The 227,833-nt window shown below is 46.6% G+C and overlaps 3 protein-coding genes, 1 long non-coding RNA gene and 1 pseudogene across 10 annotated transcripts; 1 reads left to right on the top strand and 4 right to left on the bottom strand.

Moving 5' to 3' along the window:
- The first annotated feature begins 2,401 nt into the window (after nucleotides 1-2,401).
- On the top strand, nucleotides 2,402-66,432 carry PACSIN1 (protein kinase C and casein kinase substrate in neurons 1). Of its 2 annotated transcripts, none has more exons than XM_082415066.1 (10): nucleotides 2,402-2,588; nucleotides 58,069-58,193; nucleotides 59,126-59,282; nucleotides 60,255-60,490; nucleotides 60,895-61,050; nucleotides 61,158-61,333; nucleotides 61,706-61,826; nucleotides 61,925-62,052; nucleotides 63,032-63,219; nucleotides 63,683-66,432. In XM_082415066.1, exons 2-10 carry the CDS (start codon nucleotides 58,131-58,133, stop codon nucleotides 63,790-63,792), a joined length of 1,335 nt encoding a protein of 444 aa, XP_082271192.1. In that variant the 5' UTR covers nucleotides 2,402-2,588; nucleotides 58,069-58,130; the 3' UTR covers nucleotides 63,793-66,432. The 2 variants fall into 2 exon arrangements, with proteins under 2 accessions (XP_082271192.1, XP_082271193.1); XM_082415067.1 differs by lacking the exon at nucleotides 2,402-2,588 and adding an exon at nucleotides 40,284-40,456.
- Nucleotides 66,433-69,040: 2,608 nt separating this feature from the next.
- Nucleotides 69,041-85,589, bottom strand: SPDEF (SAM pointed domain containing ETS transcription factor). 2 transcript variants are annotated; one of them, XM_082415069.1, is made up of 7 exons: nucleotides 85,514-85,579; nucleotides 78,164-78,299; nucleotides 75,658-76,128; nucleotides 73,339-73,536; nucleotides 71,896-71,943; nucleotides 71,636-71,782; nucleotides 69,041-69,714 (listed from the first exon to the last, which is right to left on the bottom strand). In XM_082415069.1, the coding sequence occupies exons 2-7, from the start codon at nucleotides 78,273-78,275 to the stop codon at nucleotides 69,536-69,538; spliced, it is 1,155 nt and encodes a 384-aa protein (XP_082271195.1). In that variant the 5' UTR covers nucleotides 78,276-78,299; nucleotides 85,514-85,579; the 3' UTR covers nucleotides 69,041-69,535. The 2 variants fall into 2 exon arrangements, with proteins under 2 accessions (XP_082271195.1, XP_082271196.1); XM_082415070.1 differs by lacking the exon at nucleotides 78,164-78,299 and having other exon boundaries at nucleotides 85,514-85,589.
- A 26,846-nt stretch (nucleotides 85,590-112,435) lies between these two features.
- ILRUN (inflammation and lipid regulator with UBA-like and NBR1-like domains) lies at nucleotides 112,436-227,588 on the bottom strand. 4 transcript variants are annotated; one of them, XM_082415073.1, is made up of 6 exons: nucleotides 227,239-227,377; nucleotides 210,822-210,929; nucleotides 186,560-186,714; nucleotides 180,642-180,839; nucleotides 136,588-136,916; nucleotides 112,436-115,762 (listed from the first exon to the last, which is right to left on the bottom strand). In XM_082415073.1, the coding sequence occupies exons 3-6, from the start codon at nucleotides 186,648-186,650 to the stop codon at nucleotides 115,727-115,729; spliced, it is 654 nt and encodes a 217-aa protein (XP_082271199.1). In that variant the 5' UTR covers nucleotides 186,651-186,714; nucleotides 210,822-210,929; nucleotides 227,239-227,377; the 3' UTR covers nucleotides 112,436-115,726. The 4 variants fall into 4 exon arrangements, with proteins under 4 accessions (XP_082271199.1, XP_082271197.1, XP_082271200.1 ...); XM_082415071.1 differs by lacking the exon at nucleotides 210,822-210,929 and having other exon boundaries at nucleotides 227,239-227,588; XM_082415074.1 differs by lacking the exon at nucleotides 210,822-210,929 and having other exon boundaries at nucleotides 136,813-136,916; nucleotides 227,239-227,588.
- Nucleotides 139,117-180,621, bottom strand: LOC309638764. The gene is made up of 2 exons (XR_014251266.1): nucleotides 179,764-180,621; nucleotides 139,117-142,889 (listed from the first exon to the last, which is right to left on the bottom strand). It is a non-coding gene; the product is annotated as an uncharacterized lncRNA (long non-coding RNA).
- On the bottom strand, nucleotides 164,935-171,225 carry LOC309638749 (lysosomal-associated transmembrane protein 4B pseudogene; annotated as a pseudogene). The gene has a single exon. The product of its transcript is annotated as a lysosomal-associated transmembrane protein 4B pseudogene (transcript).
- Nucleotides 227,589-227,833: the final 245 nt, after the last annotated feature.

Below are 227,833 nucleotides of genomic sequence, written 5' to 3'. Positions count from 1 at the left end.
ACCTAGCCTCTCTGGGCCTTAGTTTCCTTGTTGGTAAATGGGGCTAGTAATCGTAGTTTATATGTGTAAGGTGCTTACAAGTGCCTGGGCCAAGAAAAATGCTTTGAGTTTGCCATTGTCTATGTATGTGCTGGGGTGAACCCTCTCTCAAGCATAGTCTGGGTCCTAACCCTGGGCACCTCCTAAGATTCAGTGCCTTGTCAAGATCATATGTCTTCAGGGCTTTTTTAACCCCCCTGGCATCAGTCATGGACAGAGAGAGCCACAATTCCAAGACTCCCAACACCCTGGTCTCTGGATTCAAGGTACAGCTGGCAACAGCCTCTGTCCACCAGGCAGGTGATGGAAACCAATTTGCGAGTGTGAAGCCAGCTGGTGGGAAGATACCTCCTCCTGGGGCAATGGAAAATGCCAGGTTGAGGTGAGGGCAGCTGGGACCAAGAACTGCTGGGGTGGAGATAGGGGTGGGACTTCGTCAGCTCCAGACATCAGCATACCCCTGACACAGAGGGTGTCCAGAAATGCTCCAGGACCCCAGCTCCAGCCACCTGCCAAAAGTCCCTGGCTTTGCTGGCCTCTCCAGTAATCCTTCCCTGCCTCCTGCCCATCTGGCTCATTAGAATCACAGCTATTGTTCAGCACCCCATTGGAATGCTGCCTCCTCCAGGAAGCCTCCTGGATGGCTTTAACCCAGAGCCATCTGACCTTCTCTGGAACACTGTCCACTCACTTGGCTGTCCTCTTCATCCTTGGGGTAGGTGCTGCCATCTGGCCTCCCCCACCAGGTACTGAGTTCCTTTAGACTCTAACACCTAACACAGGATCAGTGCTCAGAGAATTCTTTCTGAATAAATACATGCTGCACTGGGGACTCCCCTGGGTCACTGGGGTCACGAATTTCAGTGCCTCTGGTGAGGGGTGATGGAGAGGGAGGGTAGGAAATACAAATGTGTGACAAGCCCAGGTGCAGACATGAGGGAGTGGTGAGCTCTGTGGCAAACTAGAGTCTGCATGCTCCCTTGAGGGGCTTACCATCAGATTCAGTCGCACCCACTCCCTGCAGATGGCTGGGACCTATTCTCGCCCTGACCACCCTCACTTTCTTTCCCTTTCTCTAGCTTTACTTTCCTACTTTGTGCATATCACTTAAAAGCGTACACTACATACTATTTATTATATTTAACACCTGTCTTCCCTCACAATGTGAAGTACCTAAGGGCAGAGATTTTGCTTTTTTCCCCCTGATGGTCAGCATTTTTTAGCAATAAAGTATTTTCGAGTAATTTTTATTGGAATATAGTTGATCTACAATGTTGTGTTAGTTTCTGCTGTACAGCAAAGTGAATCAGTCATACATATACATATATCTACTTTTTTTAGATTCTTTTCCCATATAGGTCATCAAGGAGTATTGAGTAGAGTTTCCTGTGCTATACAGTAGGTTCTTATTAGTTACCTATTTTATATAGCAATGTGTACATGTCAATCCCAATCTCCCAATTTATCCGCCCCCACCCCTCGCCCCCATTTTGTCTGTTTTGTACTCTGGTGCAGTCCAACCTCTCATCAGTGCCCTGCACAAAGTAGGCTCTCAATAGATAGGTGTTGAATAAATCCTATTTATAAATCCAAGACAGTTCTTTGCAAGTCTGCAGTGAACAGAGCTGCCCCAGGGCCCCCTGCAGTGTCCAGGCTTCCGGAAGCATTCAGGGTTCAAGGCAGGAAGGGTGAAGGCTTCGGGGGTCACAACGAACGAGCCCCCCAAAGAGCCCTCAGGAGGTGGCCTGGTCTGTCTTGGTGACAGCAGGGCCAGCCAGAACCAGGGCAGGAGGGTTAGTGACTACCCTGGGGTCAATGGGGCATTTCTGGGTGAAGCTGATGTGGGGTGGGGGGGTTATGGGTGGGATGGTGGTGGAGGAGGGGCCCTCACTCCAGAGCACCCCCCCCCAAACACACACACTCGCGCCAGACGTACCCACCATACACGCCCCCGCATGTACCAGAAGACGCAGGATTAAGAGAGGGCAGAAACAGATGGGGCCGGAAGAATGTCCTAAAAAGTGGGGAAAGGGCAAAGAGGGGGAGGGGAGAGACACCCCGGAGTCTACGGTGCTCCCGCAGGAGGGCTGGGGAGGAGGGTGCAAGGGAGGTGCTCTCTGCATCCGCCCGCCGCAGAGCCCTTCTGCCCCGGCACCACCGAGCAACCCCTTGGAGGAGGGCGCCGGCCTGCGAGCTGGGGGTGCTGCGTGTCTCCCCCCCGCCCCCGCACCTCCTAAGCAGGTTGCAGCCGCCTCAGCAGCCGCGGCGCTTTCACCTGCGCAGCCCCGCGCCGCGCCGCCATTGGCTCGCTAAAAATGCCTCGCTAATCTGCGCCCATCTGTGCGCGCCTCCTCCCTCCGCCTCCCCCCACCCCTCGGCTCTGACCTTCCTCCTTAGCGCAGCCCCGGCGAGGTCTGGAGGGACGCGGCGGCGGGGACGGCGGCGCAGCTTCTCTTCCCCCGGCAAGTCGTGCAGGCTTGAGGCCGGGTCCCAGACGCCCCGTTTGGCCCCGCGGCGCCGCGGATGGTGCCGGGCGTGCCTGCCCCCAGGTAGGAGGTCTGGCCCTTGGCTACAGGGTGGGGAGGGAGGGCTGCAGTCAGGGGGTGCGTGTGTGCGGTGGGCGCAGAGACTGACAGGGGAGAATTGGACAGTTACCTGCAGAGAGGTGAGCGCGCGGCCGGGGGTGCTTTGCAAACGCCGGGGTTCGCGGGCATCACCCGGGCAGTATCAGGATGTCCCTGCGCTGGGCCCCCTGGGAGGGGGACCTGGCGGAGACCTTTCCCTGGGGGAAAACGCAGGAAATAGGTTCCTTGGGAAGGTGGGACGCACGCCCCGGGTCCTGTCCGAGTCTCTGGCCTGGCTTGTTCCGGTACCGACAGGGTGGGTCGGCTGATGCCAGCTTGGTGCGTAGGCTATTTGTGGACCAGAGTGGGCTGGGGAGAAACACAGCAGCTGATGCGTGCCCTATGTCCTGTCCGGTTTACAATTAAAGATATTTTCTTCTGTCCATCTACGCCTTCCCCCACAGTTGGGATGGGAGGGGGGAAGAGGAGCAGGAGGTGACGATGAATGGCCCGCAGATACAGCAGAAGCCAAGGTCTGTCTGGCACTGCCCTCCTCCCCACCCCCGGGCCACTTGCTGCCTGTTAGAACTCTCTCTCCTCCTTATTTTTGCCTTAGCGGAGGCCATGAAGAGGTTAAAAGGTCATCAGGGTGTGAGGGACACAGAGGCAAACCACAAAGCTTGGCCAGACCAAACTTCAAGCGCCAGCTGCCCCCCACACTCCACTGCCCAGCTCTGCACCCGACGTGCAGTGACACACATGGATGCTTTTCTCTGGGCACAACCATAAATAACTCACGTTGCCCGGGCTCTGGCATGGCGGGTGTGCAAACAGAACTGTCAATGATTTTGGAGGTTCTATCCCTCACCCACCTGGCCTTCCCACAACAGGTCCATAAGCCACTCACAAGCCCCCCCTCCAGGCAGCTTCCTGATACCCCAGGTGAGATCCTTGCCTCCTGCCCTGCATTCTCCAGCCTAGCCTGCCTTGTGGCTTAATTATTTATGCCTTGTCTGTCGCCCACTACACTGGAAGTGCTTTAGGGTAGGAATGTGTCTGATTTATCTGTCATCACCCCTGCACCTGACCAGGGTCTGGCACCAAGTAAATGTGGGATGAGTGAATGAATCAACCTGAACTCTGAGAAATAGCTGGCAACCTGAAGGAGGAGGGTGAGCCCCATCTTGAGCTTTCCTCCCATCCCCCAGGACCGAAGAGCCACCAAAAACAGACACTCCCATTCAGGCCCTTCCTGGGCCTAGAAGTGATGGGCATCTATGGCATTCAGAGATAAACATTGCAGTCCTGAGGGCTCCAAAGGGTCTTTTTGGGCCCGTGGTATGAGTCCCTGGCTGGTCCAGGCTTGGTGGAAGGCCCTGGTGAAGGTCTGGCTTTCCTCAGGCCCCTGGGCTGGCACTTTTCTCCTGGGGTGCTAAGCTCACTCCAGGGTCTCTGTCTCTATCCCAGCCCTTGGGAGGGTCCCGATCAGCATCAGGGCGTCTGTGAGGCCCAAGCCAGATCATCCTCAGCCTCTGAGGTCCTCATAGGGAGCTCTGAACAGATCTTAAGATTGTGTGGAGGAGCCGACCCAGGCCAGAAGAGGAGGCTGCCAGCAAGGGTTCTGGCCCAGCCACAAGGCTCTGTCTGTGACAGGGACATTCTCAGAGCTTCCCCAGCCCTTGTTGCTCCTTTGACAGCCATACTGATAAAATATCTGCAAGATGTTCTTATTCTCATCTCACAGAGGGGCAGACTGAGGCCCAGAGAGGGTCAGCAGCAGAGCCAGGGCCAGCACTCAGCTCCTGGCCCCAAGTCCAGTGTTCTCTCCACTGGGCTCGAGGGAGCTGGGGCAAGGCCCCAGACCCAGGTCAGAGTGTCCAGTTGTTCTCAGTCCCGTCTGGCTCTGTCCTGGCCCCTAGTAATGGAGAGTAAGGGCGTGTTGCTTCAGAGCTAGTGGGGGAAGGTGGAGGATGGTTTGGTTAGTGCCTGCAAGTGGTTGGCCCTGGGGGCCTTTCGGGGAGGGATACAGTAAAAACAGTAGAAACGAACAGTGCACAGCATCTACCACGTGTCAGGAGGCAACTATTTTTCATGAATGGAGTCATTCAGTCTTCACATTAGCCCAATGAGGTAGGTACTACTATTACCCCCATTTTACAAATGAGGAGACTGAGGCACAGAGAGGTCATCTATCCAAGGTCACACGGTTTGAAATTGGAGGAGCTAGGATTTGAGCCTAGGCTCCAGAGTCCATTATTCCCTAATACATTCCCTAATGCAAGAGCAAGAAGGCTGTGGACCTTACTGCTGAGGGCTCGTCTCTGTGGAGACACAGGTTTCAGGTACTCTGTGGCTAAAGTCCCCACATGTTAGGTAGTGTGTGCATGATTAAGTGTGACTGTGATGGTTTCGGATGCTCAGAATAATAACACCCATAGTAGTGGGGCTCTTTGAGCACCTACTGTGTGGCAGGCAGAAATCTTTATAAGATGCACATCTGAGTCTGTCACTCCCCTGCTCTGCATCCTTCATTGGCTCCCCATTGCCCTGAGCACAATGTGCAGTCTCCCTCCTGTGGCCCCGCTGCCCTCCGCAAGCCTGGGCTTCCTCTCCCTTCTCACCCCACCTCTGCCCTCAGCTGCTCTGAACTGCTTTCAGTTCCTCAAATAAATCACACTTCTCTCACCTGCAGGCCTTTGCACAGGCTGATCCCCTGCCTAAAGCACGCTCCCGACCCCCTCCTCCCTACCCATTCCTCCTCACCCTCAGGAGTCTGCTGAAACTTTTCTTCCTTCCAGAAGCTTCCATGAATTCCTCCTCCCCACACTTAGCTCACCTCACCTCACACAATATCCTCTCTGGCTTTTCATTCCTTGCACCCACCCCCAGCTGTGGAGTCCTTGGGGGCAGGGTCCGTGTCCTGTTCCCAGAGTCCCCAGTGCCTAGCACACAGTAGCCCAGCTCCTACTTGTGGGATGAGTTAGCAAACATTGGTCCCCCTCATACACTTTCTCTCCTCACCAATTTCAGGACTTTTTAGCATTCTCCTCCCAATAGGAGCTAAGGACCCCTTCAGAATTTGCCTATAACACCCCCAGCAAGGACGGGCTGGTGGTGGAAAGCCTTCAGTGGAGAAGTGAAACTGCGTGTGAGCCTGGCAGGACAGGGGAGGCATTGGGGTGGGAGTTGGCTGATCTGGGGGAAGTCCTCCCTGGGGAAGCAGGTAGGAGGGACGGGGGAGGAGTGGGAGAGTTAGATAGGAGGAGGGCTGCTTGGTTTGGTTTTACATTTTTCTTAAAGAAAAAAAAAGCTTTTATTATTGTTTTTTTTTTATTACCAAAGTAATATGTAGCCTGTGTGGAAAACCTAGAATGTACTGGAAAGCCAAATTAGAAAAAACTATTAGCTAGCACCAGACCTACCCACTTGTGGGCACTTTGTGGCTGGTTTCTAGCCAGGGACCTGTGGACCGGAAGGGGGAGGTGGGGACTGGGGTCTGGTGGGGCAGATGAGGGTCCCAGGACTGGGACTTACGCGGGCAGGTGAGTGGTCCCTGGACCTGTGCATAGCAGAGGAAGGAAGCAGGACGGGTGGAAAGAGGCGTGGAGTTCTGGGAATTCCCTGGTGGTCCAGTGGTTAGGACTCCACGCTTCCACTGCAGGGGGCACGGGTTCAATCCCTGGTTGGGGAACTAAGATCCTGCATGCCATGCAGCATGGCCAAAGTAAATAAATAAATAAATAGATAGATTTTTAAAAAGTGGAGCTCTGATGCAGGCCAAAAAGGGAACCCCAGGGCGCTCTGGAGCTGGAGGGGCCCTTTGCAGTCTCTTTGGAATGGTTGGGCCTTAGGACCTCAGCATCCTTCCAGCACTGGGTGTGGCCCACGGTGTGCCCTTAGGCAGGTGGCTCTGCAGCAGCTGCCATCCCTGAAGGGGCTGCCAGCTGAGGGTCATGTGCTGACTGCACCCCCAACAGAAAGGATGGGTGGGAAGGTGGGAGATGGGCCGAACGGAGAAGACCAGCAGGAACCTGGCCCCAGGTGGCTCTGGGGAGACAGGAACTCTAATGCCAGGGAAGTTGGTGGGGCATCTCTGGGTGGGGAGCCTGTCAGTGGGGGTTGGGGGATGCCTGTGGAGACCTCGAGCTTGGGTGTTGGGAGTAGCAGGATGCCTAAAGACTGGGAGGGCAGAGGGGGCCTCAGCTCCTATTTATTTATTTAAAATTGAGAATTATGTGGGTTTTATTTTTGCATTTAATATTTGTTTGTTTGCCCCGGGTCTTAGTTGCAGCACGTGTGCTCCTTAGTTGCGGCTCACGGGCTCCTTAGTTGTGGCATGCGAACTCTTAGTTGCAGCATGCATGTGGGATCTAGTTCCCTGACCAGGGATGGAACCCAGGCCCCCTGCATTGGGAGCACGGAATCTTAACCACTGCGCCACAAGGGAAGTCCCTCAGCTCCTATTCTGAAATTACTTGGGACTTCTCTGGCTGTCTGGTGGTTAAGACTCCGTGGTCCCAATGCAGGGGGCTCAGGTTTGATCCCTGGTCGGGGAACTAAGATCCCACATGGCATGTGGCGTGGCCAAAAAAATAAAATATAAAAATTACTTGATATTGGGACTTCCCTGGTGGCACAGTGATTAAGAATCGGCCTTCCAATGCAGGGGACACAGGTTCGATCCCTGGTCTGGGAAGATCCCACATGCCGCAGAGCAACTAAGCCTGTGTGCCATAACTACTGAGCCTGCACTCTAGAGCCCGTGAGCCACAACTACTGAGCCCACGTGCCACAACTCCTGAAGCCCGCTCGCCTAGAGCCTGTGCTCCGCAACAAGAGAAGCCACCGCAATGAGAAGCCCACGTACCGCAATGAAGAGTAAGTAGCCCCTGATTGCTGCAACTAGAGAAAGCCCGTGCTTGGCAACAAAGACCCAACGCAGCCAAAAATAAATAAATAAAATATAAATAAATTTATGGAAAAAATTAAAAATTAATTGATATTTAAATACTGGGTGGGGGCTGTGGTCGGCTTTCCAGATAAACTCAGTTAAATTTGACTTTCAGATAACCAGCAAATTTGGTGGTTATCTGAAATTTTTTTTTTTTAGTATAAGTATGTCCCAAATAGTGCATGGGACATAGTTGTACTAAAATTTTTTTTTTAATATTTATTTATTGGGAGAGCAGAGTCCCAACCAACCATGTTGTTTATCTGAAAGTCAGATTTAACTGAGTGTCCTGTATTTTCATTTGCTAAATCTGGCTACCCTAGACTGGGCTGGGGGGCTGGGGGGAGGGGTAGAGAGAGAGTGAGGGAGCCTAGGGGTCCTAATTTTCTCTTCTTTTGTTTTGGGGAAAGGTCAATGGATACTTGTTTGAAGTTGACAGTTTAAAAAAATTAACATGTCCACTTTTAGAAATGAATGAGATTTTTAAAATTTTGCATCTGTAAATGTTTGCACCTGTAGAGTTTTTTTAATTAATTTTTGGCTGCGTTGGGTCTTGGTTGCTGCACGCGGGCTTTCTCTAGTTGCAGCGGGCGGGGGACTACTCTGTTGCGGTGCACGGGCTTCTCGTTGCGGTGGCTTCTCTTGTTGCGGAGCACAGGCTCTAGGCGGGCGGGCTTCAGTATTTGCAGCACGTGGGCTCAGTAGTTGAGGTGCGTGGGCTCTAGAGCACAGGCTCAGTAGTTGTGGCGCACGGGCTTAGTTGCTCCGCGGCATGTGGGATCTTCCCGGATCAGGGTTTGAACCCGTGTCCCCTGCATTGGCAGGCGGATTCTTAACCACTGTGCCACCAGGGAAGTCCCTGCACCTGTAAAATTTTGCATTTGTTTCTGTTCACTGTCCAGAGAGTAACTCCCCATTTGTGGATTTTGGCTCCCCAGTGCTGCTCAGAAATAATAAAATGACCCATCCCATTATTTATTCAGGAGGGACAAAGGAGATTTGATGATCAAGGGTGGAGTCACTAAATAAGGCTAATCCATTGGAGAAATGAAAGTCATCATCATAATAAAGCTCTTAGGTGGCAGAGGGTGTGGGAAACTGGAACTCTCCCATCAGCTGGAGGATAGGTCGGCACTACCTCTTTGGCAGTAGCCCCCAAAGTTTTAACCCGGCAGTTCCACGTCCCAGGATTTCTCCTACAGGCACCCCCTTAGTAGGATACAGAGAGCCGGGTGGAACAGTCTGTGTGGCAAAACTAAACGTCCATCAGGAGGGCTGGTGACATATTAGGACCTCGCGAGATGCTGTGATTTTGGCAGCTGTTCATTCTTTGGTTTGGTCAGTGAATGTGGACTGAATATTTTCTGTGTGATGGGCACTGTTTTAGGTGCTGGGGACCCAGAGAAAAGAATGGGCAGAGCTTAATATCAGGGTGGAAAGATGGTCAGAATGTATTGGCAAGTCAAAGCAAGTGGCTTTGTAGAACAATGTGTATAGTATGATCCCACTTACGAAATATACATATGTATGTTGTGTTCACATTTGCGTAAAAATGTCGAGAAGGCTGCATACCTAATGGTTATTAGAGCTTATCTCTGGGGCAGGTATTGGGAGGTCAAATGCCAGGCAAGAGGGGGAATATTTCCTCTTTATTTTAGCACCCTGTGCTGTTTGCGTTTTATACAACAAACATCATTACTCCTACAAAACATCATTAAAACTCTACTTCATAATACCTGGGATTTTTCTTGGAAATCTAAAAAAAGTGAGCGTTTGAACTGCACTCCCCTCAAATGCAAATTTGATGCCATTTGAGTCAGATGCTGCCACTTGGGTTTGAAGAGTTTTTATTTGTGGCTGGTTTCTCACTGGTTTCCTCATGGGCTTGTTTCTCCTCTCCTTCCTCCTCCCAATCCTGGGGTGGATGAAACCTGGTGGGATGGGAAAGGAGGTAAGTGTGGGTATCAAGAGGGCACAGAGAAGGGAGGCAGGCCCTGGACAGCAGTGCCAGGGGGCCTGAGGGGGCTGAGATCCTCTGACCTGTGCCAGGCACTGTTCTATTTATTCATGTTTATTAACTCATTTAGTCTTCTCAGTAACTTTATGAGGTTATCCCATTTTACAGATGTGGAAACTGAGGTTAAGTGACTTGGCTGAGGTCACACTGGCTGGCAAGTAAGTGGCTGAGGCAGGATTCACACCCATGCAGTCTGGATCCAGAGGCTGTGCTCTTAACCTGGAGGCCACAGCCCTTCTCGTTAGGGAGTGGAGATGACCACTCTCAGAGAAGAGAGTCCTTGGCAGGCCCTGCTCCCTAAGGCTGGGGGTGATTGATCATGGCAGGTCTTCGGCAGGAGTAGACCTGGAGGGAAAAGATGGTAGATCCAGAGCGGTGGACACTGGGGCAGGGGAAGAAATTAGCACAGGAACCCAAAGGAAGAAGTGGGAGATGGGGCTGGTGGGGCAGGTGCTGGATAGTTTAGATGATCGGCCTCATTGGCCTGGCTGGGGCAGGTGGCCCAGGGCTATCCCTGCTCCTTGCAGGGCCTGGCAGAGGCCCAGCATCCCCAGGCCCACTCTGCCCCACATGGGCCTTCTCTGGGCCACACACCCTATCCCTGGCCTGCCCGGGTCCAGCCTTGACTGGCCTCCCGAGAGGAGAGACAGCTGAGGTGGGGCAGGAGCAAGGGCTGGATGTCAGGAGGCCCAGGGTGAGGTCCTGTACCTGACACTGACATACGGAGGGGCCTTGGGACATTCAACACCTCCCCTTGGACTTGGTTTCCTCCTCTTTTATTTTAAAACTTTTTATCATGGAAAAATAAAAGCATTTACAAAAGCAGAGAGAATAGTATAATAAACCATCATGTACCTACCACTCAGCTTCAAATGCTATCAACTCATGGCCAGTCTTGTTGTACCCCCCACCCTGGAATAATTCAAATCCCAGGCATCATTTCATCATAAGTATATCAAGATGTATCTCTAAAAGATGAGGACTTTTCCTAACATAATCACAATACCATCATCACACCTAAGAAGAAACCATTTCTTTATATCATCGAATATCCACTCAGCATTCACATTCCTAGTTGTCACAGACATGTCTTTTTTTACATCTAGTTTGACTCAAGATCCAAATCAGGTCCACACACATTGTGATTGGTTGATAAGTCTTAGTCTCTATTAATCCATACTTTCCCCCCTCCATCCTTTTCTTTGTCCTTGGCAATTTATCTGTTGGAGAAGCCAGGTTGTTGTCTCATAGGATTTCCCACAGTCTGGATTTTGTGGATTGCATCCCCATGGTGTAGTTTAACATGTTCCTCTGTCCCCTCTGTAAATTGGTAGTTGGGTTCATCCCTCTTCTGACCCCTCCTTGCGCAGTCACCCATAAATCCTCCAGCTCTATCTTCAAGACACCCAGAATCCCACCACTTCTCACCACCTACACTGCTGCCCTCCCTCTAAGCCCCCACCATTTCTCTCCTGGATCATTGTAGCAGCCTCTAACTGGTCTCCCTGCACCCCCCTTGCCCCAGCAGCCAAAGAGATCCTTATAAAACCTAAATGTGATCATATCCCTCCTCTGCTCAAAACTTCAATGACTCCCTCTTATTTGGAATAAAACCTAAAGTCCTATAACAGGTCCTACAAGGTCCTGTGTGATCTGGCTGTCCAGTACCTCTGACCTCATCTCATGCCATTCCCTCTTCACTGGGCTCCTAGCCATTTCTTGGGCATATCAAATATCCTCCTGCCTCAGGGCCTTTGCACTGCTCTTCCCTGTGCCTGGCCTCAGAGGTCCACGTGGCACATCCCTGCACATGTCAACTCCTCAGCGAGGCCTTCCCAGAGCACCTCATCTAAAACAGCCCCTGTTATTCTCCATCCCCTGACCCTGCTCTGTTTTCCATCATAGCACTTATGCATCCCCCGTGTTAGAGTCTCATTAGTTTCTGGTCTGTCTCCCCTACCTGCCTGTGAGTCCCATGAGGGCAGGGCGGCACAACTCTGCCCACAGAGCAGACCTCCTCTGCCACTTAGATCCCTCCCTGTCAGCTCCTCTCCTTCCAGCATTTCCTGGAAAATAAAACAACCCCGTACTTGCGCGTGGCACTGCATAGTTTACAAAATACTTCCTGTCTTAGGTCAGATTCCTTGGAAGCCATACCCGAGACAGAGATTCCTGGGTCAGTGGTTTCCTTCAGGCATGCGCACAGAAGGGAGAGAGGGCGCCTGATGGGGCCAGGAAGGAGCTGGAGAAAGATGTGCTTTCAGCTAAGTCTAGCTCTGATCCCCCAGGGAGCTCTGGAGTGGGAGCAGCCAAGTGCAGGGTTGGCCTTCCTTGAGGCAAGGGGCCAGCCTTTGTACCCTCTTATCAGGCCTGGGGGAGGGCATAACCTCCCAGGCACCTCTAGGTGAGGCTGCTCACCTATAAGCCGTGGTCAAAACACTAATTTGAAAAGATACATGCACCCCAATGATCATAGAAGCATTATTTACCATAGCCAAGATATGGAAGCAACCAAGGTGCCTATCAACAGACAAATGGGTAAAGAAGATGTGGTGTATATATACACACACACAAACACACACACACAATGGAATATTCCTCAGCCATAAAAAAGAATGAAATTCTGCCATTTGCAGCCACGTGGATGAGCCTAGAGAATATTATGCTTTGTGAAATAAAGTCAGAAAGAAAGACAAATAGTGTATAATATCACTTATATGTGGAATCTAAAAAGTAATACAAACAAATGTATACAGAAAACAGAAACAGACTCACAGATATAGAAAACAAACTAGTGGTTACCAGTGGGGAGAGGGAAGGGGGAGAGGCAAAATAACGGCATGGGGTTAAGAGATACAAACTACTATGTATAAAATAGATAAGCAACAAGGATATATTATATAACACAGAATTACAGCCATTATAATGTCTTTTAATGGGGTATAAACTATACAAATACTGAATCACTATGCTGTACACCTGAAACTAATATTGTAAATCAACTATACTTCAATAAAAAAATAACAAGCAACTCTCAGGAGAAGGGGGCATCTGTGAGCCACCTGCAGCAGCTTGGGGATGGTACCCCGTATGATAAAGGGGTGCTAACAGTACCTCATCCACCTTCATATCCATTTTCTGCTTTGAGCCCTGCCATTAGCCTATGAGGAAGGTATTTATTAATTAGCATTATTCCTATTTGATAGATGAGGAAGCTGAGGTTGGGAGCAGGGATGACTTGCCTTGGGTTGCACAGCCAGGAACGGGGCAGACCTGGGATTCGATTCATTCTTACTTGGGATCCCCTGATTAGTTGATAAATTGTGTTAGTGGCTACTGGATCATTGTTTTACTCTCATGCATTCATTCAGCAAATATGTATTGAGTGCTGTGTGCCCAGGCTGAACTGGGCACCAGCCATTCAGTGGTGAATGAAACTTGTCTTGTCCTTGCCCCCTGGAGCTTTCACTCTGGATCTGCCAGCATTTAGCTGACCGCCCCTCCGCCCCCCTGCTTACCCCTGTTGAGCCCTCAGCAGCCCCAGCTTCCATAATGACAGCATGTGATGTTTGTTGAGCACTTACTATGTGCTGGGCACTGTGTAAGGCTCTTTGTGTTGATGAGCTCGCTTCACCTTCCCAGCACCCTGTTTTCAGATGGGTAAGTTGAGGCTGCAGAGGGCCCTAAGGCTCCTGGTCCAGGTCCCTCCATGAGTGTGTTATAGAGCCCTCTGAACACGGCTCTTTCCACTCCTGCCTCCCCTCCCACGGCCCCACCTACAGCAGGATATCTGGTGTCACCTCTATCAGCAGCTCCATCGGACACCAGGCTGCCACCGCCGCCTGCTCTCCGAGTGTAGGGTGACCGGCTGCCATCTCACCTGCCCCACTTGGCCCTGCCCCAGCTGGGGCACTTCTGATGGGAGGCCTCCCCACCATACAGGGCCCAGGATCCCTGCCTTTGCCCCCGTTCCCAGCACCTTTGTCACTGGCCCCGACTGACTGGGTGGCCCTTCCGCCAGCCCCAGCCGGGCCCGGGCATTGGGGGCCCCTCCCCCCTCACACCAGCTGGCCTGGTAAGCTGCAAAGCTGGCTCAGGTGCCGCTGGACAGGGCCACAGGGGCGGGGTGGCCAATCACAGTGGGGCTTCCTTCCCTTCTCACCACTCCCCAAGCAGGGCCAAGACAAGCCCAGCAGGGAGAAATCAAGTCACGACATTTCCACCTGAGGGGTTTAAGTGTGGGGAGGGCCCCTCAGGCTGCCTTGGTGATGGGGATTTATGAAGCAGTAGAATGGGGGTGGGCACCCAGCTTGCATCAGCTCAAGGTCCCTGAGCCCCCCTGGTCCTCCTAGGACCCCCCACCACCAGGCTGCTCTGAACCATTGCTCAGCTGCGCTGGGCTGTGATGGCTGGGCCTCTGTCCTTTACTTCAGGCCTGGAGGCTTCCTCCAGGGGCCATGCTAAGGAGGTGCCTGCCCCCCCACCCCCTTTGGCAGAATTCTGGGAATATTTGTGCAAACTTTGGAAACAAAATAGCTTAGAAAGCGCATGCAGATAAGCCTGTCTCCCTGTTGGCATGGCCATTGGAGCGGTTAGTCTGCTCACAGCCTGGCGGGGGTGGCTGTGGTCAGCAGGGGGGATGCAGGGACTGGAAGATGGGGGTAGTCCTGAGAGCCGTGGCCCTCCCACCTTCGCTGCAAGTTAACATCAGATTTCCAGCACATTTTTCTTCCCACCAGATGGTGAGTTTTCTAATTTGATCATTTTGTTTGCTAGACTTCTATAAAGAAATTTCCCTCTTTACCTATTTTGTTATTCTGAAATATGGCACATACAGTAGGATAAAGGCTTGATTCTTTCGCTTTATCATTTTTTAGAGAAATGAGTTGGTGCTTTAGCAACCTCCAAAAGTGACCAGTGAGTAATATTCCTAGTTTTAAAATATAAAAGTATATAAAATAGGTTATACATTTTAACAAATTAATATAAAGCCAACACCCATGTTGCCACCATTTAGGTCAAAAATAGAGAATTGCTGCCGCTTCAAAAGACCCCCACGGACCCTTCCCCACCACAAGCCCCTCTCTCTCCCTGGAGGGACCCACCATTCTAAATAGTTGGGGTTATTATCTTCTTTGTTTTTGGTTTTACCTCGTAAGTCTGCATCTAAAACCAAATAGTTCTTTCTGTCTCTTTTTGAATTTTAATTAATGGAATTATGTATTCTTTTATGTCTTTTTTTGTTGTTGTTTTCAATCAACATTTTCTTTTTACCATGCATCTACATTGTTCTTTGTAGCGGTAGTCCTTTTGTTTTTTTTTTTGTTTTTTATTATTTATTGATGTATTTATTTAGGCTGCACCGGATCTTAGTTGCGGCATGCGGGATCTTCATTGCAGCATGCTTTTAGTTGCTGCATGCGGGCTGCTAGTTGTGGCATGCATATGGCATCTAGTTCCCCGACCAGGGATTGAACCCAGGCCCCCTGCATTGGGAGCACAGTAACCGCTGGACCACCAGGGAAGTCCCAGTCCTTTCATTTTTTATCGTTGCATAGTGTTCTGATGTGTAGATGTATCATGATTTACTTATCCAGTTTACTGTTTACAGACATCAGGATTGTTTTCTGACTGTGGCTCTTGTGAAAAATGCTACTCAGAACATTCTTATCCACGACTCTGGGTAAATACATGCATGCAGTTCTGCAGGGTGTATTCCTAGGAGCGGAATTGCTGGGTCATGGGGAATGTGTATTTTCAAACTTACTAGATAATGCTAAACTGTTTTCCAAAGTGGTTGTACCAGCTCACAAGCAGTGTGTGCAGGATCCCAGTGCTCCACATTCTTTTTTTTTTTTTTTTTAATTTTCTTTCTTTCTTTCTTTATTTTTGGCTGCATTGGGTCTTTGTTGCTGCGTGCAGGCTTTCTGTAGTTGCGGTGAGCGGGGACTGCTCTTTGTTGCAGTGTGTGGTCTTCTCATTGCGGTGGCTTCTCTTGTTGCAGAGCCTGGGCTCTAGGCGCGTGGGCTTTAGTAGTTGTGGCTCACAGGCTCAGCAGTTGTGGCGCACGGGCTTAGTTGCTCTGCAGCACGTGTGATCTTCCCGGACCAGGGCTCGAACCCGTGTCCCCTGCATTGGCAGGCAGATTGCCAACCACTGTGCCACCAGGGAAGTCCCCAGTGCTCCACATTCTTGTAGATATTTGGTTATTAGCAGACTTTTCTGGGTTTTTTTTTTTTTAGATTTTGATTTTGATTATCATTATGGATTTTTATAAATCTTATGAGTTTCAGTCCTTGGACTCATTATTCTCAGTGATGCTCAAATTTTCCCATCTTTGGCCGGTGAGAGCCTCTCGAAGTTGACTCTGGCATCCATTCACACAACTTTGGAAGTGTCCTTGCTTTCTGGAACGAAGATGTTCCTGGCTCCTCTGAGCTGCAATCAGCCATTTCTCCGAAGAGCTGGAGATATATATATATATATATATTTTTGTTGTTGTTGTTGTTGTTTGTTTGTTTTTTTAAATTGAGATATAATTCATATACCATAATTTTCACAATGTATAATTCAGTGGCTTTTAGCACATGCACCCATCACCACTATCTAATTCCAGACATTTCCATTTCTCCAAAAAGAAACCCCATGCCCATCAGCAGTTACTGCTCAGTTCCCCCTTCCTCAACCACCAGTCTACTTTCTGTCTCTATCAATTTGCCTATTCTGGATATTTCGTATAAGTGGAATCATATCTTTTGTGTCTGGCTCCTTTAACTTAGCATAATGTTTATAAGGTTCTTTCATGTTGTAGCATATAACAGTACTTCATTCCTTTTTATGACTAAATAATGTTGCATTGTATGGATATACATTTTGTTTATCCATTCATTGATGGACATTTGAGTTGTTTTCACTTTTTGGTTATTATTAATAATGCTTCTGTGAGCACTAGTGTACAAGTTTTTGTGTAGACATGTTTTCATTTCTCTTGGATATATATCTAGGAGTGGAATTGTTGGATCATTTCATAACTCCATGTTTGATCTTTTGAGGAACTGCCAGACTGTTCTCTAGACTGTACCATTTACATTCCCCCTTATTGTGGGTCTGATTTGCATTTCTCTAAGGACTAATAATATTGAGCATCTTTTCCTGTGCTTATTGGCCCTTTGTATCTTTTTTTAAAAAAATTAATTAATTTATTTATTTTTGGCTGTGTTGGGTCTTCGTTTCTGTGCGAGGGCTTTCTCTCGTTGTGGCAAGCAGGGGCCACTCTTCATCGTGGTGCGCGGGCCTCTCACTATCGCGGCCTCTCTTGTTGCGGAGCACGGGCTCCAGACGCACAGGCTCAGTAGTTGTGGCTCACGGGCCTAGTTGCTCCGTGGCATGTGGGATCTTCCCAGACCAGGACTCGAACCCGTGTCCCCTGCATTGGCAGGCAGATTCTCAACCACTGCGCCACCAGGGAAGCCCCTGTATCTTCTTTGGAGAAATGTCTTTTCATATCCTTTGCCCAGTTTTAAATTGGGTAATTTGTCTTTTTATTGTCGACTTTTTAGAGTTCTTTATGTATTCTAGATACTAGCCCCTTATCAGATAGATGATTTACAAATATTTTTTTCCCCATTTCCGTGGGTTGTCTTTTCCCTATGAATCTGTTTAACGGGGAATGGTCTTTGAGACTCAGTCTGGGTGTTGGAGGCATTAGGCTTTTTGAATTCTAGAAACCAACCTAAGGACCCACTTATAGCCTCAGCAGTTCTGGGCAGTAGGGCCTCATCTTACAGTGACACTGAGGCACAGAGGAGGGAGGTGGCCTGCCCAGGGGCACCCAGCTGCTATGTGGCTGCAGGGCACCAGAGTCAGGTCCCCAGTTTAGTTCCCATAGCTTCTCTTGGGGTCCTCACTCCAGCCCAACCCACATCCTCCAAACCCCCAAACTCAACCATTCCCTTTCCCTGGGTGCCTCCCACTCTGCTTTGTTGCTCTCAGCTCCTCTCCTTCAAGGAAAACCCTTCTTTGGCTTCCCCAACCCAGAAGGGTCCTCCTAGGATGAGCTCCAGGAGGTGGGAAGCTGCACTTGGACACATTGTCAATGGTCAAATTTGGGAAAAAGCAAATTCAACCAAGGTAAAGAATTTTCTTTACTGCAGGACTCATCAGTGCCTTTAGCTTGCTATTGTGTATTGTGAACATTAAGGAATTTAATTGCCAAAACTTAGAAGCCACCAGGATGTCCTGCAATAGGTGAATGGATAAATAAACTGTGGTATACCCAGACAATGGAATGCTATTCCATGATAAAAAGAAATGAGCTATCAAGCCGTGAAAGACATGCAGGAACCTTAAAAGACGTATTACTAAATGAAAGAAGCCAATCTGCAAAGGCTGCCTACGGTATGATTCCAATTATATGACATTCTGGAAAAGGCAAAACTTCAGAGACAATAAAAAGGCCATGGTTGCCAGGGGTTTGGAGAGAGGGAGGAAAAGATGGAGCACAAGGGATTTTTAGGGCAATGAAACTATTCTGTATGATACTATAGTGGTGGATACATGCCATTACACATTTGCCAAAATCCATAGACTGTACAACATCAAGAGTGAACCCTAATGTACAGAATGGACTTTGGTTGATAATAGTGTCAGTGTTGGTTCATGGATTGTACCAAATGAACCATACTGATGAGGGATGTTGAGGGCAGGGGAGTATATGTGTGTGTGTGTTGGGGGGGGGGCTATGTGGGAATTCTGTTTTCTGCTCAATTCTGCTGTGAACCTGAAACTGCCCTGAAAAGTAAAGTCTGTTAATTTAAAAAAGTAACATCAGGGAGTGATGTGTTACAATGGAAAAATAGAACAGGGGAAAGGGGCTAGGGAGCGATGGGGGTGGACTGGCTGTTTCAGATGAGGTGGCGGGTCAGCGACATTGATCAGAGACCTAAACAGGGCAGGAAATAAGCCTGTGGATATCAGGGGAAGGGCAGCCCAGCACAGGGAGCAGCAAATGCAAAGGCCCGGAGGCAGGGAAGAGCCTGATTTGTGTCAGGGACACAGTAAGGACAAACTGCCAGGAGGGGAGTGAGGGGGTTGGGGGAGAGGTTGGAGGTGAAGACAAACAAACAGCTTGGGACGCTCCACATTGGCCTGTAGGCCTGGCAAGCCTGAGCAACTCGTTCTCAGTGAAATGGTGAGTCACTGGGGGGTTTCAGCAGGGGTGTGACACGTCAAAATTATACTTAATTTAAAAAAGATGACTGTCACGCAAACAGACAGAAGGGGCAAGGATGGAAGTAGGGAGACCTTTTAGGAAACTACACATCCTCCAGGGGAGAGACGATGGTGGTGCGGACCCACTGTCCATGGCAGGGGGCTGCAGGGTGGCTGGATTCTGGGTCTGGTGAGGGGAGAGTCAGTGGGCTATGGGGGTGAGGGAAGGAGAGGAACCTAGGTCTTTGGTTTGAGCACATGGGTGAACAGTGGTGTCCTTTTCTGAGATGGCGAAGACCAGAGCAATAGAGAGTTCTGTTGGGACGTGTCTACCTGTTCAACATCCAAATGGGGCGTTAAGGAGGTGGTTGGGTTTACAGGCTGGAATTCAGCGGCAGAGTTGGGGCTGGAAATATGAGTGAGGTATTAAAGCCACAGGCCGGATGAGCTCCCCTTGAGAGCAGGTGTAGACGGGGAAGACGAGGGGCCCCAGGCCCGGGCTGGGTGTGCAGGTTTAGAGGTTGGAGAGACCAAGGAGTGACCCAGGTGGGGGCGTGGTGTCAGAGAAGCTGAGGGGCCATGTGTTTCAGGGCCAACGATGGGGTGGCCGCTGAGCACGGCAGGAGGAGGATTAGACAGCGACGGGGTGCTTTGGTACGGTGGGGCCAGAGCCCTATTGGAGGGGCTTCGGGAAGGGGTGGAGACAGGGCGGATGGACGGCCTTCCCAGGGGTGTCCTCTAGGAGCCAAGGAGCAGGCCCACCGGGCAGGGGCTGAGGGCAGCTTGTAGTCTGCGGAGGGACTTTTTTTTTTTTTTTTTAGTGATAGAAAAACCACCGTTTCTCCCTTGATGGGAAAGTTTCCCTATGTGAGGGAAAACCCGATCATGTCGGGGAGGGGAGAGAATTGTTGGGGCGCTGCAGTTGGGGAGCTGGGGGGGCTGGTACCCAGTGGGAGGGAGGCGGAGCCTGGGGGTGGGGAGCAGTGGCGGGGGAGCCAGCGTGGGCCGTTATCTTTAGGCTCCTGTTTTCTCAGCATCATCGTCACAGCCTCAGCTGAGAGCTCGGGAGGAGGAGGTGGTGGGAAACACTGGTCTTCACCGTGGTTCTCACGGCCTCTGTGTGGAGCAGGTGCCCTCACCCCAGCTTTGCAGATGAGGAAATCAAGGGTCACTTGCCAGGAAGGGGCAGGACTGGGATTTTGAACAGGGTCTGGTGGGTTCCAAGGACACTCCTCTGGGTGTTCATAGGGGAGCGTGGATCTCAGGATGTGAATCTACATCCCACTCTTCCAGCCTCTGCACCTAGGGCAGCCCCTCACCTGCAGGGCAGACATCAGACCCAGGTGACTGCCCCCACATGACACAGAGGGACACAGGGTGGACCCAGTGGACTCCCTGGGAGCCAGACCTGGGTCAGAAATCCATTTATCACCTGGTCCCCATATGCTCCCATCCTAACGAGGGCCCATGATGACTTTCGGGGCCCCTGGTACCTATGTCCGTTTGGACCCTGTGTCTAATAGTCCTTGAAATGCCTGGGTATTTGGATAGTCCTCTTTCTCCAGTGGTGGTTTCCCTAATAAATGGCTGTGTGAGTCCCTCTGGGGAGGGCCTGGTGGAATCATTACCATATATACTTGTTCTGGGGTCGCAGGGCCCTCGCTCTCCTTCAGTCAGTTGGACCTGAAACCTTGCTCAGGTGTGGAAACTGGGCAGAGGATCAGGACTTTTTATTGGGGTGCAGCCCTCAGATCCAGATCATCAGGCCTTGGTTTCTTTCTTTCTTTTTTTTTTTTTGGCCACAATGCGAGGCTTGCAGGATCTTAGTTCCCACACTAGGGATTGAACCTGCACCCTCGGCAGTGAAAGCGCTGAGTCCTAACCACTGGACCGCCAGGGAATTCCCAGGCCTTGGTTTCTTTTGATTACAGAGAGTGGGCAGTGTCCTGGTTGGCTGCCCATCTGGCTTGCCTCTAGGGATGCTGGTTCTAGTAACCATTTCCAAAGCTCTGCATGTCAGGCCCTCCCAACTGCCCTCTGACCTTGCCAAAAGTTGTGATAATTGCACTCACCTTGCTTCTGACCAGTAAGTGTTGCCACCTGGCCTCTTATTTGGGCATCCTATCCTCTCCATTGCTGTCAGGGTGCCCAGTTCTGTAACAGCGGCTCCTAGTCTCAGGTCCTCAGAGGACACTCATCCCTGAGCTTGTCAGGCTGCTGGCACCCACCCCCGCCCCGCAACCAGCACTTCCCTATGGCTTTGGCAATTGGAGAGTCGGTCACACTGTCCTGCAGAAGATGGACATCTGGTGGGTTTTCCAGCCTGACACGCCATATTCATCTGACACTCTCACTTCTCTGAGCCTTTTGACCCCTCTTCCACCGTCTGACATGGCAGCCCTGGCATTTCTACTTCTTGTGCTGTGATACCACTTTGTTTTTGGCCCCGCTGCACAGCATGCGGGATCTCAGTTCCCCGACCAGGGATCGAACCCGTGCCTTTGGCAGTGGAAGCATGGAGTCCTAACCACTGGACCTCCAGGGAACTCCCTGGGGTACCACTTTCTCCAAGCAGTGTGCTAACACCATCGTTCGGGGTTCTTGTCAGGGTGTCAGTGCTTGTTTATGGTATTAACTCTCTCTTATCCGGCTCTACAGCCCCACCCCCGACCTTGATCCATCCCCTTAGATCGCATGCCCTGTGCTCTCCTGGTTCTGCCAATGCAGGGCTCCTTCAGGCCGCAGGCTGAGGTGTGACTTACCTTAGCTATTGCTCGGGTGGCCAGGAGAGGAGGGGGGCAGTTCTAAGGGAGGATCCTCAGCATCGTCCTCAAGCAGGGCGTGTTCTGTGCTCTGAGGGGTCACTTCCAAGTCCCACTCTTTCCGGAGCAGGGCCTGACCTTGGTGCTGCAGACTCATTGTTGGCTGAGACTTCAACCTTCTCTGACATTCTGCTCTGCTTATAATTAAGCCCTGCGCCTGCTCCTCAGCTTTTCCCTCCCCTCCACCTGCAGGAGAGGAGAATTTATATGCAGCTAAGGAGGCCCTTGGCTTCCACATTTGGCCTTAAATTAGTGATGAATCACTCTCAGCCTTTTAGAATTGTCTTTCTCCAGTGCATAAGAGCCCCAGCAAGAGCCGGCCCATTCCTTGGGCTTTATAATTAATTATGACTCCCCTAGCCTCTCAAACTCCAGAGAAATTCCCCGCCCCCTCAGCGCGCTCCCTTCGAGTTCAACCTGGAAAAGTGTTCGCAGCTTCATCGCTGCTACTTGCGGGCTGCCAGTTCTGCCCCAGCTGTGGTCCTCACTGCCCGCCATCAGTGGGTGACCCAGCTCCATCCCACTGTTCAGGGGCTGCTTCCTAGAGCTACTGGCTAGGTTGGGTTCCGGGGAAACAAGACTCTGAAATGATTTGTGCGAGGGAGGGTCATGGGATCTTGCTCTGGTTGTAAGAGAGGAGGGAAGCAGGACAGGCCAGAGAGAGGGAGGGGTTGGACCGACGGTGCACTTTTAACACCGGCCTCACTTGATCGCCTGGGGAGCGCTGAGGCTGGGATGGTGCTTCAGAGTTGTCCTGAATTAAGGATCCAGGGATCCAGGCACGTGTCAACCAGTTATTGGATGCGAGCTTCCCCTGCGACAGGGCTGTAAGGTGGAGGGCAGTCCTTGGGGAGGGACTGAGACTTGTCTGCAGTAAATATACCCCACAGCTGGGGGATACCTTTGTCCTGAAGCAGGGCTTCTGGGAGGCGCAGCACACAGCCCAGCACACAATTTATCAATATTTAGTTTTTCATGTATTGGTGGACATTTGGGTTGTTTGGGGGCTAGTGTGAATCCCACTGCTGTGCGCATTCGTGTACATGCCTTTTTTTTTTTTTTTGGCCACGCCCCGCGGTATGTGGGATCTTAGTTCCCTGACCGGGGTCCAACAAACCCTCACCCCCTGCAGTGGAAGTGTGGAATCTTTCTTTTTTCTTTTTTTTTTTTTTTAATTTTATTTATTTATTTTATTTCTGGCTGTGTTGGGTCTTCATTTCTGTGCGAGGGTTTTCTCTAGTTGTGGCAAGCGGGGGCCACTCTTCATCGCGGTGCGCGGGCCTCTCACCATCGCGGCCTCTCTTGTTGCGGAGCACAGGCTCCAGACGCGCAGGCTCGGTAATTGTGGCTCACGGGCCCAGTTGCTCCGCGGCATGTGGGATCTTCCCAGACCAGGGCTCGAACCCATGTCCCCTGCATTGGCAGGCAGATTCTCAACCACTGCGCCACCGGGGAAGCCCAGAAGTGTGGAATCTTAATCACTGGACCGCCAGGGATGTCCCTCATGTACATGTCTTTCGGTGGCCGTGTGCACTTGTTACTGTTGGGTGTCTACTCGAGAGTGGCAGGGTTGGTGAACTTTAGTAGATATTGCCAAATAGTTTTTTCTTTCTTGTTTTTTAAAAAATTAATTATTTATTTATTTGGTTACGTGGGGTCTTAGTTGTGACAGGCGGGCTCCTTAGTTGTGACTCACAGGCTCCTTAGTTGCATCTCTCTTCCTTAGTTGCATCAGGTGGGCTCCTTAGTTGTGGCTCACGGGTTCCTTATTTGTGGCTCACGGGTTCCTTAATTGCGGCTCACCAGCTCCTTAGTTGCGGCATGCGAACTCTTAGTTGTGGCATGCATGTGGGATCTAGTTCCCTGACCAGGGATTGAACGCAGGCCCCCTGCATTGGGAGCATGGAGTCTTAAACCACTGCGCCACCAGGGAAGTCCCTGCTGAATAGTTTTCCAAAGTGGCTGCACCGTTTTATATTCTCACCAGCAGTGTTCCAGAGTTCTGGTTGCTCTGCATCCTCACCAACACTTGGTATTGTCTGTCCTTTTATTTTAGCCATTCTGGTGGTCCAGACATCAGTGATTCTTATGTGCAGTCAGGGTGGGAAACCACCGCTCCCTGGCAGATGGGTGGGTGTGAGATTTGGGGAGCCCTGGGACCACCCCCACTTTTTTTTTTTGGCTGTGCCGTGCAGCTTGTGGAACCCTATTTCCCTGATCAGGGATTGAACCCAGGCCCTTGGCAGTGAAAGCACGAGTCCTACCCACTGGACCGCCAGGGAATTCCAGGACCACCCCCACTTGACTGTACCTGATATTCATTTCCAAGTGTCTTCTTCAAAACCAAATCCTGGCAGATACATTAAAAGGTTATCAGATAGTAACACCCTCAGGTCACTTGGTTTGGCCATCTCCTTTCAGCCTGAGATTCCAGCTCTGAAGGGTTGTGGAAGGAAGCAGGTAAATTTTGCTGCCCGTGAGGCCACACTTCTGTGGATCTCACGAGGACAACCAGAAGCAGCCGCGGTGACGCACCCTGTCCAGTGTTTCATGGTTTCCAAAATGCTTTCTCATCTGAGCTCCTTTGGGCTTCACAGCAGCCCCCAAAGGCAGCAAGAGAACATAGTATCAGCTCCATAGGACAGAAGAGGAAACTGAGGCTAATCACTTGTGCAAAGTCATGCAGCAGGTTAGTGGCAAAGTGACCACGAACCCAGCAGTGGATTCCAAGTCCAGGGCCCCAAATTTACTTCTTAGTTTTATTGGCCTGTGGCTCCCCCCTTCCTTTAGAAAGCAACTCAGGGCCAGCCCCACAGCAACCCCCTTCCTTGTTTCATGGTGTACCCCTGCCTGTTGCCCATCAAGGTCCTTTTAGAAGCAGGTAATTCCAAGGGCTCTCTGGGCCTAACTTCTCCAACCTTGATGTTCTCAGCAGTCTCCTGGGGACCTTGCTGGAAGATTTTGAGTTAGGAGGTCTTGTGGGCCCAAGATTCTGCATTTCTCACGAACTCCCATATGATGCCAGTGCTGCTGGTCCAGGGACCACACTTTGGGTGGTGAGGATTCAGACCACTTCCCAGCCAAGGGCTTTACAGGCAGGTCTTTGTGCTGTGCTTGGAATGCCCCCTGGAACTCGGGCAAACACTGGTTAGTTACTGTCTGGATTCTGGCATGAGTGTTAGTTACTACAAGTTCAAGCCTGTCTCCAGTTCCCATTATGGGATGTACCATTCAAGTCATTTGGCTCAGTTCAAAGTCCCTTACTCTTGACACCTCTCTCAGGAGCACCTCTTTCCTCTCCCTCTTCCTGCTCTCTTCTCTTTCCTCTTCTATCAACACTCCTAATTTCCACCCCCATCCCCAAATGGGCAGGATCTCAGCTAGGCATCAGGCAGAAAGCTGGCTGTGTGAACTTATTTATACTAAAGTGTGAATGACTCACATCTCGTCCCTTAACTCTTCCAGTGGTTATTTAGATGTGGGACAAAAAGGAACTTTCACTTGTTGGAAAAGTTGACAGTGAGGGAAAGAACAAGAAATATTCAGGCATCCCTTCCTGTACCCCCTAACATTTCCCAAACCTGGGTTGATGATTGAGCCCCCCAGCCCACCCTGCCGTTGTAGCTGGAGAGTGGAGAGGCAGCTGGTTGTGCAGATGCAGGAGATTATGCCGTGGGACAAAGGACAACCTGTGAGGGGGAAGGCAGGGGCTAAAGCATGTTGGGGGCTCAGCACCTGCACTGAAGCCTTGGTCACAATGTCTCATTGCAGATAATTGCTGTGGTAATGATGAAGATTGCACAGGCAAACGGATTCCAGTTTACATTCTGCTCCCTGCAAAGGTCATCTATAATTGCCCTGCTTCCTCCCTGTGGCAAGTACAGGGCTGCAGTGGGGGCCTGTCAGGGGGTTTCTGGGCTGCAGGCCCCGACTGAGGGGGTTGGGAGCTGGGAGCCCGCTCAGGGTGATCTCTGCCAGCCTGACTGGGGAGGCAGGTGGTGAGCTCTCAGCGCAGAGGCGGCCTCCTCCCCCTGGGTGACGCTTCAGCTCCCCAGCGCTCTCCTGGCTGAGCTGGCTGGAAGTGGGGCAGGTGGTGCTCGCTGACCCGGTGAGCGGTGACCATTGGCGGGGGCAGTGACTGGTTCTGCTCATCGGTCTTTCTAGAAGCTTCAGCCCCAGATCCCCCTAGCCTGACATGCTGTGGGGCCTTGTGCTCACCTCCGTTCTCTGGTTGTCTTTCTCTACAAAACGAAGGAGTTGGTCCAGACACAGTGGCCCTTCCAGATCTGGATCCCAGGAATCTAGCCTTTGGTGCCCCAGTTTTGTGGAAGATTCGTGCATGGGCTTTGGAGTCAGAATAGAGTTTGAATCATGGCTCATTCCTGCTGTGTGACGTTGGGCTGCTGACTTCACCTCCCTGATCCCCAGTTTCCTCTTTAAAAAAATAAAAATAATGGTAGACATCTCTTAGTGTTATTTTTGAGATTAAAGGGGATAATAACAATGGACTCTGTAGCTGGCATAATTGAGTGCTTCCTCTGCGTCAGGCACGGTTCTGGGGCTTTTCCTGTCCCCCCAGCTGCCCTGTGAGGTCAGTGCTGCCATTACCCCCATTTTAAGATGAGGCAACATAATGGTGGAAAGCAGACAGGTTTCCAATAGATGTCGGCTGCTGCTAAGATTACTCCTTCTGTGCTCTTTGGGAGGCTTCTCCAGCGAGGCTCCCCCATTTGCTCCATATGCGCTCACCTCTACACCTCCACTCAAGCTCTTCCTCCCCTGAGCTCCCCTTCCTCCCTGCCCCTCCAAGCCTGCACCCCAGCCCTGCCCCTGGCAGCCCTCCCCAGCAGCCAGACCTCTCTGATTCCAGCCTGTCCCGCACCGTCCAGCAGTCTGTTTCCACTGGACTCTGTGACTTCTCCCGAGGCCACCCATGCTCCCCTGGGGCTGAGCCTCTGGCTGATCCTGCTTCATCTCCTCGGATGCACCTGTCACAGCCCTGGGCGTGGAAGGTGCCGGGGAACCCATGTGTTTGAGAAGTTCCAGGGCTAGAGTCTCCCATGGTTACCCCAGGCCCAGCATAAACCCCACTGAATGGCTCATGGACCTTGCCTTGTGCTAGAAAGTGGGAATACAGAGACCAACACGAGATGGCCTGGAACTAAGAAGGCTTCAGTGCAGTAGGACAGTGGCTCTCAGCCTGGGATGCCCTTGGGAACCACCTGAGGACCTTGGAATTGCTGATGCCTGGGCCCCACCACGGAGAGTCTGGGGTGCAGCATGGACTTGAGGAGTTTTTTTTTTTTTTTATGAATTTTATTTTTATTTATTTATTTATTTTTGGCTGTGTTGGGTCTTCGTTTCTGTGCGAGGGCTTTCTCTAGCTGTGGCGAGCGGGGGCCACTCTTCATCGCGGTGCGTGGGCCTTTCACTGTCGCAGCCTCTCTTGTTGCAAGGCACAGGGTCCAGACGTGCAGGCTCAGTAATTGTGGCTCACGGGCCCAGTTGCTCCTCGGCATGTGGGATCCTCCCAGACCAGGGCTCGAACCCGTGTCCCCTGCATTGGCAGGCAGATTCTCAACCACTGCGCCACCAGGGAAGCCCCGAGGAGTTTAAAAGAGTCATGGGTAAGGGACTTACATGGTGGCGTAGTGGTTAAGAATCCGCCTGCCAATGCAGGGAAAATGGGTTTGAGCCCTGGTCTGGGAAGATCCCACATGCCACGGAGCAACAAAACCCGTGCGCCACAAGTACTGAGCCTGCACTCTAGAGCCTGCAAGCCACAACTACTGAACCTGCAAGCCACAACTACTGAAGCCCACGCACCTAGAGCCCGTGCTCCGCAGCAAGAGAAGCCACCGCAATGAGAAGCCCGTGCACCACAAGGAAGAGTAGCCCCCGCTCGCTGCAACTAGAGAAAAGCCCACGCGCAGCAATGAAGACCCAACGTAGCCAAAAATAATTTAAAAAAACAAAAGAAAAACCTTGAGGATATTAAAAAAAAATAAAGAGTCGTGGGTAAGAAAATTGGACATCCACATGCAAAAGAATAAAGTTGGACCCTTACCTGACACCACATACAAAAATGGATCAAAGACCTAAATGTAAGAACTAAAGTGATAAAACTGTTAGAAGAAAATGTACGGGGGAATCTTCATAATATTGGATTTGGCAATGATTTCTTGGATATGACATGAAAAGCACAGGCAACAAAAGAAAAAATAAATAAATAAATTGGACTTCATCAAAATTTAAAACTCTATCAAGAGAGTGAAAAGACAACATACAGAATGAGAGAAAATATTTGCAAATGATAAATCTGGTTAGGGGTTAATATTCAGAATGTATAAAGAACTCCTACAACTCAACAACAAAGAACCAAACAACCGGTTTAAAAAATAAGCAAAGGACTTGAATAGACATTTCTACAAAGAAGATATACAGATGGCTAATAAGCACATGAAAAGATGTTCAATATCATTAATCATTAGGGAAATGCAAATCAAAACTACAATGAGATACCACTTCACACCCATTAGGATGGCCATTATCAAAAAAAGCAGAAAATAACAAGTGTTGGTGAGGATGTGGAGAAATTGGAACCCTTCTGCATTGCTGATGGGAATGTAAACGGGTACAGCTGCTGTGGAAAACAGTTTGATGGTTCATCAAAAAGTTAAACATAGAATATGATCCAAAATCCCACTTCTAGGTCTCTACTCAAAAGAACTGAAAGCAGGGACTCAAACAGATACTGAAACACCATTGTTCATAGCAGCGTTATTAACAGTAGCCAAAAGGTGAAAACAGCCCAAATGTCCATTGGTGGATGAAGGGTAAACAAAATGTGGTAAATCCATACAATGAAAAATTACTCACCCTTAAACAGGAATGAAATTCTGATACATGCTGCAACATGGATGAACATTGAAAACATTATGCTAAGTGAAAGAAGCCAGACACAAAAGGACGAGTATTGTGTGATTCCACTTAATATGAGGTGCCTAGACTAGGCAAATTCATAGACACAGAAGGTAGAATGGTTGCCAGGGGCTGGAGGGAAGGCAGGGAATGGGGAGTTACTAATAGGTACAGACTTTCAGTTTGGGGTGATGCAAAGCTCTAGAGATGGATTGTGGTAATGGTTGCATAAAAATGTGAATATACCTAATTGTACAATTAAAAATGGTTAAAGTGGTAAATTTTATGTTATATATTTTTCACCACAGGTTTTTTTTTGGCTGCGCCACGTGGCTTGCGGGATCTTAGTTCCCCGACCAGGGAGGAACCCTAGCCCCTGCCAGTGAGAGTGCGGAGTCCTAACCGTTGGACCGCCAGAGAATTCCCTCACCACAGTTTTTTTAAAAAAAAAGTGTTCCAGGTGATTCTCATGTGCCTCTGGATTGAGAGCACTCTAAGAAGGGGCAGCAGACCAGTATGAAAATAATAGTTGCAGTTAAGTACTACAGGTGCTGGGATAGACATGAGTGTGTATGTGGAAAGGATGGGCATATCTGTGTAAAAAGGTCAGAGGGTCAGGGAAGATTTTTTTCCCCATGAGGCAGGCTACTGTAATGATTCGGTCAGTTCTAGAGCCAGACTGCTTGGTCTCAAATCCTGCCTAACTCAGTGAGTTCTGTGTAGTAACTTAGGCAAGTTACTGCTCTGTACCTTAGTTTCCTCATCTATAAAATGGGAATAATAATAATGCCGGCCTTATAGGGAAGCTATGAAGTTAAACAAGGCCATCCATGTAAAGCGTTTAGGACAGTGCCTGCTCAGTAAATGTTAGATAATATTATGGTAATGAATACACCATAATTTTTTTATCAATTTCGCCAACTATGGACATTTAGGTTTTCTCCCTTTTCTGATTTAAAAAAATTGCAAAGGACATTTTTGTGTTTGTGTTCTTGAGGACATAAGATTTTCTCAAGAATGTATGCCAAGAAGTAGAATCCTAAGTTGTTGGGATGGGCATGGTCAACTTTATGACCCACCATTGTGATGTGTGCCCACCATCACAATGCTCTCCAGTGTTGGGGAAACTACTGGGGTCTCTTGAAAGAATTATTTCAACATGATATTTTAAAATATGTGAACCCTGTGTTCAGACGTGTGAGCCTTGCAGATGGTAACAGTTGGGATGCCAATAACAGAAAAAACAACTCAAAATGGTTTAAATCATTGTGACTCAAATTTTATTGTGTAAATAGATCACATATTACCTGTTAAAATGCAAACTCTGAGTCAGTAGGTCTCAGAGTGTGGGGTGGGGCCTGAGAGTCTCCATTTCTAATAAGCTTTTGGGTAATACTAACGCTGATGGTCTACCAACCACACTTTCAGTAGCAAGGGTTCTTAAACTTGGCTGCACATTGAAATACCTGGGGGAGGCTTAAAAAATGCTGACTGTTGGGTCCTTCACTCAGAGATTCTGACTTAATTCGTATGGGGTGAGTTTTTGTTTTTTTTTTTTTTTTTAAATTTTTATTTATTCATTTATTTATTCATTCATTTATGGCTGTGTTTGGTCTTCGCTTCTGTGCGAGGGCTCTCTCCAGTTGTGGCAAGCGGGGGCCACTCCTCATCATGGTGCGCGGGCCTCTCACTGTAGTGGCCTCTCTTGTTGCAGAGCACAGGCTCCAGACGCGCAGGCTCAGTAATTGTGGCTCACGAGCGTAGTTGCTCCGCGGCATGTGGGATCTTCCCAGACCAGGGCTCGAACCCGTGTCCCCTGCATTGGCAGGCAGACTCTCAACCACTGCGCCACCAGGGAAGCCCTGGGGTGAGTTTTTAAAGCTTCCCAGTTATTCTAATGGGCAGCAAAGTTTGGGAACTGCTTACTTAAACAAAAAGGGAGACTCATTATCTTGGTTACTAGGATCTCCTGAGGACAGCTCCAGCATTGGTTAGTTCTGTGATTCAATCGCCTCCAGAAACCAGCTTCTTTCTGGCCCTCCTCTTAGCTCCTCTTAGGCTGCCACAGCTCCAGACATCACATGCAGACTCCACAATGTCTAAGAAGATGAGACTATTTCTTCCCAAATGTCTCTTATCATCAACAAGGAATCCTTTCCTGGAAGGTCTTTCTCTCTGGTCTAACTGGCCAGGGGAACAGGTGTGCCACAAATCACTTAGAGAGCAGTGGTTCTTAAAGTGGGGTCCCCGGACCAGGATCATCAGCATCACCTGAGCACTCAATAGAAAGGCAAATTCTTGAGCCCCACCACAGACCTATTGAATCAGAAACTTTGGGGGTGAGGCCCAGCAATCTGTTTTAACAAGTCTTTCAGGTGATTCTGATGAATGTTCAAGTTTGAGAACCACTGGCTTAGAGTTTATATCTTGGACCAGTGGTTCTCAATCTGGGTTGATTTTGCCTCCCCCCCCAGGGGACATTCAGCGTCTGCAGAAGTTTTTGTTTGTTATAACTGGGGGGTAGGTGCTACTGGCATCTAGTGGGTAGAGGCCAGGGATGCTGCCCGACATCCTACAATGCATAGGACAACCCCCCAACAAAGAATTATCCAGCACCAAATGTCAGTAGTGCTGAAGCTGAGAGACCCTGTCTTAGGCCAGTCAGCATTTCTTCTGAGTCACTTGTTATGTAGTCAGGACTCCGGTCGGCAAGAGCCAAAGAGGAATGACTGTTGGTTACAGAACCAACAGTGTCTGCTCCTGGAAATTACTTTCACAATAAATCAGACATCCCCACCATCTTTCCCACCCTGCCCCCTTGTGGCAAAGCCCTTTCTTTAAAAATAGAGAAATACTATAGAATGCAAAGAATGGGGTTGGCAGGGTCAAAGAGGTTTCCGTTTGTCAGGAGGAGCAAACACACAGCCGCTGGCTCTCTCCTTTTTTTGCTGGGGGTGGGGGGTTGGTAGGGGGGGTGGAATCCTGGCCGGGGGAGGGGGATGTTGACAGGGGTCATACTTGGTGGCTTGCTCCAAATATTATTGGTCATGCTGTTTTGTCAGATTAATCATCTCTCTCTAAACATAACACATGATTTTAAAGGTTGGCTATATCCCTAAATGTGACTTTTGCAGTGTTTTGGAACCATTTTATTTTATTTTATTTTATTTTTGATCCAAGAAATGCAGCCCCATCGTGTCATATGAGCAGGGGAACAACTAGAATGTAATGTGTAGGGAACTCATCTTTTGGGCCCCATCAAGTGTGTGACACTGGACATGCCTGCATTTGTATGGACTACCTTCTAGCACTGTCTCTTTGAATTTTCTGCAATGATGGAAATGTTCTATTTCTTTTTTTAAAATAATTAATTAATTAATTTTATTTTTGGCTGCATTGGGTCTTCGTTGCTGCACGTTGGCTTTCTCTAGTTGCGGTGAGTGGGGTCTACTCTTCGTTGCAATGCGTGGGCTTCTCATTGCGGTGGCTTCTCTTGTTGCGGGGCACAGGCTCTAGGTGCGCACGCTTCAGTAGTTGTGGCTCGCGGGCTCTAGAGCACAGGCTCAGTAGTTGTGGCGCATGGGCTTTTTTTTTTTTTTGGCTGCGTTGGGTCTTTGTTGCTGCGCTCGGGCTTTCTCTAGTTGCAGTGAGCGGGGGCTACTCTTTGTTGCGGAGCACGGGCTCCAGGGCACATGGGCCTCAGTAGTTGTGGCATGCGGGCTCAGTAGTTGTGGCTTGCGGGCTCCAGAGTGCAGGCTCAGTCGTTGTGGAGCACAGGCTTAGTTGCTCCGCGACATGTGGGATCTTCCCGGACCAGGGCTCAAACCCGTGTCCCCTGTATTGGCAGGCAGATTCTTAACCACTGCGCCACCAGGGAAGCCCAGAAATGTACTATTTCTGCACTAAGATGCTAGCCACTAGCCACATGTGGCTGTTGAACACATGAAATGTGGCTAGTGCAGCTGAGGAATTGATTTTATTTTTAGGAATTGAATTTTCAAATTTATTTAAATCTATTTAAATGAGATTTGAATAGTCAATGGCACCAGTGGCAACTGTAATGGACCATGTCACCTTAGATGCCCTGAGTTGCCCCCATGGTTCTCTGCAGCTTGCCGGCTCGCGGTGGGCCCCGAGAAGCTCTCAGCATACAGGCTACTTAGAGCTGGATGGGTTCGTACTTAGAGGATTCCCTGTCCGGCCGATCTCAGCTGGCATCCCCCTGCCCACCGGCCCCAGATTCTAGAGAGAGGCTCGGTTATTTTGTATTTTGTTTTTTTTTGGCCGCGCCCTGAGGCCTGTGGGATCTTAGTTCCCCGACCAGGGATTGAACCTGAGCCCTTGGCAGTGAAAGCGCGGAGTCCTAACCACTGGACTGCTAGGGAATTCCTGAGGCTTGGTTGTTTTGAATGTTGTGAAAAGCTGTCCCCACATTGAGCATTTCCCAGCTGAGGCAGCTCAGTCCACCCAATATCTCAGAGCTCTTTGCTTTTGGTGAGAATTTTCTCAGTTCAGAGTAGAAATGTTGATTATACCATACCGGTCAAGAACTCTACCTGGTAATTAATTGAGTAAAAAGTCAAGGGACTTCCCTGGCGGTCCAGTGGTTAAGAATCCGCCTTTCAATGCAGGGGACACGGGTTTGATCCCTGGTCCGGGAAGATCCCACATGACGCAGAGCAACTAAGCCCATGTGCCACAACCACTGAGCCTGCGCTCTAGAGCCCGCGAGCCACAAATACTGAGCCTGCATGCCACAACTACTGAGCCCGCGAGCCACAACTGCTGACTGAGCCCTTGTGCCACAACTACTGAAGCCCGCATGCCTAGAGCCCGTGCTCTGCCACAAGAGAAGCCACCGCAATGAGAAGCCCATGCACTGCAACGAAGAGTAGCCCCCGCTTCCCGCAACTAGAGAAAGCCAGCACGCAGCAAAGAAGACCCAACGCAGCCAAAAATAAATAAATACAATAAATAAATTTATTTAAAAGAAAAAAAAGACTCTGTGTTCCACTGCAGGGGGTGTGGGTTCAATCCCTGGTTGGGGGAACTAAGATCCGGCGTGCTGCGGCAAAAAAAAAAAAAGTCAATTTGTTTTCCAATTGAAAAAATTACGTAGCATGTGCAGTTTGGTAGACAAAAATCTTTCAAAACGTGGGGTTCCTTGGGTCAAAAAATACGCAAAGGGTCCCTGAGTGGTGCAGAAGTTGGAAATTGCTAATCTAGTCCAACCCCCTCACTTTGAGGGAGGAAACTGACACCGGCAGACAGGGGAGACCCATGCCAGGTCTTCGGGCTGGGATGGGGCTGAGTCAGGACTAAAAGCCAGAGCCCTAGGCTTGTGGGAGAGGCCAGTGTCTGAACAGGCTTCTTGTGTCCCACTGTGTGTGTGTCTGTCCTGGGCTGTCTGCCCCCCAGGACAGCGATTGTGGCATTCCTTTTGAGCGGTGCCCAGACAGGTGGGGAGGTGTAAAAGCCTCTTCGATGACGGTGTCATGGAATAGGTGTTATAGGATAGGGGCAGTGCTGCAGGTGTGTTCACTGGGCTGCCTGTATCACAGTGGGGAGCTACGTGGAAAGAAGGTCATAAAAAATGCAAATTCTTGGGCCCTGTTATAGACCTACTGTGGTGGTCTGGTACACTGGTGCTCCCTACCCCCACCTGTGAACCCCAGCTCCTGCTACTCACACCCTAGTTAAGCCTCACCCCGCAATTCCCCCCACTTCCCCACCCCTGTCCACCTCCCACATGGACTCTGGGCTTGGCCATTGACTTGCTTTGGCCAGTGAGACACTGGCCAGCGTGATAGAAGCAGAGGCTTGCTTGATAGGTAGGTGCCCACACATTAGACTTGTCCTTTTGGAATGTGTGCTCTTGGAGCCCTGAGCTATCATGTTAAGTAGGGCCAGGTACCCCATTGGAGAGAGCATGTGAGAGGGAAGGCAGAGAGGGAACGGGGGGAGGGGGAGGGACAGGGTCAGTTGTGTGAATGAAGAAGCTGTCTTAGACATTTTAGCCCCAGCTGAGGCCATGTGGGAAAGCACCACCCGGCGCACCCACCACCCAACGCCCTGGTGGTGGGGGATGGGGCACTGGTTACTGCCAGGCAAGGCTCCCCACTTGACCCCTGCTCATGGGGATGGGGTGGGACTGGCTGCAGTTTTTTCCATGGTGCTTGGCTAGAGTAGGGCATTTATTGTTTTAAAAGTTTTTGTCTTGCTAAACTGCACCTTTCCTAGTCCTTTGGCTAAAGAGAGGAGGCTTGTCTTGGGGCTGTTTTTGTCCACGTTTATTGGTCTTTCTGGTCTTATTGCTGACTTCTCCCGCAACACATCTGGGCTATAGCAGGCAAAAAGAAAACCCAGAGAACTCACTGCACTGTCGTTCCTTGGGTCCTGAGGTCCCTAGTCAGTCTGCCTTCTTCTCTCCCCCTTTAGAGTCTTCTTATGTTTGTTTTATATGTAATGCCCAGGATTTTTAGCTGGACTTTGCAGAAGGAAAAGGGACAAGTACATTTACTCCATCTTTTGCCCAGGAACCAGAAATCCAGATTTGCCTGTTCTTGAGCTTCATATAAATAGAATCCAAAAGAAAGGCCAAACTTGACCCTGAAGTCAACAGAAAAGAAATAAAAAAATCTCTGTCAACAACGACAACAAAAAAATAGAATCCACTATGTATGTTCTTCTCAGTTTGTGCTTCTCTTGCTCATCATGATGTCTTGAGATTTTTTCCATGTGGCTGTGTGTAGTTGGATGCTTTTCGTTGCTGTATAGTATTCAACTATGTAAGCAAACCACACGGTAGCATTTGCACAGTGGAGTCCTAGACAGCAGTGAAAAAGCAAACTACCTCAACTGCATGCAATAACCACACGATTTGTTGATCAGTCCTTCTGTGGATGGGCATTTGGCTTGCTTCCAGTTTGGAGCTACTATGAGTAAAGCTGCTACAAGTGTTCTTGGTCATGGGTTTCAGTGACCACAAACACTCATTTCTGTTGGGAATAAATACTGCAAAAGCCTCTTAACTGGTCTCTTCGTTTTAGCCTGTTGCCTCCTTCTAGTAACTTTTCCATATCAAAGCCACAGTGATCTTTCAAAAACATTAACTGGATCTCTTCTCCACCCTTGCTCAAAAATACCAGTGCCTTCCTTTCTTGCTTAGAATAAAATCCAGATCCTCACCATGGTCCACAAGGCCCTACAGGATCTAGCCCCTGCCTGTTCTTTGTTCCTACCTTGTTTACTCCCCTCTCTGCTGTCCCTTCACCTACCCACACACCTGTCCACCCACCCATTCAGTTTTGGGTACCTTCAGTGTGCCGAGCTCACTCCCACTTCAGGACATGTGCCCTTGCTGTCCCCTCTGCCAGAAACAGTCTCCCCCCAAATTATCACATACTTCCTTTTCCCCTTTATATAAGTCTTTGTTCAAATGTTATCTCTATAAAGAGGGATTCTAAAATGGCCCCCACTTATCCTCTCTATCCCTTTACCCACATTATTTTTCTTGATGGTTCCCATCATCACTTGAACTTTTACTCTTTATTTGTGGAGTGTCTCCCACTTTGGCATGAAACATCCATAGGGTTATCTCGTGGTTATGTGCTGTGTCCCGCTGCCTAGAGCAGTGCTGCATGTAGTAGGTGCTCAGGAAACATTTGTTAAATGTTAAAGACACTGACATGGGATTTGGTCAGATGCCTCAGTTCTGACACCAGCCTCATCTTCAAGCTATATCACGGGCCATGTCCCTTAGACTCTAATCTCCTGGAATCTTGTGACAATGCAGGTTCTGATCAGGAGGTCTGGGGTGGGACCTGAGATTCTGCCTTTCCTACCAGCTCCCAGGTGATGCCCAAGCTGTGGGACCTGAGACCCAGGCTTTGAATAGTGAGGCCGTAACTGCTTTGAGCCTCAGTTTCCACACCTGTAAAATGGCTCATTGTGGAAAACAAGTGGGTGAAGTGTGTAAAGCACTGTGCACAGTGCCTGGCCTTAGCACACACTCAGTAAGTTTCGACTGCCCCTCCTCTGGGGACCTTTCAGGGTCTGAAACTCAAAGTAGTTGTTGGTTTTCTCCCTCTGATTCTTTCCATCCCCACGTGTTTAGTCCCCTACACAGACCCTCAGCAGAGCCTTGTCCAGTTTATTTCTCCATTGCTGGCCAGCAATCTGCTCCATTCTCCTGTCATGGGCAGAGGTTTTGGGAGGATTCTGGCATTTTGACAGTCATGGGGGCATTATGCAAATGAGATACAAAGCAGCAGTTAATGAGCCCTGATTGCATTTGCCCAGCACTGGGGAACACGGAGGATAACTGCTGGGCTGGGGAGGGGGGCAATTATACTCTTTGTGTTGAACAAGGAGGCGGTGACAGAACAGGTTGGCTGCTCCTGGGGGGCACGAGAGCAGCTGCCCTGTGGCCTGGGTGAGGCCCCCTCCTCATTTGTAGACTGATCCCACCTGTGGGACTGGAACACAGTTAAGGTCCAGGAATAGGGGCTGAGGTCGGGCATGGTGTGTGTGTGTGTGTGTGTGTGTGTGTGTGTGTGTGTGTGTGTGTGTGTGTGTGTGTGTGTGTGTGTGTGTGTGTGTGTGTGTGTGTGTGTGTGTGTGTGTGTGTGTGTGTGTGTGTGTGTGTGTGTGTGTGTGTGTGGCATGGGGGGTGTCCCTGGGCCTGTCCAGGGCCTACAAGTAGGGGAGTGGAGGCTGCAGATGGCGACTCCTTGATATTTTTCTAGCCCAATTAACATGCAGAGGAAAGTTGCAACAAAACTGTGGCAGAGGACAATTTTCCCCTGAATGGGGTTCACTTGGGAAGAAGGAGACGAGGGAGGTAGGAGATAAAGACGGAGTAGTTTCAAAGGGCACAGGCTGACATGGCGTAACCTATTACCCGTATTTTTGCTGGTTTGGGGGGTGTCTCTTATCGATGTCAACTTTGACAAAAACTAAGGATATCCCAATCTGGTTGTCTTCTACCCTTATGATACCTGTCTTGGGGGCCCTCCCAACAGCAGATGGGGCTGATCAGGCTGACAGTAGGGTGGGGTGGGGTGGATGCTCTCTGGCCTGGGGAAGGTGGGGGGGCGACAGAAGGGGTCAGCTTCTCGCACAGAGCCTACCTGAGTGTGGGAGGGCAGAACTCAGGGGTCTGCCAGGCAGCAGATGGGGCTGGATCAGGCTGATGGAGGTGGGTCGGGGGCAGCTGTCTTTGGTATCCCTGGATGGAGCCGGCTCTTTAGGAGAAAGATGATCCGAGGCTGGGGGCTGGCAGGTGGGCAGGGGGCTCTGCTTACAGGGCCTGGGAACTCGATCCCTCCCCACCCCCTAGCTCTCCCGGGAATCTCTGCTCTGAGGCACCAGGCATCCCCACCCTCTTGGCCTGGGTGTCGACCTCACCGACTACTGAGGACCTCCAGGCCTGGGGACACCCAGCGTCAGGCTTCTGGCCCAAGTAGGCCAGGCTGGAAGTCACCTCTGAGGTCGTTTGGGGGAGGGGTCCTCACTCATGCCCACTATGTGACTGGCACTTCAAGTACTTATGACCCTGTCCTGCCTTTGACCTAAGGATGAGAAGCACCCTGGCTGTGAAACTCCTAGAAGATGGGTGGCTGTTACTGTGTTTCCTAATCAGATCCTTCCTAATGGAACCAACATAGAGCCTCGGGAAAAGCTTGGCAGGCATAGGGTTCAAATCCCAGCCCAGGCATTTTCTGGCTTTGTCCCCTTGGGCAAATCGCTCAATCTCTCAGAGCCTCTGTTTCCTAATCAGTCCTGTGACCTCACCTGCAGGGCTGCCGTGACAGCCAGAGACGCTACAGGAGAACCGGGCTCAGTAAATCCACTAGCTCGTCACTCCTAAGGGCAGGGACTTTGTTTTGCCCACGGCCTGTGTCCCAGCACCTAGAACAGTTCGTGGTGGGTGCCTAGTAAATATCCGTTGAATGAAAGAAATGCCCTATTTCATCTATTCTAAGATGCTTTCCCCCTCACGTTTGACAGCACTGATATTAGGATGCTTCATACAATTTATAGCATGTCTTGGTTTAATTGGCAGCAGTCTTATGATTGAGAGGGGTCTTAGATGGGATGAACTATGGGAGAGGCTATCATTATTATTAACAGGCACTTTTTGGCTTAATTTTTGGTGGGCTTCTGGTTCTTTCTGATTGTGTGTGCCCTCTCCAGGCTGTGTGGGGTCCCTGAGAATCACCCTAGGGCACAGGGGCTGCCGTGATCCTGCCTGAGGTCTTTCTGAGGCGGTGCTGGGCTGGGGTCAGCACATCCTGTGGGGAACACTGTGTGTCCTGGGCCCCTTTCTCCACTTGATCTACAGCCCCCGCTCCGGCCCCCACTGGATGCTATCCCTCCTGGGGAGGAGGGGGTGGCAGGGCTGTCTGAGTCTGGAACTCCCTCTGGGGAGGAGGGTCCCATTTTACTCAATCCTGTCATAATTCCAAGTACCAGGACTGGACAGCAGCTAGGAGGGTGGGGGGAATATCTGTGAGCCTCCTAGGCTGAGGGGGCTCTAGGTAGGATCTAGTCTGGACCAGGCAGAGGACTTTCAGAATGAGGGAGAGGGAGTGGGGGAGGGTGGACCCCGTCTCCTCCCAACCCCAGTCCCCTCCAGTCCCTCCAGCAGCCAAGCTAAGACACGGTGGGCAGATTAGTATCTAGAAGAGCAGACAGATCCTCTCCTGGTTGGGACACTTACTTGTGTCACCGATCCGTCCCATAAGGCTAGGGTTGGGGGCTTGCGTGTATAGCAGTGATTTTATGTAGGAAGGGTTTGTGTGATACATGTTCTGGATCCGTGTAGATGTGTGTACACTGATATTAGTGTTAGAGTTATGTGTAAGTATGTGTGTGTGTTACCTGTGCATGTATAGGTAGATCCACAGATTTGTGGAAATGCACGTGTGCAAATGCATGTAATGGGTGTTTGTATATATATAAGTGTGTCGTTGGGGTGCACATGTGCATGGACACATGTTGGTGCTAATGAGCCATACGTGTGTGGTACAAGCCTAGATGTTTGCTCTAAGGGGTGTGTGACAGCTGTGGCCTGTGGGAGCAGCACCAGAATTTGGATTACAAAGCCTCGCTGCCAATAACAAGCCCAGGAGCCTTGGATGCCCAGACGAGTTGTTTCACTACTGCGGGCCTCAGTTTCCAATCTGTAAAATGGGTATGGAATCTCATGGAATGAGATTGTAGACAAGCATCTCACACTCGGCCTGACACAGAAAAATCTCAGAATAAAAGTTTGGAATTGAGGAATGACTGAATGAGAATAAATGATTAAGCAAGTAGAAATGTTTTACAGAGAGGCACGCGGTAAGATTTTAAGGACCTGAGGGAAACATGTGGAAAGGTGCAGCTTACAGTGCCTTGAAGGGATGCTGGGGGAGCAGGGTCTCAGGCAGAAACAGAAGACGGGGATGGAGCAGGGACCCCCCCCACCCCGTGGGGCGTGGCTGCAAGAGCCTGGGAAGGTGAAGTGTGCGCGTGCCCAACCGCCCGGGGATGCAGGAGCCGCAACGTAGGCGGGCGTCCCCCGGTGTACGCGGGAAAGAGGCTGGCTGAGCGAGCATTGCCCGGTTGCCATAGAAACGAGAAGGAGGTGGGTGGTGGGAGAAGGAGGCGGGGGGCGGGAGAAGGAGGCGGGGCGGGAGGCGGGAGGGGGAGGAGGCGGCCGTGGGGGCGGGGAGCTGGCTTCTGCAGTTCGGGCGCTGCTGCCTTCCCGAGCAGCGAGCGGTGGAGGGAACCCAAGAGGACAGAGCTCCTGGCCCGGGCGCCAGGCCCCCTCCCCGCCCGCCACCACGGAGAAGGAGGAGGACAGCCGGCCCCTCCGGCCCTGGCCTGGCCCAGTGGGGACAGTGCACTCCTACGTGCCCCTGGCTGGGTGCCCAGACGGGCCCAGGTAGGCATTCCGGTGGGGACAGCCAGAAGAGGCTGCACGGAGAGTGGGGCCCCGGGGCTGTCCTGCCTTCCTACCGGCAGTACCTGGTGGCAAGCACAGGGGCCGAAGGGGCCAGGGCCAGTAGACCTGGTGGGGAGCAGCCTGCATCCTGAGAGGCCCTCTTCAGAACCTGGGGCCTCCCCATCAGGAGGACTGTGCCCCTGCTAGCTCTCCTCTGCACTTCTGTCCCTCTCTCCACCCCTGCCACAGGTCCCGACTGGAGAAATGCCTCTTCCCAGGCACAGCAGGCCAAGGGGGCTGGAGCTCCCAGGAACCCAAAGTGCCTGCTCCCCAGTCTGAGGCTGGTGGGGGTGGGTGGGTAAGGATGCCCCCCGCCCCCGCTCAGGGCACTGCTGGGCCCTGGCCATTTGGAACCAGCAGAACCCACCCCCCCCATCAGCAGCCTCCTTGCTGGCCCCATTGCTCTCAGGCCATGGGCTTAGAGCCCCGGGTCATGGGGGAGGCATCTCTCTTCTCCCCCAAGCTGAGGCCCTTACCTCTCCTTGTTCTCCCTGCAGACCCAGTTCCCCCAGATCTCCCAGAGGACCCCTGTCCCACCACTGCAGCAAGCCCAAGGGCTCCATGCTGGGGTATAGGAGAATGGGCCCTGATTGGGTGGGGGGTGCCTGTGGCCCTCCCTCCCCCTCTCTCTGTGCCTCTGCTGCATTGCTTCTGGGGATGACTCCACTGCTGCTGGGGGAGCTCGGGGCACTGCAGAGGAGCCGCTGCCTGCTGCCCAGGAGGGGGTGGGGCCGGGCCTGGGGGGGCGCTGGGCCGCACTGCCTGGCTCTGGGCACGGAGGGGGCAGGAGGGTCTGCAGCAGCGCAGTGGGTGGGGTGCACCTGGTCCTGGTGGGCCCTGGGCCACAGCTAAAGGGCCTCGGCCAGCGTGGGGAGGAGATCCCAGCCTGAGGGGGCAGGGGGTGGTGTGTGCAACCTCAGGCGTGCCTAGGGTGCCTGGGCCTTGGAGGGTCTGCCCCCTTCTCCTGCCTGCCGTCCCCGGCACCCCCTGAGAGCTTGGCTGGGTCCTGGCACCACTCTGTGGAGCTTCCCCTTCCCTGGGCACTTGGGGAGTGAGAGCACCTGGGACAGGGGCCAGTGTGACGGGGCTGGGGGATATGTGCTGAGAGGCTGACGTGGCTCCATTCATTTCTGCAAACCTTAGTTGCACCTGCTGAGTATAGGCACAAGGGCCTCCCCCTTCAGTGTTAAGGGCCCAGGAGGTGAGAGGGCGGGTCTCAGGTGGCAGGAGCTTGGGTGGGGTTGCAGATCTGCCCAGAAGCTGGCAACCCAGTAACCCATGTGCACCGTCACCATCTGCCCCCTGCTTCTCTGAGCTCCGGCACAGATCAGGGCCTGGGGCTGGCACTGGCGTCTATCCTGCTTCACCTCCTACAGCTGCGCCAGCCTCCATCCCGGCCACAACAAGGGCCGGTGAGGCCTGGAGGTCAAGAGCTGGAAGGATCTGTCCCTTCCCCAGGCCCTTCAGGCCTGGCCCTGACCACCCCCACCCCCCTCCATTCCTGTTTGGCCTTCTCTAGGCCACATTCCCCTTCTCTTCAATTTTTTTCTGTCCCGTGTCCCCCTGGGGTCTGTCTTTGCTTGCTCTGTCTCTCTCCTACCCTTTTTGCCCCAAGGCTCTGGGGCAGTTAACCAGCAGAATGGCCTCCTGGGGCCCATTTCCCAGCCCCACCCCATCACCCCCAGTGGGCTCACAGCCCAGGGCACATGCCCCCCACCTCCAGCAGCCTTCCCAGCATCAGAGGGAGCTGAAGGGAAGCCCCAGGAGCACTCAGAGGCCAGGGCCCCAGGACTAGAAGAACAGTTTGGTCCAGGCTGGCCCCTCCCCACATGCCCCCAGTGCAGGAGCTCTGGGGAGAAGAAGGAACACCTCCACTTGGCTCTCAGGGCGCCAAAACTGAGCTCCCATCTCCCTTAAATTGTTTCTCCCGCGGTGCTCTCCATCTCAGGAAACAGCACCCCACCTGCCAGCTGCTCAGGCCCAAACCCTGATGCCACCCTTGACTCCTCCTCCCTCTCGCACTCACATCCAAACCATCAGCAAATTCTGTTGGCCCCAAGTCTGAGTATTTCCCACCCCACCCGCCTCTCACTGCTTCTGGCATTACTACCTTGGTCTGAGCCCCCATCTTCCCTGATGGGAGGGCTGCAGCCACCTGCCAGCAGGTGCCCTGTACTTCTTGCCCCCCGTAGTCCCCTATTCCTATGCCCCCAGCAGCCAGGGAGCCTTTAAAACCTAAGCCAGGGACTTTCCTGGTGGTCCAGTGGCTAAGACGCCATGCTGCCAATGCAGAGGGCCTGGGTTTGATCCCTGGTCAGAGAACTAGATCCCACGTGCCTCAACTAAAACATCCCACGTGCCGCAACTAAAGCATCCTGCATGCCGCAACTGAAAAAGATCCCGCATGCAGCAAGTAAAAGATCCTGCATGCGGCAACTAAGACCCGGTGCAGCCAAATAAATAAATGAATAAATATTAAAAACAACAACAACAAAAAAAACCCTAAGCCAGATCACATCCCACCTCTTCTCACACCCTGCAGTGGCTCCCATCTCACTTGATGGGGGAAAAGTCACAGGCCTCACTCGGACCTACAAGGCACCACGTGTCTGCATTCTCTCCCCGCCTTCCCCACCAACCTCTCTGACCTCAGCCTTCCCCTCTCCTCCTCACTCCCTCTGTTCCAGCCACATGGCCCCCTTGTTCCTCAACCATGGCAGCCATGCTTGTGCCTCAGGGCCTTTGCACTGGCTGTTCCCTCGGCCTGGATGCTCTTCCCCCAGATATCTGCATGGTGCCCTCCCTCACCTCCTTCAGGTCTTTGCTCAAATGCCACTTGCTGAGAATGGCCTTCTCTGACCAACCTGTGTAAAACAGCATCGCTCCTAAGCCCCCACCATCCCTCCCTGACCCCTTCACTGCCTTATTCTTCTCCAGAGCTTTTGTCACCTACCACACTTGATCATTTACTTTTTCATCTGGTTTCTTGTCTGTCTAGCTCTCTAGAACGTCAGCTCCATGAGGCAGGCGGGTTTCTGGTTTGCTCATGCTGTAGCCCAGAGCTGCACTCTAAGGATCAGGGCTGCAATTAAAGCCAGGAGTCTCTGCCTCAGTGGCTGGCCCCCTGCATCCGTGCTGTAATGGTTTCAGCCCTCACAGGGGAAGGGATGCAATGCCCCCCTGGCTGGGCAGTTGTCCCAGGGCATCGACAGGATGTCCTGCATGGACTGGGTGCATGCTTCTTGCCTTTTTCTGACCCAGCCATGGCCAGGACAGCTGTACCCGGCCAGGGAGGGGAGGAGGGTGGGCTGCATGCGTCCCACCCCCATTGCTGCTCAAGACGGAGGGCCCTTTCTTCCTGGTCAGAGTTCTGTGCCTCGGGAAAGCCTGCTGTGCACCCACCAGGGGCATCATCCACAGGGCGGGCAGACCTGGTTCCTGCCCTCCAGGAGACCACAGATGCAGAGGGCTCAGGACAGGACACACCCTGTCAGGACAGAGGGCCCATGTGTGGGATGACTGGTCTCGAGGAGACGCATCCAGAGCAGGGAGGATGGGGGCCTGTCTTCCCACCACCTCCCACTCCTGCCTCCCCATCTGTGGAGCCTGAGACAAGGCTATGATTAGAGTGGTTCATTGGGAGGTGGTCCCTGGAAACACAGAGAGTGTGGAGGTGAGGCATGAAGGGAGGTTGAGTAAGCTGGTTCCCACTGTGGGCAGCTGGGGCTCGATCCCACTGGGTACCTCTGAGAGCCAGTGTAGCCAGGAAGGTGGGGAGCCGGGGTGTGTGTACACCTGTTCCACCGGTCATTGCTTGAGACTTCCCCTGACCACCCTCTTCCCTGCCTGGTTTTCTTCAACTGTTGTTAATGTTAATCACCTAATGAGGTGATGTTTATCCACTGCTTGGCTTCCTGTCTGCACTGGAGTGTATGCTTCATGGGGGGAAGGCCTGGTCTCCTTCCCTGCTGAGCCTGCAGCACCCAGAATGGTCTTAGAGGCTCCCTAGAGACGGGTGGGCCTAATGAGACGTTGCCCCATCCACGGCCTGGGAGCAGGGGAGCGCAGGGGGCTGCCTTTGGGGGTGATTTTCTGGAGGAGAGAGAGGGCCTGGGGCCTGATGGGGCTGGAGGGAGAGGGGATAGGATAGGAGTGGTGAGGGCTGAAGGTTGGAGTCAGGGGAGCGGCCAGGAGGAGGAGAGGGGAGGCCAGCCAGGGGCGGCTGGGGTGCGGTGCCTTCAACCCTTTCCCGCAGGGACGAACCCTGCGGCCCACCCGTTCCCTCAGCTCTGCGCCCCTCTGGGGCCCTCCAGCCTCAAGTGAGACCGAGGCTCTGCCTCCCTCAGTCTCCCCATTTGCCTCCATCCTCTTCCCGCCTCCCCACCTTGGGGTTTATTGTTTCTGAAGGCAGGGTGCTTTGGGGACTGCCCTGGGGACCTACCTCACAGAAGATGGAGGTTGGGGAGCCTGGTTTTTAGACCCGAAGAGAAGGCAAGAGAAAGCCAGGCCTGGGATCTTCTCTTCACAGGGAACCTGGAGACCTGGGGTTCCAGATGAGACCCAACCGTCATGGAAGGTGGTCTTAGTCAGCTCGGGCTGCTGTAACAAAATACCACAGACTCGGCAGCTTAAACAACAGACACTTATTTCTCACAGCCTGGAGGCTGGAAGTCCAGTATCAAGATGCCAGCCTATCAGGGCCCTGGTGAGACCTCTCTTCCGGGCTTGTAGATGCAGCCTTCCCGCTGTGTCCCCACACAGCCTTCCCTCTGCTTGAGCCCGGGGAGAGGGGGCGAGCTCTTCCTCTTCTTATAAGGACGCCAATCCTATTGGATTAGGACCTCACCCTTATGAACTCATTTAACCGTAATTACCTCCTAAAAGCCCTATCTCCAAATACAGTCACTTTGCGGAGGTAGAGTATCAATATATAAATTTGAGGGGAACACAAGTCAGTCCTTAGCAAAGGTCTATGGGGGTGTTAGTCCAAAGAGGGGAGAAGGAGACGTGAGGTCATCCAGAGAGATCATCCAGACAGTCTCCTGTTTTGAAAGCTCTGCAGCTGTGGCAAGAGCGGGTAATAATACCCATAGTAATAATAACAGTTAACGCGGTGCTTCCCATGGCTACTCATTTCACCCTCACACCAACCCCATGGGGTTGGTGGTATCGTCACCTCCATTTTGCAGATGAGGAAACTGAGGCACAGAGAGTTTAAGCAATTTGCCAAAGTCACACAGCCAGTAAAGTGGCAAAGCCGGGATTTGAACCCAGTCGCTCTGTCTGGCCCCACAGCAGGGCCCTTAACTAATTTGCTCCTAGTGCTGATCTGGTGGGAGTTGCTGTGCATGTCAGGAGAGCAGGCTGCATCCTGAAGCCAGCAAGACGTGGTTGATGGCAGGGTGTGATGAGGAGCCGCACCCGGGTGTGGGGCTGAGGTAGGCTTCTTGCAGGGGACTGAGCTGGCCCTTGAAAGGAAGCAGGGTTGTTTTGGGGAGAGGTGATCCATAGGAGGGAGGATAGCATGCACCCCAGGCAGGAGAGAAGGCGTGAGCAAAGGAGCAGAGCCCGGAATGAGCTTGGGGTGTGTGTCACAGGGAGGGGTGGAAGGACAGCATATTCCAGCTGACCTGGATCCTTCTCTCTGCATCTGAAGCCCCAGCAGAGACTGGTAAGGGTCCTTGGGTGGCCCCACGTCAGGCACAGTGAGCCCGTCCATCTCTGAGTGAGGTGAGGGGCGGGGGAGCTGCTGGGAATGTTTGTGGGATCTGAGACCCACCCTGCGTGAGGGGGAGGCAGCTCTGGCTTCTCATGGCCCTGCCCAGGTTTGAGCTGAGCCAGTCCCGTAGGCCAGGAGGGCTGGGGTGACACCCATGGAGTACGGGCTCTGGGACGGAGGGGCAGGGGAAGGACTCACCCTTGGGTCTGGGTCTGACTCTGCCTCCTCCCTGCTGTGTGACCTTGGACATGTTATTTAACCTCTCTGAGTCTCAGAGAAGGCAGGGAAGTCATCACTCATCTCAATGGGTTGTTATGAGAATTAGAAATAAAGTGCATCAAGAGGTTGGCACATAGTAGGTATTCAAAAATGGTTGTGGTTAATATGAACGGAGAGTGAAGAGAGGGTGATGTGACAGCCCGATTGCTACCTATTCTGTCTGTGCTGCGGGATCCCTAGGGATGGAGGGCACCATCCCGAGGGCAGAATCATCATGGGGGATCGAGGAGGAAGAGACCCTGGAACTGGACCCTGAGGGTTGACCAAGAGGAAAGGAAGGGGGCTCGGAAACAGAGGACAGGAGGGATCTGGGACCCCCTCCTCTGGGATTCCGGCTCTTGGTTGTGTCATCATCATTATCAACATTTATAGAGCACCGACTGTGTGCAGGTTACTATGTTTGGCTCTAGGGTACAGAATTCAGTGTTTCTGCTATTTAATGAATGAATGTTCCAGAAGGTCCTTAGCATTTATTCATCATTCTACAAATAAGGATCATGCACTTACTATGTGCCAGGCACTGCTCAGGATCTGCTGATGGGTTGGGTGTGGGGTGCGAGAAGAAAGAGGAGCTGGGTGACTCCGAGGCCTGTGGTTGTTAGTGGCTAATGCCTAGGAATCTACATGGTGCCGTCCACACCCTTCTGCCCTCCCTGGGCTCATGCTGTTAATTTCTCTATCCCTTCTCCAAGCCAGGGGTCGAGGGAACATGACCAAGGCCTCTGCCCCCCAAAGTCTTTTAGAGGCATCTGGCAGTGGGCCTGGGGCCTGAGGGGGAACACCTTTCACCTTCGGGCTCTTTTCTCATTAAAGGCAAGTTCAAGGCCTGCATTAAAACTTCAAACTTCCATAGTGGTCTGTGTTTTTCAAAAAGAACTTAACCACCCTTTTATCATTTGCTCTTTGAAGACTCAAATATTGTTTTCTCATCATATGAGTTAGAAAACTGAGACACCCATGACGCGACCCGGCCGAGATCTCACTGGTAAAAGAGGTCAAGCTGGGGCCAGAGCCCAATACCTCCTGTGCCACATGCGTGCCAAGGGCTATGGCATCCTTGGGGGTGAGAAAGGCCTGGCACCTTCCCTGGCTCCACAGACAGGGCCCATCCTGAAATGGGACTCTCACCCCTATTCCAGCAACAGAGGTGACAAATCAGAAGTGAGAGCTGACAGGCTCTTTCAGTCGGGTCTCAGCCTCAGGGCGCTCATCTACAATGTGGGGGTGAGAACGGCCCCCACCTTACAGGGCTGCGGTGGGGATTAGAGGCACTAAGACATGCCGACAGGCCCTGGCACCAAGTCCGTGCTCCATAAATGCCAGCTCTTATTATTAATGATACAGGGCTTCCAGGGCCACAGTAGCTTTACAATCACGGTGAGAAAAGTCAGATGGGCGCTGTGCCCGTTTGATGGGCTGAGGACAGGTGAGAGCGGATGGGGCTTGTCCACCGGGAGCAGCAGATTCCGGCCACACCAGCTTCCTGACCTGAGAGATGCCGCGCTCTCAGTGATGGCAGCCCTTGACCGCCATTCAGGGAGGACCAGGCATTTGCCAGAGTTAAGCCCCCGGGTGGCGGTGTGAGGCCGATTTGGAGGAGGCAGGGGCGGGGTGAGGGGGTGCTCCCACGCCCCCTCCCACGTCCCTTCCCTGACGCTGCCTGCCTGTCTTCCTGGGCCACCTCTGTGTGGGTCTTTCCCAGGGTGAGAGTGGGCTGGACCCTCACCGCCGGCTCATCTAATCCTTAAGTCTGGTTGCATCACCCACATTTCACAGCAAGGCCCGGCAAGGCCATGTGAGTCACCCAGCATCACACAGCAGTTTGGTGGCAGAGCAGGGACCCCAAGGCTAGAGCTATTTCTACTAGACGTGCTGCCTCAGCCGGGAGGCTGGGGAAACCCTGCCTACACCCAGGGTGGGGCTGCAGCCAGTCCCACCCTCCCTGGATCTGGACAAGGTGGAGAGTGGCCTTCTTGCATTCCCTTCTAGCCCGACTTGCCGGGTCTGCGCTGCTCTGTCCCCTCCCTCCACGCCTCAAGTGCACCCTCGGTCCTGGCTCCCAGCTCCCTCAGCTCTTCTCCAGCACTGGCTGGAGGCTTTTTAAAATATATACAATTTATGCAAGGCAAAATCTAAAGGACACAAAAGGACCCATGGTGAAAAATCCCTCCCCGTTCCCATTCCCCAGCCACCTAGTTCCCTGAAGGCAACTACCATTACTCAGCTTTCCAAAAATATTCTCTGCTCATATGTTCCCCCCCATAAAAATGGAAGCATCCAGCCACACTGCGCTGAACCTGGCTCGTTTTGCTTCAGTGACATGGCTTGGAGGGTTCCTTCCATTCAAGACCGGAGCATTCTGTTTCAGGCCTGCATGGTAATTTACTTAACTGGTCCCCTGCGGCCGCGCATTTGGGTTTTTTCCAGCCTTTGGTTTTTACAAGCAGTGCTGCTGTAGATAAAATTGGGTGGCATTACCTTCCAGGTAAATTCCTAGGGGTGGTGCTGCTGGGTGAAGGGTGTGTGCCTCTGAGGGTGGGAGAGAGCACCAAGTTGCCCTCCGTCAAGGTTGTGTGGAGTCACTTCCCCACTACCAGGGGTGGGTTCAACCGTGTCGTCGTTGTTCCCATAACCAAATGTCCCTACCCCCCATCCCCGCCCCCACCGTCAGCTGCTAACAGCTGTACGTGCTGGAGATCCCAAAGAGCAGAGCTCTGTGACTCCAAGGGTTCTAGGTGGTCTCTGGCCCCAGGGATACTTAAGTCCTTCATTAAATATCCCTGCCCTTTACTTCTTCAAACCTAAATTCAAAATGTTCTTTATGAAGCAAGTACTGCTTTATAAGTGAAAAGTGGCAAATGAAGAAGAAAAAAATTTAGACTCATTTCTTTGTCCCTTGATAAATTCAGCTGCCTTCCTGCCCACCTACCACCACTGTGCATGAGTGTGGGAAGGTATGTCTGAGGCTTTGCTAAGGCGAAAGGAACAAAATATATTTAGTGCCTGAGAGGAGCAAGGAACAAAAGAGCACCAGCCTCTGAACAGATGGGGAGGCTGAGGCCCGAGAAGGGGAGGGACACCGTTGACCAAGTATCCTTAGGTGTTGGTGCCACATGTCTGCCCTGAGCCTGAGGACCAGCCTGGATCCCCTGGTTGGGCTGAATCTTGCAGAGACTAGCCCTCGCCCAGCATCCTCACTGGTCAGGGTTCATAGTGTCCAAGGCTGCGGTGCAGAAGTAGTGAGTTGTCTCCTGCTCAAGGCTCACAGCTCCTAGTAGTGTTGTTACTGAAAGTGGAGTCCAGCTGCTCGCCACTCTAAAGCCAATTAAAAGGCAAGGTTGGTGGAAAGGAAAGTTTGCTTTATTTCAGAGGCCAGCAACCTGTGGGGGGAGGGCAGATTCCTGTCCAAAGGCCACCCCCCCCACTGACAATCAGTAGGCAAGAGCTTTTATAGACAGAGGGAGGGGGCTACATGCAGAAACAGCATTCAGTTCTGACAGTCATCTTGAAATTGGTCATGCAGTGGTTTAATCAGCATCGTCTTGTTTTTTTATTTTTTAAATTTTCTATTGATGTATAGTTGATTTACAATGTTGTGCTAGTTTCAGGTGTACAGCAAAGTGATTCAGTTATACATACATTTGTTCTTTTTCCAATTTTTTACCCATATAGGTTATTACAGAATATTGAGTAGAGTTCCCTGTGCTGTAGGTCCTTGTTGGTTATCTATTTTATATACAGTAGTGTGTGTATGTTAATCGTAAACTCCTAATTTATCCCCCTCCGCCCACCGCCATGTTTCCCCTTTGGTAACCATAAGTTTGTTTTCGAAATCTGTGAGTCTGTTTCTGTTTTATAAGTAAGTTCATTTGTATCATTTAAAAAAATTAGATTCCACATATGAGTGATATATATTTGTCTTTCTCTGTCTGACTTAACTTCACTTAGTATGATAATCTGTAGGTCCATCCATATTGCTGCATCCATATTGCTGCAACGAAATGGCATTATTTCGTTCTTTTTTATGGCTGAGTAATATTCTATTGTATATATGTACTACATTTTCTTTATCCATTCCTCTGTGGATGGACGTTTAGTTTGCTTCCACGTCTTGGCTATTGTAAATAGTGCTGCAATGAACTTTGGGGTGCATGTGTCTTTTTTTTATATATATTTATTTATTTATTTTTGGCAGCATTGGGTCTTTGTTGCTGTGCATGGGCTTTCTCTAATTGTGGTGAGCAGGGGCCACTCCTCGTTGTGGTGCACGGGCTTCTCATTGCAGTGGCCTCTCTTGTTGTGGAGCACGGGCTCCAGGCGCACGGGCTTCAGTAGTTGTGGCACATGGGCTCAGCAATTGTGGCTTGCAGGCTCCAGAGTGCAGGCTTAGCAGCTGTGGTGCATGGCCTAGTTGCTTCGCAGCACATGGGATCTTCCCGGACCAGGGCTCGAACCCGTGTCCCCAGCATTGGCAGGCAGACTCTTAACCACTGCGTCACCAGGGAAGCCCACATGTCTTTTTGAAGTATGGTTTTCTTCAGGTATATGCCCAGGAGTGTGATTGCTGGACCATATGGTAGCTCTATTTTTGTCTTTTTAAGGAACCTCCATACTATTCTCCATAGTGATTATACCAATTTACATTCCCACCAATAGCGTAGGAGGGTTCCCTTTTCTCCACACCCTCTCCAGCATTTATTGTTTGTAGACTTTTTGATATGGCCATTCTGACCAGTGTGAGGTGATACCTCATTGTAGTTTTGATTTGCATTTCTCTGATAATTAGTGATGTTGAGCATCTTTTCATGTGCTTTTTGGCCATCTCTGTGTCTTCTTTGGAGAAATGTCTATTTAGATCTTCTGCCCATTTTTTGATTGGCTTGTTTGTTTTTTTGACGTAGAGCATCTTGATTATTTTAAGTACAGTTAATCTTCAATTCCAGGGTTGGTTTATTCCCATTTCTTTGAGTCCAGCTCTCAGAACTGTGGCAGCTTATGTCATGGCTACAGCCTGGTCATCATGTAGTTAACTTCTTCCACCTGGTGGGGTTTTAGTATCTATAAGACAGCTCATAGGATATGGCTCAGAGTATTACCTATAGCCCTTGAGGAGGAACTAATGGCCCTTGACTATGCTTAATGACTAATCTATTATTATTTAGTCTTATTGGACTATTTTCCTTTGTTTCTTCATTTTCTCACTTCTCTGATTAAACTTACTCTTTGGCTAAAGTTTTTCCACACTCAAAAGGCAGGCTGAGGACATGTGGGGCAAGGACCATAGGGTCCTGCTCCATTTCAATACCCCCTTTTCTTTGATACTCCTCAGTCTTGAGGAGGGACAGGTACAAAACAAGAAAGGGAATAAAGTTTTGGATACAGAGGTTAATCATAGACTTGGTAGAGGAATTCTGTTTTAGTTCCATTTCTGTTCCAGGTTTCCCCAAATCTTTGAGTGAATGGCACGACAACTGCTCTCACTACTTCCTGCTGAAGTGGGGCGTAGTCCTGCCTAATTTTGGGAACGACACAGAGTTGGAAATAATCTCAAGTTCCAAGCTTAGCATCAGCATTTTTTTTTAAATTTACTTATTGGCTGCGTTGGGTCTTTGTTACTGCGTGCGGGCTTTCTCTAGTTGTGACGAGTGGGGGCTACTCTTTGTTGCAGTGTGCGGGCTTCTCATTGTGGTGGCTTCTCTTGTTGCAGAGCACAGGCCCTAGGTGCGCAGGCTTCAGTAGTTGTAGCATGCAGGCTCCGTAGTTGTGGCTCGCAGGCTCTAGAGCGCAGGCTCAGTAGTTGTCTCGCACGGGCTTAGTTGCTCTGCAGCATGTGGGATCTTCCCGGACCAGGGATCGAATCCATGTCCCCTGCATTGGCAGGTAGATTCTTAACCACTGCGCCACTGGGGAAGTCCCCAACATTTTATATTATGAAAACATTAACTCTCTCTTTGATTACTTGTCATAGTACCCGGACAAACATTTGAAAATTAGTAGACATATTACAATGAGGATAACAATCAAAATGCATCTTTGTATTATTCTCTGAATGTGTTTTTTTTTTTTTTCCTTAATGGTTAAAGCAGATATACAATGTATGTTTACTAGGCCACAAACAGGCTGTTTTAGTTAGTCTAAAGTTCAAATTAAATCATGTGTAAGCCAGAATGACTTCCCCATACCTCAATATGTGAAAATTTCTTCCATCATTTCGCCCCCACTTTAATTGCAAATATTTGCACAGAAAGCATTGATAATCAATATATTTTTCCAGCACTGCCAGATGTAGCTCCATTGCCTGCTCTGGGTTCATTCATGTCCCTCAGTGCTAGACCTACTTTTTGGTTATATATTGGCCTAGTTATCCATGATGGGGGAAAACTAATCAGACATAACAAACTAATACAGGGGTATGCTGATGGGGAAACATTTTATAGGCTACACATTTTAGCACTAATACCCAATTGTCACACAAGCATTGTACATGTGCTTTTATTTTTAAAAATATTTATTATTTATTTGGTTGCATTGTGTCTTGGTTGCGGCAGGTGGGCTCCTTAGTTGCGGCTCGAAGGCCCCTTAGTTGTGGCTTGCCAGCTCCTTAGTTGCGGCTTGTGGGCTCCTTAGTTGTGGCATGCAAACTCTTAGTTGCGGCATGCATGTGGGATCTAGTTCCCAGACCAGGGATCAAACCTGGGCCCCCTGCATTGTGAGCATGGAGTCTTAACCTCTGTGCCACCAGGGAAGTCCCTGTACATGTGCTTTTAGTAGTAAACTTAAAGCCAGCAGTGATACACATCATAAGTAATTATGCTCTATGATAACTAGCCAATTTTTTCCATCCTAAACATTGGGGTCAAAATTATGGTTTGAGGGACTTCCTTGGCAGTCCAGTGGTTAAGACTCTGCACTCCTAATGCAGGGGACACGGGTTCAATCCCTGGTCAGGAAACTAAGATCCTGCATGCTGCACAGCGCAGCCAAATATATATATACATATGGTTTGAAGCAAAACAATAGCTTTTCATTAGAATTCTTTAAATTTCTTACCCAGTTCAGCAGTATGATCTGAAAGTTATCAAATGTTGTCCATATAATTTAACTTACGAAATCCTAGTTGCTTTAATATTTCTTCTGAGATGCCTAGGGGCCTTTTGGAATACTCAAAGTTGGCTAGAGAAAGAAACTTACAGGCTTCTCTGGTGGCGCAGCGGTTAAGAATCCGCCTGCCAATGCAGGGGACACAGGTTCGAGCCCTGGTCTGGGAAGATCCCACATGCTGTGAAGCAACTAAGCCGGTGCACCACAACTACCGAGCCTGTGCTCTAGAGCCTGCAGGCCACAACTACTGAAGCCCGCGCGCCTAGAGCCCGTGCTCTGCAACAAGAGAAGCCACTGCAATGAGAAGCCTGCACACTGCAACGAAGAGTAGCCTCTGCTACTAGAGAAAGCCCATGCACAGCAATGAAGACCCAATGCAGCCAAAAAATTAATTAATTAATTAATTAATTAATTAATTTAAAAAATATTGGTGTTATTAAAAGAAAAAAGAAAGAAACTTACAATCTGTTATTAAAAGCAGCTCAGTATTCCAGGAAAATTTTGTTCTCTTAACAGGGAGAAAGAAACCAAATTCCAGTCTTTACCAGCTTGCTATAGATATTAACCTAATTAAATCCAATCTAATCTTAATCACTCCTGACAGTGTACAAAATTCTTTTCTCAAAGTTCCCTTTTTTTGCAAACTTTTTATCACTTTTGTATCCATATGATTTCCCCATCCAGAAATAACCAGCTCTAGGACAAGATTATTACCATCATTTTTCCTCAACAAAAATATCTCCATTCTTTATACCTTCTCTGCCGACCATGCATATCCTACTTGCTTTACACACTGAAATGCTTCCCTTATCATTTTTAGTAGCTTTAATTACATATTTCAGTTTTTAACACTTAAAAGCCTTAACAAAACCAAGAAGTAAGTAATTGAACTGTTATACCAGCATTTACTGATTGGCAAACTTAAGAACATATTCTGGGACTTCCCTGGTGGCGCAGTGGTTGAGAATCCACCTGCCAATGCAGGGGACACGGGTTCAATCCCTGGTCCGGGAAGCTCCCACATGCTGTGGAGCAACTAAGCCCATGCACCATAACTACAGAACCTGTGCACTAGAGCCTGCGAGCCACAACTACTGAGCCCGCCTGCCACAACTACTGAAGCCCGTGCAACTAGAGCCCATGCTCTGCAATAAAAGAAGCCACCGCAATGAGAAGCCCGTCCACTGCAACGAAGAGTAGCCCCCACTCGCCACAACTAGAGAAAGCCCGCACCCAGCAATGAAGACCCAACACAACCAAAAATAAAATAATTAATTTTAAAAAAGAACATATTCCATAACCTCTAAAAACTTACATTTTTTCGCATAGCATAGTTTCTCTTTATTGTGGTACAAGATGCATGTTTAATAAACCCAAACATCTTTTGAAGTTCTACTAATTAACCCAAGGCTGAAGTCGCAGGCAAAGTGGGCTGTGTTTGTATTTCAAGGACATGATAAGAGTTAACTTCAAGTTTTCTCCTAGGCATATTTTTGTTCTCTGAGGGTCAGAATTCTGAAAAGAGTATTTTATCAAGCTAGCTTTCTCTAACTGCTGATGCAAAAAGAACCAGAAGAATTTCAAAACTCTTTTGTAATTTCAAAAGAGTTTCATCTTAACCAATTTTCTCCAGAGTCTAAAGAATACTGTTGTCTTAGATTGGTAAAAAAAAAATTATCTTTGGGACTTCCCTGGTGGTCCAGTTCTTGAGACCCTGTGCTTCCACTGCAGGGGACACAGGTTCGATCCCTGGTCGGGGAACTAGGATCCTGTATGTCAAGCAGTGTGGCCAAAAAAAATTGTCTTTTTTCTTTAGTCATAATCTCATAGCTAAAATTTTTCCAGTCACACAAATGGAATATACACTCACACACCAGAAGACAGAACTGTCACAAATCCTCCAAGAGGATGACTGATACAGAGTCCCAAACAAATATTTCCCCAACACAAATGGTCCTCAGTGTCAGACACATGTCAGAACCAATTGGCAAAATGCCCAAATAGCACTTTGTGCTCAAAATAGAAGTTTGCCTGGGTACACACCAGTGGACTTTGTCTTGGAGCTTGTCAGCTCGTCTAGATGCATGTTTCCGTTCCACCGAGGAAAAACGTACATTGGCAGCCAGTGCCGAGCAGGGGAGAAACAGGGAGGATTCCCGAAACAAATGGTTTTGGCAGCTGCTAGGAACGTCCCCCCAAATCCCTCTCTCAGGACCAGCTAGCCACGAGTGGCGGGCTCCTCGCAGCCATCCCAGCACATGGTCATGGTGGGCGAGTCTGCTCGGGAAAACCCCAGGGAGCCAGGTGCTGTGAGAGTGCAGCAGCCCTACGTCAGGTGCCAAAAACTGTTACTGAAAGTGGGGATCCGGCTGCTCCCTGCCGTAAAGCCAATTAAGAGGCAAGTTTGGGGCTTCCTTGGTGGCGCAGTGGTTGAGAATCTGCCTGCCAGTGCAGGGGACACGGGTTCGAGCCCTGGTCTGGGAAGATCCCACATGCCGTGGAGTAACTAGGCCCGTGAGCCACAACTGCTGGGCCTGCGCGTCTGGAGCCTGTGCTCCGCAACAAGAGAGGCCGCGATAGTGAGAGGCCCGCGCACCGCGATGAAGAGTGGCCCCCACTTGCCGCAACTAGAGAAAGCCCTCGCGCAGAAACGAAGACCCAACACAGCCATAAATAAATAAATAAATAAATAAATAAATAAATAAATAAATAAAATTTAAAAAAAAAAAAAGCAAGTTTGGTGGAAAGAAAAGTTTACTTTATTTTGGAGGCTGGCAATCTGGGGGGAGGGCAGATTCCTGTCCAAAGGCCAGTTTCCCCCCACTAACAATCAGTGGGCAAGAGCTTCTGTAGGTGAAGGGGAGGGGCTACTTGCAGAAACAGCACAGTCAGCTCTGACAGTCATCTTGAAATTGGTCATGCAGTGGTCTGATCAGTGTCATCTTGATTGTTTAAGTACAGTTAGTCTTCAGTTCAAGGGTCGGTTTGTTCACATTTCTTTCAGGCCAGTTCTTGGAATTGTGGCAGCTTATGTCATGGCTACAGCCTGGTCATCATGTAGTTAACTTCTTCCACCTGGTAGGGGTTTTAGTATCTGTAAGACAGCTCACAGGATATGGCTCAGAATATTATCTATAGCCCTTGAAGAGGAACTAAAGGTCCTTGACTATGCTTAATGACTAAACTATTACTATTTTCTCTTGTTGGACTTGTTTAGACTCTTAGACTTTTAGTCTTGTTTCTGCATTTTCTCACTTATCTGATTAAACTTACTGTTTGGCTAAAGTTTTTCCACAGACAAAAGGCAGGCTGAGGACATGGGCAGCAAGGATCATAGGGTCCTGCTCCATTTCAGGGTCAGGCCCAGCCTGGACTCACTGCCCCTTTGAAGACCAGGCCCCTAGCTCTCTGTGTCCTGTCTCCTAACTACTGAGCCATTCTTGTCCAGGGTGGCGACGAGGACTGGGGGATGGGAGTAGGGCAGTGCCTGCCCTGGCCCGGGGGCAGCACATGGCCTAGATTGGACAGCCGTGATGCCTGCTGACAGATCCATGGTACACACAGCCACCCCGATGTTCACGCAGATTGCGGTGCTCTGACCTGTGAGCCAGGAAGCCACATGTCTGGGACTCAGGAGATACGTAAGCGGCTAATGGAGGCTTTGAGGCTGGGCACCAGGGCAGCCAGAAGGGCATTTACAGGAGCCCAGTACCTCAGAGATCTGAGGAGGCGCTGAGCCTGGGCGGGAGGTAGGAGGGGGCCTGCTGCCAGCTTCCCGAGGGTCTCGGGTCCAGGCTTCAGGTGGGGGGGTTCAGGGAGGTTCTAGGGGCTGAGACCAGGGGTTCTGCGTCAATTGGGGATTGGGCGGGAGCTGAGGTGGGTCTTTTGCACCAGGTGCAAGGATTCAGCTGTGTCAGGGTGGGCAGTACCGAGGTGGGCAGATTGAGAAGCTTTCTAGGGTTCATCATTGAGCCCCAGGGTGCCAGGTCCTGGGGAGGGGGAGGGCAGGACATGCACAAAGATAAGCCTGATTGCTGGCTTTGAGGAGCTGTGTGTGTCTGTGAAGCAAACTGCGGATTTATATAAAGCAAATATGTAATTACGTGGCCCTAGGTTTTAGCTCTAAGAGTCCAGGAGCACAAAAACAGTTGTAGGCACCATGGTTCTGGTGGTTGCAGCAGGCTTCTGAGAAGAGGTGCCCACACTTGAGCTGGATGACGGACTTAGGGGAGAGGGGAAGGACAGGATGTGGAGTGAAGAGCTTATGGCGGAGAGACCGGGAGGTGGGCATGAGGGGTGCTACAGGGTGGCTCTTGGGGTTACCCTAGGGATGGGGAGCCAGTCTCTGAGCCCCCATCCAATGCGAGGCCCACAGCAAGTTGGGGCCCCAGGCCTGGAATGGGGCATGCGGGGAGCTGCCCTCATCTCCAGGATCTCTCTCCTGCCCTCCCAGCGCATGAGCAGCCGGCCTGCTGACCGCCGCTCCACACCTGTCCACCCCGCAACGGCCACACCATGTCTGGCTCCTACGACGAGGCCTCGCTAGCTCCGGAGGAGACCACCGACAGCTTCTGGGAGGTGAGGCTTAGATGCTCCCCAGGTCCTGGGGACCAGGCAGCCTGGCTGCATGGAGGCCCAGGCTCCCACCCACCCGTGACCTCAGATCTTGCTCCCCAGCCCCACGGACCCCTCCAAAGCCCTCCATGTCCAGCGGGCAGTTGTTGCCACCAAGTGGTTCCTACAGACCATTGAGCCCAGAGCCCCTCTGCCCCACAGCTGCCCCTGGAGAGATCCTGTGGAATTTATGATGCGGAACAGGGCCCTCCTGACCCTCTGCTCTGGGGGCCCCGGCTGAGACTCCTCGTGCTTCACGCAGGCAGGTGCAGCACTTTACAGCTTACGTGGCCTTTCACAGCTGTGCCCCGCCTTCTACCCTATGCAGTGGGCAGGGGGCGGAGCACTGGTCACAGAGAAGTGTTACGAGTTCAGGGAGCCCCACAGCGACAAAGAGGTGGAGCCAGCATTGCAGGAGCCTCCCAAAATATTTGAGACCCAGAAAGAAATTTTCCATCGGCTTCCAAAACCCGAAGTGAAAACTGCCAAACCTAAATTAATAAGTGTTTAATGAGATGTCTACAAAACATAATATTATGTCAAGAAGCTGCAGCTCAGCTCAACGCTTATATGAGTCTATATAAATATAATAGATTTACCACGGCAAGTACAAAATGAATAATTCATTTGAGTCTAAGTCCAAATTATAAATATCCTTCTGCACTTGGTGGCAGTGAGGAAATTCTGTTTAAAGTGGGATGAGGGAGGGTATAGACGGTGGGGTGTGAGGGGGGTGTCCAAGCCTCCGTCAGCGAGAGGGTGCAGAGCCCCCAGGGTGTGAGCGCGGGGCGGCCGGGGTGGCCCAGCGGGCGCCCCCTGCAGGACAGGGTGGCCAGGGCGGCCGGGCGGGCGAGGCGGGGAGCCCGCGGGAGTCGTGCTCGCTGCTCGGCCGCCAGGTGGGGAACTACAAGCGGACGGTGAAGCGCATCGATGACGGGCACCGGTTGTGCAACGACCTGATGAACTGCGTGCAGGAGCGCGCCAAGATCGAGAAGGCGTATGCGCAGCAGCTCACCGACTGGGCCAAGCGCTGGCGCCAGCTCATCGAGAAAGGTGCCCCTCCCCCTCCTGCCCCATGCCCAGCCCGTGCGCACACCCCAGGCGCTAACCGGCCCCCCACTGTCTGGGTCCCGGGAGCGCCCTGCCTCTGGATGCACCTGCACCCCCCAGTCGCCGGGCCCTGCCCTGCACATTTCCCCTCCCAAACCACGCAGGCCTCCCCTGTCCCCGGTCAGCTCTACTTTCTGCAATTTTAGGTTGGATTAAAAACAACTTTTTATTTTGAAATAATTTAAGCTTAGAGAACAGTTGCTAGAACAGTACAGAGAATTACATACCTTTCACCCAGACTCACCAGCTCACATTTTACTACGTTTGTTTTCTCACTCCCTCTCTATTTATAGGCATATCTTTTCCGAACCATTTAAGTTAGAGACATGCCCCTTCACCCTAAATTCTTCATGTAGCACCAAAGAATAAGAACATTTGTTTACATAACCATAGTTCAACTATCAAATTCAGGGCGTTTAATGTGGCCCATATGCAAATTTTATTATAGCAATTGTTCTTGCTGGTCCAGATCCTGTGGGATGTCTGGTCCCAGTGGCTTCCTGTTATCTGTCACCAGTTGGTTCTTCAGTTTTACGTTCAGTCAACATTCCCGGAGCACCAACTGTGTGCCTGGTGCTGTGCTGGCTTGTGAGAGCTCATGGGGGTCCAGGCTGCCGCCCATGGGGCTCACAAGCTGATGGGGGAGACAGGGAGTAGGCCCAGAGACGGACGCTGTAAGAACAATTCATGAGGGCTGGAGGCCGAGGTGTGTGAGGATAGAGTACTCAGAAAAGGCTTCCTGAAGGAGGTGGCTGTTCTTCGGCCCTGGAAGATGGATAAAACTATAGGGAGAGCAGAGGAGGGCATTTCTGCTGCCATGGGAAGTATGGGGAAAGCCTCAGAAAAAGGAGGCGTGAGGCGGGCCTCTGGGCCGGGGGTAATGAGGACCCGGTGACCGCATGGCCATTTCCTCAGGCCCACAGTATGGCAGCCTGGAGCGGGCCTGGGGTGCCATGATGACGGAGGCGGACAAGGTGAGCGAACTGCACCAGGAGGTGAAGAACAGCCTGCTAAACGAGGACCTGGAGAAGGTCAAGAACTGGCAGAAGGATGCCTATCACAAGCAGATCATGGGCGGCTTCAAGGAGACCAAGGAGGCTGAAGACGGCTTCCGCAAGGCCCAGAAGCCCTGGGCCAAGAAGATAAAGGAGGTGCCTGGTGGGCGGCTGCCACGGAAGGGGCGAGGCTGGGCAGCTGGGCTCAAGAGTGGCAGACTGATCAGAGGGAGGGTTTCTACGGATGTGGCAGGCGGTGCATTGCCCGCTGGTATTGGGCCCACAGGGGAGCAGCACTGCCTGCCAGAAAGAAACATCCACAGATAGGGCAGGCCCTGCAGTGCCCGATGGGAGGGAGTCCACAGGGGCAGGCAGGCAGTGCAGGGAAATGCACAGATGGGTGGGTGCTGCTCCTGAATACCTGGAGCTGGGGCCTGCATCCCTTCCGCCTTTTAAGAATGTGTGCTCACAGCTCCCGGTGGAGCGGGCAGGTGGGAGGAGTTGAGAGTGAACACATTTGCTTCTGCTTACACCCTGCCCCCTCTCCCCGCTCCCCACAGTTAGAGGCAGCCAAGAAGGCCTACCATCTGGCCTGCAAAGAAGAGAAGCTGGCCATGACCCGGGAGATGAATAGCAAGACGGAGCAGTCGGTCACACCCGAGCAGCAGAAGAAGCTGCAGGACAAAGTGGACAAGTGCAAGCAGGATGTGCAGAAGGTGCTGGTCGGGCTGGGGTCTCAGGGCCCCTTGGAGTGGGTGGCAGCTGGGAGCTGCAGGCCTGGGTCTCACCACCACCACCCCCCGCCTTGCCCTGGTTCCTATAGATGCAGGAGAAGTATGAGAAGGTGCTGGATGACGTGGGCAAGACCACACCCCAGTACATGGAGGGCATGGAGCAGGTGTTTGAACAGTGCCAGCAATTTGAGGAAAGGAGGCTGGTCTTCCTCAAGGAGGTGCTGCTAGACATCAAACGTCACCTCAACCTAGCTGAGAATAGCAGGTAGCTGGGCGTGGCGGCACGGTGGGCACAGGCAGAGGCAGCAGGGCATCCTGGGCCCTATGTTATAGTGACAGGAAGGGGAGGGCAGAGCTGCAGGGGCCAGTGGCTGCCTGGGTTTAAGCTGACGCACACCAGATACTCAAGAAACATGCTTGGATGGATGGGTGAGTGGCTAAGGTGGGGATGGAGAAGGTGCCCACTGGGCATACCTGGAGCTGCCCACTCAGAGATTGCTCCTTTGGAAGCAGCCTGATTCCCACCTGGGGGGCACGCCAGCACCCTGGTCTCCTGAACAGGCTCTGGCCCTCACTGAGGCTGAGACGGGGCCATGGTGCATCTTGCCCTGCACCTCTCCATCTCCCCCGTGCACAGCTATGTTCAAGTGTACCGGGAGCTGGAGCAGGCCATCCGGGGGGCCGACGCCCAGGACGACCTCAGATGGTTCCGCAGCACCAGCGGCCCTGGCATGCCCATGAATTGGCCCCAGTTTGAGGTGAGGATGTGTGGGGATGGGGAAGGGGAATCTGAAACAGCAGGAAGGAGCCTCGGGGGGCAGCCCTCCAGCCTGACTGCTCCCCTGACGCCCCCCAGGAGTGGAACCCAGACCTCCCGCACACCACCACCAAGAAGGAGAAACAGTCCAAGAAGGCAGAGGGGGTAGTGCTGACCAATGCTGCTGGGATGGTGGAGTCCACATCCCAGGCTGGGGACCGTGGCAGGTAAGTGCCTCCTATGGAGCTTCCTGGGGGCCAGGGTGGTCCACACACTGGGACAGCTGAGTTTTACCTCAGGAGACAAGAAATGGTCTAAATCATGGCAACCCTGGGCTCCTCTCAAAGGTAGTGATAGATAACCCTGTGAGAGCACCTACTGTGTGCCAGGCACCGTTCTAAGCATTTTCCATAAATTAGCTCCTTGATGTCTCTCAACACTCTGAGGAGTGTGTGAATATTCCCATTTTACAGATGGAGAAATCAACACCCAGAGAGGTTAAGTGACTTGCCCAAGGTCATACAGCTAGTTAGTAAGCCTCAGAGCCAAGATATGATGCCCAAGAGGTCTGGCTCCAGAATCCTCACTCATATATTTGCCTTGGCCTTATTTCTTTCTTTTCTTGTTTTTTTTTTTTTCTTCCAGTTTTATTGAGATATAATTGATACATAGCACTGTATAAGGTTAAGGTGTACAGCATAATGATCTGATTTACATACATCATGAAATGATTAGCACAATAAGTTTAGTGAACATCCATCATCTCATATAGATACAAAGTTAAAGAATTAGAAAAAAAATTGTTTTCCTGGTGGTGAGAACTCTTAGGATTTACTGTGTAACTTTCATAGGTAACATACAGCAATGTTAATTATCTTTATCATGTTGTACATTACATCCCTAGTACTAGTAATCCTCACTCTTAGCCACTGGGTTGTAATGCCCCTCTCAGATGAGGGGTCAGATGTTCTCTGGGGTCTCTTTCAGCACCTCCTCACTCAAGGGCTGAGTAATGCTAATAGTCCTGCCTCCCATCTGGTTAAAGAGCTGTCAGTGAGGGTCACTGGCTCCGGACCCCGTTTTACAAGGCCCATCCTTGCTCCAGCCTTGGTGGAATTTAGGGTCAGGGCTCTGGTTGGGAGGAGGGGGCAGCCCTGAGGACAGGGTGAGAGGCCACTTATGCTGGGTCCTCTCTCTGCGTCTCAGTGTTAGCAGCTACGACAGGGGCCAGACTTACGCCACTGAGTGGTCGGACGACGAGAGCGGGAATCCATTTGGGGGAAATGAGGCCAACGGGGGCTCCAACCCCTTCGATGAAGACGCCAAGGGAGTGCGTGTGCGGGCGCTCTACGACTACGACGGCCAGGAGCAGGACGAGCTCAGCTTCAAGGCTGGTAAGGGGGCGGGGCCTGGCGCATGGGCGTGGCCAAGACCTGGAGGGCGACCTGTGCCTCGGGGGCGAGACTTCAATTGGAGAGCAAGGGCAGGGCCTGAGAGTGGCAAGTGGGTGCCAGGGGCAGAATCTGGACCTGAGAATAGGGTGGGGGTAGGGCCAGAACTTGGATTGGGGGCGGAGCCTGAGGGCAGGGCTGCCAGGAGGACGGACAGGACTAGGGCAATGAAGCTGGAGGCGGGGCCTGGGTTTCCGGGGTGGAGCCGAGATTAGGTGGTTGGCTGGGCCGCCCGTGGGTGTTGAGGTGTGGTTGGGGCTGGTCTCCGGGGGCTGGCATCCGGGCAGTAATGGGCGGGGCACTGGGGTCGGCCCAGTGTAATCAGAGGGCTTACCCGGCAGGTGGGGGTGGGGGTCAGTCCTCTCTGAGTTCCCGTCAACCAGCTCCTCTGTGTCAACCTCCCTAGGAGATGAGCTCACCAAGCTTGGCGAGGAGGACGAGCAGGGTTGGTGCCGCGGGCGGCTGGACAGCGGGCAGCTGGGCCTCTATCCTGCCAACTACGTGGAGGCCATCTAGCTACCCTGCTCTCCTCCACATCACCCCCACTCCTCACCCACCGCCTCCCCTCCCTGCCCACTCTTGTCCTCCTCCCCTCGCCATAGAGTTCCAGACATATTTTCCAATCAAGCTTTTATTTTTTTAAAAGTCAAAACAGAACAAAACAAAAAAATACTAAGAGACAGAGCATTTGCCTGGAGGCCAGGGTGGTGGGACTTGGGGTGATGGCCCCAGGGTAGGTGAGGATCTTAGGACTTAGCCCAACAGCGACATCACAACATCCGCTCTTCAGATCCCACCAAAGAGTCTCCTTAGCCCAGATGGGTGTCTCCTGGACCCTTCCATCCTGCCTCAGTCCCTCCAGCCTTCCCCTCCCCACCCCAGGCTGCCAGCACCTGTGCCCATTCTCTAGGCCTGGTTTTATGACCTCTGCCTCCTGCCCAACCCTGCTCCCCTCCACCACCTCCCTATTCTCAAAGACCTCCCCTGCAGACCACCGAGAAGGGGGCCTCCTCTTTAGTCTTCCACTCTGCCTGGGGAGTGCCCTTCTCCTAGCCTCGCCCCTCAGGACTGGTGGGGCTGGAGGAGGGATAGTCACCCTCTTCTCCCATAGAGCTTTCCAGGGGGCCCTAGACTCCCCAGGACATGAAGAGGGGTGAGCTGGAGTTGGGGACAGTGTGACTGGGGTGTAGGAGGGTGAGTGAACGGGGAGCAGGCTCAGCGGAAGGACCAGGAGGACCCTGCTGGGGCCCTTCTCTGCCGCTGTCAGTACTTCCGGCACAGGCTCTTCCTCAGACCCCGCCCCCCTCTCGTAAGGCCTCAGGCCGGGGGGAGGGGCCCCAAAGCCCAGGGGGGAGGGGCCCCAAAGCCCAGGGCAAAGCCAACAACAGTAGCAGCCTCCTCCCTTTCCTGGGGAGGAGGGCCTCTTGCCATCCCTCTCTCCCTCCCTCCCTCCCTCCATGTCCATCTAAAACCGTAGAACCACTGGGCTAAGCTGGCCTCCCATGCCTCTCTCCCCTGCTCTGGCCTGCCTGGGGAGGCACTGGGGACCCGGTGCCTGTGGCCAATGGGAGAGGCGTGGGTTTGCAGGAGGGAGGAGCCCTGGCCTCAGAAGCAGGACAGTCGCCAGGTCTTTCTTCCTTGTCCCCTCTCACCCAACCCCAGCCCCTGGCAGCCCCTCCTGCTGGCAGCCCCTCCATCTCTCCAAGCCTGGGTCTCAGTTAAAGGACTTTTGTGGGTGGGAGGAGGCAAAGGGCCTCCCACAAGAGCAGGAGTGTTTCCTGTGGTTGGTGAAAGGAAGTGGTGCTGGATTACCAGGTATTCGTACCAGGTACCAACCAGCCTGGCCCATAGGAGTGGGGCGAGGGTGCTTGAGAAGCCGACCAGGGCAGGACAAGACCCAATGAGGTAGGGGAATGATGGCAAGAGGAGTCTCTCGGGGACCTCCAGGGTGAGGCCGTGAGACTTCCTGCAGCACCAGGCGAGGTTACTGCTCACAGCTGATGCTACTTCTGAGCTTCGGGCGTGCAGACACCCTACCCGCTCAGCTCCAGCAGCACCTGGACCCCGGGCCTCCAGGTAAAGACAGTGTGATACCCCAGCCCCTCCGTCAGCCTCAGTCCTCTTTTGCTCCGTGCTTCTTCTCCCAGCAGCCCACTCAGGAAGTCGCAGACCCCAGCCTCAAGGCCCTGAGCCTGGTCATGTGGGCACAGAGGACCTGGGCAGAGTCACAGGGGCCTGAGCTGGCGCAGGCCTCCCTTGGGGCCAGGGGAGTTGGGGGTTTGGGGACAGTGGCACCCACAGGGTCGGGCAAACTCCCCTGTCAGCACCCCTGTTCTTGTTACTGTCTGCTTTCTGGGCCTCTGCTGCAGCCTGAGATGTGCCCTAGGCCCCTCAGAGCCTGAAGTAAGATTTCGGAAGCCTCAGGCCTCCAGACTCCAGAACAAAAGCCTCTTCAGGCTCTCCCCAAGGGCAGGAGTTGGGGTTGGAGGCCTCTGCCCCTTCGAAGGCAGGAAGCGAGCACATGTGCACCTTGGGCCTGGACTCCGCCTCTCTGTGCCCGCGGCTTCCCGGTACCTGGGGAGGGGCTGTGGCCCTGGCTGGACCCCAGGCCTGTCCCCCTCAGCACTCCAGCTGCCCACTCCGGGGTGGGGGCTCGAAACCCATTCCTTCTGAGCAACCACCTCCACGGCCCTGTTGGGGACCACTCCCTCTCAGTCCCCCGGCTCCTCAGGACCCCAGGGCAGGAGGGTCTCCCGCCCAGAAGTCCCCCTGAGCCCCACCTGTCAGTGCTGGTGTCGGGCACTCAACACCGAGCGTAGCGGCCTCGCCCACCGCCTCCTGTAGCCCCCGTCCGCCCCCTGGATGCTCCGCGGGGCGCCCTGCGGGGCTCGGCGTGTACCGTGTTTTGTCCCCAGTTAAGCGCCCTTTCTGCGGCCTGGCTCTGCGAGGAGCCGGGGCTGCCCCGCCGCCTGCCACCCTAGGCTTCCTGACTCCATTAGTCCAACACCTGTGAAACTCCGAGAAGTGCTGTGGTCTCAGCAATGCACCTGTTTTGTACATGATTGTGTAATTTAAAGGTATATAAATACAAATATATATATATATAAGTTGTGATTGTATGACTGTGGATAAAATCCAGAACTGTGTCACCCTGGCTGGACGTTGTCATCCTGAGTCTTGTGTGTCTTGCGAGCGCTCTGAGAGTTGCCTGCGGTTGGACGTCTGTTGGGGAGCACGCTGGGTACTGTCCTGGCGACCACTGCGGGCTGGGGGCCTGAGGGCTGGTCCCTTCACCTTCCAGGGCCCCGGGTCCTGTCTGTACAGGGAAAGTCACAGCAGATGCTCTCTAAGGCTCCAAGGCTGTGGCCTTTAGAGTCCCGGGTGCCTGGTGATGAGCACTGACCAGGAGACCTGGGGCATCCGGGGTCCCAAACTCACGGTTCAAGGGTGAATTTGACCCCTAAATAGGTTTCCATTTTTAAAGTAAAATTCTAAAAGTGGCCGCTGAGGCCTGTGGCTCCTGGCTGTTCACAGTCCCAGGCTCCCTGTGGTGTGACATCAGGCCATGCCACACTTTCCTGTGTCCTGCCTGACCTCTGACAGCATTTCTGTGTGGGGCCCCTTTGGGGGCAGGACAGGGGCTCTGGGCTCCTAACTCTGTTATACCCGGGGCTCAGCCCCCAGCCCAGCTTCAGCTCCAGTCCCAGCCCCTGCTCCAGCCTCCCCACTCCAGCCAGATCCCCTCTGGGGCAGGGCAGGAGTCCCTGTCCCAGTCCTGCCATCAGGTCACTGTGTCCCCACCCCGGGTCTCAGCCTCCCCCATCTGGTTAGATGTCTCTCTGACGCCCTTCTGGCCTTGACAGCCTGACAGGGTCCTGACACAAACCCATCGTTCAAGGCAAATATACTATAGTCCCCTCACCCCTACTGTTTTCCCCCAGCCTCGGGGCATGCTCAGGGCAGGGAGAAAAGGTCCATTTGGGGATTGGATCTGTTCTCTCCCCCATATTCTTCATCCCGCAGATCCACCTTCAGGGACAAACCCCTGGTTTTAGCCAGAGGACTCTTCAAGTAAAGATAAAAGTTTGCCTTCTTTGGACAGGCTGTTCCATGCAGTTATGGGGAGCCCTGGAGGCAGGCTCCCCTGCAAAAGGTCAGGGAGTACCTAGGCTAGATGGAGTCCTGACAGGCAGGTGTGTGAAGGAGGAAGAGGATTCAGGAGGTGTCACTGAATGGGTGTGTGCCTCTGCGCCTCGTGCAGATCCACACAGCAGGGAGCTGCCCCACCCAAGCCCCCCGCAGCTCCACGTTCTGGAGCGGCTCCAGCTCCCCACTCCTCGCCCCTAATCCTCCTCCCTCCCTCCCAGCCCCAGCCTCAGCCTGAGATCGGAGGCCTCTCCAGGCCCAGGCCCAGCTGGGGACATGCAAGCAGGTGGCTCCAGGGACTTGGGGGCAGGGTGGGCAGGCCGGAGACAAAACCAGTTCAGCAGAGCCGAGCTGGGTTCTGGCCAGGGCCCAGTCTGCCCCCTCCCCGGGGGTGGGCAGACAGCAGGGGCCCAGCGAGGCACTGGCCTGGGGCAGGGCCTCCTCCTCCTCCCAGTGCAATCCCAGCTGACAGATGCCAAGGTGCTGTTTGCTCACTGCCAGGAGTAAACTTTCTTCTGGAGACAATAAAATTGCTGCGGGCAGAAGGTGCAGTACAGGGCAGCATTTAACCCTCAGTGGTCTGGGTGGCGCTGGGCTGTCTCCCGGAAGCCTGTCGTCAGAAGCTAAGCGTTACAGAGGCTAAGGGCGCTGACAGCGCAGGATGGAGGGACAGAGAGAGCCCTGTCCTTGTGGGTTCAGTTCTTGGTTCTGCCGCTGATTGGCTGTGTGACTATGAGCAAGCACTTAACTGCTCTGAGCCTCAGTTTCATCAGCTGCAAAGTAGCGGGTGGCGGGGTGACCCTTACCTCCCAGTTTTGTCGGGAAGGTTAATGACAAAAAGCAGTGGAAGCACCTGGCCGCCTAGTCGGCCCTCACGTCAGCTGAGCTGGATGAACAAACGTGAGGGGAGCATGAGGAAGCCGAGTTGCTTTGCCCAGGAAAGAGGGCGGTGGGTTCCATCTCCCCCAGCACACAAATGAACACTCAGACCCACCCCTTTTTCCCGTCAGGAGCCCTGGCCCCTCACACCCAGCTTGCAGGGCTCACAGCTTCAGGGCCCCTGAAGAGGTCTGTGGCTTCTCTCAAGAGAGAAATTGCCAGCAAGCCAACCTCTCTTCCACTTTGTTTGCTGCAGAGCCAGTGTCCCATGAGGAGGACTGAAGGCCCCATCCTCTCCCACAGCCCTGCTGCCCAACCCAGAGCCCCTTCAGTTGGCCAAGCAGAGGCAAGGGCTGTGGACCCCCTCACAAGAGGGGCAGCCCTCGGCCCACCCCAGGGGAAAGTCCTGATCTACAGCAGAGCAGGAGGATGGGAAGGACACCACCATCTCTCCAGTCCTGCCGTAGACCCTTTTCAGCCCCAGCCCACGCCCTCCTTCCAGCCGACACCAGGTCAGGGGAGATGAGGGCCAGTCCAGCCCCTCACTGGCCTTGAGGACTCACTGCCTCTCTCCCACTGCTTCTACCAATCAACTGCCCCTTTCCTTTTAGGCTCAGCTCAATGCCACCTCCCCCAGAAAGCCTCCCTCGACCACCCCAGGCCCCTGTGACCACAACCATTTGAGCATTGATGGCCTACAGGCTGTGCCACTCCCTCACCGTAGGACACTGGGGCCATGTCAATTCTCTAGTATCTTTATTATCCGTCCCCAGGGCACCCCTGGCTTCCCAACTTGGGGGTGTAGACATCCCCGCACCATGCCAGGCATGGTACAGAATGGGTGGCAGAGGGCACTGGACTGCGAGTGGCCTTGGCCAAGTCACTGCCGTTCTGTCGGCTCTGCTCTGGAACTTCTGGGGTCAGAGGCTGGGTGGAGGGAGGGCCTTGCCTGGGGTGCCATGAACACTGAGAACAGCCCTGGCTTCCCCCGTCCTCCAGTGGACTGGGCGCAGGAGCAGTCAGGCCCAAGGAGAAAGCACGCCCACCCCAGGGTCCCTCGGGCCCCAGAGAGCTCACTGACACCCCTGGAGCGAGGGGCCATCCCCTCCCTGACCTTGAACTCCGGATGACAGCAGACTGCCCTGTCCCCCAGCTCAGGGTCTGGCTGAGGCAGGGCAGGCAGGAGGGAGGTCTGGCGAGGGCAAGGTTCGGGCCCGGGGCCTGGCCGCAGCACTCAGATGGGGTGCACGAACTGGTAGACCAGGCGCTGGGAGATGTCCGGCTTGCGGATGATGCCCTTCTTGTAATACTGGCGGATGGAGCGGCTCAGCTTGTCGTAGTTCATGGCGGGGCGGTTCTTGCGGATGCCCCACAGCCGGGCCACCTGCGCGGAGTCCTCGATTTTGAAGATGCCTGGGGCAGCAGGAGGGCCCAGAGAGAGCCAGCAGTGCAGGCGGGGCGGCAGGAAGGAGAAAGACCAAGACCAGCAGGTCAGTCTCTCGGAGCCAGGGGAGCTAGAGTCGCCCGGGGTGGGGTCGGGCCAGGCGGTGGGCCACGATACCTTCTCCCATGGTTGTGGTGAGGGTTAAAGGAACATGTGGGAAGGGTGTTCCACAGGGCCCAGGAAGTGGTAAATCCTACCACGGACTCACACACCTCCTGGTGCAGGGTGAACCTGCGTACGTTGGTTGGTGACTTGGGGCCCTGAGGGCCTGATCCTTGCCAGCCTCTGCTCCTAAGCGTGGGGTGTGCACACCCTACGCAGAAGCCCTGCGGGGCTCCGGGCTGCAGACACGGCTCATTTGGCAAGGTCACCTGTGCAGTTCCCGAGCCTGAAAGACCTCTTTGCGATTCTCAGACACTGCAGCCCACACAGCCCTTTCTGCCAGGATTAATTGGTAGGAGATGGTGGAAAGAGCCTGGATTTGGAGCCAGGCTGACCTGGGTTGGAATCCTGGCTCTGCCATTTTCTACCTTTAGAAGTTGTCTGAGACCCCGTTTTCCTGTCAGTAAGAGGGGGTTGTAGTGATCACCATGTTGTTGAGTGGGTACAGAAAGCGCTTAGAGCAGAGCCTGAAGGAAGTACCCCTTAGGATGAACTATTACTCATTAACACCCCCAGTTCTCATTCTAAACCACCTGGCAAAGCCCAGGTCAGCACACCCTCTCCAGGCAGGCTTCCCAGACCACCCCGCCCTCCCTGATCTCCCTGCCCTCATGGGACAGTCTCCCTGGAGTACCAGCTCACTCTCAGTCTCAAATATACACACGGGATCACCACACCTTGTGCAGGAACTTTTCCACCCCTCCTAACCCCTTCCCGTGCTCCACACTCATCCCCAGAGTCACTCCTCTGTGAAGCCCTCCTGGACCCAGGCACAGCTGACCCCATCACAGCCCAACACATTCTGCATACCAGCTCATTTCACTGCTGGTTCACCTACAAGACTGCAGGTCCCTGGAGGATGGGGTACCGCTGAATTCTCCCCACACCCTCAGGACACTGTAACCCTCCATAAATGTCGGCTGAGCAAGTGTGGAACCAGAGGAGGTGCTCAAGGAAGTTTTGCTGGATGAATGAATCTAGTCCATTTCACAAACATGAAGACTGGGGTCCAGGCGCCCACAGCTACTAATGGCAGGCTGGGGCCTAGAACCCAGGCTTCTTGGCTCTGAGCCTTTTCCAAAACACACACCCGCACACCATCCAACCCTGTTGCTGTCCAATGTGGTCGCCACTAGCCACATGTGGCTCTTAGCCCTTGAAATGTGGCTGGTCTGAAGTGAGATGTGCTGTAAACATAAAATGTATACCAGATTTCAAAGACTTAGGAAATATCTCATTAATAATTTTTATATCGATTATATGTTGAAATTATATGAATTTATAGTATTGGATTAAATAGATGTATTATTAAAATTAAATTCACCTGTTTTAAAAAATTTTTAATTGTGGCTACTTGAAAATCTAATATTACCTCTGTTGCCCACACTGTATATTTCATTGGACACCATCAGTCTCCTCCATCAAGCTCTGATGTTTTGAGGGTAAAGACCGTGTCCGGTTCTCAGCAGAGTTTTAAGACCCTGCTATGTCCCAGGCACTGTGTGTCACTGGGGACCCTCAACAGGCAGAGCCCAGCCGGGGAACACGCGTGGACACAGATGGCACACAGACCCTGGGCCGGTCCAGTGAGAGTGCGTGTGTGGCATTCAGGGCAAAGGTGGGGGCAGCTCCAGGCCTCTGCCCCGCCCCCAACCCTCCCTGCCCAGCGCCTGGCAGGACCGCAGGCCCCCAGCAGCCCCCTCCCCTCCTGCCCCTGGCACTGCTCACCCTTCTCCTTGTTGAGCCACCGGATGAAGCGGCCATAGCTGTGTGGCTTCAGCAGCAGTTCCTTGAGAAACTGCCACAGGTGGATGGGCTGCCCGGAGCAGGACGAGTCCACCTCGCTGTCCGTCCAACTCTCTTCGCTGGTCGACGCTGGGCAGCCAGGGAGGGTGGCGGTGAGTGGGGAACCCCCTTCTTCAATGGCTGCCCCAGCCCCACCCCCAGACCCCAGAGCCCCGGCCGCCTCCCTGCCCTGCCTGACTCACCACAGTAGTGAATCGCCCCCAGGGACGTCCTCTCTTTCATCCAGGCCGCTGCGGGACAAGGAGAGGAAGTTGGGGACCAGAGGGACCCCCCCCCAAGGGAGGAGGAGGGCATTTGGGTGGAACTGTGGGGCCAGAGCAGCCCGCCCGTGGCTCCCTCCCTCCTGCCAGCCTGTGAAGACCAGCTGCTTACAGAGCCTCTTCCTGGAAGAAAATGTAAGATTTCGGAGCTGGGAGGGGCCTTAGAGGCCCTGCAGGCAGCTCCTTGTTCAGAGAGGAGTGGAAGTCAAGCCTTGCTTTGCCTCCCTTCTGTCACCTGTGAAATGGGGCTGGGACACCCCCTCACAGGTCTCGCAAGGATGCAGGGTGGTGAAGCCTGCACGGTGCATAATAAAAACACTCCCTGCCCTCCAGCTGCCAAGCTCCCCGAGCACCACCATCCCCTCCTGCTCTCCACCTGGCCCCCTCCCCAGACAAGCAGTGGGAGGCGGAGGCCACCAACTTCTGCCCACATCACCACCCGGCTCATAGCCTGGCACTGTCCACTGCTCTTGCCAGACCCTGGCAAGGGGCCTGGGCTGGGGCAGGACACTGGTTTCTGGGCCATGAGAGTGGGACCTGTCCTCTTATTCACCCTGGGCCCTGAGGGGCAGGGGCCTTGACTCGTGGAGCGAGGACTGACCCCTCCGAAGTGCACGGCTCTGTGCAGGGCACACTGGGCACCCGATGAGATTGAGACCAAGTAAACATTAAGGGGTTGGCATGCAGCCATCAAAAATGGGGCAGCTGTATAGACAGTGATGGGAAACAAGATCCAAGATACGCTGTTCAGTACAGAACAGTGTGATACTCGTACTATTCATGTTAGAAAGGGGTAGAAGTCACACTTACTCTTGCTTGTATATGCATAGACTTTCCTTGGCAAGGTACTCATGAAACTGGCAACAGTGGTTGCCTCTAGGGAGGGGGATTGGAGGGCCGGGGTAGGTGGGAGGGAAGACTGTTCTTCATGGTATACTGTTGTTCACGATGGTCTTTTTAAAAATCCTGCACATTTATTACCTCATTTCTTCTTTAATGAAAACAACACAAAACAAACACAAAATTTTAAAAAGGACAAAGAAGAAGGACTTAGAGTATCTGATGTCCTGCGTCCTCACAGTCTAACTTCTATTTTTAACTTCCTATGTGCTCTGTCCTAAGTTCTGTGGCCTTGACCAGGGTAGGCAGGGGGTTGGGGCTGGAGAGTTCACCCAGGATCCAGGGAGGCAGCTGTCATTGGGGTTGGGATTCAGAACAGAACCCAGATTGGGACAAGGGGCTGCCTACCCAGTGGAGCGTAGCCTCCGGACAGGCATCCTGACCTAACTGTTCCCCTTGGTGTCCCTGGCTTGGAGCCCGCAGTGGGGGGCAGGGGGTGGGGCGTTCTACCCACGCCTGTCCCACCTGATTTCCAGATGTCCAGGTGGGCGTGCAGCACGTCCCCGCCCAGGGGCGAGCGCTGGCGGAACTGCTCCTCCGACATGGCACACAGCTCCTTACCCCCCAGCTCCTGGAAGGCCTTGCCCACGGAGGGCAGCCGGTACTGGTGCTCCGTCCACAGGAGCCACTTCTGCACGTTGCCAGGGCTCCAGTCCACGGGGTCTGGGCAAGAGAAACTCCTTCAGCCCCGGAGGCTGCTTGAGGGCACCACCCCCAAGGTGGCCCCTCTGCTCGGATGGAGCCCCCGTGGGAACCGGTGGCCTGGGACCATGCACTCCTGGGATGGGGCCAGGCCAGGCCACATGGGTCCTTGAGGGGCTCCGTGGAGGGGGTACCAAAGAAGGGGGCGGTGAGAGGAAGGAGCCAGGGCCCCTGAAGCAAACATGGCTCAGGGCAGGGCAGCCTGGGGCCTCTGCACCCCCATCTCACCTGGACCTCAGGTCCTCCCAGACCCCTCCAGCCCCTCCAAAGGGCCTTTTGGGGAGCCGCAGCCCTGGAGGGGACAGTGACATTAGACCAGAAACACCCAAGCTTCTTTCTTTCCCAGATGCCTCTTGCCTTCCCCAAACCCTTCAAAGAACCAGAGAAAAACCCAACCAAGAATTAGCTCTACAAACCCCACTCTCCACCCCCACTGTATTTTACAGATGAGGAAACTGAGGCACAGAGAGTTCCATTCCCTCGTCCAACACCTAACAAAGGGCTGGGTGCTGGGGAGCTGCTCAGTGCACGTGCACCAAGTGTGGGGGAGCGGTGGCAGGGTACAGGGTGGCCATGGGGCCAAGGCCCGGAGGCGAGTGGCTGGCTTGGTCCTATATGTCTCGCTGGGGAGCCGCCCTGGGGTGAGCCCAGCAGGGCACGTGGGTGGTGGCCAAGCTGCGGGCACAGACACAATGGGGCCTCCAAGTGAACGCTGTGGTCTAAGCTGGGTGACCTGCAGACTGGCCTGCCCCCACTTAATAAACCCATTTTCTTCCTCAGGGTCAAAGCAATTTGTTTATGTTCCTATTGTTTAGAGGGCAGGGCCCTCCCCAACTCGGTGTGGGAGCGGAGGCACCGTGGGAAAAGCTGCCGGGTTGGGGGCTGGCATTGGGCCACTGGAGGATGGGGCCTGGGCAGGAGCTGCCTCAAGGGGGGACCCCAGCTGGGACTACTGGGGGGCAGGGGCTGGGCCCGGATGACTCTGAGGAGGAGGAGCCAGGCCTGAGGGATGCCTGAAGACCCTTCCTGTGTGGGAGCCTCAGATGCCAGGGCCCAAAGGCCAAGGAGATGGGTCAGGCTTGCCCAAAGCTGGAGAGATGATGGAGGGACAGGGGACTGGAGACCCAGCAGCCCCTCAACCAGTAGCATAAGCTCTGTAACCACACCTTGCAGGCCCTCGCAGACACGTGCCTGGCTTCCTGATGTTCCCTCCTCATCAGAGCCCTCATCCCCACTGGACCAGTGATACATTGTCCTATTTATTTATGATCTGTTTCGTCACTGTAACATTAGCTTTGTGAACGAAGGAGCCTTTGTGCTATGTTCACGCTGAATTCCCCAGTGCTAGAACAGGGCCTGGTATATTAAGTTATTGTTTATTGAGCATATATTATGTACAAGGTAACATCCTAGGAACTGGGGATGTAGCAGTGAACAAAACAAATGAAAATCCCTGCCCTTGGGGCATGTACATTCCAGTGGTGGAGACAGTCAGTAAACAAGATAAATATGCAGCATATCAGGTGGTAGGAAATGTGAGGGAAATAAAGCAGGTTGGAGGAATAAGACGTGGGGGTATGGGCAGCAATTTCAATAGAGGGGTCAGGAAAGGCCTCATCGAGATGGTGCCATTTGAATCAAGACCTGAAGGAGGTGAGGGGTGAGCCAGGTAGGTATGTGGGGGAAGAGTGCTCTGGGTTGAGGGACCAGCAAGTGCAAAGGTCCTGAGGTGTGTGTGTTGCGGTAACAGCAAAGAGGCAGGAGTGGCTGGAGCAGAGTGAATAAGGGGAGAGTGGATATAAGTGTCAGAGGAGGAGGTGGGCCAGATGGTGTAGAGCTCGTATTTGCTTCATCCGGCACCTACCAAGTGGGGACACTGGGCTGGTGCAGTTGGGGCACAGAGAGAGTGGGAACCTTGGATCCCAGGCTTGTAGCTGCTGTGTGTTAGGGGCTGACTGTACGTGTGGAAGCACCAGCATCTCTGGAGGTGACCACAGTGCACCAGGCGGTGCCCCCACACCTCCCTGTGACCTCCGCTGGCCTGTGTCCCCCTGGCGGAGGGGGGCGTGAGGAGGGGCTCACCTGCCGTGATGTTGAGCAGCTTGCAGGCTGTCTCGATGTCCTTGAGCACCTCGCCCACCACCATGGTCTGCACCTGCTCCAGTGAATGCTCCTCCAGGGTCAGCTCGCCCGGCGCCAGGTCCAGGCTGCCCCCCGGGGCTTGGCTGTCGATGACGGGGCACTGCTCGGGCTCGTCGGGCGGCTCCTCCCGAGTGCTGGCCCCGGGGCCCTTGGCCACCCAGCTGCTGTCCTCAGAGTACAGCATGTCGAAGTAGGAGAGGTAGAAGGTGGACAGGCCCTGCTCAGGTGTGGCAGGTGGGCTGGGGCTCCAATCCCGTCTCTCGGGCCCCATTGCCCCTGCCCCCACTGCCACCTTCTCTAGGCCAGTCCGTAGCACAGTGTCGGGGGGCAGCAGGAGGCGGCTGGGGGGGACACCACTCAGGCCTGGGCTGGCGCTGCCCATGCCGCTGCTGCTTGGGCTGGCGGCTGTGTCTACAGAAATAAAAAAGGAAGGAGAGTCAGGTCCTGGCTGCTTCCCCATCCCCATGGGGGCTGCTAAGCTGGTTACAGAGATGAGGAGCCCAGCGGGCAGTGGCTGGGCCTGGGAGAGAGTTGGGGCTTCCGGGTCACTGGGCAGCTAGGACAGGGCTGGGCAGACAGGTCTTGTGGCTGGGAAGCCAGTGGGGTGGGAGTGGGGGCAGGACTGTAAACAGACAGCTCCCTTACTCCCCAGGGAAGCCAGATTGGCTGCGAGCAGCAAATCTTTACACGTGTAGCCTGTTTAAAACAATCTTCTGAGGTTCTTGACCTCTTTCAGTCCTCACAATGGAAGGCACGATTAGTCCCATTTGGCAGATGAGAAAACTGAGGCCTGGACAAGAAGTCTTTAATATCCAGCCCTCTGTCCCTGGGCCGGCCCCCACCCAGATCCCAGTCCCCGGTCCTGTCGAGGAAGCTCCTTCTAAGAGCTAACCTAATCTTTTCTGCTGTGGCAAAGCTTGTTTTCTTTTACTCTGCCCTTGGAGGGGGTAGGGAAGGGAGAAAGTCACCATCATCTCCATCAGCCAGGTGAAGAAAGAAAGGAGCAAGTGAGGGGTGTGGCAGGGTAGAATCCCCTCCCAGGTTGGGGAGGCGGGGCCCCTTCCTCTCCCACAGGGCCACTTGGGGGGTGCGAATAAATTCCCTGCCTAACGCTGCTGAGGTGGTCACTGAACAACAACGTACAGGTGTGCTTGGCCCCGCCCCTACTCAGGGCTGGGTTCCTGGTACCCACCCTCCTTGTCCTTTCCTGAAAGGTGCTTCCCCAGCCCCTCCCAGCTCCCAGGCCCTCTTCTCTCCCCTCACGCCCAGAAGAACTCACAGCTCCCAAGGCGGGAGGTGCCAGGTGCAGACCTACAGGCCCACTTTCCCCACAGCTGCAGGGGCTGGTCAGAAGGCCCAGGCCCTGGGGGACAAATGAGGCCCTCAGCAAGTCAGACCCCACGCCTACCTGCTGCCCCAATGCCTCCCAAGGGGCACCATTTGGCCTCAACAGAAGAACCACAGTGTCCCTCCCCATGGGTCCCCAGGCTCTGCTTCCCCTGGACCCTTTTCTCTGAGCCCCATATTGGAGTCCGTGGTTTGGGTGAGGCAGGGAACTTGCGAGATGTACATACACCAAAGAACTGGGGTCCCTGGGATATTTCCATGATTTGTGGGCTCAAAACCCAAGAATAAATCAGGACAGAGGTGGAAGATTACCAACAACATATGTTCCCCATAATACAGGGGATCATTCCAAAAGGAGGAAAGGAGCAGATAAACCTGTTAAGGGCGAGTTAATGGGTGTCATTTCTTGGGGGTATTTACATTTTAAACAGTGTTCTCAAAATGTGGTGCCAGGACCAGCCGCATCAGCACCACCTAGGAACTTTTGAGGAACTTGAATTCTCAGGTCAACATCAGAGCTACTGAATCAGAAGCTCGGGGGTGGGGGGGGGCGGTGTGGGGAGAGTGGGGCAGGGGGAGGCCCAGCAATGCATTTCTTTCTTTTTTTCTTTTTTTTTTTTTGGCTGCGCTGCACTGCTTGTGGGAACTTTGTTTCCTGATCATTGAACCTGGGCCCCCTGCCATGGAAGCATAGAGTCCTAACCACTGTACCGCCAGGGAATTCCTAGCAATGCGTTTCTACAGGCCCTTTGGGTGATTCTGATGAGTGTTCAAGTTTGCAAATTGCTGCTTTGAAGGCATCTGGCCAGTAAGAGGGGTAGGCTTTACTGGAAGGACTGGTAGACTCTCTAATGGTGGGATTTGCTGCGCTGCACCAGGACCATGGGGCGGGGGCTCCCTGGCCCTTCTCCAGTCATCTCGTGAGATTGACTTGCTCAGCCTCAACGTGCAGGTGAGGCAGAGAGAGAACTCTGTTTGGAAGGCTCTGGCTTCTCTAGGGCTGCAGCTAGTGCAACGGCGTACAACTCAGAAAATGATGCCCTTTTCTCTCTGGGTGGCGTGGCTTGGTGAATGGAGCCCAAGTGGAACTTCAACTCACCCTCGTCCCCCATCTTGTGCAGTGCCCAACCTTCCCAACTGTACACGGTGGCCCTGCTTTTCCATGGTGGAGAGAACGCCAGAAAGAGAGAAGAGTGTTTGTTCACTTTCATTTTGCATCTCCCTTTCAAGGGCTCCTTTAAGTGACAAGGAAGGAGAGGTCAGGGTGGGGTGGGGTGGGCAGGGATCGGGGAGCCGGGGTTGCGGGGGACAGAGGGCAGGCCTGGAATCATTTCAAGTCCTTCTGTGCAAACACACGTGTGCGCTGTGGGTCCACATTATTTACCCAGGCAGAGCCAACAGCCCGCTCTATCCCTGGGTCCCCGCCCCAGCCTGTGCCCACACCCTGCCCCCTGGGTGGCCCCACCCCTGGAGAGCCCCTCTCAACCCCACCCTTCCCTCATCACCCCCTTCCTGCTTCCCGCCCCATCCACGTCCCCAGAACTCCCTGGCCTGCCACGTTAGGACAGTCCCTGCCAACACCTTGGGCCGGGTGCCAGGGAGACGGAACGTTTCCCAAGAAGCAGGGGAACTTGCTTCCCTCGTGGCCCTCCTGTTTGCTTGGCCTCTGCCACAGGTAGGATGGGAGGCAGCTGCTGTGTTTTGGGGCACAGTGGTGTGAGGGGTCAGTGAGGATGAATGGGCAGGGCAGGTGGCAGCATTTGCCAGGTGGGGATGTGATGACACATCCCTGACACATTTGTCAAGTGAGCTTTGAAGCCCTCGCCTTCGTTCCCTCCCGGGAGAGCGGCAGCTCAGGCCTTAGGCTCATTCCAACGCTGTGGTGGGGAAGTTATGGTGCAGAGAACTAAACGACTTCCAGCTCCTGGCCCGGGGCTCCTTCACCAGCAGAGAACTCCCACCTCCTCCTCCACACCCCACATTCCAGCTCCCCGTCACCTTGCTCCTAAATGCCAAGGAACCTGCTCTCAACCAAGGCTTGGTCCCAGCTCCAACACCTACCTAGTGAAAAAAAAGTTAATGATTAACCATGCGGCGGGAGGCAAGAGCCGATTGTCCGCAGGTGGGGAGGTGGTGCAGAAGGCTCGGACCCCGGCAGCCCAGCATGGGGGACCTGGGTTTACTGGTCAGGGAGCCAGGGGCTGGTGTGCCCAGCCTGCATCCCTGGCACCTCCTCCAGGCTCTAGGACTGGACTTGGGAGGGAAGAGGACACACGGGGAGCACCTCCTGGGCCCAGAGCGTTGGTACATGTTACCCTTTTACTACCCACAGGGGACTCAAGAGCCCTGTTTTATAGATGTGGACTGTGAGGATCAGAGAGGGTGTGCAGCTTGCCCGAGGTCCCCAGCTGGCCATGTGCGGGCTCTGCTCATTGTACCACGTTCCCTCTGAGGCTCCTGCTCCGGGCGGTCCCATCTTCCCAGGGTCCTGCCCACCTCCTGATCAGGCAGCTTGATCCTCCAAAGTTCATTCCCGCCTCCTAACTGCTCACTCCACTGCACTGTCAAGTCCATTTCCCTCCAAAACCCTTTCACCAGGCACCCCTGGGCTCTAGAACCTCCCATGGTTCCCCACTGCCTGCCCTGCCTGATCCCAGTGGCTGGCGCCTACCTCTGAGCCAGATAATCAGAGCTGGAAGGGACCGTATACTATGTGATCCCTTTAGATGGGAACAATGAAGGCCAGAGCGGGAAACAGATGTATTCAGTGGTTAGGGGCAGGGTCTGGACCAGAACCAGAGGTCAACATGGTGACCACATATCCAGGCTCTGATGAGAACGGTGCTTCTCCCTTGGCCCCTGTGCTGTGGGCATGACGTGGCTATTTTCTCTTGTTTTGTCGTCCCCCTGCCCAAGATGCCCCTTCCTTCTCATCACAGTTTAGTCCAAAGCCCTCCTCCCCCAGGGAGCCGTCCCCAGCAGCTTTCTCCTCTGACCTTCCAGCTCTCCCCATCTGTGCCATGCAATTCAGCCATGATTACATTCATGGGTGATTGTCTACCCATGGGGACACATGTGCCCTGGGAAAATAAGGCTCAGAGAGTGGCAGGGATGTGTCCACAGCCACACAGCAGAGCCAGGACCACTGCACCGTAGGCCTAGGGTCCTGGGACAAGCCCAGGCTTTGCCAGGTCCAGGTCCCTCCTGACAGCCTCTGGCCCCAAGGGGCTGCCCGTCTCCTGAGCGATGGCTCCAGCTCCCAAACCTCGAGCTGATCTTTTCTGGGTTAAGCCACGTGTCTGGATTAAGGCTCAGCATGTCCTGCCTCCCTCCTGCCTCAGAGGCACTAGCTGTGACTCCAGACAAAGAAATTTGGTAACAGCTGGTGGAGGCCAAGGCCCAGAAACGGGGCAGATTCACAGGGTAGCAGCGAGAGGGATTAGCCACCTCGGCCACTTCTTTTCAGTACCTCGCATTCTCCCAGGAAGGCAGAGCCAGGAGAGAAGGAAGGCAGAAGGACCCAAATTTAGAGACTTACAGCAGCTGTTTTCTGCCCCTTGGGAGGCAACTCCCCGGCCTCCTGGTTCTCACTCCCATCCTGACATGCAAAAGATGCTCAGATATCTCCTGAAACCACAGCCCCAGGGAAATGGTTACCAGAGTCTTTACTAAGGCCCTGGGCTGTCATGGGGTTGGAGCCTGTCTCTCACATCCTGCTCAATCCAGGCTCAGATCTTACCCCCAAGGGGGTGGTGGGTGGGGTTAATATGCCTGAGCCCCCACCTCAATCCTGAGACACAACCTTAGTCTGCCCAGAGCCCAGCACCCCAGCTGCAGGCCCCGTGAGAAGAGCACTGAGGGCAAGAGGCTGGGGCTAGGGTGAGACAGAGCCTGCCACTCTGCCCAGAGTCGCCTCCTCCACCAACTGGGGGCAGACCTCCTCCAGTTTCCCCACTGCTGTCAGCCCGTCTCTCCCTCCCTCCAAACCTCTGGGCCTGCATTCATGGGTCGGAATCAGGGGGCTTTGGGGGTGCGATCAGGACCTGGCCAGGAGCCATGCAGAGTGGGCAGGGGCCACATGGGCCTGTCCCCCCAACCCCCAGTCAGCTGGTCAGCACCTTGGAGAGAAGCCGAGCCTGCCCAGTCCAGTGCCCTGGGCCTGCCTGCACCTGTCTAGCTTCCTTGAACCCTCCCTGCCTCTGGCCTCAGCCTTCCTGCTCCTTTAGACATTCCCTTCCCACGCTGCTACTCCCCCTCCAGCCCCCTCACTGCTCCTTGGACGGCTCCTGCCCTCCCATGAACACCCAGCTCCCTGTCCTTTGAAACTGCTCTTCAAACTAGCTGGATCCAGGGAATTCCCTGGCGGTCCAGTGGTTAGGACTCCGCGCTTTCATTGCTGAGGGTGCAGGTTCGTTCCCTGGTCAGGGAACTAAGATCGCACATGCCGCGCGGCGTGGGCAAAAAAAAAAAAAAAAAAAGAAGAAAAGAAACTAGCTGGATCCAATTAGCAGGAAGAAAGGTTCAAATTGGGAAGATTTAACTTGGGGAGACAGCCCACGGGCCCAGGGAGACTTGGGAGTAGGGATTTAGGGAACAGGGCCAGGTAGCAGGAGGATGGGGGACAGGAAACAAACGAGTCGGGGAACATCAAGGAATTATGGTCAGGTCTGCTTTGCCCACAGTTCCCAGGGGCAGCCAGGAGCCCGAAGGCACGTTTGTACCAGCACTGTCTCCCATTTGCTCCTGTGGTGTGGGTACCATGGGCATCCAACCCCCCCAATTCCCTCCCCGCCCCAACCCTGCCACTGACATCGCCTCCAACTCTTCCAGGGACAAGGTGAAGTCCAACTAAATAAACTGCTTGGGCTCTCCCACTGTCTTCTGGGGCAGTGGCGCAGCCAGGATTATTCCCACCTGACAGGCAGGGGGCAGTGGCTGCCTCAGGGCACGTGTCCATGGTGACCAGGCAGGGATTGGAAATCAAGGCGCCCTCTTTCCAGATGGTGCTGATGACTTGGCATTTTCCGACCTCTAGGATCACCCCTGCTGACCACCCCTGTGGCCTCGCTCAGGCTACCTGCGGGCCCAGCCCGAGAAAACCCCAGCCCCACAAAGGTCGCACTGGGGAGGTCTGGGCGGCACCGATGCCTGAAGCCTGGAGGTACAGGGACCCACCTCAGCCCCAAGCTCACCCCTGTATTCGAGTTTGCTCCAAAGGGTATGTGGTCTGGAAAGAACTCGAGGCCTCAGCATCTGGAGATGTGGATTCATATTCTGCCCTGTTCCCACCATATGTAAGGCCCTGGGCAGCCCCTGGTCCCCTCTGGGCCTCAGTCTCCTCCTCTGTTCTCCCACTGGGTAAGTCATCTCCCAGAGCTTTTCTGGCCCAGACATTGTCTAGAGTCTATGACCCCATGACCTCCATCTTGCCCATCAGCCTGACTTGGAATGGAAGTCAGAGGCAGGAAGAGCTGGATCTCAGCAACCCTCGCTGCCCCAAGAGCAGAGACCTGGGCCCCACCCCTGTCACCAGTCCCAGGTGCTGGGACCCTAACCCAGACTGTCACTCCCAGACCCCTCTCCTCAAACCCAGAGCTGGAGGGAAAAGGAAGGGCCCCTTCGATTCTGGTGGTGCCCAGAGAAACCTCATTAGTCCTTTCTACAGCCCTGGGTGGGCTCTGGTCCATTAGGCCCCCACCAGAGTCCCTGGCCTGGAAGGAGTGATCCAGAGGGAAGAGGAGGCTCACCTTCCCCTAGTCCGGAGGCCCCTGAGAAGTGGGAGAGGAGAATCTGGCAGGGGGCACCTCTTGGGCTGGGAACATGCAAACGAGGCAGGGGAAGGAGCTTGGCATTAAATGTCAGGAAGAGCCCAGGGCAACTCGGCTTGTGCAAAGTTTGCTTTGGGAAGAGTTGTTCCACCTGACAGGCCACTCACCTGGCTGGGGGCAAAGGGTGGGGCATGAAATGTGGTGTGGGTGGGGGCAGGGGGAGGGTCCCGCGCTGTTTGGAGCCCTGACTCCCTGCTCTCTAGGTCTGGCACTGGGGCAAGAGACTCAGTTGTCCCGTCTATTGAATGGTCTGTCAAGAGTATGTCTTAAAGGGGTTGTGGTGATTGAGGGGGAGGGCAAATGGAAATTCCTTGTGAATTATGATGGGCTGAGCAGGCATGAAGGTGGCACCTGCGAGCAGGTGAGCGGATGGGGCTGGAGAAGAGGGGAGGGAAAGGTAATAAGGTGAAGAGTGAGGGGCATAAAGGAAGAAGCAGGTGGTGATGGTGGAGGGAGGGGCAGGGCCAAAGGGTGGAGTCTGGGGGAGAGCTGAAAACGGTGGTGGGAGAGGCCTGGACCTTGCTCCGAGGTCAGCCTGCTCTCTAGCCCAGACCAGGGCAGCTGCTGGCCTCACTCACTCCTCCCTGGCCTCTAGGAGGAGCCAGAGCCAGAGTCCCCTACCTCCCCTGACCTCAGCCTAGGAGACAAGGCTGGGAAAGCACACAAGTCTTGTAAAGCTGGCCAATCCAGACGGACAGCCTGCCTCCACCAGCTCCTACACAGCCTTCAAAACCCCACTCCAGGTTGCCTCTTCCATGAAGCCTCCTTTAACAAAGGAGGCCACCTTGTCCAACCCTCTCATTTCACAGACAAGGAGCTGTAAGTGCAGGGAGGAAAAGTGACTTGCCTAGGGTCACACACTGTGGGTCCTAACCCACCCCTTCTTGCCCTCCACCAGAGGGCCTTGTCCCCAGGTTATACTCAAGCTGCACCAAGTCGTTTAGCACAAAGTTGTGCTCTAGTTGTTTCAGGGTTATTAATGTTATAACTGCAGTGACCTCAGTGGCAGACAGTGGGTTCTCCTGGTTCTTCTACTTACTGCCAGCATCACACTTTCTGCATTGACTGAGCATCTACTGAGTGCCACCCTATTCTCTCAGGCTCGGTGGACAAGAGAAGTTCTATCTAATTCAGAGGGTCCTTGTGACAACCAAATTACATCACATCTGCCAACGTGTTTTATAATCAGTAATACAATAACCAAGTCTGGCAGGGACTGAGTTTTCAGCTCTGGGACCCTCACAGCGCCTGTCAGGCTCTCAAAGGGGAGGGTGGTCCCCCACCCCGCGAGAGACCACCCCAACCTCCCTGGGGGCTCTGAGGATGCTCCCTCTCCCCAAAGTTCCCTGAGTTGGGGGTGGGGAGGCTCCAAGCTGGGAGTTCCTGGCTCCAGCCCCTCCCCCAGGTGGGCAGGGGTCGAGTGGGACTGGCCAGCCAGGCTGAGCCGTGGCCTGGGACCCCCATCTGGTGGGGGGTCTCCTGCCCATCCCTGCCTGCCACCTTGGGACTGGGGCAGCTCGGATGCCTGTTTGCTTTGTTACTCAGCCGAGCAGCTGGTGCGGGGAGATGTTGCTTTATTGGGGGTTGCTGTGAAGCTGTTTATTGGGGAGGTGGGGGCAGGAAATGAGGCCAAGTCCCAGCTCTAAGCAAGAAGGAGCAGAAAGGCCATGACCATCATACAGGGGACAGGCCACTCGACGCCTGTGGCCTGGGTGCGGGCTGCTGGGTGGGCCCAGAGGGCAGCGAGGTGAGAGGCCCGGGGCTAGCTCAGGGTGCTTCCCCCTCCCCAACATGCACAAGCACGCACGCACGCACACACCTTGTCCAGCTTCGGGGGAGCCCCCAGCCATCCAGACCCTTCAGCTTTCTACCCTGTCATCCTCACCACCCACTTCCCTCTCTCCCCACAGGAGGCATCTGGCAAATCTAGAAATGAGCACCTTCAAGCACCCCTGTCCCCCCTCACCCATTGCTTTCCTCACGCGCCCAGACTCCGGTCCACAGGCCCCACGCTTCCCTGGGGATCCAGGCACCCAGGTGGTTACTCCCCAGCTTCCCAGATCCCCTGGTTCCTGTGCCCACCACTGCCCCACCCAGCCCCTGGGCTCTGGGACTGTACCCCCTGCTGCAACCCGGACCCTGGCCCTGGCCCTGAGCCTCTAGGCTCCAGCAAACCCCTGCCAACTCGTGACCAGGCCCCAGAGAGACCCTTCCCTTGGCAGAGCAGCTGTGGCTGGCAGCAGCAGAAAGGCTGCTTGTGTTTCGTTAGCCAAGCAGAACTGGCCCGGTCTCAGGGCTGCGGCTCCGCACCTACAAAGCTGCCTCCCCTCAGGCTGGACAAGGCTGGGCTCAATGTGGAGCCCACATGGGGTCATCACAGACATGGGGTACCCCAGGCCTCTCCAGGCCAGGGGGGCTCACCCAGGCTCTGGGGTCAGCCCAGGGAGGCAGACTGGGCAGCATGCAGAGGGATCAGGAGCTTCTGAAGGTGAAGGACCCAGATCAGGGTCACTGATGCCCAGGAGACCAGTTCTGGCTTTGAAAGCACTCTCAACCACCCACCCCCCACTGCTGGCAGGGGAAGGCCCCCATGGCAGGGCACTGCCCCCCACCAGACTTACCCGTTAGCTGCCTGGCGCCCAAGGAGTTGTCCGCTGCGGTGCCAACCTCGGGGGCCAGGAGGAGGCGTGGGCAGCTTGGGCCACTGCTGGGTCTCAGCCAGGCATCTGGGGGGCCAGTGGTACCAGGGGCCAGCAGGGCTGGGGTCAGAGGTGGCAATTGGGTGGGCCGCTGGGGGCCTGGCCACCCTCGAGGTGTGGCCCTCTGAGGTCTCAGGGCTGCACGCCCTTGTAGGGAGCCCCCTGCCCCCAGCCCAGGGCCACCTGCTGGCACCGCAGCAAGACCCAGCCAGAGGGGTTTACGAGGGAAGCCACGGTGGGCTCAGGGGATTGGGTCTGCGGGGCAGTGTGGACACGGGCGGAGTGCAGGAATGTGCTGGGAGGAAGTCAGGCAGCATGAGATGAAGAGTTGGCCGGGGCCTGATTTCCCATTATAAGTAATCCTTCCTTATTTACCTGAACAAATACGCTCCCTGCTTACCTCAGACCACAGGCGGGCTCCTGGTTAACCCTTGCAGGCCTCTGCCTCCTTGCTGGGGGACCCACACCCTGGCAGCCAGGGAACTCACTCACTCACTCATTCATTCATTCACTCACTTGTTCATTAGTTGATGCATAGCTACAGAGCTCATCTCATGTGCAAGGCACTGGGGCTATGTTGAGAGGGATCAGCCAAGGGTGGGGGACAGTTGAGCAAAGCAGCATTGGAAAAAACCCCAATGGAGGGCTGTGGGAGAACAATGAGGGTGGGCACCTGGCAAGGGAAATCAGTGAGGGCTTCCTGGAGGAGGTGTTATCTGGCTCCCCAGGTCAGGGATGGAGGGCGCTTTCAGAGAATCCTGGGGAAAGGGACCTCGCTTTCCCAGGCCCGGAGTGGTGGTCAGCCAGCAGCAGCTTGCTCTCCACAGTCCCTGTAGGGGGAGGCAAGGAGGTACCCAAGCCCAGGCACCCACTGCCCAGGCTCCTCCACCTCCACGAGTTCAAGGAAGGCCATGTAGCTGAGCTCTCAGCTTCTTCCTCATCCTGCCAGGTGGGTTGAGGGCTGTCCCCGGAGGGCAGAGTCTGGCATTTCCTTCCTCTGGATCACCTTAGAAGGGTGCAGAGCATCTGCAACCCCCATGCTGTCAGATGGAGGCGTTTTAGTGTTATTTTCCAATTTCAGAAGTAATTGTGTGACTGCCTACAGTATGAGTATTCTAGGGCTTCAGGAAGATTCCAGGGTCTTCAGAACTAGCCCCCTCACCTTAACCGATGCCAAATTTCTCCAACATATGGTTGCACTTTTCACACTGGAGTGCCTATGCTTAGGTGTTATCAGAGTTATCAGAGTCGTTCCCCAGAGAAGGTTGAGGTGGGATGGGATGGAGGTCAGGGAGGTAACACAAGGTCCTAAAGTGGCTACAGTCGACCATCCCAGCCCTCCAGGATCAAGCAAAAAGAAAGACCTCCTACATTCCCAGGCGGGACCTCCTCTTCACTCTCACAGAAGCTTGTGCTTATATCAGCACTCTGATGCAGTAATAGTAATGGCCACTGAGCACTTATTATATGCCAGGCACTGTTCATAGCTCATGAGATACTAAGGTATTAATCATATTAGTACTATAACATGGGTAAGTACAAGGAGTATCCAATAAATGCTTATTGAAGGGATGGGGTATCAGAGATAGTTACCCCCAATGTCCATTTTCCTCTTTTCCTCTGTAAACAAGCCTTACTTTTCACCTGGGAACTTGGCTACCTGGAATTAAAACTATCCCAGACTCCCTTGCCGCTAGATATGTGACCAAGTAGAAGTGTCATGTGTCATTTTCTAGGAATCTTTCTTAAAAGTAAACTACCAAGAAAAAAAAAAAGTAAACTAGCATGTACCATTCACCTCCTTCTTCTTTATCCTTCCTCTGTCTTACTGCCTGGAATGCAGCTGTGAATGCTGGAATCTTGGCTGCCATTTTGGACCATGAAGACAAGATGGAGGAGCAGTGAGCTGGAAGAAGCTTAGGTCTCTGAGGACTGCATAAAACCTTCAAACTGCCTTTGGACTGCCTGCCTCAGGACTTTTATGAGAGAAATAGACCTTTGGCTTTTGTTAAGTGGGGTCTTTATTATTCAAAGCCCAGTCTGATTCTATTTGAGATAGACCAGAAGATGGGTAGATAGATGAAGATAGAATACTCTTGCAGCCAGAGAGGATATTTCACTGCTGGGTGGCATTTGGAAGGGGACTGGTTATACTACAGAAAACCCTGACTTTGGGAAGGCTGCCCCTTGAATGCTGGTACAGCTTTGGTCTGGGACCAAATGAGCACTTCATAGGTGTCCTCAGGAATGGGTGGGCCTGAATGGATGGACCAGACTAAGCTGTGCTAAGCATGGACTGTGATTCTACCAGCCCAGGCCTGGAGTAAGGAAACAAAGGGTGCCTCTGGAAGCTGGAAAGATCCAAGAGGTAGCAAGGAGAGGACTCTCCATCTGCTCAGCTGGGGCTCACATGGGCTAAGGTGCTAAGAGGCTGCTTGGGGTGGATGTCAGTGGTGGGCTCAAGGAAGGTTTGGTGCCCACCTGGGGCAACTCCGGTGGGCTCCAGGGGAAGGGAGGGCCAATTAGGGGACTCTGAGTGACACACACCCCTCAGCACCTTGATCCATCCAGCATGGTGTTGTGACACCAGCTCAGGATCTGACCCAAATACACATCCTAATTCTGTCACCTTCCAGCTTTGTGACTTTGGCTGGAACCTGCTGGACTCCCCTCTGCCCATCCCCTGGGAACCCTCAGAGCTGTGGTGAGGGGTGAGATAATGTTGTGAAAGTGCTCTGTGAACAAGCAAGTTCCAGGGCTTGCTGACCACCAACTACAGGCCACGTCATCTTACTCCCCACAGCAGCCCTTCCAGGTAACTATTACTGTACCCATTTTTCAGGTGAAGAAACTGAGGCCCAAATGTTTAAAATGTCTTGCCCAAGGTCATAGCTGGGAAGCAGATATAAGCTCACATCTGAAGTTTCCTCAATCACCTTGCGCCTGATAGGACCCTCTTACTACCCGCCTTGTCCCCTTGGGGTCAAGTCCCAGGTCTCTCGCACAGGTCATTGGGTCTACTAGACCTCCTGCCTCCTGCCCACAGCTCCTCAAGGCTGGTCCTCCTCTTCAATTCTCCTCTGGCCAAACCCTCAGGGGGTGAAATGTGGCCCCTCCTGTTCTCCCCCATCCAGACCCCACCCATCTGTTATGGGCAATACCTTCTCTACACTCACCTGCTGCAGACCTGGGGTCCAACACACCACCCACTCCATCCTGGAACTTTGCTCTGACCTACTGAGATAACATTCCCTCTGGTCACTGGGGTTTCTAAGCCTTGAGAGTGAATATTGGGAGCTGTCACCTCCAGGGGATGTGAGCTGCGACAGCCAGAGAAGGAACTTGGCAGAGCCATCACTCCATGAATACCTGGATGAACCAGTGATGCTCTTTTTCTGTTGTTCCAATAGAGCTGAGTTTCTTCTACTTCGATTGAAAGCATCCTCATCCTTCAAGCCCCATCTCAAGAGCTTTCTCCTCCAGAAAGCTTTCCCCTGTCCCCTCTAGTACTTGCGGACCTCACATGTCCCAGTTCTTTGTGCTCTAATTGTTTCCCAGTGTTTCTTTTTTTTCTCCCCAAGATTCTACTCCTCGAGGGCAGGGACCCTCGAGCAGCCCGCTGCCTCAGACCCAACACAGATTATGATTTCTGGAGCAGCTAGCTCCAGAGCTTCCCTCCCTGCGTGCATCCTCTCTTGCACTAGTCCATCAGAGAGTGAAGAGCGCTGGATGGGAGGCAGGGCCCAGGGCTTGGTTTGGCGCTGCCGTTTACTAGCCCCCTCTGGGCCTCCCTCACCTCCTCTGTGAAATGGAAATAATACTTGCCCTGCTGATCCTGCCTTGGGGGATCCTGGTGGGGCCTTGTGATGGGTGAATGCCAAATGACAAAGGAAGTGGATGTACTTTGGAAAGGGCAGTCTGTCTTTGTCTGTTGGTCAGTTGGTCAGTGAGATTGCTGCCTCCATCTCCTTGGATCCCCACCCTCCTAGGAGCCGTAGCCTGGGAGTGATGGCAAGGACAAGGCTGGGACCTGTGTCAGCCACAGAGAGACAGGGCTTCCAGTTGGTTCTTGCCCTCCCCCTGCCTGGTGGACACCAGGCCCTGCCCTGCCCCAGGCTCCAGCTATGAGAAGGGAACAGCCTGGGAAAGGGCTCCCTTGCTGAAGAGTCTGGGGCTGGTCACCCAGATGGGGCCGTGGGGGCAGGGTGGGCAGAAAGCCTGGTTTGTGGGACCCAGAGACCACCCAGCCCTTGCAGTCCAGAGGAAGCCCCTGAGACCAGAGGGGCTAGGGGACAGACTTGAAGGACACACAGTAGGGCGGGGATCTGAGTCCAGACCCCAACCATGCTTCTGGAGGGGGGCATGCACTATCTCATCTCATCCTAGTAAGTCCAGCAACTGGCGGCTTCACTGACCTTTCTCATGGCAGATGAGGAACAGAGGCTCCAAAGTCAAGGCTGGAAAGTGGCAGAGGCAGGATTCGGGCTGGGTCTGTTGGAGTCTTCTTTCCAGGACACTGTGTTGCAGCTGGATGGTGGACGAGGAGACCAGGAATAGCCGACGGGCGGGGGGCTGTGTCCTCAGGCCCACATACCCATGCATTTCCATCACCTGGAGCACGCAGGGCCCCCTGGGCCATGACATGGTGCTCTGCGCAGGCCAACAAGCATTTACTGAGCACCTGCTCTGTGCCAGGCCCTGGACAGGCACTAGGGGCAGGGTGACCGGGCACAATCTGTCCTGTAGGAGTTCATGGCCTGGTGGCCTCAGAGGGCACAGATGACCTCCAGCATCTCTCCCAAAGCTAGCCATCTGTGGGTTACTGGTTTCAGGAACACCTACTGTGGGCATGATCCTCTCCATTCTGGGAAAAACCGAAAGGTAGGCGATGCCAAAGGCTTTCCCAGCTCGGAGCCTGGCTCCCCAGGCCCTGGGCTTCCTCACCAACGCCATCTCCTCCTCCTCCTCAGACACTCCCCCCAACGGTGGCTGAGTAGATGGGCCAGTCTTTCCTGCGTCCAAGGCCTGGTTGTACCCACCCTTCCAACCCTGACACACGCTCTTGCCTATAGCCTCATCCATCCACCCCATCACTGATTCACACCTGGGATGCCATCTAAGGAGGCCTCACTCCACCCCAGGGCCCCGGCACAGCTCTCAGGGTCCCCAGACTTCCCTGTGAACTGAGTCATGCAGAGCTCCTGCCAGAGATGGGCTCCAAGCCTGGGGAACACTGCAGGCCTATCTGGGGGTCACAGAAGACACACACACACACACACGCACACACACACACGGAACATCCTCTACTCCCCCTTAGGCCCCTGCGATGGTACAGCAGGGTGCTGTCCCAAGATACAACCTCAACCGTGGCCTGATCTCTGCCTTCTGAATCCATTCACTCCACACATATGTGCTGAAGGCCTATTGTGGGCCAGGCATGGTTCCCTGGGACACAGCAGTGAACTTTGGTTGGTTTACATTCTAGAGGAGAAAGACAGTCAACAGGAAAAGTAATAAATGAGTAAATTATATAGTACCCTAGACTCTGATGAGTGCCATGAAACACAGGGTGTCAGGGGTGCTGGGTGGGGCATGGAGAGCAGCATGAAATATGGTGGTCAGGGCAGAACTCCTTGAGAAGGTGGGATCTGAGTAAAAACAGGAAGCCCTGAGTTACCTGTAAGCAATCCAGGTAGGGGCAAAGCTTGAGCAAAGGCCCTGAGGTGGGCTCATGCCTGGTGTGTTTGAGGAATGTCAGGAAGCCGGTGTGGCTGGCGCAGAGAGCGGGGAGTGGAGAGCGATGAGGCCAGGGAGGCAGCGTGGAGCCAGATGGCAGGGCCTGGAAGCCTTGGCCCCTCAGTTTCCCGGGTCCTCCTGCCAAGCACCTCCCTTACCCGGGGCTCACTGTGAGCCCGGGGCCACGTCAGTTGCTCTACAGAGCGTAACTCATGTCAGTGTCCCGACAGCCCTTGGAGGCAGCACCTCTCTCATCAGTGTCCCTATTCAAACATCAGTGAGGAAACTGAGGCAGGGAAAGGGAGGCAGCTCGCCTGGCAAGCCGTGGAGCCAGGAGCCGAAGCCAAGCCTGGCCCTCGGCCATGGCAGCCCCCCCCAGCCTCGGTGCGTCAGTCGCCCCTCCCGACCCCGCTCCCGGGTGCCAGGTACACCCCCTGGCCCGGCCCATCGTGGGGGGTGGAGGTGGAGGGGCCGCGTCACTGCCCACGCCCGCGAGCTGGCTGCTGCCTTTCCCCCATTAGTGCGGGGCTGGCAGGCCTGACAAAACCGCAGGCCCAGATAAGAGCACAATTGAACCTGTTTTGCTCGCAGGCCGGCGGGGGGCTGGGCCGCAGGGCGGTGGGAAGTGGGGGGAGGCCGCTGGCAGCGCCCCGGCCCTGCTATCAGCGGCCCTGCCCCATTAGCCCCTTTGAAATTTACCCACCTTATCAGGGCTGCATGCTTTCCGAGTGGGGGGCAGGCGGGCCTTCGTGTCCAGCCCAGGAGGCTGCCTTCGCCCTCTCGCCCGCCCCAGGAGATGATGAGGGGGGCCGCAAGCTGGGAAGGGGCCCCTCTCACACACGGGCTCAGGCTGCCCGGTCACTGCCCGGTGGGCACCTCCCAGGCGGAGGGACACCCTGCCCAGGAGCCCCCTCCCACCCTGCCCTGACACTGCACCTCACGCCCAGACTGCAGCACCCACTCTCCAGCCCCCTCCTCGGCCGCCCAGGCCTGTTATATGGCCGACCCCCCAGTCACACCCTCAGCAAACGTTTATTTGCTGAGCACCTGCTGCCTGCCAGGCGCTGGGGCACAGCAGTGAAGGGACAGACCAATCTGACTCCCCCAGTCTCACTCCCCCATGGAGAGAGACAACAAATAAACACAAATAAGTAAGCTAAGAGGGTGTCCGAAGGTGATGACTGTACAGTGGGGCAAAAATGAAGCAGGGGTGTAGGATAGGAAGTGTCGGGCAATTTTAAGTGTGTGTGTGTGTGTGTGTGTGTGTAAGGGGGGGTGAGGGGTCAGGGAAAGCCTGCCTGAGAAGGTGATATTTGAATCAAGACCTGAAAGATTCTAACTCTCTTCCTCCATGGGGTTAGAATCGCAGACACAGAAGGGCTGAGCCAGGAGGATAGAGATCAACCAGTCCTCCAAGATCCCTTTATACTGAGGATCAGAGAGGGCAATGAAGTGCTCAAGGTCACACAGCACAATGGCAGCAGAGCCGAGCAGGAGTTAGAGATAGCCAGGATCTCTCTCCCCATGCTTGCTGCCCCCAGCCTGGGGCACTGCTGGGGCCCTGGGCAGGACAGTCTGGCCATTGTTGGACAGTCTGGGGGCTGTGCTGAGCCTGGGGGTGCAGCATTCACAGCCATTTGACTCTGCCTTTTGTAGACAAGGGGCCCACCAGGTCGTGTTTGAGGCTGAGGGTCAGGGCTCAGGCCCTGGTTGGAGGACTGCAGGGTGCGTGTGGATGGCACTGTGGGCTGGGGGGTCTGCCCTCAGTGCCCCCTGCCCAGTGTCATGGTCCTCTGGCTCCCTTACCACCCTCTGTGTTCTCCATCTGCCTCTGGATGTCCAGGTCCACCAACGGCCTGACCTTGACAGCATGTTCTTCCAGTAGAAGCCCCTTTCTACCCCTCAACCCCCTCCCTCCTGACACACACCTGCTCTCCCGAAGGATGAATGGCCTGGAGGGAAGAAGGGGCAGCCACGGGCATGGTGGCCTGTGCAGTCATGGGGCCAGGATGGGCAGACCCCAGGGCCTGGCTCAGGCCAGATGGGCTCTAAGGAGACAGATGAGAAAACAGAGCTGAGGGGGCTCAAGCTAGTGGGCTGCTGGGTAGGCCATCTCTTCAGGGCCCTGGGGTGGTGGCGGAAGGTGTCCAGAGGCCCTTAGGGCACTGTTTCTATTGAGCTGGAGAAGCCCGAAGCATCTGGGCTGCTGGGGAAGAGCACTGAGTCTGGAAACGGAGTTCAAATCCCAGCTCTGCTGCAGTCCCACAGTGTGACCTTGGGCAAGTCACTTCCCCTCTCAGCCTCAGTTTCTCTTCTCAGTGAAAGAGGAACAAGGATTCCTTTTTCAAAGAGATGCTGTAAGGAGGAAATGAGAGAAAGTGCAAGTGCCTGGCATACAGCCAGGCCCTGTCGACACTGGAAGTTTCTCCCTGTGGGAACCTCTGTCTCTGTCATCTAGATTGTGGCCAGGGTTAGGGAGCACTCAGCATGTGTCAAGCACTTTAGAGGCTTTTATTAGGACCAATGTTAATTGGATTAACCATAATCCTGGGTCTATGACCACACTCACCAAGGGTCCATGCATGGCCTTTTCAAAAAAATTTTTTTAAAGGGATATCACTTTTTAATTATTTATTTATTTTTTATTTTTGGCTGTGTTGGGGTCTTCATTGCTGCATGCGGGCTTTCTGTAGTTGTGGCGAGTGGGGGCTACTCTTCGTTGCAGTGCGCAGGCTTCTCATTGCAGTGGCTTCTCTTGTTGCGGAGCACGGGCTCCAGGCGCACGGGCTTCAGTAGTTGCAGCACGTGGGCTCAGCAGTTGTTGCACACGGGCCCTAGAGTATGCAGGCTTCAGTAGTTGTGGCGCTTGGGCTCAGTAGTTGTGGCTCGCAGGCTTTAGAGCGCGGGCTCAGTAGTTGTGGCACACGGGCTTAGTTGTTCCGCGGCATATGGGATCGTCCTAGACAAGGGATTGAAGCTGTGTCCCCTGTGGATTCTTAACCACTGTGCCACCAGTAAAGCCCTCAATTTTTAATCATACAATGAACACAGGGAACCCACTGCCAACCCAGAATCAAGGTTATTACCAGCAATGTTACGTGAATTAATTCACTTATTTCTCACATTTAAAAAAAGATTTATTATTTATTTATTTTTGGCTGTGTTGGGTCTTAGTTGCAGCATGCAGGATCTTCGTTGAGGCATGCGGAATCTTTCATTGCAGCGCGCGGGCTTCTCTCTAGTTGTGGCATGTGGGTTTTCTCTTCTCCAGTTGTGGCGCGCAGGCTCCAGGGCATGTGGGCTCTGTAGTTGTGGCGCGCGGGCTCTCTAGTTGAGGTGTGCGAGCTCAGTAGTTGTGGCACGCAGGCTTAGTTGCCCCGCAGCACATGGGATCTTAGTTCCCCAACCAGGGATCGAACCTGCGTCCGCTGCATTGCAAGGCAGATTCTTTACCACTGGACCACCAGGGAAGTCCCTTATTTCTCACATTAATCCTCCTATACTTTGCCCCCAACTTGTCCCCATTTTACAGATGAGGAAATTGAGGCACAATTGAGGGTTCAGGGCATCCTCTCCACTGAATGATGCTGGAGATTCATTGGGTACATTCTTCCAGTTGACTCCTGTTCTGCTCCAGAGCCCTAGATGATGAGGTCCCCACACGAGCCCCACCCCACCCCTGCCATGTTCTGTAGCTCAGCTCAGGGGGTTACAGTCATGGGCTCAGCCCCCACCTCCCTGCAGGGTCCCAGCTCGGACGCCTGGGGACGCCGTGGGGAGTACCCTGGCTGGCCCCATGCTCCCTGCTGGCCTCCCCTGGCCTCCTCTCCCCGCCACCCCCCACCAAGTGCTTCCTCCAGCCCAGCTTGGTGACATAAGAGCCTGGTGCTCCTAGTCAGTCTCCGATCCTCCTTCTAGGTGCTCAAGAATAAATGAAAGAAATGAATAAGTGAATGAAATGAATGAAGATGCTAAAAGGGGAAAAGGGATATGAAAAGAAAAAAATACAGAGCATTTCTGAGGGCTGGCGGGGAGAGGTTGGGCGAGGGTGGGGTGGGACTTAGTGTTGAAAGATGTCCCTTTGCCAGCTGCTGCAGTCGGGGAGCCCCTGTGCCCTTTGGTTGTGTGGATCCAACCCTCAGATCCTACTGCCCGTGCCCTGACCCTGAGTCCTGCCCCTCCCCCATGGTTACTTTCCAGATACAGTGGCAGCCACAGGTTCCCAGAACCATCCTAAGCTGACACAACTAAAGCTGCCTCAGGGGCCAGGGCTGTGGGTGGCACACCCCTGCCGGGCAGCTGCACCACCAGGCAGGAAGTGCTTGGGGCTCTCACCTGCTGCCAGGAATGGCCAGCTCCTGACGTAGGGTTGGGAGGGTTTGGGGTCCAGGGCAGAGTCAGGGTTAAGCTAAGATTGGGAGGTCCTGGGACCTGACATCTCTCAACAGCATCCAGATGCAATGCCAGGAAATCAACTTTCTTCCCTATACATGTGGGCCTTGACCTGTGTGGGGAGCTGGTCACTATTGAGAATCTACTAAAAGCTGTAGATCTCCCACCTCAGAATACACACACAATTCCAGGGGCTCACAGACCCCCTGCAGCCCCTCCATGAACCCCAGATTAAGAGGCCCTGTCCTCCTAAGAAGAGAGTTGCCATATGATCCAGCAATCCCACTCCTGAGCATATATCCAGACAAAACTCTAATTCGAAAAGATACATGCACCCCAGTGTTCACTGGAAACAACCTAAGTGTCCATCAATAGATGAATGGATAAAGAAAATGTGGTGTGTATATATATATACACACATATATATATATACATATATATACACATATATATGCAGTGGAATATTACTCAGCCATAAAAAAGAGTGAGATAATGCCATTTGCAGCAACATGGATGGACCTAAGGATTATCATACTAAGTGAAGTAAGTCAGAAAGAGAAAGACAAATACCATACAATATCACTTATATGTGGAATCTAAAATATGGCACAAATGAATTTATTTACGAAACAGAAACAGACTCAGAAAACAAATTTATGATTACCAAAGGGGAGAGGGGGTGTGGGAGGGACAAATTAGGAGTTTGGGATTAGTAGATACAAACTACTATATATAAAATAGATAAACAACAAGGTCCCCTAGCACAGGGGACTACATTCAATACCCTGTGATAAACCAAAATGGAAAAGAATATGAAAAATAATGTATATATACGTATAACTGAATCACTTTGCTGTACACCAGAAACTAACACAACACTGTAAATCAACCACACTTCAATTAAAAAAAATTTTTTTAAAAAGAGTCCCTGTCCTGGATTGTGGGTAATTTGTGGGCAATACTGTCCAATTCACCTCCAGCTCACAGCAAAACATCCGGCATGCAGTAGATGCTTAATATGTGATTATTTCCACAAACCAACAGATATGGACTTGGATGAGGGAAGGGGCAGCTGCAGCTGGGTCGTGCAGGGGCTCAGAGAGTCAGAGTCAGGGGAAGGGAACGGAGGGTGAGGCGGAGTGTCACTCGGCTGCTTTCAGCCCCCATGGCTCCCCACTGCCCTCAGAGCAAGTGCACAGGGTCCGTGGGGCCCGGTGTGGTCCTGCCCCCATCGCCCACGCCACTTCAGCTCACAATCACAGCTGCCGCTTCAGGTCTAGGAAGCTCTCCCCAGACACCGACTTATTCTAACATCTATTGAGCATCTATTGCATGTCACACTGTTCTAGACACTAGTGACACAACAATGAACAAAATGGGTCCTGTCCTTGTGGGGCTGACAGTAGCTCTTGCTTCCAGACTTCTCCACATGCCCTTGTTCTTAATCTGCACAATCCAGCATGGGCATCATGTCCTCTGAGAAGCCTCCCTGATCCGGCCAGTATCAGGGCCCTGGGATCAGGGTACAAATCCCACCTTATCAAATAGTCCTTCTCCTAGTCTGTCTCCTGCCCTGCGCTGGGAGTCCATAGAGACAGAAGCTTTGTCTTACTTGCTGGGCATCTTTGGACTCTAGTGCAGTGCCTAGCAAATAGCTATGCATGGAATGAAGGTATGGATGGATGGATGGATAGATGGATGGAATTTGTTGGGGCTAGGGGTACCAACCAGGAAGTGGGAGGGAAATGGGGGATGGGGCTGAGGTAGGCCTAGGAATATCCCTGGGGAGTGCAGAGGGTGTGGGGAGGTTGCAGGGCCAGGTTCCCTCCTCTTGGTTCCCGTGTGAAGCCTGATTTCCTTGGACAACAATGGCCACAGGTGTGGGAAGAAGGAGGGTCACGGGAGGGGTGACAGAGAATAGGCTTTGTTTCCTGGTGTGGGGTTTCCAGTTGCTCTCACCTCACCATGAGGCTCTAGTCAGAGGCACCATTCCCTAAAGCGACTCAAGCCCAGCCAGGTGGAGAGGGCTGCAGGTGAGGCGTGCGATAAGACCACCTGCATCAGGCCCCTGGGGGTGAGGGACATTGAGCTCTTACCTCCCTGGGTTATGAGCTCTCTGTCACCAGGTCCAGCAGGGGCCGAGACATTGCCCCCCTGTGCTCAGACCCCAAGACAAGCTCAGAGAGAATCAGGGGTCTGCCTGAGGTCCCACAGCTGTCAGGGCTTGATTCCTGGCCTCTGCTGTCTTCATTCTTGGGCAAGGCCTGCCTGGCTCTGCCAAGCCAAGGAGGGGGCTTCTCTGGGGATTCTCCTTCCTGATGGAGGGGGCAAGCCAGCTCTGCCTCTGTGGGTCCCACCCTGGTCGGAGATGAGCAGGGGCCTGGTCCAGCTGCCCAACCCTGGGGCACCAGTGGGCAGTGGGAACAGGATAGAGGGTTGGTGGGAGGGGGGATGCATCACCTCCCCACTGTCTCAACCCTGTGACTGCCTCCCCACCTCCTCACCACCAAGGCTGTCCTTCTTCTTTGGCTCCTTTGGCTCTCCTGGAGGACGAGAAAGGAGAGGGGGAGGGATAGAGGCTGAGGAAGGGTCCTGCCCTCAGGTGTGTGGGACGAGGGTTCTGGGGAGTGTGCCGTCACTCCCCAGAACTACGGATCTCAAAGCTGGAAGGAAGGAGCCTCCAGCTGAACTAGTCTCATGATTCATTTTACAGGGATGAAGCAGAGGCCCAGAGAGGGAAGGGACTTGCTCAAGGTCACATAGCCCGATAACTGCTGAGCTTATGGAGTGTTTCCTCAGTACAAGAAACTCTTCCATGCACTTTACACAAATTAACTCAATCCTTCTAGCAACTCTATGAGGCAGGTGCACTATTATAATCCCTATTTCACAGATGGAGAAACTGAGGCACAGATGGGCACATGAGGCACAGAGAGGTTATGGAAGTTGCCCAAGGTCACACAGCTTGTGAGTGGCAAAGTTGACCTGCAAGCCCAGGCAGCCTGGCTTCAGGGTCTCATGCACAGCCCCATGCTTTGTTGCCTCTTGCTATAGTTACCAAGTAGGAGTCTCGGTCCCTCCTTGGCTTTGCCTGCTGTGGGGCTTCAATTCAGTCTCTCATGGTCTCTGTGCCTATAGCTAATAAATACAATAATATCACTTTTTGCATTTGTTGAACCCTTTCTATGGTATAGGCACTGTGAACAAATGCCTTTTCTACATAATGTCATTTAATTCTCATAATAACCCTATGGGGTAGGTATCATACTTCCATTTGCAGACGAGAAAACTGAGGCCCAGAGAGGTTGATTAACTTGCCCAGGGACACATATCTACCAAGAAACAGCCAGGATGCGAAGCCAGCCAAGCCCAGACTCTGATCACAGCTCCGTCTGGCCTGTACATGGGCTGGGATATTCAAGGGGTCACAGAGTCAGTCGGTCCCAGGAAGGTCGTTCTGTCCAGCCCCTCCCTCCACCTTAGTGGACAGCTTGCCACGCGTACCTTTCGCTGGGCTCAGCAGCTTGGTGGCCCCCAGAAGCTGCCCTACCCCCAAATGATGACCCTTGCCCCCTTCAGCCATCTGACGCTGCTCCTGCGTCATGCTGGGTAAGCCAGGATCCCCGCGCCCAGTCTGGGACGCAGTTGGCAGCAGCTGCAGGAAGCGGACCCACCCAGCATCTCGGGTATCACTCATAAACCTTCACCCTGCCGTCAGGGCTCAACCCCTCCCTCACATGCTCCCCCCCACCCCCATGCTCATTCACCACTTCTTGTTCAGCCACAGTTGTGTGCCCAGCCGAGCGCCCTGCCCTCAGGTAGCTTACGATCTGGCTGGTGAGCCAAGGCCAGCTGCCCGGTGTGAATAGGACAGGGCAGACAGGAAGGACTCCAGGGCAGGAGGAGGGGGCTGGGAGGGCATCATGGCAGAGGCGGCCGGGAGCCGGGCCTCGAGGGACCGGCTAGGACTTGGAGAGGCGTGAGGAGGGGAGGAATGTGCTGAGCTTTCTGAGGTGCCCTGTGCTCGGCTCTCTCGCGTGAGCAGATACATGAGTGGGCAGGGGGACAGACAACCTACGTGACCTCAGGCGAGTCACCGCACCTTCCTGGGCCTCTTAGGCTGAGGTAAGGATTAGTCTCGCTGACACACGTGGGGTGGGAAGTACTGTGTGTACGTGTGTATGTGGGGGTGGATCACCCACTGGGTCCTCATGACAGTCCTGTGCAGGGTCCTATTCTAAACTGAGGTGACCTGCCCAGAGCTGGGCAGTAGCAGAGCTGTTTAGAGCAAGGGTGTGCCTAACCAGGCATCCCAGAGCATTTGAGGCGGGAGTGGGCGGGAAGCCTGGGGGCTGGAGGGGAGCAGAGGCTGGAGACCCTCTCTTTGTACCCCTCAAGGTGGGCAGGCCAAGGTCCTGGGCCAGGGGGCTCAAGACCTGGCTCTAGCCCCAGCTCTGCCTGACTTGCTGTGCAACCTCCACACGTTCCTTTCCCTCTCTGGGCCTCAGCCTGGTCTTCTGAATGCCGAGGGGCTGGACTAGACAGTCAGTCACTAGGTCCCTGTGGACCCTCCTAGTACCTGCCCACAAGTCCCCTCACTGTGGGAGGGACCCACCTGCCCCTTGCTGAGTTTACTCTCCATTGCTGTCCTCAACAGCACTCACATTGACCGGGCAGGCTCTTCACACGTGCTGTCTCATTTCATCTCCACATACCCTTGAGAGGAAGCTCTTGTTTCCTGTTTACAGATGAAGAAACTGAGACCCAGAGGAGGCAAGTGGGCAGCCAAGACCCCACAGAGGGGAGGTGAGTAGGCGGAATCAGGAGCCCAGATCTCCACGCCCCTGTCTCTCCTCCCAGGGCGGGCAGTCACCTGGCCCAGCAAAGACCACCACTGGCTTGTCCTCCAGCCACCAGACCTGCGGAGGGAGGTTCCAGGACAGGTGTCTTCACTCGCCTGCCTGGTGGCCATGCACTGCCTGGGGCCATCTTTCTGTGGTTCAGCCTTTCTAGATGCAGGGGCTGGTGGCGTGCATCACGGCGAACCCTCTGGGACCAGGTGGACAAGAAGAGTAACGATGAGCCCAGGCACAGACCCTCACGGTTCCCAGCACTTTACACATTTTAACATTAGCGTTGTACACTGACCCTATGAGGTGGGCACTACGACTATCAACCCCATTTTACAGATAAGGAAATTGAGGCAGAGGAGAGGCCACATTACCTCCCAGTAACACAGCCAGCAAGCAGAGTGAGGACTGAACCCTGGCAGCTTGGCCCGAGAACCACTGTGCTCTATCCCTCCCAACACACATGAAACAAAAGAAAACAATAGCAGACAGGCAATCTGTAATTAAGAATTTCACTGTACAAGACAGACTCTCTGTGCCAGAGGGAAGCTGAGCAGGGAGGAGATCAAAGTTTCAGAGAAGAAAGCCTGAGTCTTGGTGACCAAGGTGCTGGGAGAGGTACATCAGGCTTGAGGCACAGGTCTCCCGGTACAGGTATTTGATCCATTCGAGATACTGGGGCCGAGCTCCGTAGGGCCAGGCACTTTACCCAGCCTACCTCCCTCCCCCGACACCAACCCTGCCCATCCCATTGCACAGATAGGAAAAATGAGGCCCGAGCTCTGTCCAGCAGGGCCCTCTGAGAAGGGTGGGGGTTCTCGAGCTGAAGGGAGGAGTTCCTGGGGGGCCAGGAGGAGGGGACATGGACCCTACTTGCCTGGCCTGGGACCTTAGCTCTCCAAACTTCCAGTCCCTGCTCACCCAGGGAAGGATCACCCCTCCTTTGCCCCCCAACAGTAGGGGGTAGCAGATGAGAGGCCAGCAGGCTGCCCTTCACCTGAGGCCTCCCAAAGCATTCTTCAGCCTCTACAGCCAGCCCAGGAAAGGGGCCACTTCACAGATGGAGAAACTAGCTCAGAGAGATTCAGTGACTTGCCCAAGGTCACAGAGCAGATTGGAAGTGGGTCTCTCTTGAGAAGGGCGAGGAGGAGCAGAGAACAGAGAGGAGAGGAGAGAGGAAGGAGGGTTAGGAAGAGAAAGGGGACGGGGCAGTCTCAGGGGTCCTGAGGCCTGTTCTCACAGCTCCCTACCCTGGCCTCAGTCTCCCAGGTTGGCTTCCCCTCCACCTTTTCAGAAAGGGCAGACCACAGTCCTGGCCCTGAGTGGCTGCCCCTCACCCCTGGCCCCAGGCATGAGGCATCCTGCTAGTGAGGGCTCCAGGGGGGTGGGGCCTCCTGGGAGGGGCCGGGAAGGGCTGTTTGTTCCTGGGAAGCCCAGGTTTGGGTATGGATTTATGGTACCATCTGGAAGATGTGGCACGGGCGGGCCTAGCTGGCACAGGGCCAGGGCGGGGAAGGGGGCACCAGGACACAGTGAAGAGCTGCCCCCCAGCTGTTACCTGGCCCCAAGAAGAGGGCAGGGGCCTCAGGTGGGCATGAGCCAAGTACAGTCTGACGAAGACCTTGTGGAGCAGGAACTAGCCCCATTTCAGGGGTGGCGACGCTGAGGCCCAGCAGATCAGTGAACTGACCCAAATGACACCTGGCCAGGTATAAGTGACATGGAGCCCATGTCCTACTCGTCTACCTGCCTCTCAGCACTGCCACAGGGGCGCTGGGCACCAAGGGCAGGCCTGGAACCAGAGGACCTGGCCCAGATGCCCTGAAACCTTGGGCAAGGGTCTCCACCTCCTTAGCGTTCCGTTTTCTGTACTGTTAAATGGGGATACAGTACATCTTCTGGGCCAATTGATGGGAGAAACAGGTAAGACAGTATTTGTGAATGCTGTCAGAAGCTGAGCTAGTATTTGTGCACGAGGACAGCAGACCCAGGGAGGGATGTGGGGGTGCTTCTACCATGTGTGTTTGCAGTCAGTGACCCCACAGGGTAAAGTCCTACCCCGGCATCCAAGACCCTTGACCGCAGGATGCAGCTCTGGCCCTCTCCCCTTGGCCATTGCCCCTTTTCCTCCGGGGAGTCTGAGCAAGTCCATCTCCTCTCTGAGCCTCAGTGTTCTCATGTGTTAGGTGGTGGTGGGGGGATGGGGGCAGACAACATTCTCTGTAGGGGGTCCATGGAGGCTCCAGGGAGCCCCTGTGGGAGAAAAGGTATCATATACACATATGGTATTGTTACTCAATAACAGCATCACCCCTTAAGCAGTATCAGTCCTTAGCTCCTCACTGAGAAGTTCACTTGATCTTCCTAAGGGCCTCAGAAATGTTGTGGTGAGAGAAAAGGTCTGGGACAGCAGGACTTGCAGGAAGGGACGACTTGGGGAACCAGCCGGTTCTCTTTCCTCCCCCAGCACCCTGAGGCCACTTTCTCTAAAGAGAAGGGTGCTCAGGGCACAGTGTCTCTGCCCCCAGTGGTGAAAGCCACTTCTCTCCCATGGCCAGTAGGGGTAGGGCTGGCTCCCCTCCAAGCTGAGTGGGCTGCCAGGTCTGCCTGGCGTGTGAGGGTCTGGGGGAAAGGAGGTCCTGCCTCCTTCTTCAGGCCTCCGGGAGTCCATTCAACCACACACGTGGGACCCGGTCTGTGAGGGAGGACCACTCAGGGTGACCCACAGGAACCACAGTCTTGGACTTTCTGCATTTGCTAGGTGTCTGGATCCAGCAGCTTTTCTGAACAGCTTCAGCACTGATGCAGAACCCCCTACACACACTCCCCTGTGATTTTTTTGGTCTCTTCTCCAGGCTTGGGCCAGCGCCTGGGCTGAGAGCTCCAGCACCTGACACCTGCCCTGGGGCATTCCATGTGGAGCTGTGTTCATCCCCTGTGCCTCAGAAGTCTACAGCCTTTGGAATCTGGGCCACTTTCCTGAGGGCTACATTCAACACACACTTATTAAGTGCTGGCTGTGTGCCTGGTGCTCCCTGACCACCTGGTTAATCTCTATCTACCGCCTTTCCCTGATATCTTCTCGGTACTCAGGGCAGCCTGAACCGATCTTCTTTAGGTTTTGGTCTGTATGATGACTGTCTCTCCCCATCAGAATGTCAGCTCCTTGGAGGAAGGGACTGGCCTGGCTTGTCCACTGCTGTGTCTCCAGCTCTGACCTCTGCTGAGCAGGGGAGTGGGGAGGCCCTGCCCCTCCCCCATGATGGACACAATAGGCTGGTATTCTGCGTTCTTACAATTAACTCCACCCTCCCCCTTTCACTTGAGCAACCCTGAGGGGTTTCTGTCACGGTAACCCCAGTAGGTTCAGAAAATGTGCTGTGTGCTCCTTACCAGGGAATAGATGACTGGGGGTGAGGGTAGAAGGCTTCGCAGGTAGAGGGAACAGTGTGAGTTTTTTTAAGGCACAGAGATGGAAAAATACACAGTATATATAGGAAAGAGAGTGCTAGTTGCCTCCCCAATATCCATTCTCTTCTTTCTTACTAATGGAATCCCAATTATCTTGGATGAAGTCATGCCAGCATTCCCTGGAGACAGAAGGAAGTTAACCAAGTTCTGGCCAGTGGGATATAAATTAAGTTGTTGGGTAGGGATTCCAGGACAGTTCCTTTAAAAGGGGACTGATTCAGTCTTTCCTCCTTTCTGCCTGGAACTGGGATGTGATAGCTGGAGCTGTAGTGGCTACATTGTGACAACAAGGAGGCCTTGAGGATGGGAGTCAGCCCAGTAATTACCTTCGGACTTTCCATCTAAGGAGAGGAAAATAAACCCCTATCTTGTTTAAACCACTGTCTTTCAGGACCATGTTACTTACAGCTGATTGCAATTCCCAAATGACTCAACAGGGCCTGTTAATATCTCCTTCTTTGTCTAGATGGTCTTGGGTAACCATTTCCCTTAAGGAGGCTTTTGAGAAGCTAAGGGGTTGAAGGGAAGGGGAACAGGGCCTAGATGTGAAGCCAACCCTGGGAGGAGGTCAGGGGGTCCCCAGGACAGAGGTCCTTCAGAGATAAGCCAGGCCTGGGGTGTCCAGTGAAGGTGGAGTCTGAAGGGACCCTAGACTCATCCACTGTTCCCCTCAACAGTAAATATGCAGATAAACATATGACACCCCAGGCACCTACAAATCCCCAGTAACGCCATCCCATTCTCCCAAATACACATAGTCAATATTTGAAAATGCTCTAATATCCAGGAACTACGCCAGGGCCTCCCCTACTGCCACCCCTGGCCACTTCATCTAGAGGAGTCAGGGCCCTGGACTGAGTCTATGGCCAGCCCTGGAGTGAGGGTGGCCAGGCCAGAGCCACTGCTGTGGAACTCTGCCAGGCCCGTGACCATAACTTGGGTGACCACAGATGCTCCTCCACTGGTTAGGGCAGGTCCTTGAGGACAAGAGTGCTCAGGTGGACAGGAAAGCTCATTATTTTCCTCTCTTCCCAGAGAGGAAGGGTGAATCCACCAAAGTCACACAGCACGAGTTGGGGAGGGGAGCAGATGCCAGAGTCTGCAATTCACATAACCCACAACTGGCATCTAAACACAATGGGTGCTGTCTTTGTGCTTTGTTTGGCCATTCTCTTTGCCTGGAATGCTCTTCCAGATATCCACAACGATCACTCCCTCAGCTGCTTTACATCCTTCTTCAAACATCACCTTCTCAGTGGGGACTGCCCTGACCTATTTAAAGTTGCACTCCCCCTTCTCTGCCCTATCCTCTTCTGTTTCTCCCTTTTCGTTACCCAGAATACCATATATTTCACTGTATGTCAGCTCCATGATGCAGGGATATTTTGTGTCTGTTTCACTGCTGCATCCTCAGCACCTAGGACAGGGCTGGGCACAAGGTAGGTAAGTGCTCACTGTGTATCTATTAACAGAATGAATGAATGAATGAATGTCAAGCTTTGCCAAGAGTGCTTCTGCTGATGGAGGGCACGAAGAAAATGCCTTGAATGGCTTCTTCTAGTGCAGAAGTGTCCTCAAATGCGTCCCCTGCCCCATGGATACACTGTGCCCCAGGGCAGGAGCTGCAGCCCTTGAGCTCACCGAGTTCACGGATCCTTCTATCCTTCGTGAGCCAAGTCATGCCCTTTTAAGGGCAGATCGAAAACAAAGCTTACATTGTCTCTGCTGCTTTCCACATGGAAAAAACAAGACAGGCCCTTCCACCCCTTTTGTGATCATGTCCCTCTATTAGTGGAGGGTGTGCACGTGCATAAGAACGGCTATCTAAGTGGTGTGGTAGTCTAGAGTCAGAGAGCCTGCAGCCTGGCCACTGTTTAGTATGTGACCATGGGTCTAAGCCTCAGTTTTCTCATCTCTTAAATGGGAATAACAATGGCGCTTGCCTTAACAGGGCATTGGCTCCTCTTGTGTGGGCTGTTGATGGACAAGGCCTGCTGGGGCAGTGGACATGTTCTAGATCTTGACCTGGATGATGGTTATGCATCATGTGCTTAAGAAAGAGTTCATCGGACTTCCCTGGTGGTGCAGTGGTTAAGAACCTGCCTGCCAATGCAGGGGACACGGGTTCGAGCCCTGGTCCGGGAAGATCCCACATGCCACGGAGCAACTAAGCCCGTGCGCCACCAGTACTGAGCCTGCGCTCTAGAGCCCGTGAGCCACAACTACTGAGCCTGCGTGTCACAACTACTGAAGCCCGTGTGCCTAGAGCCCATGCTCCGCAACAAGAGAAGCCACTGCAATGAGAAGCCCGCACACTGCAACGAAGAGCAGCCCCCGCTCGACGCAACTAAAGAAAGCCCACGTGCAGCAACGAAGACCCAACGCAGCCAAAAATAAATAAATAAACAAAAAATACATAAATAAATTTATTTTAAAAAAAGAGTTCATCAAGCGAAACTGTAAGTTTTGTGTTCTTTACTGTGTGTAAAGTATACATTAATAACAAAGAAAAAATAGTACTTACTTCAGAAAGTTGTTGTGAGGACGGAATAGAATTTCAAATATGCCTGATTTACAGGGAAAACTAGTAAAAAAAATACCCACTATTATTGAGTATGAACGTGGGAAATGGGTGTGAACTTTTGTGTGGGCACATGCTGGTGTGAGATTACGTGACTCCCAGGGTGTGCTGGTGCGTCTGTGTATGAACTAGGGTCATGAGTGGGCACCTGTGTAGTATGTGGATGCACGTGTGTTTTGTGAACATGTTCCTGCGTGTAAGTGGTGCACAGTACTGCACATGTATGTTGGATCACATGCACATGTGTGCATGCATATGCAGCTATGGAGACGCCTCTGTTTCTCTTAAGCCGTGTGTTCTTCTACACGGAACAGAGCCTGAATGCTGAGCCAAGGGCACTGGGACTCAGCTGTGCTCCTCACACCAGGTAAGGTGGGGGCTGGCTGGCACAGGGCCTGATGCCCCACACCCACCCCATCCAGAGGGAGGCAGGAGATGGAAGGCCTGCCTAACAGCTCCCACCGCCCATTCCCTTCTCCCAGCTGTAACTTCTCAAAGATGCAAATTCCACTTCACTCCATGCAAACGAGTCCCCAGAGCCAAGCTGCCTCCCCTGGGGCCCAACCACCACCACTATGATTGGACCCCACTGGACCCCTGCAAGCCTGGCTGCCTGGCTTGGGGATCAGAGCCAGCTGGAGTTGTTTCTTGTTTCCCAACCACTGATTCTTTCTCTTCTCTGGGGGACCTTGGCTCTCCCTGCTGGCTCCGGCATCCTGGAGAGAGCCTGGGCTGGGTGCGGCCGACACTGGCTGTGGGACTCTGGGGAAGGCAGTGCCCTTTCTGGCTGGGCTCTAAGGCCCTTTCTGGTCTCATGTTTGGGGATTCACTGAATGGTCACTGTCCCCAACCCAAGGCACTGGAGGGAGGCCCGGCTTTCTCAGACCCTCCTGCATGGGCCCCACTCACAGGACGCTCAGCCTACCCAGTTCCCCACCGGTGCTCACTTTTCCCATCTCCTAGGTCCTATCTCCCGCACAGGGACGTGCGTTTTCATCAGCCCTGGATGACCCACATCGGGGGGCTTGGCAGGGGCTCCACACACACACAGATAGCCTTCCTGACCCATCTTGGTAACAACTGCCCCAAACCCACCAGCTCTCTGTGGGACCCCCAGCCCCAAGCCTACACCCTCTTGGCTCCTGGTTAAAGTGTGCTCAACTACCAGGAAGCCAGGATGTGGGGGAAGAAAGAGGTAAGTGAAGACAATAGCATGAAGGCAAGAGCTGGAGGTGCTCAGAGGATCTGGGTGCCGTTGACGGCAGTAAATGCCGTGAGGATGGGATGCAAATGCCACCTTGGTGCCCACCTGTGGTCTGGCCTGCGTCCCTGGCTCTGGTACTGATACGGGTCCCTGCAGGCACCTGGAAGCACACAGTGCTCTGCCCTCGGAAGTGGTAAACCACAGCGGCCAAACCAGTTCCCAGGAATAGGTTTCTGGGCTGTCATTGTCAACCTCCAGCACACCTGTGACTCACCGACCCCTCTCCAGGAGCCCCTGCACTGTCTGGGGTCTGGTCTGGGCGGTGTCCGCCTCCAGAAGTCAGGCCAGTCCAGTACAAGGCAGTCTCTCCTACACACTTGTTCATTTCTTCACTCAACAAATGCGTATTGAGAGCCTACTGCACGCAGTCACTGAGGACCGCCTCCTCCCCCTAGAGCCTCTTCTTAGAGGAAACTAGACTCTCTTCCAGAATGGTCCTTTCCTGCACCCCAACTCCCACCCCAGACCAAGAAATACCCTCAGGGCAAGGATTTGCTGGAAATAAGGGCTGTGGTCCAGGGAGAGACTCCTGAGCAGGCTATGGATTTCTTGGACTCTGCCTCCCAAATGCCCAGTGCCCCAGTTCCCTCTCCTCGGGAGCGCAGACTTCCCACATCTGGAGGGTCACAAAAATATAACAATGGTCACCACATACTGGACACTTACCTGTGCCGGGTATATGATGCTAAACTTTTATGAAGGGTTTTAATTCTCATGACCATCTCCGGAAAAAGGAACTGTCCTCATTTACAGATTGGGACACTGAGGTTCTGAAGGTTGACGTTGAACAGCCACACAGCAAACAGCAGGGCCTAGATTCAAACCCAAGCTCGCCTACCTGGAGCGGAGAGCAGAGGCAACACTCGCCCTGGAGCCGTGGGGATTTGGAAAACATACTGGCAGGGGAGCCGGCCAGGGCAGTGTCCATCCTTTCCAGACAAGGCCTGGGCCACATGGTGCCCTCTGCTGGCCACGGGCCCACCTGCACCAGCTCTGAGGTGGCCACACTCCCAGCATCCCTAAGGGACTACTCCTGCCCTCCACACTTCCCCCTTCCCACCTACAACGCAGCTCAGGGCAGCCATACCCTGAGAAGACATCCCTCACAGCTTGGCCACAGTCGCCCCTTGGCCCTTGCTGTCCCACTGCCCTCTATGTGTGGGGGCCTTGGTTGCTCAAAGGCCTCAAGCAATGACAGTCCAGCCTGTCAGGGATCTGGGGTGTCTTGGTTGCTGACCAGGGCTGGGGGATTGATGCAGGTAAGCATGGGCCACAGGGCCTTGCTCCTTGGGCCCCCAACCAGATACAGCACCCCCTCTTCCCTCAGACTTCTCCCTTTCCCACAGCCCAGCAGGAGGAACTCCCTAGAACTTGGCTCCAGGGGCCTGGACTGTCCTTGGGAGGACAGGACCACAGGAACTAAGCTACAAGCTACCAGGGCTCCGGCCTCACTCCTCCAGGCACCCCCCACCTAGTTCCCAGGTGGGGGCCATCCCTGGGTGCACCTAGTCCCTTGTCTACTCTATAACCATCTGTAGGAGTGCCCTGCAGTGAGAGAGCTGGGACACAAGGGTACAGGGACAGGACGGGGATTGGACAGGAGAGAGGTGCACTGCAGCCATGAGAATGCTGAGTCTGAGGCGGGGGTCTTCTTGGTCACAGATCATCGCAGAGGGAGCTGGGGCAACCAGCAGAATTTGAGGGAGCGTGTGACACGTGGGGTCAAGCCCGCTGTCCCTCCTTTGATGATCTCATCTTGTTCTGAGGCTTTAAATTCCATCTGATCTCTAATGACTCCCACACCATGTCTCCTGCCCCAACCTCCCCACTGAACTGCAGACTGTGTATCCACCAGCTATCGCTCCATCCTTCAGGTCTCAGCTTGCTCAGAGAAGCCCCCCATACACCCCCGGACTAAGTCAAGGTTGCTTACTGCATATTCCCAGCCTGCACTTCCATATCCATGGGAGTCCTGACACTTCAGAGTTACTTGTTCACAAACTGAACACCAGGCCAGCCTGCTCTCAACTTTGGATGGTTGTGAGGATTAAATAAAGTCATTCATATAAACAGTTTAATAGGAGTTGGTCAGCCAATATTACCATAATTATAGTGGACACTCAGACATTTGTTGTTTGTGATGGAAAAGCAGCACACTAGAAATAATATTTAAGCCAGAAATCACAGCCTTGGATAAACCCTGGGAAATGCTGGGGAACCATAGCCCAGTTGGAACATTACTGTTCTAAATGACTTCAGCTCCCTCAAATTCTAGTGGGCCTGGCCAACACAGCCCTGGCTAGATACGGCTCAGTCTCATAGACCGGGTGGCTGTGGGGGCAGTGAACCCCTTCAGACCACCCCCTACTATCCTCAGGCAAAGTGTGGTCTGAGGACCAGCAGTGTCCACTCACTTGGGAGTTTGTTAGAAATGCAGAATCTTGCCCTCTTTCCCAGGATCTACTAAATCAGAATTTGCATTTTAACACATTCAAGTTTGAGAAGCACTGCCCCAGACCACAGACAGCATCTTAGAACAAAGGGCTAAAAAGGATACTTAAAAAAAAACTGTGAGTTCCACCCAAGTCCTGGTTTCTAAACCAGTGCATCTCCATTTTATAGAGGAGCCATCTGAGACCCATCGGGCAGTCATGCTAGCCTGTCAGAATCCATTCTCTGGACACCCTGACTCCCAAACTCACACACCCTCTCATGTCTCAAGCAGCCTCACCTGCTCCATTCCCATTTTTGAAATAAAGGGCTGCCACGAGTGCCCTTGGTGCCTGTTCTCTTGGCCGCCAGACAGGGCTGGACACCAGGTGGTGTCTGGGAAAGTGGCCAGGTCACAGCAAGCAGGTGAGGGAGAGGCCTTCCCAAGAACAGGGTGGAAGGCACCCAGTACAACCTGAGCTGGGGCAGGGAGGTGGCCGAGAGGACCTGTTTGCTCTGCCTGGAGGGCTGGGCCCAGACCACTGCAACTGTCTCCCCACCCCCGCCCCCAGACAGAAGCTCAGCTGAGAGGCCCCTCCCTGTCACCTAGCCCCCATGGGAATGGCTCAGGCCAGGAGCTACCATCAAATCTGCTCCTTTCTCCCAGGGCCTGGTGACTTCTCGACAGGTAACAGCCCCAAAGACAAACACATTCTGCCAAGCAAATAACTGTCCAACAGTGGGGGCCCTGGGGAAGGCCTGGGAGTGGGTCTGAGCTGCCAGAAGACCCAGGTGACAGGGTGGGGGCCCCTCTTCTGCAGAAAACAAATAGCCGTGGGCATCTGGAAGGACGCAGGATGCAGGTGCACTGTCACAGCACTGGGGGCAGAGGCGAGGGTGCTCACCCCAGGGGTCTCTGGGCCAGTCTCCCAGGCTCCCTTGCACTGGGCTCTGTGTCAGGCTACATAGAGACCCTGGGGCCTTGAGGCAGAGACCAGTTTTTCTGCGGTGCTTCCGTCTGTCTTGTGCAATCTGTGGCCACAGGTTCCCTCACTGAGCTGCCTGCAGAGAGACGGCCGGAGAATCCCCTCCCCTCAATTCCCGCACCTTAGACCCCCTGGCTCAGTGCCAGGGCCACCATCATTTAGAACACACAGCTCTGCCAGTCAGGGTGAAGACCCAATTTGGGAGTCTGCAATTACATGAAAACAATACCAGCATCTGGGAACCGATGCCATGGGTCCAAGCCTGTAAGACAAGCAACTCCCTTCCCCCTGTGATCTCACTTTCCCTTCAACACAGAATGGGTGATGATGTGACTGAGGACACAGTTGAGTTCTGAGTTCCTACAGACATGAAGGGATGAATACAGTGAACCCACAATTTGCTGATGAATTTGTCAATTAAGTTTCTTTCATGCTATGGACCACTGTGTAACTCACCTCCCCATCTCCGGAGGCCAAGGTCATAGGCCTGTCTCACATAACTACGTGGGGGTAGGATCCAAGTTAGCTTGTCAACTGCCGGGAGTATGGTCCCTATTGGGCTCTCGGGCTCCCAGACCAATCTGCAAAAAGGTACCTAATCCGTAATCCACCAGAACCACTAAAGAAAGATGCATTTCCTCTTCTAAATCTAGTCCCAGCTGGGTCTGAGGACTCCCCAACTCGGCCTTGTCTGTTTCCCCAGTAGGAAGATGCCCGTGGTGCTCTGCATTCTTCCTGTGCAATTCCTGCATTCACACCTGTGCGCCATGCCTGACACACAGTAAGTGCCCACACAATGCCTGCTGGCTGATACACACTAACTTGGCCGGTACATCTTATGTACTGGGGATAGAGTAGTGCTCAACTGACGCATGGTAGGTACCCTGAGGAGGCCACTGGGAAGAGTTTTACCTTTCTGGCCACTGGAAACCAGGAACAGCAGCAGATCTAATTATAATCCCAGGACTGATTTCACAAACATATAATGAACCGCAGGGTCTCAGTTTTCCCATATGCAAGAAGGAGAGACATAGAGACCAAAAAGCACATATCACAGAGCCACTGGGGGGGCGAAGCAGGTACACAGGGGCTTCAGGGAGCAATAAACTCATTGACACACATGAAAACAGGGTGTTTTTTGGTGTGTGTTAATTTAATCATACAAATATTCATTTATACAGTAAGGAAAAACCTCCTCATCTTCATCTCCTCCCAGGCACCATAAGGCCCCACCACAAACACCCACCCAGCTTGCTTGCTGCACACCACTGTCCAGGTGGAGGAGGCAGCTACTGCTGCTCCAGCATTCACACGAGGAAACAAAGAAAAGGCGAGGCAGGGTGGGGTGGGGAATCAGCTTGCAGTTCTGGGCCCTGGCAACCCCACCACCCTCTCCCGCTGGGGCTCACATTGAATTTGGGGAGGTGTTTATTCTTATGCCCACTTCCCACCTTGGCCATCCTTGGGCCACAGCAGCTGTCTTGGTGAGGTTCTCTCCTGGCTGGAAGTGCCTTTGATGGACTTTAGGTAACAGCCAGTCCTTGCTGGGGGAAGAGAAGGCTGTTTCTTGTAGAAAAATGCCCCAAATTCAACTGTCACCACGGGAAAAAAGAAAAAACGCATGCACGCGTGCACACACATCCACACACACCTCACTCCGTGCACACAGACAGATTCCTCTCAAGCCTGAGCCCCTCTGCCTCCCCCGCTGGCCTCAGGTCCTTAAGGATTGTGCCTGCCTCACCTTGCGGGTGCCAGACACTGGTGGTCCTGCCCAGAGGCAGCCTCTAATTTGGTAAAGAGTCCAAGAGGAACTGAGACTACTGGCGCTGAGAGAGTAGCCTTTGCCGCCCCACTAGGCAGTGGAAAAGACGGGCTCTAAGGACTTGCTCAGAACCCAAACCAGCGAGAAGAGGCAGGATGAATGGTACCAACAGCCTCCACGTCTTGGGGGAACCATGGACTCCTTCCGCCCCTACTCCATGGCTTGCGCTCGCTCGCTCTGGCCTCTGCAAGGAGCTCACCTCTCCAAAGATGTGTACAGAAATGGTTTGTTCTTGGGAGGGAAGCCAACGTGCTTGGGACAACTACCTTGCCAGGTGAGACTGCCTAAAAGCAAGAGGAGCAGCAGGATCCCTCTGGCAGGGCCAGACCCACTGACGGTGATCTATGAAGCCACTGCTGAATAACGGCAGGCACCCCCTCCTGAGAAAAGGGGAAGGGGCACCTAGTGTGGGGCAGATGAGGAAGCCAGGAGACCAGGGGACGTAAAGCCTCCCATGATCCTGCAGGGGCAGCTGGAGATGTGATGCTTTGAGGGCTATCAAGTGAGTAGAACGGCTGGGCATGTGTGGGCTCCAGGGTGGCGGTGTCCCAGGAGGTTGGCACCAACAGTGGCGGCAGTCTGGGCCCCATAGGGCCCTCAAACAAAAAGCCATCGTGAGCCCCTGGCTTGGACCTGTGGTGGCCTGAGCACCCCTGCTCTGCTGGGAATGGGGTGCTCTTTGTGTGCATAGAAAGCAGGTGCTCCAGTGTGAGCTCCAGTCCAGCCCCTGACCCAGCTGCACTGCCCTTTCAGCAGGCAGGCTCCACCCTCCCCTGGGGCTTCTCCAGTGGACCAATGGTTACTCCCCCTTTTATTTGGGGGGAGGTGGGGAGGCAATGGGGGAATTTCGTACAAGCTTTTCTCTCACAATCAAGCTTGAAAAACACAACAGTCTCAGAAGAGGATGAGGAGGAACAAACAACACATGTTTTCGGAACTCAGACACCCAGACAGAGACAGACAGGCAGGCAGACCCTCACCCACACCCAGGCTATATGACCCCTTGCAGCCAATCATCGACCTGGACTCCCTGCTGTCTCACACCCCCGGGGTGGGTGGGGGTGTGGTAACAGGCAGGTGACCCAGCAACCGCACCCTAGATCCATATCCCCGGCTATCAAACAAACCAAGACTCGAGGGAAGGAGGGGGTGAGAAGAGAAGAGGGACTTTGCATATTCTTGTATCTTTGGCAGACAGCTGTTCTGGCCTGGTTTAAGCTTCCCATGGAGATATCCACATCTCAACCTGCTCGGAATCCACAGGATGCCAGTGGGTACACCTGTCCCAGTGAGCAGCCAGCCAACCAACCTGTGCTCCGGCTGGGCTGTCCCTTGCCCGCCACCTCCCAATAACTAAGCATCCTGCTCAGGGCGGGGGTCCTTTCATTCCCAGCAAAATGTGGTCTCCAAGATCACTCAGTCAGTAAGTGTGGCCCTTCCCCATGGTAAATTCCCCATCTGGGGCTCCATTTTCATACCTTAACAGCTCAGCTCCACTAACAGGCTGCAAAAACACCCCAAAGGACAACTGGAGAGAAACACAGGGAAGGGAGTTGTGTGACAACAGAGAAGCAGGGGACACCTTCACATTCGCCTGCTGCACACTCGCTGGTGAGCTGCACCAACACCCGTGTGTGTGTGTGCATGCAGCACACACATATACGCAGCACAGAGGCAGCGTTCCCAGAGTGAATGGGGAGCCGCTGTGTACCAAGAATCCAAGAGAGCAGTAAGCGTGATGGCATTTCTCTCCGCCAAGAGAAACAAGGAAGGAAAGCAATTCGAATTGTTACAAGTGTGTGCAGGAGGACACCTCTCAGCCTCACAAACTCCCACGTCACCCGAGATCTGTCTTCAAGGCTTCCTCTGCTGGCCACACAGGGAAGTTTGGTCTTCAGAGAGGTTCTGACGGTAACAAGCCACAGGGTTGACAAATACAAATGTCAAAGGTGTAAATCAACAGAAGATTAAAGAGAAAAGAAGAGGAAAAGCGTGATAACTCATGGGCTGATGCCATTAAAAACAAATGGGGTTGGAGACTCGTGGAGTCAGGTGGCACGGCAGGTGTCCTCCTATAGCACTGACCCGCAGAGTCCCCAAGCAGGCCATGCCAGTTTTGAACCTGAATTGCTTCCAGAGCAACAAGCATTCTATAAACAGCATGTCATCCCTTATCTAAAAAAAAAAAAAAAAAAAAAGTGGGGAAAGGGGAAAAAATTAACATGTGCTCAAAACTACAACCTGTCTGTAGGCAAAATAATTTTTGTTTAAAAAGATGGCTTTTTTCCCCCATTTTAAACATATTTTTCCTTCCCGAGCGACCTAATGACTTGTTAGATTGACGCCTAATAAACAAAACCCAAACTGGCTGCATGGATTTCTTCTTGGTAGCCTCAACACCACTCCTGCGATTCGGCATTCACACACGCACACTGAGTTTTATTCAAAACTAGTCTTTCTGATTCTTCCTCTTCTTCCAGGATGGGGGTCAGAGCCAGGGGTCCGTGCGATGTGGTCTGCAATCCAGAGGAACCCCTTGCTCTCCCCCCCAGAGTCAAGCCTTCTGTCTTTTGTTAATTTTTCTTCTTGCTGACACCCGTTTAAGACTGGCCGAAGGGGTAAGGCCCGTGGAGCCCCTGGAAGAGAGTGAACACAGTCAGTGGTGGCAGACACAGCAGGTACAATGTGACAACCAAACCAAGTAAAAGAATCTACGGTTCCCAGTGAGCCAGAAGGAAGCTCCAAGGCACAAACAAGACTTGAGGGTTGTCCTTGCCATGCAAATCTTCAGAAGGCCACATATCAGCACATTTCAAGTTTTTGCTAAGTGTTCTCCTGCAAACACACCATCCAAGAGAGGGGAGGCTGGTGGAGAGATTCTTCATCTTTCAAATTCTAGATCAACTGGTGCCAACTTTCCTCCACCCAGGTCACAAAGCCTTCCCTCCTTGACAACATCTTAACCTCTCTGCTAAAGATCCTTGGACACCACTTTCTGCACCTTAACCTCAGGTGCAGGCTACTGCTGGCTGATGACACTTATATCAACAACACACACACTGGAGCAGAAAAAGCAACTGTCCACCGGCCACCTAGTACAGACATGGCAGCAGGGGGTTTGCATACACTGTCTTTAGGTGAATTATTACACTCATTTGACTGATGCCCATCTGACTGCAGACATTAGGAGACTTGCTCAAAGTCACATGGGTAGTAAAAGGCAGAGCCAAGATTCAAACCCAAGTCTGATCTTTGCTCTCTTCACATTGCCTCTCCCTTGCCACATGATGATGAGGTTTACTCCAAATTCCCAAAGGTGTTTTCTATGCTGCTTGGCTGGTGGAGAAGGCATCATAGTCTCACTTTTCCCTTATGTTAAGAATGAGACACCAAGATGTGCCAACACCAAAAGCGGCCACACAAACTTGCTGGAGGATGTCTTGTGCCTCCCTCCACCTTCACACCTCTGTGGAGTGTGCTCCTTGAAAAGACCCGGTCAATGCCAAGACCTGGGAGGGCAAAGGTAACTGGTAACCAGCCTCACTAAAGGTTCTACACCCCAAACTGGCCCAGAAGCAGAGGGCCCTTGGACCAAGGGGACCAAATGGGTACGGAGAGCAGGTGGCACAGCCATAATCACGACAAATGACCAGAGGGGTTTCCTGATGCTTGACAACTATGTTAAGTAAGAATCCTGAATCTAGGCACAACTGGGGTGAGGAGGCACAAGAATGATTGAGATGACATTTTCCATTAGCTTGGTAAGATGTGAACAGTCAGAATTTGATTATCTTTTAAAAATGACACGTTTCTTTGAAAAGAAATGTAAGTGCTTGGTTGCAGGGTTGTCAATGATTAGAATCCCTTTCCAGTATGACTTTGTTTGCTGCCATCTCTCTAGCACTTAGCATGGCACCTGTCCCTCAGCAGGCACCCGGTAAGTATTGTTGAGTTAATAATTGAAAGAGAACAGGTATTTCTCAGACTACTACCTGGAGTGCCAGACCCTTCGAAGTCACAAGAATATTGGCCCTTCCAAACCAAGTTTTTAAACAGCCGCTTAGGCCTGGGGACACAAGTGTCTGTGTCATGCCATCCATCTGGTCACAGCCTCCCAGGTCCCAGGACAGGCTGGGCTCCCTGGGAGTGGTCAGCTAGAGATGCACAACCTTCACAGTTTTCACTGCAATGGGCTGCGGGTCACGCGGAAGTGGGAGAAGGAGATCTGGGTTCTGATCCCCGCTTTGCACTAGCACACCAAATGACCATGAATAAAGTCCCTTCCCCTCATAGGATCTCAGATTCCTCCTTAAAACTTCTAGATTTAAGGTTCTAGGAGCTGACATAAAGTACCTAGCTCAGGAGGTTGAAAAACAGTGTTCTAAGAAAAAAATGCCCTTTGGTCATGCTTATTTAGACCAGAGGTCAAAGCTGCCAAAAATAGGGAACATGAGATTAAAGTTCCCAGTTTTTTTCAGTGGAAAGCACTGAAATTGCTTTTGTCTTTTTTTTTCTCCCTCCATAAAAAGCCTCAAGAGACCAGAAATAGGCCTCAAGCTGCTTGGTGGTATCGCTGAAGAGGTGAATATGGGAGACAGGCAGGCCAACACTGAAAGAGCATCAACTACGTGCCGCCGGGTGCTGCTGGAGCACTTGAACATGTTCTCTTTAATTCTCACAAAGATAAACTGAAACAAGTATGCTCTCCAAGCTCAGAGAGGTGAGGTAACCTGATCAAGAGCACAGAGCTGGTAAGCAAAGCAGTGGTGGTTAAAATGTCACGTCTGCCAGCCCCGAGTCAACCATGCCTCCAGCAGGCGAGCTGACACTGTAACCATGTCAGTAGTCACAGACCCACCCACTCAACCAAGTGTGGGCCAGACCAGCTAAGGGCTCTCAGACTCCATTTTGTGGGGCCTGGTTGGAAGGTCACAGGCCCTAGAGATGGAAATTAAAGAAGCTTAAAACAAGCTGCTCTCAGTATTTCCCAACCAACATTCATTCATCCCAACAATCCAAGGAGAGCAACAAAGGCTCAGATTCCCATACGATTTAGAACCAATACAACGCTCAAAAGTCTTTGTGCAGAAAAACACGCACAGAGAAAAGAAAACAGAAGAACAAACAGCATTTGTTTTCTATGAATTTTTTTCCCCTTCACCCTAAATTTAACTGCTTTCCAGACCAAAGCTCCACACACTTCACATAGGCCTTTATAAAGCAAGCACTAGCCTTGTGACTTGTCTGGAATGCTTGGAGAAGGGAGTTCATGACTTTGCCAAGGAGCTGTCATGCATTCCCATTTTACAGATAAATGGACCCCATGCAACTGGCAGACAGCAATACAGACATGGGCATTTTCAGATTTCCACCTGAACGCCCTGGCCCTTAGACCATTCAGTGTAGTATTTAACTAGCTTAGATTAATTAATTAATTAATGTTGATCCTCTATTTACTGACTGAGGTGCTGTGCCTTTTGGAAAGAAAAATGCTATCTAATTCCCTTTCATCCAGAGAATGGCATATTGGAGTTGTTGATGTTTAATTGGCACAGAAACATGGCTTGAGGAACAAGCTCTATTTTCCTTCCCCCCCAAATAAATTACTATCACTTCAAGGAAGAGAGAGGGAGCCAATTCTATCTCAGAATTACTTTATCATCTAGACTCCCCACACGCAGGATTACAGATGTCACAAGTGGATCATAGAACACAGGCAATGCAACACCAGTTATAGAGGAAAAGCCTGGCGGAGATTCCAAGAACAGCTTGCCCAGGGCGTCCGATGGCAGGAGGCCAAGCAGGAAGTGCCTTTCCTAAGAGTGGGATGAAGGTATATTTGAAACGAGATGCCCATCCACATTTCAGATTCCACTGGAGTTCCAAGACCCCGTGTAACAGGTTCTGGTGGCTAATGTCTCCAGCCCCAGCCCAAAAGTAGGGTTTGGCAATACAGATAGTGTTCACTCTCTTCTGGGGCCTAACAACTTTTCAACTTTTACCCACAGGAAAAGCAAATGCCAAACATTTTCATTAACCTGGCACCCCTGATATCTCTCCTATAACAGGTGTGCCACTAATAAGGAAAACAGATCAAGGGATGGATGCATCAGATGGTACCACACAAAGCCCTGAATTAAACTCCGACAAGCAGAAATGGAGGCCATCACAGCATGATTACAAAACTCAGTTTGATGCAGAAGACCACCCTCTTCTCTATGAGGATTCACCTCTCACCACATAGGGACTAGCAGCAAGGCCGGATTTATGCATATTAATAGAGGGTGTAAATGACCAAGCCAAGAAAAGAACTCCTCTATCTGACTCCAGGTCTAAAGAGCAGCTCCCCAGGGCCAACTTGCACAGAAATGGCTTTTCAAAGGCTACATTTCTTGGGAGTGGCCCCACATCTGCTAGGGGACATGAAAGTGTTCCTGGCGAAGGAGAGACAGCCTTTAGGTCCACAGGGGTTGAGGTGTTGTCTGTTTGCCTCAGTCTTCCCTAAGCTTTCACTGAACAGCTGTCATGGCTGTGAGCCCTGGGACCTAAATTCTACTTGGCTACAGGGCAGGCGAGCCCTCTTAAAGCATGGGAGCTCCATACCTGCCAACTAAGACAAAGGGGCCTCCCTACTCGTGGGTGTCTGGGAAGAGACATTGGCCTCAAGCCAGCTGAATGATTACGGTAGTTGGGCCAGGTCCTGAGCTGCACTTCCACAATGGAATAACTACTGTGAGTCATAATTTGGCTAATTTTCTAAAATATTTTTAAAAGAGAACACTTATAGACATAAAAGACAAGCTAGCTCAGTTTCACTCATCACAATCTCCTGAAAGGACAATTTAAGATCCAGTACTTGCGGGCCTATCCTCAAAGCAAAACTAAAAATAAAAACTATCTCTTTGATTTGTTTTTCACAATAGTTTATAGTTGCCCCTGTGGAATAGCAGAGTCACTCCCAGCCGGTGATTTGGTTATCACTGATCTTATGTGAGTGGGTACCTACGATAACTTAAAAGTTCTTCCTAAAATTGTACAGAAATCAAAATAACTTTTCCAAAAAGGAGTAGTAAAAAAAACAGAAACTATTTTGTTTCAGATAGAATGTATTTTTTAAAAGAACTTACCCCCCCCCAAAATTATTTATTTATTTAGGCCGTGCTGGGTCTTAGTTGCAGCACGCAGGATCTTCGTTGCAGCATGTTTAATTACAGCATGAGCGATCTTTAGTTGAAGCATGAGGATTTCTTAGTTTTGGCATGCAAACTCTTTAGTTGTGGCATGCATGTGGGATCTAGTTCCCTGACCAGGGATCGAACCCGGGCTCCCTGCATTGGGAGCGTGGAGTCTTACTGGACCACCAGGGAAGTCCCTCAGCTAGAATATTTTTAGACGTTTACTCATCAATGTTCAGCAGTAGGGAGTACAGTGCTATCAGAAGAGAAAGCTGCCCTTTTACGACAGTGGAACCTGTTTCTTCTTTTCTTTTCTTTTTTTGGCCATACCACGCACGTGGCACGTGGGATCCTAGTTCCCCGACCAGGGATCGAACCCGCACCCCCTGCGTTGGAAGTGCGGAGTCTTAACCACTGAACTGACTGTCAGGAAAGTCCAGTGGAACCTGTTTCTGCCAGTTATTTGTACCTTGCACATAGTAAGACACAAGTGTCAGTAAAATGAATGAATGAACTGTGAAATACTCTGCACTGCTGAGCCATCTCTGTTTAACCTTCCAGGAGAAAAAAAAAAGGAAGGCTAAAATTCCTAATGAAACAACAATGTCTTACGAGGGCTTTTGAGGGTACTCTTTCTATATGAAAGCCTGTTTAGATAAAGCACCACAACACGAAGACTTTCACATACCTGTCTTATTTTGCTTTTACTTGTGATTTGATTTAAATAAATAAAAAGGTTCACACTGGCTAATAAAAAGAGAGGAGTGTTTGCTGCATGACTGTGAAATAACATGCTCTCGAGGTGTATACTGATGGCAGCATCAGATAACACCACCAGGGCCCTCCTCCTCCTTTCTCATTTCCTGGGCCAGTCCCAGTCGGCGCTTCGCCCACCTACCGCTCCTTCTGTATCATTTATGTACACTAAATGCAAACACAGAAGAATACAGGGTTTAGTATTAAGTTCTGTCCTGATCCTGTACTGCAAACTTGGTGTGGTGAGGCCCTGCTCATGGGGCTGGCTTGGCTGGCAAGGGCCAGAGACTGACCAAGCCCTGATCGAACCCATTCATCTCTCATTAATTAGAAATCAAGTCTGTACTGGAGTAATGGGCAGGGCAATGAGGACTCTTCTCTCAGGAGCACTCAAAGCAGCGCCCTTCCCTCGATGGATGCTGACTGCACAAGGAGGCTTGCTGGTGGAATATCAGGGCCAGACCATCATGATGGGAACGTCTGCAGATGCTTCAACAATGGTGTTCAAGCCACTGTCATGTGACAGTCCTCAAAATTTCAAAGATGCAGTGGCTGAAGACAAGTATGAGAACAAGCCAAAGAAAAGAAAATAAACGTACTTTTATGCATGAAGGCTGTTCATGGGGCAGGCTCAGTTCACAGCCTTCTGATTGTGCCAAAGTTGTGCTTAAAAGCTTAACTCAGTTATAAGCGTGGTGAACTGTTGTTTTAAAAGCCCTGTAAAAGCACTTTTTATACTTACCTCTGTAACACAGTTTTTCTGTTGCTCTTAACTAACTTCTACAGTCCTGCTGGGGACCTTCGTGTCTATCCATCCATCCTCCCTCTAACCACCCATCCAATCCTTTGCCATGCATCCATCCTCTGTTCTTCCTCCCTCCATCATCCACCTTTCCATCCTCCCTCCTCCTTCCATTATTTCTCTGTCATTCATCCTCCCATCCCCCCAAGCTCCCCATGGCCAAAGGCAACTCCCAGAGCCCTCACCTACCCCCTGACAAATCAAGAAAATCAACAGGAAGAATAAAACTCAAACATAATTGTGAATGAAAACATATTATTTAAAGTCCTATAAGAAGATGAAGGATGTTGGCTGAGTTTGACTTCCCTTTCATTAAACACTTCAGAAAAGGCTATTCGCTATTTGAAATTCTAGTCCCCAAGATCTCATGTAATAGCAAGTGTGCTAGAATCCAGGTGAGATGCAGGCTCTCTCATGGCCATCTCCTAGGGTAGAGGAGATTCATAGAAAGGAAGAAAGAAGTGCTAAGAGTCTCACTGGGGAGAACACCTAAAAGGAGAGAAAACTTACCCAAGTTCCCAGCCATGTGGCCATTGGTGTTGTACTATGGGAGTCCTGAGGCACAGGGTGAGGTTGCTGGTCCCACTTCCTCTCAGAATTTCCATTCAAGCTCCTGTACACTTTCCTTACATGCCACTGTCTCCTCCACCTCTCTTACAATTAATTCACAGCATCACCTCCCCCCACCCCCACCCCAGCCAATGGATGGCTGATTGAGGGAGAATAAATTGTCTTTCCTTCAGCCATATTTGGTTTCATCTTGCCACCCCCCTGCTCAAAAGCATTGTTAGCACTCTGATTTCTCTCACATTAAAGGTGAACTCTTCTTTGCTTGGCTTTCAAAGATCTTCCTCCAAAATTCACCCCACCCTCTTTAAGCACACCTCACTCACCACAATCAGGCTGGCCAGTGTCCCCTGAACACACCCTGCCTGTGAATGCCTCTGGGTCTTCCTTCCTGCATGTGACTCCTTTTCCCTCCAATTCAGTTTGAATCTATCATTTCTTTCTTTCTTTTTTTTTTTTCTTGGCCACACTGCATGTCATGTGGGATTTTAGTTCCCCGACGAGGGATCGAACCTGTGCCCCCTGCAGTGGAAGTGCAGAGTTCTAACCACTGGACAACCAGGGAAGTCCCAGTTTGAATCTATCATTCACCAAGGTATCATTTTCCTGGCTACTCCAAACCTCATTGTTTTCTCCTTCCTCCAAACTCAAGAGCACTTAAAAATCAACTGGAACTCAATATACTCCATCTTTACTGGTCTCATTCTTTCCTATGAGCTAGTCACATCTATGTAATCAGACAGTAAATTCTTTGAAGATAAGGAAGGATTAGCACAGGCTGAGGAACCTAGGAGGCCTCCCTTATTGACTAAATAATATCAAAGCTCTCTCTGTTAAAGTAGTTTCGATGAACGTCCACAGCTTTGAAAACGGTCTCGCTTTCAGTCGAGCTCTAAGGAAGCCCATACTTTCCCCCGATGTACAGCAGCCTTTAATCTTACATTGTGGACCTGGTCCTGCTGGAATACAAACAGAGCAGACTTAGCTAAGAACAAGTCACTGAAACCTGAGCATCTACACCAGACACAAATCCTCACACTTTTTTTTTTTATTACTCATCAATTTTATACACATCAGTGTATACGTGTCAATCCCAATCACCCAATTCATCACACCCCCATCCGCACCACCCCCCCCACCGCTTTCCCCTCTTGGTGTCTATACGTTTGTTCTCTACATCTGTGTCTCAATTTTTGCCCTGCAAACTGGTTCATCTGTACCATTTTTCTAGGTTCCACATGTATGTGTTAATACACGATATTTGTTTTTCTCTTTCTGACTTATTTCACTCTGTATGACAGTCTCTACATCCATCCACGTCTCAACAAATGACCCAATTTCGTTCCTTTTTATGGCTGAGAAATATTCCATTGTATATATGTGCCACATCTTCTTTATCCACTCGTCTGTCGATGGGCATTTAGGTTGCTTCCATGACCTGGCTATTGTAAATAGTGCTGCAATGGACACTGGGGTGCATGTGCCTTTTTAAATTGTGGCTTTCTCTGGGTATATGCCCAGTAGTGGGATTGCTGGATCAATATGGTAATTCTATTTTTAGTTTTTTAAGGAACCTCCGAACTGTGCTCCATAGTGGCTGTATCAGTTTACACTCTCAGCAACAGTGCAAGAGGGTTCCCTTTTCTCCACACCCTCTCCAGCATTTGTTGTTTGTAGATTTTCTGATGAAGCCCATTCTAACTGGTATGAGGTGATACCTCATTGTAGTTTTGATGTGCATTTCTCTAATAATTAGTGATGTTGAGCAGCTTTTCATGTGCTTCTTGGCCATCTGTATGTCTTCTTTGGAGAAATGTCTATTTAGGTCTTCTGCCCATTTTTGGATTGGGTTGTTTGTTTTTTTAATATTGAGCTGCATGAGCTGTTTATATATTTTGGAGATTAATCCTTTGTCCATTGATTTGTATGCAAATATTTTCTCCCATTCTGAGGGTTGTCTTTTCGTCTTGTTTATGGTTTCCTTTGCTGTGCAAAAGCTTTTAAGTTTCATTAGGTCCCATTTGTTTGTTTTTGTTTTTATTTCCATTACTCTAGGAGGTGGGTCAAAAAAGATCTTGCTGTGATTTATGTCAAAGAGTGTTCTTCCTATATTTTCCTCTAAGAGCATTATAGTGTCTGGTCTTACATTTAGGTCTCTAATCCATTTTGAGTTTATTTTTGTGTATGGTGCTAGGAAATGTTCAATTTCATTCTTTTACATGTAGCTGTCCAGTTTTTCCAGCACCACTTATTGAAGAGACTGTCTTTTCTGCATTGTATATCCTTGCCTCCTTTGTCATAGATTAGTTGACCATAGGTGTGCGGGTATACCTCTGGGCTTTCTATCTTGTTCCATTGATCTATGTTTCTGTTTTTGTGCCAGTACCATATTGTCTTGATTACTGTAGCTTTGTAGTATAGTCTGAAGTCAGGGAGTCTGATTCCTCCAGCTCCGTTTTTTTCCCTCAGGACTGCTTTGGCTATTCAGGGTCTTTTATGTCTCCATACATATTTTAAGATTTTTTGTTCTAGTTCTGCAAAAAATGCCATTGGTAATTTGATAGGGATTGCACTGAATCTGTAGATTGCTTTGGGCAGTACAGTCATTTTCACAATATTGATCCTTCCAATCCAAGAACACGGTATATCTCTCCATCTGTTTGTATTATCTTTAATTTCTTTCATCAGTGTCTTATAGTTTTCTGCATACAGGTCTTTTGTCTCCCTAGGTAGGATTATTCCTAGGTATCTTATTCTTTTTGTTGCAATGGTAAATGGGAGTGTTTCCTTAATTTCTCTTTCAGATTTTTCATCATTAGTGTATAGGAATGCAAGAGATTTCTGTGCATTAATTTTGTATCCTGCAACTTTACCAAATTCATTGACTAGCTCTAGTAGTTTTCTGGTGGCATATTTAGGATTCTCTATGTGTAGTATCATGTCATCTGCAAACAGTGACAATTTTACTTCTTCTTTTCCAATTTGTATTCCTTTTATTTCTTTTTCTTCTCTGATTGCCGAGGCTAGGACTTCCAAAAGTATGTTGAATAATAGGAGTAAGAATGGACATCCTGATCTTAGAGGAAATGCTTTCAGTTTTTCACCATTGGGAATGATGTTTGCTGTGGGTTTGTCGTATATGGCCTTTATTATGTTGAGGTAGGTTCCCTCTATGCCCATTTTCTGGAGAGTTTTTATTATAAATGGGTGTTGAAGTCTGTCAAAAGGTTTTTCTGCATCTATTGAGATGATCATATGGTTTTTCTTGTTCAATTTGTTAGTATGGTGTATCACATTGATTGATTTGAGTATATTGAAGAATCCTTGCATCCCTGGGATAAATCCCACTTGATCATGGTGTATGATCCTTTTAATGTGCTGTTGGATTCTGTTTGCTAGTATTTTGTTGAGGATTTTTGCATCTGTATTCATCAGTGATATTGGTCTGTAATTTTCTTTTTTTGTAGTATCTTTGTCTGGTTTTGGTATCACGGTGATGGTGGCCTCATAGAATGAGTTTGGGAGTGTTCCTTCCTCTGCAATGTTTTGGAAGCATTTGAGAAGGTTGGGTGTTAGCTCTCCTCTAAATGTTTGATAGAATTCACCTGTGAAGCCATCTGGTCCTGGACTTTTGTTTGTTGGAAGATTTTTAATCACAGTTTCAGTTTCATTACTTGTGACTGGTCTGTTCATATTTTCTATTTCTTCCTGGTTCAGTCTTGGAAGGCTATACCTTTCTAAGAATTTGTCCATTTCTTCCAGGTTGTCCATTTTATTGGCATAGAGTTGCTTGTAGTAGTCTCTTAGGATGCTTTGTATTTCTGCGGTGTCTGTTGTAACTTCTCCTTTTTCATTTCTAATTTTATTGATTTGAGTCCTCTCCCTCTTTTTCTTGATGAGTCTGGCTAAAGGTTTATCAATTTTGTTTATCTTCTCAAAGAACCAGCTTTTAGTTTTATTGATCTTTGCTACTGTTTTCTTTGTTTCTATTTCAGTTATTTCTGCTCTGATCTTTATGATTTCTTTCCTTCTGCTAACTTTGGGTTTTGTTTGTTCTTCTTTCTCTAGTTTCTTTAGGTGTAAGGTTAGGTTATTTACTTGAGATTTTTCTTGTTTCTTGAGGTAGGCTTGTATAGCTATAAACTTCCCTCATAGAACTGCTTTTGCTGCATCACATAGGTTTTGGATCGTCGTGTTTTCATTGTCATTTGTCTCTAGGTATTTTTTGATTTCCTCTTTGACTTCTTCAGTGATCTCTTGGGTATTTAGTAACGTAGTGTTTAGCCTCCATGTGTTTGTGTTTTTTACGTTTTTTTCCCCTGTAATTCATTTCTAATCTCATAGCGTTGTGGTCAGAAAAGATGCTTGATATGATTTCAATTTTCTTAAATTTACTGAGGCTTGATTTGTGACCCAAGATGTGATCTATCCTGGGGCATGTTCCGTGCGCACATCAGAAGAAAGTGTAATCTGCTGTTTTTGGATGGAATGTCCTATAAACATCAATTAAATGTATCTGGTCTATTGTGTCATTTAAAGCTTGTTTCCTTATTTATTTCCATTTTGGATGATCTGTCCATTGGTGTGAGTGAGGTGTTAAAGTCCCCCACTATTATTGAGTTACTGTTGATTTCCTCTTTTACAGCTGTTAGCAGTTGTCTTATGTATTGAGGTGCTCCTATGTTGGGTGCATATATATTTATAATTGTTATATCTTCTTCTTGGATTGATCCCTTGATCATTATGTAGTGTCCTTCCTTGTCTCTTGTAACATTCTTTATTTTAAAGTCTATTTTATCTGATATGAGTATTGCTACTTCAGCTTTCTTTTGATTTCCATTTGCATGGAACATCTTTTTCCATCCCCTCACTTTCAGTCTGTATGTGTCCCTAGGTCTGATGTGGGTCTCTTGTAGACAGCATATATATGGGTCTTGTTTTTGTATCCATTCAGCAAGCCTGTGTCTTTTGGTTGGAGCATTTAATCCATTCACGTTTAAGGTAATTATCGATATGTATGTTCCTATGACCATTTTCTTAATTGCTTTGGGTTTGTTTCTGTAGGTCCTTTTCTTCTCTTGTGTTTCCCACTTACAGAAGTTCCTTTAGCATTTGTTGTAGAGCTGAATTCTCTTAGCTTTTGCTTCTCTGTAAAGCTTTTGATTTCTCCATCGAATCTGAATGAGATCCTTGCCAGGTAGAGTAATCTTAGTTGTACGTTCTTCCCTTTCATCACTTTAAGTATATCATGCTAATGCCTTCTGACTTGTAGAGTTTCTGCAGAGAAATCAGCTGTTAACCTTATGGGAGTTCCCTTGTATGTTATTTGTCATTTTTCCCTTGCTGCTTTCAATAATTTTTCTTTGTCTTTAATTTTTGCCAATTTGATTACTATGTGTCTCGGCGTGTTTCTCCTTGGGTTTATCCTGTATGGGACTGGCTGCGCTTCCTGGACTTAGGTGGCTACTTCCTTTCCCATGTTAGGGAAGTTTTCGACTGTAATCTCTTCAAATATTTTCTTGCGTCCTTTCTGTCTCTCTTCTCCTCTGGGACCCCTATAGTGCGAATGTTGTTGTGTTTAATGTTGTCCCAGAGGTCTCTTAGGCTGTCTTCATTTCTTTTCATTCTTTTTTCTTTATTCTGTTCCACAGCAGTGAATTCCACCATTCTGTCTTCCAGGTCAGTTATCTGTTCTTCTGCCTCAGTTATTCTGCTATTGATTCCTTCTAGTGTAGTTTTCATTTCAGTTATTGTATTGTTTATCTCTGTTTGTTCTTTAATTCTTCTAGGTCTTTGTTAAACATTTCTTGCATCTTCTCAATCTTTGCCTCCATTCTTTTTCCGAGGTCCTGGATCATCTTCACTATCATTATTCTGAATTCTTTTTCTGGAAGGTTGCCTATCTCCACGTCATTTAGTTGTTTTTCTGGGGTTTTATCTTGTTCCTCCATCTGGTACATAGCCCTCTGCCTTTTCATCTTGTCTATCTTCCTGTGAATGTGGTTTTTGTTCCACAGGCTGCAGGACTGTAGTTCTTTTTGCTTCTGCTGTCTGCCCTCTGGTGGATAAGGCTATCTAACCTCATACTTTTGAATTATACTTATCTGCTTGAATTTCACCAGTCCCACTTTGAGAATTTTCATCAGAAATTAAAATGCTAAATTCAGAGTACAGGGAAAAGAATACATCCTTACAACTGAAGTAAAATATGCTATCTTGGGAACACTAGCTCTGTTTCAGCTACAAGACTGCCCAGCATCAGCTCAGCCTAAAACAATGCTCAGAGACCCAAAGCAAAGAAGACGGAGCTCAACGTTCCACTTTGAAGCTGTTGAGGTACAAAAGAGAGAGTTCCTGGAGATACTTTTTATTCTCAGTGAGATAGTAATGTTACAAACAACAAAAGACATTTTCTAAGGCTCACAGTGTTTGCTTAATTTATTTTTAAAATGCACACATGACCCATGCCAATGCAAACATCAACAAGGCTGGGAGGACTTTGCTGGCTCCTCAGGGTTTTCAAAAGAGAGACATCTTAATATCATTAAACCAGTCTCCTGGCAAACCCCTTCTGTACAGAATGTGCTAATCTGCCAGCGAACAGGGGCAGGTTCCTCAGTTGCCGGCCACTGCTTCCTCTTTGGTCACAAATTCTTTTGTAGCTCCTGAAGATGAACAAGAAGGTCTCTACAACCTGACACTAAGTGTATAAACTACCTTCAGAGAACAGCAAACAAACTTTGCTTCTGCCAGCAAGCCTCAGCACAGTGTGGTGTAGAAGAACACTAGACTCCAACTGGGTTCCCTGGGTTCCAGCCCATGGCCCACCCCCAATTTGCTGTGTGAATGTGAGCAAGTCACTTACAACTTCCTTATTGTTTTGTCAAATGAAGAGTATAGCTAACTACAAAAGTCACAAGAGTGTCGTGAATTAAGAATAAGAATAAATGCAGTAGAGGTGTTCTGAGTAACAGCAGTTTTACATGTTAGACAGATAGCGTTAAGCTCAGTCCTTGGACCTCTTCTCCATCTATACCAGCAGTTTCCAAGTAGAGAAGTTTTGCCCCTGCCCCAGGGGGCATTTGGCAATGTCTGGAGGTGTTTTTGGCTCTTACACTTGTGGCTGGGGAGGTACTACTGGCATCCAGTGGGTAAAGGCCAGGGATGCTGCTGAACATCTTACAATGCATAAGATCCATACCCCACCGCCCCCCGCAGCAAAAGAAGACTCATCCGGCCTAAAATGTCAATAGTCTTACTCTGTTGGCTGAGAAAACCCTGCTTTACATAGACTCATCACTTTGTGGATTGCAGCCAGGCTCACAGCGTTAGATACCATCCACATGAAATGACTCCCAAATTTTTTATCTCCACCCAAACCCTCTCTCCTAAACTCTATATCCAATCTGGATATACAAAAGCCTACTTGATACCTCCATTTGGAGGTGCCAATGTACCCAAAATGAATTCCTGATCTCTCCCCACCTCTACCATAGCCTTTCCTCTCTCTGTGGATGGCAATTTTACCCTTTTAGTTGCTCAGGCCAAAAACCTTGGTGTCATCATTTATTCCCTCTTATACCCTGCTTCCAACCCATTAGCAAATCCTGTTAGTTCTAGCTAACAAACCAGATCCAGACACAGACCTCTTCTACCTCTGCTGCTACCAATCTGGTCCAAAGCACCCATTCTCTTTACCTAGATGATTGTACTAACTTCCCTACTGGTCCCCTGCTTCTATCCTTGCCCTGTACTCTCCACAAGAGAGCCAGAGAGTGATCCTTTTACTCTCTGGCATGAAGTCAGGCATGAAGTCAGACCACATCACCCCTCTGCTCAAAATCCTTCAGTGGTTCCCTCTGTCCCTCAGTGCAAAAGCCCAAAGCTTTACAAAGGCCCACAAATCCTTCCATGATCTGGTTTCCATCCCCTGACTTCATTTCCCTCTACCCTGTTCCTACCCACTCTGGTCTTGAACAAACCAGGTGAACTTCCATCTCAGGACTTGTACTGACTGTAAAATATTCTTTCTCCAGATAGCCTTTGCTGAAACTAAATCTGGCTTTAAAGGGAGTTAGATTGTCCCTAAGTATGTTCTAGTTTTAAAATACTAAGTATGTTCAAAGGGAGATGTTAAATTCATTACAGAAAAATGAAAAACTCCAGAGACTGTATCTTTTGGCCACAATCAGGAATAGACAGGTGACTTCAAGAGGTATAGGTGCTGCTGTCACAAAAGTGAGTTAATGGAAATTTCAATGTCACCAAAAATCTAAACCCAAGTGACCACGGAGGTTCTAGGGAATCTTTTCCCTTCATAGAGGCTGGACAGAAAGGCTGATTTCTGTAGCTTCCATAGATAACAGCCTGTGGAGAGAAGGGGTTTAGCAGTAGAGAAGTCACATAATAGCTAGCCAATAATTGGCTTGATCCTCATTTGAAATGTAGCTGTGTACTACAGAAAGCATGCATGCTCTCCCTAGCCCACAGCTGTCAGCTCAGCTGATAAAAATATGTACTTGAACACTATTTGTAACTGGGAAGCAATGTAGTGGATCGTTAAGAGAGCAGGCTCAGGAGTCAAAAACAACTGGTTTTGTTCATATCCTTGTTTTACCACTTTCTAGCTGCATGACCTTGGGCATGGAACCTGTGTACCTCAAGTCTCAGCAGCTGTAAATAGGGATAATGACAGTGCCTGTATCACGGTCCTGTTGTGTGGACTAAATGAAGTAATGCATGTCAAACTGCTGCCTCTGCCTCTGGGGAACAAATACTGGGGGTTGGGAGGCAGGGAGGTGACTAGCGTTTTTTGTAATAAACTTTGTAGATCTACTTGACTCCTTAAATTATGTACATTGATAATTTTAACAATAAAAATTAAATTTAAAAAATCCTCAGCACAGTGCCTGGCACATAGTAAGTGCTTAATGAACGGTAGCTTTACAGCTCTGATTACTGCACTCCCGTGGCCCCCACCTGGGAGTAATGTGCATTTGCTACCTGTCCCTTGCCAGAGGAGAACACAAGTTGGATAGAACATCAAGTGACACAAGTTTTCCTTCCAGCTTCTCTTTGAGCCATCTTTAAACCTTTCAGGGAAAGGGTCTGCACCTGAGAATGAAGACTCAGGTTTCATGGCAGTGGGAAGGTTATACTGCCCTCTATTGCCATTAGCTCAGCTAAGGACACCAACCACCTGCCTTTGGGTCAAATTCAGTGCGCTCTGAACTGAGCAGATGTTGGGCCCATCCTTATTAAACTCATCCCTTATTATTATGTTAAACTGATTGGCTACTTCAAAGTAGATAATAAGATCCACAAACCATTACATCCTCAGACCCATACAGCAAAATATTTGCCTTTTCCAAACCTCTCCCTGTAACCTCTACTACATTTCTAAACCCTCACCTAAACAGAGAGAAATTAACTCTTCCATGCCTTAGTCAACACAGACAGCAGCAGGTTAGAAGAGAGTTGATTTCTGATATAAGAAAAGCAGACTAACTTCTCTAGCTCCAGATCCAAAACACACTAGGGTGATTGTCAGAGACAGAGAGGAGGAGGAGCAGGTGCAAATGTGAGCAGGCAGGGCAGATGGCACTCGGCAGTGGCTGACGCTTGACAAGCATGAGGAACCTCTCCCAAAGATAATAACACGTTTCTCCTTCTGAACCAGCACTTGGCGGAAGTAATAACAGTGGCTCAGACTGTAATCAGTTTAAAGGAGGAGTATACGACAAACACCAGCTCCAAACTTTTTTTTTTAAAAAATAAGAACAAACACAAAATAAGACGCATAGTCCAAGTAACAAAATAAATGAATTTGGGATTCTTTTCAGCTCCCCCAGTGTAAATCATTACTCTTTAGAGAAAGGAAGCAAAGCATTTGGGTTGTCCAGAAGAACACCCTGATGTCACACTCTTATTGCCAGCTGTCCTGAATAATACCATTTAGTTGGTGTCTTATTCCTCTGTAAGGCCTTCTTAGAAAACATTGAGAAATTTTGAAAATTACTGGCAAGTAAGAAAAAGAAGTACTTAATTTCAATACGACTTATTTTCTCCTTCCACACCTCTACAGATTGTTTTTTGCTACTGTACCACTGTCCGAACAGAAGCTGTCCCAGCCTCCAGAGATGAGTCACAGTTAGAACTCATGGCAAGACTAGCCTTGAGTCCATAGAGTGAACACCTACCCTACTGTGACTGTTTGTCCTCAGAGGCTCTTGGGTTAATCACATAAAAAGCGTTCATTAAAACAGCACCTAACCTTCACCAATACTTGGTCTGATTGTTCACCTGGGACAGGTCAGCCACAACTGAGCTGACAATGAGGCCAGCCAATCTTTAACAAAAGCATGGAGTCAGATTTATGAATCCTTGGAGGTCAACATATACTTGCTCACCTTTCTGACTCCCTCTGACAGTTCTCACACAGGGAGGGCCCAGGCCCTCTGGATGTTGTGGGATGGTGCTAGGACAGGCGTTCCCACCGAGAGCTCCCCCATTCTCCCCCCACCACCCCTGCCTGTGGCACAGAGCACTGGGTCCAGAGAGCTTATGGGTTATTCAAGGGTAGCTGGGGAAGGGCTCCAGGGGTGTCCAGATCCTGGCACTGACAGATGGGCCATTATGTTGACATTCACCCAGCCCTCACATAAGGTGCATGAAGCAATCTTTTCATTTCATCCTACCAACCTTAGCAAGTTAAACTGTAACTATGGAGGCAGCAGGAAACTGTATCTGCCTATTAAAACTGTGGTCATGGGCTTCCCAGAGCGTCATGTTCTTTCCCAGCCTTCAGGGCAGGCAGGGAATTTCTTTAGAGTAAATCAAATCTATTGCCAACTCAGTGATCCCTGATACCAGGGCATCAGGTACTCCTCCAACCCATCCAATAAAGATGGCACCTGGTGTGAACTGAAAACACTTGCCCCAACTCTAGCGCTCTAGGGGGCTCTCATCCTTTCCACTCACTCATAAATAAAAAGGGCTATTTATTATTAACCCCACATGGTTGGTACACCCTGAGAGTTTAAAAAGTTTTTATTTTTATCAACCAGAAAAAGAAATCACTACTTTAAAGACTCAACAAACAGGGGAACTCTTCAAAAGAAAAAGATGCCACAGGCAATCCTCAGTTTACATTAGAGCCACTTATCTTATTTCAACAACCTTGATGACACTGGTCATCAACTCAGTTAATGCTTTCGCTCAACACAGCCTCCATCCCAACTGGAAGATCTAAGGAAAGCCCAGGTTCACCTACTAATACCTTTAGTAACGTGGTGCCTCGATGTGAATCCCAGCTCTGCCTCTTGCTAGCTGTGTGACACTGGGGTAAATTACTTAGCCCCTAGGAACTTTTATTTTCTCATCAAAATATGAAGATGATACATGTAAAGTACTTGGCAGCATACCTGGCACATAGGAACGGTTAAAAAATAACTCTAGTATATACCTGATCTCGCCACTTATAGCCCTTCAGAACCTCAAGTATTCTTGCCTTTAAAAATAAATAAATCTATATTCTCAAGCCAAACACAAACGCTTAGAATCATGAATTATCTCTGCTTTAAGGTATTCATTTAAGTATAGTCCCAATTCTTTTCGAAGCCATTTGTAATTATTTCACCCAAATTTTTCCATCAAATTACTTCATCCAAAGGAACACACTGCAACCAACTGAATGTATCTCCCACTGTCCGTCACCCGAATCTCCTGACCACACATCCCTTACTCAGTATTCTGCCCTCAGCACTTCAACTGTTCTCCTACCATCATCCTTCCTGTCTTTCCAAATCTGTCCATTCTTTGAAAAGCCCTTTCCATCAACTCCACCTCTACTTCATCTCTGCCTTCTGTAACTCTAACCCCCAGCCATGCACACAAATTATACATTTTGACTGTGCTGTGCTCTACTGCCCAAATTCATACTTCACCTTGACTGAATTGTATGCGTGTTTCATCTCCCCTACTGTACTGTGAGCTGCTGGTTGGCAGGGATAACTTCTTTTATTCTTCAAGTTTCCTTACTCAATAATGTATACTGCTCTGTACACCAGTGCAGAAATGTGTTAATAAATACTTGCTGATAACTGTCTATACCCTACCCCATTTCTAAGGAGCCCTAAGAGGTGGAGCTGACTCAACTTTAGCCAGAAATGCTTTCAGAGGACTTGCTTTTAAGAGGACTGCTTAACTTAAGAAGAAAAGGAGGCTCCGATTTCTCTTTGGGGTCCAAGTGCCACATTCTCAATGCATTACAGCCAACAGTCTTGTATATCGTCTCCAATGAGAACCTTTTCTCTGTGGTTCTTGCAAATGCTATTTCTAAATGATTCTACAGAGTTCATGAAAAAAATCAGGTAACATACCACGAGTTCATCAACCTCAAGAAATATCTCAACAGCCTCACCATAGCCCAGCCTTTCCGAAAAAGAGCAGCATGGCAGGACCTCAATTAAGGCTGGTAGGTAATCCATTCCGACAACCCCCACCCCACCCCGGGCCAGAGCAATGACAGACTTAAAAGGCATCAGTCCCTAAAGCCCTAAAGGAGCAAAAAACAACTAACAGGCTCACAACTCAGGAAAACGAGTGCAGTGCACTGGCCAGGAACACCAGCCCTCTCCTAAGACTAACAGTGATAGCTGAGCCAGGGAGTTCACAGTTGGGTGAAGGGGCTTCCTTTACAGAAAGCACTGGAGCAACTGGTTTTGCCTCCTCCAACTCTCATCTTCCCATTACACTCAACTGCCCTAAAGTTCTCCTTCTAACAGGGCATGCTTAGCCTAGGGCCTATACCACCCAGAACAGTCATACCCTGGAGGGTTAAATTTAAGGAAGAGAAATCTGGAGCAATAGGAACTTAGTGGAAAATCTTTTGTTAGAGTGTTAAGATGTGAAGTCTTTCCTCAAATATAAGCCATTTATTGCCTTGCCAATTTACTTCTCTTATATCCTGTATGATTAACATGATTCCACACAATCCTTTATAATGACCATCCAACCAATAAATCAATCCTGTTGCACTACTGTTGAATGCAGTCCCTCTTACTAGACCCTGTGGAGAAAGAGAATTCACATCACCAAGTTTCTTTTCTTAATTTGCCTCTGGATCTAGACCACATATAAAGCACTGGTCAGAAAAATGCCATTCTTACAACAGAGCAAGTTGTCCCTCAAATAAACATTATTTTTAAAAATTTGAGGGTGAATGCCAACACGAAGCAAGGAAAGACTTAACAGTTATACGATTATATAGGTGGGAGGCTGGGCCTAATACACCATATTATTAATCAGAGAAGAACGAACAGGAATGTTCACAGGCCCTGCCACACAAATCACCTACAACGGTTAGCGCTTAGCATCAGGGCTTTATTCAACCTACCAAAACCAACAACCAGGAACCATAGTCACCTTGGCGGAGTATGGAAGGTGCTGTTTAATCAGCAAGCAAAGCGAAACAGATCAAGAAATCAAACACCTAGAAGACTGTCTTAGAACAATCAGAATATTTAAAATCATGATTAACTCAACAAACAATTCTCTCACTTATTCCTCACACATGAAAAGTCAAAATATCACTTGGGCCACTCTGGGTTGTAGGTGAGGAGGTAGATGGGCCATAAGAGACTGGAAAGACATCAACAAGAAGACATGCAAACTAGGTAAATAAAGTGGAAGCCCAACAACATTTGGATAGGATACAACAACATTAGGATAAATAATTGAGCTTGTCTATTTCCTCAGGAAAAATACCCCACCCAAAACCAAAAAAACACAGTAGGAACAAATTCCAAAGGTGTGCTGTTGCTCTACTTGGTATACATTTACATTGGAAGAATGGCTGGTGATATTTTGACTTTCTTTTGTTTTTTTTTTTTAATGCTAAAGGTAAAGAACTCTGTTCTTTCAGCACCCAAACCAGAGCAGAGACAGTAGTAAATTATAAATGTGGATGGAGTAACATCCACAGGACATGGAGATGGGGGAGGGGGGGAGGGGAGAAGGGGTAGGTTTTTGTGCTGTTGCATTGGCAGGAGAGCTAAGCAGTCTTAAAGAACATTCTAGGCTTCTAGGTTTGCCATGAAGGAGTATCACAAATCCCAAGGCCCACCACCTACCCCTTCTCCTCTTCTCCGAGGGCACCTACCTTACTGTAAGTCACTACTGATAAGTTGTTTGCGTGACTGCTGGGGGACAGATTTACAGAGTTCTGTGAGAGTCTATTCTCATCTTGCTCGGTTTGGTCAGGAGCAGGAGCCCATGTGTTTTTGCTGATCGAGTCGAACCCGGAACCCCCAGGGTCTTTTAAGTTGTTTTCATCTGATTGTCGGTTCTTTTGGGGAGAGGCAAACGGGTTGAAGTTTCCTTCTACCTTGCGATGTGGCTGTGTGTTGAACTCCGTTTCAAAAGATGACAGCTGCTGCGTTACTCCTAAAAGTCCACCCACCTCCACACTGAGAATGACCCAGATGACATCTGAAACAAAAAGGCAAGTCATGTCAATGCCAGGCATACCCTCAAGGCTCAAAGCAGCCATCACAGAGAACCCCAAACACCACCCAAACCATAAGAAGAAATGTTCCTCTACATGCTAGTTTAGAAGCTTACTGACAAAGTTATCCAGTACATTTGCATTGCATGCAGTTCTACATTTTTGGTAACGTCAAATTCATACTCTGGTACAAATTCAGCAGAGGTCTGTGGTGAGACCCATGAAACTATCTGTAAAAAGGTTACTAGTTGATTTTGATGCATAACCATATTTTGGAAATCATTACTCCAGAAGAACAATGATCAATATATAGAAACCCAAAAGCTATTTTTCCAGAATTACAAGCTCTTTGTGGTTTTTGCTTTATTTTGTACATGGTTAACTCAGAAAACTCAGGGCAGGCATAACTCTTGAGTGAAAAAAAATGCTTATAATTACTAAAACTGCAACTTATCAACCAACCCTCCCCCCACTTTGGGGCAATTTAGAGTGACCTGCCCAAACTAGGACAACTGAGAGTAAAAGAGGGCGTTATTAGTTACACCAGGACACAGGTGTAAGCCAGCACTAATCCTGACATATTAGAACAGATACCACCCTGGCTATTTTCACCATCTATGTGTTCAAAAGATAACAAAATTTAGTATGCCTGAGACTTTCTATTGATAAAATAATCCAATTTAATACCAACTTTGCCTTTCTGTCAGATAGGGAAACCCTACCATCTACATTGAAACCATAAGAGATTTGTTTTAAAAGATGCACCATAGGACTTTTGGTCATAATTCAGTTCTTTATTTCCTCAACTGTCAAAGCCATGGGTTCAAAAAGAAATGAACAAAGTAAGCGGCACTTCAATTTGATGTTCAGCACCTCAATTCAGAGAACAGTGGCATCTACTTTCCTGATGGAAGGTTTTCAAAAAGCAAGCTATAGAAAGGCCAAGAAGCTTTTAAGTGTGAACCTTGTTGAAAACAAATATGAAAAATTGTTCAGGCTCCTAAATAAGTGGTATAAGGTTGATAGGAAAAGGCAGATAAAACTTCATCAGTTAGCTACATGGCAATACAGTAGTCCCCTTTACCCATGATTCACTTTTCATGGTTTCAGTTACCCATGTCAATGGTGGTCCAAAAATATTAAATGGACAGTGCCAGAAGTAAACAATTCCTAAGTTTTACATTGCGCACTGTTCTGAGTAGTGTGATGAAATCTCTCACTGTCTTGCTCCATCCTATCTGGATGTGAATCATCCCTTTGTCCATCGTATCCACGCTATATACGCTATCTGCTCGTTAGTCACTTAGTAGCCATCTGGGTTATCAGATCGACAATCACAATCGGGTACGGCACTGCTTGTATTCAAGTAACCCTTATGGTACTTAATAATGGCCCCAAAGCACAAGAGAACCGATGCTGGCACTTCAGATACGCCAAAAAGAAGCCGTAAAGTGCTTCAAGTGAAAAGGTGAAAGTTCTCAACTGAATAAGGAAAGAAAAAAATCATATGCTAAATAAGGCTGCTAAAACCTATGGTAACAAATCTTCTATCCATCAAGTTGTGAAGAAGGAAAAAGGAAACTTGTGCCAGTTTTGCTGTCGCACTTCAAACTGCAAAACTGAGAGCCACAGTGAGTGATAAGTGCTTAGTTAAGATGGAAAAGGCATTAAATTTGGACAATAAGATATTTTGAGAGAGAGAGAGACCACATTCACATAACTTTGATTACAGTATACTGTTATAACTGTTCAACTGAATTATTAGTTATTGTTGTTAATCTCTTACTGTGCCTAATTTGTAAATAAGGCTTTATCATAGGTAGGTATGTATAGGAAAAAACACAGTATATATAGAGTTCAGTACTGTCTGTGGTTTCAACATTCATACTAGGGGTCTCGGAGCATATGCCCCACAGATAAGTGGGGGACTACTGTATAATACATAAGCCTAGAACAAATAGACTAAAAAGGAAATTGAAGGAAACTAAGGAAAACTCTCTTGGGCTGCGTTTGTTCTCAATTTTCAATCTGGGTTCTACAGCTGAGGAAGGGGCTCTTAAGTGTCAGATAGCCATAAATACTCGATTTAAGGTTAGTGATTTGGAAGCTGTATTAAGAACCTGGTTGTATCCAAACAGCTATGAGCCAAAACCTTAGTAAGCAGAGATGTAGTGACATCTACTGTTCACTTCTATAATGAGCAACTCTTTTTATCTCTTGTGAAGAGGAAGCTAAAGCCACTAGCAACACTAGTATGGATCACAGGAATGGGAATCCAACCCAGACACACTTACCATTAAAGCAAATGTGAATCTTTACGTAAACTAGTATCATAAAAGTTCAACCTGGGCTTCCCTGGTGGCGCAGTGGTTAAGAATCGCCTGCCAATGCAGGAGACACGGGTTCAAGCCCTGGTCCAGGAAGATACTACATACCACAGAGCAACTAACCCTGTGAGCCACAACTACTGAGCCTGCGAGCCACAACTACTGAAGCCCGTGCACCTAGAGCCCACGCTCCACAACAAGAGAAGCCACCTCAGTGAGAAGCCCGCGCACCGCAACAAAGAGGAGCTCCTGCTCGCCACAACTAGAGAAAGCCCACGCACAGCAACGAAGACCCAACACAGCCAAAAATAAATAAAAATAAAAATTAAAAAGTTTATTAAAAAAAAAAAAGAAAGTTCAACCTGCTGATTTAACACTGTAAACAAAGACAGGCAGAGTACCATTTCACTTAGAAATCTGTACAGTGCCAGTAATGGTGGGTCAGATGACTTTCATTCAAGACTTGCTCAATCTCATAAACCAATATGATATGGGCCTTAAAAAACAATTCAATGGCAGGCAGCCTGAGGGAGACTCATTCTGTGCTCTCTTATTCTAGGCTTTCTAACCAAAGGCAACATTCCTTCACTCTACTATTCATTTCTTCCAAGTGGATATGCCTTGTCTTACAGTACATTAATTCCTACTTTTATCTTCCACCCATCTGTTTTCCAAAATCCTTTTGTAAGTACATGGTATGTTTAGCATACTCAGCTATAGGTAATAGGCTTTGTTCTCTTAGCTCAGGAAACTAAATGCTTATGAGAAAGGACAGACTGTTCTGAAGGCTGTTAGCATACGAGACTAATGACATTTCCCCCCTGGCTTTGAGAACTAAAGCTTCTTTAATACAACTCACTGGGCCTTATCATACTTAAAGCCACCACACTCTCTTCACTTTGGCTATTTTTCTGCACTGTTCACAGATTCTACATAGTAGCTGTAAAAGGAATGTCACTTAAGAAGTCACTGATTTATAAACACCAATAATTAAAATTCCAGTTCTGATCCTCCAAAGTTACTATCATGATGGGTCATTATGAACAGTACACCATGCCTTCTACATGGTACTATCTGAGCCCTCCAGGTACTACCTATAGACCTCACATTTTGGAACGTGTTCATCCCACACATAGTGTGTGTGGGTTTCTTTTAATCAAACAATAAAAAGGATGAAGATGAGCCCAATAAGCTTATTTCAGAGGTTGACCATTTCCAATTCTTCCCAGAACACCTTAATTACTAAGATTAAAACTGCCAGCCAGATATTTCACTATTGCTGATGACAAAATCACAGCTGTAAGGAATATCAGGGGTCATCTAACGGAACTGCTTCACTTTCTAGATGAAGGAACTGAGGTCTGGAGGTAGAAGTGATGGGCCTAAGATCAGACTTCGAGTTAGAAGTTGACCATGATGATGACCAAGAACTTCCAGCTCTTAGTATAGCTTTTTAAACCCACACTTGTTTCTTCCCAACAGGAATTTGGGAAGCCAAGTGCCCAGGGAACGAAACCTATAGTTAAGTCAGTCCTATTTTAGTATCTTTACTGACAGACATATGAAATAAGAATGGTGTCCTAGAAAAGTAGCCAAGAAAGTAAAACCAAGTGCCAAGCCTACACAGTCAGGGCTTAGTAAGCCAATGGAGAAACCAATTTTAGAATGTCTTGCCTTAAAGTAATTTTTTAAAAGCACCTGAGCCAGAACTTTGGAGCTAGAGGTACTGTAAATATTATTTCATTCAACTTGTCCTTTTTACATATGATAAAACCTTTAATAATAAGTATAAACCTTATTAATAATAAGTATAAATTTCCTTTTGTAGAAATGTGTAATAAATTACTGAAGAGAGAACATAACCTTTTATTTCTTAAGTTTAGACTATGAGAAGTGTAGAGTAAAAGGAAAATATTTTACTTTGAGCCCAAGTCCATAATCTTAATCAATCATGCTGACATACAAAGACATCTCAGATTATGGTAAGAATATTAAAAACATTTGCATATATCTAAAAGCTAGCATCATGGGTCAAATCACATCATAATAAATATAAACAAGCACCTATGATTTGTCCACTAAAATAGAACTGTTAAAAACAGTACAATATTAGAACTGGTAAATTTGTTTCTTGTGGGAATATAGGTTACAATATATGTACAGTACAGGTACAGGTATACTGGGTTGAACAAATAAGTAAATGGATGGTGAGAGCAAGGTTTTTCGTTATCAAAGAAGGATATTACAGTAAAGCAAGCAAAGAAGGAATTCTAAAATAAACCCTGTGGTACTGGATTAAAGCCAGAGACATCAATATAAACGAAACACAGAAACAATTATAGATATGTCTGTATGCAAAGGTTAGTATGTATACATATGTTATCTAGCTCTATCTGCTAAGATGGCCTAGAAGTAATGATACCCTTGTAGCAATGAACATACCTAGTGCTCAGTAGTTTCTAAATACTACTCTCCAATAGAAAGAACAAGGGCTTCTTGGAGAAATGGCTGATTCTAGGGCTGGGGCATGGAAAATATAAGAAAAGCCTGGAACATCTTGTTGTACCAGAAAGTAAGGAAGTGGTCAAAACACAAAAGGATAGGGGCAGGTTACAGGGATACAGGAGCCACCTGAAAGATCTCCCTCTGGAGCTGGAACAATCTGGGCAACAAAATAAATAATGTAGCACTGGATTGTAACTCCAACTATAAAATAAATATACATGAGTATATTTATTAACTATGAGTCCATAGTTATATAAATAAATGAAGAAATGACAAACTTCCTTACAAAGAATTCCAAATAATATATAAAGATACTCTCCCTTCCAAGAGGTGGAGCTTAATTCTATCCACCCCCCAGGGACTTCGCTGGTGGTTCAGTGGGTAACACTCTGCTCTCCCAATGCAAGGGGCCCGGGTTCAATCCCTGGTCGGGGAACTAGATCCCACATGCATGCCGAGACTAAGAGTTCTCATGCCGCAACTAAAAGGAGCTCGCATGTTGCAAGACCCGGCAGGGCATAAATAAATAAATATTTTAAAAAATAACAAAATTCTACACACCCTCCAATCCACTCTATCTTAGTGATAGAGTAGGGAAAGAGAAAAGGAGTAACTTTACAGTGGAGAAACTGGCAAACAAACTACTCAACCTAGTGACCAAGGTTAATATCACCAGTGATGTTATGCAAATATCAAGTACCCTCCACCCCCACAGGGCACTTCACCTTCACAGTATTCTTCCCCAAACCCATAACATCAGTCTAACCATGTGGAAAACATCAGATAAGCTCAGATTGGGGGACATTATAAAGCAGGGGTCCCCAACCCCCAGGCCACAGACTGGTACCTGTCCATGGCCTATTAGGAACTGGGCTGCACAGCAGGAGGTGACTGGCAGGTGAGCAAGCGAAGCTTCATCTGTATTTACAGCCACTCCCCGTCGCTCGCATTACAGCCTGAGCTCCGCCTCCTGTCAGGTCAGAGGCAGCATTAGATTCTCAGAGGAGTGCGAACCTTACTGTGAACTGCACATGCAAGGGATCTAGGTTGTGCGCTCCTTATGAGAATCTAATGCCTGATGATCTGAGGTGGAGCTGAGGCGGTGATGCTAGAGCTGGGGATTGGCTGCAAATACAGATTATCATTAGCAGAGAGGTTTGAATGCACAGAGACCATAATAAATCAACTGCTTGCAGACTCATATCAAAACCCTATCAGTGAGTGGCAAGTGAAAACAAGCTCAGGGCTCCCACTGATTCTGCATTATGGTGAGTTGTATAATTATTTCATTATATATTACAATGTAATAATAACAGAAATAAAGTGCATAATAAATGTAATGTTCTTGAATCATCCCAAAACCACAGCCCCCCCAGTCCGTGGAAAAATTGTCTTCCACAAAACTGGTCCCTGGTGCCAAAAAGGTTGAGGTCTGCTGTTATAAAGGATACTTTATATAAAGGATACTTGCCAGTATTCCTCAAAACTATCAGGGGTCCTGAAAAACACAGAAAAGACTGAGAAATTGTCACAGACCAGAGGAGACTGGGAGACATGACAACTAAGTGCGATATGGGACCCTAGACTGGTTTCTGGAACAGAAGAGTCCTGAGTGGAAAAACTGATGAAATCTAAATAAAGTTTGCAGTTGAGTTCATAGTAATGTACCAGTGTTGATGTCTTCATTCTAGCAAGTGTGCCATGATTATGTAAGATGCTAACAATGGGGGAAACTGGGTATATGGGAACTCTGTATCACCTCTGAAACTTTACTGTAAATCTAAAATTGTTCCAAAGTAAAGTTTACTAAAAGAAATTAGTATAGCATTAAAAAAGTGTACTTTCAAACACTAAGGGGTAAAGTTGTAAAGGAGCCAACACAAACAATTCTCTCTGTAGTGAAGTGACTATAAAGGAGAGTGCTTTGATCTAGCAGGGGGTAGAACAAGGTTGTAGCAGGGCAGGCAGGAGGGGCCGTCACGCGCTCAATTCTTCAGAGGCCTCAAAAAGACCACATCACCAACTGGACACACGAGTCATTCCCATCTGCAGGGAGATCTTGCCCTTCTAGTGCAACCCCTTCTCAGCAGTGCAGTAAGGACATTAACAGTCTTCAAACAGGGGGAACAGCAATGACGGCACAAATGAACCATCTTGATGTGGATGTTTTGCTGAAGCTGCCTGACTAGTTCCAGAGCCTGCCTCTGACCCACAGAAGATGCAAATGGAAGCCACAAAAAGCAAGCAATAAACTGCCACATTAATAGGTTCCACTTGGTGTGGGTTTCCGAAGGGGAAAGGGTAGGGGACTCGGGAAAGCACCACCTTCAAAAATCCAGTTTACAAGGACACCGCAAAGTAATTCCCACTGTGGCTAGGAATGAAATCTTATAGGCTTCTGATCTCTAGAGCAACTACCTTGGGCTCGTCCCTAAGAGCTGTAAGAGCACCAGGAGACACAGGCTAGCTTTAGCCTGCCTGCATGTACCTACAAGATTACCAGGGAGGCCACTTCTAGATTTGGAGGTTGCGAATTCAAATCCTTCCTAAAGCTCAACTCATCTTCATAGCACAACAGGAACCCCACATTTCCCCTGAGAATTAAGAAACAACTTGGGTCTGCAGAGGTAAACAGGCTCTAGTCAGCTGCTGGGCTACAAGCTACGGGCTCACATTTCATTTCTAGAGTAGGAAGGCTGGATATGTGCTGCCTGGCTTCAGTGAGAGAGGCTTGAAAGGAGAGAGTCTGAGCACTGGTAAACTAGTGGCCTGAAACATGCCCCGACAGTAAGTAGTGCAAAGGTCAACATTATGAGTATCTCCTCATCTTTGTGTCTGTCTCTTCCCAGTCTCAACTTCCAGTCCGTTTTTCTACACTGTTTACTCAACACATGCCTGGCTCTCACGACACCTGCCCAGGCACTCAGATACTTTCACTATCTATGAACACAACACCTACCTCAGCATCTATGGGGGAAGATGGGACAGCCAGACTCCAGTTCATTGGCTCCTCAGAGGACAACTCCTGATCTCTGGGGCCCAGGCCCCATCTACAGCAGAGTGACTGTTGAAGGGCTGCCTCTACTCAGCTCTGCTTCCCTACCCATTCTCACTCCCCACCCCATCTTGCCACAGTGTGCATTAAATACTTATTCCTTAGTTTCATATTATTCTCAGGAATTTCATTTTAAAATGCAAATGCCCCCTAAAGGAACATATTAAGCTACATTAACACCATTATCAGATCAACCAACGGGCACAAGTTCACAAAGGGGAGAAGATAAAGAGAAGCCTAGGAAACAGCACTGGAAGCCTGGATGAGACAAGACAGTGAGGAGTCCCCAGTGCCCATAATAGGAAGAGGGGCTCAGAAAGAAAAGCAGAAATGGCAACAAAAAAGAGACTACTCCTCTTCACAATTTTTTCAAATCATGCCCTATTTAATAATCATGAGGGACTTCCCTGGTGGCGCAGTGGTTAAGAATCCGCCTGCCAATGCAGGGGACACGGGTTCAATCCCTGGTCCAGGAAGATCCCACATGCCGCGGAGCAACTAAGCCCTTGCACCACAACTACTGAGCCTGCGCTCTAGAGCCCGCGAGCCACAACTACTGAGCCCGCGCGCCACAACTACTGAGCCCGTGCACCGACAGCCCGTGCTCCGCAGCAAGAGAAGCACCCGCACCGCAATGAAGACCCAATGCAGACAAAAATAAAAATTAAAAAAAAAAAACATGAGCTTTTGCCTTAACTTGTGTGTGTGGCGGGGGTAGGGGGGGCAGGTAATCGCAATCATTTAATCACTTAGTTATTTACTTCAGGTCTGAGGAAATAAGGATCCCTACTTCCCAAACCCAGTAAAATCAGTGCCGTGAAACAAAGAGTGAAAACATGTCTGAGACAAAAGATGAAAATCAGCTCAGAATGGGGAAAAAAACCAAAATTGCCATTAATCAGGCTGGGAGGACACAGATAAAGGCAGGTACAAAGATAATAGGAAACACTATTTCTCCCAAGGTCATACAGCAGCTGTAAAATGCTATAATGACCCTCTCTTTGAATGCCTACTGCTTTCTTACCAACGACGCCCCCAGACCAGCTTTGTTACAGCCATCTATTACTAAGGATACCCAACTGCCACCCACGATAGCACCCAAGCCCTAATTAATCCTCACTTCTAGTCCTGCCTCAGAAACAGCAGCTAATCCAAAATTGATCCCACTTCCCTAGAGCCTCCTGAGAATCCTTCAGCAGGAACCCAACCTTACAGAAGCTGCTTCCCTCCTCCCTCTTACTGCACGGCATCCCACAGGTCACCTGGAGTGCCTTCCCTCACCACATATGTCTATCTGGTTTTGTCAGACTACAGGTTTGTTTCAGGTGATCTCTGAACCCAAACGCCTTCCTCTCTTCCCCCTCCCAGCCTCAACTCCTAGAAGCAGAGACTCCACCCCTTCCTACCAGTCTTCCCTTCCTGTACAACTGCCCTCTCCCCACCAGCTGATAACATAAGGAAAGAGGAGTGAATTCAATGATAAGGAGGTCAAAGAGAAGGAGCAGCCCCAAGAATAAAGAAAAACCAGGAGTATATAGTATTATAGAAGCCTAATAACAAAAGCGTTTCAAGGGAAACAGAGTTATTAAGTGGGTCCAATGCAGCTAATAAATCAAGTAACTTGAAAACTGAGAACAAAGCACTGGATGTAGTATCATGCAGGTCACTGGTGATTTTGAAAAGAGCAGCAGTTTTAGTGGAGTGGTAGGGACAGAAGCCTGAACGGAAAAAATTCGACGAGGAAACAGGACGTGGAGATAGCCATTACTGATACTAAATGTTTGAAGGACTTCTGCTATGAAAGAGAGCAGAGAAATGGGGAAGAAGCTGGAGGAGGAAAATTAATAATATTACATTATATGTAACAGCAAGAAATTTTTTTTATCAATCCAATCTATAGTTATTGTTTCAAGGCATGTAAAACAATAATGTGTGCCAATATTACATCTCCAAAGGATTTAAAAAAAATTTTTTATTTTATATTGGAAGAAGTTTAAAATAACTCAAATGTCCATCAGTGGGGACTAAGCTAGAAAAATGAAGACATATCTACCTGAGGGGATACGCCACAGCCATAAAAAGGAATGAACATTTCTACAGTGATCTCTAGAATATAATTATGAAGTGAAAAAAAGTAAGATGCAGATCAATATCTATAGTTATGACACTTCTTTGTAAGAAAAAGGACACATTTATATACATTTGCTGGTGTCTGCAGAACAAAACAAAATGCAACACTGAATGGATAATCTATAAATGAATAAATAAAAATGAGTACCTATAAGAGGAGGAAGGCACTATCTGAAGGGGACAGAACGGGAGGGAGACCTTTCTAAATATATCATTCCTAAATTGAGACTTAGGATCACAGAAATGTTCTACATATTCAAGAAAAAAAAACCCAAAACACTAGGCCAAAGGGGGACAGGAGTAAGAATTGGAGATTAAAAATAATTTTCCTAGGGTGGTGACTGACACAGGATAGGTGCTCAATAAATAGAAAATTATTTTAAAAAAAGAAAGAAAATTATTTATGCAGAAGTACTTAGCAGTGTGACATTAAAAAAATAATGTTTACTGTGTTGCACTGTTGGAAGTTAGATTCAATGCTAAGAGTAATGTCTGATGATTGCCTATGTCTAACTGTTGCTGGAGGACTCTACCAATGACAGTAAAACAGGTTTCCTATATAAAATCTAAGAGTTTATGATACCTATAAAAAGGGAATATAATCTTTAATCCTCCTCTTCATTCACTAGTTTCACTGAAAGTAAATAAAGCACCAAACCCTTATTCTAAAAAACTGGCAATTAAAGGTAAAGAATTAAGCATTTAATCTAGCCTTATTTGTAAAACTGAATTTCAGGAAAATAAGTCATTGTTGATAAAGAAAAGTTTCCTCCGCCCAAAACTACTCTAGCTAATATATGTGGGAAAAAAATTGCCACTTTGTAATCCCTAATTGAAATGATTCAGGCAATAATCAATGAACAAAACCATTAGACAAAAGGTTGGTTGATGGGGAGGACCTTTGGAGGGATCAGGCTGTCACCACTTGAACCCTTTGATTGATCTCAGCATCACTAAGAGCCAAATAATTTTGAAAAAGTAGAAAGTTAGGTCTCACACTCCTTGATTTCAAAACTTACTACAAAACTACAGTAATCAAAATAGTGTGGTATTGGCAGAAAGACAGACATATAGACCATGGAATAGAATGGAGAGCTCAAAAATAAACCCTCACATTTATAGTCAAATGATTTTTGACAAGAATACTAAGAGCATTCAATGGGGAAGGGAAGTCTTTTCAACAAATGGTGTTGAGAAAACTGGATATCCACATGCAAAAGAATGAATCTGGATCCTTACCTTACACCATATACAAAAATTAACTCAAAATGGATCAAAGATCTAAACGTACGAACTAAACCTCTGAGAAGAAAACAGAAGGAAAGCTTCATGATACTGGATTTGGAAACGATTTCTTGGATTTGACTCCAAAAGCACAGGCAACCAAAGAAAAAAGATAAACTGGACTACATCAAAATTAAAACTTTTGTGCATCAAAGGACACAATCAACAGAGTGCAAAGGCAAACACCGGAATGGAGAAAATATTTACAAATCAATATCTGATAATGGGCAAATATCCAAAATATATAAAGAACTCCTACAAAATAAAACTAATAACCTGATTTTAAAATGTGCAAAGGGCCTTTTGCCTCGCTACATACGAGAAAGCAAGATGGGTCACCAGCAGCTCTAATGGAGCCATCCAAGAAAATCAGGCCAGGGTTCTTGCTCTTGCTGCATCTGCTCAAACCTGCACAGTCCGGGCTTCCCTGGTGGCGCAGTGGTTGAGAATCTGCCTGCCAATGCAGGGGACACGGGTTCGAGCCCTGGTCTGGGAGGATCCCACATGCCGCGGAGCAACTGGGTCCGTGAGCCACAACTACTGAGCCTGCGCATCTGGAGCCTGTGCTCCGCAACGGGAGAGGCCGCGATGGTGAGAGGCCCGCGCACCGCGATGAGAAGTGGCCCCCACTTGCCGCAACTGGAGAAAGCCCTTGCACAGAAACGAAGACCCAACACAGCCAAAAATAAATAAATTTAAAAAAAAACCTGCAAGTCTGATCCAAAAGTACAACCTCAATATGTACCACCAGTGTTTCCAACAGTACACGAAGGATATAGGCTTCATTAAGTTGGACTAAGCCAACTTCTTGAATGGTTCATCCAGGACATCTACCTTACCGCAGAAACAATGCTAGCTCTTTGTACATTAAAACAAAAACAAAAACCCTTTTCAATTGTGAGAGTTTTAATGTGAATGGAATAGTCAACTGACTACAGAAATCTCCTTTTAAAAATTTACTATTATCTTCTCAATGGATTCATCTTCAAAATATGTGGCTTATTTTCCCTCAGTTATATAAAAGTATTCACACAAGGGGGAAAAATGGGCAAAGGACTTGAACAAACTGAAGGACCTAAAAGCACAGGTAAAGATGCTTGATATCATTCATCATTAGGGAACTACAAATCAAAACCATAATGAGATACTATGAGATACTACCTCACACTCATTAGGATGGCTACTGTCAAAATAACAGAAAATAACAAGTCTGGGCAAGGATGTGGAGAAACTGGAACCCTTGTACACTGGTGGGAGGGTAAAATGGTACAGCCACTATGGAAACCAGTATGGCATTTCCTTAAGAAATTAAAAATAGAATTGCCATATGGTCCAGCAATCCCATTTCTAGGTATATACCCAAAAGAACTAAAAGCAGAGTTTCAAAGAGATATTTGTATACCCGTTTTCATAACAGCATTATTCATAATACCAAAAGGTAGAAGCAATCGAAGTGTACATTGATAGATAAATGATTTTAAAAGTGTGGGATATACATACAATGGATTATTCAGCCTTGTAAAGTTGGAAAATTCTCAGCCATGTTACAACTTGGATGAACCTTTAACATGAACTGAAATAAAAGCCAGTCACAAAAGGACAAAAACTGTATGATACCACTTATATGAGGTACCCAGAGTAGTCAAATTCAGAGACAGGAAGTAGAATGGTGGCTGTCAGGGGCTGGAGGGAGAGGGAGAAGAGGAGTTATTATTTAATAGGTACAGAGTTTCAGTTTTGCAAGAGTTCTGGAGATAGATAGTGATGATGGCTGTATAACAATGTGAACGAGCTTAATGCCACTGACCTGTATACTTAAAAATGGTTAAGATGGTAAATAGTTATGTGTATTTCACCACAATTCAAACAAACAAACAAACAAAACCCTGAGGCCCAGTACCTTTGAATTAGTTGCTCAAGGTCAATCACTAATATATTATGTGGCAGAATCAAAACCAGAGGTCAGATCTTTTAACTCCTGGACTAGTACTTATCTATAACTTCCGGCAGCACTTTCCCCCCACCCCTGGTCAGTTTTGAGTGTTCCACCAACCAGGAAAGAGACAGTACTTATGGAGACAACTATTCCTGGCAGAAAAGAAGGAAATATTAACGTCTTAATAATTTGAAATTTTATAGCCTACTAATAAAGTATAACTGAGTGGATGATAGCACAATTGCAGAAAATATAGCACAAAAGTACATTTAAGCAACTTAAATTGCTAATTTAAATCTCAAAGTATAATTATGTTTTAAGGGTAACACAGGGAATCAAAACTATAGCACATTAAGAGCCAAACATATGTAACTGACAAAAAATATACAGATTAAAACTGGCATTTTAACAATCGTTTTGTATTAACTTTGAAAAACACTTAAATGTAACATTGGATAAAAGGGCTTAACATTTAAATATTGTCCATTTTACATGCAACTAGGGAGAAAAATGGCTGGAATTCTCATTCCTTCACTACTTCTGCTGCATTTCTCAACCAATCTGATTGTGACACACTTGGTGCTTCTTCATATCTGTAGTATTTTTACCAAAGGGTAATTTAAAATAGAATATTCGAACAGAAGAAGTACTTCCAAGTATTTAGTTCAAGAACCAGAAAGTCAAATTTTAGACTAGCAACTGATTTACTTAATTCAACCTTAAGTAGTTCCATTAAAAAAAGAAAGAAAAAGGTCTGTTCTTCTTGGTACATGTGCTTTAAAGTAAGGTTTAACTCAGGACTCTGATGTCTTTCTACAGAGGTACTATGTATGTTTTGAATACTAAAAAGCATAATAACAAGATATAAGCCCCATCTGTCTTTTTTAAGAAACTCAAACGCTATCTTTGACATAATTATGGACAAAAAGGGTAAAACAGCATTACTGATGGTAATTAGTTATCCTTGGTGAGATCTTTGATAATGTACTACATCAACTCTCCTTTCCCCCTCCTCCTAAAAGAGGATGGGCTTTGTTTCTGGCTTCAGGGAAACTGCTCCCAGTCAACATCATCATCCTAGCTGGACCAATGTGAGAACTAGCAAAACAAAGAAACTAGATACCCCTCCCCCTCAACATTCTCTCCAAAGAGAACTACATTACAGACATCACATTCACTGACAAGTCAGAGTCAGACAGAGACAAAGCAGAACTTCTTAAATGTTTCTTCATTCTCCTTTTATTTTTCTCATTTTTCACTTTCTTCATCTCTTTGGTCCTACCCAATCTTCCTAAGTATCCCTTCCTCTTCATTTCCACTGCAGGCCCTTATTAACAGGCCAAAAATTTTCCTGGCTTGAATCTGGGCACAGAGCTTTGAGGGAATGAATGACTATTCATCCCTAGACTGAAGTAGCAACATCCACACACAGGGGGTCTTGGGACTCACTCACGGCCATTGGGACTTCCCAATCCTACAAAGGGAGCCACCCTCGCCACCCTCTCACAGCAGAGATACGGTGCTTTGGGCCTTTTAGTCTGGGCCATGACACTCTGCTACTCATCCCTCTTCCAGATGACCTGTGGATGTAAATATTCTTCAGAGTACCATCACCTTCAATCTACCTCCCACTCTTTTGCACACAGAACCCTCAACTCATGCCAAACTGCATTAGTCATGCTCAACCAGAGTTTATGCTTATTTACTGCAATCTGGAAATGTGATACCCTGTCACCAATCTGAATCTTTTTAGTTAAAATACTGCATATCTGGGAAAGCCCCTTCAGACACCATTTGACCTAGAAAGTTATTATTTCCTAATGTTTACTATTTTTTATTATTGAAAATAAGTTTTAATAGAGTTCATTATTTTTAAGACTTTATTTTTAGAAGATGTAGGTTCACAGCAAAACTGAGAAGATAATATACTCTCTGCCTCCACATACATAAAATCTCCTTTCCTATCAATATCCTACATAAAAGTGGTGTATTTGTTACAACTGATGAATCTACACAGACACATCATTATCACCCAAAGTCCATAGTTTACGTCAGAGTTCACTCTTGTGTTGCACATTCTATGAGTTTTAATAAATGTATAATGACATGTTTCCACCACTATAGTATCACAGAATAGTTTCACTGCCCTAAAAATCCTCTGTGCTCTGCCTATTCATCCCTCCCTCCCCTAGCCCCTGGCAACCACTGTTTCCACAGTTTAGCCTTTTCTAGAATGTTATATAGTTGGAATCATACAGTATGTAGCCTTTTCAGATTGGTTTCTTTCACATAGAAATATGCACTTAAGGGTGTTCTGTACCTTTTCATGAAGTGAAAGCTCATTTCTTTTTTGTGCTGGATAGTATTCCACTGTCTAGATGTACCAAAGTTTATTTATCCATTCACTTACTGAAGGATGTTTTGATTGCTTCCAAGTTTTGGCAATTATGAATATAACTGCTGTAAATATGGTAAGAATATTTCAGTTTTGTAAGAAACTGCCAAACTGCCTAACAAACTGACTGTACCACTTTACATTCTCACCAGCAATAAATGAGAGTTTCTGTTGCTCCACATCCTTGCCAGCATTTGGCATTGTCAGTGTTCCAGATTTTAGCCATTCTAACAGGTAGGTAGTGGTAACTTATTTTAATTTGCAACTCTCTAATGACATAATGTTGAACATCTTTTTATATGCTTATTTGCACCTGTATATCTTCTTTGGTGAGATGTCAGTTCAACTCTTTTTTTGCTTGTTTTCTGAGTTGTTTTCTTATTATTGAGTTTTAAGAGCTTTCTGTATATTTTGGATAATAGTTCTTTATCAGATGTGTCTTTTACAAATGTTTTCTCCCAGTCTGTGGCCTGTCTTCTCATTCTCTTGACACTGTCTTTCACAGAGCATAAGTTTTTAATTTTAATGAACTCCAGCTTATCAATTCTTTCTTTAGATCATGCCCCTTTGGTGTTGCATTTAAAAAGTCATTGCCTATAATCAATTCACTCTGCTGCACACCTGAAACACAATATTGTAAATCAACTATACTTCAATTAAAAAAAAAAAGTCATGGGAAATTCCCTGGCAGTCTGATGGTTAGGACTCCATGCTTTCACTGCCGAGGGCTCCGGTTTGATGAGCTGTGAGGCACAACCAAAAAAAGTCATGGCCGTACCCAAGATCATCTAGGTTTTTGCCTATGTTATCTTCTAGGAGTTTTACAGTTTTGCATTTTATGTTTAGATTTATAATCCATTTTGAGTTAATATTTGTGAAGGATGTAAGACCTGTGTGTAGATTCATTTTTTTACATGTAGATGTCTACTTGATCCGGCAGCATTTGTTGAAAAGAGTATCTTTTCTCCAGTGTACTGTCTTTGCTTCTTTGTCAAAGATCAGTTGACTATATTTGTGTCAGTCCATTTCTGGGCTCTCTCTTCTGTTCCAATTATCTATTTGTTTATTCTTTCACCATTACAACAATATCTTGGTTACTTTATAGGAAGTCTTGAAGTCAGAGAGTGTCCATTCTCCAACTCTGTTCTTCTCCATTGTTGAATTGGCTACTCTGGGTCTTTTGCCTTTCTGTATATAATTTAGAATCAGCTTGTTGATTTCCACACAATAACTTGCTGGGATTTTGATTGGGACTGTGTTCAATCTGCACGTCAAGCTGGGAAGAACTAATACCTTGAAAATACTGAGTCTTCCTATCCATGAACATGAAATATCTCTTCACTTACTTAGTTCTTCTCAGATTCTTTTCATCAGAATTTTGTTGTTTTCCTCATATAGATCTTGTTCACACTTGGATAGCTCTACACTTAAGTACTTTATTTTGGGGGGATAAAAACATAAATGGTAATGTGTTTTTAATTTCAAATTCAACGTGTTCATGCTGGTTTATAGGAAAGCGTTTAATTTTTGTAAATCAATCTTGTATCCTGCAACCTTGTTATAGTTGCTTATTAGTTCCAGGATTTTTTTTGTTGTTGATTCTTTCAAATTTTGCCATCTGCAAAAAAAAGACGGTTTTATTTCCTCCTTCCCAACCTGAATATTTTTTAATTCCTTTAATTGTCTTATTGCACTAGCTAGGACGCCCAGTACGATGTTGAAAAGCAGTGGATTTTCCTTTGCCTCACTTCTGATCTGAGCAGAAAACTTCTAATTTCTCATCATTAAGTATGATATTAGCTGAAGATTTTTTGTAAATAGTCTTTATCAAGTAGAGAGAGATCCCCTCCTTTCTTCCTAGTTCCCTAAGAGTTTAATCACAAATAGGTGTTGGATTTTAACAAATGGTTTTTCTGTATCTATTGATATGAACATGTGACTTTTCTTCTTCTTTTTTTTTTTTTGAAAAAGGGCTGGGGGCCCAAATCGTTCCTGAGCCCTTTATTTTTTTTAAAATTATGTATTTATTTATTTATTTATTTATGGCTGTGTTGGGTCTTCGTTTCTGTGTGAGGGCTTTCTCTAGTTGCGGCAAGCGGAGGCCACTCTTCATCGCGGTGCATGGGCCTCTCACTATTGCGGCCTCTCTCATTGCGGAGCACAGGCTCCAGATGCGCAGGCTCAGTAATTGTGGCTCACAGGCCCAGCTGCTCCGCGGCATGTGGGATCTTCCCAGACTAGGGCTCGAATCCGTGTCCCCTGCACTGGCAGGCAGACTCTCAACCACTGCGCCACCAGGGAAGCCCCTGACTTTTCTTCTTAGCCTGTTGATATAATGGGTTATATTAATTGATTTTTGAATGTTGAACCAGCCTTGCATGTCTGGGAAAAATTTCATTTGGTCATAGCGTATGTTATTCTTCTTACACATTGTTGGATTTGATTTGCTAATATTTTGTTGATGATTTTTGCATCTATGTTCATGAGAGATAATAGTCTATGATTTTCTTTCCTTGTACTGTCTGTCTGGTTTTGGCATTAGGGTAATGCTGGCCTCATAGAATGAGTCAGAAAGTATTCTTTCTGCTTCACTCTTCTGGAAGAGATTCCAGAGTAGTGGTAAAATTTCTTTCTTAAATGTCCGGTAGAATTCACCAGTGAACTCATCTGAGCCTGGCACTTTCTGTTTTGTAAGGTTATTAATTGTTGGTTCAATTTCTTTAATAGATATGGCCTATACAGATTATTTCTTCTTGGGTGAGCTCTGGCAGAGTGCACCTTTCAAGAAATTGGTCCATTACACCTAAGTTACCAAATTTATGGGCATTACATCTGTTTGTTACCAACATGACTTGCTCATAATATTCCTTTATTATCCGTTGAATGTGCATGGGATCTGTAGTGATGTTCTCTCTTTCATTTCTGATTTTAGTAATTTGTATCTTCTCCTTTTTTTTCTTAGCCTGGCCAGAGGTTACTGACTTAGATCAATCTTTTCAAAACACCAGTTTTAGGTTTTATTGATTTTCTCTATTGATTTTCTATTTGCAATTTCACTGCCTTCTGCTCTAATCTATATTTTTCTTCTGATTTAATTTGCTCTTATTTTTCTAGTTTCCTAAAGTGGAAGCTTAGATTATAGATTTTAGGTTTTTCTTTTTTTCTAACATATGTATTCAATGCTATAAATTCCCCTCTGAGCGCTGCTTTAGCTGCATTTCACAATTCTGATAGGTGTTATTCTCATTTTCATTTAGTTCAAAGTATTTTTAGATTTCTCTTGAGATTTCTTCTTTGATCCATATGTTATTCAGAAGTGTGGGGATTTTTCCACTATCTTTCTGTTGTTGCTTTCTAGTTTAATTCCATTGTGGTGTGAGAGGATACACTGTATAACTTCTATTCTTTTAAGTTTGTTAAGGTGTTTTATGGCCCAGAATCTGGTTTACCTTGGTGAAAAGTTTCATGTGAGCTTCAGAAGAATGTCTATTCTGCTGCTGTTGGATGAAGTAGTCTGCAGATGTCAATTATATCCAGCATAATGATGGTGTTGTTGAGCTCAACTATGTCCTTATGGTTTTCTGCCTGCTGGGTCTGTCCATTTCTGATAACGAAGTGTTGAAGTCTCCAACTAAAATAGTGGAGACTTCGTCTATTTCTCCTTTCAGTTCTATCAGTTTTGCCTCACAGAGTTTGATATCCTGTTGTTAGGCACATATACATTAAGAATTCTTATGTCTTCCTGGAGTACTAACCCCTTTACCATTATATACTATCCTTCTTTATCCCTGATAATTTTCTTTGGTCTGAAGTCTGCTCTGACTGAATATAGCTACTTCTGCTTTCTTTGGATTAGTGTTAGCACAGTACATCTTTCTCCATCCCTTTATTCTTAATGTATATGTACATTTATATTAGAATTTTCTTGAAAACAACGTAGAGTTGGGTCTTGTTTTGTGATCCATTCTGACAATCTCTTTCATTTGTACATTTAGACTACTGAGGTTTAAAAGTGGTTATTGATATAGCGGGATTAATATCTACCATATTTGTTATTGTTTTCTATTTGTTGCTCTTGTTCTTTGTTCTGATTTTTCTCTTCTACTCTTTTTCTGCCTTTTAGGTTTTAATTGAACATTTTACATGATTCCATTTTCTCTCCTTTCTTAGCATAACAATTAGTTTTTTCTTCTTTTAATGAGGTTGTCAGTTTGCAATGTACATTTACAACTAATCCAAGTGAAATCATAAATGACACTACCCACTTCATGGATAGTGCAGGTATCATATAATAGCAAAATACTCCTAATCTCTCCCTCCTGTCCCTTGTATCACTGCTGTCATTCATTTCACTTATTCATATACACACACACACACATATGTATATATATGTATGTATACACACACAGATACACACAAACACATATAATTGAACACAAGCATATATAATTGATTACACTGTTGCTGTTATTATTTTGAACAAATTGTTATATTAGATCAATTAAGAATAAGAAAAATAGGGACTTCCCTGGTGGTCCAGTGGTTAAGACTCCACACTCCCAGTGCAGGGGGCCTGGGTTCCATCCCTGGTCAGGAAACTAGATCCTGCATGATGCAACTAAAGATCCCGCATGATGCAATGAAAATCTTGCAGGCGGCAACGAAGATCCCATGTGCCGCAACTAAGACCCAGCGCAGCCATATTAAATAAATAAATAAATAAATAAACAAATAAATAAATAACATATTTTTAAACAAGAATAAGAAACTTTTAAAAGGATAAGACTTTTAATCCTACCTTCACTTACTCATTCTCCAATATGTTTTCTTTCTTTGTATAGAGCTGAGTTTGTGACCTACAGTTTTCCTTCTCTCTGAAGAACTTTCACATTTCGTGCAAGGGAAGACTACTGGCAACAAATTCCCTTAATTTTGGTTTGTCTGAGAAATTATTTCTCCTCAACTTTTGAAGGATAACTTTGCAAAGTACCAAATCCTAGGCTGGGAGGTTTTTTTTTTCCCTCAGTATTTTAAATATTTCACTTCACTCTCTGCTTCCTTACATGATTGCTGAGGAGAAGTCATATATAACTTTTATTTTTGTTTCTCTATCAGTAAACTGTTTCTCTCCTCTGGCTTCTTTCAAGATTTTTTCTTTATCGTTGATTTTCTGCATTACGAATATGATTCACCTATTTGTAGTTTTTGGGCATTTATTTTCCTTGGTGTTCTCTTAGCTTCCTAGGTCTGTGGTTTGGTGTCTGATGTTAATTTAGGAAAATTTTCAGTCATTATTACTTTAAATATTTCTTCTGTTCCTTTCTTTCTTCTCCTTCTAGTATTCCAATTATGCATATGTTACATCTTTTGTAGTTGTCCCACAGTTCTTGGGTAGTCTTTTCCATTTCTTTTCCCAGTCTTTTTTCTCTTTGCTTTTTAGTTTTGAAAGTTTCTACTGACATATCCTCAAGCTCAGAAATTCTTTTCTCAGCTGGGTCCAGTCTACTAATGAGCCCATCAAAGGCATTCTTCAATTCTATTAGTTTTTGATCTCTGCCTTTTTTGTTTTGTTTTGTTTTCTTAGAATTTCTACCTTTCTGCTTACATTATCCATCTGTTCTTGCATGTTGTCTACTTTTTCCATTAAAATCTTTAGCATATTAACCACAGATTTTAAAAATCCCTGCTCTGATAATTCTAACACTCCTGTCATGTCTGACTCTGGTTCTGATGCTTGTTCAGTCTCTTCAAACTGTGTTTTTCCTCTTTCCCTTTTCTGTTGAAAGGTGTACATGAATATACTGTGTAAAAGGAACTGCAGAAAAGAGCCTTTTAGGTGTAGGGGGAGGGGAAGCATTCTGCAGTCCTATGATTAGGCCTCAGTCTTTTGGTGACCTTGTGCCCCTGGACTATGAACTTCATCAGTGCTTCTCAGTTTTCTTCCCCATTTATGGGACAGGATGGCTAAGGGGACTGGAGCTGGGCATTTCCCTTCCTCTAGGTCAGTTAGGCTCTGATAAACCCACAGCAGGTAAGGCTCTGGTAAAATAATTTCTCCTGAGGGCAGGCCTTAAGAAGAACACAATATTCTGGGTAATTTCAAAACAGTTACTTTCCCCCTTCCCTGCCAGAAGAATTAGGGGATTTTTTTCCTCCAATATTCACTGGGAAAACCTGGTAGAGATTCTTGAGGTAAAACTCATGAAAGTGTGGGGACACTCCTAGAGTCTTCATCTCTCAGGCTTGTCCACACTGAGCCTCCAGCAATTTGTCAATTACAGTTCTGGTTTTTCTACCCCAGTACTGGTTCCCACAGGTTTCCACTGGTGGTTTCTGCTCTGGTAAATTTTAATTCTCTGCATAATTTTCAGTGCACATTAAGCTGCATATTCTTCTGCCTTGGGTATTCCACATGTTTAACACCTTTCTCGTTTTATGACCTGGAATCTTTGACTCCATCCTGAAGATGCCACCAGGTCAAGAGATCACTGAAATATCTGACATGGAAAAACCTTAAGGAATCTTTACTAAGAGAGTTCTTACAAGACAAGTTAACAGTTGAGGAAGGATTACCACATAAGGTTTCACAATATAGTCGTATCTTTTAATAGCAAGAAGAAGGGGCTTCCCTGGTGGCGCAGTGGTTGAGAATCCACATGCCAATTCAGGGGACGTGGGTTCGAGCCCTGGTCCGGGAAGATCCCACATGCCGTGGAGCAACTAAGCCTGTGTGCCACAAATACTGAGCCTGCGTTCTAGAGCCCACAAGCCACAACTACTGAACCCACGTGCCACAACTACTGATGCCCACGCGCCTAGAGCCCATGTTCCGCAACAAGAGAAGCCACCACAATAAGAAGCCACGCACCACAACAAATAGTAGTCCCTGCTCACCGCAACTAGAGAAAGCCCATGTGCAGCAATGAAGACCCAATGCAGCCAAAAATAAATAAATTTATATATAAAAAGAAAAGAAACAAGAAGAAGAAGAAGCAGTAGCAGCTGCAGCATCTAACACCTATTCATTGCTTACCATGCCAGGTGCTGTTCTAAAAGCTTTTACATGCATTAACTCCTCAAATTCCCTCAAAACCCTATGAGGTGAGTACTGTTTTCCTTATTTTATAGGTGAAGAAACTGAGTCATTGAAAGATAAAATAATTTCCTAAAGGTCACACTGCTACTGCATTGTTGAACTAGAAGTCAAACCCAGATGGTATGACTTCAAGGTTCATAGTGTTACTCTACTGTCCTTCTTTAATAAAGAAGAATATTAAAGAATTTAACTGTAAGTGAGCCAAGTAAATTATGGTTTGTTCATTCTTAGTAAGCAGCCCAGATTCTGTTTTTGAGATGGCTGTCTAATATATTTTATTTTTTGATCACTATTTTTATACCTTGCCCCAACACAGCAGAAAGAATTATCAATCCATAGAGACAAAAAGTACATTCGTGGTCACCAGGGGCTCTATGAATGAGGAGTGACCGCTTAATGGGTATGGAGTTTCCTTTTGGGGTAATAAAAATGTGTTGGAACTAAACAGATGATGACTGCACAATTCTGTGAATGCACTAAATGCCAATGAATTGTACGCTTTAAGTGGTTAACTTGTTATGTGAATTTTATCTCAACTGAAAAAGAAAGAACAATCTACAACATTTTGGTTAATAGTAGGGGGAAGGTTCTAAAATATTAGCGAGTAGGAAAAAAGTAGGTTACACAATTATATGTAGCACAATACCAAATTTGAAAAACAAAATTTTTTATGCTTTTAATATTTGGATACATACACTAACAGTGTCTATATCTGTATTTCAGAATAAATGTTTTTTCTTTATATTTTCTGTATCTTCTAGGTCATATATTTCTTTTATTATGAGGACAAATACATTTTTTAAAGAATTTAATCACAAATAAGTTTAGTGATGTAATTGATTTAAAAGTCCTCAAATAATAAAATAGTTGAACTAAATTCAAATGTATCAATACCTATAGTAAATGTGAATAGTCTCAACACACCAATTAGAAGAGATTGTCAGAAAGGAAAAAAAAATAGCCTAACTATATGCTGTCTATAAGAAACTCCAAATATAATAATATAGGTAGGCTGAAAGTAAAAGGCTAGGAAAAGATACAGCATGCAAACACTAATCAAAGAAAGCCAGAGTGGCTATATTAATATCAGACTTCAGAATGAAGAAAATTACCAGCGACAATGAGGGACATTATACAATAATAAATGGGTCACGCACCTTGAAGACATAATCTTAAATGTGTATGCACTTAACAACAAAGCTTCAAAATACATGAACCCAAAACTGACAGAACTGAAAGGAGAAACAGACAAGTCCAAAACTGAAGTTGGAGACTTCAACACTCTTTTCTCAGTAATAGATAGAACTAGTTGATCCCCCCAATAAAAATCTATAAAGATATAGAGAAATTGAACAACAGCATCAACCAACTACATCTAACTGACATTTATACAACACTCCACCCAACAATAGCATAATACACATCCTTTCGAGGTACACATGAAATACTCACCAAGATAGACAATATTTCTTGGGTGTATCTCCTGGGTCATAAACACCTCAACAAATTTAAAAGAATTGAAATCATGCAAAGTATGCTCTCTTAACATAATAGAATTAAACTAGAAATGATCAAACAAGATAACAGAAAAATTACCAAACATTTGGAAACTTAACTACATACTTCAATATAATCCATGGGTCAAACAGCAAGTCTCAAGGGAAATTAGGAAATAATTTGAACTGAATGAAAATGAAAATACAGTATTTCAAAATTTATGGTAGGCAGCTAAAAGCAGCACTCTGAGGGAAATTTACAGTTGTTATAGACTAAACATTTGTATCCTCCCACCAACAAATTTTTATTTTGAAACTTAATCCCCAATGTGAGTGTATTTCGAAGTTGGGCCTCTGAGAGGTGATTAGGTTCTGAGGGTAGAGCCCTCATGAATGCATTAGCATCCTTATTAAAAAATATCCCAGAAAGGATACAGCAAGAAGGCCACCTTATGAAGTAGGAGACTAGCCCTCAACAGACACTGAATCTGCCAGCATCTCTATTTTAGACTTCCCAGCCTCCAGAAATGTAAGAAATACATTTCTGTTGTTTACAAGCCACCCAGTCTATAGTAGTTTATTACGGCAGTCCAAACAGACTAAGAGAATAATACTAAATACCTACATTATAAAAGAAAGGTCTCAAATCAATGACCCCAAGCTTCCATCTTAAGACATTAGAAAAAGAAAAAAATAAACTCAAGTCAAGCAGAAGGAGGGAAATAATAAAAGTAAGAGCAGAAATCCAGGGACTTCCCTGGTGGCGCAGTGGTTAAGAATCCGCCTGCCAATTCAGCGACACAGGTTCAAGCCCTGGTCTAGGAAGATCCCACATGCCGCAGAGCAACTAAGCCTGTGCGCCACAACTATTGAGCCTGTGCTCTAGAGCCCGTGCTCTGCAACAAGAGAAGCCACCAGAATGAGAAGCCCGCGCACCGCAACAAAGAGTAGCCCCGCTCACCGCAACTAGAGAAAGCCCGCGCACAGCAATGAAGACCCAACGCAGCCAACAACAACAAAAAAAAGTAAAAAGAGCAGAAATCCATGTAACTGAAAACAGAGAAACAGAGGAAAATCAATGAAACCAAAAGCTGGTTTCCTTAAAATTAAGAAATCTATCAAGATTATTAAAGAAAAAAAGAGAGGAGACACAAAATATCAAGAATAAGAGAGGGTTATCACTACAGACACAGAAAGCATTAGAATGATAATAAAGGATAGTACAAACAATTCTACACACATAAATTCAATGATTTAGTGAAAAGGACCAACTCCTTGAAATTACGCAAAGTCACCCAAGATGAAAGATAACCTGAACAGATCTATAACTATAAAAATAAACTGAAGGGCTTCCCTAGTGGCGCAGTGGTGAAGAATCCGCCTGCCAATGCAGGGGACATGGGTTCGAGCCCTGGTCCAGGAAGATCCCACATGCCGCAGAGCAACTAAGCCCGTGCACCACAACTACTGAGCCTGGGCTCTTGAGCCCACAAGCCACAACTACTGAGCCCGTGCACCGAGAGCCAGTGCTTCGCAACAAGAGAAGCTACCACACTGAGACGCCCACGTACCGCAACGAAGAGTAGCCCCCACTCGCCGCAACTAGAGAAAGCTCACGTGCAGCAACGAAGACCCAACGCAGCCAAAAATAATTAAAAAAAAAAAAAGAACCCTCCAGGCCCAGAAGGTTTCACTAGCAAATTCTTTAGAAGAAGATGGCCACCAATTCTACACAATTTGTTATAGAAAACAAAAAAAGTTGGTACAACATACCAGAGTTTATAGAGCTACAGGCCACTAGCCACATGTAGCTACTGAGTGCTTGAAATGGAACTACAGCCACACGTTGAAATGATACTATTTGGGCTATACCAAGTTAAATAAAATGTATTATTAAATGCTCTCTAAAGTCTTAGTAAGACTTAGGTCAGATAAGGTCTGCTTTCCTATTCACTTCTGATTTCTAAATACAAAAGACAATTGTAAAACTAAAAAAGGAAAAAATGACTTTGAAGTGGCTACTAAGCCAAAGCCTGACCCACTGTAGAATTCAATTACTTTTAAGACCATCTAAAAACAAAGTACAAGCAAAACTCTTAGAAATCATAAGAGGAAACTGGAAGGACACTGATCACTACCAAGTAAAATCCAGAGGCTCAAAGCATTCCTACCTGGAGCCAAATGTCTGACATTGACATTCTCTATGTAAAGAAAGGAAACCATAAACTCTTTAAATTTAAAAGGAGAAAAATTAAGAGGGTTTTTTAAAAAGGGATTTTTTTTTTCAAGATAAAGATTACAGAATGAACTAATTTCTAAGTGATAAATATCTTTGCCATTCCAAGGAAAAACTCATTAGAGCACTGTGTGGCTAATGTCAAAGCATCATTACAGGAAGAGAATGGAATTTGCTTTTCAGTAAAAAGATACCCTCTTCAAAGATTCCTACAGTTAACTGCAAGACTAATACGAGGTTTTTAAAAATAAAATAACAGCTACATTTCAAGCAATAATTAAGGAATATAAACTGCATCATAAAAATTAAGATATCAGATAAAGCTTAAAAGCCCTATACTTCAATTACTTTAGACACTAATCACCATTCTGTTAAGAAAAATAACCACATATTTTTCAGTAGTTATATAGCCCCCACATCCACAGTTTTGCTTTCTGTGGTTTCAGTTACCCAAGGCCAACCTCAATCTGAAAATACTAAATGGAAAATTCCAGAAATACACAATTCGTAAGTTTTAAGCTGCACACCATTCTAAGTGGCATGATGAAATCTCATGCCTTCCCGCTCCATCCCACCCAGAACCCCCAACCATTGACATCATCTGCTCCTGACATCCAACCATCCACATTGTCATGGCTTGATGATCCAGGATCACCCAAAGCAAATGATCCTCCTTGTAGGTATTTTATCATCTCACATCATCACAAGAAGGGTGAATACAAACAATAAAATATTTTGAGAGAGAGAGACAGAAGGAGAGAGGGAGGGAGAGAGACCACATTCACATAACTCTTATTACAGCATATTGTTATAACTGTTCTATTTTATTATTAGTTATTGTTAATCTCTTATTGTGCCTAATTTATAAATTAAACTTTATCATAGGTATGTATGTACAGGAAAAACCACAGTATATATGGGGTTCAGCACTATCCGTGGTTTCAGGCATCCACTGGGGGTCTTGGAATGTTTCCCCAAGGACAAGGGGGGGACTACTGTAATGATAAATTAGATATTCACCATGATTTGAATAGGAAGCAATTATGCTTGCTTCCTGATTTATAAGAGACATGCTGTGGTCTGATTCAGTGGCAAGGGTACACAACGGCACTTATTAAAAATTCCCATCACATAACAATTCAGTAAAACTTTAAGAATTACTCATCTGAAACAATTTCAGCATAGATGTAAACATTTTTGTGACGGGGAAATGGACATATCTCCTCCATTGTAAGTCTTACTTTTCACCTCATTTTTAATATTTCTGAAATCAAAATGTATCATATGATCAAATATGTTCATTTAATATGATAATGCTCTTCCCTTCTCCTCACAAGAAAAGTAGTCATTAAACCAATGATGCATATTAAAATTACTGTCACATAAGAATAAAAGAAGCGCAGGAAGTTTTATGTGTTTATGTTTTACTATGATAGGGATATACTCTCTACGTAATGAAACACTTTTTAACTAGATTCTATCTAAGCTATAGCCCTTACCCATGCATACACACAAAAAAGTTAAGAATTATATATATATACATTTTTCTTGGATGTGGGCAAATCTCACTTTAATTCCAAATGGCTTCATTTACAGCACATTCAATAATGAACAAACAGGAGAGGTGTGACTTTTGAACATATGAATATATAAAAGTCCCTTGAAATTCAGGTAGTCAAGATAAGGGCATTTCACAAGGAAAGCACCCCCGCCACCTCCCATTTTTCTGAAGACTGTTTTACACTCATTTTAAAAGATGATGAGACATACTCAGAAGTTCAAAGTAGTAGGATGTGCCTTGCAGGGAGAGAAGAAAACCTTTTTTCAGATTGTTGGATAAATACGTATCAGCAATTCCAACTTGACAAAGGCTGATGGATGTCCTCCCTGAGTCAGGCTAGGGCAGAACACTTAGTGAAAGGGGGGCTCTGAGCAGGGATGGGAAACTGGGAGAAAGGGAGAACCTGATACCACACAGTACCAACCAGTTCCCCTCTAACACGCCATGCCGTGACCCGAGACATGGGTGTACAAGAGCAGCCACCGGGGTGGCGACTGACTGCCCTCACTGCCAAGAATCGACAAAGGGTTTCAATTTGGCCCATGGACAAAATCCTTGACCAGCAAACTCAAATTATCACTGAATTTAAATCATAAAGGATCTAAGGAAATTCTTGTTTTACGTATATGTATATATGGACTCCTTACACGATTAACATTCCTCTTCTAAGGTTTGTTCTATAAACTGGAATGGCCTAAGCATCATATAATTTTGATTTTATTTTACGTGTTCAAAAGAGAAAGGAGGGAACGGAGAGAAAAGTGTCATAAATTCTTCAACTCGGGGGCTCAGCATGTACAACAGCCTCCTCGGACAAAAGGTTCATCCGCATTGTTGGGTAGTTTCAATGCTGAGCGAAGACTAGGGGAGCCCATCGCACCCCCCACAGAAAGAAGTCTACAGTTACTCTATCATGGTGCTCTAGCTAAAGCATAGGTTTCAAACTACAGAGAGTTTCAACTTAACATCTAAAATTTTAAACTGTAGCATTTCAGCAACAAATAAGCTCAGAAGCTCATCTCAGAAGTAAAATTAAAGACCTATTGCCCTGATGTATGAAAGTCAAGCTGTCACTCTCAACTACACCCTACTTCCAGGCTTCGGCAGACACATAAGGTGGTGGTGGCTCCTTGGCGGCGCCATTCACAGTGGCATCATCGTATGGGGGTGCATAGCACCGTAGTGTCATTGCTGGTAACAGACGCCAGGACATCGGAGGAGTTCCTGCCACTGATGAATCGGTAGCAATTCCAAACACAGCTAATCAAGTAACCCTTAAAAGTAAAGATAATGCTGATAAACAGAATAATAATAAAGACCAAACAAGGTAGGATTCACTGACATGATATCATCTTTGTAAGGAAAATCAGGAGGCAGCTGTCGTATGTATTCCTGGATGGAGTTTGGATAAACAAGCACAGTGACTGCAACCAAGCTGTTCAGGGCAAAATCAAAGATCTGGTAACAGAAGAATGGGATGATCCAGGCCGCATGTTGCTTGTATGCTCCATAAGTAGCCACTGCACAGATCAGGATCATGAGAAGAGAAATTGCAATAGCAATGCACATGCTGGCATCATCCATGAACTCAAAGTCACCTCCGAGTTCAAAACTTGAAAAGTGATAAGTGAAAAGTGATCTGGATCAACCAGGGCGCTCAACAGAAGCAGCAGTACCACGGCATTGATGATCAGGTACCAGACGCCAAGCAGGATGGTGCCGGTGCAGACATGGCAGCACAGGCAGCAGCTGTTAGAGTAGAACCGCGTCCAGGGGGCCACCATCTTCATCACTCAGGCCGCCGGCGGAGCAGCGTGAGCGCGCGCCCAAGTTTGCGGGAGCTTCAGCCGCATTGGTCCGGGCCCAACGCATGGCTGCTGCCGGCTCCTCAGTCACTCCTGCTCGCGCTCCTAGCCCCGCTCGCTGCCCGCTAGCCCTTGCTCCACGCCTCCCCAGAGAGCTCCGAGCAGCTGCCTCCAAGAATTATATTTTTTTAAAAAGCAATTATGCCGGGCTTCCCTGGTGGCACAGTGGTTAAAAATCCACCTGCTAATGCAGGGGACAAGGCTTTGAGCCCTGGTCCGGGAAGATCCCACATGCCGCAGAGCAACTAAGCCCGTGCGCCACAACTACTGAGCCTGCGTGACACAACTACTGAAGCCCACGTGCCTAGAGCCTGTGCTCCGCAACAAGGGAAGCCACTGCAATGAGAAGCCCACCTACCACAAGGAAAAGTAGCCCCCGCTCACCACAACGAGGGAAAGCCCGCATGCAACAACAAAGAGCCAACGCAGCCATAAATAAATAAATAAATAAAATAAATTAAAAAAAAAAAGCAATTATGCCTAAGTATTTATTTTTTAAATGGTCAGTGGTTTTACAACTATTTATTTTCTTTCTAACAATAAGTATACGGATATTAATAAAAAATTAAATTTGGTTAAAAATTTTTAAGCAACTGTCGATCCTGAAAATCAGAATCCTTGGAACCTAATATTCCAGATCAAAGACATTTCCATTATCAAAATGGCTCTGGCTACCATAAGAAAAAAGATGCTGCTTTGAAATTATATTTTTGCACTTCTACCAAACCCTTAAATATATATTTGGTCTACTGAGAAATAATACAACTAATTATAAAGGAAACAGTGTTAGCACGAACAGTTCACATTAAAACTACTCACATTACAATTTCCAAGTAGTTAAAACATCTGACGCTTCATACCTAGACATGCAAATATTTTATTTACTACACTTTAAAGATCTATCACTGTTTCACCTGATCTCTTGACTTCCATGCTTCACAGAGGTTCAGGACCCACATGACTGCATTTTAGAGATTAATCTGAACAGTAGAGCCACTTCACACTGCCTGTAACTCCTGAGGAACTACCTGGACACGACCACCAAACAAATGACCACTTGGTGTCAGTACAACCAGCTGGCTTGCACAAACCTGCAGGCTTCCTTCTCTGAAGCCAAAATAGCCCATTGCCTTTTAAACATAATGTACACCTTATAATGTAAAGATATTTAAGGATTTTGGATCTCATTTACATATTGAAATGTCCCTTCTAAAAACACTTCCCATACAAATCACAATCAGCTTTGGCTGGCATTTCTTTTATCAAAAAATAAATCTTATCTTCAAGGGGTACTCCTATTTCTGATACTGGAGGGATCTAGAGATCAGAACTGAAACAGAGAGCATCTTTTTTTCTTTTTTTAAAGAGATAAAGAATATTTTTTAATTTCTTTTTTTACACAGCAGGTTCTTATTAGTTATCCATTTTATACATATCAGTGTATACATATCAATCCCAATCACCCAATTCATCACACCCCCACCCGCACCACCCCGGCCGCTTTCCCCGCTTGGTGTCCATACGTTTTGTTCTCTACATCTGTGTCTCAATTTCTGCCCGGCAAACCAGTTCATCTGTACCATTTTTCTAGTTTCCACATAAATGCGTTAATATACGATATTTGTTTTTCTCTTTCTGACTTACTTCACTCTGTATGACAGTCTCTAGATCTATCCACGTCTCAACAAATGACCCAATTTCGTTCCTTTTTATGGCTGAGTAATATTCCATCGTATATATGTGCCACATCTTCTTTATCCATTCGTCTGTCGATGGGCATTTAGGTTGCTTCCATGACCTGGCTATTGTAAATAGTGCTGCAATGAACACTGGGGTGCATGTGTCTTTTTAAGTTGTGGATTTCTCTGGGCATATGCCCAGTAGTGGGATTGCTGGATCATATGGTAATTCTATTTTTAGTTTTTTAAGGAACCTCCAAACTGTGCTCCATAGTGGCTGTATCAGTTTACATTCTCAGCAACAGTGCAAGAGGGTTCCCTTTTCTCCACACCCTCTCCAGCATTTGTTGTTTGTAGATTTTCTGATGAAGCCCATTCTAACTGCTGTGAGGTGATACCTCGCTGTAGTTTTGCTTTGCGTTTCTCTAATAATTAGTGATGTCGAGCAGCTTTTCATGTGCTTCTTGGCCATCTGTGTGTCTTCTTTGGAGAAATGTCTATTTAGGTCTTCTGCCCATTTTTGGATTGGGTTGTTTGTTTTTTTAATATCGAGCTGCATGAGCTGTTTATATATTTTGGAGATTAATCCTTTGTCCGTTGATTTGTATGCAAATATTTTCTCCCATTCTGAGGGTTGTCTTTTCGTCTTGTTTATGGTTTCCTTTGCTGTGCAAAAGCTTTTAAGTTTCATTAGGTCCCATTTGTTTGTTTTTGTTTTTATTTCCATTACTCTAGGAGGTGGGTCAAAAAAGATCTTGCTGTGATTTATGTCAAAGAGTGTTCTTCCTATGTTTTCCTCTAAGAGCTTTATAGTGTCCGGTCTTACATTTAGGACTCTAATCCATTTTGAGTTTATTTTTGTGTATGGTGTTAGGGAATGTTCAATTTCATTCTTTTACATGTAGCTGTCCAGTTTTTCCAGCACCACTTATTGAAGAGATTGTCTTTTCTGCATTGTATATCCTTGCCTCCTTTGTCATAGATTAGTTGACCATAGGTGTGTGGGTTTATCTCTGGGCTTTCTATCCTGTTCCATTGATCTATATTTCTGTTTTTGTGCCAGTACCATATTGTCTTGATTACTGTAGCTTTGTAGTATAGTCTGAAGTCAAGGAGTCTGATTCCTCCAGCTCCGTTTTTTTCCCTCAGGACTGCTTTGGCTATTCAGGGTCTTTTATGTCTCCATACAAATTTTAAGACTTTTTGTTCTAGTTCGGTAAAAAATGCCATCGGTAATTTGACAGGGATTGCATTGAATCTGTAGATTGCTTTGGGTAGTATAGTCATTTTCACAATATTGATCCTTCCAATCCAAGAACATGGTATATCTCTCCATCTGTTTGTATCATCTTTAATTTCTTTCATCAGTGTCTTATAGTTTTCTGCATACAGGTCTTTTGTCTCCCTAGGTAGTATTATTCCTAGGTATTTTATTCTTTTTGTTGCAATGGTAAATGGGAGTGTTTCCTTAATTTCTCTTTCAGATTTTTCATCATTAGTGTATAGGAATGCAAGAGATTTCTGTGCATTAATTTTGTATCCTGCAACTTTACCGAATTCATTGATTAGCTCTAGTAGTCTTCTGGTGGCATCTTTAGGATTCTCTATGTATAGTATCATGTCATCTGCAAACAGTGACAAATTTACTTCTTCTTTTCCAATTTGTATTCCTTTTATTTCTTTTTCTTCTCTGATTGCCGAGGCTAGGACTTCCAAAAGTATGTTGAATAATAGCGGTAAGAGTGGACATCCTTGTCTTATTCCTGATCTTAGAGGAAATGCTTTCAGTTTTTCACCATTGGGAATGATGTTTGCTGTGGGTTTGTCGTATATGGCCTTTATTATGTTGAGGTAGGTTCCCTCTATGCCCACTTTCTGGAGAGTTTTTATCATAAATGGGTGTTGAATTTTGTCAAAAGCTTTTTCTGCATCTATTGGGATGATCATATGGTTTTTCTTGTTCAATTTGTTAATATGGTGCATCACATTGATTGATTTGCATATATTGAAGAATCCTTGCATCCCTGGGATAAATCCCACTTGATCATGGTGTATGATCCTTTTAATGTATTCTTGGATTCTGTTTGCTAGTATTTTGTTGAGGATTTTTGCATCTATATTCATCAGTGATATTGGTCTGCAATTTTCTTTTTTTGTAGTATCTTTGTCTGGTTTTGGTATCACGGTGATGGTGGCCTCACAGAATGAGTTTGGGAGTGTTCCTTCCTCTGCAATGTTTTGGAAGAGTTTGAGAAGGATGGGTGTTAGCTCTTCTCTAAATGTTTGATAGAATTCACCTGTGAAGCCATCTGGTCCTGGACTTTTGTTTGTTGGAAGATTTTTAATCACAGTTTCAGTTTCATTACTTGTGACTGGTCTGTTCATATTTTCTATTTCTTCCTGGTTCAGTCTTGGAAGGCTATACCTTTCTAAGAATTTGTCCATTTCTTCCAGGTTGTCCATTTTATTGGCATAGAGTTGCTTGTAGTAGTCTCTTAGGATGCTTTGTATTTCTGCGGTGTCTGTTGTAACTTCTCCTTTTTCATTTCTAATTTTATTGATTTGAGTCCTCTCCCTCTTTTTCTTGATGAGTCTGGCTAAAGGTTTATCAATTTTGTTTATCTTCTCAAAGAACCAGCTTTTAGTTTTATTGATCTTTGCTATTGTTTTCTTTGTTTCTATTTCAGTTATTTCTGCTCTGATCTTTATGATTTCTTTCCTTCTACCAACTTTGGGTTTTCTTTGTTCTTCTTTCTCTGGTTCCTTTAGGTGTAAGGTTAGATTGTTTACTTGAGATTTTTCCTGTTCCTTGAGGTAGGCTTGTATTGCTATAAACTTCCCTCTTACAACTGCTTTTGCATCCCATAGGTTTTGGATCGTCGTGTTCTCATTGCCATTTGTCTCTAGGTATATTTTGACTTCCTCTTTGATTTCTTCAGTGATCTCTTGGTTATTTAGTAACATACTGTTTAGCCACCATGTGTTTGTGTTTTTTACATTTTTTTCCCTGTAGTTGATTTGTAATCTCATAGCATTGTGGTCAGAAAAGATGTTTGATATGATTTCAATTTTCTTAAATTTACTGAGGCTTGATTTGTGACCCAAGATGTGATCTATCCTGGAGAATGTTCTGTGCGCACTTGAGAAGAAAGTGTAATCTGCTGTTTTTGGATGGAGTGTCCTCTAAATATCAATTAAATCTGTCTGGTCTATTGTGTCATTTAAAGCTTGTGTTTCCTTATTAACTGTCTGTTTGGATGATCTGTCCATTGGTGTAAGTGAGGTGTTAAAGTCTCCCACTATTATTGTGTTACTGTCCATTTCGTCTTTTATAGGTGTTAGCAGTTGCCTTATGTATTGAGGTGCTCCTATGTTGGGTGCATATATATTTATAATTGTTATATCTTCTTCTTGGATTGATCCCTTGATCATTATGTAGTGTCCTTCCTTCTCTCTTGTAACATTCTTTATTTTAATGTCTATTTTATCAGATATGAGTATTGCTACTCCAGCTTTCTTTTGATTTCCATTTGCATGGAACATCTTTTTCCATCCCCTCACTTTCAGTCTGTATGTGTCCCTAGGTCTGAAGTGGGTCTCTTGTAGACAGCATATATATGGGTCTTGTTTTTGTATCCATTCAGCGAGCCTGTGTCTTTTGGTTGGAGCATTTAATCCATTCACGTTTAAGGTAATTATCGACATGTATGTTCCTATGACCATTTTCTGAATTGTTTTGGGTTTGTTTTTGTAGGTCCTTTTCTTCTCTTGTATTTCCCACTTAGAGAAGTTCCTTTAGCATTTGTTGTAGAGCTGGTTTGGTGGTGCTGAATTCTCTTAGCTTTTGCTTGTCTGTAAAGCTTTTGACATCTCCGTCAAATCTGAATGAGATCCTTGCCAGGAAGGGTAATCTTGGTTGTAGGTTCTTCCCTTTCATCACTTTAAATATGTCATGCCACTCCCTTCTGGCTTGTAGAGTTTCTGCTGAGAAATCAGCTGTTTACCTCATGGGAGTTCCCTTGTATGTTATTTGTCGTTTTTCCCTTGCTGCTTTCAATAATTTTTCTTTGTCTTTAATTTTTGCCAATTTGATTATTATGTGTCTCGTCGTGTTTCCCCTTGGGTTTATCCTGTATGGGACTTTCTGTGCTTCCTGGACTTGGATGGCTATTTTCTTTCCCATGTTAGGGAAGTTTTCAACTATAATCTCTTCAAATATTTTCTCTGGTCTTTCTCTCTTCTCCTTCTCGGACCCCTATAATGCGAATGTTGTTGCGTTTAATGTTGTCCCAGAGGTCTCTTAGGCTGTCTTCATTTCTTTTCATTCTTTTTTCTTTATTCTGTTCCACAGCAGTGAATTCCACCATTCTGTCTTCCAGGTGATTTATCTGTTCTTCTGCCTCAGTTATTCTGCTATTGATTCCTTCTAGTGTAGTTTTCATTTCAGTTACTGCATTGTTCATTTCTGTGTATTTGTTCTTTAATTCTTCTAGGTCTTTGTTAAACATTTCTTGCATCTTCTCGATCTTTGCCTCCATTTTTTTTCCGAGGTCCTGGATCATCTTCACTATCATTATTCTGAATTCTTTTTCTGGAAGGTTGCCTATCTCCACTTCATTTAGTTGTTTTTCTGGGATTTTATCTTGTTCCTTCATCTGGTACATAGCCCTGTGCCTTTTCATCTTGTCTATCTTTCTGTGAATGTGGTTTTTGTTCCACAGGCTGTTGCTAGATGATACACATGTCTAGGGGGCTAGAATGGCATCATGTTGGCTGACTGCTCCAGGAGCTCTCATCTGGCAAGAGCCTGCTTGTGGCTGCTGCTGCTGGTGGTTTTCCTTCCTTCCTTCCTCCCTCCCTTCCTTTTTCAGAGAGTATCTTATTGAGGATCTTCTAGAAGCAAATGAAGCAGGTTTTTTAAGTGCAACATAAAAGAGAGACATTCTAAAGGTGGGGTCAATAGGCAAAAGGGCAAGAGAGCTGGTAGAAATTCCAAGTAGAACAGCATCTAAATAGAAGACACTTGTGTAGAGTCTAGAGGACATCCATGAAAGCAGAGCTTCTTTTACAACATCATCAGTTAAAACATTGGAGAAGAATGAGGAGGAGCAGTTCTGCACTACCTGGTTAAGGTGGACATTGCATAAACTGGAGAAGCTGAAAGAAGAACTTACAAAGGTTTAAAGAAATAAACAGTGTGGTTTACATAGAGCACCCATTAAGCTTCCTAACCTGTGGGACTATATTATATATTATGATTTGGGAGTTTTATAAGGGAAGTTCCATTTCTAACTTCTGAGAAAACTAAATGAATATAAGTATTTAATCTACATGTGAATTGTCCCTAAGGAACCACGTGAAGCCATTTAACAAGAAGAGCTATTTCAAGCGGAAGAAACCCTAATCAGCATGTGATAACCAGAGTATCACGTGACCTCAGTGCCTACTTCACAACTAGAACCCCTCTGCTTTAGAAGGAACCATCAAGTGCAGGGGTACAGCTCTCCTGTGGAACTTTGGGGTTTTTTAGTTTTTTTCTTTTTGGTGGGTTTTTTTTTTGGCTGTATGGTGCGGCGTGTGGGACCTTAGTTCCCCAACCAGGGACCGAACCAGCACCCCTTGCAATGGGAGCATGGAGTCTTTACCACTGGACCGTTAGGGAAGTCCGTCTCCTGTGGAACTTTGAAAGATGGTACTCCACTAGAAAGAGGGGAGGCATGTTTGTACCAAGGCTAAAATGGTGACAAGCATTCAACCTGCTTACTCCTTTCCAAGAGTCAAGTGTCCTACAGGAACTGTATATCTCCTGAAAAGCAGGAACTCCTTGGGGAACACTGATATTTACTCAACTACCTAAGAGTCACCTTCCCAATCTCAGCCTGACCCTCATTCCCACTCACTCTGGAAATGGAGAGGACTTGTGGACCATATACCCCAGTCTCCCTAAACTCTGCCAAGTACCAACAACCTGGAGCCAAAGTTTCCCTGTGAACCCAATATAGTAGTGTCCAATGGCAAAGATCATAAAACTACTTTTGTTAATTTATAACTATAATTTATAGCTAATTTATAACTTTCACTGAAACTTAGACAAGTCATTATCTCTGGTCTTCAGTTTCCCCACCCATAAAGTGCAGCTAATACTTCCCTTATAAGATAATTTATATGAAAAAGCCCAGTACAATGCCTGACATAAAGTAGGCATTAGATAACAGGTTGTTTTTATCTAAGAAGCAAAAGTCTGTAGAAAAAAGATAAAATAAAATGTTTGGGCTTGAAAATAACTCTGCCAAGAATCAAATACTTAGTGGTACTCAACCAAGGGAGTTAGAAATGTGTGTGGTGGGAGTGGAGGGTGGCTCTAAAGATGAACATGGTATTTAGTGAGAGGGCCAAGGGTCTTATAAATATGCCTCACATAAAGAAGAACTGTCCACACAATATGCTAATAGCACACTCCTGTTGAGAGACTGAATGAGTACAACCAATCTAAAATGAGGGAAGAAGACCCACTTTGTAAATTATTAAATATAGCAAAAATTCCTTTTAGGAAGAGAAATGAGCTCAAACAACATAAGTATAAAAATAAGGAGAATAGATTTTTTCTAGAAAAGACCATTAAAGACTAAAGAAGAGACCACCCAACCAAAACCAAAAACAAACAAAGAAACAAAACAAGCTTTGTTGTTAAAACAGAAAGATAAGGGACTTCCCTGGCAGTCCAGTGGTCCAGTGGTTAAGACGTCGCCTTCCAATGCAGGGGATGCAGGTTCAATCCCTGATCAGTGAGCTAAGATCCCACATGCCTCTCGGCCAAAAACCCAAGACATAAAACAGAAGCAATATTGTAACAAATTCAATAAAGACTTAAAAAAAAAAAAGGTCCACATCAAAATAAACCTTTAAAAAAAACCCCAGAAAGATAAGGCATAGAGAAGTTACCTAACTTGTCGAAGTTTGTGCCCAGGCAATGTAGTCCTACATTCCAAACGCCTACCACTACACTATACTCAATGCACTAGCAAGCTAAGAGTGAGCAGAAAAACTGAAAGAGCCATTCATGCCAAGGTTAACACAGCAGCTTATTTTTTTCACATGTTCACAGCTGTGGTTTTATGTATATATGTATATTTCACTTTCTGCCAGTCATTTAACAGTTCTGCTATCATGACATGTTTTATAATCAACATTAAACTGAATTCAATGGAATACGGTAACTTGTAAATGGAATTAAATTCTTTATTAGAGTAGATGAAGGGTTTGCAAACTATACTCCACACAGCCCTGGAGGTCACCTCAGACAGAAAGCAGGGAAACACAGGCCAAGGAGGCTCCCAATTCAACAAAGTCAGTTTCAGTTTTATCTTTTCTCTTTTTTGGAGGAGGCATTCACATATACTTTTATCAAGAAAAGGGTTCCACTGATTAAGAAAAATGCTTGAAAACCATGGAATCAGATGAATTATTAAGATCCCTTGTAGGTATTAGATTTCAAAGTCCTGAAAAACAACTCACAGACTATATGACCAAGAAAGGCTTTGAAGTTTTTACTGCCTTCAGAGCTAGTATATTTATACTCTACCTACTTATAGAATTTGAGAGGGATGTTACAAGTATAAATTTTAATGTCACATATAGTGATAATTATTTTTAATTTAACACTAAAACACACACGCACAAAATAAGACAAGAGCTCTCAAGCATGGGAGAACACTATGAAGCAGTATCTTTGCATCAAAGAAATTTTTTTTAAAGTCATGTATGTTGTCTTCCTCCTCCTTTAAAAACACTGACATGCATTTAAAAATTTGAGTAGCCACTCTCCACTCTGCACTTGGCTCAGCTTTTTCAAGAGTTACAAAGATAAATGAGACATGTATCACCTTAAGTTTTAAAACCAATATTAGACATTCATCAAATTAACTGGGCAGAAAGAGGTAAAGTGCCAAAGAGAGGCAAAGGAGAGGGAAAGAGATTATGAAATGGAGCTCAGCAATGGGAGACACTATTTCCAACTTTGCAAGTAAGAAGATTCTCAGGAGAGGTGGCCTGAAAAGAGGGGAGAAATAACCTCTCTGCATTCTGATAGATGATTGTTATATGATGTTGATTCTTTATTCAACAAATAGTTCACTGTCTAGTAGGAGAAAAGGATAAGTAAACAAACACCTAAAACACAATGTGTTAACTGTAATAACAAGCGTGTGCATAATATAAGTGAAAAGGGAAGGAGGTATTTCCTTGGGGTAGAGGGGCAAGTAAGAAGGGGGGAGGAGGGAAGGAGGAAAGGTGACTTCACCAGGGTGCTGAGGATGAGCAGGGGTTTGTTGTAAAGAAAAAGGTATTTCAGGCAATGGGAACAACATGAGCAAGGGCATGAAGAAGTGAAATCATGTGGTGTCTTTGGGGACTGGCTGTGGGGGAGTAAAGAGGTGACTAAGGATGAAAGTGAAAATGAGGCCAGACCAGATCATGAGGAGCTTTAAGCCCTGTGCCAAGGAGTTTGGCTCCATTACAGGAGGTACAAAGGTTTTCGGCAAAGAATGATGTTACAAAGAATGACACTAACATTATAATTTTTTCAGTCAGAGAAATACTTCAAGTTTCCACTGGCTGCAAAAACATATATGAGAAAATTAATTCCAGGACTCCTTGAAATAACTCCAAAGGTCCCACTGGCCATGAGTCCAGTTAAGAGCTCCCTGAGGACACGAACTCTTTTTTATTTATTTTTCTCTGGATCTCTAGGACATAGGATATAGAGAAACGAATACGAATTGGTCTGTGATTAAGGATGATAAGACAGAACAAAAGATGACTCAAGCTTCTGGCCTGATCATCTCAGTGGAATGACAATAACAAGAATATAAGTTTTGTCTAGGAGATACTAAAATTCAAAGCTCTACAGAATATCCAGGGGTTCTGTCCACAAGCACTTAAATACAGGTTTGAAACTCCAAAGAGTCTGCACCACAGATATGACTTCGAGTACCACCATGTATGCCGTACTGGTGACAGATGAAGCCAGGTGGGTGGATGAGGTCACAGAGCATGAACAGGGCCCAGCTCACAATCTAGGACAGGCATACCTTGGAGATATAGCTGGTTCGGTTCCAGATCAATGCAATACAGTGAATACTGCCATAACGCGAGTCACACGAATTTTTTGGTTTCCCAGTGCATTACGTTTACTGTACACTGTAGTCTATTAAGTGTGCAATAGCATTATGTCTAAGAAAACGATGTATGTATCTTAATTAAAAAATACTTTATTGGCAAAAACCGCTAACCATCATCTGAGCCTTTAGCAAGCTGTAATCTTTCTTGCTGGTGGAGGGTCTTGCCTCCATGTTGATGGCTACAGACTGATCGGCTTGGGAGTTGCTGAAGGCTGGGGCAGCTTAAAGTAAGAGAACAATGAAGTTTGCTGCACTGACTGACTTTTCATTTTACAAGCAATTTCTCTGTAGCATGCAATGCTGTTTGATAGCATTTTGCCCACAGTAGAACTTCTTTCAAAATAGGGAGTCAGTCCTTTCAAACCCTGCCATTGCTTTATCAGCTAAATTTATGTAATATTCTAAGTCCTTTGTTGTTATTTCAACAATCTTCACAGCATCTTCACCAGGAGTAGATACCATCTCAAGGAGCCACTTTCTTGGCTCGTCGTAAAAAGTTAACTCCTCGGTTAAAGTTTTATTCTGAGATTGCAGCCATTCAGTCACATCTTCAGGCTCCGCTTCTAGTTCTCTCGCTACATCCACCACATCTGCAGTTACTTCCTCTGCTGAAGTCTCGAACCCCTCCAAAATCATCCACGAGGGTTGCAATCAGCTTCCAAACTCCTCTTAATGCTGATATTTTGACTTCCTCCCATGAATCACAAATGTTCTTAATGGCATCTAGAATGGTGAATCCTTTCTAGAAGGACTTACTTTGCCCAGATGCATCAGAGGATTCACCACAGCCTCACAAAATGTATTTCTTAAAGAACAAGACTTGAAAGTAGAAATGACTCTTTGATCTATGGCTACAGAATGGATGTTGTGTGTGAGTGGCAGACATGAAAATCTCGTTGTATATCTATCTCCATCAGAGCTCTTGGGTGACCAGGAGCACCGTCGATGAGTAGTAACATTTTGAAAGGAATCTTTTTTTCTGAGCAGTAAGTCTCAACAGTGGGCTTGAAATGGTCAGTGAACCATGTTGCAAACAGGTGTACAGTCATCCAGGCTTTGTTGTTTCATTTACAGAGCACAGGCAGAGCAGACTGAGCATAATTTTTAAGGGCCCTAGAGTTTTCAGAATGGTAAATGATCACTGGCTTCAACATAAAGCCACCAGCTGCATTAGCCCCTAACAAGAAAGCCGGTCCTTTGAAGCCAGGCACTGACTTCTCCTCCTTAGCTATGAAAGTCCTAGATGGCATCTTCTCCCAATATAAGGCTGTCTTGTCTACATTGAAAATCTCGTTTAGTGTGGCCCACCTTCATGAATTATCTTAGCTGGATCTTCTGGATAACTTGCTGCAGCTTCTACATCAGCACTTGCTCCTTCACCTTGCACTTTTATGTTATGGAGAGGGCTTCTTTCCTTAAACTGCAAGAACCAACCTCTGCTAGCTTTAAACTTCTTCTGCAGCTTCTTCACCTCTCTCAGCCTTCACAGAGTTGAAGAGAGTCAGGGCCTTGCTCTGGATTAGGCTTTGGCTTAAGGGAATGTGGTGGCTGATTTGATCTTCTATCCAGACCACTCAAACTTTCTCCATATCAGCAATAAGGCTGTCTCACTTTTCTTATGATTCGTGTGTTCACTGGAGTAGCACTTTTCATTTCCTTGAAGAACTTTTCCTTTGCTTTCACAACTTAGCTGTTTGGTACAAGCGACCTAGCTTCTGGCCTATCTTGTTTTTTGACATGCCTTCCTCACTAAACTTAATAATTTCTAGTTTTTAAAGTGAGAGATGTGTGACTCTTCCTTTCACTTGAACACTTAGAGGCCACTGTAGAGTTATCAACCGACCTAATTTCAACATTATTGTGTCTCGGGGAATAGGGAGGTCCAAGGAGAGGAAACGAGATGGAGGAATGGCTAATTGGTGGAATGGTCAGAACACACACATTTACCAATTAAGTTCACAGTCTTATGTGGGCACAGTTTGTGGCATCCCAAAACAATTACAATAGAAACATCATAGATTGCTGATCACAGGTCACCATAACAAGTATAATAATAATGAAAAAGTCTGAAATATTGTGAGAATTACCAAAATGTGACACAGAGACACTAAGTGAGCAAATGCTGTTGGAAAAACGGTGCCAGCAGACTTGCTCAACGAAAGGTTGTCACGAATCTTCAATTCGTAAAAAACAAAATTATCTGTAAAGCACAATAAAGCAAACGTCAATAAATCAAGGTATGTCTGTAGTCCCAGGGCAAAAATGAGACTAGACAAAGAACATTCAGAGAAGAAACAAGAGAGGTACCATGTGAGTCTAAGAAGGTATACACTTCAAAAAACATTTAGAGTTTGGTGCCAAATGATAGAGGGTCAGTTAGTATGAAGACTGGAAAGTGGCTACTGGATTTGGAAACTGGGTAGTTGCTGATAAACATCACTGGAGTGGGTAAAGGATTGACTGGTTTGAAAAATAAAAGTAAATGGGAAGAAGAGACAATGAGTGTAAATCACTCTGTCCAAAAAGTATGGCAGTAAAAAGAAGGAGTGAGAGGTACTAGCATCTTGACAGGTCATCAGGTGGAGAGAAGTATGCACATTTTGTGCATTATCTTTTTTTATACAACTTCTGTCTAGAGACTGTGAGAACAAGGACTGCCTTCAGTATTCTTACAGCACCTACTAGATTATATAATAAAAATAGCAGCACTACTAAATCATTGTTTAGAATGCAATATATATCTCATTACACTTCACTAAATTTTAACTAAATTCCTAGTATAAAAAGGAGACCGCTAGACTGAACCAATTAGTCATTAAATTCAAGTCATTTACCCGCATGGGGTCGCTGTTTAAAAGGGACCACACCCTGCTACATAATTTGACAGGCTCTGTGAGCAACGCTGGGGATGCTGTAAGATGTTACCTTAATTCATTCACCCTGGGCTGCACAGGGACATACTCACCTCCATAGTAGAGTCCTGTAGCAGTGCACATCCGCCACTGTCCCTGATACATTCCTGCTCTGCTGGGGCTGCACATCTGGACGCTGACATCTGCAATCTCTTGGGGCTCTAGCGATCTCACCATCACCATGTTCACATGTCCAAATTGGTCTCCCCCGACATATTTAAGACAAACCCCTGGAGGCCAGGCCTCTGCCCCTGAGTTCAAGCAAAAGAAAAAAATGTTAGGCAATCAATGGTCCTATGCTGAGTGCAGTTCATTACAAAACTGTAGAAGAGGTCTCTTTGTCTCTCACACATATGTAAACCTATCCACATATCTTTGAGCTATATAACACCTCACTGGTCAGCAAGAATCAGAGTCAGCAACCTCTGACCAGCAGTCTATCCCTAAGAGAAAGCACACACAGCAAAAGCAACGCAGTTCCTCAAGAAAATGTGTTTGGGGTGACCCAGGGAAGGCCACACATCACATTGAATCTGTAGAACCTAAGAATGATGTCGGAAAAGAGCCATGGAAATGAAGCTCAGGCCCACATCTTTCGAAGACTGCTTTCTCTACTAAGAACACATGCCTATTTGCACCTGACCTTTTAAACTGACATTCAAAGTAAAAATATGTCTGACTGTCCCCAGTTTTTCCATCGAGGAAAGAGGATGAAACTTTCCATTGAGGAAAGAGGAATAGTTTCTGTATTATTTTCATTTTAGAACTGCTTTTTCCCTGATGTATGACTTTTCTTCTGGAGTCCCTAACAATGAAAAGATCGAGGGTCAAAAGACTGCAAATAAGACAAAGGAGTCAAGTGAAAGTTTCGTTTTCAGGTTCAAACAGTAGTGGGGAAAATATGAACAGTGGGCCCTGATAACAGTACAATGACCCGTTGTCTCAGGGGTGATGACACCAGCAGGAGGTGCTTGTAGAAAGAATAGGAATGGCAAGACAGAGAAATGGCTTTGGCAGGAATGTCTTTCCCTCCTTTGGAAGTGGCAACAGTCTTATTTGGTTCCCACTCCTGTACACCTATTTTCACGTAAACTAACTCAAATGAGAAATCAATATATTGACTTCTGACCAGTCATAGGTAGCCACACAGTGACTAGATGTGATCTTTCCTGTGAAGTCTCTCCAACAGACTCCTTTTTACTATATACAGAAACCTCTATATATCTTTTTGTTGAGATACATACATTCATTATAAAAGCAAATCACCATGAAAAGCTGGACATGGAAGTACTTTCAGCATGCTTGAAACTCATCTCCTAACAGCACTCTAGGATTCCTCAGTACCTTGTTCGTGAAGTGTCAGGCCGGTTTTGATATACTTGATGGTTTACTACTGAAAAAGAGAACTGGAGAGAAAAGCAACCAACACTCTACTGCTGAGATCTCAGCAGTAGAACAGCACCTGCTGTGGCTCTTGGATTTTAGGGGTAGCAGATGGAGCAGTGGTCGCTATGTCTGTCAGACCCTCTTTAAAAAAAATCCTGCCAGCAAAGTGCCCTCTTAAGTTAACACTATAAAGGGCAACTGCTGCTGTTGAAAATGTTGTGGATGATACACTGGCAATACATGCAAATTCTTTTTTTTCATTTCTGGGGCCTATGGCCCGGCAAAAGCATATTTGTCTTAGTCAAGAATAGTAGCAGTTGACGTGAAGTACCTTGGAAAATGTCAGTCTCCTTAAAGACCAAGATCCAAGAGGAAAATTAAGCTACTATTATAGGGCTGAATTCACAATTATTCTTTAAAAGATACACATACACATGCACACACACATCTATAACAAGACAATGTTTATATGAAAATCCAAGAATATGTCTGTTTTGGAACTTTAAAGAAAACAAGGGAAACCAAGACTGTCTGGGTGTGGAAAATACTTGGCTGTCCTAGGCAGACAAGCACAAGCAGCTGAGACAGTTGGATCGCTCATCTGTGCAAAAGAGGAAGTACTGCTGTATCCCCAGGATACTGAGTTAGTTGGTAAAATGTTAAATGATTAACAATTATGAGGCTACAGTCCTGATCTTTTTAGTATGTCAGACCCTATTGATGTGGTACTTGGAGAGCCTCTTGAAAAAACTGGAAGAGTTATACACCATCAACTCTAAAGTGTTAATCTGCTATAAAATGAAGAACCAATCATCTGCCTTCTGAGAGTTACCAACAGTTTATTATGAAATATAGTTCTTACAGCCCCCAACTGTCAGGTCAAGTAGTTCTGAAAAGGTCACTGATACTGACTCTTGATACAGAAGGAAGGGAAATACTGATGAGCTACTTGGCCTACCAGGCTAAGCATACCAGAACAATCTGGATTTGAGAAGTATAACGCAATAGCACTTCAAATTAAGTCTGTTACAACTGGCTTAATGGGGGGGTAGATATATATAAGAAGAAAAGAAAGACTAATCTGTGTTTTATGACTTTCCAAGTTAAGTATCGCAAGCACACATATGACTAAGGCTGTGATTCTCCAGTTATCATGGAATATAATTTTATTAAAAGACATAAAAAGTCAAAACAAAACAAAACAAGACAAGAAACCTGTCATGCGGCAATTCTGAGATGATAGAGAGCATGGCAAAAACAAAATAAAAGTCCATCAGTTCCAGAAAGTCTGAGACTTACTAGGTATAAGTGATTATAGAAATAGTTTGGAGACAACAAGGAACATCCAAAGAGCAAGACAGAAGGCAAACCTCAGTGAAGACCCCCTCCCTCTTTTTAACCCCTGTAGCTTTAGAGACTGCATTTCAAATTAAGCTACATGCAAACAGGGCCCTTCACTGATCTTGTTGCCATTTTCTTCCTGTACCTGATAAAGTGACTGGAACATAAGAAACTTAACTATTTTAAGGAGTCAAAAGAAAAATGGAGGGAATAGTTGTTCTTTCTCAAGTTTCTTTTTTTCCCTCAACTGTTGTTTCATATTCACTTCTATGTAGTTTAGAAAATAAAGATGACTCTGAAGTCACTCTCTCATATAACAATCACAACTACTTCATTAAAGTCAGAGAAACACCAGAGTTATCATATGCTTAGTTTAACACTCACCACAGCTGGACAGCACAGCATGGCTGTAACAACTGAGAAGCTGTAAGTGTTGGTAAAGAGAATTGTCTCCTTTCATCTTCAGAGGGACAGTTTCAAATTTTCATTTTAAACTCCAGCTGTAAAGTTTCCCAAACTTCAAAAACTTACACAGTACCAAAAGTTTGGATCCTGGGATTCTGCATCTATGTCATTAAATGTCTCACTTCAGTTTCTCTATGATCTGAATATAAGGACTTAAACAATATTAGGTGTTTAATTTTAAACAATGTGTGACATTTATCTTCTTTGGGGAAGGTGCTGGGACAGCTATATGCAGTTCCTATCAATCTCATCTGTTGTAAATTTGAATTCCTGGTATGCCTGAAACATGACAGTAGAGAAGCACTGTGAAAAATTATTTATGAAACTCTTTCAGTGAGCACTTATCTCTTAGGGAAGGTTATGAATGAGAGTAAGAGAGCCTGAGGAGAAACAGCTAAGCCCTACCCTACTTTTTTTTTTTTTTTTTGGCCACGCCATGCGGCATGCAGGATCTTAGTTCCCCAACCAGGGATTGAACCCGTGCCCACTGCATTGGGAGCGCAGTCTTAACCACTGGACTGCCAGGGAAGTCCCGGCCTACCCTACTTTTGTGTGTTACCACTCTATTTCCAGAAAGAACCCAGGCCAGATTAGGATGACGCCAAAGAACCAGTGCCTGTGCATGCTTTCCTTATCTCTCTCTCTAATAACATACCTGTCACTTAATTATGTGAGGCCAGTTTCTTCTTAAACAAATGGAAAGCATTTAGTTTACAGACACAAAACTATTTTACAACTGATGGAATGATTTCCAGAAGAATAAAAAACCTACCTGTTCCAAGTACCTCGAAAGGTAAAATCTCTAGCAACTGTTGCCCAGTTTTTCAAGAGGTGTACAGGAACAAAAATGTCCTTTTACAGGAAGAAAGGCTGCAGACCCAGAGATTGTTTTAAACTGGAGTTACTATGCAAAAGCAGAAGGAAAAAGAGCTAGCCCCACCAAAACAAATTTTCTCCAAGTAAAGGTGAAAGGCAGGCTCTTTGGGGTTCTGATTTGACATTCTCGCCATTTTATATCAAACCCTTACAATCTCCCATTAACCCAAGAAACTGTCTAGTGATTGAGTAGATATTTCAAGAGGCTTTCTGAAATATAAAATGGTTATTTTGCAGCAAGATGGTATTTAAAACATTTCAACAGTACTCTAACAACTTTCAATATTTAAAAACACTATAAAGAACCCATGGAAAGCCAGACCATTTCCAGTGTTTTCACCATTAAGTAAACAAGGTCTTGGATTAATTCTTTTAAATAAACAAAACTTTTAATAAGCTATACTTTCTAAACAAACGTTACTCATTGTAAAAATTCATGGCTAGGTTTCAAAAGCATTTTTGACCAGTAACACAGATTTTAGTAATTCAGATAAGAAATATGATGAATAAAAGCTGACCTAAAGAGATTGTTTTAATATTTTTAAAAGCAGACAACACTAAGAAAGGTGAGAAAGAAATTAGACAACGTAAAGATAATCAAACTCGGAACAAGAATTTCAAGAAAAATAGAAAAATGGCTGTTTTCCTGTACTACCATGTGCCTCTCAAACTAACAATGCACCACACTGTTATAACCAAAAGAGAAAAGAAGCTAATGAAAATTTACAAAGCCACTGATGTCCCCAGTCATCTACAACACTGGGTCAATCCAGATTATGTGCTTTTGCTCAGTGACACACCAAACCTTCATCCAAGGTAAAGTTACTTCCAAATTAGCCAGAAAAACTAAGAATAATAATTTGGTACATTAATTATTATATAAAAGGCTAGCTTGGCCAGTCTCTCCCCATCATAAAAGAACTGAAGTATAAAGAACTGAAAAGTAAACAGGGTCCAATAAAAGGTCACTTTTATAGGTTTGAGTCCCCAGAGTTTTATATCATTTCACATCAGATTACCTTACTAGACACGGTTCCCCGACACCAACAAACTTTTAGCTAAATATTCCTTTTGTCTAGTTTTCCATCTCTTAGAATTTCTTTTGTAAATCCTCATTAATAAGGAAGTTAAAGCATCCTCACCTAGTCAGCATAAATTGTTACTGGATGAGACAAGAAATATTAAACTCACTCAAATTAAAAAAGTCATTAGAAAAGAATTTAACAAGTAAAAGGTGATAATAAACAGTTACTAGATACATATTCAGATACTATTTTCAAAGAACTATGGTTAACTTATGTTAAATTTTTCTTAAGTCAGCAGTACGTCAAAACAATGTTTTTTAAAAAAAGCAATTTCTCAATCTTTCCATCTTTTCTATTCTGAGCAAATCCCTACGCTTCTTAACCAATTTTTCAAAGTGATGTTAACATCTCAAATAGATAGCTCAATGAAAATTTCAGATACAATCATCCTTGTGGTTGCAAAGAAATGAGCTTTCAAAAGAGCAGATGCTCACAACTCTAACTACCTTGTTCCATTCAAGGATGCACCTCCTCTAGCTTGCTGGAAATAACTGGAAGATTAATTAGAGCATAAATAAAATAATGGAGTAGAACTGTACAGGTGGAGAAAATACCACCACCACACACAGGCCTCGTTCCTGGTATCAAAAGAATATTGAATTGTGTTTAAATGTCATCAAGACCTAAATTCTTCCTAATCTAGGGAGTATTTTATTGGTGTCTGGGTCATCATACCAGTACAAGAAAATTCTACATCATGTATAAGGAAAAGCTCAGAGTTACACAATCACATAATTTAAGCTAAAACACTTCCTTATTTCTTTTAACTACTAAGAAAAAGAAGACTGGGCAAGGAAGATTGCTCGTTATACATTTACCAGAATTTTGGATTCGCCATGTTTTTATAAATTGAGTATCAGGAGGTATCGACTCCCCTTCTCCTATGGTGACATCTTCAACAAAGGACATAGAGGGCACACTGATGTTTGGGCTCTCAAAGTCATAATAGGCGCCAATTGCTGCTTGTAGGTTCCTACAAAAAAAGAGAAAAGGCAAAAGACTTCAGTCCTCTCCAGAGCATATTATCCTAATTGTCAAACAAAAGGAACCTATAGACCCATATATAGAAAGTATATAGATGGCTCCTGGTATGTTAATCTTCAGAGTCGTTGATTCTGGCTGAGGAACAACAGGAAAAACGCCAGGACCAAAAACTTGTGCATCACTTTCTTCCCAAGGTACCCACATAGAAAGTAACAAACATTATTAGCACCATCAGCAACAATGTGAGGAAATCCCTCTCTTACCCACAAGGACAGCAAGTATGGGTAAGGAAGTCAATTAAAAGAGAGCTCCTCTGTAGCTGTGACTAAAATCCAAAGAAGCTCCATTAAAAAAAAAAAATCCAATTATTTATTTTTTTAAAAAAGCAATACATGCACATGATTCAAAGTTTCATACAATGAAAAATACCCATCTTATCTCTTCCTTCCTACACACACACACACATACACACACACAGGTAATCATTTGTTCATATTACTTTCTTAAATACCCTTCCAGAACTTCCTTATGCACATACAAGCAAATGATATACATTCTTATTTCCCCCCTTCTTACACAATTGGTAGCATATTACACACTGCCCTTTGCTTTATTCCCTTAACACTGTATCATGAAGACATTTCTAAGTCAGTACACAATGAATATCCTCATTGTTTTTTACAGCTGTATCCACTGTATAGATATATCATTATTTAGGTAACCAATCCACTTTTGAGTTTGCTTCCTATCTTTAATTCTTCCATATATAAGCTTAAGCACACATAGTTTAACATACAAGTGCATCTGTAGGATAAAGTCCTACAAGTGACACCGTTGGGTCAAAGGGCATATATTTGTGGCTTTAATCAATATATCTAAACTTCCCTCAATAAAAAAGTTACATACTTAATGAATGCTCCCACCAAAAATGTATGAGAGTGTCTATTTCCCCACTTGCTCATCAACGGTGTTTCTCCAACATTTTGGATTTTTGTCGATCTGATAGGTAAAAAATAAGATCTTGGTGAGGTCTTAACACCATTTTGTAAATAGTGGTGTTCTTTATTTTGTTTTTTAAGATTTATTTATTTATTTAATTTATTTTTGGCTGCATCAGGTCTTAGTTGCAGCACACAGGATCTTCATTGAGGCATGCGGGATCTTTCGTTGTGGCGCGTGGGCTCTTCGTTGTGGTGCGCTGGCTTCTCTCTAGTTGTGGCATGTGGGTTTTCTCTTCTCTAGTTGTGGCACGCAGGCTCCAGGGCGCATGGGCTCTGTAGTTGTGGCGCGCGGGTTCCAGAGCACGCGGGCTCTAGTTGAGGCATACAAGTGCCGTAGTTGTGGCGCACAGACTTAGTTGCCCCGCAGCATGTGGGATCTTAGCTCCCTGATCAGGGATCGAAGCCACGTGCTCTGCATTGTAAGGTGGATTCTTTACCACTGGACCACCAGGGAAGTCCCTGGTGTTCTTTTCAATTACTTATAAACCCCCTTATGTCAGAAGGAACTACCAAGCACACAAACGAGAGTCCCTAACTGAACAGAATCACATGACAGACAGCTTGGTTCTTCAGTGCCAGAGACCAAAGGCCGCTAAGGGGTTTAAGTTAGCTGTGTTCATTAAAGATCAAAGAAATTGTCGGTAATTACATTAACCATTTCTCTTATGGTCTTCCTCAAACTAGTGACATCATCCCCAGTCCCCACAGAATAACAACACAAATAGCATCTTTCTAAACATAACCCAACCATAAGCCAATGGATCCAGTGGGTTGTTTTTAATTATGTATAAACATAGCATGAAATAAGCTCTGACAGTACACAACTGTTCAACAGACATGCTATTAACAGCAAATACTTTTCTGCTGGGGGCCTGCCTGCTCTTCCAGGTGTTTGCAGCTGCCAGAAAGGAAGGCTATATTTAGAGCAGCTACCTCAGGTCAAGCCTCACGCAATGGCGGCCTGCAGTATTAGTGAGTCATGACTGGAATTACACCACCACCAACTGCTGGCTCGTCATGTGTGTGCTAGATAAAATTTACATGGAGCAGAGCTGGGCCAGGGTCCAAACTGTGCCTGTTTACTTGACCATTCAGTATGAAAGCTTAGACTTCAGTTTTTCCGGCAACTTCCTTATCTAGCTGACACTGATCTCAAGTGAAGAATATGTGACTGGTCGAACCTGGGGATGCCCAGACCCTACCACCCGCAAACAGACTTAGGAGTACATCTGGAATCAGCCTTACACTTAGGGATCAGAGATAAAACAAGGGAGAGAGAAATAAGCCTAGGTTGCACTTTGTTCTTCTGAAACTTTTTATAAAAACCAAGTGTCCACTTTTTTATAAAGATAATTTTTCTGCCGAAGGTCTCAGGCAAACAGCCTGAATTGTCTTCTGTTCACTTGGCCGTAAAATATGCTTGGGAGGGAAGAGACTATTTGTGCACTCAGGACAATTGCCAATGCTCATCCTCAGCCTGTGTCATATTTCGCCACTTGGCTCTGCCTGATATCAAACAGGACTTCGAGACCAGCACAGCAGAAACACTAGCAAGTGGAAAAGTCCAGCTACCCTACTTAGGCAGATCCATCCCCCCCACCAAATCTCCTTTCACACATTCCAACTCATCCCACAGCCAAGCCAACAAAACTGCTTACTTGTACCTGTATTATACAGAAAATTCAACCAGAGAAAGATTAAGGAATACTTTTAAAGCCCAAAGTGAAACTGAAAGTAGTGAACTGGACTCCTGGCAGGAAGAAGTAGTGAAGGATGACAAAGCACAATCATTTCCCAAGTACAAGGCGGAGAGAAGACATTAGCCCGGTGGTGCTCTAACCCATCAGGCAGGTACACAGCTCCTCAGCGCTTGGACCATTTAGATCACTGCCTCACAGGGCCAAGGAACGGCAGGAAGAGACTAAACAGCTCCTATTCAGTGTGGGAACAAGCAGACATGATAGCATGTATTCCTGTTCAAAACAACATACTCAACTATTATTAGCCAATAAAAAACTCTACATGAAACAGAGCTGGCTGAGCAGATGGGAAAGGGAGGACACTGACTCAGTATTCAGCCCAGCCTGAAAGTTTAAACTTCCAGGTTCCTTCAGTGTTTTTGCTCAAGAAACGTTTTTACTCTGATTTTAATAGTTAAAAGTGCCCTAAAGAACAAAGGGAGGCAGTGTTAATGGGGGGGAAAAAGGCACAGGCAAAGATGGATGATAGTGATGGTTACAAAACATTGTGAATATACTTTATGCCACAGAACTGTGCACTTAAAAATGGTTAAAATGGTAAAATTTTATTTTATTTTTTACTAACGTATAGTTGATTTACAATGTTATGTTAGTTTCTGATGTACAGCAAAGTGATTCAGATATATATATATATTATTTATCATATTCTTTTCCATTATGGTTTATTATGGGATATTGAATATAGTTCCCTGTGCTATACAGTAGGACCTTGCTGTTTATCAGGTGGTTTGTATCTGCTAATCCCAAACTCCTAATTTATCCCTCCCCCACCCCCTTTCCCCTTTGGTAACCATAAGTTTGTTTTCTATGTCTGTGAGTCTGTTTCTGTTTTGTAAATAAATTCATTTGGATCATATGTTAGATTCCACATATCGGTGATATCACATGGTATTTGCCTTTCTGATTTACTTCATTCACTTAGTATGATAATCTCTAGGTCCATGCATGTTGCTGCAAATGGCATTATTTCACTCTTTTTTTATGGCTGAGTAGTATTCCATTGTATATATTTACCACATCTTTGTTATCCATTCATCTGTTGATGGACATTTAGGTTGCTTCCATGTCTTGGCTATTGTGAATAGTGCTGCTATGAACATGGGGGTGCATGTACCTTTTCGAATTAGAGTTTTCTCCTGATATATGCACAGAAGTGGAATTGCTGGATCATATGGCAACTCTATTTTTAGTTTTTTAAGGAACCTCCAAACTGTTTTCCATAGTGTCTGCACCAATTTACATTCCCACCAACAGTGTAGGAGGGTTCCCTTTTCTCCACACCCTATCCAGCATTTGTTATTTGTAGACTTTTTAATGATGGCCATTCTGACCAGTGTGAGGTGATAACGCATTGCAGTTTTGATTTTCATTTCTCTAATAATTAGCGATATTGAACATCTTTTCATGTGCCTATTGGCCATCTGTATGTCTTCTTTGAAGAAATGTCTATTTAGGTCACCTGCCCATTTTTTCATTGGGTTGTTTCTTTGTCATTGAGTTGTATGAGCTGTTAGTATATTTTGGAAATTAAGCCCTTGTCAGTTGCATTGTTTGCAAATATTTTCTCCCAGTCCATACATAGGTTGTCTTTTCGTTTTGCTTATGGTTTTCTTGCTGTGCAAAAGCTTTTAAGTTTTTGATTAGGTCCCATTTGATTATAAAATGGTAAAATTTTAAAAGGCTTTGTTTGGAGGCAGCTCCTAACCCCTGGCTGTGGGGCTTTGAACAAGTGGTTAAGCATCTGTGTCAGTTTACTCATGTGCAAAACTGAGTTTTTTTATTGTAAGGATGCTTATATTTTTTATTACAAAGTTGGGTGTTATAAAGTTGGCTGTGAAGACTGCATGAGGCAATGTGTGTAAATGCCAATGCCCTAGGTTGGCAGTCATTCATTCAACAAATATTTAATTAATGAGCATTTATCCATGTGCTAGGCACTCGGCCTGGGTCTAGGGATAGAACAGACAGCAAAAAAGACAAGGGCCCTATCTGTTACAAAGCCTAGCAGACTGCAGCAAACCAGGGACACTCAAAGAAGGGTAACTGCAACTACCTCTCACACTGAGGCTTATCAGCCCAAGGCAGCTTTTCTATCTTGGGGTAAAAAAAAAAAAAATGGGCTTGGTGCACAATACAGTTTCAACTGCACTGATAATCAGGTTAACCTGATTTGGAGTAGAAGAATCTGGTGATGCTGATATGTGTTTCCTGATGAAATGCACTTTTATAACTAAGAAGCAATATTGTCCAGCCTTCATTTTACAGATGAGGCCACAGATGCACTGACAGGTAAATAACTTGCCCCAGGCTAGACAATTATTAGTAGAACTCAGAACCACATCTATTCAAAGGCATAAAACTTTTACCTTACCCAGAATTTTCCAATTTTCTACTAATGCTCTGAACATCTGATTTTCTTAAGAACATATTAAGTACCATCATGAATTCTATAAATGAATTAATTTTAACTTCTCATTAAACTGAATTCCTAAAAGTGGTCAAATGCCTAATCTTGCATATATTCACAAACATAAAACATTTATTTTTGTACTATTTATACAAACCGAAGTCAGATTGACAGTCTTATGAAGAAAAATCATCTATATACTGAATATACAGTCAGGAACATCATCCTAAAAATACGGGGTAGAAGAAAACAGTTAAGAAAACTAGGAAATCAGAATTAAAGAGGGAATGCCAGAAGTCTAAGTATTAGCTCAGATTCTCAGCAAAATAAAATTAGACACCTTCTCTTTCCACTCTCTGAACAAGTAAGAAACTCAAAAGGATCCAAATTGTTCATAAGAAAAAAAACTATCCATCTAACTTGGACATAAATTAAAATGGGAAATGAGAATAATGAATCAATCTAGTTAAACATGAACAGTAGCATCTTCAGGCTTCAAGCAGTACCTATCCCGAACTTCAAGAAGTTTTCCTCACCTGTGGAGCACCAATGATACTGCTCCTAAGGCACAAGCTCATCAGGAATCAGAAAGACCTCACTATCTTTGAATGACTGAAAAAACCTGATTAGAAAAAGGATCAGCAAAACAGATGTCAGTTCTTACCCGGGCTTTCCAACATCAACTCAGCAGGCATGTAACATGGAAGACCAAAAAAACAGGCCAAAAAACGTGTACTTGTGATACTTGTGAATTTTAAGGCCTCAGAAGAAACAGAATTTCATTAAAACAAAGATGAACGCAGGTAGGGAATAGAAGTTGGGCTAAAGAAGACTTAAAATACTTTCAAACCTAAAAATTAACTAATAGGTGATATTATTTAATACATGAAGACAGTAAGAAGAAAGAAAGAACTTGTGAAAGATTTCATTAAGAGGAGCAACAAAGTTCACACCAGTATTTACCCACTTCTCAGAGCCCTAGCAAGTCCAAGATTGTTTCTTCCTCTTCTTTTCCTGGCTATTTACTGATCCATTAATTTTAATACTTTTTAGAACTGGTCCCTCTAACTAACATCAGCAGTTATACCTTCCCCAAAGAGAAAGTAAAAAACTAGCATTCTGCCATGAAAACCCAAGGTGGTGGCACTGTTCTAGATTTAAAGAGAGGGTCCAGGGGTTAGGCGCTTTCACTGCCGTGGCCCGGGTTCAATCCCTGGTCAGGGAATTAAGATCCCTCAAGCCTTGTTGAGCAACCCCCAAACACAAAAAAATTCAAAGAGACATAACAACCAAATGCAATATATGATCCTTGAGGTCCTTGAATGGATTCTGATTCTATAAAAAAAAAAAAAGGGTTATAAATGATACATTTGGGAACAACTGAGCAAACTTACAATATGTACTGAATATTTTTTTAGTACTAAAGAATTTTTGTAAATTATCTTAGTGTCTTACTATGTAGTTATGTAAAGGAATGTCCTTTTTCTTAGAAGCATGCTGAAATATTTAAGGATGAAGGGTCGTGATGTCTACAACTTTCAAATGATTCAAAAAATTTTTATATAGAGACAAATTACGGCAAAAATGTTAACCACTGTTGTTGAATTAGGTGGCAAGTATAAGGGTATATACTCTGATTCTTTTAAAATTTTCTGTAGGTTTGAATAGTTTATTAAAAAGGTAAATGAAAATAAAAACAAAAACAGAAGAAAGAAAAGGTATCTTTTTTCCCACCACTGGAAGATACAAAAAAAAATTAGGTGCAAAGAATTACTTCAGCCATCTAGGGAACATTAAGGAACCTATTGGGAACCTCAGGAGACCTAATGAGGATGAGGCTGACATGCTGACAATGACAGATCAGAAGGGAAATAAAATTGCTGTGTCCTTGATGATATAGTTGAACCACTAAATTAGGCAACCCCAGAGCCACCTTACATTGGGTATCGTTGTCATCTGAGAAAATACAATTGGCTCATTGTTTAAAAAGTGGGCAGGGGAAGGGGCAGATTTTGAGCCTACACCAATTTGACACTGGCATTACAGAGTTTAATTTCTGAGTGCCTTTGGCTGTGTCAAGATCAAACTATTTTTCCTCTTTTAAAAAAACTGAGGTGAAAGTCACATAATATACAATTAACTACATACTTTAAAGTATATAATTCAATGGTGTTTACTGCATTCACAATGTTGTGCAACCACCACCTCTACTTTCAAAACTTTTAAATCATCTCATACCCATTAAGAACACCACATATCCATTAAGTAATCATTCCTCATTATTCCCTCCCCCCCATCCCCTGGCAACTACAAATCTGTTTTCTGTCTCTATGAATTGTCTATTTTGGATAATTTATATAAAAGGAATGACACCATATGCAACCTCTGTGTCTCGTTTCTTCCACTTAGCAGAATATTTTTGAGATTTATCCCAAATGGTAGCATGCTGATCAGTATTTCATTCCTTTATATGGCTAAGTAATATTCCATTATATGTACATACCACATTTTGACTATCCATTCATCTGCTGATGGGCATTTGGATTGTTTCTACCTTTTGACTATTAAGTAATACTGCTATAAACATTCATATACAAGTGTCTGTGTGGGTATATGTGTTCATGTCTTTAGATATATAGCTAGGAGTAGAACTTCTGGGTCACATGTAATTCCATGTCTAACTTTTCGAAAAACCACAAACTGTTTTCCACATCAGCTGAACCATCTTACATTTCTACCAACAATGTACAAGTCAAGTGTTCCTATTTCTCGACATCCTCACCAACACTTATTTTTTCTTTTTTTTTTTATTATAGCCATTGTAGTGGGTGTGAAGTGATATCTGACTGTGGTTTTGATTTCCATTTCCTTAATGACCAATGATCTTAAACAATTTTTCATGTACTTGGCTATCTGTATATCCTCTTTGGAGATACGTCTATTCAAATCCTTTGTTCATTTTTGTGACTGAGTTACTTGTCTTCCTATTGTGCAGCTATAAGAGTTCTTTATATATTCTGGATACTAGACCCTTATCAGATATATGATTTACAAATATTTTCTCCCATTATGTTGACTGTCTTTTCACTTCCTTGATAATGTCTTTTGATGCATAACAAGTTTTTAATTTTGTTGCAGTCTAATTTATCTAGTTTTTTTTGTTGTTGCTTTGACTCTGACATCAAATCTAAGAATCAGTAGCCCAATCCAAGATCATGAAGATTTATCCCCATGTTTCTTCTAATAGTTTTATTGTTTTACTTTTATTTAGGTCACTGACTTTCAGTTAATTTTTGTATAAAGAGTGAGGTAGGGGGTCTGACTTCATTCTTTTGCCCGTGGTTATCCAGTTGTACCAGCACCATGTGTTAAAGAAGATGAAATATTTTTAAGAGAAAAAGAAGTTGGACAGATTCTTGGGTACGAGTAGGATTCTGCCCTATGGGTGATCCTAGCTAGCCTTTGGGGACACTTCCATGGCAAGTGCAATAAACGGCAAAGCTCAGGCATGGGAAACTGAGTGGGAGAACAAATTGAGACATGCACTGTACCTCACCATAACTCAAGTATGGTATGCTTATGCTCTGATCACCCTAAAAAATATATTTCCTATTCCCAAACACAGTTTCTAGGACTGAAAGAACCAACAACATTTATGCTCAGAATCAAACTAAATTATCAGCACAAAAACGTTTTCCCTATCTGCCAATCAGTAAGTATATAATATTTACTTCTTTTATATTTCTTTTAAGTTTTCACTCATTCATGCTCTAGGTAATAGAAACGTAAAGATAAATAAGACAAACTCTTTGCTACTAAGGAACACAAAGTCTATTAAAGAAAGATTTAGAAACAAGTAATCACAATTCAATGAGGTAAATTTCAGGGAAGAAATATAACCAAGGACTACAAAAGTACAGAAAAGATAATACCTTACTCAAACTTAGGAACTCAGGGAAAGCTTCAACAACCAGGTAACATCAAAACTGTACCCTAATGAACTGGTTAACCACCTAGAGAACGGGGTGAAGGGGCATTTCAGATAGAGGGAGATTATATGCAAAGGCACACAGATGTATGAGAGTCACAAGAACAGCACAAACTCACCAACAGACAGAAAAAGACAGGCTTGACAACATTCAGGTCCCTGGTTCTGGTTGTTTCTGAAGCCCAAATGAATTACTAACTTAAGTTCTAAGATATTCCTGTATCCTTATTAATTCTCATTTTTATTCAGGCTACTTTAAGACAGGGTTGTGTTCACCTCCAGTACAGTCTTAACTGATACAAGACTAAAGTATTGCAAAAGTTAAAAATCCACAATGCATAACCAAGTCAAGGGGACTTCCCTGGTGGAGCAGTGCTTAAGAATCTGCCTGCCAATGCAGGGGACACAGGTTTGAGCCCTGGTCCGGGAAGATCCCACATGCCGCGGAGCAACTAAGCCCGTGTGCCACAAATACTGAGCCTGCGCTCTAGAGCCTGTGAGCCACAACTACTGAATCCCAAGTGCCTAGAGTCCGTGCTCTGCAACAAGAGAAGCCACCACAATGAGAAGCCCGCACACCGCAACGAAGAGTAGCCCCCCGCTCGCCGGAACTAGAGAAAGCCTGCAAGCAGCAAGGAAGACCCAACGCAGCCAAAAATAAGTAAGTAAGAGAAGTAACCACTGACACTGCAGAAATATAAACGATCATGAGAGATTACTACAAGCAACTCTATGCCAATAAAATGGACAACCTGGAAGAAATGGACAAATTCTTAGAAATGCACAACCTGCCGAGACTGAACCAGGAAGAAATAGAAACTATGAACAGACCAATCACAAGCACTGAAATTGAAACTGTGATTAAAAATCTTCCAACAAACAAAAGCCCAGGACCAGATGGCTTCACAGGCGAATTCTATCAAACATTTAGAGAAGAGCTAACACCTATCCTTCTCAAACTCTTCCAAAATATTGCAGAGGGAGGAACACTCCCCAACTCATTCTACGAGGCCACCATCACCCTGATACCAAAACCAGACAAAGATGTCACAAAGAAAGAAAACTACAGGCCAGTATCACTGATGAACATAGATGCAAAAATCCTCAACAAAATACTAGCAAACAGAATCCAACAGCACATTAAAAGGATCATACACCATGATCAAGTGGGGTTTATGACAGGAATGCAACGATTCTTCAACATACGCAAATCAATCAACGTGATACATCATATTAACAAATTGAAGGAGAAAAACCATATGATCATCTCAATAGATGCAGAGAAAGCTTTCGACAAAATTCAACACCCATTTATGATAAAAGCCCTGCAGAAAGTAGGCATAGAGGGAACTTTCCTCAACATAATAAAGGCCATATATGACAAACCCACAGCCAACATTGTCCTCAATGGTGAAAAACTGAAACCATTTCCACTAAGATCAGGAACAAGACAAGGTTGCCCACTCTCACCACTATTATTCAACGTAGTTTTGGAAGTGTTAGCCACAGCAATCAGAGAAGAAAAAGAAATAAAAGGAATCCAAATCGGAAAAGAAAAAGTAAAGCTGTCACTGTTTGCAGATGACATGATACTATACATAGAGAATCCTAAAGATGCTACCAGCAAACTACTAGAGCTAATCAATGAATTTGGTAAAGTAGCAGGATACAAAATTAATGCACAGAAGTCTCTTGCATTCCTATACACTAATGATGAAAAATCTGAAAGTGAAATTAAGAAAACACTCCCGTTTACCATTGCAACAAAAAGAATAAAATATCTAGGAATAAACCTACCTAAGGAGACAAAAGACCTGTATGCAGAAAACTATAAGACACTGATGAAAGAAATTAAAGATGATACAAATAGATGGAGAGATATACCATGTTCTCAGATTGGAAGAATCAACATTGTGAAAATGACTCTACTACCCAAAGCAATCTACAGATTCAATGCAATCCCTATCAAACTACCACTGGCATTTTTCACAGAACTAGAACAAAAAATTTCACAATTTGTATGGAAACACAAAAGACCCCGAATAGCCAAAGCAATCTTGAGAACAAAAAATGGAGCTGGAGGAATCAGGCTCCCTGACTTCAGACTATATTACAAAGCTACAGTAATCAAGACAGTTTGGTACTGGCACAAAAACAGAAATATAGATCAATGGAACAGGCTAGAAAGCCCAGAGATAAACCCATGCACATATGGTCACCTTATCTTTGATAAAGGAGGCAAGCATATACAGTGGAGAAAAGACAGCCTCTTCAATAAGTGGTGCTGGGAAAACTGGACAGGTACATGTAAAAGTATGAAATTAGAACACTCCCTAACACCATACACAAAAATAAACTCAAAATGGATTAAAGACCTAAATGTAAGGCCAGACACTATCAAACTCTTAGAGGAAAACATAGGCAGAACACTCTATGACATAAATCACAGCAAGATCCTTTTTGACCCAACTCCTAGAGAAATGGAAATAAAAACACAAATAAACAAATGGGACCTAATGAAACTTAAAAGCTTTTGCACAGCAAACGAAACCATAAACAAGACCAAAAGACAACCCTCAGAATGGGAGAAAATATTTGCAAATGAAGCAACTGACAAAGGATTAATCTCCAAGATTTACAAGCAGCTCATGCAGCTCAATAACAAAAAAACAAACAACCCAATCCAAAAATGGGCAGAAGACCTAAATAGACATTTCTCCAAAGAAGATATACAGATTGCCAACAGACACATGAAAGAATGCTCAACATCGTTAATCATTAGAGAAATGCAAATCAAAACTACAATGAGATATCATCTCACACCGGTCAGAATGGCCATCATCAAAAACTCTAGAAACAATAAATGCTGGAGAGGGTGTAGAGAAAAGGGAACACTCTTGCCCTGTTGTTGGGAATGTAAATTGATACAGCCACTATGGAGAACAGTATGGAGGTTCCTTAAAAAACTACAAATAGAACTACCATACGACCCAGCAATCCCACTACTGGGCATATACCCTGAGAAAACCATAATTCAGAAAGAGTCATGTACCAAAATGTTCATTGCAGCTCTATTTACAATAGCCAGGACATGGAAGCAACCTAAGTGTCCATCATCGGATGAATGGATAAAGAAGATGTGGCACATATATACAATGGAATATTACTCAGCCATAAAAAGAAACAAAATGGAGGTATTTGTAGTGAGGTGGATGGAGTTAGAGTCTGTCAAACAGAGTGAAGTAAGTCAGAAAGAGAAAAAGAAATACAGTATGCTAACACATATATATGGACTCCAAGGAAAAAAAAAAAAAAGGTCATGAAGAACCTAGTGGCAAGACGGGAATAAAGACACAGACCTACTAGAGAATGGACTTGGGGATATGGGGAGGGGGAAGGGTGAGATGTGACAGGGTGAGAGAGTGGCATGGACATATATACACTACTAAATGTAAAATAGATAGCTAGTGGGAAGCAGTCGCATAGCACAGGGAGATCAGTTCGGTGCTTTGTGACCACCTAGAGGGGTGGGATAGGGAGGGTGGGAGGGAGGGAGATGCAAGAGGGAAGACATATAGGAACATACGTATATGTATAACTGATTCACTTTGTTATAAAGCAGAAACTAACACACCACTGTAAAGCAATTATACTCCAATAAAGATGTTTAAAAAAAAGTAAGTAAATAAATATTTTAAAAAACAAACAAACAAAAAGTCAAGGTGAGCTGGAGGAAGTGGGCTCCCCTCCATCTGGCCTTAGCAAGGTAGCAGTCCTTGTATGTAGCAAAGCAACTGGTTACACTCCATATGCACTCCAAAGCTAGATGGAGCTTTTGGAGCTTGGACCATAAAAGGAAATTGCCCACAGAACACTGTGCAAACTTCAGTAAAGTTTTTCAAGACAAACCAATCTGCAAAATACAACCCAACCCAATCTGGCTTTCCAGAAAGAAGATATGACATACAAGATAAGAATATAACTTTCTGCCTAAAGCCAGAGATCTGAAACCTCTAATGGTTAGATAATTAAGAGACTTGCTGAATTTCAGCACCTGAACTCTCTGCATCACTTAACCTGTGAGACACTGATGAATACAATGTAGATAGCCCCTTTCAAACACTTCTCCCAGGATCCCCCAAACTGCCATCTCCTCCCCCCTTCATTATAAACCGTATCTAAAAGAAACATAGCTGGGAGAGGGGAAATTTAGGGGGTGACATTCCACAGAATATTTGAGAAAACTCTAAATCCAGAATTATCCATCCATGCCCTGAGTAGAGACCTTTAACCTGGAATGATAAGCAGAGCTAAGGGACCTAACCCAGTCCTAGCAATCCTCTTCAGCAATCTTGGAGGCTAAAATCTAATCATAATATTACTGGAGTTGGTTATTTATCAAAGGGAATGTCCAAATATGAAGTGGATAAGCAATGAACTTAAGTTTTAAAGGAGTTCTATTATTGGGAGCCTATAATTATTATACCCCTGGTCAAGCCCTAGGTCCCAAAAGTAGCATCGTATTGGAAGGGAAAGCTAAAGCAGCATGGCCCTCATAAAGGAATTCTCCCACCCTGCCCCTACATCTCCTGTGCTCCTCTCAAGGATGGTCATGAAGAATATCAGACACAGGAAATCTTTCTGGGGGAAGCTAGGCCTAGGCCTTCAGTTCTCCGCCAATGAAATGAGTTAACAGGTGACCAGGAGACTTGCTGACTGTATTATTTACTGCTCCTGCCCTACAGAAGACAGTGTACACCCGTAATTCTTTCTGCTTCTATCCCCCAGGCTGAGAACAGTGCCTGGCATATAGAAGGTGCTTAATATATATTAGTTGACTGGAATATGCTACTGACCAAAATATAGTACAGCTGCCCTTGACCAACATGAGGTAAATTGGGCGGGTCCACTATACTCAGATTTTTTTCAATGGTAAATACTACAATACTACACAATCCAAGATTGGTTGAATCCACAGATTGGGAACTGCTGATATGGAGGGCCAAATTATAAATTATACACAGATTTTCCACTGCACAAAGGGTTTGCACCCTTAACCCCCTAGTTGTTAAAAGGTCAACTATATTTCTCCTTTCATCACATTTTCCTCTCACAATTTTATACTGGGACTATAGGCATACCTTGTTTTAATGGACTTGGCTTTATTGTGCTTTACAGAGAATTGCTTTTTTACAAATTGAAAGTCTGTGGCAATCCTGCTGCAGGCAAGTCTATCAGTGCGTTTTTCCAACAGCATTTGCTCACTTTGTGTCTCTGTGTCACATTTTGGTAATTCTCACAATATTTCAAACTTTTTCATTATTATTATATTTGTTATGGTGATCTGTGATCAGCAATCTATGATGTTTCTATTGTAATTGTTTTGGGATGCCACAAACTGTGCCCACATAAGACTGTGAACTTAATTGGTAAATGTGTGTGTTCTGACCATTCCACAAACCAGCCATTCCCCCATCTCTCTCCCTTCTCCTTGGGTCTCCCTATTCCCTGAGATATAATATTGAAATTAGGACAACTGATAACCCGTCAATGGCCTCTAGGTGTTCAAGTGAAAGGAAGAGCCACACATCTCTCCCCTTAAATCAAAAGCTAGAAATGATTAAGCTTAGTGAGGAAGGCATGTCAAAAAACAAGATAGGCCAGAAGCTAGGTCGCTTGTACCAAACAGCTAAGTTGTGAAAGCAAAGGAAAAGTTCTTCAAGGAAATGAAAAGTGCTACTCCAGTGAACACACGAATCATAAGAAAAGTGAGACAGCCTTATTGCTGATATGGAGAAAGTTTGAGTGGTCTGGATAGAAGATCAAATCAGCCACCACATGCCCTTAAGCCAAAGCCTAATCCAGAGCAAGGCCCTGACTCTCTTCAACTCTGTGAAGGCTGAGAGAGGTGAAGAAGCTGCAGAAGAAGTTTAAAGCTAGCAGAGGTTGGTTCTTGCAGTTTAAGGAAAGAAGCCCTCTCCATAACATAAAAGTGCAAGGTGAAGGAGCAAGTGCTGATGTAGAAGCTGCAGCAAGTTATCCAGAAGATCCAGCTAAGATAATTCATGAAGGTGGGCCACACTAAACAAGAGATTTTCAATGTAGACAAGACAGCCTTATATTGGGAGAAGATGCCATCTAGGACTTTCATAGCTAAGGAGGAGAAGTCAGTGCCTGGCTTCAAAGGACCGGCTTTCTTGTTAGGGGCTAATGCAGCTGGTGGCTTTACGTTGAAGCCAGTGATCATTTACCATTCTGAAAACTCTAGGGCCCTTAAAAATTATGCTCAATCTGCTCTGCCTGTGCTCTGTAAATGAAACAACAAAGCCTGGATGACTGTACACCTGTTTGCAACATGGTTCACTGACCATTTCAAGCCCACTGTTGAGACTTACTGCTCAGAAAAAAAGATTCCTTTCAAAATGTTACTACTCATCGACGGTGCTCCTGGTCACCCAAGAGCTCTGATGCAGATATACAACGAGATTTTCATGTCTGCCACACACACACAACATCCATTCTGTAGCCATAGATCAAAGAGTCATTTCTACTTTCAAGTCTTGTTCTTTAAGAAATACATTTTGTGAGGCTGTGGTGAATCCTCTGATGCATCTGGGCAAAGTAAGTCCTTCTAGAAAGGATTCACCATTCTAGATGCCATTAAGAACATTTGTGATTCATGGGAGGAAGTCAAAATATCAGCATTAAGAGGAGTTTGGAAGCTGATTGCAACCCTCGTGGATGACTTTGGAGGGGTTCGAGACTTCAGCGGAGGAAGTAACTGCAGATGTGGTGGATGTAGCGAGAGAACTAGAAGCGGAGCCTGAAGATGTGACTGAATGGCTGCAATCTCAGAATAAAACTTTAACCGATGAGGAGTTAACTTTTTACGACGAGCCAAGAAAGTGGCTCCTTGAGATGGTATCTACTCCTGGTGAAGATGCTGTGAAGATTGTTGAAATAACAACAAAGGACTTAGAATATTACATAAACTTAGTTGATAAAGCAATGGCAGGGTTTGAAAGGACTGACTCCCAATTTGAAAGAAGTTCTACTGTGGGCAAAATGCTATCAAACAGCATTGCATGCTACAGAGAAATTGCTTGTAAAAGGAAAAGTCAGTCAGTGCAGCAAACTTCATTGTTCTCTTACTTTAAGCTGCCCCAGCCTTCAGCAACTCCCAAGCTGATCAGTCTGTAGCCATCAACAAGGAGGCAAGACCCTCCACCAGCAAGAAAGATTACAACTTGCTAAAGGCTCAGATGATGGTTAGCGGTTTTTGCCAATAAAGGATTTTTTAATTAAGATATGTACATTGTTTTCTTAGACATAATGCTATTGCACACTTGACAGACTACAGTATAGTCTAAACATAACTTTTACATGCACCGGGAAACCACAAAATTCATGTGACTTGCTTTATGGCAATATTCAGTTTATTACGGTGGTCTGGAACCAAACCAGCTGTATCTCCAATGTATGCCTATATATCAATATAACAGAGGGCAGAGGAATGCCAACAACAAAAAATGTATCATTTAGCCTATAGAGTGCAGGATCATGCAAATGTATACCTGGACCAATCAAGACCAAATTAGGGAAAGCACAGCTATCACCCAAAGACCTTCAGTTGGTGGGACAGGGCACCTGGGACAACAAAAGTCATAATTATGATAGCTGGACCTGACTAGGGGTCATCTCCCACAGGAGAGGGGGGATGAAAGCATTTGTAGTTGTTACTTGTTTGGCAATGCCCCCACCTGCACGTAGAACTCCTTAATACAGAGCGAGGTCATTCCAGAGTTGATGTGGGGGTGGGGACACCCAGAAATTTGGAACTGAAATTTAGAAAGAGTTTTTCTCATAGTATCTGGGCTATAAACTACACATTTGGGGGCTTTTGACAGTCACGGTTCTCTTCAGCAGAGACAGGAGACCACTGCAAACACCTAGATACAACATACATAGAAAGGAATCTGAAGGGTTTTTTAGTCCCTGGTTCCCGTTGTTCCTGGAAGCCCAAACTTATTCCTGCCTTTGGGTTCTGTGTAACATAGAAACATCCTTAAAATACCCCCACCCCTTTAGCATTATCTAGTTGGAAGTAAGTTTGTTACCTGTAACATAATAATCCCAGATTAATTCAAAATTGTAGAGTGTGGTCCAGAGATAGAGTCTGCAAGTCTGGTGCAAAGTCTGTCACAAGAGACAGAAGAGGAACTGGAAAGGTAAATTAAAACTTAACTCAGATCCAGCAATCTACTTTTGGGTATACATTCAAAAGAACAGAAAACAGAGTCACAAAAAGAAATGTGCATATCCATGTTCATAGCAGCATTATTCACAATAGCCAAAAGATGAAAGCACATGTCTATCAACAGATGAAATGGATTAAAATACAATAGCCAAAAGATGAAAGCACATGTCTATCAACGGATGAAATGGATTAAAATACACATGCAGTGAAATATTACTCAAACTTAAAAAGGAAAAACTGTCACATGCTGGAACATGGATAAACCTTGAGAACATTATGCTAATAAGCTGTCACAAAAAAGACAAATACTGTATTACTGTATTCACTTATATGAGGTAACTAGAGTAGTAATTCATAGAAACAGAAAGTAGAATGATGACTGACAGGGGCTAAGGAAAGGGGGAAATGAGGAGTTATTGTTTATGGGTAGAGAGTTTCAGTTTTGCAAAATGAGAAAGTTCTGGAGATTAACTGCACAACATGCTTAACACTACTGAACTGTACACTTAAAAATGGTTAAGATGATAAATTCTGTTATGTGTATTTAACCACAATTTTTAAAAATTTTAATTAGGATGAGACCAATATGCTTCATTAAGAAATTTGGACTTAACTCCTAAGAGCAAAGGAGAGCATCTAAAGGTTAAAAAAAACAACTTTACTGAAGTACGACTTATGCAGCATAAAACTCACCCATTTCAATTGCACAATTCAATGATTTTTAGTAAAGTTACTGAATTGTAACACAATCACCATGTTTCAGAACATTTTCATCATCCCCACAATGTGTATATATGTTACGTTAATGGCACAGGGGAATTAAGGATGTTAATCAGGTGACCTGGACATAGCAACATTATCCTGGATTATCCAGGTGAACTAAATGTAATCACTTCCTTAAGTGTGAAAGAGGGAATTGGTAGACAGAACCAGAGAGAGAGCAGTGTGAGAAGGACCCACACGACATGCTGGCTTTGAAGACGGAGAAAAGAGGCCATAAGCCAAGGTACGGTATGTGGCCCCTGGAAGTGGGAAAAGGCAAAGAAACGAACTCTCCAGCAAGAACACAGCCCTGATACACCTTTATTTTAGCCCAGTGAGACTCACTTTGTATTTCTGAACTCCATAACTGTAAAATCATAAATTGGTGTTTTTATAAACCACTAAGTTTGTGGTAATTTATTAACAACAGCAAAAAATTAATACAATGGTTATTCATTATATTATTCTTTCTACTTTACTATATGTTTGAAAATGTTCATCATACAAGAAAACTATGAATATAAAAAACTAAAAGCTTACAAATAAAAAGGTGCTACTTTCTGCTGAGTCATTTCCTTCATCATAACTCGGCTCTCAAGAACTCAATTATCCATTAAAGATGCACACTTAGAAGTTAACTCCTAGGGCTTCCCTGGTGGCGCAGTGGGTGAGAGTCTGCCTGCCGGTGCAGGGGACACGGGTTCGGGCCCTGGTCTGGGAAGATCCCACATGCCGCGGAGCAACTGGGCCCGTGAGCCACAACTACTGAGCCTGCGCGTCTGGAGCCTGTGCTCCGCAAAAAGAGAGGCCGCGATAGTGAGAGGCCCGCGCACCGTGATGAGGGGTGGCCCCCACTTGCCACAACTAGAGAAGGCCCTCGCACAGAAACGAAGACCCAACACAGCCAAAAATAAAATAAAAAAAAAAAAAAAAAAAAAAAGTTAACTCCTATTCTTCTTGCCTCCCGCCACCCCACCCCCGCCCCCGCCATGTAACTGCCATGGATACTTCCTAAAAAGGTAAATAATCACTAGGTTCAGTGCTAACTGAAATTTTTGAAGATACTAGAACAGAGTAGAAATGCGCAGAGTAGCCATGAAAATGTAAAATACCCAAAAAGTCCCAGAATGACAAACAGAAAACGTGATTCAAACAAAACTAACTTCATAAACAAAACCTGTGGTTTACTGTTGTTCATGAAACTTTCGTTGGGACATAATTTAAAGTAGCAGTTATGAAATGATCAAGTAAATCTATAATTAAGTATGGTTTTCAAAAGTGTGTTTACCTCACAAGGAACTTAGAATAAGCCAGCAATGGTTAAAATGCGTCTTATCCTACAGCTTAGTCAGAGATCTGTTTTCTAAAAAATACCAGGAACTTTTTTTTTATTTTTAAAAAAGGGAAAAGTGCCAAAAAGCTAAATTGTAAGCCAGCGTTCCACTCTCAAATCTAGCTGTTGTTTCTGCATACAGAGAAAAAAAATGCAGGGGCTTCGAAAAGAAATCACATACCTTTTACATATACCTTTGATTAAAATGCTCCACGCCTGTCTTATATGTCTTGCCTAGAGATTTCCTGATGGTTGGTGTGCTACAGGGGCCAGCTTCAAAGCCTCTTCAGTTTCATCGCCCCTAAAGAACCACGCTGACCACACCATCTTTGGAGAACACAACCGTAAGCCTCAGCACACTTCACCTCCAAAAATGCATACTAGGGTACGTGTCTAAGACCCTATGTTATGAATCTTATTCTGTCCTCTAAAAACAAAAAGGTAAATAAAACTTGGCCAAGTTCTATGCAATATGATGAACAAAGCCAATGCAGTGTTATCATCACCACCAAATAATGTCACATGGCCTTAATGCCTACTCCGCTCATTCTGCAGCCAACCCATCTCCAAATACTCTGCGGCTATATTTGGCTGTTCTCTAGTACATGTGAGATAGGTACCTTAAAAAGCTACATACTTACAGCTGGAAGACTAAATTAAATTGCACAGAACTTGAAAAAAGACTAGGATAAAGGCAGATTTTATCACAGCTCATAAACCTGAGAGGACCAGCTCCCCTTTTCTTTTACAAACTAATAAAACGACAGTATAAAAGATGTCAGATGCCATTTTTAGTAGTAACTAATCCCTGAGAACAAACAAGGAAGACAACATGTAAAGAATATTTCCTGTAAAAGTCCTATGACACTTGCAGACAGTCTCACATACTCTTGTTAATGTTTTCATGTCTGGGCAACCAACTGCACATGAGAAGCAGTCAGGTTTGGACGGCTCATCCAACTATGGCATTTCTTTTACATTACAGAAGAAAAGGATTTTTAAAAATAGCTACTTTGCATGATACTGCATAATTACCACCAGTTAAATTACTATCAAAAAAAAAAATCACAAAACCATCCAAACAAACACGGGGAAAAAAAACTAATTTGGTTTACAAAGAAAAACTAATAAAAGCTTAAGAAAAACCATTTCTGTAGCTTTTTCTTATTCCTTAAAAAGAGTGGTCTCTCAAAGAGAGAAAAGCAGCAAACATCCCCAAATAATGTAAACACAGTGAAAAAGTTTATGTATTTCAAGCTTCGCAAAGGTCAAGGAGATCTCTCTCTCTCTCCAGTACCGTTTCTTTGGATCCTCTGTGGCTTAGTGTAAGGTAAATATGCTAAGCTCAACACTATTAAGACAAGCAACCAAAATCTGCTTCATTCTCCATAAAATCCTTCATGACTCTGACAAGTTCCATTTAAAAATTAGCAATATCTTTACAAAAGACTGCGAACTAATAAACACAGAAGGAACAACAGAATTAGAAAGTTATCTTTTTGCAACCACTAGGCAATAAACAACTCAAGCAAGGATCATCAATGGATACTAAAACAGGAGAAAGATTGCTGGGGAAAAGGATATTCTCACAGTCTATCACAGATTACTTACTAATTACAAAGGAGAATAACAGGTGAACACTGTCTTAACTAAATACTCAAATTTAGCATAATAATGGGACAAAAGCAGATGCCTCCTGATGTGATGCAACAGAAGACACATTTCTAACAACAACAAAACGTTTAACCTGAATTTAACCATGAGGAAACAGACTAATCATCAATATGGGACACTCCAGAGGACAACTGGCCTGGACTTTTAAAAAATGTCAATGTCATATAACAAGCAAATGGCAAAGGTGAGGGACTGTTCTAGATTAAAGACATGACAACCTAATATATCATGAGATGCTTGAGAAGACTCTGGATTTTTTTTTAAAAAGTTATAAAGGGCATCTGGGGAACAAATAGGAAAATCTAGATATGAACTGTATATTGGATAACACTATTATTTCCAGGCTAAATTCCTTGGGAGTGACAATGACATTGCAGATATGTAGGATGACGCCCTTGTTCTTAGAAGATATCTGCTGAAGGACTAAGAGGTGAAATGTCATGATGTCTGCAATATATCTCAAATGGTTCAGGGAAGAAAAATAAAATAAAATCCAGAGAGAGAACTTTCACACATTGCTGGTGGGAATGGAAAATGGTAGTTACTTTGGAAAAGAGTTTGGCAGTTTCTTAAAAAGACATAATTTTACAATACAAAATAGCAATCAATTCCTAGGTATCTACCCAGAAGAAATTAAAACATACATCCGAAGTCTTGCAAATGAATGTTCATAGCAGTTTTATTCATAATAGCCAAGTAGAAAAAATCCAAATGTCCATCAACTGGTAAATGGATAAACAAAATGTGGTATATCCATGCAATGGAAAATTACTCAGCAATAAAAATACTGATACACGCTAAAACATGGATAAACCTCATAAACAAACACTAACTGAAAGAAGCCAGATACTAAAGACCACTTATGGGACTTTCCTGGTGGTCCAGTGGGTTAAGAATCCATGCTCCCAATGCAGGGGGCCTGGGCTCAATCCCTGGTCCGGGAACTAGATCGCACATGCATGCCACAACTACGAGTTTGCATGCCACAACTAAGAGTCCACATGCTGCAACTAAGAGTCCACGTGCCACAACTAAAACATGCCGCAAAGAAGATCCCACGTGCCACAACTAAAACATGCCGCAACGAAGATCCCACGTGCCACGACTAAAACCCGGTGCAACCTAAATAAATAAATAATTTTTTTAAAAAAGACCCCTTATTATATGATTCCATCGATATAAAAAGTAAAAGAAAAGGCAATTAGTTAGAGACAGAAAAAAAATCAGTGTTTGCCTGAGGCTGGAAGTAGGAATGGTGATTAACTATAAACAGGCAGGCAAAGCCTTCTTGGAATGATGAAAATATTATACAACTGGATTGTAGTGATGGTTGCTCAGTTCTGTAAACTTACTAAAAATCATTCAATTATCTATTTTAAATGGGTTAATTTATGATATGTAAATTATACTTCATTGAAAATACTTAAAAAATAAAGCAGATACGGTAAAATGGCAATTATACAGGTATTCATTGTGCTAATCTTTCAACTCTTCTATAGTTTTAAAAGTCTTCAAAATAAAAAGCTGGGGGACAGACAGAATGAACTCTGCACAGCACATACACTCACCCCAAAATTAGTGTTTCTAACTGTAGATTACCTAAAAGAAGTAAAGGACAGAGCACAACTCTGATAGATTTAGGATTAAATAAAAGAAGAACATATTGGAACCTAGGGCAAATTTCTATCTAAGGATGTTTAACAATGTTTTCTCTACTTAGGTATTATTTTTTCCTAATTACACAAGTAATACATATTCATTATAGAAAATGTGAGAATTAAAGTGAAAAAGAAAATAAAAAACAACTTCATAATCTCATAGCCAGAGATAAGTATTTGTAGTTTGTTTTTTATCCTTCAGGTAAATGCAGATCCATTTTGGCGAAGGAAAGCTATCTAAATACAACATCATCACAACTTGATCAATTATTCAATTGGTATACTAAAATTTTACATCATATCCAAACAATCACATAAATCGGAAGAATAAAAAGGCAGAATAAAAAATGTTAGATCCAAATCCAATACTTCCTTTCAGCTTCCAATTAAAAATTTCAGGGACTTCCCTGTGGCTCAGTGGTTAAGAATCTGCCTGCCAATGCAGGGGACACGGGTTCGAGCCCTGGTCCGGGAAGATCCCACATGCCTCAGAGCAACTAAGCCCGTGTGCCCCAACTACTGAACCTGCGCTCTAGAGCCCATGAGCCACAACTACTACTGAAGCCCACGCGCCTAGAGCCCGTGCTGCGCAACAAGAGAAGCCACTGCAATAAGAAGCCTGCACACCGCAACGAAGAGTAGCCCCTGCTCGCCGTAACTAGAGAAAGCCCACGCACAGCAACAAAGACCCAATGCAGCCAAAACTAAATTAACTAATTAAAAAAAAAATTTCACACACTAGCCTCAGCTCTCTCCCAAAACCCTCCTAAAATATAGGTATAGTTCTACAGATTGAATGAACATTTGTGTCCCCCCAAAATTCATTGTGAAACCCTAACTCCCAATGTGATGGTATTAGGCAGTGGAGCCTTTGGGAGGTGATTAGGTCACAAGGGTAAAGCCCTCACGAATGGAATTAGTGTCCTTATAAAAGCCATCACAGAGAGCTCCCTTGCCCCTTCCACCACATGGGGTTACAGTGAAAAGTCAGTCATCTGTAAACCAGGAATCGGACCCTCACCAGACACTGAATCTGCTGGTACCCTGACCTTGGACTTCCCAGCCTCCAGATATGTGAGAAATAAATCTCTGTTGTTTATCAAGCCACACAATCTATGATATTTTTGTTACAGCAGCCTGAATGAAGAAAAATGCGGGAAAAAGTCAGAAATTCACAAGGACCAAATGAACAAGTGAGGAGGCAATATTTGGGTGGCTAGAAAGCAGACAGACAAGTGGTAAATGACTTAGCCAACCTGAGAAAGATGACTCCTCCTCGGCCAGCAGTGGGAACAAGTAGAGAAGCAATCCAACTTAAAATGAGGATTCCCCAAAAGGTTCAGAAATTAAGAGCACCAGGTACCCTACAAGTGAAGGTAAAGACATGGATAAAAACAGAAGTTATGCATTTGCCTAAACTATGCATCAGACCTCAGATCCTCAATACAGTCTAAACACTGCATAGCTGGTGACTGCCCCACCCTGGAGGAAATGGGTGGAGCTGTTAAGCCCTCATTTAACAAACCCTACAGTCAGGCCCACAACTTTCAAACAACTTTTTGTGTCCTACTCTTAAATACGAGTAGATAGCTAATAAACAGCAAGTACATAAGGTAAAGTATCTAATATGATAGAAAAAAACTAAAGCAAGCAAACAGAAAAGGCAACCTGAAGAAAAACAACACTGAGGAGATCTCAGAAAAGAGAGCAAAAATGTTGTCAAAAGATTAAAAGAGGGGAAAAAAAAGATAAGACAGAGGACCAGAACAGAAAATCCAGTGTCTGAAAAATAGGAGATCTAAGAAAAGAGAACAGAGAAAATGAAGAGGAGGAAATCAAAGAATTAATTCAAGAAAATTTCTAAGATCTAAAAAAAACAAAACAAATGAACAAACACAACAAAAGAGAAACAGAGGTATAGACAGAGAGAACAAACAGGTGGTGGCAAGGAGCGGGGGTAGGGGGAGGAAAGAAATAGGTGAGGGAGATAAGAGGAACAAACTTCCAGCTGCAAAAAAATGAGCCACAGTTATGAAATGTACAGTGTGAGGAACATAATCAATAACTATGTAATATCTTTGTATGGTGACATATCATAACTAGACTTATCAGACTTATTGTGGTGATCATTTTGAAATACATAAAAATAGCAAATCACTATATTGTGTAACAGGAACTAACATAGTGTTATTGTAGGTCAATTATACTTCAAAAACAAACAAACTCATTGAAAAAGAGATCAGATTTGTGGTTACCAGAGGCGGAGGGGGGAACTGCAGGAAGGCAGTCAAAAGGTACAAAATCCCAGATATAAGATAAATAAGCACTAGGGATGTAATGTACAACATGATAAATATAATTATCATTGCTATATGTTATATATGAAGGTTAGTAAGAGACTAAATTCTAAGAGCTCGCTCACAAGAAAAAATTTTTTTCTATTTCTTTAATTTTGTATCTATATGACATGATGGATGTTTACTAAACTTACTGTGATAATCATTTCATGAGGTATGTAAGTCGAATCATTATGCTGTACACCTTAAAGTTATACAGTGGTGTAGTATCTCAATAAAACTGGAAGAAAAAAAATAAGAAACATTCCAAGAACAGAGGACAGTTTCCAGACTAAAAGGGCTCCCCAAGGCTAAGCACAATGTATGAGAACACAGGCTGAAATGCATCATTGTCAAATTTCAGGACACTGGGGACACAGCAAAGTTACCAAAAGCTTCCAGAAAGGGAAAAAACAGAATTCATTCAAAGAACAAAGAATCAGAACAGCATCACATTTCAACATTTCCACTGAAAAACACAAAACAAAGGAACAGTGCCTTCAAAATTCTGAGAAAAATACTTCCAATCTTCAAATTGCTACCTAACCAAACCTGGGATTATCAACTAAACACAAGAGTAAAATACAGTTTCAGAATACGAAAGTCTCAAATTTTATCTCCTCTGCACTCTTAGGAAGTTTAAAAAAATGGGGTCCAGGAAACAGGGGTTCCAACAAAGAGGGGAGCTGTGAGCAGACCTAGAGTTCTACCAGTCCAGTCATAGTGGGTCAAACACTGTGGAAGACTTCTTCACAAAGATAAAACCAACAGAACACCTGAAGTGTCTAAACCTACTGAGAAGAGATTCATAGATAGTAAGGAGTTTGAGGATAACTTAGTTTAAAAAATCTGATCCAGGACTTCCCTGGTGGAGCAGTGGTTAAGAATCCGCCTGCCAATACAGGGGACACGGGTTCGAGCCCTGGTCTGGGAAGATCCTACATGCCACGGAGCAACTAAGCCCGTGCGCCACAACTACTGAACCTGCACTCTAGAGCCCACGCTCTAGAGCTCACACGCCACAACTACTGAGCCTGCGTGACACAACTACTGAGTCCGTGCACCTAGAGCCCATGCTCCACAACAAGAGAAGCCACCGCAATGAGAAGCCCGCGCACCGCAACGAAGAGTAGCCCCCGCTTGCCACAACTAGAGAAAGCCCGCACGCAGCAACGAAGACCCAACAATAAATAAATAAATAAATAAACAAATAAATATTTTTTAAAAACAAAATCTGATCCCTATACAGAAAAAACAGAATTTTCTGTATATCCTGTATATAGATGTTGTCTACAGATGTTGAACTATAATGCTGTACACCTGAAACTTAATAAATAAAGCATTTTAAAACTATCTAAGAAACTGAGCAAACCAAAAAATCAAGACAATAATTCCCCCTAGGGCAGCAAAAGATTGTGCAGAAAAGGAAAATGAATCCCAGTACACTAATGGCTCAAGTGTCAATAAGGATTTAAATAGTTAAAACAACATAAACACTGAAAACTGATTTAACCAAATCACAAATAATTAAAATGGGAGCATTAGAGAGAGGGTGAGTGTAACTGAAAATTACCATGTGCTGGGTACAGCTCTAAATCTTTACACATATTAATTTATCCAATCCTCAGGTAAAAACTGATATTGTCCTTACATATAAGGAACCAAGGCACAGAGACAGTAAAATAACTTGCCGAAGGTCACACAGATAGTAAATAGCACAAGCTTTGAACTTTGCTCTTTACCACCACATTGGCTCTCACAGAATAACATCCTCATCTCCCTGTGGGAAGTCAACAGATAATGGTCAAAACAGAAAAGAAAAAAAAAAAAAAATCAATAGAGGTAAAAACCCAAAAAATCAGCTGAAAGAATTTAAAAAGACTGCCTTTGGAAATGAGTAAGAAAAAAGGACTCTAGAATCCCTGGTTCCTTTTAACAAGCCTGTAGAACTACCTTACCCTTTAAACTATGTGCCTTTATAATGCAGATAAAATGAAAATTATAAGAAGAAAATGTACTTCCCTTTAAAAATATTTTTAAGTGAACATTAAAATTCTTATTCAACCTTAGAAAACCGGACATACACACCAGTACAACAGAGGAAGAATCTCAAAACCAAGCCCAAATATATACATAAGCATTTGATATATGATAAAGATAGCATTTCAAATCATTGGGGGGAAATGTAAATTTCACAATAAATGGGAAAACTGACTAATCATCTGAAAAACATGTTAGATATCAACCCCAGCACACTGCCAAACAAGTTTCATCTGTATAAAAAATTTATATGTAAATTATGCAATCATAAAGAAAACAGAGGTGAATAATTATATAACGATTAGGTGGGGGAAGGATTTCTAAGCATGAAACCAAAAGCAGAAATCAAAAAGGAAAAGACTGCTGGATTCAACTTCACAAAAATTCACCAAAAAACTTCTACACAGTTAAAACAAAAATCGTAAATCATGTTAAAAGACAAACTGGAGGAAAGGTAAGTATTTAATAAGTTATTTTCCTTAATATGCAAATAGCTCACACAAATCAATGAAAAAAAGAATAACAATCCAATAGAGGTAGACAGAAAAACACACAAAAAAGTCACAGAAAAATACAAATGGCCTCAACAAAGCTGGGGGGCAAGGGGGGATACAAATGGCCAATAAGGATAAGGAAAGATGCCCTACCTCACTCATAATTAAAGCAATACAAATTAAAATGAATAATATATTTAACCTATCAGACCAGCAACAATGTAAAGACCATTCTTCCATGGCTAAGAGGGTGGCAAAACAAGCACTCTTGTATACTGACAGTAAAAATGAAAATTGGTACAATAAAATTGGTACAATACATTTGAAGTGAATTTGATACTACCTATCAAAATTTATACTGGCCATACACCTAGCCCCAGCAATCCCACTTCTAGGACTGTATCCACAAGTTTGTATCAAGATACCTATACCAGAGCAGCTTTATAAAAGCAAATACCTAGAAACGAACTGTCCATCAGTAAGAAGTGGTTAAACAAAATGTGGTCAGCCACAATGGACTACCATGTATCCATTAAAAAAAAAGAAAAATAATGTCCACATTGTAAAGTTAAACAAGCTAACCTAAGAACAGTATGTATAGTGTGATTCCATTTGTGTGTGTGTTTTAAAGTAAGAAGGGGATAAGACCTCTATACGTGAGATGGTGCACCTACGTATCCTGCTCTCCCAGTTAAAAAAATCTTGACAACTGAGGTGGATGATTGACCTGAAATGGCTTGGCCTAAAGTCCATACTCAACAACATATCAAAGTTTGTTTTAAAGCATTGAGGAGGGGAACATTTCTATATCCATGTAAAGGAATATTGTGAAGCCTTTAAAATAAAAGTACAGAATCATATTTATTAAGAATGGAGAAATGGGGACTTGCCTGGTTGTCCAGTGGTAAAGAATCTGCCTTACAATGCAGGGGACGCAGGTTCAATCCCTGGTCAGGGAACTAAGATCCCACATGCTGCAGGACAACTAAGCCCGCATGTCACAACTACTGAACTCATGTGCCTCAACTAGAAAGCCTGCGTGCCACAAACTACAGAGCCCACACGCTCTGGAACCTGAGCGCCACAACTACAGAGCCCACGCGCCCTGGAGCCTGCGGGCCACAACTAGAGAGAGAAAACATGCCGCCACAACCAGCAAGAAGCCCGTGCGCCGCTACGAAAGATCCCGCATGCCTCAACAAAGATCCCACGTGCCGCAACTAAGACCCGACAAGCCAAAAATAAGTAAATAAATAAATAATTAAATAAATAAATCTTTAAAAAAAAAAGAATGGAGAAATGGTCATATTTTTAAGTGAAAACAGACTACAAGTAGTGTGTATATTGGTTGAAGGGTATCCCCCTGAATTCATGTCCTTCCAGAACCTCAGAACCATGATCTTACTTGGAAACAGAGTCTGTGCAGACATAATCAGTTAAGATGTGGTCATACTAGATTAGGTTGGGTCCAAAATCCAACTGGCTGGTTTCCTTCTAAGGAGACACATACTCCCACCCACCCACTCCCTACCCCCCCCAACACACACACACACACACACACACACACACACACACACACACACACACACACACACACACGGAAGACGGTCATGTGACTTCTGAGACAAACTGGAGTGATGCATCTACAAGCCAAGGAACACCAAGAAACGCCAGGAGCTATCAGAAGCTAAGAAGAGGTAAGGAAGAATTCTTCCCCAAGAATCTTCAGAGGGAGCATAGTCCTGGCCATGCCCTGAATTCAGACTTGCAACCTCCAGAACTGTAAGAGAATAAATTTGTTTTAAGCCACTCAGCTTGTGGTAATTTGTTATGGCAGTCCTAGAAACCCATACAGTGTGTAAAACACAACAATCAGGAGCACAGACTCTGGTCCCAGGCTGCTTATACTTGAATCCTATTTCTACCATTTATTACCCACATAACTTTAGGTAAGTTATTTAACTTCACTGAGTCTCTAATCCTTTTCTGTAAAATGAAGATAACAGTATTTATTTCCCAGAATTATTATGAACATTAAATTATATATTAAACTTAATCACTTAAAACAATACCCAGAATATAGTAAATACTCCACTTTTGTAAAGCAAACACAGGTACACACACACACAATAGTATTAAAAGGATATAGATCAAAAGGTTAAAATTGCTTATTTCTGGGTCCCATGAGTATGGCTTACTTTTTTCTTTTTTCTTTTTGGTATTTTCTAGCTTATATGCAGTAAGATCTATGTCATAATACAATTGTTACTATTTTTTAATTTTAAAATATTTTAAAGGCAGTAGTTCCCAGTTACAGGTGTATGCAAACCCCATCCCTCGGCTAATGATTTCCACTACTCAAAGTCTGTTATCGAAGTATTTTTTTAATTAAAAAGCAAAATTTACTTTAGAAGATAAATGCTGACCACAAAGCATTTTAGAAGCACATCGTGTATCATTCAATCAATCATTAGTAAGCTGTTGCTACATAATAGGCTATGAATCACTGACCTCAAGCACAATAATTCAAGTTCAAACTCCTGGAAACACTGTACAGACCCGAGGCTCAAACATTTTAAGAAAACGTAACCATTCATTTTTAAAAGTGAGTCTTTTCAAACCCAGTACATAGTAAATTCAATGAGGCTGAGTTCCATATTTGGAATAAACTGCTACCCCTCCCAAGACATACATTAACTTTGGCAAATCATTAGAAAATCACTTACAAAATCAATTACCCTTCCATAGAGTGAAAAATGTATTAGTGTTATCTGTACAAGGTGGTTTAATAAAGAGTTAAAGTGAGTTTCAGTTTTGTGTTTTGGGTCCCTAAAAAGTTCAAATTATGAAATGTGTTCTCTGACAGTACCTCATAAGTAAATTCAGATGAGCTCACTGCTAGATAGTTTAACACATTTTGCTCTTAACACAACAAAACAAAGGTTTAATAAGTATAAGTAATCACTAGATGAGAGTCTGTTAATACAATGAAGGAATTTTACTATATTTGAAGAGACCAAATCCACCACTGCACGGGATTTTTACTGCTTTTCGTTGGTTTTTATTATGTGTTTTTTTATTGAAGTACAGTTGATTTACAATATATCAGTTTCACCACTGCATTGTCAATTTAAAAAGTGTATCTATTTGATCATCCTATCCAAGTACCTTGACAGCTAATTCACTGCCCACTGAAGCAAAGAAGGTGCAAGAGATATGGTACCCACTAGTCTGGATAGGAAGAATAATTATTCAAATAGCAACACCACTGCTATTAAAAGTTTTTATATACATTTAATTTTTTATATACACATATACATATACACACATGCATAAAAAATTACCTGTGTATACATACAAAAGTCTATAGACATGAACATTTTCTAAAAGGTACAGAAGAAATAGTAGTGGCTATATCTAGAAAGGGGAGGGGATTTTTGCTTTTCACTATTCATCCACAGGTTGCAAATTAGCGGCCCAAGGACCACATCCCACCTACAAATGTAGTTTATTTGGCCCACACAATGTTTTAAAAGTATTTAAAATAGTTGCCAACGTTTGAAAATCAGGAAATTTCCCATAAAAATCTGAATTTCTGGCTTCTCTTGAAAAAATGGAAAAATCTAAGAACGCTGGGCCCCCATTCCAGCATGGCAATATTTGACTTAAGGCAAGTATCAGACATCCTCTTTATAAAAGGCAAGTGCTTTCTAGCTCACGCATACTTCAACTGTTCATGTCCCCCACCTGGCATCTATAAGCATTTTAGTTTGCAATTCCTGTTTAGACCCTTCTAAACTATTTGAACTTACTATGTGCTTATACTGCTTTTTACAGTTTTTCCTCAATAAAAAATACTGGCAAAGATCCAGGAGAACTTCAGAGATTTTACAAAATATTTTTCTCCATTCATATCTAAATAACTGTTACCTAACTTTGACTAATAATACATTCTCTCATAAACTGATTACAAAAAATATTTAGTATAAGGAGACATGCCTGGAAAGGTAGGTATATAACAAGGTGGGGCCAACCTGCAGAGGGCTCAGATTGCTTCCAGAAACAATATTCTTGTTGTTACTTAAATTTCAATTTGCTTTCATGTCATGTATGCCCAAATTAAACCTACAAACCAAAGAGCCTGAAAAGAAGCTTAGTTTATAGAACTTGTTTCTTCTAACAGCACTAGACTTCAAGACTTCCATAAAAACAAAATCTTTATTCCCACCTACCTTCAGGTACTACTTCAACAAATATTTATTGAGCACCTACTACATACAAAGTGTTGCATCAGACGCTAAGGAAGAAACAAAGGCCGTTAGGGGACATTTTCCTCTCCAGGCTGTGTATCGTATATGATAACCGTTATTAAAAAGGCAAGAGTGCAGTTCAGAGAAGACAGCACTACCAAGAATTCGTGTCCCAATTTCAAAAAAAAACAATAGGATTTCATGAGGTATAAAGAAAGGAAATAACAGTATTCTAGGTAGAAGAAAAAAGTTAAAAATTGGGAAAGCAAAAGTATGTGTGGGAAATGAGCAGCCGGCCAGCTAGAACGGGGCAGAGAGGAGCAGGATATCCATCACAAAAGATATGCTGGATCAATCTATGGAAGGTCCTGAATGTCAAGCTAAAGCTCTCTGCTCTTTACCTGGTCCGCAACAAGGCACAAAGGTTTCTGAGAAAAGAAGGGCCCTGATCAAAGCTGTGATTCAGAAAGACTGACCTGGTAGGGGTATGTCCACAAAATGGACTGGAAGGAGGAGAACCTGGTGCAGAAAACCAATTTGGAGACTATTCCTATGTTACCCTGTTAAAGTGGTAACATAATCTATATAAGCTAAGGTGATGGCAAGGAGAATGGAAAAAAGAGACAGTTGGGAGGTGCACCGCAGAGTGGAAATGAGCTGGGTCTGGCAAATGATCTGGGGTATCCAGGAAAGAGAGGGCACTGGAAACAACACAGTTCAAGCCTTATGTCTGGAAGACCACTGTAGCTATTAATGAAACAGGAAAAAGTCAGAAAGAAAAGCTGAAGGATTGGGGGCGGGGAGGATTGACCTTTTGAACATACATTTAGTTTTTGGTGCCAATAGAACATGCATAAATTTTTTCCCCCATCAGAAAACCTGGCACATTTTCCTGGCCCAATTTTCAATGGTAGCCAAAGCAAGTACAGTACATATTTAATACAAGTAAAGGATATATTTAATGCAGAGTCAATGAGAAGCCAATTCCAGAGCATATAATATGATCAAAATTAAACTCTACAGAATGAAGATGGACTCCCACCTCAACCATATGCAAAAATTAACTCAAAATGGATCAGTGACCTAAATATAAGAACTGAAACCATAAAACTCTTAGAAGAAAACATAGAGGTAAATCTTCATGATCCTGGATTGGCATAAATTATTAGCTATAACACCAAAAGCACAAGCAACAACAAAAAATTAAATAAATTGGACATCACCAAAATTAAAAACATTTATGCATCAAAGGACATTAACAAGAAAATTTTAGAAACAATCCATAGGGGATTTCCCTGGCGGCGCAGTGGTTAAGAATCCGCCTGCCAATGCAGAGGACATGGGTTCGAGCCCTGGTCTGGGAAGATCCCACATGCCGCAGAGCAACTAAGCCCGTGTGCCACAACTACCGAAGCCCGCGCGCCTAGAGCCCGTGCTCCGCAACACGTGAAGCCACCACAATGAGAAGCCCATGCACCGCAGCGAAGAGTAGCCCCTGCTCATCACAAGTAGAGAAAGCCCACGCACAGCAACGAAGACCCAACGCAACCAAAAATAAATAAATAAACAGATTTTTTAATTATGAAAAAAAACAATCCACAGAATTGGAGAAAATATTTGCAAATCAAATATCTGATAAGGGTCTAGTATCCAAAATATATAAAGAACCCTTATAACTGAACAACAAAAAGACAAACAGTCCAGCTAAAAAACCAGCAAAGGACTTTCATAGACATTTCTCCAAAAAAGATATACAAATGGCCAACAAGCATATGAAAAGACATTCAATACAATTAGTAATCAGAGAAATGCAAATCAATCTCACAATGAGGTACCACTGCAGACTCACTATAATTTAAAAAAGGAAAATAAGTGTTGTCAAGTTTGTAGGAAAATTGGTACAGACCCTCAAGCATTGCTAGGGGAATGTAAATGATTCAGCCACTGTGGAAAATAGTCTGGTGGCTCCTCAAAAAGTTAAATATAGAATTACCATATGACCCAGCAATTCAACTCCTACATATATACCCAAAGAAATGAAAACAGGTACTCAAACAAGTATACCTAAACGCATGTTCACAGCAGTGCTATTCACAATAGCCAAGAGGTAGAAATGGCTCAAATGTCCACCAATGGATGAATGGACAAACTGTGGTATACACATACACTGGAATATTAAACAGCCATTAAGAGGAATGAAGTACTGATACATGCTATACACAACACGATGAAGCTTGAAAGAAGCCACACACAAAAGGAAAAATATTTATGATTCCATTTATATGAAATATCCAGGATAGATACATCCATAGAGAAAGAATTCAGATTGGTGGTTGCCAGGGGCTGGGGGGAGAAGGGAATGGAGAGCAACTTCTTGATGGGTGCCGAGTTTCCTTTTGCAGTGAAGAAAATGTTTTAGCTAGACAGAGGTGTGGTTGCACAACATTGTGAACACACTAAATACCACTGAATTGTTCACTTTACTGTGGTTCAATTTTATGTCAATTTCAGCCCAATTTTTTAAGAAACCAACAATATTCCAAAGCAAAAATAAAAATAAGCTCCATCTCTTGTCACTTCTGATCCCATTAACCACATTCTTGCCAAGCCAATCTTCCAGACAGCTCTGCTCCAATTGCTCCTTCCTGGTTTCACTCAGGAAATATCCTCCACCTAACATTACACAACTTTTCCATCAATTCAAATCCCAACCATTTCAAACCTTCTAAGAAAGCAACCTGCCCACAGCAAGCACTCAATATTTGTGAATCACTGGTTCTGTTTGATTCAGTCCATTCCTACCTGTTCTGAAATTTTACTCAGTTAATTCAGCATTAACATATGAATGCTGCTTCCTTACTATCCCCAAACTTTTTCTCATAGTTTCAGGCATGTTCTTTTCCTGTTAGAGAGCAAATTATGACAGAGGCTGTCTTCTGCTTTTGTATTACACTATATGCCAGGGGTCTATCCAAAATACGTTTCTTTAAATACTGTCTGGTTGAGGGAATTCCCCAGTGGTCCAGTGGTTAGGACTTGGTGCTTTCAAGGCCGGGGCCCGGATTCAATCCCTGGTGGGGAACTAAGTAAGATCCCGTAAGCCTTGTGACCAATAAATAAATAAATAAATACTGTTTGGTTGAGTTTTTGCTGTTATGTGCTAGACAAACTGGGGTGGGCGAGTCGGAAGACAAGAGATGGTAAAGAAACAACTCCACCCACCCGGGCGATAATGGAGATTAGTTCTGACTTGATATATAATCAGAAATGCAAGTGCCACAGCATTTGAACAGTAAAAAGACTTCCTGCAGGACAACAATGTGCTTTTTACCGTGTTCCTTTTAAAACTAAAATGAATCTTGATGCTCTGTTTGTAAACTATTTTATATTATACCCAGAGTCCCAACCTGTGTGTGCCACTCAAAAAAGGCCAAAAAAAGTGGGAAAGAAGAAGGTCCAAACCAAGAACTCCCAACCTTCTTAAAAATGCAATAGCGTGCACAACACTCTGTCATTGTTACGCAACCCTTCCTACTCTCTTCCTAAAGCTGCTGCTTGGCACACATTTTAAAGGAAACCATTATTAATATCATGTTTTATCTGTCATAAAGAGACTTTTCCTAGACGCATACATATAAACCAGAGAGTGGATCAGAAACTCATTTAGCATGCAGGTGACTGAGAAATGGATTAAGATCAGGCAGAGGAGGCACTGTGAGATCAGATAGGATGTACAACTGATTTTCACATCCAGATTCTGATTTCACTTCATTGCATAGTGGTTATACCTTCATTTTATCCAGAAGGGTGCCTCTGACAATACTGAGAAAGTCAATAGGACATTATTTTACAAAAATGTTTTTCCTGAGTTATTTTTCTAGAAAACATCTGTTGTATCCATGATGGGCGTGTGTAGTGTTCCAAAAAATACACGCTGCTTCCCGAAGATACCTGAAGGCAACCTAGGATGTTGCAAAACTTTTGCAGTTTTGCACCAAAACTGCAAAGCACTAGCTTAATGAATAGGAGGGACAGAAACAACCAACATTGTCTATATGCTGGTCAAAGATAATTTACTTACCCCTATAATGAGAAATAACTCCTACGTTAACATTCTCTAAAAAATCTACAAGTGTTATTTGCTTCTTGTCACAAACACTAAAGAATAACTCACTTTGAAAACATAACAGAGACAAGTGACTTTGAGGGCCACAACTGAATTTAAAATCTCATGTAACACTGAACTGTAAATTTAAAATTGACTAAAAATGGTAAATTTTACGTTATGTACATTTCACCATTAAGCTCTCCTCTCAATCCTGTTGGTTTCCACTTAAAAATATATATAAATCTATCAGACTACATTAAAGAGTGAGAAACCATTAAACTGAATGTGTTAAAATGACAAATGGTTGAAAATTTCTAGTGATTTGTATTAATAGAAGCTTTCTGACCTCTTTTTTTTTTTTTTTTTTTTTTTTTTTAATTCATTTATTTTATTTATTTTTGGCTGCACTGGGTCTTCGTTGCTGCGCGTGGGCTTTCACTAGTTGCGGCGAGCGGGGGCCACTCTCCATTGCGGCGCGCGGGCCTCTCACTGCGGCGGCCTCTCTTGTTGCGGAGCACGGGCTCCAGGCACGCAGGCTCAGCAGTTGTGGCACACGGGCCCAGTTGCTCCGCGGCACGTGGGATCCTCCCGGACCAGGGCACGAACCCGTGTCGCCTGCATTGGCAGGCAGACTCTCAACCACTGAGCCACCAAGGAAGCCCTGCTTTCTGACCTCTTAAGGAACGTGTTTATTAGATATTCTTCATCTCCAAGGAGGACACAAGCAAATGAAAAAAGCTTAATTACAGTAAGAAAGATTCAGTTTTGACATAATTCTAACTAGAAAGGTAATTAAACACTACCATAAGGTATCATGCAAATCTCTGCCCTCAGGGATGCAAGAATAAGCTATCTTGGAAGGGTTATATGCAATTTTGCAGGAAAAACTGGAATGAACTAGAGAATCTTAAGCCAGCTTCCAGTTTTAGAATTCCAAGTTCTATACTCACAGCCCAAAAGTGTCTTTGCAAGACATTCCACCTATAGAAAGTTATTCTAATCTATAAGTCATTTCAGTTTAGCTTCAGATATTGGGTTCCTTCACCACACCATTTATGCGCTTTATGTACTTACTTAGGAACTAAAAATTAACTACTTTTTTAAGAGTCAGTTCCACCAATCTCCAGCAGCATAGCTGCCAGCTCAGGTATAAACAGTACAAAACTGAAATAATACGGGGTTCTAAATTAAATAGAAATATCTATATAATGCATATCCAACCTAAGACTAAAAAAAAAAAAAAAAATCTATGTTTACACGGTAGGTAACTTATAAGGCCAACACACTCAATTTAGCCAATTTTCAACAGCTTTTTAAAAAGTTGTTTGTTACCAATAACAAAAATAAATTCTTACTTTTGAAAACAAACCTTTCCAAGTAGGGTTTCCTTTTAGAAGACTCGTGGCCTTCATTTTAAAGTAATCATTTTTATTTTACCACATTATTTTTTAACAATCACTAGACAACTGAATGGTGGTTATTTATTACAACCCAAAGCAGGCACTTATAAAGTCACAGGAGGGTTAATCATCTCAAATTCAACAGGTTAACCACAGCAATTTGAGAGAAATTTTGGCAACCTGTACCGGGACTATCTCGACAGTTTCCAAAGTCAGACATTAAATGACACTTAAAAACAATACATTTCTATGTAAAATAGATAGCTAGTGGGAAGCAGCCGCATAGCACAGGGAGATCAGCTCAGTGCTTTGTGACCACCTAGAGGGGTGGGATAGTGAGGGTGGGAGGGAGACCCAAGAGGGAGGAGATGTGGGGATATATGTATATGTATAGCTGATTCACCTTGTTATAAAGCAGAAACTAACACACCACGGTAAAGCAATTATACTCCAATAAAGATGTTAAAAAAAAAAAAATTTCTAGACTTTAGATATTTATTTAACACACAAATATTTTGACCAGGTATGCATTCATGTATGTATTTTAACTAGATTTTATTAATTATGACGAGTATTTGTTTAAAACAAAGACAAATTTAGCCAGGTCAACATAGGAATCAAAACACAATATTGGATTATGAAACTAACTGCTTTCATTAGAAAGAAAAGCATAACAAGCCTTACTTCCTTCAGTTCACAAATTTTTCATTTTATAATCAAAGAAAAGAAAGAACATGACTTCTACAGTCAAAAAATAAGGTAACGTACTTAAAGCTGAGTTATCACTTAATTGCCTGGATTCCTAAGAAGCTACTGACTTCTGTTTTAAAACCAGAATACATTTTTTAATGGCTCACTCCTTTGTTCAGGAATGCTGATATCACCTTGTTTTATACAGAGATAACATCTCATCAGAACACATGCTACTCAGTGTCATTGAGCTTAATAATTTTTATATAAAATTCAAATAAAATTTTTATAATGCAACCATAATTATTTTTTTTTCTCATCCACACTGGGCCTCACCTTTCACAACACTTAAAAACAAACAATCTTAGATGTTAAACACACACACCTCAAACATATAAAGTTCATTACATTGTTTCTGTAGCCATTAATAATTGTACTAATACTGACTCTAAAAAACTAAAAACTTATTAGGGCAGGATTTAAATGGTACAACTCACAAGAGGGTGGGGAGAAATAATGATCCTCCCCTACCAAACTGGCAGCAACAATATACCAAGTCTCTTATGCTGAACTAGTGTAAACAAGGAAGAAAAGGAGCTGGGGGTGGGAAGCAGGCAGGCAAGGGTACAACCCTCCTCAAGATATAGCTTTACTTCTAAATCTCACCAGTGTAGTACCTCTTCTTGGTGTTTTCAATAACCCCTGTCACTCTCTATTAAACACATAGGCTGGTGTTCAGAAAACTACTGCAGGCTGTAGTCCCTGTCTGAGATCATCCCGGACTTAAAAGATACAAGTGGGGATCACAAATGCTTCTTTAATTATAAAGACTATTAATTATAAAGACTATCTCCTGCATTCAAAGAGTTTCCTAAACATCTAGAAACTCAATCCCACTCTTACTATAACAATCAACTTTAAAGATAAACAACAAGACCTACCAATGATGCTGCACAGAAAAAAATTCACACGTCACCACAGCTATAAGGCTCCCATTAATAAGATGGGCATCATTCAGGATAGGGCTCGATGAGTAACAGGATATAAGACTAAGCTTACAGCCTCTTTTTCTGGCATTGCTTGAGGCATCCAGTGGACAGGGAATAAAGGGGAGGCTGGTTGTATAAGTGATGCCAAGAGAAACAAGATTCCACATGCCCAACACAGAGAGCAAAGGGCAATCATCTCATGGCTTTCCAACCAAAGAAAGATGAGTTGTTTCACCTGAAATCCTTTCAAAGGAAGTCTAATGGTCTCCACTTGATCACTCACCCTGAGTGAACTCAACAACCCCTCCTCAAAGAACAAAGGGAAGCCTTGCTTATCAAAAATAGCAAGTGCTCCACCCAAAGCCAAGAAATACTCCTTTAGTCTAAGTTGTCATGGTCTTCTGTCCCAATTCAGTCTTCTAAAAGGAAACTCCAAGCCAAAAATACTTGGTTCCGAGCCTAAGTCAAGTTCTCCATTTTCCCAAACATCTACCAACCAGCTTTCTTTCCGGTAAGCCCCTCTGGATAAGCCCCTCTCCATTCCCGCATTCTGGAGCCCAGGGTTCCAATCCCCTCAGAAAGTTCTCTCCCCCAAGATAAGCTCTCTCCTTAACTTTTCCTAAGGTTTTTCCCACACCCTGCCCCAGGTCTAGCACTCCCGGTCCTCCATTAGCGGATCCCACTAGTAGATCCCACCGCTCCCTGGCACAGCTCTTGGGAAAGTCATCTTTCTTACCGTACTCACTTGTCCTCCCCCATTAAGTTTTTCCCTTTTCTTTATCTGTCCTCGAATGGACACACACACACACACACACACACACATACACACATCTGCTCTTCTCAGCTCTTAACTCCCAAGTCTCACCCGCGCGCCAGGTTCTTGCATAGTACCTAATTCTCTCCCTGTTTCCCCTCATCCCTGTCATCCTCAGCCCCTAACTCCATACCCCAAGCTTTTGCCCACTCCCCAAATTCAGACTTTCTGTGCTTTTTACTCTTAGCCAACACCACAGCGCTCTTCCTCACAGGTCGACCCCGTGCCTCGATCCTCAAGTCTTTCCCCCTCTTCCCGCGTTCCTCGGCCGCTAATACTCCGCAGAACCTCAGGAGTAACCCCCGCCCATCTCCCTTCCGCCTCTCCTGCCCTCCACGGACCCCAACTCTCCTCATACATCCCCCTCCATCCCTGCTCGTCCCCCAAATTTCTTCCAGGCCCCTAGGGTTCCCCACACTCCCTCCCCGCCCCGGAAAGGGGGTACCCCTCACTGCCCGACCGTCCCGCCCGGCCGCCGAGCTTGGGTGTCCCTTCCCTTCCCCTCGGGGCCCCGAGGCCGCTGCCAGGGCTGGCGCGGCGGGGCCGGCTCACCAGTTGGTCATGTCCAGGAAGAAGGCGCAGCCGGCCGGGTTGAGCTGGAAGCCGAGCAACCGCTGGAACTCGGAGATGAGCACGTCCTTGTCGGTGGTGCCCAGGCAGCTGAACTTCTGCATCAGCTCGGGGTCCAGGTCCACGTCCATGCCCTCCATGGCTGGGGCCGGACACTCGCTTCCCCGCCTCCTCACAACTGAGCCGCCGCCGCGCCGCCGGGCCCGGGGACCGGGAGGGGGCCCGCTGCTAGCTGGTGCCGCGACCCCGCTCCTCTGAGGTAGGCCCCGGGCCTCTCACCGCCTCATAGGGGTAAACTCACTCAGCCACTCACTCACTCTCGCGCTCCCCCCCCTCCCACCCCCCCCAGTGCCGCCGCCTCCGCCGCCGCCGCCGCCTCTAGCTTCTATGCCGCCTCCGCCTCCTCCCGCGCCGCGCCCACTGCGCAAGCGTCGCTCGCCTAGCCCCGCCCCTTCCTCTCCCGGAGGCCCGCCCCTCTGTGGCGTCAGAACCCCGTGACGTCCCCCGCGTGACCTCACCGCGGTGGAGCGAGGGGCGGGCAGTAGGAAGGAGGAAGGGGACGGCCGGGCGGCGCGGG

This window comes from Balaenoptera physalus (assembly GCF_965194825.1).
Source record: "Balaenoptera physalus genome assembly, chromosome: 11".
Classification (NCBI taxonomy): Eukaryota; Metazoa; Chordata; class Mammalia; order Artiodactyla; family Balaenopteridae; genus Balaenoptera; species Balaenoptera physalus.
The sequence above is the reverse complement of the archived record's forward strand: the minus strand, read 5'-3'. Positions and strand labels throughout refer to the sequence as shown.

What these genes read in the sequence shown, in the direction of transcription:
- ILRUN (XM_082415071.1), bottom strand. Translation starts at nt 227,396, where the DNA reads ATGGAGGGCATGGACGTGGACCTGGACCCCGAGCTGATGCAGAAGTTC. An exon ending in TTCCTGGACATGACCAACTG is followed by an intron (nt 186,715 to 227,238) that starts GTGAGCCGGCCC and finishes CTTTTTTTGTAG; the next exon opens with GAACCTACAAGCAGCAATTG. An exon ending in CAGTAGTGACTTACAGTAAG is followed by an intron (nt 115,763 to 136,587) that starts GTAGGTGCCCTC and finishes ACTCTCTTCCAG; the next exon opens with GGGCTCCACGGGCCTTACCC.
- SPDEF (XM_082415069.1), bottom strand. Translation starts at nt 78,275, where the DNA reads ATGAAAGTGAACAAACACTCTTCTCTCTTTCTGGCGTTCTCTCCACCA. An exon ending in GCTGCTCAACATCACGGCAG is followed by an intron (nt 73,537 to 75,657) that starts GTGAGCCCCTCC and finishes TCTCTTGCCCAG; the next exon opens with ACCCCGTGGACTGGAGCCCT. An exon ending in GGGGGCGATTCACTACTGTG is followed by an intron (nt 71,783 to 71,895) that starts GTGAGTCAGGCA and finishes CTGGCTGCCCAG; the next exon opens with CGTCGACCAGCGAAGAGAGT.
- PACSIN1 (XM_082415066.1), top strand. Translation starts at nt 58,131, where the DNA reads ATGTCTGGCTCCTACGACGAGGCCTCGCTAGCTCCGGAGGAGACCACC. An exon ending in GCGCCAGCTCATCGAGAAAG is followed by an intron (nt 59,283 to 60,254) that starts GTGCCCCTCCCC and finishes CCATTTCCTCAG; the next exon opens with GCCCACAGTATGGCAGCCTG. An exon ending in CGAGCTCAGCTTCAAGGCTG is followed by an intron (nt 63,220 to 63,682) that starts GTAAGGGGGCGG and finishes CAACCTCCCTAG; the next exon opens with GAGATGAGCTCACCAAGCTT.